We start from the raw sequence: 250,854 nt of genomic DNA, 5'->3' as shown, positions 1-250,854 counted from the left end.
AGGAAACGTCGGTGGGTTGTAGATCAATTGTTAAACCAATAATACAATAGCATCCATGAGCTCTTTGTCTTCCAACATGGAGTCCAATTTAGATGAATAATGTTGGAAGTTTTTAATTAAGTTATCTATACTTAATTATTAATTATTATATAAAACAATTATATATCTTATCTTTAATTTAACAAAACTAGCAGGGACCTGTGTGATGTACGGGATTTATTAAATGAAAGCTAAATAATAGAAATGATCATTTACTAAAATACCCCTTATAGTTTCATGGATTTACTAAAATTTACCCTATAATTAGCATTTTACTAAAACACCACTTATAATTTGTAATGAATTTAATCAATCTTTCATTAGATGATAGTGGAAAGTGATAGTGTTGACCCTAATGTTCATTTAAATAAATTTAATTAAAAAAATAAAAATAAAAATACCATTTTTGCCCTTAATAAGACATGGGCCACTCTATTGGTTATATTTGGTCAATTTTGCTTTCTATATAAAAAAGTGTTAAGGGTATTTTTTGGAATAAAAAAATGAGCCTAATGGCAAAAAAAATCCTTAATGAAAGGTTGATTAAGTAAATAAGTTGTAAAATATATGGGATGTTTTACTAAAATGAAAGCTATAATGTAGGTTTAAGTAAATGTGTAAAACTATAAGGTGTGTTCTAGTAAATGACCCCAAGGCTACGTTTGGAATCAGTGTAAAAATACACTGATGACGTTTTACACTGAACCAAAAAGTGAATGTTGTTTTTTGTTTTTTTTTTTGTTTTTAAATAGTAATGGGTGGAAGAGTGTAAAGTTTTACATTGATTATTGGTGTAAAACTTTAGAGGTGATGAGGTTTACATCTATCATCGACGTAAAACTACACTCCATCCAAACGCATGCAAAATTGAATCGGAGTGTAGTTTTACATTGATAATAATCACACTCTCTTTCCAAACGCATATAAAGCCAAACTGATGTAAAATTTACATCGGTTCTTGATTTACATCGCATCCAAATGTAGCCTAATAGAAAATAACAATAATTAATAATTATTCATATTTTATATATTACTTTTAATAAACATTTTATAATACAAAAATAACAATAATTAATTTCAAATAGGTTTAATCATCAAAGTGATGAATAAACCTAATTATTAGTATTTAATTCAACCAAGTTGGATCTGTTTCACTTTGGTCAGCTTTGGTTAAAAAATTTTAGGTCAGCTTTGGTTAAAAAATTTTCCAATTTGACCAAGTTGGATCAGTTTCACTTTGGCCATTTGTAAACCAACTAGAATCAAATGACCTAACCATGGATATATATTAATATTTATATTTTAAATATAATTATTAATATGAAAAATTGGGAATTTTCCTAGATTTCTTAGTCTAAAATATTTTATATCATAAATCTAATTTTTTTATAGTTGCACTATAATTTTTAAAATTAAATTTAGTTATTAAGTTTAAATCTTTTGAACTGACTGACCAAACAAAAAAATCGACCCAAACCGATACAACTTGGGTGAGCCGGTTTTCATAGAAGGTCAATTGATTTCAACCAACCAACTCTCCAACTTGACCAGGTCGATTTGATTGGCCAAATAGCCAACAATCGAACCAGACCAACTCATGAACACTCATAATTTTAACTAAATTAATAGTCTCATCTCTAATAAATAACAATAGTTTAATCTCAAATAATTATTGAAAATTTATAGTGAAAATACACAATTATTGAAAATATATTAATAATGAAAAATACAATAAGTATTAAAAAAATATTAACTTAGTCAATAAATAGTATAATCTCAAATAATAGTTTAATCTTTAATAAATATTAGTTAATAAGTCATGACAAAAATACAATAAATACAATAAGTACAATAAATTAAATTTAAAAATTTCAATAATAGTAATTTAATCTCCAATAATTATTGATTTTTTTGTTAAATAACAAAACAAAATAAATTTATACATAACCATTGAAAATATATTTATGACAAAAAATAAAAAATAATTACTGAAATACAACAAATATTAATTTTAGTATATATAATTATATAATGAATAAAGATTAAGAGTTTAAAATTATTATTAATAAATATTATTTGTTTGAAAGTTATTTTCCCGAATTATTACTTGATATAAGTGAAATTAATTATTTACAATATCATGTAAAATATTAAATTATTATTATTTTAAATATTTTGTTATAATTATTTTTCTACTTTTCAGATTTTTTTTTAAATTTATTACATAATTTATTTATTTTAACTATTTAAAATCTAGTTATGTTAAATATTTTTTTATTTAAAATATTTAGTATAGTTAAATAATATGCAAAGTATTTAAATTTTAAAATATTATCTATTTATTGAATTTAATTATCCATAAAACCATAATTTATACTATTATTACATAATTTTATTATTATTTTTGTAATATATTAAATTATTATTAATTTCAATATTATGCTATAATTATTTTTCTACTTTAAAGATTTTTTTTTTAATTTATTACATAACTTCATTATTTGAACTATTTAAAATATAGTTATGATACATATTTAGTTATTTAAATATTTAAATAATCTATAAAATATTAAATTTTTTATTTGAATTTTATTTATTTAAAGCTATTACATATTATTAAATATTTAAATTAATAATTCGAAAAAACATAATTTAAATTGTTAATACATAATTTTGTGATATATTTTGTAAAAATATAAAAATAGTTTTTTGTGTTTTTAATAAATATTTTAAAGTTATTATATAATTTTGTTAGAATATTTAAATAATTCTTAATTTTTTTAATCTAAACTTTCTTTAGATAGATATAAATAAAATGTAGGGGAGAGGATAAATAGGAATTAGAGATACTTGAGGAGAAAAACACTCTACTAAATTCGAGATAATTTTGGAGATAAATAGGAATTAGAGATAATTTTGGAAAAAGTGGGAAAAGTAATTGAGAAGATATTTTAGGAAAATGATTATTTAGCTTATTAGAAAAGTGCATCTTATTATTTAAAAAATTATATAGAATAAAAAAAATAAAAAATTCAAGATTTTTTTTTTCTTGACCGCTTTATTTTAATATATATATATATATATATATATATATATATATATATATATATTTTTTTTTCGAAGGGTAGGTGGCCACTGGCTACTTGCTAAATTCCACATTTGTCGCATTGATTCTCCTTATAAAAGCAGTTGAGCTGTGGCAGCTGGAAGAGTTTTCTGTATTTCATCACAGGAGCGGACGATCGAAGCCTACTCTCTCTCTGTCTCTTTCTAGGGGTGTTCTGAGGTAAAGTCCATGCTTCTCCGGGCCTTCTTCGATTAGAAGCTTTTTATAGGGTCTAACACTTTCAATCGTTGTTTGTGTTTTAGGGTTTAACACTTTAATACGATTCTTTGAAGAACATATGCTCTCTAGGTTTTATGTCTATTGTTCTGTTTTTTACCTTTTTTTTGGGCTTGATCTGGACGCCGATCATTTGCCTTATCCGACCTTTATCCTGTATTTTGATTTTTTTTTTCCAATTTTCTGTTTGGCTTCTCAGCATAATGGAATCGAGCTCATTTTCTGAACTTATAGATTTAGGGTCTGTCTCGTTCATTTGATACTTCCACTTGAAAGAAATTAAGAGTATCTGTTGATTTATTTGTGATATTTAAGGACCGTACGTATGAACTGCTTTGAACTCTATTCGACACTTTTGGTTCTTGCTTAGACTCAAATTTCGAAATATTCTGATGTAGATCTGCTGGATATTTAGTTGAAATAACTAGAGATATCGAATATAGATTGAATGGACCGGAGTATTCTAAGAAAGGAAGAAAAAAAAAGGATAGCCTCGTTGTTTTCTTTGTTTATTTTTGTAAGCTATTGACATGGTTAACTATTCTTATAATTTGATGTACTTTATAGTCTTGAATGTTTTAAATGATAAGGTGTTTTTTGATAACCCTTGGTTTTTCACTGCTTTCTTTATTGTGAATCTTTGGGGAAAAAAATGAAGAAATCACGATTATGCTAACAATCTGCACTAGAACTTTTGGGGATTGGAAAATGCAACTCCAACTATTGATTCTTTGACTTGAAATTTAAGAATCTTTACAGATTTTGCATCGTTTCCTTCTAGTTAACTATTGTAAGAGAATAACCCGTTATGATGCCAAGAAAAACTCCCCATCTCCTTTTTCCTTCTTTCCATCACTCCCTTCGTTTCCTCTATTCTTTTCTCTAGATTTTTCTTGTTATTGTATATCTAATTAGGTTTTATGTTTAGATCACATAGAACGATGGTGAAAGCTGTTGCCGTTCTTAACAGCAAGGAGGGTGTCAGTGGCACCATTTACTTTACCGAGGAAGAAGATGGTAATTGCATTTTAGTTCATTTGTTTATTTAAAAGTTGGAGGTATTAACACTGTTTTGTAAGATCAAACTCATTTTTGCAGTTTTATTTTTTGTTTTAGGATCAACTAAAATAACAGGAAGTGTCTCAGGTCTTAAACCCGGGTTTCATGGCTTCCATGTCCATGCCCTTGGTGACACCACAAATGGTTGTATGTCAACAGGTATTATGCCTTTTGAGTAATACTATTACCTTTTTGGACCACCAAAAAACAGGAAAACCATGAACTTTCCTTTTTTTTTTTTTTAACTTTAAAGCTGGATTGTTTGCTGATTTCCTTTTAATACTGCTTGGTTGTTCAATTTTCAGGACCACATTTTAATCCTCAAAGCAAAGAGCATGGTGCTCCTGAGGATGAAAACCGTCATGCTGGTGACCTTGGGAATGTCACTGTTGGTGAGGATGGTAAGTGTTCTTTGGTTTTCTCTCTTTCTTGCATGGCCATAACCGTCATCATCATATTGCAATTCTTGTTATTTTAGCTTTTGTTTGGATGTTCTTTGGGTTGGGATTTCAGAGACGGGGATTCTTAGTTTTGCCAAAGCATAAAATCCCATCCATATGGTTACATAGAATTATCACATGTTCAGAGAGGTGGGTATAACACAACCAACACAGCTATACAAGCAAAATCTATTTATTTTAGTACAGTACTGCAGTTAGAGTGCTGTATAGACTTCATTTGTATCTAAAAGCTTGGGTTTCTTATCATTCAGGTACTGTTAACATCACCATTGTTGACAATCAGGTAATTTGCCTTATCTTCTATTTTTCCCTCAACTTTCATTTGTAAATGCCCATTACACTTGTTATGGTCCATTTCGTCAAATGTTGATTTATGTTTGCAGATTCCTCTTACTGGACCCAATTCAATTATTGGAAGGGCTGTCGTAGTACATGCTGATCCTGATGATCTTGGGAAGGGTAATTACTTAAACTTCCTTTTTTGTTGGTAATTTTTGTTTTCCTGGACAAAGTGAGGGTATCTGCAATTATCAAATAGCTTGAGTTAATTGCAGAACAATTTTAGAAACCGGGGGTTGGTGTTTGTTAGTATTGGAAACCCCAGGTACCCTAAAAAAGAAACAAAACAATAACACAGCAACAAATAGAAGGGATTGAGGATTTGTCAGCTATGGAGCTAGAAATGATACTTTTTTGTTCTTCTAAAATGGTCAAATGGATGCAATTTCTAGAATTCCAAGTGTCTTCGTAATATGATGAGTTGGCAGCATGGCTGAAAAGTAAATTGTGGATTTGATGCTAGAGCCTATAACTCTTCTTATGCCTGATCAAATGAAGGTTACCTGTCACCACTGGCTGTATTGAATGATTACAAATGGCTTTTACTGTTTACCAAAAGGTTTCTATGTATTTTACACAAAGGAGAAACCCCCAATATTCCACACTTCTGAATGAAGGGGAACAATACTAACAGCTAATGACTGACGTACAAAACAAGATCACCATAGATTTACACATTAATTCCTGGGCTTGGTGCTCGCAGTTCAGTTCTGTGGGCCAGCCTATCACCAATTGACAATTGCATTCCTCCACCAATCTGTTCTGTTCCAGAGAATAGGCTAGTTTTAGGCTTTTGAACTGAGTAATAAACTCAGCCCAATGTATCTTCACCTGTTATACCTCGGTTGCTTTGCAATGTATTTCCAGTAGTCTCTAAAAATACCAACACCTACTTGAGAGGGATCTGGGTTAACAAGGCAGCAGCTGTCAACAGTCACTTTTATTCTTCCCTCCACTGCAAAAGCTTAGACCCTCTCAACATGGCATCTATATTTACCCTCACGCACAAATTTTTTTCCCTTAGTAGCACTCAATATTGCCACCACGATCAAATTTCAAATCAATAACAGTATATACATCTTGCTTGGTTTCAAATTTTGACTGGTGTTCCTAAAATTTGGTATCAGATTAGATAATTGGGCTGTAACTTGAGTTGGTTTAGCCAACTTGTACCCTTAGTTGATTACTTGTAAGGTAGCAAGGCTTGGATGGTATGGCCTTTCTTTTTCTAGGTGGGCTAGATTCTTATTTTCTTATGGTAATTAGAAAGGTTGATCTTACCACTAAGAGGAGATTGTTTAGGCCTAAATGGTTTACAAATTATAATAGTTGGGTTTATTTATAGTAATGAATATTGTGAGCAATTCCACTAGCTTAGTCAACAGTGGAATTTGAGGATACTTAAGCATGACCTTACTGTATCAATTGATTATGTAGTTAATGTTGATTATGTGCAAGTGTTCATTGGTTTATACTTTCAAAGTAAAACCCATTGGTTTATTTAGATTTTGAACTTATCTAAAGATGTATTTGTGCAGGAGGACATGAACTTAGCAAAAGCACTGGGAATGCTGGAGGCAGGGTAGCTTGTGGTATGAAATTGTTCTCCCCTATATTCCTTACTATTGTTTGTTTCTCTTAGATCATGCAATAGACCAAATATGGAATTGATCTGGTCAAATCCCGATTAATATCTCAACAACAAAAATGGGTTTTGATTTGAAGGTGTACCTAGGTGCTCAAGTGGGGCGCATATTAAGGTGTGTGCCTAGGCATGCATCTGGTGCGCGTTTTTAATTGTTTGTCCCCTTTGTTCATTTTTGAACCTAACGGTTGGGACAAGGGCTTTGAACCCCTAACCAAGCCCCTCTAGGCAAGCCCAAACAAATCTATATCTATGTTAGGGTCTTAAGTTCTTAATCATTACACAAAAATAAATGATTTTATAATGTTAACTATCTTTTAAAAAAATAATTTACTAGGATGAATGAATGAACAACGTTAGTAAATAGGGGGTTCTCAAACCTTTGGTGAGCAAGCAAAGCGAGCAAACTATTTGAAGTAATGCAATTGAGGAGAAAAAGGAATTGTGGGTTTTACATGCTTGAAAATGTTTTACATGTTTTATTTTAATTTTAAAATTTCATTTGAATATGTTTTACATGTTATATTTATATATTAATTTTATATAATAGGTTTTTTAAAATAATCATTTTGAAATTAAAGTTTATTTATATTATGATAAGTATTTTTTTTAATTTTTGAATTGTTTTGCCTTTTTCTTTTGTAATTTTTTACCTTGCTTCGAGAACACATGCACCTCGAGCACAAATGTTGGATATCAATGTTTTTTTTGTATTTTTTAATTTTGTATGATTAGTATTTTGTATTTTTGCACCATGCACTTTTAACACACTCCTTTGATCTCAGTTGGATATCGGTGAAGCTTTTTCTAAAATTAGCAAGTGTGCACATGTTTTGCACGTGGCAATTCTAGATGATGATAATGATAGTAATCATATATCCAAAATTTTCTATAAACTTTATGTATTTTTTATTTTTTGTTTTTTATTATTAACTAAATGTGGATTGCAAAATCCAAGTCTGATTACATAAATACCTTGTCCAAATATGTGATAGTTGGATCAAGTTGTGAAGCTTCAAGTATCATTGATACACCTACCTACTTGTCTACTCTTCTTTTTGTAGTGTTTTATCCTTTTGGTGTATTTCTTCTTTTGTTCGTTAATAAAAAAAGTGTAGAGGAAATTGAATGAGCTGAAAAGTAATAGTTCAATTACAATTTAAATTCTATAATTAAATAGGGACTAAATTCAAAAATGAGTATTTTAGTTAAAAGAAAGTTTTACAATCTTATTTATATTTTTAATAATAGCGTAAATATAGAATTATAGATGTGTTTAGTTTTTTCTATAATTTTTTATTTTCTTTTGTGTAAAAATAATTTTGATACATCACACTTTTTGTTTAATATGATAAATATATGATATTATATATGCGCCCAAGTGCTTTTTTGCAAAATTTATGTATTTTTTTCCTTTTTATATTTTTATATTTTATTAAATTTTTATTATTTATCTATTTAAGACATTAAAGGTTAACACATTTAATCTAAAAGTTGAATTATTTATTATTAATTTTTATATTTCATTTTTGGTTAGTTCTAAATTATGTTTTTTATTTTCATTATCAATAAAATTCAATTTTGTTTATTACACTTTTTTAATTTGATCAATAAAAATATCATAAATGTGTCTAATGTTTTATATATTTTTATAATTTTTTTATTTTAAAAATGTTATTACCTAACTATGATTTCATAGGTTGATCAATATGATTTGGATGGTTGAATTGCTTAGTCGCCACTTGGATAAAGAATAATTTTGTTTTTGAGTCAGTTTTAAAATATATAGGTTTATATTGTAAAAAACCTTGACATAGATCTAATTAGTGTTGTTTATTAGTGAAAAGTAACTTAAAATATAGAATTTAGTAAGAGAAAATTGGATTTAATACCCTAAGTATAAGACTTAATGAAAGGGGATTAAATGGGGTGAAAAGTAATAATTGAAATTACATTTTTAACCTTTTGTAGCCTTTAAAGCTGTCATTTAAAGATATAATAAATTGACTTTTATATCTTTTCTCAAACAAAGAAATAGAGGATAGTTTTATAACAGTATGGATATGACTTTTTTGCAATCCACAACCATTAGATATGGGTGTCACAAGTACGCCTATAAACGGATCGAATTTGAATCGAATCAGGCTAGATTCGAATTCAATTCGCTGGATATCGAATGTTTCAATTCGAATTTGAATTCTATTATTAAATCGAATATTCGAATTGATTTGAATTCGACCGGCATCAGGCCTATAATCTTAAATGATTGATTTTGGAAAAAAAAGCAAGTAATTAGCTTGAGAAAAGAGTCGGGGGATTGACGACGGTAGTCATGGGTTTCTGGCGGTGGGCCAAGTGTGAGTGTGTGATGGCGAGTCATGGGTTCCTAACAATGCAAATGCGATGGTAGTGAACAGTGCTGGCCGGTGATGCTGGACTGTTGCAGAAGAATGACCCATGATGTTGGACAGTTGAGGGCCTTGAGGTGTTGAGTTCGAGTTTGAGTTTGAGTTTGAACGGTGAAGGAGATGGTAGTGGCTGGTGACTGGTGCTCAACTGCTATCACTGATGCTGCCATCGGTGCTGATAGCTTGCAAAGATTTGAAATAAAAAAAAAGGAGAGAGGAAGAGAGAAGTGCAAATAGAAAAGACGGAGGGAGAGGGAGGAAGAGAAGAGGAGGAATAAGAATGAAATTAAAACTTAAAAGAGGGAGAGGAAAGGACAAGAGAGAGAGAGAGAGGGAGGGAGGAGAGAGGAGAGGAAGGGTCATCGAGAATAGAGAGAGCTTCACTTACCGAGAGGAATGAATTCGAGTAGTAGCTAGGGCTTTGAAAAAGAATGAAGTAGAGCCGCGAGCAAGAGATAGAAAGAAGCCCTATCCCTAGAGCTATAGCAAGAGCTCAGTAACTAATAGCCAAGGGCGGTGGATGTAGAATTCGATTCAATTACGTCGGAAATCGGATAATTGGAAACCGTTTACATCCTTAGTCACAAGTAGACCTGTTCATGGGCCGGGTAACCTGCGGGCCCGGCCCGGCCTGCACCCGGCTGGGCTTGGTCATATAATTAGGCCCGTGGGCCTGACCTCGGGCCTAACAAAGTAAGTCCGATTGTGTTTTGGGCTGGGCTTGAGATTTGTTAAAAAAGCCCGGCCCAACCTGACTCAGTATTATATATTTTATAAAATATATAATATGTATTTTATATATTATATAAAATATATAAATAATATATTATTTATTAAAATATATATTTAAAATTTAATATATATATATATATTTATTTATTTATTCTTTTCTTTATAATTTCAATCTCTCTCTATTCAGCCACTTCAAAATTAATAATAATAATAGTATAGGCTAAATTTTGGGTCCGGCCCAAGCTCAGACTTCGAGCTTTTTATGAGGGCCGGGCTCAGGCCCAAGTTGTAGGCCCAATGGTCAGGCCGGGCTCGGGCTCGGGCCTTAGAAAAATTTGTTAATACACAATAAAAGCCCGGCCCAGCCCAGCCCATGAACAGGTATAGTCACAAGGATCGACTTTCCCTTGCTACATTGCATGCTGGAAAAGAAAAGTATGCCCTATTTATTGTTGTGTGGGGGCTGTCAAAAGTACTTCATTCTCATCCAATATATCTTCGATTGGTCTTTACATTTGTGTGTAGTTATATAGAGATTATAATTAATAAATGTATTAATATGCATTTAGAATCTTTTTTTTTCCTCTTGGAAGATGATCAGTCTTAGGTAATATTGAAACTTCAAAATTCTGATGGGATCCAACCGGCATTAAAACCCCATACACTTATAAACAATGATATAATTTGTCGTTGACGGGGGAGGTTTCTGTCAATTATGCAAATTATAGCCATGTGTGTAATGTGTGCCAATAATATCTGTCCTGAGTGTCCAGAAAATAAACATACAATAATAAACTTTAGTCATTTATTGAGGTTTAGTTGTTGATTTGCATTTGATTTATTTAAGCTTTTTTCTTGTGTAGGTATTATTGGCCTGCAGGGTTAATCAGCCACCTCTTATTGCTGTTCCATGAAAAATTCTCTCATGGTTTCTACGAAAAAACACAGGTGTTCCTTTGGAATAAAAGGATAGGCATGTTGCTAAAACCATGATAATATATTATCACTTGTGTTTCTGTGCAATGTGTAGTTCGTACTCTTTTTTGTTAGAGCGCAGATACTAGTAGTCACTTCATCCACTTGTTATTTTTATTCAGTACATGAAACTACCAAGTCTTGCACTCTTGTTTGCCTTTAAAGTCACAATATTAGTTTTAGTTTGAGAAGAGTGCAAAAATCAAATATGGAGTGCAAAACCTCATGCATTTCTAAACTTTTGTATTTGCATGGTACATATTTGTATTGCATTCTTTACAAACTAATAATCCTTGTAAAAAAAATTGAAACACATTCTTTAACGATGTTTTTGTTCTAAGAAATGGTTTTGCATACCAAGGATCAAAATTGTCATGTATCGGTCGATATGTATTATATCGGAGTCTTCTCGATACGCTTCTATAGGGGGGTGTTTTGGGTTTGCAAGTGGTTGAGAGGGTGGACTGGCCTTAAATCGACCCCTCTGAATCAGTTTGGAAAAAAATAAAAAACAGTACCTATACAGGCCGTATGCCCTATTGGCGTATTGCCCTGTATCGATATTTTGAATATTTACATTTGCTTAGAAAAAAAGCAAAACATTCACATCTTTTTTAAACTATGGTAATTTTTTTGTTATCAGCAAGGTTCAAAATATTGATATACTTCGAAATGTTGGTAGGGCTGTATGAGGCTTGAGGCTTCCGATACGATATTTATATTTATGCTTATATAAATATATATAAATAGAAGTATATATTTTTATACATAATAAAAGTATATTTATATATAATACATAGAAAATATGTAACGTATTAAAAATATATATAAAATATACATAAAAATATATATAGTGATCGGTTCAGTTAATCATTGGTTTTTTTGTAGTTTAATCAAAAATCAAACCGGTTTTTCGGTTTTTCAAAAATCCCAAATTGAAATCGAATCGATCAATTTAGTTAACTGCATTTGGCAATTCTTAGGGTAAGTAAATCAAATCATCTCTTTATGGCAACTACCCTATTGTTTCTTAGATGGTGCTGTTTTTTTAGGGATGAATATAGAAGATTGTACACCAACCGGTAACCACCCACACCCATTAATAATTAATTTAGATATTTAAAATAATAAAAAAAGAATCTTCAGGTTTCTCCTGTAGTGTCGTATGTGTTTACCTGGTTGGTTTAACCCTAACACAGAAATTGGGCTTCATGAAAAATGAATGAGATGAAGGAGAAGGGAGAGACTAAAGAGTAGAGAAAGGGGGTGAGAGGAGAGAGAATTGGCAGGGAAATGGACAAGTTAGAGAGAGAGAGAGAGAGAGAGAGAGAGAGATGGGGTTCAGATTCTAGGGGTGCTGAGGAGGATTATGGAGAGGGCAGAGGGGTCTGGTAAGTGGATGTAAAGTTGGGATGGTAGATCACTCATTTACAATTTGCGGATGGCACAATTTTGTTTTGTGGAGGGGATGAAATTAGGTGGGTTATAAACTTAAAACGAATGATTAATGTATTTAAACATGTGAACAACCTCAATGTCAACTTTGATAAGAGTTGTGTGATTGGTATTAATATGAGGGCTGAAGAGGTGGAAGAAAGGGCCCAAATATTGGGATGCAAGATTGCACAGTGACCACTGGAATATTTGGGACTTCTTCCCTAAGGGGATAATCCTACCAAAAGGGACTTTTAGAATATGATGATTGAGAAATTCACAAAAAAAGCTAGTTTCATGGAATAAAAACTATTTTTGGGTGGTAAGATAATGTTGATTAAAGCAACCTTGGCGAACCTCCCCATATACTTTCTGTCTGTGTTTAAGATTCCTGAGGGAGTGTGTAGGGTGTTGGAGAAACTCATGAGAGATTTCCTATGGGAACTTGGGGAGGAGAAAAGAGACCATAGAGTTAGGTGGGATCAGGTAAACGAAGCTAAAAAGGATGGTGGTCTTGGCTTGGGTAACTTGTAGAAGAAAAATGAAGCTTTATTGGGGAAATGGTTATGGATACTGACAAAGGAAAAGGATAATATGTGGGCTAAAATAGTCCTAAGTATTCTGGGCAAGAGGTAGACAGCTGAGACACGGGTGTATCATCTAGGGCTACAAGAGCTTCCCCCCGGGAGTATATTCATGCTCTTTTTCCATCAATCCTTTTATCAGGTATGACCTTTGCTCTGACAATTCTGTAAGATTTTGGAAACATATCTAGGTGGGCAACACACCTTTGGAAGAGCAGTTTCCTTCTTTGTTCTCTCTCTCAAGATTTAAAAATGAGCTTGTTGTTACTTTCCTAACATTTTCTAATTCTGGCCCTGTTTGGAACCTGGGCTTCTGGAGGCCTCTTAGAGACTTTGAATTGGATTCCATATTTAATTTGATTAAGATTCTAGATGAGGTAGTTATTGACCCCTCTAGATTGGACAGTGGGATTTGGGCTCCTACTCCTTCGGGTATTTTTTCATGCTCTTTTTTCTTCAAGGAATTAACCCATTCCCATTCGGCCCTTCATTTTTCTTTCCCGGTTTTGAGAGTTTGGGGTAGACCGATTCCTCCCAGAATAGGTGTTTTATGTTGGGAAGCTATCCGAGGAAAGTGTAACACTTGTAACTTACTTCAAAAGAAAAAAGCCAAGATGGTGTTTATCCCCGCACCGGTGTATCTTATGTAAGAGGAATGGTGATAGTTGTTATCACTTATTTGTTTTCTGTCCTTTTGTTTTAGAAATCTAGTGTTGGTTTTTCTCTCCTTTTGATTGCAAGTGGCCCACTCCCCTAAGTGTACGAAGCTTGTTTAACTCTACTCCAGTGAGGGGTTTAAAAAAGAGAGGTAAGATCTTGTAGAGATGTGTAAGAGCAGCTGTATAGTGGACAGTGTGGGAGGAAAGAAATCAACGAACTTTCCAGGAAAAAGAAAAGAACAAAGAAGCCATCATTGATTTAATCTACATTAGGGTGGTTCATTGGGTCAAGTCTATGAAGCTTTTTGAAGGCTTCTCAGCAGGAGATATCATTTGAAATTGGAAAGAAGATGCCTGGTCTGCTCGGTTGATTAATGCCTCTGTTCCAGCTTGGTCTCCTCCAACTATGGGGTTCACTAAATTGAATTTTGATGGCAGCAGCGGAAGGAACCCAAGCCCTTTAGGTATAGGAGGAGTGTTCAAGGATGAAGAAGGCCGAATTATGGCCATGTTTTTAGGGCCTATAGGTTGGGGGGATTCTCTGAGAGTTGAAATTTCATCAGTATTAGAAGGAATAAAAAGACCCAAACAACTGAATATTAGGAAGCTGCTACTGGAGGGTGATTCCAAATTGGCTATTAACTGGCTGCAGAAGGAAGATGCTAGTTTATGGAAATTCTCAAATGAAAAAAAAAAAGAAAATTTACCAGCTCACTCAAGACATGCAAATTCAGTTTTAGTGGTCAAGAGGAATGCTAATTCTTTTGCAGATTATTTAGCTAAACAAGGGGTGGGAAGAACTAGTTTCTTTTGGGCTGTATTGTAATGTGATGTTTTATTTTTAGGGTGGGGTGAGAGATTTTACCCCCCACCCGCCCTTTCTTGTTGTATATTTTCCATCTCCTTTTATTAATAAAAGTTTTTGTTACTAATCAAAAAAAAGTTAGAGAGAGAGAGAGTGTGTGTGTGTTAAAAAAAGTAGGGGTGGCAAATGGTTGGGTTGGGTTGGGTAAGAGTTGAATACCAATCCACCCATATCGACCCATCAATTCATCATCAATCCTTGTTAAAGGGTCATAACCCGCCTAACCCTAACCCACCCTGACCCACCCATATTGATCCATTTGACTCGTCCGTATTGATCCATTTGACTTGTCCATATTGACCCTTAACCACCCTCACCTGTACTAACCCACCTACCCTCACCTATAAATACAAAAATGGATTGAAATGGCTTGTATACCTAAAATAATAACTTTTGAGAGAATAATCTCTCAAGATTGCCATGTGACAACAACGAGTCATGTTAACTCGTTTACCCGAAAATGCAAAAATTGTAGATAAATGCAGAAAATAGTAAAAAATGCAAAAAATTACTAAAAAATTATAGAAAATTCAGAAAAATACAAAAAAAAAAACAAAAAGTTACAAAAAAATTCAGAATATTTAGAACTTTTGTAGAAAAAACCAGAAAAGATGCAAAAAATACAGAAAATGCATGAAAAACACCATAAAAATGCAAAAATTATGCAGAAAAGCACAAAAAAATTGTAGAAGTGCTTTTATGCTTTCATAAAAGTACTTTTATAAAAGTGCTTTTATGCTTTCATGAAAGTGTTTTTGTAAAAGTACTTTCATAAAGTGTTTTAATGTAAAAGTGCTTTTGTAAAAGTAATTTCATAAAAGTGCTTTCGTGTAAAGATGCTTTCATAAAAGTTTTTTTCATAAAATTACTTTATAAAATTGTTTTTGTGTAAAATTGCATGTGAACATGAAAGTTAATAAAATCTATTTTATTTCACTTTTAATCTCAAAATGAAATGTGGCATGGTGGTTTAGAATTGTAATGAGATGCAGACATGTTAAGAGGTATGAATTCGTGTCACTTCAACTGTTTTTTTTTTTTTTTTTTTTTGCGAGTATAGATGGAGTTGACTTTGACTCAACCCATCTTGACCCGTGCAATCCAACCCACCTTGACCCTTTTCCACTGATCCTAATGGGTTACTCGACCCATATTGACCCGCCAATAGATTGAGTGGGTATGGGTGGTTTCCAAGGTGGGTGGGTCAAATGGGTTGGGTTCAAGATTGGCAACCCTAAAAAAAGTCAAGCAAGAATAAATTTGTTCATTGCTTTCATTTGAGCGGTTGAGGCCATTTCGTAATATAGCTTCATGGCCAACCAAGGCTTGGTCTGGCCATGAGTTTCAAAGTATCAATATGGACTATCCACATGTACTTGGGGAACAATAGGATATGCTTGAATAATTTGGATGGATTTGGATGTGAAAAGAAATAAATATAAACTATTCAGGGCCCATGTGATGCATGGCCTTTATTTTCAAGTAAAATTGAAGATGTAACTCTATGACATTTCTAATTAAATGGTGTTCATCTAAATTCAATTCAAGTATAATTTTTTGGGGCTATGTCTAGTTTATCTAATCACAATTTAAGTGGTGCTTTAGTGAGAGTGGCCAATTTCCTATTTCTTATATAAATTTGTGTTTTCCTTGTATCTTAATGCTAATTTTTATTAAAATTTTGAAAAGAATATTTATTAATTTATTATTATTTTTAGGTAAAATTATAAAAAAAATCCTCTTATAACAATTTTATATGTCACCTTTGTGTTTTGATCCTAACAAAGGCCTCCCTATGGTTTTGAAAAAAAAAAGGTGCAAATACCTCATTTCCCTTGGCTTTTCAATAATAAAGATATTGAAGTTACCAAAATACCCTCACCAGTCATCGTTATTATGCATTATCGTATATAATATTAAGTTTTAAGTTTACCCTCCACTAATTTATTTTGTTAGACAACTTTCAAAGAACAATTCTCCTTACTTCTCTTGGACAAAGCAAGGTCAAAAGGTTGAAGTGTAGTAAAATTAATGCATTATGCCAACATTTTTTATTTGGAATGCTGATGTAAGGAAGGTATTTGCACATTTTTTCAAAATAATATGTGAGGTTTTTGTTAAGCTCAAAACACTGGGGAGTTTCATAGGATTGTTAGAAAGCCCAAGGAGGTTTTTATAATTTTCCTTTTTTTTAAATGGAATTTAAACTGATTTTAAAATAATTAAACTATATTTAAAATTAAAATTTTTATTAATTTTGTAAATCAGTAAAAATGAATTTATTTAAGTATATTAAATTTAAATTGCTTATGAAATTTAATTAACTATATAAATTTTTATTTTTCAATGGAACTTAAGTTGGTTTTAAATTAATAAAATTTAATTATAAAACTAATAATTGTTTGATAATTTTGTATTAGTTTTATATTAATGTTAAACCAATATTAGTTTTTTTGTTTATCTTATTCCTTTTACTAATGAACTTTTTTATTATATTAATAAAAATATTTTTATCAATAACAATAATTAGTAATTATTTTTAATTTATCTTATTCCTTTTATTAATTAAATTCTTTTTATTATATTAACAAAAATATTTTTATCAATAACAGTAATTAATATAAATGGATTATAATTTTAAATTGAAGTAGATTATTTAGCACAATAATATATCATCGAATATCTAAATTTCAATATAATTAATCTTTACTAATAATTACAGTATATAGATAAAGTTAATGTATTTTATACAATTTAATGGAATAATGGAGATGAGGGAGAATGAGTGGATGAGTTGTTAGGGGTGAGCAAGAAAAATCGAAAAACCGAATCAAACCAAAAAGATTGATCGAAATCGAATAAAAAATCTGGTTAACCAAACGGATCAACATACATATATTTCTATATTTTTTATATTTTCTATATAAAGCATGCTATATTGGTGGAATGGTCGAAACTCAATATTATTATCCATATCCATATACTAGCATAGGTCCATTATCGATTGATACAAACCGATGCTTTGAGGTTTGAGCATATTGGCTGATTGCTTGAATTTTGTTCCCTATTTGTTTTGGTTTTCTTAAATTCAAATTCAAACACCTCTCTCTCTCCTTATTCATTTAAGAATTTTTCCTAATTAATTTCTATATTTACCTGTTATTCATGGATACGCCTTTATAAGATATCTTTCCTAATTAATTTTCCTATTTAACCTCATTGACTTTATTCATTGACATGCCTAATAAAAAGGTTATTGGAGCCTGCATCAATGGGTTGCAAGCAACGTTCAAAGTATCAACATTCAATACTTATTTTAGTTTCAAGCATGTAGAACGTATAATATTGCTACGTTTTGTCTTAGTGATTTTTATTAAACATTTAAAATATAATTGATTATTAAAATTATATATATAGATATTGATAAGAATAATAGTAGTCTGTAGTCTCCCAAGAATTAAGAGATATGCATACATATCTTAGTCTTGTACACCTTTTTCTAACATTTTTTCAAGTGTACCCCAATAATTTACTTTATATAAATGTATTTCCTTTTATATTTATATACTTTATTTATAATCATCTAAGACTTCACTTTATATATCGTTACAGATGTCTTTTGGGTTCATTTGAGCTTCCCATGCTATAACTTTTCCTTATGTATCCAAAAACGTATATGATACATAATCTCAAGTTTGCCTTTCAAGCACTGGAATTCCAACCCTTTGAATTGATTAAACGAACCGTACTCCCCACTGGTCTGTTGAGGTTTGCTCCTTACAGTGTACACCTCACACCAATCTCACAGCACATCTCACTATGTATCGAGAATATCTTCCTATGAATAACAACACACAAGTAACATGTACAGTTGGGACATATTATGAGGTTGCTGTGAGGAGAAGATCCGGACTCCCTGATTACCCATTTATCAATAATAGCTGAACAAGGGCTGTGACTGAGTCTGTGAGTTTGCAGTTCGTACCTCCCATTGACAAATCTACTAATAGATAAAATCGGTAAGTCGAAAAGCACTTCTACAATATGGCTAATCTTGATCCGAAATATTTGGGTTTGAACTTCCACGTTTTAGGTTAAATTACTGAAATACCCAACTTTGACCGTTTGAATGGTACACTGGCTTCTAAATTTGCCGTTCCCTATTATATTGATCATAAAATTCATAAAGTTAATGTTTTTTTTTAAGAATATTGCTTTTTTATGAATTTTATGTATTTTCTACATTTTCTATTTTTATTGAAATATATATATATATTTTTTTTCTTCAATATATATATTGAAAATTTTATCACTATTCAAACAGGATATAGATGACTCTTTTTTGGTTGGTGTAGAACCACGTGTTCTCAATCTTTACATATAAAAATGTTAAGATGATGACATCAGCAATTTCGATTAACATTCTAACATCGAAATAATGGAGAGGTGTTGTAGATCAGAAAGTTGCTATTAGCATGGAATACGGTACTGAACCACACCTGTCAAAGTACAGGGGAGGATTCAGCAATTTTACCAAAAATAAACGAATTAAGATGTTTGATACAAATACCGCTCCTTGCTGAATAGAAAAACCAGATATGTAGAAAAAGAAAAATGAAACTTATTGTTTTAGTAAAACGCCAAATAGGAAATTTGTTTTGTTAAATTACCAAATAGAAAAATTGGTAATGTTTATACAACAATGCTTCCAAGGAGCAGGAGACCTTCGCTAGAAGTTTATGCTCCCAACTGTGGATAGATTGGCCTGAATTAAATTTCAAAGGGTCATCTAATGAGGGTTTCAGCTTCTTTGTAATATCCACTTTCAAGGAGCTGGCTGCAGGAACATTTGTGCACATTCATGCCTCTAACTTCTTCCAGATGGGGAAGAAAATGCTACAACCAGCATGAAGAATAGCTCATTATGTCGCCAAAGCACACAATATCTCTGGCACCGATTAGGGGTTTTGATTCTGCTGCACGAAAACGGAATCAAAACAGAATTCCTGAGCATATCAAGCAAATTGAATCTTCTTATTCATGCCCAAAGAAGCCCATCAAAGCCAATTTCCAAATTTGAGACAGGGCTATCGCCAAGGTCGTGACTTGTTGCTTCACTGTCTTCTGATGGATCCACATATGGCTCCAAGAGGTCAGAAGACCTCTCAGAGGGAATCCCGTAATCCTTGAGAATGCAAGATGAAGCTGCAGCAGCTGCCTCCCGTTCCAAAACGACGAGGAAGTTGTCCTCGAACTCAAAAATCAAATATTTATCATTGCATGCTACACAGGAGCAAAGACAACTCAGAACATTGGAACAATTCAAGGAGAAAAGGAAAAGTGGTTGGAAATAAGGGCAACGAGTACATACAGTCAATAAGATGTGCAAGGTGCCGTATGTTTTTTATTGGTGTCCCATTGAACTTCAGTACCTGTTATTGTTTTTCTTTCGTCACCTCAAGTAACACTTCGTTCTATAAATGGGGGAAAAAGGTTTAAAAAATGGTTAAGACTTGCCTGCTGATTACCCATGTCCTCATATCCGATATTTACTTCATTTGCTAAGACCTGTGGTAGATTAATAGATCAAAAACATTTGGTCATTCCCACAAGTCAGATGAGTGAATACCAATATTGCCCAATTTTCTTGACAGAAAAGGCATGAAGATAACCTGTGATAATATCACAATTTCTTCTCCTTTGAACTTTGCCAAAGAGTAACGTGCCTTTGCCAGTAGTTTCAGCTGAACATACAAGACATTATTGCATTTGAGACAATACATAGAAATGATGATGAAATACACAAGCAAGAGAAGGCGGAAACAACCCTTCACAAAGAATTATTGATACTTGTAGAACTTACCCCTATAGTGTCTTCACACTCCTCACTGTTAAAAACAAAACAAAATAAAATGTCATTTCTTTCTTGAAAATCATCTGGGAAATGCTATAAATGTAGAATACATTAAGAATATAAACAGTTATAAAGGGTAATTATCACTAAGTTGCAGAAATCCAGCAAAACATACTCTATCAGTGGTTCAGAGAGCGGAGTGAACACCAGTCCAGCAATTATCAGATATGAAGGCTGTCCTCCTTCAATGTGATATGGAACCTTCAAAGGGCATTAAGAGACCCATAACATTGAAATGTGCATATTTGACTAAATTATGATTTATTAAACAGAGGAGGCATAAATCATGCATTTTGCTTAACCAGAAATTACTAAGGGCATACCAAATGCACTCGTGGTTTTAGGACTGTTTTAACTTTCATGAAAGTCCCTTGTCGAATGATACCAAGCTCTGCCACATCACCTGAAAACCTGATTATTCAAACATCATTTGATTCAAAGGTCTCTATCATTGAGAGTACATAAAAGGGAAATGGAAATGCTCCATACAAATTTTTACAGAATCATGCTAAAACCCAATCCCATGATCCCATCTATTTAGGACAAATTGCTAGAAGCAAAAAATAAAAAAAAAGTCTAGGACAGATCCTGGTTATCCACTTTGTAGACCCTTGTAGATATGCTCAAAATACACCTAAGCACAACTTAGCTGATGCAGCCCAATCTAGAGTATCCTTGCCAGGCCCATCCTTTGTGGGCCTGACCTAGGGATGTCAATATGTTGGGTTTGCATGGGTTCACCGCAACCTTAACCTGACCCTACAACATTTCAATCCAAACCCAACCTGACCCAACTAAATAACAAGCATTTTCTAACCCTGAAGCATTGCCTTTCAATTGTATTTTTGTAACATATTTTTTAAATCCAATAGTCATTAATTTAACTTGAAATTTGGTTTGTGTTTCAAGATGTCACTTCCTCCACAGTAAAAGAAGAAAAATCCAAAAGAAACATAACAACGTTAATAGGGATCAGTTGTTTTGGGCTTCTTTGTAATTTGTTGCTTTTAGTTTGGGAGGGTGCACCTCACACCTCTCATTGAGTCTTGTACTGCTTTTCATTTCTCTAATAAAATTCTCTTACTGTTGATCAAAAAAAATTTTAAGGTTAGGGTTAGAAGGCATGCAAAATTATAAGAATATGTAGGGGCATCATGACCCATCAGGTAAGAGGTAGCCAGACCCAAGCTCGACTTGGATTGAAGGATTGGAACCATAACCTGACCATAAACCCAAATAAGCCCAAACCTAATCCAACTCTATAGGGTCGGGTCAAGTCGGATTTACCATTTAACCCAACCCTTGACATCCCTAGCCTGACCTGTGTGATTGGGCTGGGTAACCCGATGGGTCGGCCAGACCATGCCTGATCTAAGTCGGGCTTGGACAAGATATCAGGCCCAGGGACTCAAGCTCGGGCTTAAAACATCGAGCCCGACCTTTTTTCAGGCCAGGCTCGACCTTTCTCAAAGAAGCCCAGCTCGAGCCTAACTTGATAATGTATTTATATAATAAAATATATATAATATATTTTTTCTTTATTATCTTTTTTCAAGTAATAGTGAGATCTTTCATTATTTTTTAGGTTTTTAGGTCTTTTAATATAAATAAAACAGTTTTTTATTGAATAAAAAGAATAAAAATATCTTTTTCCAATTTTCTGGCCGGGCTCGGGCTCGGGCTCGGGCTCAAGACCTAGGCCCACTGGTTAGGCTGGGCTCGGGCTTGGGCCTAGGTATATTCTGTTAATATAGAGACAAAGCCCGGCTTGAACCTGGCCCAGCCCGGCCTGGCCCATGAACAGGTCTATGTGTGAAGATAGCCCAATCAAGGGCGGTTCAACCAGGCCCAAGTCCCTATGCAAGGGACAACAGTGGCCCCATACTCAAAATGATACTGAATTAGTGCAATGGTTAGCCTAGTTAGAGCAGAACCTTAGAAGAATCCAAAGGATATATATCAGCTAGTACAATAGCTGATCTTGATATCCTAGCCCACTTGAATGAAGTCCTCATTCAAGTTGAAGGCCATGAAGTTAGCTACCTTTGTATGTTGACTAAGCTTTACTTCACAGAATAAGACTTATAATGACCCAAATGGATTAATTCCTTGCATAAGTGATCTTATGGGTGGATACTTATTAATAAATAAATAAAGTGATCTTATGGGTAAAACCAAGTGAATATTTTCTTCAAGCCCCTATATCTATCTGCTGAAACACTTTGTTTCATTGCTGTACCACATGAGATCTATCACCAAGAAAACCAAATTTGGTCCATCAACTTGAACATTAGATTTTCTCTTTATGAAATAATCAAATATAGGCATAATGGGACTGCTTGAAGGACCCCCCCCCCAAGCATGAATTAGGTTGGACATATCAAGCAGAAGACATGGAAGGATCTAGAGTTGGGCTATAGTAATATGCATTTCTGTGTTTTTTTTTTTTTTGCTAATTATATGCATCTCTATTGCAGCACTGAAAAATGCACATGACCACTAAAATAAATAAATAAATGTGGAAATCTTGAGAAACGTGCAGAGAAATTATTAGCATAGAGATTGTAGACCATTACTTTTGGCTTATAAGGTAGCGGAATGCGATTCGCTCAGTTGATCGAAATGGCACAGTTCCTTCACACCCTACAGGAACACCATCAAAGCTTACAATCACGTCCCCCTGGAAAAACATACTCTGCAGAGATTACTTTCAGAGTATTGTAATAATTCTTAGAATACTATTAACATTTAATTTCCTTTTAACAGACTAATAAATGATGGGGCTCAACAACAATATAGCAAAGGGCAGACTCTATTATCAACAGAGCCCAACTCAACCCGCACCTAAGCTGATCCTCCCAAGTCCAAATGAATGGAACAGAGGCATAGAGATAATGGAAAACCTTCAAATAAGAAAAGGAAAAGAAAGAAATAGAGAGGACACAATTGTTTTTTGCTTGTATGTATGCATGAGCCCACCAATTTCTGCTACATGGGGGGATCATGTGGCAGATCCAAACCTTCCATCAGATAGGGACCAGATGATTGGCCATGTCTGCAGTTCCACATTTCATCAGCCCTATACCCAACCTTGTATTGGAGTTTAGCCTAATGAACAATAGGCTATTCTTGGACTAAACGTGGGAGACTGATGCAGGATCTTTGTGATTCAGCACTATTCTTGCAACCAACATAGATCTAGATGTGTAGCACAAACAAAGAACTAACAGAGAAAAAAGAGAAGAGATGGAAATAAGATGAAAACCCTAGGCAATCACACCAAATTCTGTATAGAAACTTGTTCATTAACCAAAAACTGTTCTTCAAATGAGCCTTACAAGCTTAATAAGAAGAAACTTGCCCTTCTTGCAACCAACATAGATCTAGATGTGTAGCACAAACAAAGAACTAACAGAGAAAAAAGAGAAGAGATGGAAATAAGATGAAAACCCTAGGCAATCACACCAAATTCTGTATAGAAACTTGTTCATTAACCAAAAACTGTTCTTCAAATGAGCCTTACAAGCTTAATAAGAAGAAACATGCCCTTCTTGCAACCAACATAGATCTAGATGTGTAGCACAAATAAAGAACTAACAGAGAAAAAAGAGAAGAGATGGAAATAAGATGAAAACCCTAGGCAGTCACACCAAATTCTGTATAGAAACTTGTTCATTAACCAAAAACCGTTCTTCAAATGAGCCTTACAAGCTTAATAAGAAGAAACTTGCCCCCCCCCCCCCCCCCCCCAAGTTAGCTTGCACAAGGCACTTTAAAAAAGAAGATAGATTAGACTAAACCTGCCCCAAACAATTACAAACATAAAACTAAATAAAGGGAAATTACTAGACTAAGACTTGTCCCCAAACATAACCCTTAAACATGCAAAATTACAAAAATACCCTTACTGTCCAAATGTAAGAAAGTCAAATAAGTCCTGTCCAGCAGCAAACTCAACCACACAAAGAGCATGTTAAGGTGGATTGAAGACTCTAGGGTCATCCCAAGTTGATCCACTGCTAACATAGCTCCCATGTGAGCCCCACATTATCATAATGATGCCAAATAAGCATAGGAGCAGCTTTGCTTCTCTTTTGATATGCCCTAAGTTGATCCCCATCAGAGACTCCTTTTGATTTCCAAGCTAAGTTGCCATTTGGAAGATTCTAGTTCACTTAGTCATCTGGGGAAACTTCATAATACGGCCTAACCCTTCCCATACATGCATAAATACGTGCACACATACTTCCATATTATCTTCACAAACCATTCTTGTAGGGCTCGTGATTGTCAAGATGTAGTTTGATATTTAAGTGCTTGCATACCTTCTTCAAAACATTATTTGCATCAGAAGTTGGTTCAACTCTCCGCACCAGTACACCCTGTAACAGACATGTCAAGGGGGCAATAAATATGAAAGAATTGGAATTATGATATGCAAACAAATGATCAGTGATAGGCTGGATGTGGGACAATTACAAGGGTTCCTGCCTTCCTGGTTACCACACCATCAGAAATTAGCAATATAAGCTTTATATCCAGAATGAAAAGCTCATTCAGATGGATCTAGAGGCCAATTAACTCCATCACTAACAGTCTTAGCAGGGATTAAGATGAGGGTTAATTTGTATCTCTGTAGGGATAAGTTTTTTTTTTTTTTTTCATTCCAGAGCAGCTTTTTTTCTATGTTTTCTATCTCCTCCCAATATACCGCCTTCCAATAATTGATCCAAAACAATACAACACTCAGCTTAACAAAGCCTTGTCCCAGTAATGTGAGGTCTTAACAACAACAACAACAACAACGATAACAAGTTTGAGTTACCTAAAGAAATATACCTCATTATATTGCACTTTTAAGCATGAACGAAGTGCTGGATTCTCCAATTTTTGTAGCAAGACTCCAAGGCAAGGAAATCCTGAAAGTTCATGTCTAAAGGATTACATGGTGGATAGACCATGGATATGTAAAACAAGGCTGCTCTTAGTGTGATTAATAACGCTGAGTTAAAAGACCTGTAAATAATTAAAGAAGCATGTCTATAACAGGATTGCAAGTTTATTATATTATGTATAATGAGCATATCCTCATAAGAGTTCTATATTCTAATGCGCATGTCCACAGGCATTCACATTTACTAGCCACATGGCAGATGCATTGGACATACAATCTGTTATAAAGAATGGACAGAGAGAAAGAGAGAGAGAGAGAGAGAGAGGTTGGACATAGGTGGAGAGCAGTGGAGAGAGAGGGAGAGAAACTGAGAAAGAGAGTTAGATTAAACATGGAACTTTTAAGCAAACCAAACATTTTTAATTCTACTCATGTTACTGGGCCAATCATGATAAACCACGCCAGCTTCTTACACATGGGTCTCACATGTCAGGCTGATGTGGCCCAGTATCATCCAGAAACCATAGAGGATTTGGAATCAACCTTTTAATGGGTGGATAGAAAGGGGGACACAAAAGGAAAAAATACTTTGGTAGAACTTTAAGTGGAAATGTAGAAATTTAGGAGACAACCAAAAAGGGGGTTGAACTCTTCCTTTTATATAAGGCAAGAGCTGGTGTATAATGTGGAGACTCTATAACTTGATCTATCTTATTAGTATAGTCCTTGTTGTACATTACTTATACCTCTTGTTCTTCTTTTCTCTTTCAGCCCTATATGGGCATTCTTGTAATTGTACATATCTTTTAATTTATAAGAGACTCTTTGAGGTGGGGGTCATTCATCCTTGACACCGCCAAGATTATTCTTGTTCTTCTCTCTATTCAGACAAGAGTGTTGACATTGTATCAGAGCAGGTTGCTCTCTGATCTATTTTCTCTCTCGTGAAACTCACTAGAAGCAGTAATCCTGTCATATTAGGGCTGTTTTGATCAACCCTTTTCTGTTCAGTCTTCTTTGTGCAACCAGCAGGAGAGATTTCGTTAGATCTCTCTTGTGAGACATTGGTTCGAGGCCAAACTTCAGATCTGGTGTCGCCTAGACCTGATCTACTCTTCCTACAAACAACATCTGATTTGGTGAAGTTTTCGAAGGAGTTCTGATCTTCTTGGGGTGGCAACACTGCACAGTTTCCTTTTTTGAACTGCAACAGCTTTAGACTTCAGATCTGGTGTCACCTAGGCCTGATCTATTCTACCTACAAACAACATCTGATTTGGTGAAGTTTTCGAAAGAGTTATGATCTTCTTCTTGGGGCTGTAACACTGTACAATTTCCTTTTTTGGACTGTAACTCTTTTTTTTTTTGGACTTCTGGCCTTCTACATCAGCCTGCGATTTGAGTTTTTCTCTCCAGATTGAAGGATCCTCTCAAGCTCTTCTTAATCCTACACTCAGTTTCTGGTTTGGAGATTTCTAGGGACTGTTTCGATCAGCACAAGATATCTCCTTATTCTTGAAAAAGACGCCTGATGTGTTGGTAAATCACAGTTTCCTCTCAATCGGCTGACTCGATCAACCTATAACCCTAGATCTAGTGTCGTCCTAGGGTTTTCTTGCTTCCCATTTATTTGATTCAGACTTCAGATTCATTTTTGAATGGTTTTAGACTTGACAGTCTTAAAACTTGCCTTTTTTGGACTGTCACCCTGAGTTCTTGATTGCTGAATTTGGTTGTATCTGATATCCTTGTGCCTGGACTGTTGTTTTCTTGCTGAAATGGCCTCCAATAGAGAAGATATTATTCCTATAAAGCTGGAAGGATCAACCTATGGAATTGACATTGCTACTGTAGCACATGGAAGTAAGAAATCTACTATTGGTGGTGATTCTTTTGTTAAAGGTGATTCTCTGGAATCTATGGTTGAGGAAAACATTCAACAACTGGTAACTTCTGCTATTTCTTCTGCTCTTTCTGCTATTGGCTTACCTAGTGAGTTTTCCGGTTATTGTGCTTCTTCTTCTCATACTTGGATCATTGACTCTGGAGCTACCAACCACATGACAGGAGCCTACCCTAACCAACCAAGTAATCTTACTAAAACCCATCACAAACATACTGTTACTGCCAATGGTGAAAAGTTAAACATCATTGGTAGTAGTGATCTGTCTCTTAAGCTTTCACCCACTGCATCTTTCCCTCTTACCAAGAGCCTTCTTGTTCCTAATCTCACTACAAACTTGATTTTTGTTTGCTAATTAATTGATGAAGGTAACATTCTCATCTTCTCTCAGGCTGGATGTTTGATTCAAGACTAGAACACTGGGAAGGTGAAAGGGAAGGGGCGCAGGGTGGGTCGTCTATTTGCATTGGAGTTCGAGAAGCCTCAAACAGCAGCATCATCAGTTTATTTCAGTTCCTCCGCTTCTAGTTCCTTTTTGAGTCATAGAAATAATGTTTGGGACTTATGGTATAAACATCTGGGTCATTTACATTCTGAAAAATTAAAACTTTTGTTTGATTCAGGCCTTATTAAGAATAAAGTTCCTTCCTTGCACACCTTTGATACATCTTATGTTTCTTGTTGCTTAAGAGTCATACCTTACCATTTCCTCACATATCTGAGCATGCTACCTCTCCCTTCGAGCTTATACATAGTGATGTCTGGACTGCTTCTGTCTCTTCTCGGCTTGGATACAAATATTTTGTGCCGTTCATTGATGATTGTACCAGGTACACATGGATATACTTTCTTCGCCACAAGTTTGAGGTGTTCCCAACATTTAAGTTGTTTCATGCTATGGTGCGGGTTCGGTTTCAATCACAAGTGCGTATTCTCCGTTCGGATTCAGGGGGAGAATACACTGGCGGAGATTTTTTATCCTATTTGAAAGACCATGGAATAAAGTGCAACAAAGTTATCCATATACTCCTTAGCAAAATGGTGTGGCCGAGCGCAAGAATGGACATATCCTTAGTGTTGTGAGGACATTATTGCAGGAGTCCCATACTCCACCTTCCTTTTGGGTAGAGGCAGCCAATACAACTGTATTTTTGATCAACTATATTCCTTCCTCAGTTCTTGATAATATGTCTCCCTTTCAGAAGTTATTTGGTCGTTCTCCAGATTTATCTATGCTTCATGTTTTTGGATGTGTGTGCTTTGTTCATCTTCCCTCTCGTGAATGTTCTAAATTGTCTACACAATCCGTCATGTGTGCCTTTGTGGGTTACAGTCCTGACCACAAAGGATTTCTTTGTTATGATCCCTCTATTCGTCACATTCGTACATCACGTAATGTTGTTTTCCTTGAGCACATTTCATTTTTTTCTGGAATTGCTAGACTGTCTGCACCATCAGTTTCTATTTTGCCAAACATTGATTCACAGGATGCTCCACCTTCTACTGAGAAGGACTTTCTCATCTTCTCTCGCAAGCGGTTATGTGCTCCAGCCCCTGCGCCTGCGATTCTCCTTCCTCCCAGTTCAGATCATCATCCTACCACTCCTCCTGTAAGTGATACCTCTACTTCAGACACTCTTCATACTTTTATTCCTCTTCGTCGTTCTACTTGTATATCTAGACCTCCTGACCACTATGGTTTTCCTTTAAACCATAGCTCTTTGTCTGTTGTCCTATCCTCCACAGATGTCCCTCGCTCCTACCAGGAAGCTAATAGTATCCCTCATTGGAAGGAAGCCATGGATGTAGAGATTCATGTTTTACATGAGTATGACACTTGGGATCTTGTGCCTGCTCCTCCAGATGCATCCATTGTTGGGAGTCGTTGGGTTTACAACATTAAGCTGAAGTCTGATGGATCTCTTGATCGATACAAGGCACATTGAGTTGCCCAGGGATATAGTCAATAGTATGGTATTGACTATGAAGAAACCTTTGCTCCTGTTGCAAAGATCACCACAGTCCATGTTCTTTTAGCAGTGTCTGCTGCTCAATCTTGGACCATATGCCAGCTCGATGTGAAGAATGCCTTTCTTCATGGTCAGTTGAAGGAGACGGTCTACATGACGCCTCCTCCTGGATACTGTAGTGATCCTTCTTTAGTATGTCGCCTCAAAAAATCTCTATATGGTCTAAAACAAGCTCCCCGAGCATGGTTTGAACGCTTTCGCGATGTTGTAGTTGTTGTTGGGTATAGCCAGAGTTCTTTTGATCACTCTTTATTTGTTAGGCAACAACCTCAGCGTATTACCATTTTCCTACTATATGTTGTTGACTGGGAATGATGCTGAAGGCATTTGTGAATTGAAACTATTACTTCATAATTCCTTTCACATGAAGGACTTGGAACCTCTCACATATTTCTTGGGACTGGAAGTACATCGTAGTGATCGAGGGTATTTTGTTTGTCAGCAGAAGTATGCCTCTGACCTTGTTAAACTTGCTGGTATTAATGATGAAAAGCATGCTGATACACCTATGGAGCTAAATCTTAAGCCATCTAAATCTGAAGGTCCATTACTTCCTGATGCTGCCTTATATCGCCAGCTTGTGGGGTCCCTCATTTATCTCACTATGACTTGACTTGATATTTCTCATGTTGTTCAGGTTGTTAGTCAATTTGTTTCTGCTCCTCGTCAGCCTCATATGATTGTCGTTCATCGCATCATTCAATATGTTAGAAGCACAACTTCCTAGGGACTGTTCTCCTCCTCCTCTCCTATTCAGTTGAGAGCATATGTTGATGCAGATTGGGCTGGTTGTCCAAACACTCGTAGGTCCACTTCTGGGTGGTGTGTTTTTATGGGTGATTCACTCGTCTCTTGGAAGTGTAAAAAACAACAAATAGTCTCCAAGTCTTCCACTGAAGCAGAGTGTAGGGCCATGTCTTCGGTTTGCAATAAGATTGTTTGGTTACAGTCTCTCTTTATGGATCTCGGCATTCAACTTCCTACACCTATTCCTCTCTATGCAGACAATATGAATGCTATCAAGATTGCATCTAACCCTGTCTTCCATGAGAGGACCAAGCACATTGAGGTGGACTGCCACTTTATCCAAGACCTCTTCACTACTAGGTCTATATCGCTTCCTCATGTAGCCTTAGACATGCAAATTGCTAATATCTTCACCAAAGCTAAGACTAGAGTTTGACATCTCTTTCTTATAGACAAACCGATGCTTATGTCTAGGCATTAGTTTGAGGGGGGTGCGGAGACTATAACTTGATGTATCTTATTAGTATAGTCCATGTTGTACATTACTTATACTTCTTATTCTTCTTTTCTCTTTTAGCCCTATATGAGCATTCCTGTAATTGTACATATCTTTTAATATATAAGAGACTCTTTGAGGTGGGGGTCATTCATTCTTGACACCTCTAAGATTATTCTTGTTCTTCTCTCTATTTAGACAAGAGTGTTGACATATAATACAGCAACAAATAAATAGAAATGGCAAAATAGTGGGAAGCATGTTCCTATTGATTCTATGTTATGTTTATTAGGGTAGGGTCAGGTTTGGGTAAGAATAAGCTGACCCATGATAGGTTCCATCTGGAGTCATGTTAAGGCCAATCTGAGCTTACCCCCAACCCATCATTTTTTTTTATAGTATATTAAAAGAAGGTACAAGGTTTCAATAGGGTGGTGAGATGCCATAAGAGATTTACAATAAAAACATTTGAGAACTAATACAATAACTTAAGGTTTCCTGATGCAGTTCTAAAATGGTCCAAAAGGATGACCCAAAAGTTTTTCGCTGGACATCTTTAAATTCTAGATGTAGAATAATGCTATCCAATATCGTGTTTCCCAATGACACATACAATCATTGATGATTCTTCCAATACCATCGAAGATTCTTCTATTTCTCCCCTTCTAGTAGAGGTTTAAAATGTCGATGTTGATGGAAATGTCACTTACCAAAATATAGGACATATGTCAGAAATGTTGAGGGGAAATATTGTAAAAATTAGAGACATTGTGGAAATATGCAATGATATTTGAATCCGATCGAGAACCCCCTATTGCTAATGTTGTTCATTCATTCTTTCTAATAAAATATCTTCTTAAAAGGCAATTAAAGCTATAAAATCATTATTTTTAATGTGAGAAGTAAGAATTTGAAACCCTAACATAGACTTGTTTGGGCTTGCCTCAAGGGGCGTGGCCGGGGGTCTAGGGGCAGAACCCCAACCCAACTGTTAAACTCAAAAAAAGGCAAAAAGCGCAAAATTTTAAAAAGGCGCACGCCTGGGCTGAGGCACAAGGCGCACCAAGCACAGCCTAGGCACACCCCAAAATGCGCCTTTTGAAACGGGTGCGCCTAGGACCTGGGCGAGGCGCATACCCCAAAATGCACCTTGCCTGTGCGCCTAGGCGCGCCTTTTAAATAACTAAGAGCCCCAATCAGAAGTATGAGGAACTTCTCTAATTTTATTTCTAGACACAACTTGTGTGACCTCCCCCTTAATAATGGACTCTTCGCCTGGTCAAATATGCAAGAAAATGCCATAAGTTATGCAGACTGACAGATTTTTGCTTTCTCAGGACTGGCTGGAGAGATCCCCCAACCTTTGCCAAGAACTTTGCCCAAGATGTATTTCAGATCACTGGCCTATCTTGCTTAACACTGATAGAATTATCAAAAGAAAGACCCCTTTCAGACTGGAAAAATTCTGGTTACCTCACAAAGATTTCAGCAAAATGGTTGCATCATGGTGGGAAGATTGCAAAGTAGAGGGCTGGGCTGGTTTCAGGTTGTTACAGAAATTAAAAGTTCTAAAGAGAAACCTTAAAGCTTGGGGGAGAGAGGAATTTAAAGCTGTTGAAGAAGAGAAGAAAAGAATTCTCATGGAGTTGGAGGAGTTGGATGGTAGAGAACAAAACGGTACCCTTGATGCTTTAAACAGAAGTACAAGAGCATATTTGAGAAAGGAATGGGAATAGCTGGTCAGAAGAGAAGAAATTTCCTAGAGACAAAGATAAAGAGTGAGATGGCTGAAAGAAGGAGATAATAATTCCAGATTCTTCCAAACTTATGCCTCAGGAAGGAGTAGGAAGAACTTCAACTCTAAGTTGAAATTGAACCAAAGGGAAGTGGAGAATCCAGAGGAAATTAAGGAAGCCTTCTTTTCTTCTTCAAAAACCTGTACACCAAGGATAGTAATAACCGATTTACATTGAACAGATGGGAAGGCACAACTCTATCAACTGAAAAGAGGGTTTGGTTGGAAAGAAACTTTGAAGAGGAAGAAGTTAAAATGGTAGTCTTCAGTATGGATGGGGATAGGGCTTTGGGGCTGGATGGTTTCCCCATTTTTTTCTTCCAGCAATGTTGGGAAATAGTAAAGTCAGATCTCATGGATTTTTTCAGGGACTTCCACTCTTCTGCCATTGTTAACAAAGGACTAAATTCAACCTTTCTTTGCCTCATCCCAAAGAAAGGGGGAGCCTTGGAAGTTAAAGACTTTAGACCAATAAGTTTGTTGGCTAAGGTTTTGGCCAGAAGACTAAAAGAAGTCCTAGAAGATCTAATTTCCCCAAACCAATTTGCTTTTGTAAAAGGGAGACAAATTGTGGACCGCATTCTAATTGCAAATGAGTATGTGGAAGACAGAAAATCTTCTGGGAACCCAGGGGTCCTTGTCAAACTAGATCTGGAAAAGGAGTATGATAAATTGGATTGTGATTGTATTTTAAATTTCTTAAAGATGTGAAGCTTTGGTAGAAAATGTATCAGGTGGATTAAAGGCTGTATTGGTTCTTCATGGTTTTCAGTGTTGATAAATGGTGAAGCGAAAGGTTACTTCAAGGCTGCTAGTAGGGGTCTCAGACAAGGTTGCCCGCTTTCCCCCTTTCTATTCATTTTGGTAATTGGCATCTTTAACTATCTCTTTGATAAGGCTATTCTTCATAATTTGGTGAAAGGATTTGAAGTGGGAAGGGACAAGATTCACATGTCACATTTACAATTTGCTGACGACATAATTTTGTTCTTGGATGCTTCCATAACCAACATCAAAAACACTAAAAGGATAATTGAATGTTTCAAGCTTATCGTTGACTTGAGGGTTAACTTTTGCAAAAGTAGTATAGTAGCTCTTAACTCAGGGGGAGAGGAACTTCTAGAAAGCTTCAAATCTATGTTGGGGTGTAAAAAGGAGAATCTTCCTATTTCCTAATTCCTATCTAGGCATGCCTCTTGGAGGGAATCCAAAACCTCTCAACTTCTGGAGGCCAGTGGTGGAGAAATGTGAGAAGAAACTAGCATCTTCGAAGAAGTGTTATCTTTCAAAAGGGGGAAGGCTTATTCTCTTGAAAGCCTCCTTAGCAAATTTGCCAATCTATTTCCTTTCAGTCTTCCAGATTCCAACCAAAGTCAGAAATCAGATTGAGAAGCTTCAAAGGAACTTTCTTTGGGAAGGAGGTGGGGAAAAGAGAAGCCACTTAGTCAGTTGGAAACAAGTATGCAATCCTAAAGAGGAAGGTGGTTTGGGAATTGGACACTTGAAAGAGAAAAATTCTTCTCTCTTAGGTAAATGGCTGTGGAGGTTCCCTAAAGAACCCAATGCTCTTTGGACAGCTGTCATCTCAAGCAAATATGGATCAAATGTAAATGGATGGGATAGCAATCTCCATTTGAACAGGGTAAAGTCCACAAATCCCTAGAAAAGTATCATCTCCACCCATACTTCTTTCTTTCCTTTTATAAGATATAAAGTGGGAAATGGTTCTAAAATAAAATTCTGGAAAGACCTTTGGTGGGGGAGAAACTACCCTTGCAGCCTCATTCCCTAGACTTTTTAACCTCACCCTTGACCAAGAAGCCACTATTTCTTCCTGCCTTCCAGACCAAACTGTTAAAGAACACCCTAAACCATCAACTACTCAGAAGACCTCTAAGGGACCCGGAGATTTTTGAATTAATAGACTTAATTCAGACCCTTAAAGAAGCCTACATCTCCCCCTCCTATTCTGACACCCAAATCTGGACCCTTCACCCTACTGGCGAATTCTCTTCTAAGTCTATGTTCAAGGTTTTGATTGCTGATGAACAGCATTCCTCTTTTCCATTTAAGAAGATCTGGTGTATCCACATCCCTTCAAGAGTCTGTTTCTTTGTCTAGAAAGCTTGTCTCCAGAAAGTAAATACTAGTGATCTCTTACAGAAAATGTATTTGGGAATATTGTCCATCTCTCCTCATGTTTGCATTTTATGCTTCAGCGAAGGTGAATCAGCAGATCACATGTTTCTTCACTGCAAGTTCACCCAAAAGATTTGGTTCCATTTCTTGAAAATGGCAAGTTACAGCTGGATTATATCAGAACACGTTATGGACTTTCTGCATCAATGGCAAGGAACGGGTTTAAGTAAAAGGGTAAAGTTTATTGGCAATCAGTGCTAGATGCGGTCTTGTGGGGAGTTTGGGATGAAAGAAACAAACCTCTCTTTGACAACAAATTCAGGCCCCTGGAGGAGTTAATTTCAGGCATTACTTGCCTTTTCAACCTTCGGACGGTTAATTCAGATCTGTTCAAAGGACTCTCAGTCAATGATCCCAATAGAGATGCTTACCCCTTTCTGTTTTTCCCTCACCTCCATCAAACAACCTTAAGACGTCCCGATCCCATCAGTGAAGTGCTTTAGGTAACCCTGGCTTAGCTGGTATTGGAAGCATAGTAAGGGATGAAAGGGGCAACATTTGTTGGATTTTCAGCGGTCCAATTGGTTTGTCTGATTCCACAAAGGCTGAAGTGATGGCTGCTCTCACAGGAATCAGAAAAATAAAAAGAATTGGGAATCCAGAATTTAATCATTGCAGGTGATTCAGCAAATACTATAAAATGGTTAAGAGACAAAGAGGGGGGACCTTGGAGACTGAGTCACTATTTGGCAGAGGCTAGGGACTCTTTGAACTGTTTAAATGTAAAATTAGTTTGGATTCCTAGGGAACACAATCATACAGCAGATGGCTTAGCAAAATGCGGCGTGTATTTGGATCATTTGTATAGTGACAAGCTTCCTCCTTTGTAATTTGTTGGGGTTCTTCCCCTGCTTTCAAGGATTTAAACCATTGGTCAAAAACCAATAGATCATTGGTATTATTAGTTTAGAAGCTAATTATGCATTGGAGCCACTATCGAGATTTGCAAGAAAACATGCAAATCTTTCTCTCTTTCTCTCCCTCAATTCCTCCACCTCTCTGAGGCATGCCTTTTAAAACATTGCTCCCTCTCCATCTCTCTCCCTCCCTCTCTCTCTTTTGTTTCATGATTGTATATTAGAATGGTAAAGCAAGATAAAGCATGGACCAAGATAATTCAAATATCAATCACATCTATCATGGTGAATGTATTTCGTCAAAAGAAACTATAAGAACGATACTTATTGGTTTCAAATATGTTGGACTTTAAGAATGGAATACCAATACAGGGAGTGAGTGAGAGACTGAAACTTCAAGAAGAGACAACAGAAAGATTAAATGCAAAAACCCAGACATAAAAATCATGAGGTAAAATCCAGAATAACATATATGGTTGGGTTGTGCATGGATACCCAGCATGCTGCACAAAAAATGTGTATAAATTAGTTCAAGAAAACAACTCACCAGTATATTTTCCATTCCTATCATAGTCATCTAAGAAATGAGACACAACAGTAGTGGGTATCACATATCCAATATTCTCAGCTTCATCAGATCTGAAAACCTAAAAGGAATGCCTGGTCAGAAATATAATATATAAATATAAAAGAAAAAGAAAAATTCACAGACTTCCAAGAAATATATCGAGGATCATTTACTTTAACCTAATAAGGATCAAGTAATATTCAAGATGTTTATCATTGGATAATGGGGTGCCCTGATTATACGATTTCAGATTCAGTGAATATATGGAACCAGGAAAACATTGTCGTAATTGGTTTAGTTAATCATTTAACCTTCCCCTTTCTCTATGCAAGAACATTGAGTGTATAACAGAAAGCTACCTGAAATGCAACCCCTATGCACTCCCCTTGGTCATTGAATGCAGGGCCACCACTATTTCCTATAATATAACAAGTATAAGACATTGATGTCTGAAGAAACCAATCACAGGAAGAAAAGATCATAATCCTGAAATAGTCACATGTAGCCACCCACAAACCAGGATTTATTGCTGCATCAATTTGAATTCCTAGCAAGTCAGATGTTCCATGAGCATATGATGTTACCTGATAGAACAAAATGGAACAAGCTAAATCTTTGTATGCTTTTTGGCAAAAACAATTTCACAATGTAGAAACACTTCACGAAAAGATAAATTTCTTGATCAATCAAGATAGAGAGAGAGAGGTTGTGTTTGTTGTAGTTCCAATGTTCTTTATAGAATACCAAAGAATTTTTTTGTAGCTCCAATGCTCTTTATGAAATACCATAATTGCCATTAACATAGCATATTGGATTAAAATTTTGGAGGTGTTCCAACCTTTTTCTATCAATTAAATTATCAGAAGTTGACAAGTGGCAACATCTTCCTCAGCAAGAATCTCCCACAACCATCCTTGGAAGCCTCTATCTCATAACACAATCAAGCTGAACTTGAATGGACACAGTCTGGGAAACCCCAGATTTTCAGGAATAGGGGGGTTTAGAAACTATGAGGGAGTCATTCTTACTACATATTCAGGGCTTATATGTTATGAGACATATAAGGGGGGTTTAGGACTTATATGGCAACTCAATCTGAGCTGAGCTTGAAGTAGTACTACAAGGACATCAACTGGATAAATCTCTTATATACAGCAATCTTTTGGTAGGAGACTCGTAAATATTATGGGATGGCTAAGGAAGAATGGTTTGGCCCACGGAAATATGGATGCATTATGAAGTAGGAAAGTTGGATGCTGTACTGAGAAAATAATTTAAATGTACTCTGAGATCTGCATATGGGGTGACAGATGTGTTATCAAAACAAGAGGTTAACAGTAATCAGCTGCATTTGGGACATGTTAAAAGGTCATAATTACCAATATAGTACTCTGAGATTTGTATTCCATTCCTTTTCACATATTAATAAAAGGTCATGGTTACCAATAAAAAAAAAAAAAAAAACTTGGCATGGAGCATCTTTAATTGAAAATAAATACCTCCATCCAAGTGCAGAGCATGTTTCTTTTAGATGTGAAACAGATTTTATTTGCAAATATAAACCAACTTGGAGAAGCATGCAGTTGTGAAGCTGAAATTTAAGACATTTGAATATATTGGTTTTGTGTCAGGCAAATGGTGCATGAAATCCATTATATTGTTTCACTTCAATTCAACAAAAATAAAAAAAGGGCAGCCCAATGCATGAGGCTCCCACCAATGTGGGGTCTACGGAGGGGCAGGTGTATGCAACCATAATATGATGGTCACCCAGTGATGCAGGATCTTTGTGATTCAGCACTATTCTTGCAGCCAACTTAGGTTTAGATGTGTAGCACAAACAAAGTACTACCAGAAAAAGAAGAGAAGAGATGGAAATAAGACGAAAACCCTAGGCAATCACACCTAAGGGTGAGGACAATCACACCCCCAACTTGGCAATCACACCAAATTCTATAGAGAAGCCTTCATTGTTCATTAGCCAAAACTGTCTTCATATGAGCCACACAAGCTTACTAAAAAGAAGCTTTCAAAGGAAGAAACTTTCCCTCCAAGTTAACTTGCCCAACAAGTCATTTACAAAAAGGAGCTAGACTTGGGGGTGCAAATGGATTAGATCAAGATCCGATCCAAGATTCCAATCCCTCCCCCCTCGATCCGATACATATGCCATATATATATATATATATATATATATATATATATATATATATATATAAACATATATAAATAATACATGTATATATGTTATTTATTTATTTATAAATATATTATTTATATTGTATTTTTGTAAATTTGTTATATTATTTATTTTTAATAAAAACATGTATATATATGAAAATAATTAAAAAATACTTGTATTTTTTGCATTTCTTTATTTAAATTGGTATATTTTATTTCTTTAATAAATTATTAATTTTTAAAGAAGACAAAACAGATCGGATCAGATCCGAATATCCGACTTCCCGATCGGATTCAAATTCAGATCCATGTCTATCAAATCCGACCGGATCTTTGGGTCGGATCATATTTGCAATTAACAGTGTCGGATCGGATTCAAATATACCTTGGTTCGAATCCGATCCAATCCGTTTGCATCCCTAGCTAGACTAGACTAACCTGCCCCAAACAATTACAAACATAAATCCAAACAAAGTGAAATTACTAGACTAAGACCAAGATTCAAAATATGTCAGTAGGGGTGTATCAGCTTGTATCGAAGCTCATTTCTCCTATTTTTTTAGTCTTTTATAAACCTGGTTCAGAGGGGTCGGTTTAAGGCCTGTCTACCCCCTGAACCAGGTTAAACCCCAAAACACCCCCTATAGGGGCATATCGGGAAGCCCCCAATAGGATACGTATTGGCCGATACATCCAGATACGTATTGAAATTTCGAACCTTGACTAAGACCTGTTCCCAAACATAAGCACCCCACCCCCCCCCCTAAACATGCAAAATTACAAAAATACCCTAGCTGTCTAGAAATATAAGAAAGTCAAATAAGTCCTGTTCAGCATAAAATCCAACCACACAGAGCATCTTAGGGTGGATTGAAGACTCTAGGGTCTTCCCAAGTTGATTCATTGCTAATCCAGCTCCCATGTGGGCCCCACATCATCATAATGATGCCAAATAAGCATGGGAGCAGCTTTGGTTCTCTTTTGATACACCTTAAGTTGATCCCCATCACCCAGGTCACAATGGGTGACCATCATATTATGGTTATGCCACCATCATGTTTTCTTCTTGCATGCACTTTTTACTTGATCCCCATCACCCAACTCCCATGTTTTCTTCTTGCTGATGTTCTTCTTGCATGCACTTTTTACCATAATATGCCACCATCATATTATGGTTCTCTTTTGCACTTAAAATCTGATCAATGATTTGGCTATCCTTTACAAATGCCCCTTTTCATCTCCTTAATCTCCCCCCTGTTTTATTTTATCCCTACTTCTTAAATTCTAAGGTATTTGCCCATAACGTAATTTTGCATTTAATCCTTCATTGGTTTCATCAATTAAAACATCATTAGCAAACAACATATTTGTCAAGGCGGGTACCTAGGCGACAAGGCACCGTTGGAGGCTCACCTTGCCCAGTCGCCAAGTAGTTTTGTGCACTATGTTATAAAATACTTTTATATTTTTAATTTTTTGGCATTATAATTATAAAATAGGCATTATTAAACTAGAATACTCATTTTATGTGTTTATGTACTAATTTCTTTTTATTATTTTCCTATTTGTTAGGGATTAATCAACACAAACATTGCTAACTACTGTATTGAACCCATGGTTCAAAGTATCAATACACCTGTGTATCGGTAGAGGTGTATTAGTACTTACAACAATACTCCCCCTATTTTTTTATTTCTTTGGTTTTCAATTTCATTTTTCAATATATATATATATATTGAGATGATTTTGAATCTCACCCCATTCTAAACCCTTTCTTCCTCATCTTTTTCTTCTTTCTCTCCTTTCTTCTTCTTTTTCTGCAATCTTTCTTTTCTTTCTTGTAACTTGGGAAACCAAGGATACAGCGATGGAATGATGTAATGTATAGAAGGGTCAAACAAAGGGTTAGGTTGTGGGCAGAACATAAAACAATGTAGGGGTGTGCTAGGTACTGCCTTCACCAATTGTGTTGTATTTACTTACTATTCTTTCTCACATATTAATAAAATTAATGACAAGTTACCAATAAAAAGACATTATAGAAAATGATAGTAGTTGTAACCAATCAAACCTCTATGCGTGACACCACCCCCTTTGTCACTGATATGGTGTCTCCTCCAAGTGGGTATCCTACAACAGTTACTGAATCCTGCTCGCAATCACAAGAAACACATGCAACATCTTAGATGTATTCATAATATCACTTAAGTATTTACATTATGGAATAGTAACCAAAGGTAGAAAATATATTAAAAAATTAGGTATTACATTTGGTTATGGATTTATAACAGCACCATGTCCTGAAATAGGGATGCAAGTGGATCGGAATCATCGGATCGGATTCAAATCAGGGTATATCCAAATCCAATCCAATAATGTAAATCCTACATCTGATACAAAGATCCGATGGATCTTACAAAGATTGATTTGAATTCGAATTTGCTAAGAATGTCAGATATCTGAATCTGATTTTATTATTAACAGGAAAAAAACAAAGCAGTCTATACAAAGAAAAAAAACACAAGCATGTTTTTCAACATTTTTGTCATATATAGTTTAAACAAAATGGGGATATACATGTCTTTTTACAAAAAAACATAAATAATATAAAAATTAAAATTAAAAAAATACAATATAAATATATTTATAAATAATGTGTACCAGATTCTTTGGATCAGTAGGGGTGATCCAAATTTGATCCAATTATTAAACGGATCCTATTTCTCAATCCAATCCAATCCAAAAATCCAACAGAGGGATATCTGGATCAAGAAATAGGATCAAATTCGAATTAGAATTGGATCATGATCCTGTCTGTATGCACCCCTATCCTGATATTCATATCAGATTTTTTTTTTTTTGAAAAAAGTAAGTATTGAATTAATATCAACTTTATAAACACCCATGTACAAAGAGCTTCTGTACAATCATCCACAGGGCACCAAGAAGAATTTTAGTATTATGAGTAATTGCTTAAAAGATTTTACAAACGAAAATTCTTATTTAGTTTAGGTCAGTGAAAACTGTACAAAAGTTTATCATTTATAGTAGAAATCACTGATTGCAGTTTTAGATAAATTCCTTGTGAAGAGAAAGAAAAAGAAAATGAAGAGTTTCAGCAGTAGAGAAGAAAAGGAGTAGGATGTCAACCAGAATTGAATTAGTTCTGGCTGCCAACCTCTCTTTATATTATATACTCAACATAAAAGAATAAGAGATTACAAGAATGCCCTTAGTAGGGCGGCTACTTAAGTAGCTGAACAGTTACAACTTAAAAACATAAACTAATGGGCTTAAAGCCCAACAACTTCCTAACTTAACAACTTAAAAATATGAAATAAATAATTGGGCCCAATAACTAGAAATCGGCCCAACTCAACACTCCCCTTCAAGTTGGGAGTAAATGTCAAACATTCCCAACTTGTGTAGATCATGCTCCAGCTTGTTTCTTGCAACACCTTTTGTGAGAACATCAGCAAGCTGCAGATCAGAAGAAATGTATGGGAAACAAACTTCCCCAGAAGTCACCCTTTCTCTGATGAAGTGTCTATCCACTTCAATGTGCATTGTCCGGTCATGCTGAGCTGGGTTATGGGCAATGTTAATTGTTGTCTGATTATCACAATACAACATCTTAGGTTCTCCTGCCTTTACACCAATCTCTCCTAACAAGGAATGGATCCAAAAAAGTTCTGAAACTCCATGTGTCATGGCCCTGTATTCTACTTTTGTGCTTGATCTTGCCACCATGTTTGTTTCTTGCTTTTCCACGAGACTAGGTTACCCCCAACAAGGGTGCAGATTCCTGAAGTAAGTCTCCTGTCATCAAGGCACCATGCCCAATCAGCATATGTATAAGCCTCTAGCTTCAACTGTCCATAATCAGCAAATAGTATGCCTCTGCCTGGGTGTCCCTTCAGATAAGCAAGAATCATGTCAACAACCTCCCTATGCTGGACTCGTGGGGCATGCATGTATTGGCTCACCACACTCACTGCATAGGAGATGTCTGGCCTTGTCATACACAAATACAGCAGACGCCCCACAAGTCTGATATCTCCCAATGTCCTTTACCAGCTCACCTTCTGATGCATTAATTTTGTGATTCTGATCAATAGCAGTACTGACTGCCTTTGTTCCAAGCATCCCTGTTTCTTGTAGAAGATCCAGAACATACTTCCTCTGAGAAATAAATATTCCATGTTTTGATCTTGCAACTTCAATGCCCAAGAAGTACCTAATCTCTCCAAGATCCTTAATTTCAAATTCCTTGTGTAGATTCTTCTTCAAACTGTCAATCTCACTTAGGTCATTCCCCGTGACAACAATATCATCCACATAAACAATTAGGACTGACACCAAGGATGCCCTCCGCTTCACAAACAGGGTATGGTCAGATTGAGTCTGAGTGTGGCCAAAAGCAACCAAGGCCTTCCTGAACCTGTCAAACCATGCTATGGGTGACTGCCTTAAACCATAAAGTGACTTCTTAAATCTGCATACCTTTCCCTATTTAGCATCACTATAAAAATCAGTAGGAAGATCCATATACACTTCCTCTTGCAAATCTCCATTTAGGAAAGTATTCTTTACATCAAGTTGAAACAGGGGTCAAGAGTATGTGGTAGCAAGAGAAAGAAGTATCCAAACAGAAGTCATCTTTGCAACAAGTGCAAAGGTCTCTAAGTAATCAATGCCATAGGTCTATGTGTACCCTTTCGCAACAAGTGTGGCCTTATACCTTTCTATACTTCCATCTGCCTTATATTTGAGTGTGTGAACCCATATGCATCCAACAATCTCCTTGCCCTCACGTAGATCCACAATCTCCCATGTTTGATTCTTAATTAAGGCTCCCATCTCTTCCTGCATAGCTGTCTTCCACTTAGGTTTGGAGAGAGCCTCACTGACACCCTTGGGTATAGATACAAAGTCAAGAGAGGAAACGAAAGCACGGTAGGAAGGAGAAAGTCCACTGTAGGATAAATACTGTGAAATACAATGAGCAGTACACTTTCTCTTCCCTTTTCTGAGAGCAATAAGAAGGTCCTGGTTATCTGTAATGGGATTAGTAGAATCAATGGGAACTGAAATAGTAGAGGGATCAAGAGGAATACCTGAATCCGTGTCAGTTGAATCTGGAGTATCCAAGGAACCGATAGGAAGTGATGTGAGTTTTGCTGCAATTGAATTAACCTCCCAGTGGAGTCTCTGTCATGAGTAACGCTGAGAAGCAGGACGCAAGGGAGGTGCTGAGGTAGGTGACATAGGAGTATCAGATGCAGTAGTGGACACAGGAACTGAAACCGGAAGAGGGATGACTACTCACTCACTTCCCCAAAACACTCCTCCTAAGAAGGATTCTTCAAGGATAGACTACTCACTCACTTCCCCAAAACACTCCTCCTAAGAAGGATTCTTCGAGAAGAAGGATGTGGACTCAAAAAAGGTGACATCCATAGTAACATACCGACTCCTAGAGATTGGATCATAGCAGCAGTACCCTTTCTAATTTTCTGCATATCCAAAGAAGGCACACTTCTTTGCCTTTGGGTCAAGCTTCGAACGATGAGGACCAAGAATATGTGCAAAGCAAACACATCCAAACACTCTGAGAGGAACATGGAACATCTCCCCCTCAGGAAAAAGGAGACTGAATGGGGTGCTAAATCCAAGTATACGGGAGGGCACCCTGTTAATCAAAAAGACTGTTGTGAGAACTGCATCACCCCGAAAACAAACTGGAACTGCAGATGTGACCATCATGCTCCTTGCAATCTCAACAATGTGCCTGTTCTTCCTCTCTGCAACACTATTCTGTTGTGGACTGTAGGAACAACTGCTCTGATGGACAACACCATATTGTAACAGATACGAAGCAAGATGTTTTTCAAAATATTCTCTAGCATTGCCTGATCTGAACACCTTTATTCGTATCCCAAACTGTGTTAGCACCATCTGATGAAATTGCCTTACCAAGGATGGTACCTCATCTCGGGATCTCATTAAGTAAATCCAAGAATGTCGAGAAAAATCATCCACAAATAAGAGAAAATATCGATAACCACCCATAGAAGGAACATGATAAGGTCCCCACACATCAAAATGAATAACATCAAAAGGAGATGAACATCTTTTATTACTAGCTTTAAAGGAATGTCTACAATGTTTTCCAAGTTGACAACCTTCACACTCCAGACTTGACAAATTAACAGACTCAAAAAGCTTTGGAAACAAGAAACTCAAAGAAGAAAAAGACAAATAACCTAAACGATTATGCCAAAGCATAATCTGACTCACAGACCCTGACTCACTATCCCTGCTGACAAGATGACCCTGATGAGGAAGCACATCCAGGAGGTAGATTCCATTCACTTCACGACCACTCCCAGTCATCCTCTTTGAATCCAAATCCTGCAAAATACAATGACCAGGAGAAAAAATTACTGAACAGTTCAAGTTCTTAGTCAAACTACTAATAGGTTAGTACTCAATCTGGGAACATGAAGAACAAAAGGAAGGGAAATGGAATCACTAATCTTAACAGACCCCTTCCCAGCAATGGGAACATGAGATCCATCAGTTGTGGAGACTATCTCTGCCAAAACATAGCTAGTAAGAGGAAAAGATAGTGAAACTATGGTCATGTACACTGAGGCTCCAGAATCTATAATCCAAGGAGGTCTCTTATTACCTGTAGTGCTAACATAATTTGTAGTGGCATGTGAACTACCTATGTGAGCATAGTAGAATGTGCTCCACCAAAACCACCTGTACTTGGTTGTCCACCTGTTACTGAATTAGAACTGATTGTATCCCACTGATTCAGAAACTGCCCATATCTCTCAAGTTCGGCCCTCACTGCAGCAGTTGCAACAGACTCTAGAGGAGCTGTAGTGGGAGGGGCTGGTATGTCACCAGTGACTTCCATGTGAGCATTTCCCTTCTTTTTTTGAGTCTATTCGGCACCAGATGAGGATGAAGCTTCCAGCAAGTATCTCTTGTGTGTTTAGGCTTCTTATAGTAGTCACAAATCAAATCCTTTTTATCTTCCTTCTTGATTTCACTGCTACCCCAGTCTCCACTTTGTTTAGGTCTCACAGTGCTAACCATGGTTGATTGATCAAAACCAGAATTTTTCATCATCACATTTCTCCTACTCTCTTCCCCTGACACAAAGGCATATGCTGGGAGAGAGTAACATTGTCCCTGGAAAGAATATGATGTCTTGCAATATCATACTCGGGATTAAGGCTAGCAAGAAATTCAAAAACCCTATACTTCTCTAGGAGCTTCTGGTAGGCAGCTACATCCTTAGTGGTTTCCCAAACAACTGTCTCTAGATGGTCAATCTCCTGCCACAGGGTTTTTAGGGCTGAAAAATAAACAACAATAGGTCTATCTCCCTACCTTGTAGCAATAATCTGATTTCTCAACTAATAAGTCCTAGCAACATTCTCCCTCTGTGAATAGGTTTCAGCAACCCCATCCCATATTTCCTTAGTTGTATTTGCCCACAAAAAATTTTTACTTATATGGGGCAGCATCGAATTACACAGCCAAGTAATCACCATATATTTTTCCTATACCCACCGGGAGCTCTTAGTTTCGGGTTTTACTTTTTCACTAGTGATATACCCTAACTTCCCACGAGCGCCAATGGTCATCTTTGCAGACTGTGATCATTAAAAGTAATTTGAACCATCCAACTTAATTGTAGTAATGGTTCCAGCCCCAAAAAGGTCTCTGGTACCTCCTTCTACTGGTCTCATTTCACTCCCAAGCTTGTTTTCAACTCCATTACCCTCCATAATTATCAAAAAGGGGGTAGAAGGTTACTATAATATGCAAGAATATCAAATAAATCACTTTTGATACCAACAACACCCTTTTGGTGCCCTAGATGGTCCTCCCACAAAAGATTCCTTTTTTGCGATACGAGAGAAAGGCTGTCGTTCTCTCCAGAAACCTCCAAAACAGGCAGGACTTGAACCGCCCCCCTCAAAAAACTCAATGAACCCTAAAAAATTAGGACACCACTTCCTAGGTCAAAATTGAAGAGTCCAACAGAAACAAGACTCTCCCCCTTTCTCCAGTTTTTTCTGATTTTGATGGGAAACCCTAAACCAGTTACAGGGCAAAATAGATCCACCAAAAAAATCCAAAAACTGGGCTTACCTGAGATCTTCGATCAGCCTCTTAAATCACCATGCAGTCGGCCGATCTAGGGATGCATGATAGAACAGTTCAAGAAACCTTTGGGCTGCTCTGGTACCAAGTAGAAATCACTGTTGCAGTTTTAAATAAATTCCTTGTGAAGGGAAAGAAGAAGATGATGAAGAGTTTCAGTAGTAGAGAAGAAAAGAGTAGAAGAAAAGGAGTAGGATGTCAACCAGAATTGAATTAGTTTTGGCCGCCAACCCCTCTTTGTATTATATACTCAACTCAAAAGAATAAGAGACTACAAGAATGCCCTTAGTAGGGCGGCTACTTAAGTAGCTGAACAGTTACAACTTAAAAACATAAACTAATGGGCCTAAAGCCCAACAACTTCCTAACTTAACAACTTAAAAATAAGAAATAAATAACTGGGCCCAATAACTAGAAATCGGCCCTAAAGAAGAGACAGAAAGATATGAAGAATGGGATATCTCATTATGCTTCTGTACATCGAAATTTATAGCTCTCTCTAGGAAACAAACTAGGTAACAAATCTCCCTAATTAAAGGATACAAACTAGGTAACAAATCTCCCTAATTAAAGGATACAAACTAGGTAACATATCTCCCTAATTAAAGGGAAGATAAAGCTGATTCCTAAAAAATTTGTACAGCTCACAAATCTCTCAGCTACTTAAAATAGCACAAAATCAAATATAATACATAATTACAGAAATCTTCCAACACTCCCCCTCAAGCTGGCATGAATATATCACTCATGGCAAGCTTGCTAACTAAGTTCTCATACTGTGCCCTAGGAAGCCCTTTGGTGAGAATGTCTGCTACTTGGCTCGTGGTGGGTATGTAGGACATGCATATCACACCACTATCTATCTTCTCCTTGATGAAATGTTTATCCACTTCTACATGCTTTTGTTCTATCATGTAGAACTGGATTATGAGCTATGGAAATAGCTGCCTTGTTATCACAATAGACTTTAATAGGTGTTGCTGTAGGAACCTTCAATTCTTCTAGGAGCCTTTTGATCCATAACACTTCACAAAAGCCATGTGCAACAGAGCGGAATTCTTCCTCTGCACTACTCCTTGCTACAACACTCTGTTTTTTGCTTCTCCAGGTGACCAAATTCCCTCCTACCAAAGTGTAGTAACCTGAAGTAGATATTTTACCATTTATATCACCTGCCCAATCTGCACCTGTGTAGGCTTCGACTTGGAGATGACCCCTATTTTTGAACAAGAGTCCTTTCCCCGGAGTTCCTTTCAGATATCTCAAAATCCTGAACACAGCTTCAAAGTGAGTAGGTCCAGGTGAATGCATAAACTGACTTACTACACTTACTGCAAAGGCTATGTCAAGTCTTGTGTGCGACAAATAGATTAGTCTTCCAACTAATCTTTGATAACGTTCTCGATCAACCACCTCATTTACTGTTACTGCTTTTAACTTCATATTTGAGTCCATTGGAGTTTCTGCGGCTTTACAACCTGTCATCCCTGTCTCCTTAAGCAAATCAAGAATGTATTTGCGTTGGTTGATAAAGATTCCCTCCTTGGACCTTGCAAGCTCCATTCCGAGAAAATATTTAAGTTTTCCCAGGTCTTTAATGTCAAATTCAGCCTCAAGCTTATTCTTCAACTTGTTGATTTCAAATAAATCATCCCCAGTCATGATAATATCGTCTACATACACTATCAAAATAGCTATTTTACCTTCGGTGGAGTGCTTGAAAAATAAAGTATGATCAGCTTGACTTTGTGAGAAGCCGTGCCACCTTATTGCATTCCCAAATCGTTCAAACCAAGCTCTTGGTGATTGCTTTAGCCATATAGGGATTTTTTTAACCTGCAAACTTTGCCTCTTCCAAGACTTTCTTCAAAACCTGGTGGTAGGTCCATATATACTTCTTCCTTTAGGTCTCCATTCAAGAATGCATTCTTGACATCGAACTGACGAAGTGGCCAGTTAAAATTAACTGCAAGGGAAAGAAGTATTTTGATAGAGTTAATTTTAGCAACAGGAGCAAAAGTCTCTTGGTAGTCTATACCATGAGTTTGGGTAAATCCTTTTGCTACGAGTCTTGCTTTGTATCTCTCCACACTTCCATCAGCCTTGCACTTTACTGTAAACACCCATTTGCATCCAACTGTCTTCTTGTCATGGGGTAGATCAGTAATACTCCATGTATTACTCTTTCTAAGAGCATTCATCTCTTCCATCACAGCTAACCTCCATTTCGGATCATCTAATGCTTCCTGAACAGTTCTTGGCACATACAGATTAGAAATCCTAAACACAAATGCTTTATGAGTATGTGATAATTTCTCATATGACAAGTATTTTGCAATAGGATGTTTTGTGCAAGTTCGGGTACCTTTTCTTAATGCAATTGGAATGTCAAGATCTGAAGAAGACAGATTAGGCAAATCATTAGATAAAGACGGAATAGGGGTAGAAGAAGGATTACTCTGAGTTGTAGGATCTTCACTCGGAAAATTGGATTGGACTTCTGCTGTAGGAACAACTGGAACAGTAGTACTTTTGTGAAACTTCTTCCTGGTATAAAACTGAAGCTCAGGATGAGGATTGTGATCCATTTGAAGTACTTCTCCCCCTGTCTCTGATAATATAGTATCTGGCAAAATTGGATTAAGAGTACCATCACTAGGTTCCATTCTTTCAACAATTGTTTCCGAACCTTGCTTATTAGAATTAATCAAAGGTATAAATTCTTCTAGAATAGGTAAAGTTTCCCAAAAATTATCTTCCTTATGTTCTCCCCCTGAAGAGAATTTTTTTGAAAGAAAGGTTGGTCCTCAACAAAGTGTACATCCATACTCTCAAAAAATTTCTTTGTAACTAGATTAAAGCATTTGTACCTTTTTTATTAGATGCATAACCAAGAAGCACACATTTTTCAGCTTTTGGATCCAGTTTTGGTCGAAAAACATTTAGTATATACACATAACAGACAACCAAACACTTTTAAAGGAAGATCCGTAGTTATTCGAGATGTGGGAAAACAATTTTTTAGATTCTGTAAAGGAGTTTCATATTTTAAAACTCGAGACGGCATTCTATTTATCAGATAACATGCAGTTAGGAGAGCATTTCCCCAGAGATATTTAGGTACATTCATAGAAAACATGATGGCTCTAGCTACCTCAAGAAGGTGCCTATTTTTTCTTTCAGCAATTCCATTCTGTTGTGGTGTGTCACGACAAGTTGATTGATGGATAATACCTTTTTCGGTTAGAAATGCTCCTAAGTATTTGTTAAAGTATTCAGTCCCATTATCTGATCTTAGAATACCAATTTTGGTTTGAAATTGATTTTCAATCATTAGGAAAAATTCTTTAAATCTTTGTTCAACCTCTAATTTCCTTTCCAACAAGTAAACCCAACATACCCTTGTATGGTCATCAATAAAAGTCACAAACCATTTTTTTCCATAAAGTGTGTTAACCTTAGATGGGCCCCAAACATCACAATGTGACAAATAAATTGGTTTTGAAGCAGAATAAGGTTTTATTGGAAATAAAGCACGATGATCTTTAGCCAAATGACAAGACTCACAATGAAGTTTTGACCAATCAACTCCTTTAAACACTTTAGGAAATAAATATTTGAGATATGGAAAACTAGGATGTCCTAATCTTCTATGCCATAATATAACTTGATCACAGACAGGGATTGAACTCGTACTACTTAAACCATGAACTTTTTTATTACCAGTAGAGTTCATTTATCTCTCTAGCAGTTCCAATCGTCTTCTCCGAGTTCTAGTCCTGAAAAACACAAGTGGAAGGAAGAAAAAGAATGGAGCAGTTAGTATCTTTCGACAATCTGCTGACAGAAAGAAGATTGCAGGCAAGTTTTGGAACATGTAAAACAGATTTCAGAGTAATTTTTTCTGAAATTTTAATGTTTCCTTTGCCTGCAATAGATGAAAGACTACCATCAACTATTCTCACTTTTTCAAAACCAGAACAAGGATAATAGGAACTAAATAGGTTAGAGCAACTTGTCATATGATCGGAGGCCCCTGAATCTATGATCCAAGGGCCAGATTTTCCTAGCATTGAGAATGCCAAAGAATTGCTACCTGTTTGTGCCATAGACCCGACAGGAGTATTAGGTGACGAATACGATTTTAGAAGTTTAAGTAGATGATCTATTTGCTCTTTGCTGAATGGGGATGATTCAGCCTCGTTTGTTGTAGGTATATTCTGTCCACCAGGTTTGTTCACACTCCATTTGGGTGGTCTCCCGTGCAGTTTGTACCAATTCTCTCGGGTATGGCGAGGTTTCCCACAGTAGTCACAGCGTAGGTTATTCTTGTCTCCAACCCGCTGATTTTGGGCTGACTTTCGACTGACTTGGGCCTTGGAAATAATCAGGGCTAACTCTTCCACAGGTCCGGTTGTACCTACAGCCTTCTTTCCAAGCATCACTTGTCTCCGGCTTTCTTCTCTACGTATTTCTGCAAATACTTCACCAATTGGGGGCAGAGGGTTTCTTCCAATAATTCGGCCACGAACCTCATCGAATTCAACGTTTAAACCTGCAAGAAACTTGAAGACTTGGCCAACATTCACCATCTTCTTGTGATAATTGCAGTCATCGGGTGACTTCCACTCGTAATTGTTGAATAAGTCCAGGTCCTGCCAAATTCTCTTAAGAGAATTAAAATACTTAGTCACAGAGTTCTCACCTTGGCGAATATCTCCGAGTTGTAGAGATAATTCGTACACTTGGGATTGATTCTCCAAATCAGAGTACATCTGTGAGACATTGTCCCATAATTCCTTGGCTGTAGAATAGCAAAGATAATTTGCACCTATCTCTTCAATCATGGAGTTAACCAACCAAGTCATCACCATGGAATTTTCAGCATCCCAAACAGCATAGGCTGGATCCTTCACATCAGGCTTCTTCATGTCTCCTGTGATATAGCCAATTTTCCCTCTCCCTCTGAGATACATGTGAACAGATTGTGACCACCGGAGAAAGTTGACACCATTTAGTCGGATTGTAGTGATCTGAATAGAGTGATTTTCAGGCAGATTCCGGACAATCTGGGGCTCAGGCTGAGAAGGCTGAGAACTGGACGTGACTTCAGACAATTTTAGGGACAGAAATGCAGAAACAAACCCTAGGTCTTTTCTGCTCTGATACCATAAAGAAGAGACAGAAAGATATGAAGAATGGGATATCTCATTATGCTTCTGTACATCGAAATTTATAGCTCTCTCTAGGAAACAAACTAGGTAACAAATCTCCCTAATTAAATGATACAAACTAGGTAACAAATCTCCCTAATTAAAGGATACAAACTAGGTAACATATCTCCCTAATTAAAGGGAAGATAAAGCTGATTCCTAAAAAATTTGTACAGCTCACAAATCTCTCAACTACTTAAAATAGCACAAAATCAAATATAATACATAATTACAGAAATCTTCCAACAGGCCCAACTCAACATTTATCAAAAAAAAAAAAAACTGTACAAAAGTTTATCATCCACAGGGCATCAACAATAACTGTTATTTAGTTTTGGTCTAACATTCCAAGGCACCAAGCCACCAACCACAATAATATACGCTACTTTTAATTTCTGAACAGTTCCAAAATTTGTTCATGAACTGTTTACAAATGAAAACATTTTACAGCAGCACTTTAAAGCCCTGTATTGAGACTTGTAAGGTGCAATAAGTATGCATGGTGTTAATAGTTCCTTAATAACTGATTATGCCACAGTCACATTAGTGACTAAAAAAAACAATAAAATAAGAACATTAGAACCAGAATTTCTTGGAAATTCACAGTACACAGCAATTTAATGGCTTTCATGTATAGAATAATTTTTCAAAATTGTGCAAGTTTCTTATTGTATTGGTTTTTTACAAGTTCTTATGAACTGAGACATACATTGATATCAACTATATCTTCCAAAGAATTTTGATTCTCCAATTTCTACCTATTCCTTCATGGAATGGTTGTATTGATCTGTAGCCTGCGTAGATGACACATGAAATGAAACTGTTGCTTTTTTATAATCATATTATTGCATTTTAGTTTTCCATAAACTTCAGCCCAAAAATGAATTAATTTTCAAGAAATTTTGAAATTATAATGATTAAAAAAGAAAATCTTAAGTGACTTCATTCTAACATTTTATAAATAACAATGAATTCATTTTAGATGGTGAGCTGTGAAATGTAAAGGGAAACCACAATGAGATCAATTCATCTTACTTTGTGTTCAAACCTGTCAGTGCAGTTCGAACTAGAGAAGATGAACAGATTTGGTGGTGTGCCACATAATTCAACCACACCAAGAAAATGATATTTATATTAAAGAAAAATAAAAGGACAATTCTTTCCCTAAAATACAAGAATGTGCACATTGAGCAAGTAAAATTACAACTTTAACCCTCACTCTCCCTGTCCCAACAATGGTAAGCAATATCACAGAGGTTCGGCAAAGTTTCCACGAAATCTCCCCATTTTGCTCAGTGGCAATACAAAATTTTCCAAGAATCTTTTTTTCCTAATATTTTCAATATTTTGTCGATATGTTGGCAATGTTTCAGATTTGATTGATGAGTCATACATTTAAGCTGTGTTTTAAGACTCAAACCGGACACAAAACCAGAATGCTTACTAGATCACAGGTCAAACAGTGACCGTTAGTTACATAAAAACCATATATAATAGATTTTGTAAATTAAAATAGACATGAAAGTGGCGGCTAGACGGTAAAAGTGTTGGTTTTTTATATAAATGACCAGGGTTCAAATCTTTCAACTTGTATTTTTTCAAGGTATACACGCATTTAATTATGTATTAAAAGAGGCAACAATAAGCACAGAAAACAAGTTGGATTGATGGTTTAATGCTAACAAATGTAATTAAGAGAACTTAGATTCAAACATTCCTACCACTATTTTAAAATTTTAACACTTTAGTGACCCAGGTGGGTCGTGAAAACCAGCTAGGTTGTTGAAACCTAGTCAGTTTTCAATGGTCCTACTAGGTCTTGACCAGTTCTACCAGTTTTTCAGAAAAACGAAAACCGGGAGTTTGACAGACCACTTAGGCTCGGCTAGGGCAGGTAAGATTGATAACTGAAAGCTTGAAATTCAAGGTAAGCAAAGAAGAGGTCGAGGGCAAAGGGCATAGAAAAAGCAAGGACAACAAACGAAGAGACCAACCAAATGCAATAAAGTATGGTGCTCAACCAGAACCCATTCTGGTTCCTGGGTTGACTGGTCCGACTATCCCATCTGGTCCAAGTCTTAAAACACTACATTTAAGGTTTAAAATTTTAGAATATTATTAGAAACTTCTAATACTTCATTGAATTCATCATAATTGACATACTATTTTGATATGACTCACTAAGTCACTATAATTCAAAAGAAAAAGAAAAAGAAAGAGACATGCAACTATAAAAAAGAAAAATGTTAAAATGGAAAGAAAATGACACATAATGTAGAGAGGACAGATAAAAGACTGACAAGGGGGAGATAGGAAGATATCTAGTTAAGTCTCTTATCTTCTTTTGTTTGATCTATACAGTGCTTTTCTTTTGTTTTGAGCCTTCAAATGCAAATGTACAGTGCTTTTCTTTTGTTTGTACTTTTTCTAATGATTCCTTTAAGGTTTATTAACTAATTCCATGTTTTTAGAAAGTTTCACTGATTTTTTAGATTTCCCAAATATCTTAGCAGAATTAATGAAACACCTCTGAAATATCTCCATCTATGCATGGTGAAACATTATGTCAAAATTGTAAACCATGGTTCAAGCAGGCTTTTAATTATAAAAGTGAAATAATATATGCAAATGACTGTGTTTGCATTTCCAGAAGTTGGTGTTTCAAATGCTGTGAGGACATATCAAAATAGCTGTGTCATATTACCTGGTGTCTAGTGTAAGTGTGCAACTATTACTTCTTTCAAAAGGATAAGATCAAAACCTGAAGAAGTGGTAAGCGCCCAAAACGAAGTGGTTCAGATCCTCTCCAGAATTCCTCACTCTCAACAGTAAGCAAAGCAATGTCACATTCAATACCTCTAGCTAAAACCTGTAAATCATATCACAGAAGAAATAATTAAGGAAATCCACAATATTCAATAAGAATTAAAAATATCATGGTTGAACCACGTTAGCAATCGCTCAAGTGCATTAACACCTGCAAGTTCATATCTGCAAGCTGTTTTGCCACAAATATAGGGAAATTCTTGTGGTTCAACAAACAATTGTATAAATCAATCAGCCATGACAATCTCCTTCCCCCCAACAAAACATATTGCTCAATATGCAAGAATGATAGAATAAGGAGATTATCAAGGATCGAACATGAAATTAAATCCAATTATTAGATGGAAATATGGCAAGCAAACAAACAGGAAATAGCTTCTTTCTCAATTACAAAACACTATTGAACAAAAGATGGGGAAAGAATTTTTTCATAAGATTGATACAAGGATAAGTACCAATCAAGAAAAGAAGGGGAAAGAAGCAAGTTCTACTAAAATATGGCAAATATACAGCCAATAAATGCATTTATTAAGTCCTATAAATAGATCCGATTTTAATGATAAGTTCTACAGAACCTCTTCAGAAAGTCCATCACTGGAGAACTGCCATAATTATGAAGTTTTCCCTCACTGGAACAAGAGGGATAAAGACACGTCCTCACGCAAGAGAGAAGGCCAATTGAACATGGCAGAAGCTTCTAATTATTTGGTCCAAGATTGATGCCACCAGAGGAGGTTCTAACTATATTTGAGGGATACTCTATGGCACTAAGGCCCTTAAGCTATCCCTGAACCTGAATCACCATCTGTAAATCTCCCTCTACCTTGACTTTGTAACACTAATGCCCAACAAAGTACATCAATTGCAAGACTTCAGGAGGAGCAACTCAGCTTGAACAGAATCACAGTAGACAATGTCATTGGTATAAACCCAAAAAATCCCATGGCTCTTGAATACGCCTCTAACCCCTGAAGGCCCTAGAATACCCAACAAGCAATAGAGGGTATACAAAAACATAAGAACAGTGTATCTGGACGCAGAAGAGAAAGATAGGTAGAACATCTTCTCTCTATATCCTCCATGCCGAAATTCTGAACTCTTCCCTCGTGCAAACCCAATGGCCCAACCCCACCCCACCCCCGAAAAAAAAATCACCATATTCCACTAAGGTTCCAGATGTCTGTTCCACTCCATTGAAGATTTTGGAATTTGTATCTTCCCAGACTGACCATAGAATAGCAGCTCTAGACATCTCACTTAATTTTCCTCCTAGATGTTTGAGGTGAAAATACTATATCTTACCACTTGGCTCCTGCATTATTAACACATGACTAGAGCATTCAGTCAACTCCATGTTATATTCCTACAATCGGCTCACAACCCCTTCCTTTTTTAGCAAAACATAAGTTTTCTTTTTCCTCTTTTTATTAGGTCATTTCTTAGATCTTAACCCAAAGTTTAAAATGTCGATGTCGATGGAAATGTCGCTTACCAAAATATAGGACATATGTTGGAAATGTCGGAAATGTCGAGGGGAAATATTGTAAAAATTAGAGACATTGTGGAAATATTATGAAATATGTGGAAATATGCAAAGATATTTTGTAAAATGATAAAAGAAGCATTAATACATATTTCTAGACTATTATCTTATTCCCAACCATTATATAAAGCTAAGAAACAAAGATCAATAAAAAATTAGTAAATGGCGACTTACTGATTTATTATGCATTTTGATGTTTTTACAAGGTTATCTGATATTTTCTTTTTCTATTTTTAATTCTGATTTATTATAAATGCTAATATAATTATTTCACACTAGTAAATAGAAATACATTTACTCTGATTTTTTTAAATATTAAAGTTATAATACATTATGTTTTATTATAAATTTAATAAACTGATTCTCCTTTTTGTAGTATTAAGATTATGATAAATTCTGATCTCTTATAAAACTTAATGAATTTATTATGATTTTTAATACTAAATTTATAATAAATTATGATTTAGTATAAAATTTATTAAATTTATTCTGATTTATATATCAAATGAAGAATATGATTTATTATAAAATTTAATAAACATTTTCTGATTTTAATAAATATTTTTAAAAAATACTAACTAGTTAATATTTTATGTTTTATATTATAAAGTAATTAATTATTCTTTTGTTTTTATATTTTGTTAATTCTTTTTTATAGATATTTTATTTGAAATATTAAATAGAAATTATTAATGGAATAATCTTTATTAATATACTGTATTATATTAATATAATATACTAATATATTATATTTTTAATGTACATTAATCGACATCCTGTCAACATTAGTCGACATCTTGTCGGCTTAATAGGAAAAACTGTAATTTTTTTGGTTATTTGGACCGATTTGGTCGACATTTCCAAATATAGGAAATGTCAACCGACATAATGTAATTTTTATATTACTATCCATTTTCATGTTGGTGAGCCTCGACATCGACATATGTCGGGCGACATTTGGCGACATTTGAAACCATGTCTTAACCTAAGTAGCATGATAATCATCATGATCACAAATACGAACCAACATATCCTGTTTAAGTAGGTATGGCAGCAAGAATCGTGCCTATTATGCTCTGCCGGAGACCATATTGTTTGTTAAAGAATGAGCTAAATATATCTTCAGCTTATAACAACCTAGTCCTTGTCAGTGCAATGATTGCTTTTTATTCTACATGGCAATGTCATTGGAGTTTACTCTTATCTCTCACCAATTGATGCTACCCCTAAATTCTCTCTAATGCACTTATTTCAACTATTATCTCTCCCAGTTTTTACCACTCATTTATTTCATTTTCATCTCTGCTGCACACCTTTTATGGATATGTTGTTTCTTGATCCATAAAATGAGTGTGGTGGAGAAGGGGATGTTGGCATGGACATGTGGTAGAACTAAGATGGATAAAATTTAATATTCAAGTAAATATTGTCAACATTTTGCAGAGGATCATTCATCTCCATTCTCTGCCTGCTTTACTAACATTTTCAGTGATAGTGCTTTTAGAAGTTTGAAAAGTTATGACTAATTAATCTGATTCCTTAAGTTCATGTTTTAATATATCAAATATGAAAGTTGTGGCATATCATCTTCCAGAAACATACAGATAGAATGAGAAATATCCTGTAGAGTTTGCCTTAGTACAAGGCACATCCTGCCTATACCATTCTTAGCCAATTAAGGGGTGCTCTATAGTGTGGATATTCCATCGATCAGTTGATTTTGGAACACAACACACCCATTGAATGTTCTTTTGAGGGTGTGGCATGTTTTAAAATTATCTATAGATGGTTCTAACCACAAATTTTCTGTCCACGGTAAAATACCATGGTTCTGTTCACACAACCGTGGATTGAATTTATTATATACCATCTTAACAATAAAGATGGTGTTTGCAGATAACACAACCACACCACATTACAGAACACCTCATGGGGTGCACCGTGGTTCAAACCATGTCATTCCAACCATACCACAGCGGGGCATAGGAGATTCAATCACACTACTGTACCAAACGTTTCCCTAATCAGCTATGGCTCTTTGGCTGATACTGACCTAGTGGAACAAGATGTTCCCTCTGGTTACCAGAGATCTAGCCTCATTTTAAAATGTCTAAATAGAATTTTTTTTTATTTTTTGGGATGGTGGAGGTATTTTGGTCATCTTGTTACTTTTCTTCCATTCTAGTTGGCGTCATAGTTAGGCTATGTATGAATTTTCAATTATGGTATAAATATTATCAGAAGTAGTTTTCTTTGGTTTGAAGTTTACCAGTGGTATTTTAAAAGTGCAAGATGCAAGAAAAGCACAAAGAAGTTCAAGCACCCTAGTCACAAGGCGACCCATGCATCTTTTTGAAGCAAGCTCAATTTAGAAAAAAAAAAAACAGTAATACATCTGTTATAGTTTATGCTGTCAGTCCTAGAGTGTTGTCAGCTTGTTTACTGCTTTTTTTATTATTGTTTTATTAGGGTGTGCCGCCAGGGGCAAGCTTGTAAATCCTCATATTTTATTTTTCATCTCATTAATATAAATATAAGGCTGGGCACCTCCAGCCTACGGTTTTGGCACCCAAACAGCCGCTCTCTCTTCCTCTTCCTCTTCCTCTTCCTCTTCTCTCTTCTTCTTCCTTTCTTCTCTTCTTCCTTGAAGAAAACATGCTATCAGAGAATACTTCTGGGCAATAGGAGGACTCTTCTCTGGGTTATTCCTTGGTCGTAACACCAAGGAAACCCTAGTTGGTGACAGCCAATGCTGTGAAGGCTGTGTTATGGTTATGTTCACCTTCATACAGGTGCTGTGTAGGGGGTTGTGTACTCCCTTGTGACAGTGGTGTTCCATTCTAGGAGGCAGATTTGTGTGTGCTTTGTGCCCTACGTGTGTTGGATAGTAGAAATAGGGTGGAGATTTATTTCTGTGTACATCAGTGGCTCTTCTTGAACTGTAAAACCTCCCTAATATGGTAACTGATGATTCAGCTTCATCTGGGGTTACATCAACCCGTGGTACAGTTGGTATGAATGCTGAGAATATTATTTTCCCAATGCCAATCACCCCTTTGAATGGTTTGAACTACCTAGAGTGGGCTAAAGGTGTAAAACTATATGTTACAGTTAGGGGAAAACTTGGATACATAAATGGGAGAGTAAAAGAACCTAAAGACGGGACAGCTGAACATGATAGGTGGGATCAGGAGAACAGTATGGTGAATTGGTGATGTCTTGGCTACTTGCAGCCATGAAACCAGGTGTAAAGAAGAATTTTATATGAGCAGAGACTGCAAATGAGATATGGGAACAAGCTAAAGCTACCTGCTCTGAGCAAAGACACTATGCCAAGATTTATCAGTTACAGGCTGAATCCTCAACCTATAAACAGGGTGACCGCAGTTTGTCAGCATATTATTCAGCCCTTACTTCTGTTTGGAAGGAGTTGGATCACTATCAAACTATAGAATGGAAGAATAATGATGATGCCAAAGCTTATAAGAAGTTGGTATCTCAACAGCGGGTCTTTGCTTTCCTGTTGGGATTGAATCCTATGTATGAACCTTGTGTTCTTTCCTGAGAGAGAGAGAGATGAGAGAGAAAAAAGAAGAGAGAGAGGTTCGATTAAGAACCAAAGACAAGGGCTGGAGGCTACCAGCTTGTTATTTATATTCTTGTAAAATAATAAGATCAGAAATTACAAGAATGCCCCTGGCGGCAATTCCTTATAATAAACAAATAACAAAAAAGAAAAAAAAAAAGAAAACTAGCTGACAGAACCTAGGCTGACAGCATACTAACAGCAAACCAATAAATAAGTTTCACAACACTCCCCCTCAAGTTGGGTTGTATATGTCTATCATGCCCAACTTGTCACACAACTCATAGTGCCACGAGTATGGAAGTCCTTTTGTGAGGACATCAGCAAGTTGTTCATTGGAGTTGACATAAGGGATGCAAATTTCCCTTTTTTTCAATTTTTCCCTTATGAAGTGTTTGTCCACTTCAATGTGCTTGGTCCTCTCATGTAGGACAGGATTGTTGGCGATGTTAATGGCTGCCTTATTGTCACAATAAAGAGACATAGGATTATGAGCAGCAACTCCAAGCTCCCCTAGAAGATTTTTTAGCCAAAGAACTTCAGCCACCCCATGTGCCATAGCTTTATACTCCGCTTCAGCACATGACCTTGCTACCACACTTTGTTTCTTGCTTTTCCAGGTAACTAGGTTTCCTCCCACAAATGTGCAATACCCACTTGTGGACTTTCTATCATCCACAGCACCTGCCCAATCAGCATCTGTAAAGACTTCCACCTTTAGATGATTATGCTTACTGAATAGTAGACATGTTCCTAAATACTTTTTTAAGTATCTAAGAACTCTCTATGCTGCCTCCAAATGAGGTTTCTTAAGAGAGTGCATGAATTGGCTCAGGACCCCAACTAATAGGCAATGTTTGGACAAGTCATGGACAAATAAATTAACTTCCCTACTAACCTTTGGAACTGTTTTACATCTTTCAGAGGTTCACCATCACAGTTACCCAATTTATGATCAACATTCATAGGAGTATCTGTTGGTCTTGCACCTAACTTGCTTGTGTCTTATAATAGATCAAGAGTGTACTTCCTTTGAGAAATGAAGATACCCCTTTTTGAGCGGGCAACTTCAATTCCAAGAAAATACTTTAGAGGACCTAGATCTTTCACTTCAAATTTAGATGCAAGGAATTGTTTCAACTGTTGTATTTCTGAACTCCAATTTCCTGTGATGATGATATCATCCACATACACTATCAAAGCAGCAACATGTTCCTGACATCTATTTACAAAGAGTGTGTAACCGAACTGACATTGCTTGAACCCTACTTGTTGAACTGCCATATGAAACTTACTGAACCAAGCCCTGGGAGATTGTTTCAAACCATAGAGAGACTTTCTTAGCTTACACACCTTATTCTCACTTCCCTTGGCATAGAATCTCAGGGGTTGAACCATGTACACCTCCTCCTCTAGGTCACCATTTAAAAAGGCATTCCTAATGTCTAGTTGATGCAATTCCCAAGATTAGCAGCTAATGATAGAAGAACTCAAATTGAGTTCAACTTAGCTACTGGAGCAAATGTCTCATCATAGTCAACTCCGTACACTTGAGTGTACCCCTTAGCTACTAATCTTGCTTTATACCTTTCAATTGTCCCGTCTGCCTTGTATTTAACTGCAAACACCCACTTACATCCCACTGAGTCTTTCCCCCTTGGAAGATCTACTATTATCAGTGCGGTGATGGAAGAGAAAAGAAGAGAAGAGAGAAGAGAGAGAAAAGATAAAGAGCAGAAGAGAGGAGAAAAGATTGAGAGTCAAAAAGCTTGCTAGTGGCGCCAGCTATTTTGTTATATATACTAGGGTGACAACAACTAAAATAATAAAAGGGTAAAAGTACAATAGTACCCCTGTGGTACTATACTTGGGAAAATAAAAGCTTTCAACACTCCCCCTTAGGTTGGGACATAGATGTCAATCATGCCCAACTTGTCACATAAATCATGATGTTGTGAGTGGTGTAGCCCTTTTGTAAAGATGTCTACAAGTTGATCCTCAGAGCTCATGTAAGGAGTACACACTTCCCCTGTGACAACTTTCTCTTTGTAAAGTGTTTGTTGACTTCGATGTGCTTAGCTCTATCATGCAGCACTGGATTAGTAGCAATGTTTATGGCTGCTTTGTTATCACAGGATAGGGTCATAGGTTTGTTCACTGAAAACCCAATTCACTCAACAGATTCTTTAGCCACATAATTTCAGCCACTCCATGAGCCATTGCTCGATATTCAGCATCAGCACTAGATCTAGCTACTACATTTTGCTTTTTGCTTCTCCAGGTAACTAGATTTCCTCCTATGAAGGTACAATAGCCACTAGTTGACTTTCTGTCATTTAGGGATCCTGTCCAATCTGCATCAGTGTACACTTCAACTTTCAAATGTTCGTGCTTTTGAAACAACAAACCAGCACCTGGGAACTTCTTAAGATATCTAAGAACCCTTTCTGCTGCTTCAAGGTGAGTGATCTTGGGAGCATGCATGAATTGGATAAGAACACCAACTGCATAAGCAATGTCGCGCCGGGTCATAGAAAGATATAACAATCTTCCTATAAGTCTCTGAAACTGTTTCACATCCTAGATAGGTTCACCTTGGCAATCACCTAATTTGTGGTTTGGATCAATTGGGGAATCAACTGGCTTCACTCCCAATTTTCTAGTATCCTGGAGTAGATCTAGGACATCCTTTGGGAAATGAAGATACCCTTTTGTGAGCGAGCAACTTCAATTCCAAGGAATTATCTTGGAGGACCTAGATCCTTTACTTCAAACTATGTAGCAAGAAAAAATCCAATCGCTAGTGATAATAATATCATCAGCATATACTATTAGAGCAGCAATTTTTCCTTCCCCTCTTTTCACAAACAATGTGTGATCAGATTGACATTGCTTGTATCATTTCTACTAAACCGATGCATGGAACCTGCTGAACCAGGCTCTCGGTGATTGATTCAGCCCGTACAATGACTTCTTCAACCTGCACACTTTCTGTTCATTGCCTCGAGCCCGAAAACCAGGGGGTTGTACCATGTAAACTTCCTCTTCAAGGTCACTATTCAGGAATGCATTCTTGATATCAAGCTGATGTAGATCCCAGTCAAGATTAGCTGCAAGGGAGAACAGGACTCTAATGGAGTTCATCTTGGCAACGGGTGCAAAAGTCTCTGCATAATCAACTCCATACACTTGTGTAAACCCCTTTGCCACTAAATGAGTGTTCACAGTCAAACATAGGGCTAATGGTTGCAAATGAGAGGGAGCAGCAGATTGCATTAGCTGCAGCAGGAGGTATTAATGTAGGAAAGAAAAATGATCCCAAGAAAACTGGTGACAAGGACAAGTTGTTGTGTACTCACTGTCGGTGCTCAAGACACACTCGTGACACACGCTCGGAGCTCATTGGGAAACCAAAGTGGGCTATAAAAAAGGAAGAGCAAGGTAAAATGCAAGGTCAGAAGAAGTATAGTGCAGCAAATATGGCAGCTCAAGATTCTTAGTCTACCGGTAACTGGATGCTACACAGAAACATTCCACGAGTTCTGACCCTAAGGAGGATATCATGAACTCCTTCCGTAATGATCTGGAATTGTATGGTAGGGCCTTACATCAGATGGACAACTCAATTACTGGTACCCCTTCTACTTCATTTGCATTTACATCAGGTAGTGCGGCCTCTGCCTTCCATGTTTCCATTAATACTAATTCCCCCTGGATTATTGATTCAAGGGCCTCAAAATCCACATGACCGGTAAGCCAAACCTTTTCCAATCTTGTAGTTTGTTGTCTGGGAGAGATAAGGTGAGGCTTGCAGATGGATCATTCTCATCCATTGCAGGTCAGGGATCAATATCTCTTTCCCATGACCTCAACCTTAATAATGTGTTCCATGTACCTAAACTTCCTATCAATTTTCTTTCCATTAGTAGTATCACAAATTTCTTAAACTATAGTGTAACATTTTTCCCTGGTTCATGTATTTTTCAGGATCTAACTTCTGCGAGGACGATTGATAGAGGAAGCTTAGTAGATGGTCTCTGTACTCTCGACAACAAGGCTGGTTTCTCGGTGTCATCTTCAGTTGGGTCATCTTCAGAGTCATGTAGTCAATTGGGTCAGCCCAATAAGAGTCAAGTTCTTTTGTGGCATAATCGTCTAGGTCATGTGTCCTTTGGAATACTATAGTGTTTGTTTCCATTTTTATTTAAGTCATGTTCGGTGTCAGATTTTCAGTGTCAAACGTGTCAATTGAGCAAACAATGTAGAACAACTTTTCATTCAAGCAATGAAAGAGCAAATTTCCCTTTCCATATTGTGCATTCTGATGTCTGGGGGGCTACTACTATAACTTCGGAGGGTTGATATAGATACTTTATCACACTGATCAACGACTTTTCTCGTTATACATGGATATTTTCTATGCATACCAGAGACAAAGTCCCAAAGATTACAAGGGATTTCCAAAGGATGGTGTTCACACAATTTCATGTTGAGATTCAGATTTTTTCAATCGGATAATGCAAAAGAATATTTTCATGGTGAACTTAATGAATTTTTTGCTTCCCATGGAACCCTTCACAGGAGTTCATGTGCAATAACACCACAAAAAAATGGTGTTGCTGAAAGAAAGAATTTAACATTCTTGAAGTAGCACAAGGCATAATGTTGCATATGAATGTGCCGAAACATTTCTGGGTAGATGTTGTTCTTGCTACTGCATATGTCATCAATCGCATGCCCTCTAGAGTATTGAACTACAAGTCCCCCCATCCAGTTGTTGTTTCCTCGGTCCCCTCTGTTTTTTGTCCCTATGAGAGTGTTTGGTTGTCATGCCTTTGTCCATGATTTGTCTCCTTTTCGTGGGAAGTTGGACCCTTGGTCTATTCCATGTATCTTTCTTGGGTACCCCTCCTCTCAAAAAGGGCACTAGTGTTTTGATCCTGTTGGTCATAAGTACTTTGTCTGTCTCTATGGATGTTTCCTTCTTCGAGTCTGAACCATTCTACCATGCTTCTCCTCAGGAGGAAAAGCAGGTTCGCCAAGTCTCTCTCCCCTCTATTCCGGATCCAGCTCTATTTCGTGGCTTTCTGCATACATGTCGTAGAGACCAACAGTGTTCTAAAGATGTAGAGCTACCAGATACTATGCAATTGATGCCATCAGACTCCCGGGAGGTTAGTCCCGATGTGCTAGGCACTCTTATCCCTGTTGATTCCCCTGTTCCCATTTCGGTTGTGGATAATCTTGACATCCTGATTGCTCATAGAAAGGGAGTCAGATCGTGTACTACCAAACACCCCATTACCCACTATGTATCTTATGACCATATTTCCCCCTCTCATCGTGCATTCTTATCTGCTATTGATAGTATTCCCATACCCAAAAATGTGGCAGAGGCTCCAACTTATCCTAAATGGACAAATGCTATGAAGGAGGAGATTAATGCCCTCCAATGCCCTCCATAAGAATCACACTTGGGAGTTAGTGGATCTTCCAAAGGGAAAGACCCTGTGGGATGTAAGTGGGTGTTTACAGTAAAACACAAGGTTAATGGAACAATAGAAAGATACAAAGCAAGGCTGGTAACAAAAGGGTACACCCAAGTTTATGGTATTGATTATGATGAGACATTTGCCCCTGTAGAAAAGATGAATTCAAATCGATTTTTGTTATCATTGGCTGCAAACCTTGACTAGGAACTGCATCAACTTGATGTAAAAAATGCTTTCTTAAATGATGATCTAGAGGACGAGGAGGTTTATAATGTTCAGCCACCAGGCTTCTATGCAAAAGGAAGTGAGAATAAGGTGTGCAAGTTGAGAAAATTTCTCTACGGCCTAAAACAATCTCCTAGAGCATGGTTCAACAGATTCCATACGGCAGTTCAGCAGGTAAGATTCAAACAATGTCAATCTTATCACACTCTCATTGTTAAAAGATGTCACGAACAAGTTGCAATGTTGATAGTGTATGTGGATGATATCATCATTATAGGGAACTAGAGCTCTAAAATACAAAGGTTGAAGGAGTTCTTGGCCTCCCAATTTGAGGTGAAAGATCTAGGTCCCCTAAAGTACTTCCTTGGGATTGAGGTTGCCCGCTCAAAAGGGGGTATCTTCATCTCTCAAAGGAAGTACATCCTAGATCTGATACAAGACACAGGCAAGCTAGGTGCAAAACCAGCTGACACCCCTATGGATGTTGGTCATAAATTGGATGGTTGTGATGGTGAACCTCTAAAGGATGTGAAACAGTTTCAAAGACTAGTGAGAAGATTGCTTTACTTGTCCATGACACGCCCGGACATAGCTTATCCGGTTGGTGTTCTAAGTCGGTTTGTGCATTCTCCTAATTCTCCTAAGACACCACACATGGAGGCTGCAGAATGAATCTTAGATACCTAAACAAGTATCCAGGAGCTGGCTTTCTATTTCATAAGCACAACCATCTGAAAGTGGAAGTCTATACAAATGCTGATTGGACAGGTGTTGTGGATGACAGGAAATCTACAAGTGGGTACTGCACTTCCGTGGGAGGAAATCTAGTGACATGGAGGAGTAAAAAACAAAATGTGGTTGCAAGATCTAATGTTGAAGCTGAGTATAGGGCTATGGCACATGAAGTGACTGAAGCACTTTGGTCGAAGAATTTACTAGGAGAGCTTGGGTTCCCAGTTAATAGCCCCATGTCTCTCTACAATGATAATAAGGTAGCTATAAACATTGCTACTAATCTGTCCTACACGATAAGACAAAACACATTGAAGTGGACAAGCACTTCATAAGAGAAAAAGTAGAAAAGGGTGAAATTTGCACTCCTTATGTTAACTCCAAGGAGAAGTTGGCTGATGTTCTCACAAAGGGACTTCCATACTTGCAACATAATGAGCTATGTGACAAGTTGGGCATGATAGATATATTCAGCCCAACTTGAGGGGAGTGTTGTTAGAATGATTTGCCAATTGTTTCTGCTGTTATAGTTTATGCTGTCAGTCTTAGAGTGTTGTCAGCTTGTTTACTGCTTTTTTTATTATTGTTTTATTAGGGTGTGCCACTAGGGGCAAGCTTGCAATTCCTTATCTTTTATTTTTCATCTCATTAATATAAATAGAAGGTTGGGGGCCACAAGCCTAATTTTTTGGCTCCCAAACAGCCGCTCTCTCTTCCTCTTCTCTTCCTCTTCTCTTCCTCTTCTCTTCCTTCTTCTCTCTTCTTCTTCCTTTCTTCTCTTCTTCCTTGAAGAAAACAAAATGCTTTAAAAAGTCTATTGACTCAAATTAAAATACATAAGCACAACATTTAAAATATATTCAAAGTGAAAATGTCGAAGTGAAAGCAAATGTATGTGGATTGTATTTGTACCAAAGTGCTTCAAGCACTCAAAAATCCAAACATGTGAAACTTCCAATGTGTTTATGTCTCCTGATTGTTTACTTCAAGTAGCTAGTGTGATGTTCCTAATCCTAGGGGATTGGCCCTCCACCTCCATAAAGGCCTCTTGAGGCAAGCCCAAACAAGTTCATGTGGGGATTTTGGGCACCATCCCCAACCTAAACTTTTGGCCAATACATTGCAAAACTCACTAAAGTGTAAGAAAATGAAAGAAGAGAGGAAAATAAGAAGAAGAATGAGGGGAAAAAGAAGAGAAGACGTTCGAATAAGTGGGATAAGTTATTGTTAACACCACAAAAAGAACAATTTATATTTAGATCAAAAATTACAAGAATGCCTTTAACTAGGCACTTGAACTCCTGCCCAACTGCACATTCTCAACACTCCCCCTCAAGATAAACATGGATATCTACCATGCCCAGCTTGGTTTCTATGGAGCTTGAGCTTGTGAACTCCCTTGGTGAGACAATCAGCAAGTTGATATTCTGACTTCATAAAGGTAAGAATATTTCTCCACTGGCTATTCTTCCTCTAATGAAGTGTCTATCCACCTCAATGTGCTTTGTGCGATCATGTTGGAAAGGATTATTGGCAATGTTTATGGCTGCTTAGTTATCACAATACAATCTCATTGGAACATCAGCTTGCACCCCAATCTCTATCAACAAGGTCTTCAGCCATAGTAACTTTGATACACCATGAATAATAACTTTGTATTCAGCTTCTATATTAGATCGATCCACAACAGATTGTTTTTTACTCTTCCAATATACAACTTTACCTCCACCAATGCGCAATAACCAGAGGCTGATCTCCTAGCATCTACAGAACCTGCCCAATCTGTATCAATATAAGTTTCAACCTTGAGATGTCAATGGTTGGAGACTAGCATTTCTTTGCCCGGACATCCTTTCAAGTAGGCAAGAATCATATTCATAGCCTGCATATGTGAAGTTGTGTTGTGGGTTTATGCATATACTAACTCACCACTTTTAATGCATAGGAAGTAGGATATATCAGGCCTAGTCAAACACAAGTAGATAAGTCGACCAACAAGTCTCTAATAAACACCTTTATCTAGCAAAATGCCCCCATCATCAATATTCAACTTATAAGAACATGCCTCCTACTTTCCTCACCTATGTGTTTCGGCATCTTTTGTACGCTGCCAAATCATTGTCCCCATTAAGTCAATCTCTTGCCAAATAGATTTCAGCATAGAGTAGTACATTGCCAATGGTTTCTCCCCCTATTGAAGATTGATTACATCATTCTTCAATTCATACACCCTGGCCATATTCAGTTTCTAGGAGTATGGCTCCGCAACACTATCCTAAATCTCCTTTGCAAAGTTCATCTATAGGTAATGATGATTGATGTGGGGTTGCATGGAATTCACCAACCAACCTATGACGGTAGTAGTTCCCCTGCATCCACTTCTCATAGGAGGGATCATCCTCCTTAGGTTGCTTCTTACTACCTGAAATATAACCCCACTTTCCACTACTACAGAATCTATTCTCACTGACTGTGGCCAAGACAAGTAAGTTAGTTTCATAAAGTTTCACAATTGTCACAACCAAAAGAGGATCTACAAGTGCTCCCGGACCCAGTTCAGATTCAGAGTTTGCTTAATCTCTGTTCTGAAGTCTTCCATTAAGTCAAAACTTCAAGTGAAGGTTTTCAAATAGTAGACAGGGATAACTAGGTTAACAAGATCCCAAAACTGACCTGAACAGCTCCAAAATCTAGGGTTGTGCACAATCCTGCAACCCAAAAGAAACCTGAAAACTTCAGCCGCTTCTCAAGGGTACAACAGAATTCTGTCCAGCTTGGATCAATCTCAATGGTAGTCAAAAAAACTTCCCTTTAAGCCCTAAGTACCTGATTGAAAACACTTCCAGGACCCTTGACTTATTTCTCTCCAGTTGACTAGAGTTTCAGGTAAAACTCCAAGTAGCAGTCTTGGGCACCAATATGAAAGTATATTTCTCCAGCAACCCTCTACCAACTAAGCCACATGTGTATCACCAACTCAGTTCCCCATACACACTGTGTATGGGATTAAAGAAAGAAAGAAGAAAAGGTTGGACTGCTCTGATACCAAGGAGAAAAATAACCAACAATGTGTGTTGAGTTTATTCAAGAAAATACAGCAAGAAGAAAAGAAAAGATCACAGCAAGAAGAAGAGAAGAAGGTGGGAGAAAGAGGAATAAGAAGAAGAGAGGATCATACAGTTCTCTCTAGCCCCTAATTAGCTTAATTAAAACCGATTAGAGACAAATAATGAGTAACTTGCATGAATACCCTTGACAGAGTGGTTGCCTATAAACTTTAAGAAAAAAGGTTAACAGGCCCATAAACACACAAAAAAAACGTATTAAAATAAGACTGAAATAAACTAAGGCCCATCTGGCCCAATATTTCTAAATATTAAAGGCTAATCTAATATGCAATCATGGTTGGAAGCAAGGTTCAAAGTATCAACACGTATTGGCCCGTATCGGCTGGAACGTATCGTTCTGGGACCTCCTTGATACGCCCCTACAGTGGGTGTATTGGGGTTCTGACCGGTTCAGAGGGTGGAGGAGCCTTAAACCGACCCCCCTGAACTTGTTTTGAAAAAAAATAAACAAATAAATAACAGTATCGATATCGCCCAATACGCCCCTATCGGCATATTGGGTGTATCGATATTTTGAACCTTGGTTGGAAGTTGGTACCCCACCAAGCTTGGCAACTTTGATAGGAATCATAGGTAAAAGCACAATTATCATTCTTACTATTAAAAAGGATACCTTAGCCGCATATTTGGTGTCATCTCCCCTTCTCTTCACTTTTACCTGAAATCGTGGAAAAGATTATATAGTTCATCAAGACCAAATGACAAAATAATCAGCTTACAAAGGAAAATTGCCATGCAGTAACTTCATCAAGACCAAAATCACTTGTCAAAAGAAATCAAGTAAAGAAAAAAGTAAAGAAAAAACCAACAAATGACCTTTAAATGATCAAAAGATAGACTAGTTCCTCAAATCAATAAAGGGGGCATCAGGTTTTTAACATGGGCACACAGCCTGTTGGTTATTTACCTACCATAACATTTTGACAAACAGAAGGCATCAGGTGGAGATTTATCTACCTTCAGACTTAAAATCTTAAATAACAATCTATCTAATTGATTATTTATGGCGGTGAGCAGAAAAAGAAGGCACCACCAATAGACTGCGAACACATAGATACCACCATCACCACAACTCCCTCTACCTCTTTTTTTCAACCTCTATCTCTACCTCACCTGGTTCAACACAATTTGGACCCACCATCACTAATCAAAAAAAAGGGAACCCACCAAGTTGTATTCTTTGCTGCACCCTTCACTAGCCCTATTCATTGACGTCTCATCTGACTATGATTTTTCCATCTCTCTTTCTCCTTTCTGAATGTAGTCCTAACACAATCCTCTCCACAAGAAAAAAATAACCCAAGAGCTTTTCCCATTTGCACCTCATGATCTGCAATTTGCTCCAAGGGGAGTTTCTTACCTGCCTCATGAACTTCAACCATCAAAAGATCAATCTCTCAAAATTTCCATTCATTGGCCACAAGATTATCCCCTTAAAACTTCATCATCCACCTCCAACTCCTCCTCTCCAAGAAAATTAGGTGTGTTCTCTATTTAGGACAAGTGGCAATAAAGAATCGTCCTTCAAAGTAAGAAACTCATCAACAGATATCTTGCTTAATCCAAATAAGAATTATCAATGCTCCTTAGTCCTCACCTCCTGACTCCTCAGGAGTAGGCAAAGCAGCAAGTGAAAGGTTACCTTCTGTGGCCAATGACCCCTGGATTTTTCTCAATTAAAAACCCCATGTCTGCTTATGTGCCTTCCACAAAACTGAGCAGTCAGGCATGAGTCTCCAAATAGAAGAAATAAGAACACAGCCTCTTACCGCTGACTTGTACTTTTTTAGAAAATGTAGAGGCATACCTGTGTATCATGTTCAACACAATGAGCATTTGTCAGAAGCTTTCCATCCCCTATCATAAAAGCACTGCAAAAACAAGAGTATCTTAGCAAAGATCTACAGGAATGAAGAAAAGAAGAACCTAGAGCACAACAAGAAAGAAAGAGCATTCTTCAGGGACAACTAAAAGCAACAAAACACAAGACATACCTTCCTGTACTTGTATATTGTCTTTGTTTTTGCCAAGGAAGGGAATAATCAGGTGCCGTATGGGTGCAATAAACCTATACAAAAATTAAAGAGACAAAAGATAAAAATAAGTAAAAGAATGGAGCAGGAAACCAAAGAGCCAAATATGGAATTTTCTGAAATTTTCATGTATTTTTAGACAGTAGGGGTATTTGGGTCATTTACATTGACTATGGTTCCAGCCTAGTAGTTTGACTTGTCTATTGGTTGTATTTAAAATTTCTGCCATTGGTTAAGTAGCTTGGGGGTTATTTAGTTTCTTGTGATAGTGCCAAATATGAAATTTTTTTCCTAGTTCTAGTAGAACTGGCCGCCCCAATAGTGTCTGTCCATTATGTTTATGTGTGAAGTGCAAAAATGTGGAAATGATAACTGAATGAAGCTTATTATAGATCTTACAGCTTATTCTATTTGTGGTAAGTGATTCCCATGCTCTAGAGTGATTCTAGGTACCCTGTTCATCTGTTGAATGATTTCAGGTTTTCTATATCTTCTTTCTCTCTCTATTTTTTTCTTAATCATTCAAGAAGTCAGTAAAGTCATTGACAGCCATCTGATCAAATGGGAAGAGTGGGAAGGGTGACGATCAGATAGGCCTGTCAATGAAGCAATTATAATGTTCTAGAGTATCAAAGTTTTTGTGACCAGTGGGATCAAAATAGGGCGGGAGGCATCTATCAAGCACACTTCGTTAATGTGTACATAAGAGGATCCAATGTATAGAAGAGAGCACACATAGAGGTCATCTCCTTCATCCTGAAGAAGTGGCATTATAATTATTTTTTGGTGGAATTTCCCTTTACCTTTAATACAATACATCATTTTTATCTTGCCGCAAAAAAAAAAAAAAAGAATCTCATCAAAAGACATTTATTCAACACTCTCAAGGAATGGAATTGATCCATGTGAGTTTTATTTGTATTTTCGTCAAAAACATGAAAATTTCTCATCCTGGCCAATTTCACCTTTTTGTGTCAAACCATCCTTTATCCTTCCCATATTTGAAACCTCCTATACATTCTTGCATCTTTTCATCCATCCAAATATCATCCCAAAGTTCCATCTAGAACCCCAGGTTCTATGGATTTCAAGTTTTCCCAACATCCTAGAATTTTTGTCCTTTTTACAACATGTACAATTGTACTCCAACCATACAAAACTGGGTCACCATTTACATTTATTTGACTAACCCACAAACAAAATTTCAATGAAAATTTCCAACCCTGGAATTATTTTCACCAATTTGAAATTTTCAAAAATTTGGAACAAATTCTCAATTCAATTCATGCAATTAAGCTTTTTCCTTTATGAGCATTCGTGTGATTAAGCCTTTAGACCTTTTCTTATCAGCAACACAAAATAAAATTCATTAACATTAGAGAAGAGCAGTACAACAAGAAGTTGTGAAAAAAACAGACCAAGGGAACTAGTCCAACCCAAATTATTACAATTGAACCCAAAACATAGATTGCCTCTGAACCCCTTGCTTAGCTAAACTGTCTGCTAGACTGTTTGCAGATCTCCTAACCCAGTTAATTTGGATAGTTGTAAAGTTTAGAGATGTTGAAGAGAGAAAAAAAGAAGAAGAAGAAGAAGAAGAAAGAAGTGTTGAGAATGCTCGGTGTGGCACTGATCACACCAAGAGACTTTTCATTTCTTCTTCATAAGAAAAATCACAAAGGTGCCCTTGAATAGGCGCCCAAATACAAAAAAAAACACTGTTGAAGATTAATCAGTTTTATGATGTTTTTTATGAGTAAATGTTTTATGTTAGTTGTTAGATAGGAGGTGGGGACCACAGTAGTTATGTGAGTCCAAATTTTATTATGTTTTTGTGTCTTATATATGCTGTTTTATGTCTTGCCGCCACCCTATAAGGGCATAGTTGTCTTTGTACTACTCTATTATTTTTAATATAAATAATAAGTGAAGGGGCGGCCAGATTATTGCTCTCCTTTCTTTTCAACTTCTCTTCTTCTCTTCTTCTCCTTCTCTCTTCCTTCTTTCTTCAAGAAACTCCTTTTATTTCATATTTTTTAATTCAGCAAGCGTTCTACTAACACAAAAGGACAGAAATGCCCTCACACTCTTAACACTCCCCCTCAAGCTGAGCATAGATATTTATCATGCCCAGCTTGTTCAAATTGTTGTCGAGCTTTGATTTGGGAACACCTTTAGTAAGACAATCAGCCAACTGGTCTTTAGACCTCACATAAGGTAGAAAAGTCTCTCCACTGGCAACTCTCTCTAATGAAATGTCGATCAACCTCAATATTCTTTGTACGATCATGTTGAACAGGGTTGTGGGCTATGTTTATGGCAGCTTGATTGTCACAATATAATATCATTGGAGTATCAATTTGCACTCCCATTTTTGTCAACAAGTTCTTCAACCACAACAATTCTGAGAATCCATGTGCCATAGATTTGTACTCTACCTCTGCACTAGATCGAGCCACAACTGATTACTTCTTACTTCTCGAAGATACAACATTACTGTTAGATTACTTCTTACTTCTCCAAGATACAACATTACTGTTAGGTTGAAGGTTTTTTATGAATTGATGGTTCGGCTGATAAGAGTTCTTATTAGCCTATATTTGAGTTTAAGTTATTATGTATTGGGCCTGTGTTAATGGGCCTAAGTTTGTTTAGTGTTTTAAGTTGTCTGGGTGTCCCATCACTAATCAGGGGCATTCCAGTCTTTTCTGTAACATTGTACTATACAATAATATAAATAATAGTACTGTTGACTGGGTTATTCAGTTCGACAGTCTCAGTATTTCTTGGTCTTCTTCTCTCTTATGCTACTTCAACTACAGCACTTCAGCTTTCATGGTATTAGAGCATTGAGCACCTTCCTGGTTACAGCCAACGCCATCTCCTCTCTCCTGCTGTCTTTCTTCTTCTTTTTTTCATTTTGGTTGCTGTTGTGAAACCCTAGGGTTGCAGGAGAACAACACAAAGTTCGAACCTAGGGTTTCCCTTGGTTGTAGGGCACAAGGGAAGGAAGACCCAGAAGCTGATGTCCTACTAGACTGTTTCTAGTAGTTAGCAGCTATTCGACTGCTAAGAGAGGTCTGCATAGGACAGACCTAGTTGAGGACTGATTTCAGCAATCCTAGTATTGGCTGTAAAGAGAGTGCCCCTCCTTACGGTTGTAGTACTTGAAGTTCAAGTGGAGTCTGCATAGCACAATAGTGGAGAGCCCTTAGTTCCAGGTCGGTTACCAGCCCAGAACTCCTCACTTGCTGCTGCAACTGAACTGCCATCAGAACTGTGACAGTCTCGGCAAGTCTGAGACTGTGTTGAGAGCTATCAGAACCTGCTGTGAACACTTCGGCTAATCAGAACCTGCTCCAGAACTGATTCAGAACCTGCTGTGGTCACTTCGGCTAATCAGAACCTGCTCCAGAACTGGTTCAGAACCTTCAGAACTGCTTCGGCTAGTCTTAATCAGTGTCATCTACACAGAGGCTGCAGTCAAGATGTCTTCAATATCCGAAGAGATTTCTTCTAGGGATAACAGACCTGAGGCAAGGTCTTCCAATCTGGAAAACCCTAATCTGCACAGCTTGCAGATTACAAGTGTGCTGCTGGATGAATACAACTTCAGGGAGTGGCCAGTTTTCGCAATGCTGCTGAATACTTTGAAAAATCCTTGAACTTATTCATGGAAGATGCTGGCATATTACATCAGTCATCCTGTGCTAATACCCCCCAGCAGAATAGGGTTGCTGAGCGCAAGAATATACATCTATTAGAGACAGCTCGAGCCTTACTATTCCAGCACAAAGTCCCCAAGCAATACTGGTCTCAAGCTGTACTTACTGCATCATATCTGATAAATCGGATGCCATCTAAGGTGTTGGGTATGAAAACCCCTTTCTCTATTATGTCCCACTCTTCCAAACTTTCCCCTTCCTCCTCGGGTCTTTGGCTGTATATGTTTCATACATGTGAAGGATCCAAAAAAGACCAAACTGGATCCTGTATATGTTTCATACATGTGAAGGATCCAAAGAAGACCAAACTGGATCCTAAGGCTACAAAGGGAATATTCTTGGAGTACTCTCCTACACAAAAGGGTTACAAGTGTTATGACCCTGCCTCCAAAAGAAAATGTCACCAGAGATGTGGTCTTCTTTGAGTCTCAACCCTATTTTCAGTCTTCTCAGAATCCTCTTCAGGGAGAGACTAGTGGGATGGAAGAGGATTCTCATTCTCCCTCCTTTTTTGTTCCCCTATCTGCCCCATGTCTTCCATCCTCTTCTTCTACTCCTTGTTGTGGCATCCCGGGTCAACCCAGTGAGGCTCTCACTGTGCCGGTTACCTCTCCTGATGCTGCAAATGTTCCTAAAGGCTCTAGTAGGCAACAGAAAGAGATACTCACATACAACAGAAGAAAAAGGGGCCCCCAACCTCATGACAGCAACCAGTTGGACTCGGATCAATCTGTCTCTACAATCCAAGGTAATTCCAACTCACATACTTCTGATTTGGATCTTCCTATTGCTCTCCGTAAGCCTATCCGCTCTTGCACCACCCGGCACCCCATTGCTGATTTTGTTTCTTACTCACATTTATCTCCTGCCTATCACTCCTTTGTGTCTGCTCTTTCCTCTGTGTGTGTTCCTTCTAGGTACTCAGAGGTTGTGTCTGATCCAAGGTGGAAAGAAGCTATGAATGAAGAGATGAAAGCCCTAATGAAAGCAAGAACTTGAGAATTAGTGGATCTGCCAGAGGGGAAGAGCACTGTTGGGTGCAAGTGGGTATTTACTGTAAAGCACAGGGAGGACGGGTCCATTGAAAGGTACAAGGCCAGACATGTGGCAAAGGGGTTTACTCAAAAAGAATGGATTGACTACAAAGAAACCTTTGCTCCAGTAGCAAAGCTCAACACAATTCGGGTTCTATTGTCACTAGCAGCAAATTTTTCATGGGAACTTCATTAGTTGGATGTGAATAATGCCTTCCTAAATGGTGACCTTCATGAAGAGATATTTATGGAACCTCCACCAGGCTATGACTTTGGTAGAAAGGTGTGCAAACTGAGGAAAGCATTATATGGGTTTAAGCAATCTCCCCGTGCATGGTTTGAGAGGCTTTGTGGGGCCATGAAGAAAGTGGGGTACACTCAGAGTGGTGCAAACCATACCTTGTTCATAAGGAGACAGGATAACAAACTTACTACACTCATTGTTTATGAGGATGATATGGTAATTACCGGGAATGACTTGGAAGAGATAAAAAGACTAAAGGAGTTTCTAGCTTCGGAATTTGAGATCAAAGACTTGGGCCATTTGAGATATTTTCTTGGGATTGAAGTTGCTAGGTCAAGAGAGGGAATCTACATATGTTAGCAGAAGTATGTTCTTGACCTCCTAGAGGAAACAGGCATGATGGGGTGTAGGCCAGTAGATACTCCAATAGAACAGAATCATGACCTTTAGGAATCAGTAGGGGAGGACTATTGTGATAGAGAGATATACCAAAAATTGGTAGGGAAGCTAATATACTTATCCCTCACTCAGCCAGATATTGCTTATGTTGTGCATGTTGTCAGTCAGTTCATGCACTCTCCAAAGATCCCCCATATGAAAGCAGTTGAAAGGATTCTCAGGTACGTGAAGACTTGCCCAGGAAAGGGAATTCTATTCAGGAAAAACAATAGAATTGAAATTGAAGCTTATATTGGAGACAGAAAATCAACTTCAGGATATTGTACATTTGTGGGAGGGAACCTGGTCACATGGCACAGTAAGAAGCAGAATGTAGTTGCTAGATCAAGTGCGGAAGCAGAATATCGAGCTATGGCTCACGAGGTTGCTGAACTCGTATGGCTCAGGACCCTTCTTAATGAGCTTGGTATTAAAGCCGAGGGTCCTCTCAGACTGTATTGTGACAACAAGGCTGCCATCAACATTGCAAATAACCTTGTGCAACATGACAGGACAAAACATATTGAAATTGATCGACATTTTGTTAGAGAGAGAATAGTCTCGGGAGAACTCTGCATTCCTTACACTCCATCTGAGATGCAAATTGTAGATGTACTGACTAAAGGGTTGTCTGCAACAAAGTTCATGGACCTCCTTGGCAAGCTAAACATGATTAACATCCATGCTTAGCTTGAGGGGGAGTGTTAGGTTGAAGGTTTTTTATGTATTGATGGTTCGGCTGATAAGAGTTCTTATTAGCCTGTATTTGAGTTTAAGTTATTATATACTAGGCCTGTGTTAATGGGCCTAAGTTTGTTTAGTGTTTTAAGTTGCTTGGGTGTCCCATCACTAATCAGGGGTATTCCAGTCTTTTCTATAACATTGTACTATACAGTAATATAAATAATAGTATTGTCGACTGGGTTATTCAGTTCGACAGTCTCAGCATCTCTTGGTCTTCTTCTCTCTTCTGCTACTTCGACTATAGCACTTTAGCTTTCAATTACCACCCACCAAAGTACAATAGCCAGAAATAGACAGCCTATCATCAATAGAACTTGCCCAGTCAGCATAAGAATAGGCCTCTACCTTCAGATGCCCATGATTAGTATACAATATCCCCTTTCCCGGACATCCCTTCAAATAGGCAAATATTCTATTCACTGCTTGCATATAGATGATCTAGGCTTGTGCATGTATTGGTTGACAACACTCACGGCATATGATATATCTAGTCTAGTCAAACACAAGTAGAGAAGGCAACCAACAAGTCTCTGATACACACCTTTGTCAGCAAGAACATCTCCATCATCAACTCTCAGCTTATGACTGGGACCAATTGGAGTTTCAATCGGTTTACAATCCAATTTTCCTTCCTCCTGAAGCAAATCAAGGACATATTTCCTCTGAGAAATATAAATGCCCCTCCTTGACCTTGCTACCTCAATCCCTAGGAAATACCGGAGATTTCCGATATCCTTAATTTCGAATTCAGTTGACTAGAAGTTCAGGACTGTTATCAGTCTTGAACCCTAATGAATCTCAGGATCGAAGATAAGAAGAAAGAAAGAGGAGAGAAGAGAAAGAGGGAGGAGAAGCAGTAGAACACAAGGGTTGAAAGGAGGAGCAGAAGCTTAATTTTCTGCCGCCGCCACTTTAATTAATATTTATAGGTTATGCTTATTACATGGAAAGGGCAGATCTGCCCTTAGTCTTTACATAACAAATAGAGTAAAACAAAGACTGAAATAAATAACAACTGAAACAACTAAATGACCAATAGCTAACCCTAGGCAGACTAGAACATCTTCTACCCTACGAACACAGTGGGACCGTAGTTGTGGGGCCCACATCAGTGTTCTCTACACTTCCCCTCAAGTTGGGAATAAACGTTTATCATTCCCAAGTTGGATAGATTTGCCTCTAGCTTCTTCCGTGATACAGCTTTAGTGAGGATATCTGCTAGTTGCATATTGGAGGTGATGTATGGGAGACATCATTCTTGTGATGAGACCCTCTCTCGTACAAAGTGTCGATCAACTTCAATATGTTTAGTCTTGTCATGCTGCACTGGGTTGTGTGCTATATTAATAGCCGCTTGATTATCACAATACAGCATCAGAGGCTTCTCATACTCAACACCCAACTCCTCAAGTAGTGATCTCGGCCAAAGAATTTCAGCCACTCCATTAGCCATTGACCTGTACTCAGCTTCAGCACTGGATCGAGAGACAACACTTTGTTTCTTACTCCGCCAAGAAACCAGGTTACCTCCCACAAGAGCACAATATCCAGAGGTAGACCTTCTGTCATCAACACTCCCAGCCAAATCGGTATCCGTATAGACTTCCACCTTCATGTGGTCATTGTTCTTGAACAGTATACCTCTACCCGGGCATCTCTTCAAGTATGCTAGTATTCTTTCTGCTGCTAGAAGGTGCGTGGTTCTAGGAGAATGCATGTACTGACTGATAACACTAACGGCATAACTGATGTTTGTTCGGGTAAGGCATAGATATAGGAGCTTTCCCACTAACCGCTGGAACATAACTTTGTCCTCAAACAGCTCCCCACTCTCTGCATTAATCATGTGGTTCTGTTCAATGGGTGTATCTGCAGGTTTGACACCTAGCTTTCCAGTTTCAGCCAAGAGATCTAACACATATTTCCTCTGAGAGACAAAGATCCCCTGTTTAGATCTAGCAACCTCAATACCCAAAAAATACCATAGTATACCCAAATCTTTCACCTCAAACTCTTGATGAAGGAGCTGTTTGAGGGACTCAATCTCATGGTTGTCGTTTCCTGTGACCACAATATCATCAACATAAACTGCAAATAGTGTCAGTGACGACTCCAGCCTCTTGATGAATAGTGTATGATCTGACTGGGCCTGTACAAAACCGAACTTCCCAAGGGCTAGTCTGAATCTGTCGAACCAAGCTCTAGGTGACTGCTTCAAACCATACAATGCCTTATTGAGCCGACAAACTTTCTTACCTACCTCTGTATCATAGAATCCAGGAGGCAACTACATGTAGATCTCTTCCTGCAAGTCCCCATTCAGGAAAGCATTCTTAACATCCATTTGGTACAAAGGCCAAGTGTAGCTTGCTGCAAGAGATAATAGAACCTGAATGGTGGTCATCTTGGCTACCGGGGCAAATGTCTCCAAGTAATCTATACCATAAGTTTGAGTGAACCCCTTTGCAACTAGTCGAGCTTTGTACCTCTCAATGGAACCATCCGCATTATGCTTCACAGTAAATACCCACCTGCATCCAACTGGTTTCTTTCCTTTGGGAAAGTCAACTAGCTCCCAGCTATTATTTTTCAACAGGGCATCCATTTCAACTTGCACTGCACCTCTCCACTCCGGGACTGATAGGGCTTCTTGCACTGTTCTCGGAATAGGGACATCAGCAACAGAGGTGAGATAGGACCTGTAGGAGGGAGATAGGCGACCATAGGACAAAAACTGGGAGATGCAGTGGGCTGTAGATGTGGTGCAATGCCGTTTTCCTTTACGGAGGGCAATGGGAAGGTCAAGGTCATCTGCAGAGGGTGAGGTAGCAACAATGGAAGGAGTCTCTGTGGGCCCTGGGACTGTAATATCTGGACTTGGAGCCGCAGAAGAGATTGTAGCTGGTTGGGACTGCTGATGACCAGGATCAATCTACCTGCATCGCCTGTGATAGACTCTCAACTCCCGATCCCTTTGACCACCCTCGCTACTACAGCCCTCATCACTACAGCCCTCATCATCAAATGGAATAAGTAAAGGAACAGCCCCAAAGGTATTAACCCTGTCCTCACTACACTCCTCCTCCCCCTGAAGAAAAAGACCCAAATCTCCACACTCACTACTCTCCCTCTGAGGAGAGACCCGAGAATAGCAGGGTGTCTCCTCAAAGAAAGTGACATCCATGGATACGAACTTCTTCCCTGAGATGGGATCATAACAACAATAACCCTTTTGAGTTTGTGCATAACCATGAAAGATGCATTTGGAGGCCTTGGGTTGAAACTTGGAGTGATTGAGACCAAGAAGCTGAACAAAACAGGTACAACCAAATGTCTTGAGGGGAATAGTGAACAACTCCTCATTGGGGTATAAAAGAGAAAAATGAGGTTTCATATCAAGAACCCGAGAAGGAATCCGATTAATAAGATATGCCGTCGTAAAGATAGCATCACCCCAGAAGCGAATAGGGACGTTGGAGGTAAACATAATACTTCTAGCCACCTCCAAGATGTGTCTATTCTTCCTCTCTGCAACCCCATTCTGCTGAGGTGTATGAGGACACGTGCTCTGGTGGATAACCCCATGATTAAGGAGGTACGATGCCATGGCTTACCAAAGTATTCCTTTGCATTATCAGATCTAAGCACTTTTATCCTGACATCAAATTGTGTTAGGATCATTTGGTGGAAGTTTTGGGTCAGGACAGGCACCTCATCTCGTGATTGCATAAGATAAACCCATGAAAACCGGGTGTGGTCATCAACAGATAGCAAAAAATACCTGTACCCGCCCATAGAAGGATTGTGATATGGCCCCCAAACATCAGTATGCACAATATCAAAAGAACTATTACTCCTTTTATTACTCACTGAATAAGAGTTTCTACAATGTTTAGCCAACTCACAACTTTCACACTTCAACTGAGATGACTCAACAGACTCAAACAAAGTAGGAAACAGACTCTTCAAGGACCGAAAAGATAAATGACCCAATCGGTTATGCCACAACATAATCGGACTCACAACTTGAGAAACAAGTAACTTCTTATCCACTGACTCTTCCCGACGAGAACCTCCCCGAGCAGATAGATCCCATTCGTCTCACAGCCAGTCCCAATCACCTTCTTCGTCTCCATGTCCTGAAAAATACATCGGTCAGGAAAGAAAGTTACTGAGCAGTTCAATGTTTGGTAATGCTACTGACGGGAAGGAGGTTAGTATCCAGTTTAGGAACATGCAAGACAGAGGACAAGGATATAGTACCTGACAGTTTGATGTCACCCTTGCCAGAAATAGGGACTAGAGAACCATCAGCTATAGATACTTTATCCCTACCAGAAGATAAGTGATAAGTAGTAAACAAAGAGGGCAAGCTGGTCATATGGTCAGATGCACCTGAATCTATTACCCAACACGGTTCAGTAGTACTTGGAGCAGAGGCATGGTAGGCTGAGGCTCGAGTACCTGAGTGTGCAAAGGTCGATGTAGCCGGAGCTGATGATGACTGCGGTAACTGGGCTGAACTGCCAACTTCCTTCTCCAATTGTATTAGAGCTGCCCGAACTGCAACTAAGGTCTCTAATGGTGTGCCTCTTGTGCTAGATGAGGATACTGAATCAGTAGTCGTAGCCACATGAGCATTACTCCTTTTATTTCTCAACTTTGTCGGAACCAAATGTGGATGCAGCTTCCAACATGTTTCTTTTGTGTGTTTAGGTTTCTTGCAATGCTCACACACCATGTCCCTTTTATCTTCCTTCTTTCTGTACCTCTCTGAGTCACCCTCTGTTTTGGGTTTGACAGCTACCAAGGCAGGTGTAAGCGGCTGAGGTTGCATCATGACTTTCCTCCTGGTCTCTTCACTGTGCACTAAGGAGTATGCCTGAGAGAGGGTCACACTATCTCTGGTCAAGATCTGCTGCCTCACAATATCATATTTTGAATTCAGTCCTGCCAGAAACTCAAACACTCTGTTTGTCTCAATGTGCTTTCTATGTATCTGAGCATCTTTGGGACTCTCATGCCACAGGGATTGTAAGTTGGAGAAATAAACCGACACCGGTTTCTCTCCTTGTTTAAGGGCATTCACCTCACATTTCAACTCATATGCCCTGTGAGGTGAATGACTTCAGTTCAGCAATCCCAAAGATATCGTCCCCTGTGGTAACAATATCATCGACATATACTATTAACATAGTTATTCTTCCATTTGCTCTCCTAATAAACAGGGTATGGTCAACTTGTGATTGTGAGAATCCAATTTTTAAGACAGCTTTCCTGAATCTATCAAACCAAGCTTGAGGGGACTACTTAAAGCCATAAAGGGATTTCTTCAAACGACAAACCTTTCCTTCACTCCCAGGGATGTTCACTCCTGGAGGAAGTTCCATGAAAACTTCTTCCTAAAGGTCTCATTAAGGAAGGCGTTCTTAACATCCATTTGATACAAGGGCCAAGAATAGTGGGCAGCAAGACTAGGTGTACCCTGTTGCCACAAGTCGAGCTTTGTACCTTTCAATTGAGCCATCATCTTTATGCTTCACTGTGTAAACCCACTTGCATCCAACAGGAACTTTGCCTTTTCGAAGAGAAAAGTTTTTTTTTTTTTTAGTGCCTCCATTTCCTGGTTCATAGCATCCTTCAATGAGGGAACTGCACTGCCTCAGTAACATTGGGAGGGATAAAAACACAATCAATAGAAGAGACATAGGCACAATAAGAGGGTGACAAAGTATCAATAAGAGACATAGTTTGAGATAGGATACTTAGCACATGTCCATCTTGCTTTACAAATTGCAATAGGAAGGTTGATATCAGAATCTACAAGAGGAGGCTCAATAATAGATTCAACACAGGCATCGAAAATAGGAAGAGGTTCAAAATCCAAATGACCTGAGTCCAGGAGGTCAAATTGTAATTGGCATTCAATCTCTAGAGTCGTCCTCTTTCTTCATCTAATGAACCATTGATGCCAAGACCGAGGAATAGGAGGAGACAAAGGAGGAGGCACGGGAGGAGGACTACTACGACCACAGGGAGGAGGAGAAGAAGGATTGACAGCACCAATTGCAGGAATTGGCATACAAAAGGGAGTCCGATCTTCACTAACATCCTCCCCCTGAAGAGAAGGACGAGAGACAGAAAAGGGAGTAGACTCAAAGAACGTGACATCTTTGGACACATACCCTTTTCCAAAACAAGGGTCATAACAATGATACCCCTTTTGGACTGAAAAATATCCCAAGAAGACACACTTGATAGACTTTGGATCAAATTTCAGCCTAAAAGGACTCATGTCATGGACGAAGCAAACACACTCAAAAACCTTGGGAGGAAGATGGAATGTATCCTCATCAGGAAAAAGAAGTTGATGAGGAGACTAGAGATGCAGGCTTCGCGAGGAAAGTCTATTAATAAGATATATAGTTGTTTGAGCAGCATCCCCCCAAAACCGAGTTTGACATGCATCTGGAATAACAAGCCTCTGGCAACTTCAATCACATGTCTGTTTTTCCTCTATGATACCCCATTTTGTTGGGAAGTATGAGGGAAAAAACTCTAGTGAATCACTCCTTTTTCTTCAAGGAAGGTTTGTAAGTGCTTCTCAAAGTACTCCTTGGTGTTGTCAGATCTAATAATCTTAATCTTCTTCTCAAACTGTGTCTCCACCATACTAAAGAAGCCTTTCACAATTGAAGGAACTTCATCCCGGCTCTTCATCAAATACAACCAAGTATACTGCAAGTCATCATCAACAAGGAGAATGAAATATTTGTAGCCACCCATACATGGAATGGAATAAGGTCCCCAAACATCAATATGTATTAAATGAAAAGCAACATTACTTCTTTTGTTACTTGCAAAAACTTCAAGGAAAGACACATGCCCAAGACGATGATGCCACAATTTCAATTGACTTAGTTTCTCATCATGACAAGACACTGATTGACACATCAACCCAAACATTGGAGACTGATCAAGAAGATAAACTCCATTGGCTTCATGTCCACTAGCAATCGTCTTCCCCACACTCAGGTCCTGAAAGACACAATGAGATGGAGAGAAGGCTGCAGAGCAATTAGGAGACTTTGTAAGAGAACTAACAGATAAGAGATTTCTATGCAATTGTGGAACATGGAGTACAGAGTTCGAAGAAAGGCTATTGGTAAGTTTAACTTCACCCAAACCCAATATTGGGGTTTGGGATCCATCAGCAATGGTAATCATACCTTTCCCTGAAAAAAGTCTATAAGTGGTAAAGTAGGAAGGCATACCAGTCATATGATTACTGGTTCCTATGTCAATTATCCAAGAGCTAGAGGGTGGGACATGACATGCAAGTGCAGTACCTGCTTTTGCAAAGGCACTAGAAGAAGCATTTCAACCAGTAGATGTAGGCAACCCACTCTTTTCAAGATGGAGTAAGATGCCTCTCAATTTTTCTATCACATCAGAGGTGCCATGAGTAGATACCGGAGTAGAGGATTTCCCTCAAGCATGTTAGTCTGAGAATCGTGATTTGCAATAGCAACATGAGCATTTACTTTCTTTCTAGTTTTAAACTTCTCAGGTTTCAGGTGGGGATATAGTTTCCAGCATCTATCCTTGGTATGCTTCAGCTTCTTACAATATTCACAAAATACCTCTTCATGTTTACCAAAACTCTGCTTAGGCTTTGTGGACACAAGTGCAATGTGCTCACCTACAAACACTTGCATCAAAGCATTCCTCCTACTCTCTTCATTCTATACAAGAGAATATGATGTGGAGAGTGACAAAATATCAGCACTAAGGATGTGTTGCCCAGTGAAGTCATAATCAGCATTCAGCCCGGCAAGAAAATCGAAAACTCGAGGTTTTTCAATGTACTTCCTATATTGTTCAGCATCAACAGGATCTTTCCACTCCAAAGCCTCAAGATGATCAATTTCTTCCCAAATTGATTGTAAGGAGGAGAAATACATGGCCACTGATTTCTCCCCCTATCGCATATTACAGGCTTCTCTTCGCAATTGATAGATTCTAGCAGTGTTTTTCGCTTGAGAATAAGTTGTAATTAGTTTGTCCCAAATATCTTTAGCTGTTGGAAGGAACATATAGTTACAGGCGATGTGTGGCTGCATAGAGCATACAAGCCATGACATAACCACCAGATTATCCTGCTCCCATTTGAAATAGAGTGGAACTTCAGGCTTCAGCTTAGCTTCCTTACCGGTAATAAATCCGAGTTTACCTCTTCCACCGATTGTAAGCTTGGCTGGTCGAGACCATTCAACAAAATTTGTCCCCATCAAGTTTTACAATAGTAATCTGTCCTCTGGCATTGTCATTGTTTCCCGGGAGAACATAGGTAAGTACACGGGTGTCTTTGCATTAATCCATTGATCACAGCCCCTCCAAAAAAAAAATCTCACCAGCTCCACAGCCTTCCAACAACAGCTGAACTCCCAAACACCTTTTCCACAAGGTTAGACACGAGTTACAGCAAAAAAAACCCAGGGGTTTACCACGACTCAAAACAAGAGGTTTTAGCAGTAACCAATCCACCATACGAGAATGCAAGCCCTAAATTCCAGATCTGGATTTTTCGCCAATTTTCATCCAAAAAATCCAAAACAACTTCAAACCACCGTGAAACCTATACCAAAATTACCCTAAAATCAGGGCGAATCAGCAACCATGGATCAAGATATCTTTTGACAGCCATTTGAAGTGTCTGAAATCATTCCTTAGGTGCCAAGTCACTTCTCCCCCGTTTTTTTAACGCAATGCACAACTGTTCTCAAGTCACTTTCAATAATCAGTCTTTTGATACCCAATTCTTTGGTTTTTTTCAACCTCATAAACTGCTGCCAATAATTCTGATCTAATCATATCACCTTGCTCAACTGACCCTGAATACAAAGCAAGTATGTTTCCTCCCTCATCCAGTCATCCCTAATTACCCTTCCAATACCTAAGGGCTAAGGGGCCCAGATTGCCCACATAACTACCATCAAAATTCAACTTCTTCCAACCACAATTTGGGGGTGACCACTCCACAGAAAGTTTTTGTCTTCTGGAAGAAGAATCAGCCATTGCACCCCTGAAAAAGTCTTCAACCTTAAGTCTGAGAAGAGATTCAAGGTTTTAGCCCAATGTTCCACTCTTAAAGTTACAACCTCTAGCAAAGCTTCCTTACTCCTTTCTTTGTCTTCCAAAATTCTTAAGTTCCTTTCTTCCCAAATTATCCAGACCACTGTTGCCCTAGTACATCTTCACATTATCCTACCCTTCCTTTTAGTGCAACTAAAAGCATAAGAGTTAAAGTGCTAAACAACCCTTCCAATCTGTCAGGAGGGGACCACCTACAACCAAAAAGTGAAGAAAACCAATCCCAAATAAAGCCAAGGGACAAGAGATTAAGAGATGAAGAGCAATCTCACTATTCAACTTACATAAGAAGCACCAGCTGGGGGATAATCACCACTTTGGTCTTTTCCTTTGAAGCAAATCATAAGTATTAAAACAACCATGAAATACTTCCCAACAAAAAGCATGGACTTTTGGAGGAATAGGGAAAAACCAAACTTCCTTTACAAGAAATGAAGGAGAGGGGAGGTAGCTATAGGGGATCTAAAAAGACTTACAAGAGAACAACCTTTAGACCTTTTCTAACCTAAGCAATCCATGTCTTTAGTCCAATCACCTATTAAACCCTTTTAGACTCATCCCTTGGCCATTCAATTTTCTATGTCATGGTATCAGAGCAAGTGATCCTACATCATAGGATCAAACAATGCTTTAAGAAAGAGGAAAAACTGGACTTATCATTTGATTAGGACCATCCTCGATGTAGGAAATTGCCTAGGAGGCCCAAAGTTGCATAATACACACCACCATGTTTGTGCCCCATGTGACAGTACCCAAAGTAGAGTTGAGATGGGTGTTTTTGCCTTTCTGATTTGGAGTAGCTGAGTATATTTGGGATTTAGGTGGTGGTGCAAGAGGTTGCTTCTCGTTAATAGAGAGGTCTGTATTTGGAGTAGTATGGCTCATGGCTAGTTTGTGGAATGTGGTAATAAATTCTCCTTTTTAATGAGTAATAAATTCTATTTTTATTTATTACAAAAATAATAATTATGTGAAGGAATATGGCTTTGCAGCTTTGAACTACTTATTAAAACGAAAGGAATAGAACAGGTAAAATTCATAGCCATCAGCAAGCAGCAATCTTTATAATATATATTCCAGGCCATACCTTGACGACAGCATTAAGAAAAGCTGCATCTTGAAGATCTCCTGTGTCTTTAACCTGAAAACACGGCATTGTTTCCCACCTTCAATGCTTCTCCACATATAGATAAAGGAAGAGACATGTGCACAATAGACCCAAACTACAAATTAGTTCCCCCCCCCCTCCAGATTGATTGCAGGAATGACAAATCACAAATAATTGTCATCTAAATGAATGGCTTCACAGTAATCAGCTATCACACAATCAACAATAGTTATTCATTTTGGTGGTTCAGTAAGACAGCCTTGATTCAATAATAACATGAAATATTAAATATATCCACATGGACAAATAAAAAACATGACCAAGTTTGTCATAATTGCTCTTCAGTTAGGAAGAGAAAAGTAACTGGTATGGTGAAGTTGGGGTTCAACCAATTATCAACTTTTGGATGGTAATACAGCCATGGGACTCCTAGTTAATGGGGTAGTTAATGGTTTTTTCCCAACTAGTAGGGGTTTGAGACAAGGTGATCCCATGTCACCTTTCCTATTCACTCTAGTTGTCGACGCTTTTAGTAGACTCCTCTCAGAAGCGGATAGAGCTGGGTCTTTAAGAGGGTGGAGAATAGGTAGAGTTTCAGTTACCCATCTTCAATTTGTAGATGACATAATAATCTTTTGTGAAAGTTGTGATCTGATGGAGGTAAGGAGTCTGAAGGATTTAATAATTCACTTTGAGAGGGCCTCAAATTTGAAGATAAATTTTGAGAAGAGCTGTGTTGTGAGAATAAATTTGAACAGAGAGGAGATGGAGTCTATAGCAGCCTCTTTAAAATGCACTTGATCTCAATGACCTTTATCCTACCTAGGACTTCCCTTAGGTGCAAATCCAAAGGAAAGTAGGTTTTGAAACCTGGTGGTGGAAAATTTCGAGAAAAGATTGGCAACTTGGAAGAAAAATTATATTTCCTTGGGGGGTAGAGTTACTTTGATTAAGGCAGCTTTTGCCAACTTGACATTATTATACTTCCTGTCAGTCTTTAGTTCCTAAAAGGGAGGCAAAGAGGTTGGAAAAACTGATGAGGGTCTTCTTATGGGAAGCTAGGGAAGAAAAAAAAAGATCACTTGATTAGGTAGGTGTTGGAAAACGTGGGGTTACTGGTTCAGATCTGAAAATAGAATTGTATATATTCCTAGGATTGTGGAAGGATTGATTTAGAAAGTTTTTTCTTTCTATTTGTGTACTTTCTATTTTCTCTTCTTTCTATTTTTTCTTCTTTCTATTTTTCTTTCTTTCTATTTATTGCAGTAGCTTACTGTATAAATATGCCCATTGGCAATAGAATGAAACATATCAGTATTCTACCATTCCAAAACATGGTATCAGAGCTCTAGGTTTGTCAACCTTGAGATTTTTTCGGCCTTCATTGCTAGTTTTTTGTGTTTTTCTCTTCTGGCCTTCAGTGTTGATCTGTAACCAGGAGTGTTCGTTTATTCTCCTTTCCTGCTGGCCTTATTTTTCATTCATTAACAATGTCCGACATGACTGCAACAAGTGCTCCCATCCAAACCGATGAAGGAGCAACAAATTCTCATCCTCACACTGGTGATTTGCAGAATATTCAGGCAACATATAGACTGAATGGCCAGAATTACTTGAAGTGGTCACAACTAGTGCGTACCTATTTGAAGGGAAAAGGAAAAATTAGTCACCTCCTTGGATCAGGACCAGGTTTCGGAGAAGAAGATTGGACTTGCTAAGGAAAGAGAAGGACTCTACTACTTTGAAACAACCAGCAAATCATCTCACATTGTTATGCATGTCACACATGAGTCATTCTTATCTACCTCCAATAAAGATTTAATTTGGCGTCATCATTTCCGTTTTGGTCATCCTTCATTTCCTATTTTAAAAACAATGCTTCCTTCCTTGTTTAAAGGAATTGATGTTGAAACCTTTCATTGTGATGTTTGTGAACTTGCTAAGCACAAAAGGGTTTCTTTCCCAATCAGCAATAAAAGATCTTCAACTCCTTTTTATTTGATTCATTCGGATATATGGGGCCCTTCTCAAATTCCCAACATTAATGGTTCTAGATGGTTCATCACCTTTATTGATGATTGCACTAGGGTCACATGGATTTTTCTTCTTAAGTCTAAATCCGATGTGGGTACGACTCTTCCCAACTTTCATAACATGGTCCAAACTCAGTTTGGTGTGAGAATTAAAAGGTTTCGATCTAATAATGCTACAGATTATTTTAATCAGAATTTGCCCCCATTTTTTCAGAAAGAAGGCATTGTGCATGAATCCTCCTGTGTTAACACTCCCCAACAGAATGGGGTAGCTGAGAGAAAAAAAATGGCCATCTTTTGCAAACCACCTGAGCCTTTCTCTTTCAAAATCAGGTGCCAAAACAATATTGGGGGGAAGTTGTCCTTACTGCTGCCTACACCATAAATAGACTACCATCTAAAGTTCTTGACAACCAAAGCCCAATACAAGTCCTTTCTCAATTTTACCCTGATATTCGAGCCTCAAATAATCTCACACCAAGAATTTTTTGCTGCACTGCCTTTGTTCATGTCCATAATAAGGGAAAATTAGACCCACGAGCAATCAGGTGTGTCTTCTTGGGATATTCCCCAAATCAAAAAGGTTATAAATGTTATCATCCAGCCACCAAAAAATTCTACACCTCCATCGATGTCACATTTGAGGAAGGAAAATCTTTTTTCACTCAACCTTATCTTCAAGGGGAGCCCTCATTAATGGAAGACAAGGCCTCGGATCTACTCTCCCTAGATGTATTACCCTCCTCACAGACATTCAATCGTCAAGAATCACATCCCTCTGAGTCACATTCCTCTGAGCCCCACATTCCCGAGTCTCAACAAGAGTCAAACAACCCGACCATTGAACCAAATTCGGACACTGTTAACCCCACGAATGATGTGCATGATGATGTGAGATATATGCAGGTTTACTCGAGGAGGAAAAATCCAGATCCTCAACTTGTGCAAGTCCAAGATTCAACTCCTAATCCTAGAACTGAGGGATGCTTAGAACCTGAACCTACACCTTCACAGTCTGAGTATGAGTATGACCTACCTATTGCACTGAGAAAAGGAACCAGAGAATGTACCAAACGTCCATTGTACCCTTTAGCCAAATATGTATCATTCCAAAGATTCTCTAAATCCCATAAAAGTTTTCTAGCCAGCCTTAACACCACTCCAATTCCTAATACTCTAGCCGAGGCACTTTCTAATAAGGAGTGGAGAAAAGCCATGAGAGTGGAAATGGAGGCATTAGAAAAAAACAACACATGGAAAGTTGTGGATCTACCAAGAAACAAGAAGACGGTAGGTTGTAAATGGGTGTTCACAATTAAGTACAAATCTGATGGGTCATTAGAAAGGTACAAAGCACGCCTGGTAGCCAAGGGATATACACAGACTTATGGGGTAGATTATCATAAGACTTTTGCCCCATTAGCTAAAATGAATACAGTAAGGGTGTTACTGTCGTTGGCTGCTAATTGGGATTTGCAACAGTTTGATGTAAAAAATGTGTTTCTCCATGGTGATCTAGAAGAGGAGATATACATGGACATTCCACCGGGTTTTGGAGAAAGCATTAAAGGGAACAAAGTTTGTCGGTTAAAGAAAGCACTATACGGTCTCAAACAATCTCCGAGAGCATGGTTTGGAAGGTTTACGAAGGTAATGCTGAGTACAGGTTACAAGCAAAGCCAAGGTGACCACACATTGTTTATCAAACACACAGCCTAAGGGGGAGTTACCGCACTATTAGTCTATGTGGATGATATAATCGTTACTGGGAATGATAAAAAGGAGAAGGAAGGAAGGTTTACGAAGGTAATGCTGAGTACAGGTTACAAGCAAAGCCAAGGTGACCACACATTGTTTATCAAACACACAGCCTAAGGGGGAGTTACCGCACTATTAGTCTATGTGGATGATATAATCGTTACTGGGAATGATAAAAAGGAGAAGGAAGCATTGAAAAACTGCCTTGCCAGAGAATTTGAGATAAAAGACTTGGGGAGACTAAAGTATTTTCTCGGAATTGAAGTTGCACATTCTAAACAAGGCATCTTTATCTCTCAACAAAAGTATGTTGTTGATCTTTCGAGAGAAACAGAAAATATGGCATGTAAACCAGCTTCCACGCCTATAGATCCCAATCATAAACTTGGAGAAGCCAACAAGGACGCAAGTGTAGACAAGGAGATGTTCTAAAGACTAGATGGAAAACTCATTTATCTTGCACATACACAACCGTATATTGCATATGTTGTAAGTGTAATAAGTCAGTTTATGCATAATCCTAAAGAAGTTCATCTGCAGGCTGCTCATCGAATTCTGCACTATTTGAAAGCCAATCCAGGAAAAGGAATTTTATTCAGAAGATAGACGGTCCACTTCTGGTTACTGTACCTTATTAGGAGGAAACTTAGTCACTTGGAATAAGAAGCAAAATGTAATGGCTCGGTCAAGTGCAGAGGCAGAATTCAGGGCTATGGCACAAGGAGTGTGTGAATTACTCTGGTTGAAGATAATTTTAGAAGACCTGAAGATTCCACGAGAAGAGCCTATGAAACTAAATTGTGACAACAAGTCAGCCATCAATATTGCTCACAATCTTGTTCAACATGACAGGACGAAGCACATCGAAATTTATTGACACTTAATAAAAGAGAAACTAGACAGCAAGTTGATTTGCACTCTCTATGTGTCTACAAAAGGACAACTGTCCGATGTACTTACTAAAGGGCTCAATAGTACAGACTTTCGGAGAATTATAGCCAAGCTGGGAATGGAGGATCTCTATTCACCAGCTTGAGGGGGAGTGTTGGAAAACATGGGGTTACTGGTTCAGATCTGAAAATAGAATTGTATATATTCCTAGGATTGTGGAAGGATTAATTTAGAAAGTTTTTTCTTTCTATTTCTTTCTTTCTATTTTTGTACTTTCTATTTTCTCTTCTTTCTATTTTTTCTTCTTTCTATTTTTCTTTCTTTCTATTTATTGCAGTAGCTTACTGTATAAATATGCCCATTGGCAATAGAATGAAACATATCAGTATTCTACCATTCCAAAACAGTAGGAGGTGGTGAGTCGAAGCAAAAAATAAATAAAAATGAGGCCTAGGCTTAGGGAATGTAGTGAGTGAGAATAAAGCTCTTTTAGGTAAGTGGCTTTGGAGGTGGCCCCTAGAGAGGGAGAGGTTGTGACATGAAGTAGTGAAGAGTATCCATGGCTGTTTTGGATCAGGCTAGGATGAAGACATATCCTGAAGGGCTTTGCTCACAACACCCTGGAAGGCTATTTCTGGTATTCTTCCTAAATTCCTCAGGTTGTAAGGTATGATGTTTGTCCTACAAACTCTGTTCTTTTTTGGGAAGATATTTGGGTGAGCACTCAACCCCTAAAAGACCATTTCCCTTCTCTCTATTTCATCTCCCTCTTTAAAAAGAAGCCCATTTCATGATTCCTCCCCCCCCCCCAGTTCTCCCTTTGGATTTAAACTAGGATTTTGGGTTTCGAAGAGGATTAAGGGATGAAGAATTTTCTTGTGTTTTAGAGCTCTTGTTGCTTCTAGACTCGGTGTGTTTGGACCCCCCCCCCTTGTGCATCTTTCTTTAAATCCCGGTTGGCTCCTTCACTTGTGCATCTTTCTTTAGATCCCTTTGCTCCAACCCCTCCTCTCAGGTCTTCCCCATTAAAGAGGTCTGAACAAGGCCAATACCCCCTAAAATAGCAGTGTTTTGTTGGGAAGCCTATTATGGTAAGATCAATATTGTGGAAAATTTGCAAAAGAAGAAACCTTATATGTGTTTGTCCCCAAATTGGTGCTTTATGTGTAAAGTGAAGGGTGAGGACTGTAACCATTTGTTGATATTGTGCTCTTTTGCTGCCAATATTTGGAACTAGGTTGTTTCGTTATTTGGGTGCAAGTGGAACTTGCTTTCCGAAGTAAATTTGTTGTTCACTCCGTTTGCCTTTGGGAGAATGACAAAAAGAGGGAAGCTAATGTGGAAATGTATCAGAGCTGCTACCTTGTGGACGTTATGGGAGGAGAGAAATGCTAGAATATTTTTAAGGAAAGAAGTCTTGTTGAAATCAAGGAGTACATAATGACAAGGACAACCTCGTGGCTGAAATCTTCACACTTGTTGGCGGTTTACTCCTTTGATGACTTAAGGAGAAATTGGGAAGCAGTGGCTTCTACAGTATCCACAAAGAACAAACCATGAGTTGAATGGAAACCCCCACCGGATGGAGTGGTAAATTTGAATTTTGATGGTAGATGCCAAGGTAACCCAGGGCCATCCGGAATAGGATGGATTCTGAGAGACAAAGACAGCAACATGTTGTCTTTATTTTCAGGACCAGCGGGTGTTGGTGATTTTGTAAGGGCCGAGATACTAACATCAGTGCAAGGTATACAGCTGGCCAGTCAACTTGGAGTGAACAATTTGATAGTAGAAGGGGATTCTGAGGTAGTAGTGGGATGGCTGACAAGTCCAGAAACAGCTTGTTGGGGCTACAGAGATCTGTTAAAGAAAGTTAAATGGCTGACAAGAAATATGACAGTCAGGGTTCAGTGGGTCGGCAGATCAGCAAATGCAATGGCTGATTCTCTAGCCAAGCAAAGGGTATCAAGGAGAGATCTATTTTGGGATACCTTGTAATTGTGTTTCATGCTTGTGTATGTTTAGTGCTTATGGTTCAGTCCTTGGGGGAGGTAACACCTCGTGCCTCCTCCTAGGCTGACTGTACTTTCTTTATTTGAATTGATAAAACTACTCTCACTTATCAAAAAAAGAAATACAGCCATGGGACTCATAACAATTCTAATATAGTAAACATAGTTCTAATAAAATAAGAATCGTTATTTACACATGCAGTGAATAAATAACTTCAATTTGGAATTATTTGAACCTTTCAAAAACAATGAAAAGTTCAAGTCTAATCATATACATGGAAGGTAAGAGATGATATACCTCTAGCTATATCATGAGCAATAGAGTAAAACAACCAATCATCAATTGTGTTTACAAATGTGATTTTAGAGAATTCTATAACGACTATAATGCAAACATTCTTGTTATGTTGGAGGGGGTAGAAAGAGAGAAAGTAAGATGCCTATCAAAACCAACTTGTTCTCCTACTTCATGTGTTATTTATATATTAAATAATGCGGTGAATGGCAACAAAGTTCATTTATGTTCCATAAACTCATCACAAAAATTGCTTGTTGAACAATAAAGAAACATTAAGACACTAGGAAAGATAGCATAACAATAGCTTGTTGAGGGGATGCCAGTTATCATGCCTGTTGTTCTTTAAGATCATATGCAGACCCCTTCTTGTCTTTTCTCTGTGTGCCAATTGATTTAAAAACTGTTGGTTGAGATCGACTCTTATTTCCTCCACTGTCATTTGGAGGCAAATATGACATTTCATTCTTTGATCTAGCAGGAAATCTCTTTCTAGAAATGACTTCCATCTGAACTTGCATATGCAAGTTTTAAAAAGAACAAATTAGACAATTAAAATATTGTTCTGGTAAAAATGCAATATTGCAGAAAAAAACAATAATAATAATTTGACAATAGAAAAAAAAAAAAAGATTAAAACTAGTGAATTTTCACAAATGAGATGCATTTACTATGCAATTAACCAATGACATCCCATTATTCATAATTAAACCATTTCAATAAATCACTATAACATTGTTCCAACATTGAGAAGCCACTTTCGTTATTGACATAAAATAAATAAATAAATTTGATTTAATTTACAACTTCTATTGTCATGCGAATGATGAATGTCAGCTCCGTTCTAAATGATAACTTTTCTGTTCAAGCACGGTGGAAAAAGATACTCCGTTTTGATGTGGTCTACAAGCACCCCGATAGATGAAGGAAAAAATAGTTCGGGAATAACTGAGTAATAACGTCATCTCAGCTGAACCCAGAAAGAAAAAGCATATTGACCAATAAACAAAAAAAAAAAAAATCATTTGTTGGTTAATCACAGAATCAGAATAGTACAACATTGGCTTATATGTATTGATTCTGTGCGAATATTTATAAACTAAATCAACACATAATCCTTAAATGCTCGAAGAGAATAATTAAGAATAATACAAATAAAAAAAAAAACAGATTCACATTTCGCGAAATTATCAGATAAAAGACCTCCATTGGTATATAAGCGAAGCATGAGTAATGAGTAGTGAAAAATGAGGTTTATAGTTCACCTTTTCTCTGGCTTTCCCTGTAGGAAAGCAGTCTTTCTTCAAGGCTCTTCGTTTCAAATGCACGTCTTTATTCATATCTAAAGAAATGGTTCTCCGCAAAGTGGCAAAGCGGCAGTTAAAAATAGATGACGGGGTAGGACAGGTTTCCGTGATTCTGAACATGGAGAACGAGCAACTAGCTGTTCCCATCGCCATTGAAGAGATGAGAACAGTTAATTAAAACGAACAAATAAAAGGCGATGAGTTTAGAGCCGAGAGAGTGAGCGCGAATATAGTAAGGAAGTGTAGGCAGTCAATAATCAATATCACCTTATCCTCTCGAATTTAGATTTTTTGATTTAAGCGTTGGGACGCCTCAATGCCTTGATATCTTACTAGGAATGATCCCCTATTAAGTACGGGGCAAGAGCTATGTATCTTTGGTTTTTTTTTTATAATAAATATCATTTTATTTGAAATTCACTGTATTTAATAATTATATTAATTTTAAATAATTAATTAAACCAGATTTAATGTATATACATTATAAAAGTTCTTATAACGAATTTTTATTTGAATTAATAAATTGAGTTGCAAATAATATGGCCCTCACATCCCTTTTGGAGTTTATATTTTTTTACATGTAGTCATGTGTCTCAAGTTATTTTTGGAGCGAATCCATTTTTTTATGGATAGTTGTGTGCATAAAGCTATACTTTTTTTTTCTAACATTAGAACTAACTATTCATTATTTTATGATAATATGTAAAGACATGTGTGAGGAATAAAACTTCTATTTAATCCAATAAGGGGTGAATTAGGGTATAAAAAAAGGACATATTCGAGATTAGTACCTGTTGAGAATGGTTATATATGGGTGTTTTGGTCTTTTCTCCTTTCTTATATTCTCTCATTATTTGGGCATCCAAATAAGGGCCTTCTTGTAATTATAATTTTTTCAAATTATAAAGTAAACTTTTGAGGGTGTGACAATGAACAACACACCTCTCCACACACTATTCTCTTCTTTCTCTCCTTGTTCCTCCCCTTCTTCGCCATCTTATTCGTCTTCTTCTTTTCTTCTTTCTTTTTCTCTCTTGAAACTCAAGTTTCTGCAACCTGGTATCAGAGCGAGTAGAAGCATCTGAAATTGGTTCTCTGTTGGTCTGTGGTCTCCGACCCAAAGGCGAACTACTAGCATCAAATAGCCACCGGATAACGCCAGCAGTCCGTACAGGTGTCAACAGCAGTCTATGAAACCAATACAATTTGATTCGCCCTGATTTTAGAAAAATTTTGGTATGACTCTTGTCATTATATGACACTTTTATTATTTTTGGTGGATTTTCAAGGAGAAAATCACAAAAATTCCATATTTAATGTAGAGCCAAGTACAACAAGTTTAATGATTTTTTTTCTTTTGTAAAACCTAGACCACTCAGGTCTTTTCTCAATTTGGGATTGATGAGAAGTGGTCTCGTAATTTTATGAGCACTGTGTGATTTTTGGGAGATTTTTTTTCTCCCTCTATTTTGCTGCAAACCTAGTTTTTTGGGTCTTCCTTTGGTTCTTAACCACATGGTAACCTAGTTTTTGGGTCTAGAACATCAGTTAAAATATTGGGGGTCCTTTTTGGTTGGTGAAAATGTGTCTTGTTATAATATGGAATCATCTAAGGACTTTCATATGGTTCTCGGCGTGCTCCCGAAAACTACAAATATTTTCAATGGTATGATAACCACTGTTAAATTGGATGGAACTAATTTTTTAGAGTGGTCCCAACCTGCTAAATTTACCATTACTGGGAGGGGTCAACTGGGATTCATGACAGGAAGGGAAGGGAAGTGAAGTCGAGTCCTAAATACCCAAAATTTGCAAGGTGGGAACAGAACAACTCCCTTGTTATGTTATGGTTGATTTGCTCAATCAACCTCATATTGCCTGAAATTATATGTTTCTATCTGCTAAGGATATCCAGGATATGGTAGTTGCTACTTATTCCCAAGTTAACAATACTACTAGAGTGTATCAGCTTTAGAGGGAAGCTTGCAGTATGCCTCAAGGGGAGAGATATGTTGCCATATATTTCTCTTCTCTATAGTATATCTGGGAAGAAATTGATCACTTGAAAGCTCTAGTTTGGAAGGACCCTGAAGATGGTGAGTAGTATCGGAAGTACATAGAGAAGAATAAAATCTTTGATTTTTGGCTAGCTTAAACCCAAAGTTTGATTTCACCAAACAACACATTCTTAATGCAGGCATTGTCTCTCTTGTTGCTGCTTACTCTCTTGTACAAGGGGAAGAAAGTCGAAGAACCACCATGATGTAATCCTCTGTGAGTGATCATTATGCCTTTATGTCATCTCAACCCAATCAAAAGACTAGCAAACATACCATTGTAGAGAACGTCGATGATGTTATTTGTGAGTACTGCAAAAAGCTAATACACACCAAACAAAGGTATTGGAAGCTCAACCCTCATATAAAACCAGAGAAATACAAAACTGGAAAGAAGGGCAATGCTCACTTGGTTACAGTTGGTAATGATATTCAGCCTTCAGATGTGCTTAACTCCTTTGATGTGATGGACAAACTCAGGAATATATTGTTGAAGTTAGAGAATGGTGGTACATCCTTCTCATCTGGTTTTGGACTTAGTAATCTATCTAGTTCATATGCCAAGATAGGTACTGCACTTTCTTGTCCCACCTCTTTTAGCCATGGATTGTAAACTCTGGGGCCAGTGTCCATATGACTGGTATGCCTTCACATTTTACCTCATATAAGTTAACCCTGGGGAAAAGGCAAGACTATTGTTGCTGATGGATCTAAGACCCCAATCTCGGGTCAGGGTGAAGTCAAAATCACTAATAACACTTCTCTTGACTCTATTCTACATGTGCCCCAACTACAAAAAAAAAAAATTATTGTCTATTAATTCTCTAACAAAATCCCACAATTGCTCAGTGACATTTTTTCCCACCCATTGTGTTTTTTATGACCTGAGCATGGGGAAGACAATTGAAAGTGGGCATGAAATAGATAGAGTCTACCTCCTAATGGGACCTTCAAAGTATGGATTGTCAAGCCAAACTAAGTATTGTTTAATGAGAATATGAGTCTTGAAATTATGACATTGTCACCTTGGTCATATGTTTGTTAATTCAGTCATGTTTTTGTTTTCAAACTTGTTTGATTCTGTATCCAAATTGGATTTTGAATGTGGAGTTTGGCATTTATCCAAACAATATAGAAAACATGTGTTTTTGCAAACATTAAAAGAAGTAATGTTGCTTTCCACTTGATCCATACTGATATTTATAGCCCATATGTTGTCTCCTGTATGGGGGGTATAAATATTTCATTCTCTTTGTTGATAACTGCAATCGATTTACATGGCTTTACTTAATGAAAAGTAGAGATAAAGTTCTTATGATTGTTGAAAATTTCATGAATATGGTCGAGACACATTTTGTGAAATGAGTTAAGATAATAAGATCTGACAATGCCAAAGAATATTTTAAATATCACTTGCATAGATTTCTCGAATACAGGGTCACCATTCACCAAAGTTCATGTACTCATACTCCACAACAAAATGGGGTGGCTGAAAAAAAAAATGGACATGTGGTAGAAGTTACTCGAGGCTTATTGTTCCAACTCGTTTATGGGGTGATGTTTTTGAGACAACTATGTATCTCATTAATAGACTCCCATCAAAGGTCCTTAACCTTCATTCTCCTCATCAACTACTCTTCCCTAATGAACATCTTCTTAATCTACCCTCTAAGGTCTTTGGTTATATTGTTTTGTTCATGATATAAGTCCTTCCTAGTGCAAGTTTGATGCTAAATTAAAGTGTATATTGATTACTATCTAGTCCATAAAGGCTATAAATGCTTTGATGCTCTCTCTAATAAGTGATATGTCTCTAAGGATGTTAACTTTTTGGAATCCTCTTCATTTTTCTAGTCATCATGTCCTTCTCTTCAAGGGAGAATGCAAGTGAAGATTGGACTACTTTATGCCTTCATGTTCCTACTTCTATTCCTCATTCTCTTCCTACATCTATTCCATTCCCTCCTCTTCCTTCTCTTGTAAATCGACTTCGGTCCTGGCAGTAGTCTTTCATCAGGCACAATAAGAGGGTGGCTCTTGAAACAGAATGCCCATCACAATCTGATTTTCCATACTCATGTAATCTTGAACCTCCTGACAATCCTATTCGAAAAGGGAAGAGGACATGTAACAAGTATCCTATCATTAACTATGTGTCTTATGATGCTCTTCCACCTTCCTATTTTGTCTATATTTCTGACATATATTTTGTTTCCATCATTCATAGTGTTATAGAGGCAATGTAAAGCTCCCACTAGAATGGAACTATGAACTAAGAAATGGAAGTCCTAATAAAGAACCAGACTTGGGATATTGTTCATTGCCCTAAATATAAGATTCATGGTGGGTGTAAGTGGGTTTATACTATTAAGCACAAGGCAGATGGCTCAATTAAAAGATACAAAGCTCGATTTGTAACCAAATGATACACTCAAATGTATGGCATTGATTATCTGGAAACATTTGCTCTACTTGCTAAAATGAACTCTATTCATGTGATCATGTATCTTGTCGCCCATTAGTTGTGGAATTTATATCAAATGGATGTAAAAAACACCATCCTTAATGGGGACTTACAAGATGAAGTGTATACGGATTTACCACTTAGGGTAAATTTTCCTAAAAGTGATGGAAAAGTGTGCCGCTCGAGGAAGTTTTTGTATGGACTAAAACAGTCTCAAAGAGTATGGTTTGATAGGTTCAGGCATACCATTTTAAAGATTGGTTTTTCTCAATCTCAGGCTGACCACACCTTATTTATCAGAAGAGTTGATGGTAGAGTAACAATTTTGATAGTATATGTTGATGACATTGTTGTGACAGGTGATGATTTCACAAGTATCTCTCAATTATAGTCATTCATTACTTTTGAATTTGAGATTAAGGACATTGGTGATCTCTGATACTTTATTGGCACTGAAGTTGCAATATCTAAGAATGGGATTTTCCTGTCACATAGGAAATATGAACTTGATTTAATTCATGATGTTGGGAAATTAGGATTTTCCTGACAGGGGGTATATCAAAGATTTGTAGGATACATTCTGTATCTTTGTTTGACTAGACCTAACATTTCCTATGCTATTGGAATGGTTAGCCAATATATGCATGAACCTAGGGCATCTCATATGTAAGCAATTAACAGAACTTTAGCCTACCTGAAAGGTTGCCCTAACAAAGGGATGTTGTATTCCAATCATGACCATCTAAAGATTGAGGCTTATACAAATGCTGATTGGGCAGGGTCCATCGATGATAGAAGAATTACATCCGATTATTGTGCCCCAGTTGGAGGCAATGTGGTTTCCTAGAGAAGTAAGAAACAATCTATGGATGCTCGTTTTAGTGCTGAGGCAGAATACAGGGCAATGGCTCATGGAGTGTCTGAACTACTTTGGTTGAATACCTTATTGACTGAGATTGGCATCCAAGCAAATGTTAAAATGAGACTATATTATGATAATCAAGTAGCCATAAACATTGTTCATAATCACGTCCAACATGATCGTACAAAGCATATTGAGGTGGATAGAAACTTTATTAGAGAAAGAATTGTTAGTAGAGATATTTGCCTTCCTTTTGTAAGGTCAAAAGACCAATTAGCCAATTGCCTCACTAAAGGTATTCACCATTCAAAGTTTGCTATGAACCTTGCCAAGTTAGGCATGGTTGACATATATGTTCAACTTGAAGGGAAGTGTTGAAAATGGTTAGACAAGGGTGGTTTTGGTATTTTTCTCATTTCTTATATTATCTCAGTATTTGGACACTCAAATAGAGGCTTTATTGTAATTATTATTTTTCAAATTATAAAATAAACTTTTGAGGGTGTGAACAGTGGACAACACACACCTCTCGACAAATTGCTCTTGATGATGTGCGATCTGTCATCTCCCTGCTAGCTGATGAGTCGGATGTCAAGTTGGGTAAGGTTAAGCTAGGAGTTAGCTCACATGACAAGCTAACTTAATCGATAAATTGTGTAGTTCTCTGAGGAGACTTGCAAGGAAATGGTATTAGAGTGCCTAGGTTACTTTTACTAGGGGTGGGCACTCCGATGCTTAAGTCAGCAAGTTGGGAATTTTAGAAGAAATTAAAATGCTTACAAGATCAAAGTATGTGAAAACTGAATCACACGTACCTTCTCTCAGGAGAGTGATGCCTTTATATAGGTGTAAGGGGCTAAAGGCCCCTTGTAATGGGTCCGAGATTCCTAGAGAACCACTCCCGCTATGTTCGAAGAGAATATCTTAGTCAGTTACGTGATCTGCGTAGAGGGCTAATGTTCGTTCAATTAACTCTGATGCGAACGATATGGGTAGGCGGGCTTAACGGTCGAGAGTTGTTACCCCCAGAGAATTCGGTCTTGATAACGAGCTTAAAGAGTAAGTCAGCGAGCACGTCTCGTAGGTCGCTACCGGTACCCAAGTCATCTCGACTAGTCCTCGGAGGAGGTTGCTCCTTACACTGAGGTCCATTTGGTCGGCCAGGCTAAGGTACTATAGGTCGGCCCTGTACGAGGTGTTGCTAGCCGCTCTACCAAGGTGATCTGCCTACTTAGTGTTGAGGTGTCATCTAGCTGTTCAAGAATTCCACGTGTCATGATGTCATTCGGAAGACCAAATTACCCCTCATCAACTATCTTCTTCATCTCCTTCTTCTTCCTCTTCTTTTTCTTCTCTTCTCTTATTTCTTTCTCTCTTGAAACCCTAGTTTTTGCAACTATACCCTATATATTGGGTCTAATGCCACTTTGGTCCCAAACTTTAAAACATGACAATTAGGAGTGTACAATCAGTCGATTTGGTTAAACCAAAAACTTAACCAACTATCCGGTTTGACCATCTATCCCAATCAAACCGAATTGGACTACAATTTGGAACCGAACCGATCCTAACCAAATTTAATTTGGTTTGGTTCGGTTTTAATAATTAATGAACAATTAGCTATTAATCTTTAGTATAGGTTTTAATGAAGAATTAATACAACTAAAGTCATTTAATGAACAGTTGAATGACAAATTATAAAAGCAATTACACTCATTTTTGACAACCAATTGATAATAGGCTATTTTATTAACTATTATTAATTAAAAGCTGGAACAGGCCCAGTCGCTCAATGCACAACGGGGAATTGTGAATTGACCATTGCCCATTGGAAGAGATAATAATTATTAATTAATGAGTATAAAGTATTGAATTGAATATTATATATTTAATATAATTAATTAAATACAACTACTAATTCAGTTTTCATTTTGATTTGGTTGAAAATCTCAGTCAAAATCAAACTAAAAACCATTTTTTTAGAAAATAAAAACTGAACCGAATCGACACCCAAATTAACCGAACCGAATTAGCTTATTTGATTTTGGTTCGGTTGGATTTTCGGTTTATCAACCGATTTTGAACACCCATATCGACAATTCATTATCTAAACTTTCAATTATGTGTATCTTGTGACATCATGTGCGACTTCAAAATTTTATAATATCAAATCTGCCCTTGAAAGTAAAACACTATTCATCATCTTCTTCCTCAAGAAAATGAAACATATGTGTAATCCCATTTAATATCCTGCCCAATTTCTTTCTCAAATGCATCTCGAGTCCTTTGAGACACAGATGTGTTCTTTATAGCCATTCAATTGATCATATTTTAACTACGTTGATCCAAGCGACTACGTTTCATGACCACGGTATTGGGCCTAAAATTGCCAATTCCATAAAGCCAGTTGGTTCAATGCATCTCTCTATTGAATGTTGGTAAGATTTTTATTTGTGGTTATTTAAGTGTTTTGGGATATGGGTTTGGAAGGGGAGAGAGAAAGCACTACCAAAACAATGCTTTGTTACTATTGTTGCCAACGACAACATTATGGTTATTCCTGAGCAGCATATGCTTGCTCTCCAACAGCTCTCCCTTGTTTTTACTTGTCTCCATCACACGATCTATTTATCTTCACTTTCCCCTTCCCTCACCATTGTCCTTCTCCCTTCATCTTTCCAACAGATTGGTCATCAACTCCGATCCCCTTTTTCGCCCTTTATCCCTAAACCAAAGGTGTAATCTCCTCGCACTCAAATCCTTCCCAATGTTCTGTTTTGCTCTCATTGTTTTCCTCCTCTCTTTCTCTCCCCTAGCTCCATTATTTCAATGAAACAAAATTTATTTCCTTATTTCTTTCACCCCAAACCCATCACCTCTATTTCATCTTAATCCGTTTGCCCCCAAATCGTGAACTTCTGTTACATTTGTGCGTCGATCAACCAGAGCAACATGCCATAACCAAAATCAGATTCTCTATTCATCATTGGTTGGGTGCCAAACATTTAAATTTCAAACACAAATAAGAGATAAGATGTTTCCCAGATCATTGATCGAGTACAACCATTGTTTATCCATTTAGTTGTTGCAACAGACCTCCCTGGTCCCAATCAATACCACACACTAAGTTATAAACTCCCTTGTTCATAAAAAAAAAGAGGGGATGTTTGATCCTTCAATATTTTTCTACTAATGCTTTTAGTTTTCAATTTGTATCATTCCCCTGTTAAATGCTACTCGGTGATGATTAGATTGCCTAACTTGGTTTATCACTCTTTGCTTTTGCACCTTTTTATTTTTATTTGACATAATACTCTAGTGAGTTTGATATGAATTAGATGGTTGATAAAGAATTAGATCACTCAAAAGGGACATTTGAGTTTTTTCAAATGCCACTTAACAGATGGTTAATAGCAAGTACCGGATTGGGACATTTTGAAAGTTTGGGTACTAAATTGTCACGTTTTAAAGTTCAAAGGCCAATGTGGCACTAGACCCAAAGTGCAGGGTACTAATCGAGAATCCTCCCCCCCCCCCAAAAAAAAGAATAACAAACTCCTAATGGTTTCTTTTTATATCAAGAATGTTAGTGTGTATGAATGAGTGTTGAGTTGCAAAATGTTTGTCATGTGCTATGAAACTAAAAGTAAATGCAATAGTAAGCATGGCAAATAACACAGAAGATTTATAGAGATTCAAATTTCCTTTCCTATGCCCTCTCCTTGGGCATACTGCTTGAGAATTTCATAATCCACCTTCAATTGGATTTACAAATGCCATCCACCAATACCCATTATAACATCGATTGGACTAATAGTTGCCAGCAAAACTATTACATATCCACATATAACTTACAAGTGCCATCTCAGCCTTTCTTGTGTTGAATCCCTAAACACTTGAACATAGCTCATCTATAATCCCTCTACCCACTTGATAGTAACCATTCTCTTGCAAATACAAGGCAAACAAACAATAAAAACATAGAAGCTCTTGCCTTTACAAGGCCAATATAACAATACAAATCAAACTATTCAATATGCAATAAAGGTTTGATGTAAAACCATGGCGTAAGAAAACTTGGGGCTCAATGCATTCACGATTTCTTTCTCTCAAGGCTCTCACACTAAAAATTTTATCTTACTCCCTATTTCCAACTCTTAGTTTATGGTTGGTTTGAAGGAAAATGTAGGGAAATGAAGGAAAAGGTAAGGAAACCTTTACAAGCCTTGTATTGGTTTCCCTGCCTTTCCCTTCCTTTCCCTACCATTTCCTTCAAACCAAACATAGCCTTAGGGAGCTCTCTAAAATTATCTTTAGTTCCCTCGTTGTCATCTCTTTTTCATCATTCCCAATTGTTTTCCTTCTTTGTTAACCACAAAGTTGTTATATCAATGATTCAAATATCAAGTATTGTTATCGCTTGTTCCATTGAATCACCGATTTTCCTTGATTTGAGAAGTTCATAGACGATTTATAAATGATTTTATGACATTCCAAAGAGGAAAGAGCCATTTGAGCTCTTAAATAACAAAAGAGGAAAGGCTTATTGTGCCATGAAGTAAACTAGTTACATTAACTATTACTTCTTAATCGTTTGAAGCAATAGTCCTCTAATAGGCTAAGCAAGTAGTCAACTTCAGGGTTATGAAGTAAACTTCTAGGCAAAGTCAACATTTTTATAACTTGCCAATCAATTGGTTGTCTTAACTAGTTAATTCCTTAGTCACTATTCACTAAGCCAATTATATATAGTTGTCTCATTGCCTCGAACAATTGACTCTAAGTTCATAAAACTCATATTCCTTAACAAGTTGATTCATAGCCTCTTGGATTTAACTTCTTAGTCCACAAGAATGCGTAAAACAAAGCTTTTTTTATCAAGTTCATGAGCACAACAAAGTTTGGAAAATTCCTAAGAGTCTAGCAAATTAACCATTGGCTTGTAGATTGTTTGTTTAACCAATGTTGGTATGAGATAAATCTATTTTGTGTTTTTTGAAAGTGATTAGAGGAAACATGAATTTATTGGCAATTTGAATATAATCAAATAAGTAGCCCCAACAAGTTTATTATCATCATCTTTGAATACTATTTATTGAAAAATAGAATGCCATGTGTCTAAATGTTAAGCTTTCTAGTTTAAGAGTTTTCCTTTAATATATACTAGCAGGTGGGGCCCTTGCATTGGGGTTTGGTGATGGGAGCTAGTTGCATGTGGCAAATGCATATGAAATTAGAGCATATCAAAAGTGCATTGGCTAGTGGCAAATGTCAACATAAGCAATGGGAAATGATATAAGAAGCAAAGAGATATATGGTTTGGGCTCGCTCGTTTTTGGGAAATCCAAGGGGGAAAGTTGGTCAACATGAAAGTGATTCTTATTGACCAACTTTACATTGTTATTTCTTTTTAAGTAGGTTATGGGCTCTATGGTAAAGTTGGTTTTCCTATGTACCACTTTACCGAATAAGTGATATCCATTTCCCAGGTGGGTAAGCAATTTTTCACTTTGGGGGAAATTTTCAAAACATAATGGGACACATTTGTCCATTCTAACATTGTTTTATGGGTAAAAATGTAATTATAGAACTTACACGGGTATCAAGATAACATGGGTAAGTGTTTCCCAATAAATGTTTACTTGGGTAAATGCGCTTATACCTAAGTAAGTTCACTTACCGAGGTAAGTTTTCCCATAAAACATTAGGAATGATTTATGATTTATAATGGTTAATTTCACCATTTTAATATTTATTACTATTGGTCCATGTAGCTTCGAATATATAATTTAGCTAGTGGCCCAAGGGCAAAGTGCTTGGATGTAGAAATTTGGAGAGGGATCTTGTCACAAAACAAAGTTTTGCGGGTTAGTGCTTACCACCCTGAAGTATAAGGTGGTTATTTGTAATTTTATCATGTTTTTAGGGTAAAAGACTTAAGCATGCCTCGAGTTTTAAGAAATTTACTTATAGATACCTTGAAGTTTTAAAATGGATTCAAAATACTATATTACTCTTTTACCCTTTTTATTATTCCAATTCTTCCAAAGAGAACCAAAGAAAAACAAACAAAAAACTCCTTCAAACAAAGAACGTACTGATAGAGAATCACAATTTTGCTATGGGCTGAAAAAAGTGGTTTATTTGTTTTAAAGTAAAAACAAAACGTCTATCTTGGAATGGTTAATTATTGTTTAAGATACATCGAGGTTTTAAAATAAAACGGTGAATTATTGTTCAAACAAAGTGGAATATCCGCCCCATTCAGGGGCATTTTATGTGAATGGATCATCATTTTTTTTTTCCATTAATAAATTGGCATAAACACCTTTTAATGGGACATAGTGACCATTGATGGCTTAAGTTTTGGTTGTAGTTTCACCAATGAGCTTTTCATGAAAGAAAATTTAGTAGGGTTTAAAACAAAGAAAACTTATTGGTAAAGATTAAAAAGCAAATAACTCACCAATAGAGAATACAAACCAGTGGAGAATCAATGAAAGAAATTCCAATTGTTTTGGCCTAGTTATATTGAACAACAACTCAACAGTTGAGAATCAAAGTGTTTGATCTAATCCAACTATTCCTTATCATTTTGTTTCCCTATTCTCCCCCAATTTTTGCATATCTTCGATCCTTGGAAGAATAAGAATAATGTCACCGGTTGAGAATCTCATCAAAGAGCATATGAGTGTAAAATAGTATTTTAATTTTGTTTGTAAGTTCACAATGTGACGATGGTATATTTAAGACTAGTGGGGTAAGGGCACAAGGCATGCTTAAGTTTATTTTAAAAACTTGGGGTATGTTTGAGTCTATTCATGAAAACTTGATGAATGCCTCTATCTATATCCCTTTTAAATAATAAATATTAAATAACATGGTAAAAGACTTAAACATACCCTCATATTTCACAAGTTGACTTACTGATACATTGAGATTTTAAAATGGACTTAAATACACCTTGTGACTCTTTTATATGTCATCTTATTTCCATTTTTAAAAACTCTATACTACTTTAAAAAGCATGAATATCCATAAAAATATGTATGAAAATTTCTCAAGACAAAATTTATCCCTCTATATTTAAATTTATTGATAAAACAAGAGGGCAATTAGGGTAATCAGTTATTGATATTAAATGAGTTGAAAAAGGTAATATTAAGGTATTCAATGTATTGAATTCTCTCTCATTAAATCCAACATTTAAGTTATTAACTCGCATTTACCTTCACTGAATCATATATTTAAGGCTTTTTGTTTCTTCTCGTCATTAAATTCTATTAATTAAATCCATACATAATAAATTAATAATTTCAATAGCATATAAACTTATATTTTAAAATATACCTAAAAATATAGTGTTTTGTGGTGGTAAGAAATTAAACCATTTTGATTCAAATGGGCCAATCCATGTTTCCACGATTAAATAATAAATTTTAAAAAATAGATTAAATGCAAAAAAAATATAGAAAATTTTGGGTACACTTTTATCATAATATATTCAACATATTAAACAATAATAAGTATGACAAATAAGAAATGTTTTAATTAAAGATAGAAATGGAATATCAAATTTAAAATCAATTGGAATTAAAACTATTTCTCATATTATCTCTCACTAAATCTAATATTTAAGGTATATTCTCTCATTAGATCATATATTTAAGATCTCATCATTAAATTTTACTAATTAAATCCAGAATATTAATTTTAATAGCATAAAAATAAATATTTTGAAAAGTAATTTGAAAACAAATGATGGAAAGTAGTCAATGCATTGACAAATGACAGACCAATGCATATTTACATTGATAATAAGATGTAAAAGTACATCAATAAAAAATAAGTAAATTTGCATTCAAGTGGGCTTTTGATAAAAAGCATATGCTTTATTGTAATTCATGTTTGCATCAATTACAACTAGAAGTCTGTTTGGTAAGAAAGTAAATTTGTCAGTGCAAAACTAACCCAATTTTACAATTTATATGAACTGTTTTACACTTTACATATTTGCATTCACACTTATTTGCATTGTTTCCAAACGCAACCTAAAGAATTTTTAAATCATATTTTGCCCTCTATGAGTGAAACGCCCACAATCCATCCCTACATGTTTTGGGTAGTTGTCAATGCATATGGAAGGGAATGGCATTTGGATTATCAATGAGAGGCTACAGAGTTTTGAGAGGGGTCGAAAACTCGAGCAAATGAACTTTTATCATCAGTTTTTTTGAAAACCGTGATGTTCTTTCTATCTACAAATGGGTAAGTGAGAACTTGCCCACTGATAGGATTTTATTGGTTGATTCTTTTGTAAGTGCACCCATATATTAGGCTATACCATTGATTTGGTAGAACAAGTCTTAGATGCCCTTCTAGTTTCACTGCCATCCTCTTTGGATAGCATCATAAAGCCATCTTATAGTCACCCAAACCAAAACTATTTGTTTTGGGCACTAGGGTTGGATTTACAAACATGAAGGTTGTGTTTGGTTGAAGTACAATTTTATTTGCACTAGTGCAAATGCATGTGAGTGCAAATGAAAAAAAATGCAAATTCTCATTTAATTTTGTTTTGGGTTTTACTTTATTCTACTTCATGCCTTAATTTACTTCATTTGTACTCCAATCAAACAAAATAAGGTAAAACTTAAAGCAAAAATAGGTATTTGCATTACCATGATTTTGCATCAGTGCAGATTTACTCGCATTGCAACCAAACACAACCCAAACAATTAAAGAACATGCTCAAATCTGCAACAGGGCATGTGAAAACTCATTTGATTAAAAGAGCAAGCCACTTCCAAATGGAGGGCCCTAGTTATGACACTCAAATGATCTATATGGTTTGGAATTCACTGGATCGCTGTAGTAGCTAAAACAGCCTAGCCATGCTTTGAAACTGGCATAGTGAAATGAAATATAGTTTACGAGTGACAACATTTTCATTGGAAGCATATTCTTTTCACTTTGATTTGCCAATCACTAGTTGTATTTTACTCTATTTTGTAATGTTTCAAGTATCCTTAGTTATATTCAATCTCTTAGGGAGAGTTGGTAGTTTTTCCTCTTTTGGTTTAGCAAGTAAAATCAAATGCATGAATTTGTCTCTTTATTTGTTTACTAGTAATTATGCACATGCGTTCGCATGAGATATTTTTCTTCATATTAATTACTTGAATTTTACAGATATAAACTGAAATTTAACAAAAGTAATAATATGATTAAAAATAAATTTAAATGCATGTAGTAATGTGTGTGTGCATTGCATGTGGAAATTTTAAATTGTAATAACAATTATTATCATCATCATCATTATTATTATTATTACTATTATTATTATTATTATTATTATTATTACTATTAAATTTTGTATTCCATTTGTCATGTGGCCAAAATTTCTCTTATCTTTTTTATTTTATTTTATTGTGTGATTCTTTGTATTTTTTATTATTAAAAAATTGTATTATTTGACTCTGACATCATTTAATTTATAGGTAGAGTTTTGAAATTGGCTTTCTATTTTCATCATTAATAAAAATACTTCTTACATTTCATATTTATTTATTTATTTTATTATTTAATTATGACATTATTTATTAATCCATTTGACCCCAAATGGTCAAATTGCTCACCCACCACCGGGAGGGAAGAAAATGGTTTTGTTTTCAAATTACTTTTCAAAATATTTATTTTTATACTATTAAAATTAATAATCAGGATTTAATTACAAGAATTTAATGATAGGAATAACACTAAATTTTGGTCAACACTAAATTTTGTATTACATTTCCATCATTGATAAAATTATTTATTATGTTTAATACTTATTTTTTTTAATATAATTAATATATAATATTAGAAATGTACCCGATATTTTTATCTTTTATAAATGTATAACAAAAAAAGTGCCCCAAATTTTTTTTCTAATTTGTTCATTATTTTTGTGATTCTTTGTACTTTTTATTTATGACCATTTCATTTATGGGTTGATTTTAGATTTGAGATTCCATTTTCATCATTAATAAAATTACTTATTAAATATAATAATTATTTTTGTTTAGTATAATGAATATATAAGATTATAAATATACCCAATTCTTTTTGTATATTTTGATATTTTATTTATTTATTATTTATTATTTAATTATGGCATTATTAGTTAACCCATTGATTCAAATGGTTAAATTGTTTATCCACCACCATCTTTTAACAACAAAAGGTAGAACAAAACAACAATAAGAAAGAAGAATTGGAAGAATAGAAAAAGCTCTGTTACACATTACATCCCAACCCAAGGTAACCCCATTCAAGACCATCTCTTCCAACCCCCACTCTTCCCAAAGAATCTTCTAAGACATTGGCACGGCTTGTAACTCATTTGAATGAAATGTTCAAATCGATACTTAGGAAAAAGCCATTCTCACCTGGGAAAAAAATCTGCTCTAAACATAACTAAATTGACTTGTGAACTTGTCAAGTAGTGGTTCTAGTAAACCTTAATAAACTAATGGCCTTAATGCCAATGGGTTCTAGAACGTCCCTTATTTTTAGAGAAAAATAAAATTAAAATTAGGTTGAACAACAATGCAGATACTTTACATTCAACAGAAGCCACTCATCAATGCACTCCAAATGAAAATTGTGAGCATAAGGGAGTCCATGAACCAGCTAAAAAGCCTCTGGGCAACATCTAATAAAAAACAAATTTCATGGTATTATAAATGTTTCTTTCAACAATACAAATGACACATTTTCATAGTTTGTTAGGACTTAGGACATGGACCACCACAGTTCCTCTTGGATGCAACCCAAAAGGCCAAACGTCCCCAAGGTAGAAAGCACAAAGTATGTTGGCTTTCCATATGAGTTAGGTTATGATGAATGGTCGAGTACATAGAAAACTTGGCTAAATAACTCCTAATGCCATGATTTTTCTTGCTTCTACAATCTACAAGAAGGACATGCATCTATTACATGGATCATGTAAAAAAAAATAAAATAAAGAAAAATGGTGCACCATGGGCATAGTGCACAACAAGGAGGAATCTGTCCTTATCAGAATACAAAATCTGCTTATAAAACCCATAAATCTAAACCTAGAATTCATTCAATATATTGTTAAACCAGAACCCTAATTAAAATCAATAGAATAATAAAAACAAGGAAAATAGAGACCACAGTCAAGGAAAAACAGAAAAGAAATACTTTAATCAAAACCTATGACATTTCCAATTAAAAACTAACTGATCATCAGAGAACAAGAATAACAGAGATTAGAAATGACCTCTTGGACTGGGAAAAACACAACGTTGTTGAGAATTCCGGCATCCATTCCAGTTCAATCTTCATGTTACTACAGAAAATTCAATAAAAATCTATTGTTAATCCAGAACAGTAACTGATTAAAATTAATTAAATCACAAAAAGAAAGAACAAGAAACACAAAATACAAGATCTGCTTATAAAACCCATAAATCTAAACCTAGAATTCATTCAATATATTGTTAAACCAGAACCCTAATAAAATCAATAGAATAATAAAAACAAGGAAAATAGAGACCACAGTCAAGGAAAATCAGAAAATACTGTAATTAAAACCTGTGACTTCCAATTAAAAACTAACTGATTATCAGAGAACAAGAATAACAGAGACTAGAAATGACCTCTTGGACTGGGAAAAATACAAAGTTGCTGAGAATTCCGGCATCCATTCCAGTTCAATCTTCATGCTACTACAAAAAGTTATATTATCACCGAAATCCAAGAAACTAAACACTTGGAAGGAGTACAAATGCAAATATGTAGAATGCAAAACCTTATATTTTATATGTATTTACATAGTACATATTTGCATTTCTATTGCTTTCAAACTGAGCCTTAGTTTCTGTGGCTTCTAATCTAGCACAAAATATATTCATCCAAATCCCACTATTTGTCAGGGGTAATATTGGAAAATCAAAACAAAAACCCGCTATTTGATAAGGGTAAAATAAAAAAAAATCAGGATCTTCGACCATTCAACTTGTTCCATTCTCATTTTTATATATGGGTCAATAGAAATAGAAATACCTTTATGAACACTGATTTTATAACTAAAAAATAAAAGATAAATCGTAAAATAAGGAACGCCAAATGCATTTACCCGGTAACGGGCCTAAATAGTACATTGATGACATACACTGACCCGTTGACACGGAGGGAAATCGGTTTAACCCCTGAACCGGGTTTTAAAACATTTTGGTATTTGGGAGTGGGAAGGTTAAATGCGTAATTTTAATAGCGAGAAAGCTAAAGACATTTGATATTTCTTTCTCGTCTATCATAGTCCTCCGATCAGTTGCGTCAACTTTACCTCTATCATGGTTGCCGACGTTTTTATCCGGATCTACGGTTAGGAGTCTTTAGTTCATACATTTGTGGTAGCTCGGCTTACACGGTTGCTTTAACATTTCTCAATATTCCCACATCTCCTCCGTCATTCCTGAGTAGACAGAGGAGAGCGGGGGACTTCACCCGCGACCTAACGAGGTAAGCACTCTCTCTCTCTCTCTCCATCACGCACCCACACGCACCATGCTAAATTTGATATTTATTACGAGCTTCGCGAATCGCTCAACCGGTTTGTTCTCACAAGTCACAACCAGAAAAGATAATTGTTCAGAGAAGAGGCAGACAAGATAAAGCAATTGCATTTCTATCTAGTTATTTTTGATTTATTGTCATTTTTCATCATGTTTGTTCCGAGAAGGAACTATTTTAATTCGCCTTGAAAAGAAATTCCAGGGTTTGTTGGGTTTGATTTTTAGGTTTCGAGTTTCACTTCCCATACAATTTTTTAGGCTTCGAGTTTCATTTTTCTTACACCGACTGAGACCTTTTTTAATTTTGGTTATACTAGCGTGTTACGATTTCGGTTCTCCAACATGTTACAAGTTGAGTATCATTATATATCATGGAAATCTTAAACACGAGGACTTAGAAAACCTCAAATATATCATATCGAGATGCTCCAAAACCCTAAATCGTGTCATTTCGTTTGAGCTGAAATGATACCTGCCTAGTGGCTAGTGCAGAAAAATTCGAAGTTGATATCCTTCCATTTCCCGATCCTCATTTGATCTGGACTTGATATTTGTTATGAATTTGCATTCGTTGCTGTCTTGTGTAGTTCTAATGAGATGGCGTCCTCGCATCATGTTGAAATGGAGGCAGCGAAGTTTCTTCACAAACTTATTCAGGAATCAAAAGATGAGCCTGCGAAGTTGGCAACTAAACTTTATGTGGTACGTGCTACTGGGTCTTATATACTATAATGTTTCTAGGTTCTTTCAGTGGACTGCCTTTTTTTTTTTTTTTTTGATAAGTCAGTGGAGTGTAGCTATATCATTTTTTGATTACTGTGTGTATCAGATATGCCAACACATGAAACTGAGCGGGAAAGAGCAGTCTTTGCCATATCAAGTAATATCCAGGCAAGGAATGTCTAACTCAATTCACAATTATCATGACTATTTAAGCCCTCCCTATTAAATTGATGACTGTTACACAGCATTTGTTCCATCAACTTCCAACTCCATTTAATTTCACATTTTTTTTTGGGTTGCTTTGCATCTTTTTGGGCTAATTAGATTGAGTTCTGTGGTTCCAGAGTCCAGACTAGATAACATTTAGAGGGCATCTATTGATTGAATACTTTTTCCCCCCTCTCTCTGGTTATATGTTTTTAAATCTTAACTTATCATTACCTTCCCTTGGTTAAGAAATTGAGAATCTAATTGGGGAAGAGTAGCACTTGATTGGTTCTCATTTACACTATATTTTTGGTGTTTTTGTGCAGTCATGGACTGTTGTTCCTACTATTTTCACAGTCTTTTAAATTTCATGATCAGTTATCCTTCAGAGGAAAAAAACAAAGCAAACTGGGAATTCAATGCTATATATATATCTTCTATTTATTTAATTTCGTCCATCTGGAGTTAGTAACTGAACCATTTAATTTTCTCTGTTATATGCTGCTATAGCTGAAACAGTTGATACTAAACAGCATGAGACCCATCCACTTGCTTTTACCTAATGAAGATTAGTGTCCAACTGACCTCATACCGATCGTGGTGTAAAAGTACAAGACAATAAAGGTATTCCTTGGGTAGGGTAGCAGTTACTACCATATCCCTAGAATGTTTACAGGCAAGCCCAAAACACTTGATTTCTTTTAACCCCTTGCTTGGCTAGAGCATTGCCCCATCCATTAGCAGATCATTGTTCCCATTGTATTTTTGCACTCACGCTCCCCACCACCACCATCAATTTAATCTGTTTTAGTTCATTTCTGCAGATCAACACTGTATTCTCACCATTTCCCAGCCATCCAGTTACAACCTTGGAGTCACCCTCTATCATTAGATTAGTGAGATTTAGTTCCTTGGCCTACTGTAATCCTTGAAGCACATCATAAAGCTCAGCTCTTGTGGAGTCTCCAAAGCCAATGGGTCCTGAAAACATGGCTATAATATGCCCTTGTTTCTGAAAATACCTCCTACACATTATCTCTCTGTCTTTAGGATACCGTCTAGGGAAGCGAAGAAGTTGGAAAAATTTTTGAGAGATTTTTTGTGGGAACCGGGAGAAGGTAAAAAAGTCCATTTAATTAAGTGGGGGGTTGTGGGTAGAAGCAAAGAGGAGGGAGGATTAGGGCTCGGGAATGTGCTTAAAAAGAACTCAACTTTGTTAGGGAAGTGGTTGTGGAGATGGCCTTTGGAGCGGGATAGACTCTAGCACGAAGTAGTGAAGAGTATTCATGGATGTTCAGAGAGTGGTTGGGATGCTGGTGCATCAAGGAGGGCTAACCTAGCCACACCTTGGAAAGCAATTCACGAAGTTCTTCCGCAGTTCCTTAGCTGTGTCAGGTATGATGCTTGTTCAGGTAATTCTATTCGGTTTTGGGAGGACATTTGGGTTGGAGATCTCCCTTTGAAAGACCTTTTTCCTTCATTGTACTCTTTATCCTTGCATAAAAATGAGGTGATCTCAAAATTCCTTCTGTTGAATTTATCCTTACCAACATTGTCTTGGGATTTTGGTTTTTGTAGAGAATTAAGGGATGAGGAAATTGAGTGTTTGTCTACTCTTCTATGTCTCATTGATAAGGTTTTGTTGGATCCCTCGAAACCTAATAAAAGGATTTGGGCCATTCACCCCAAAGGGTCTTTTTCTTGTGGTTCCTTTTTCAAGTTCTTCTGCCAATCTCCTTCTCATCAGAGTTTCCCTTTCAAAGAAGTCTGGCATAGGCCGGTCCCCCCCAAGGTTATGGCTTTGTGTTGCAGATCTCATGGTGAGGATTGTAATCATCTATTTTTATCTTGTAGTGTCACTGCAGAGCTCTGGGCTTGGCTTCTATCTTTGTTTGGGTCTAGTTGGGATGTGCTAGCAGAAGTAAGCACAATCTTTAACCCTTATTTCTTTTCTTGGCCCCATAAAAGAGGAAGAAAAATGTGGAGATGCTCACGAGCAGCATTGTTATGGACAGTATGGGAAGAAAGGAATGCCAAAATCTTCCAAGAAAAAGGAAGAAGCAGTCAAACCTTGAAGGACTGCATTTTGTCCAGGTCTTTGCATTGGTTAAAGACTCTAGAATTATTTAACCATTTTACTTTTGCTGATTGTTAGAATGATTGGAAGTTGGTAGCAAGTTGTTCCTTCTACAAGGGAAGGGCAGTGACTAGCTAGGTCCCCCCTCCTCTTGGTTCTTTGAAGCTGAATTTTGATGGGAGTAGCCAGGGTAAACTGGGTCCCTTTGGGATGGGAGGTGTACTGAGGAATGAGGCTGGAGAGGTTGTCTTAATCTACTCTGGCCCTTTAGGAGTTGGGAACTCTATCCAGGCAGAACTGCTAGCTGCAATACAACGAATACTTCTTGCAAAAGAAGTGGGCATGGGGCAGCTTCTGATTGAAGGAGACTCTAAGACAGTGGTGGACTGGTTAAATAATCCGAAGGATGCCACTTGGGGCTACAAAAATGAGTTAAAGAAATTCAAATGGCTGACAAGAAATATGTCTGTAACAGTACAATGGGTTGGGAGATCAGCTAATGCTTTTGCTGATGTCTTGGCAAAACAAGGGATAAATAGGGAAACATTGTTCTGGGCACAATTGTAGCTATTGTTTTAATTTCAACATTCATGTTTTCTCTGTTGTAGTTTGTGTATTTGCTGTTTGGAGAGGCTGCTCCTTGCGCCTCTAAGGGGATCTTCTTGTATCTATTCATTATTTTAATGGAATTGATGTTATTTATCAAAAAAAAAACCTCCTACACTCAAGGGACCTGGATTTCCTACACTACCTCCATCAAAGTTTAGCTTAATGAAACCCTCCTCCAATAATGTCCATTGTTTATGGACTTATGGTTTTTTTTGAAGATGCGGCCATGTATCCCCAATTTCTCTACAAGTCATCAGGTGAAAAAAATGAGATAGCTTCATCGATTTAAACTAAATGCACCACTCTAGCCATTATACAATTAGAATCTACTACATGGTTTCTTTCTTCCTCAAATATCGTCGCAAAGGTTCAGTTGCTTTGTTTATGGTGTACTGGAAAGTTAGGACTATTTTATTAGGGTAAGGTCCTGCAGTGGATTTTATCTCATTAGGTGGTTAAGCACAGTTTATGAGAGCATTATATGATCCTTTACCATGATATTCCTTGTGGTCCATCTTTATATTTAGAATGACCAATTAAAATATGAGCTTAAGTTGCTTAATGATAAGTTTGAAGTTCTATGCACCCTTTAATTACTTATGGTCATCATGTTTTGATTTTTCTTGATGCCAGGGCCATGGAAACTGTTATCAATCAACATGGTATTGATATTGAGGCATTGAAATCATCACGCCTTCCTTTGGCTGGTGGAACTCAAATAGGGGACCCTGGAAATGCAAAGGTGATGGAAAAGGAAACAACTGATAATACACCATCTATAGGTGCCAGTGATGTATCTTTTAGAAGTGGAACTTCCAGTGCATGGCATCCTGGATCAAGTAGTAAAACCAAGGAAGTTGTTTATGGAGGATCTAGCCAGGGGGTTGGGGCTTTAAAAGACTCTAAAACAAGTTTAGTTGACAATGAGATTCCCAAGCATGAGGCAACTATTCTAAACAGGCCACCTGTTGGTCCAAGCAGGATGGAAAGTGTTGGACATGATCTTCATCAGGGGCCTCTATCTCAGAGAAGTGCCAAGTTATTTGATCATGAAAGTCCATCCAGTATGGATACTAGATCAGGAAACTCACAGGAAAGGCGTGATACGGCAATGCTTGATAAACAAGGACTTCAGAAAGATACTAAAAAAGGCAGTTCTAAGAGGAAGAGAGCAGATTCAACATCATCTGTTGAAGCACATACAGATTACGCCCAGCAGCTAGATACTTCCAGTGCTGGATTCACTCCAAGGAAGGGGAAGCCTATGAACAAAGGTGATTTAGATCCTTCCCAGAACAGTAGTCATGGGGAACATCTCTCACCTTTATCTGGTGGCATGGGATCGGTGTTTAGAGCAAAGCAAGAAAATCAGAATTTACATGATATTCTCAGTTCTAGGGGTCTCTGGAATCAGAGTAAAGGGGGGTTACAATCTGAAAATTCTCAAGGCTCTAGAATTTCTCCTAATGTTGTTCCAAGTTCAACGGGAGAAATTTCTATGTCCCACTTATCAACTCCATCTCTTGCAGGAAGCAAAGAAGCTGTTAATAGTAGAAATGAGCAGAAGCATAACATTTATGACTCCAAGCTGTCTGAAAACCAGACCTTTGACTATTCTGCCCAGTCTTCTGAACATGGGGGTCCTGGAAGACCCCCAGGACCAATAAGTAGTAGTATTTTGCAGGGTGTGACTGCAATATCAGGTGGTTGTGGCAAGGTTCATGGAGGCATGCCTGGTGCTTTTAGTTCATATGCAATGGCAAAACAGGGTTTATCTCCTCCAATACAATTCAACAATTCGTCATTTGATGGTCATGATTTGGCCTCAAAGTTGCACAAGGAAAGAAGCATAGATACTGCATCCGTTTCACAGTTGGCACAAAGAAGCAACGATAGAATGTCTATTGAAACTTCCATGAAAGGTCCTGCAATGGATATCTCCTCTAAATATTTTGTTGATTCTGAACATAGAAAGCATGGGTTTATGAAAGATGAAATGCCAAGCACTTCTGAGAAAGGTGTGGAAGCACAATTGTTTTCAGGTACTCGAGGGGAGGAAACATCAACATCTTTATCAGCTGGAAAGGTTGTAGAGCAGGATGGAGGCATTTCACATACAACATCCAATATATCTAAGATGGTTCAGGTATTGTTTTTTTTTTTTGCAATATTGTTATCTATTTTTAATCTCTATGTGACAACATAGTGATGTGTGCAAAATTAGTAGGCTTCAGCACGAGTGATAATATTGTTCAGAAAAAAATAGGCAAATTTAATAATAATCTCAAATCTTTGTATGCTCTATTTTATAAAATAATTCAGTTTCTAAGGAGTTTGCTATTGCTTTGTGCAAGGTATTGTTAGAGGTTTCTCCTATTTTTTCATGCTTATTGCTCTTTGTTATTGGTCAATTGGTGGATTTTATGTTGCATTGCTATTGCTCTTTGTTTATTTCTTTGCTCATTTGATTGTTTTCTTTCATAGGGGCCATTACTTGGTGTAATGGTAAAATCTTGGTCAGGCAAGTATGAGAACATAGGTTTGAGTTTGAGGGTGGCCACTATTTGTGAAAAAAATGGCAAAGGTTAGGAGTTAGGCTGTGCCCATTCTACCACTCCCAAGATCTTAGATAGCTTAATTAGATGCACTAGATGCAAAGGTAAGGCATATTTCAAGGTATGTGCCTTGCCTAGGTCTAGGCGCAACTTCTTTGAAAAGGTGTGTGCCTTGGCCCAATTGTGTGCCTTTCAAGCATAGTGGCTGGGCTAGGGGCTCTGCCCTTAGACACCCAACCAAGCCCTTTGAGGCAAGGGTGAGTTCTTTGTTGTCCACTGTCATCTAAGATGTTGTGCTAGTGATCAATTGTTTTCGCATTACTTGCATAATGTCCTTTAGGTGGTGCATAGATAACGACTAGTGGATTGAAAAGTTACTTTGTGAAATTCAGTGATTAGGCAGCAGCTTTATTGAAGAGCATTGGGATGGAAAATATGGAGTTCTCTCTAGCAACAAAATAGAGAAGAAATTTCCCACTAGAAATTAAATCTTTATTTTAGAAGAAACATCAGGGCATGGCCGGTTGGTACTCATGATTAGAGAGGGAGAGGAACTATGTTTCTAACTAGTGAAGGTGTTGGAGCTAGTGCTTTAAAAGTGCAAGGCGCAAAAGAGTGCAAGGGACAATTTGCGCTTGAGGCACAAGGCGGGGCACGTGCCTTTTTAAGAAAGGCGCAAAACTACAAAAAAAGCTAAAAATAAAAAAGAAGTCAGTAAATTCAAAAAAAGATTAAACATAATGTTAATAAAAGATATAAACATAAATTTTAAAATAAATGTTTTAAAAAACAATTATCTAAAATTAAAATACATAAAAATAACATGTAAAGCGTTTTCAAATGAAAATTTAAAAATAGAAGCAAATATATACAACATTTTCAAGCATGTAAAACCCACAATCTCATTTTTTCCTTAATTGCATTGCTTCAAGTAGCTAATGTGATGTAAAACATATTGCATTCTTGATTCTATGAGTCGCCTTTGTAGCACGCCCCTCGAGGCAAGCCCATACAAGTCTATGTTAGGGTTTGAAATTCTTATTTCTCACATGAAAAATCATGATTTCATAACTTTAATTGCCTTTTAAGAAGATATTTTATTGGAATGAATGAATGAATAGACTTGTTTGGGCTTGCCATGAGGGGTGTGGTTGGGGGTCCGAGGGCGGAGCCCCCGGCCCGGCTGTTAGACTCAAAAAAAGGCAAAAAGTGCAAAATTTTGAAAAGGCGCACGCCTGGGATGAGGCACAAGGCGCATCTAGACGTGCGCCTAGGACCTAGGCGAGGCGCGTACCCCAAAATGCGCCTTGCCTGTATGCCTATACGTGCCTTTTAAATCACTGGTTGGAGCATTGTTAAAAGTGATGCATTGGGGATGTTTACGGAATTTTGGAATGAAAAGTTGGTGGGAAGGTGCTTGTAAGGTTCAAGATTTATGACCAAGAAGCTTAATATCCAACTTATATAGAACAATTGCAGAAATCCTTTCAAGAAGATTAAGATCATTGTTACATGACATGGTGGGGCCTACTCAAATGGCTTTTGTTGAGGGGACACAAATCTTAGATGCGGTGATAATAGCAATTGGGTTTGTAAATGCAAGAATTAGAAGTGGAAAAGGGTTTTGGGGAATGGGGTCTCTTGGAGGAGGTGCTGGAAATGATGGGTTTTGGGGAGAGATGGAGGAGTTGTATGTTTGCTTGCATTTCCACAGTATCCTTTCCTATTTGGTTTAATGGTATTTCAACAGAGCTTATTTTTTTTAGCTACAATGGGGCTGAGACAAGGAGATCCACTATCTCCATTATTGTTTGACATTGTAGCAGAAGTGTTAAGCATACTGGTGCTTATGGGGGTGTATATGGATATGATTGAAGGTTTTAAAGTTGGTAGGGAAAGACCCCCGTTTTTTTGATAGGAAATTGTAACTTTCGTTAAACTTAAAAGAAATTTAATACAACTATCACCTTCCAAAAGAAGGTAATCCCCCAATCCACAAGTCTTACAAATGGCAACTTTTTTTTTTTTTTTTTTTGTTTGCTTTATTTGGGAATGGCTTTCTTCTCTTTTTGATTGTAGGTGGAACCCTCCTGGCTCCTGCTTGTTTGGATGGACTGTTCAGCCCTTCTGTTTTGAGAAACACAAAAATAAAAGAGGTAGGATTTTGTGGAGATGTACAAAGGCAGTGGTAATTTGGACAGTGTGGGAAGAAAGAAATACAATAATCTTTTAGGAGGAGAGGAGGTTGGAGAAGGTAATTGAATGTATTATTCTTAAAATTGCACATTGGTCATTGTGTTAAAACCCTGAAACTTTTTTTTTTCAGACTTTAAAGCAGAGGGGTTTTTTCTTTTGTTTTGTTTTCTGGGAATTGGGGGGCAATTGCTGCCTTTTTCTCTAGGAAACAAAAACCTCTAGAGGTTTGGTCATCCCCAGTGTCTGGTTGGAAGAAGTTGAACTTTTTTTTTGAAACTGTAAGGTAATCTCATTAATAATCTTAAAACCATACAACTATGTAAATCCATGTACAAAGAGAATCTGTACAAGAGGAAAGAACCAGTATACCTGATACAACCAGCCCCAAACCAAAAAGACTATAAGCTCCTCGCAAAGAGGAAATCTTGATCAGAAAAAGAACATGAGTGCCTGTTTTTGAACAATGGGTGATTTGCCAACCAGGAATGCACCATTCCCAAAATCCTTCTATGCACCTTGTATGTGCCATTTTAGAAATAAGGAGTATGTAGCCTTCTTCCCACGAAGGGGTGCTTGGCAGTATTCTTCTAGTCCATTTTTTTACGTAAATTAGTAAGACCCTTTTGATTGTTACCTTTAAAAAATGATATATCGTATGTGAACTTCTATGGATATTTACAGTCATTTTGGTTGGCCTTGATATACTTGCTTCTATGATAACCTTGTTCTGTTCTGAAGTTATTTATTTTTTTACCTGTATTTGTTCTGCACTTTTCCCTTATTTCTAGCTTATGATGATCAGTGTAAATAATTAATTTTTAAAATAGGGTGCCGAGTCAAACAGTAATGTGGAAATGAGCTCAGTTCGAAGTGGAGCTCCTAGGAATATGGGAAAAATTCTGGTACATGAATCTCCTGCTAGCTCTTCCATGCCCTTTAAGGAACAACATTTGAAACAACTCAGAGCTCAGTGCCTTGTTTTTCTGGCATTCAGGTATGTCATATCCCCAATTAGCTATCCCTAGCTTGTTAAAATCACCATTTATCCAATGCAGGCTCTATCCTTGATTACTTTTTTCAACTTATCTTGCACATGCAGAAATGGTTTGGTGCCTAAGAAAGTTCATCTTGATTATGCTCTTGGTGGCATCACCCCTAAAGAAGGTTAGAAGTAAAGACTGTTTTCCTTAAATTTTGCTTGTAGTTGCAATTTCTCCCTCTAAAACAATTGTTTGTATCTATACCCAATAAAACATTGTTTTCTTGTAGAAAGATAAATATATCTAGCTCAACCAGTAAATTTACCACATGGCTCTCAATGATACAGAATATAATCAATTCACAACTGTCTGCTTTCCAGGTATTTCCCCAGTACATATCTTCTCTACTTGCTCCTTCCTTTGTCAAATGCCAATCAATCTTCCAATGGAATTTGTAGATCTTGGGTTCCATTCAAGTGGAATACTTGAACTGAATATGCAAGACCCTGCCTCTCTTATCATATTAGATGTGTCCAATGACCTAAATCATTGCCTGCTATCCACTTGATAATGACCTGTGAATTTCCTACAATCAGTCCTTCGTAGCCTAATGACTTGGCTAACTGCAGCCCTTGAAGTAGGAATAGCATTTCTGCACGTATCCGAGTTTCCATTTCCATAGGACTTGTATGGATCACTAGAATCTAACCCTTCACTGGTTTGCTGAAACTGTAGGAGTAGAAAATTCCACTTTCAGGGTTCCATTATTTTATTGGAAAATCTATTGGCCTTCTGACTTCTGTGGTGAAAACTCAAGGGTTGGCTTCTGTAATTGTACTTCAATTCTTTGGTTATAGATACAACATACAAGTATGCAAGTTGTAGGGAAGAAACCGTAGTTACAGGAATAGAAGGAAGAAGATTATCTTTGATTGTTTTTGTTATCAGTTAACTCATTTATTTAATTTACTTGGGATGTAATAGGTGTTAGTGTAGATGGGGCCCGCAGAGAATTGATTGATGCTAGGGGAAAAGAGCTATCTTCAAAAGAGCCAACTGGCAATAATGAAGTTGGGGCTGCGTCTGGAAGATCAAATGATATCAGGGAAACTGAAAGGGTTGCTCCAGGTTCCTCTTCTACAGGAAGTTTAATAGAAACTGACTCCTTGTCCAAAGACATGGAGAACCAAATGATGGTGAAGGGTAAAAAGGGTCCACCATCTGACTGGGCTGCATTTTCAGAAGAAAGGAAACGGCTTTTAGCTGCAAGAAGAAAAACTGAAGCTGAAATGCAAACCCAGGAGGTGGCAGAATCACAAGGGGCAGTATCTATGATATTGGAATCTGATTCTGCGAGGAATGGTGGAAGGTTTTCAGCTGAGAATAATCATGAAAAAGGTGATCCCGATAATAGCCTTCGGTTATTTGGAAGAGCAAACCAGATTAGCTCTTCTGTCCTGGGGGTAAATAGACAGCAGAAGCCTGAGATTACCAGTTGGACTGGAATTGGAAGCCATAATGAGGCTCCTAGGGCAACACTAACATCCTCAGCTGTTCTGCATGAACAATTGTCAGAAAGGGTTGATATTTCTCTAAACCAGTCTCAGATTCCAGTTAATGGCGATAGAGTGAACAAATTTTTGAAGGCAGACTCTCCTGTTATGCAAACAAATCAGCATGCAGATAAATATGCTTCAGCTTTTCCATTAAAAGAGCAGATTAAACCTTTTTCAGGGAAGGATATTGAGCCTCAAACCACAATGCCTTTGAAGGATGTCAGTCAGTTAAGTTCACATGTATTGCAGGGAGAGAGTGCTACTTCTAAAATGGAGCCTGTTGTTTTTAATAGCTTTATGGATTCTTCAGTCAGTGGTGGAAATAGTTGTACAAGTGATCAGAGGGTTTCTGAGGGCCAAATGCAACGAACTTTAGAATTATGCAAGATGGTTACCCCCAATGAGACACTAAAATATGGGAATTCAGTTACAATGTTGGACAAGAGTACAGAACTGGAAAACGATGAGAACTTAAGTTCAGCTGACATGCCACCTTCTCCAAAGTACACCACTTCGGAGAAATGGATTATGGATCAGCAAAAAAGAAAACTTCTTGAAGAGCAAACTTGGGCACTAAAACAGAGGAAGATGGAGGAAAAAATATCTGCATGTGTTGATAAACTAAAGGTATGCACTGAAATATCAATATTGTGCTTAATGATATGTTATTTTAAATTTCATGGTTTCTCTCCTGTTGGTTTTCTGTTTCTGTTTCTGTTGTAGTTGCCTCCTCTTGAGGTCTTGGCTTTGATTGTTAATGATAAAAACAGCTATTTATATTGCTTCTTTTTTATATTTGAAGTTTTCTTTTTCTTTTTTTCTTTTTTGTGAAAAAGTATTGTATTATATTATATTGAGTATTGAAAAAAAAAGTTTTGTATACATAGGGCTGGCTATACAAAAAGTTTTGCATACAGAGTTGAGAAAAAAAGTACCAACATTGAAAAAAAGATTGTGGTTGGATTCCTTGAAATTCCTTTTGAATACTTAGACATTGACATAGTTTTCCTTTGAGGTTCGTTTTTACCATTGCCATTTCATTCATCTTCATTTCAAAAAATTGAGGTTTTTTTCCTTTCATATCGTAAAGGTATAGCCTCAGGAAATATATTCCAAAGAACTTTGCCTTACCATATTTCAAGTTTACTTATATGGTGATATATGCTATAATAGAAGATGAAGGGTTGTTGGAATATCCTTTCGGCATTTTTTACCGTGTGCCTTTTGTACCATCTAAATGAATTCTTAACATTCTTGAACTCAGTTCTCCGGCCTGTCAAATCAAAGTAAGGTTTGCTTTCCTGATAGTCAGAAATTATTGTCAGGTTGCTAATGATACATGGTGCTAGACCCATGCAAACAGTAACCAATTTAGGTGGTTGTTGTTGGAATTGTGATGATTTTATTTTATCAAGCTGGAATTAGACAAGTAGGCCCTCATCTTGCTAACTTTGACACCTAGCTTAGGTATTTTTATTCCCAACAAAAGGGGTTGAAAAAGTGTAGAAGAGCTCTAAAATTTAAGAAAAGGGGAGAGGGAATTGTTATGTAAAAATGATTCTAAATAGAACTTAAAGGTTGGTCCAATGAATAAGGGCTGGTTAATGGTTTTGGAAAGGGCTGGTTGTCTGAAACGAGGATGGCTATTTTACCATTAAGAGAGGATTAGAGAATTTCAGTAATAAAAAGCACAAAGGGAAAGGAAACAGAGATTGCTAGAGAGCTGAATTTTGAGAATATTAATTGAAGGTGACTCTAAACTGGTAATTGGGTGGCTGAAGGAACTGGAGATAGTAGCTTGGTCCTATAGGGGGGCTATGAGAAGATTCAAGTGGCTAACTTCAAATATAACAGTTAGAGTCCAAAGGGAAGGCATATTGACAAATGGGTTGGCGGACTTTCTACCTAAGCAAGTGGTGCATAAGGATCAACTTTTTTGGGCTCAATTGTAAATCTGCTTTTGTTTTGAGGCTGCATCTCACGCCTTGATGTGGGAAATCTTCATTTGTGTAACTCTCTTGTTTGATCATTAATAAGCTGCTTATTATTATTTATCAAAAAACACAAGGGAAAGAAAGGAAAACAATGGGACGGTTAGAAGAGAAATGAATTAGTTAAGGAGATAATTCAACGATGTAAAAAATAAAGAAAAATAAGAAAATGGAACCTGAAATACTAGAGCAGGTTCCATAGACTAGGATTTGACAAATGAATAAAATATCTGCAACAAATCAAGGATAGGTCATAATGGAGTTAGCACTATTAGTTTTCTCTAGGAGTCAGCAGTCAGCACCTTCATAAGCTTGGAGTCAGCAGCAAACCATAAAAATTCTAAGAACAATTTAACTTTCATTAATTCTCAAGAGATTTTTTTTTTATCAGCAAAGAAATCTATTTATTCAATTAAATATTTGAAGATAAGTTACAGGTATATGGATCCCATAAACACTAGGTTAACAACAATGCCCAAAATAAGGATGGTCTATTAGCTCCCTGCTTCGCTAACACATCTGCCAACCCATTTGCTTCCCTTTTAACCCATCTAAAAGTAGAGTAACTAGTGTTAAATTTCTTTCCAAGTTGGTCAATCTGTCTGAAAATGAATCTGAGTTTCCAAGGTGTTGACTCAATTTGCTTTGCCTATGTTATGATCAGGAGGGGGTCTCCTTCAATTTCCAATTCTCTTGCCCCTAATTGTTCAGCAAACTTCAGTCCTTGCAACAGTGCTTTTGATTCAGCCTTAATTGAGTCACCAAAACCGATTGGTCCTGAGAACAAGGCCATCACTACTCCTTGATGGTTTCGAAAAACTCCCCCTATTCCTAATCTTCCTGGATTTCCAAACGAACTACCATCAAAATGTAGCTTTAGTTTATTTAAACCTGGTGGTTTCCACTCCATTCTTATATTTTCTCTAGGTGGTTTTGAGTGTGCCATTTCTCTCCAATTTCTTAAGGAAGTCATCAGTAGGAATACTCTTGAACAGTTCCAAGGTTTTAACCCAATGTATTGGTATGATTTTAATGGCTTCAACCACCCCCTCTAAGCATTTACTTTTCTCATTGAAGATCCTTTGATTTCTTTCCTCCCAAATATATCAAACCAAGGCTGCACGTACTACCTTCCACATACATCTTCCCCTTTTCTTCAGTTGCCTCAGGAAATTTGGGTTGAAAAGGCTCACTACGTTTTGTGGGGGAGCCCATCTGCAATCAAAGAGAGAACAGAAATAGTTCCAAATACAGAAACAAATGAGCAGGAGAGAAGTAAGTGAGAAAGGGTTTCACCACAAGCCTTGCAAAGAACACACACGAGGAGAAAGACACAAATTTGGCCTTCTTTTCTGTAGCATGTCATAGGTGTTTACCTTCCCTAGGAACATTTCCTAGCAAAGAGCTTGCACTTCAGGAGGAATTGGTTTGCACCATAGTTCTCTTGCAGGGAAATTTGGCCCCACAAAGTCTGGCTGGGCAAGCACATTAAAGAAAGAAGCACAGGAAAACAAGCCATCAGAAGTTGGATGTCAAATTCTATTATCAAGGCCATTTTCATCCAGGTAAACCATTTCTAATTTTGACAAAAGGACAAGGAGAGAATCACTCATTGTCTCTCAAGCCCCTTCTGAACGCTAAGTCCCAATTGATACCAGTTTCTGAGGGCGTAGCAACCCTAGCTATAGTTTCAGTCTTTAAGTTTGACAGAGAGTAAAAGTTGCAAAGTGGTTGGTTCCCAAGCCAAAGGTCTTCCCAGAATAAGATCTTATTTTCACACCCAATGTCAAGATGAATGAAGTTGGTAAATAAAGACAATATTTCAGAGATTGCTTTCCAAGGGGTATTTGAAACTGCATTAGCTGCTATTTCTGCTTCCCAGCCATTATCTACTGCACCATGAATGCTTTCAATGACCCTGTGCCACTGTTTGTCCTCCTCACGGGGAAACCTCCACAGCCATTTTCCTAGTAGAGCTGTATTTCTGTTCACTAAGTTCCCAATCCCTAACCGGCCTTGCTCCTTAGGCTTACAAACCTGTTCCCTTTTTACTAAATGGTCTTTTTCTACCCTCTTGGCTTTCATAAAAAATCCCTCATTATCTTCTCTAGCTGTCTAGCTAATTTTGCTGGGACTCTAAAGATGGACAGAAAGTAAGTGGACAAGTTTGCTAAGATGGACTTAAACAACGTAATCCTTGCCCCCCATTGAGATGTAGTTTCTCTTCTCAAGAGAATGTTTACAATGATATTATTGATGTACATCAGATCTCTTTGAGATCTGTAGAATAATTAAGTTCCTAATAAATGCAATAAAACAAGGAATTCACAAGTGGTATTTGGCTGGATAGAGAAGACAAATGATGGGTTATGGACATACATTAATGAATGGAGGCAATTCAAGTGGTTAACTCAAGGAATGGATGTGCGTGCCCAGCGGGTTAAAAGATGTGCCAATTCATTTGCAGATGCTTTGGCTAAATAGGGGGTGGAAGAAGTCATTTGTTTTGGGCTACACTGTAATTTTCCTTTTGGGGGTGAGGTAAGAGGGTTTACCTCCCCCTACCTTTGTATTTAAACTTATTTCTTAATTAATGAAAGTTTTCTGTTACTGATAAAAAAGTAACAATTAAAAGAAATTCAGATGCAAATAAATTTCAAAGTTTTTCTCATTCTCTGTCAAATATTGATTGATTTGCTATCTAGTCAAATCTCTGATCGATATGGTTGAAGGTCTTCTCAGGCATTGTTTTAGCTGGCCAAATCTGCCAGAATGGGTCCAAGTTCATGGGCTATTCTGGGTGTCCTTAGGGTGACCCAGCAAGTATAAGTTTTGAAGCCCATGACAATAAGTTTGGTTTACATGGATGATGGATCTGTAAAATTCTGATTACTGTCCCATTGATATTGCCACTGGAGAACCATATAGATGTTGAGGAAGGATTGTGTTCGTATCCCTTAACCTTGATTGCATTATATATTTATATAGCTTTCCATGAATACAATGTCTTAAAGTCAGCTTTACAACATCTGATTGAGATGATGCACTGTCTCTGGTAGTTGATCATGCGACAAACAAAGAATAGTCTTAATATCTCCATGAAATGGAAAACTGGTTTTGATCTCAGTAGAAATGGAAAAAAGACCATGAAGAGGGAGGGAGGAGATACTTTATATCATTTTGTTCCCAAGAATCTTGACATAACCTTAAGACTGACTAAAAAAGTTTTAGTTTCAAGCTGTCATTGAGGAGAGGATTAGAAGTTGAAAGGAATTCCTGAAAGATTTCACTATTTTACTCGCTTAGTTGGCATTATTAAGGTTAAAGGTTGTCATGTCACCTTTCTATTTCAATATGTTAAACCGTGAAAGTATTGCTTAAGGAAAAGCTTTGAATGAAGCCCACAAAACATAACTTCAAACACCATATGAAAAAAATAAAATGGGAAAAAAGATTTATGAGGCTGCTTTTGGTTCCTCAGAAAAAGTGAGAAGGGGAGAGTTGCGGGAAGAAAACCTCCTAAAGGTTTTCCTAGAACTTTTTATTTTTCACTTAATTTCCTAAGAACTGAAAACAGCTTAAAGAGCCTTCTACTTAAGTGCACAAAAGAGGAAACAATTCTTTGGCCTTGGTACAGAAGCAATCTGTTTGCCCTCTTTTGCTTTTGAGAAGAGTTCCTTGAAGCGACTTTTGATGCACTCTTTGATTTTGTCTCTGGTATTCTGTTGTCTAGGACATGATTTTGGGTTGGGGGTTGAAGTTTGTGCATAATGGTAAACACCTAGGAGTTTCTGTTCTGAGCAATTCAGCTATCAAAGAAGTCCCAACACCTGGTGATTCAAAGTGACACTCGCTGCCTGATTTCTTACACCTCCTATTGATGAAGCGCCTTGGTTTACTAAGACGGATTCTTCCCTGATTGAAGTTGTCCATGACAATAATACCTGCTTTCTTGTTGGAGCATAACCAGGCACTGTAGGCTATTCTTTCAGTATAGAATTCGTAAGGATCCTATTGAAATCTTCTTAGTTTAAAATCCAATGCATGACTTTACCTTCATTAGATCTATCGGAATGTTTACATCTTGTCCTTTGTCATTGCAAACTCCAAAGAATGTTTACATCTTTCACACCATAGGCTCCAAAGAATGGCTGCTCCAGTGCAATGTCATGTGGTCCTTCCACTCTTAGTAAAGAGAGGAATCACCTAGGAATAAAAACAAAGCTAGTACATTCAATAGTAGACTCTAAACATAGCTGAAAAGAGGGAAAAGTGGTTCCATATCTTTGAAGTAAAGAAGTAAGAGGGAAAAGTGGTTCCATATCTTTGAAGTAAAGAAGTAAGAGGGAAAAGTGGTTCCATATCTTTGAAGTAAAGAAGTAAGAGAGGTTTTTATTTCCACTCTCACCTTCTTCAAGGCAAAAGACAAACACATGAAGGAATGGACACTGGGTTTTCCATTTTCATTGAAGCATTTCCCCATTGTTGATGTGGGATTTTTTTTTTGATGAATGACAATTAAATAAAGAAGGTTTTAGAAGAGAATAAACCCTATAACTTGAACAAATACCAATATACAAGATGGTACACAGCATGAGCTGCCCAACAAAATTGCAAAGGAAATGAGCAAGTGCACTCAACCTCTAAGCCGGACCCTGGTCTTGTTCCCCATTCAATGATGGCTCTGTCCAACTTGCAATTCAATCTTTGAGGTCATTTTATGGTCTAGGTATTGAAGTTATGGTTCAAAGTATCGATACACTTGATATGCAAAAATTGCATATCGGATGTTTCAAACAGCCAGAGTACTTGGAAAAATAATCAAAGGTTGAAGAATTGAGTCAATACATCTCCAGTGGGAGGTGTTAACCTCTAATACTGGCCAGATGTCCTAACTCTCTCTATTTAGCATATTAGTAACCTAAAATTACGATATGTAATGCCCAATATGGGGCATATTGTATCGATATTTTAAAGTTTAAACATTTTGAAGTGAAAGAGCTGTTCAACCTAAAGGTCAATGCCTTGGCTTCTTTTGTGTAGTGCCATAGGGTTTGTAACCACTCTAAAGTCCCCTGTAAGCAGTGCTATCCCACCCAAAGAGAAGGAATCCCAACAAACAGTGCCTTAGGATCCATAATCACTCTAGACTCTCTTACAAGTAGTGCATTCTACCTGAAAAACTTATTTCCTTTTTCAACAGATGGTAGTAATTAGAAGTTGGAGAGTAGTGGTGGATTCATCATTAAAATAGAACATAGTGTGCAGAAGTTGGATATCACCAGGGAAAGGATTCATGAAACTAAACTTTGATGGACGCTGTGGGAGGAACCCAGGACCTTCAGGTGTGGAAAGTGTTTTCAGAAATGATGAACTTCATATTTGTGGCTATGTTATCAGGCTGATTGGTTTATGAGACTCATTAAGAGCTAAAATTATGACAATGGTAGAAGGGGTTCAATAAGCAAGACATATGAATGTGGATAAGTTGATTATTGAAGGTGATTCCATATTGGTAGTTGGGTGGTTGCAAGATGGAGAAGCTTTATAGGTCTATAGAAATAAAATTATTAAGTTCTTTCCTTTTTCTTTTCTTTTTTTGAATTTTCTTTCTCTTAAAAAAAGAACAAATGTTTTGGGCACAGTTGTAACTAGTGTAAATGTAAAAAGGAGATACAATAAAATTATTTCTCAATAGGGAGGATGTATATATGTATACTTAATGATTCTATAATTTTAATAAAATTGATGGCTATTGATAAAAAAAGACTACCAAGGCTTGTGGCAACATAGGCACATCATGAGGGAAATCACACAATTATTAGGAGAGCTGGAAGCCAGTTTCACTTGTGTTCAAAGACCAGCTGTGTAGCTGATTCTTTGGCCAAACAAGAGGTTAACAGGGGGAACTATTCTCAGGGGTTGCTTTGTATTAATGTGAGAAAAAAAGATTGACAATGGATAGGGTTGCTGTGCTAGCCGACATGTGGCAATTTTTGAGAAATTCCTGATAAATTTAACATTATTGATTCCATAATGTAAATTTAACATTACTAATTCCCTGTAGTTAGTACGGGGTCATTCACTAGTGTACAATAACACTTGTGTCTATTTGTACATATAAATAAATACGCAAACTTTATCTGTTCACACCCGTATATTTTTTTACATTTATATGTAAAATAGTTTTAAGCCCTAAGTTAATACTTGTATACATTAAATACTTGTATTTAGTTTTATGGATCCAAGAACAATTGACTTTCAAACTCTGCTCCATACGGGATGGCTGACCTTCTAACCCTTGTAATAGTCAATAGATCCAAAAAGCTTCTAAAATCTGCAAGTAGTTGCAATAAATTGCATTTTACATCATACTATGCTTTACTTTGTATATTGCATATCTGAATTGATTGATTCCATCTGCCAAAAAAAAGAAGCTTTTTCTAATGGAATTTCTTTATTAGTTCTGCTTCTGTTTCTTTATTTCACCGGTATGCTGAATTATCTGTTCTTGCATGTTTGAAAGTTGAAACTCAGAGGTTTCTCTGTCAATTGCTATTGGAAGTGCATTAGAGAATACTAATAGTTTAGCTAGTATAGGGTTGATTAGTGCTCTGATTATATTTCATTTGGACTAAAACTTGTTTTACAGGAAACTGTGAGTTCATCTGAAGATATTTCTGCCAAGACAAAAAGTGTCATTGAACTGAAAAAGCTTCAACTGCTCGAGCTTCAACGCCGTTTGCGGAGGTATTTGTAGTATTATCATGGCATTGTTTTCTTTCCTATTTGTTTTTTTTTTTCCTTTTTCTATGGAAAAGATCATTGTGGCACTGTAAGTCTACGTTTTTAGTTTTATCTTCTTGGTGAACTTCATCATGTTGTTCTTCCTCCCTCTTCTATTCTCCCTGTTTGCACTTTTATACTGTTAAATGAAATGATTGTCTGTATTATTGCTGTTTATCTGTTCTGCCTGTTCCACTCATGACTGTATTTTCTCTGTTTGAACAGTGATTTTCTGCATGATTTCTTCAAACCTATTGCATCTGACATGGAGCGGTTGAAATCAATTAAGAAACATAGGCATGGACGGCGGTTGAAACAGCTCGAAAAGTTTGAACAGAAAATGAAGGAGGAGCGGCAGAAGAGAATTCGTGAGAGGCAGAAGGAATTCTTCAGTGAAATAGAAGTTCACAAGTGTGTGTCTGCATGCTTGATCATTTCAATGATTTACTTTTCTTTATGTCCTTTCAATGAACCATATCCATTTTGGTTCTGTCTGAGTTAAGGCTGTGTTTGGTTTGGAGGAAAAGGTAGGGAAAACCATACAAGCTTTGCACGGATTTTCCCTACTTTTCCCTTCCTTTCCCTACCTTTTCCTTCAAACTAGACACATCCTAAGGGTGAAATGGGGTAATTAACCAATCTGCCTCTCAAATTCCTGGGTTCTGGCATTTGACTCCAAAAATAGGGTGATGCAGAACCTAGCAATTTTTCCAATTTAAAGATGCTGTTTCTGCTATTTTTGATGGCTTTGGATTTATTAGATGAGGTTTCTTATTTAAATTCCTAAGGTTTTAGTGGAAGGCAGAATTAGTTCTCTTTCAGCCTCTGAATTTCAGGCTAATTAAACACAGCTTACGCTTCTTTAGAAATTATGATATATCTGTGCTGATTGCTATTCTTTCATTATTGCATTCTCTTCTTTCCTATGTTATGTTTATCTTGCTGTTGTACCAAACAATGTTTTTTTAATTAATTTAGTTTAAATCCAATGTCAATAAAAACCTTTTTTTGTATTTGTCATTTACTTGCTTTATCACTATCTTTTAGGGAGCGAATGGAAGACTGGTTTAAAATTAAGAGGGAACGTTGGAAGGGTTTCAATAAATATGTAAAGGAGTTCCATAAGAGGAAGGAAAGGATACATCGTGAGAAGATTGACAGAATCCAGCGTGAGAAGATTAACCTCTTAAAGAACAATGATGTGGAAGGTTATCTACGAATGGTTCAGGTATCCTCACATTTGGAGATTCTTAGTGTTTTCTTGCAGTATTGCTGCTGTTGTTCCTTCAGATAATGTTATTTTATCGTCATATAGGATGCAAAATCAGATCGTGTCAAGCAATTGCTCAAGGAGACAGAAAAATATCTTCAGAAGCTGGGTGCTAAACTACAGGACGCAAAGGCCATTGCAAGGCGTTTTGAGATGGAAATGGAAGAGAACCGAGCTGCAAATGTTGTTGAAAAAAATGAGATTCCTGCTGATAATGAAGATGAGAGTGACCAGGCTCAGGTAAGTTTGCTCTTTGTGCACTTCCTGAAGTTATTTTCTCTTCTATCTAATATTTGTAAATCTTTTTTGCAGCATTATCTGGAAAGCAATGAAAAGTACTATATGATGGCTCACAGGTAATGTTATTATATTTTACTTGAATGCTACCTGTAGTTTACCAGTCACGAGCGGAAAGTTAACTGGGTGTCTTCCCACAGGCAAACGAAGTTTTTTATTTTAATTATGTAAAAAAGAATTTGGGTAAATTTACTTGGTTTAAGTAAAATATAGTTAATTCTTCCTTGATAATTGTGTGTAAATCTTTCTTTCAGGAATGTAATACATTAAACATTGTTTTGTTGCAGTGTAAAAGAAAGCATAGCAGAACAACCAACTTGTCTTCAGGGTGGAAAACTGAGGGAGTGAGTTGAATTTTTATTTGGTCATCTGTTCTATTGTCATTCTTTCAGGCGTTTCATGTTTATTGTCTTCAATTGGATGGTTAAACTCATGTTGGATTGTATTTTGGATAAACCAATCTTCCATGAGCTTTGGTGGAAGATTAATGCACTTCATTTTATGTAGGTACCAAATGAATGGCCTTCGGTGGTTGGTTTCGTTATACAATAATAACTTGAATGGGATTCTTGCTGATGAGATGGGTCTTGGTAAAACTGTTCAGGTATGGTATGGGTGCTATGTGTCTAAGCTCTAAAATAATCTAACAAAGGCTCCTTTTGATATTTTATGGATCCTGGGAGTTTTTGGACTTGATATAGCAGGAATCTAATAAGTTGAGTCTTTGCAGGTTATTGCTCTAATTTGTTACTTAATGGAAACCAAAAATGACAGAGGACCCTTTCTGGTGGTAGTACCATCATCTGTTTTACCTGGATGGGAGTCAGAGCTTAGCTTCTGGGCACCTGGTATAAATAAAATAGCTTATGCTGGTCCTCCAGAGGAGCGTCGCAGATTATTCAAGTAATGGAATATCTATATGAATATTTTTGTTTTTCTTTCCTTCTTTTTACTTTTGATTGTGTAGATAATCATTTGGACTTCCCTTTGTCCTGCAGAGAAATGATTGTCCATCAGAAATTTAATGTCCTTCTGACAACATATGAGTACTTGATGAACAAACATGATCGGCCAAAGTTAAGCAAAATACAATGGCATTACATTATAATTGATGAAGGTCACCGCATAAAGAATGCTTCCTGCAAACTGAATGCAGACTTAAGGCATTATCAGAGCTATCATAAATTGCTGTTGACTGGAACACCTCTTCAGGTTAGGGATGATCCTTGCTCTCCTGTTTATTCTTCTCACTCTTGCTCTTTGAATTACTTTGCCATCTGATGTTCATATTAATCTAATTTTCTTTTGACTCTGAAGCTTTATAGCTTTGAATCCTGTGTGATGGATTATCTTTTCTTCCTTTTTTTTGGTATAGAACAATCTTGATGAGCTGTGGGCACTACTTAACTTCCTCTTACCAAACATTTTCAACTCATCAGAAGATTTTTCTCAATGGTTCAATAAACCATTTGAGAGTAGTGGTGATAATTCACCTGATGAAGTAAGTCTTGGTTTTATCTGCTTTTGGGATGTAAAAGTAAACTACATCCTCTTTTTCAAAATAGATCACTTTGTGAGACTCATAAATCATTGTTCGTGGTAATTATTGAGCAGGCTTTACTATCCGAGGAGGAGAATCTATTGATTATAAATCGTCTCCACCAAGTTCTTCGGCCCTTTGTGCTCCGTAGGCTGAAACACAAGGTTAGGACACAAATTGCCTTTTTCTTTTTCAATTATATTTGTTAAGAACTAGAGATCATGCATGCTGGCTGGCTATTTGTTAGTTAATCACAGTATCTTCTTCTCTAACTTTCCTTGATTCTACTTTTGTGGTTCTGTTGAGAATTTAAGTTGCATTTGAACTGGAAACCTCCTGTAAAGAGGAGCAAGCAAAGGAGAAAAATTACCATGTAAAGAGGAGAAAGCAATGGAGGAAAAATTGCCTTTCAAAAATAAAAAAAAGAAACTTAAGCTGAGGATTGATGTGCAGTGCCACCATTTTTTTAATTAGCAATAGGAATATATATATATATATATATATTTTGATAAGTTAGTAATAGGAGTACTATTAAGAATCAATAATTCGGCAAGAACAATACACAGTAAAAGCTTCCCACAAAGAGGTGCGAGATGCAGCCTCAAAACAAAAAAAAAAAAAAAGAAAAAACAAAATTGCTGTTGAGCCCATAATAACTGATTCTTATGTACCCTTTGCTTTGCTAAACAATCTGCCACCCCAATTTCTGATCTCCTTTCCCATCGAAAACTAACTGCCATATTTTTGTGGTTAGCCACTTGATTCTTCACAAAGCCCCTGATGTGGACAGAAAGACAAATTACATGCAGGACCTCAAGTATACATCAATAAGCACGAGAAATACCAAGCTGAAAACAACAAAATAAATTGGATTTTTAGGGATTTCAGACCTGAGCCTGAAGTAAAACCCCTCCTGGAACAGTTCCGCTACAGTAACGATTGGCAGCAAGCTGGCCTCCCGTACGGTACGCAGCGAAGGAGGGATTGGAAGGTGCCAAAATGGGTTCCTCAAAATCCAAGCTCCCAATACTTGAAAACCTTAGCTGGGGCTGAGCTACAGCTCAAACAAGAGAGTAAGAACGAAAAAAAGCCCCTACATAAACAGCCCCCTTCTCTTTTATAAGACTCACTGGCTTGCTGGACAAGCTAGTTAAAATATTTACACATAAGCCCCTAGAATGTTTCCCTCTCACCAACAACTCCTCAGGAGCAAAACTAACTTCAAATGAACACCTAAAAGATAACTTTTGTTACAAAAAGACCCAAGAGACCAAAATCCAACAAAAATGCACCCAACTGCCCCTGACAGAAAATCTGACTTATAAAATGACGAATGTACCCCTGGTTCTAAACTGTTGACAAAGCTACCCAAAAACAACAATTTGGGATCCTACTACAAGAAAAACATGCAAAACAGAATACATTCACACTTTTTGTTTTCTTTTTTTTTTCTTTCTTTTCTTTTTTTCCTTTCTTTTCCTTTTTTTTCTTGCCTCATCATTCCCGCCAGGATAAAAGGAGCTCGACCCTGTGCGAGCAGCAATTTTAGCAGCCTTGCACATGTTTCCATCTAGCTTCATAAACTCCTCTTCACTAATCCACGAGTTCTCAATTGAAGGTTTCCCTTTCCACTTGACCAAAAACCTAAAATAGGCCCCATTTCGAGTGTTGGTGACTCGGACATCTTCTACATCCTCTACTTGTTCAAACTCATTAGAACTACTGGTCCTTTGTGCTTGTCCTCGCCCATCCTTTGTTGTTGGTTCTAGGTCCCCATGGTAATCAAAGAGGTCCACTACATTAAAAATGGGTGAAATGGACAAATCAATTGGTAGCTCAATTTCATATGCATTGTCATGAAGCCGTCTCAACACTTGACATGGTCCGATCTTTTTCTACTTCAACTTATGGTAGGTTCCAACAGGAAACCTCTCAGGCCACAAATAAACCATGACTAGATCGCCCTTATGAAACTTTTTCATCCGGTAATGCTTATCCTTAGCTTTGTTATACCTTTAGTTGCTTTCTTTTAGCTTATGTCGCACATTCTTTTGAATCTCTCGAATGGATTCAGCTAAAGCTTCGGCATCATCACTCATTCGCCGCAACCCTGTTATAGGAGCTAGATCAACAACACTTTTAAGTAACCGACCGTACACAACCTCAAAAGGAGTCTTCCCTGTAGATCTATTAAATTAATCATTAAAGGCAAATTCAGCTTGTGATAGGATAAGATCCCATTGCTTTAAGTAATCTCCAACTAGGCTCCACAACAAGTTGCCTAAGCTTCGGTTAACCACTTCAGTTTGTCCATCTGTTTGTGGGTGAAATTTACTACTGTATTGTAGGGTAGTACCCATACACTTCCATGAAGTTCTCCAAAAGTGGCCAATGAATCTTGTGTCACGATCTGATGTGATAGATCTCGGCAGTCCATGCAACTGAACAACTTCTTTGAAAAACAAGTTATCTACATGAGAAGCATCAGAAGCCTTTTGGCAACCAATAAAGTGGGTTATTTTAGAGAAACGATCAACCACACCAAAAATAGAGTCATTACCCCTAGTTGTTCTTGGCAACCCCAACACAAAATCCATAGTAATATCAGTCCATGGTGCTTCTGGTATGGGTAAGGGAAGATACAAAGCTGCAATTTGATGTTGACCCTTAGATGTTTGGCACTTGACATCTATCAACATAATAGAACACATACTTTTGTAGCCTTGGCCAAAAGTACCTTTTGGAGACCATTTCAAGTGTCTTTTTGCGACCAAAATGTCCCTTACAATGCAAATCAGCATTGAGTAATGCCCTCAAGGATCTTGATGGAATACATAACCTATTTCCCATGAATAAGTAACCATCATTCCACACAAACTTGGCTCGAATATCCTTGTCACTTGCCAAATAGCTTCTACAAATAGGGCCAAAATAAGGGTCATCTTGGTATTGATCTTTGATGGAATCCCCCTCGATTGTTAAGTGTTGTACCCTCAACTGGTTTGCAAATTGCACCCCTTGTACAACAGCCAAAAGTTTTGCCCTGATGGAGTCCCCAATTCCCAAGGGACCTGAGTAGAGCAACAAAATCTCTCCCTTCTCATTTCTCAAAGCACCCCCCATTTCGGATAATCCTGGATTACCCATGCTACTTCCATCAAAGTTCAACTTTAGTGAGCCTTTGGATGGAGGAGACCAGCTTGTAATTGATTTGTCTTTTAGAGATGAACACCTCGCTACTGCTGACCAATTTCTCCAGAGGTCATTAAAGGAGAATTGATGAATGATTTCCAAGGTCTTCAGCCAATGTATTGCCCTATTTAACACACAGTCTTTCAAATTCTGGCTGCTCCTTTCCTTTTCTTGAAAAATTCTAAGATTTCTTTCTTCCCAAAGAGTCCAAATCAAAGCAGCACGAGCACATCTCCACATAATTCTCCCTATTTTTGTAGGCCAATAAAAGGTAGAATGGTTGAAGAGCATGTGAACTTCTGCTGGTAGACTCCAACAACCCCAAACAACGAAAGTAGCCAAGCCCAAAGGCCTGCAGAAAAGGGACAAGATATTAATAAATGGTAACAATCCTCACCATTAGCTCTACAGAGGATACACCAATTAGGAGAAATACAGAGGAAAAGTCTTCTCTTTTGTAGGTTATCTAAAGTGTTAACTTTCCCATGGAATACTTCCCAACAAAATGCCATAATTTTTGGGGGAACTGGCCTACACCAAATTTCTTTTGACGGAAAGGGATGGTGAGTAGAAAGTTGAGAGATGGACTTGAAGAAAGAAGCACAAGTGAAGGTTCCATTGGGTCTAGGAGTCCAAACCCTCTTATCTGGCTTGGAGGGATCCAAACAAACCTGATTAAGACAACCAAGCAAAGCAGAAAGAGAATCAATTTCAACATCCCTAAGACCTCTACGAAACCCAAAATCCCAAGTAGGATCTAAGGGTGTTCCCAAAGGTGAGACAAATTTTGAGACCACCTCTTTTTTGTACAAAGAAATAGAAAAAAGCAAAGGGAACAAATCCTTTAACGGTGTGTCTCTTACCCAAATATCCTCCCAAAAAAGGATAGAGTTGCCAGAACAAACTTCATACCTAATAAAATTGAGGAATTGAGGAAGGGTGTTGTGAATAGCCTTCGAAGGTGCTGTTAGGTTAGCTTGCCTCCCCCTCCCCTCTTAATACAACAATCATCATTTTTCTTTTCTCCATCCTTTCCAGCCAATGTTCGAGGAAGAATTTTACCCTGCTCACACTTATTTTGGCTACAACATCTCTCTAAGAATCCTTCATTTTTTTTAGTTCCTCCATCATTGTACAGATCAACTCCCAAATACTTCCTTCCATTATCCTCTATCCTCCTTCCACTATCATCCTCTCTCTTGCATTAGAACCTCCTGGATGGGAAGCTGGAATATCTGTTACAAGCATAGCAGACAAGTCAGTACCTAAAAAAGAATTGGCACCCATACCTGGTAGGACGGGGGTAGGACTAGAATCACTGGAATTGAATTGCTGACAGGCGATAAATGGTTTTAAGGCCTTTCCCCTTTTTGGACAAAGTTGTGAAGTAGATATAGTGAAAGAATCACTTCCTGACGGCCTACCCACTTGAAAACCTTTCTCTGTGTTTCCGACACTGGAATACCCACATCCATCCTCACGGCTGATTCTTGTCCCTCTCCACCAACATCCTATAATTCATTAGACTCAGGGTCAGCTTCCTCGACGAAGGGAAGAGGAGTTTTCACAGCTTTAGGACCATTTTCTTCACCATTTCTAGTCTTCCTGCCACCTGTCTCTTCAATCTCTTCCTTAAAAACAATAGCTCTGTATGCAAACCTTCTATTTCAAGTAAATCATTGTTGCTTTTCGGAGACAGACTTCCCAAACTTAAAGTTTCGTCTCTATTAGAATCGTCACTGCTGTTTTGTTCACTCAACCAATCTTCAAACCCTGTTCTATTCAAATCACTAGGCTTCAGGTATCTCGGGTTGCGCCTATCTGGTGAGAGACGGTTTGCCAGGTTGGATGGGACCCGGTGTAGAGAGCCTCGAGACTGAGAGTCTTGAGATTTTGCGCCTGAACTGTTCGATCGAAAGGAGGGATTCGGGGTAGAAGAAGATAGAAGCTTAATTTCGTCTATCAGCTCATCCCTCCTCCCAGTCACGTGCTTACTTAAAGGGTCCCTTGGCCCATCTGTCTTGTAATGGGCCTTGGGCTCAAAACTTGTAATATAAGAACCCAACTTTAAAGCCTTTACGTGAGTTGCCTTCATGGCCCACCAGAAAAGGGATCCACTTGACTGGGCCCATTTTCTAAGTCTTTTCGTCCCACGTGACGTAACAAATCACGCCCCCTGTTTTAATGGTCGAACCAGTAACCCTCCTTGTCTGAGGTTGCTGGTTCAACCCTCTCCCTTTAGACATTGGTAAATTTTTGTCTATTTCCCCTGACACCACCTTCGCAAAAGATTTGCCATTTTTCATATCCTTTTCTTGCTTTCTACAGGTTTGACCTTCCATCTGCCCCAAAGCTTTTTGGCTTCCCAGAATTTGTTGGCCCTTTTTAGTGAAACATTCCTTTCCATTTGAATTAACCAATCTCACAAGTCCACGCAATGCTTATTCTTCTTCCTCCCCTCCCACCATACGAGCCTCCTTCCACAGCCCTACTTCAATGGAGGATGCTAGCCACACAGAGACAAAACTCCCCTCTATTCGTACCTCTACCTTTCGTGGAATGTCTTCTAGCTTCACACCACTTAGCAGGATTGCTACTGAATAAAGATCGCCCCAGAAAGCTCCTTTCAAGATTCCTCCACACAATACTGCTATAGACTCTGCTACTTCTTGTTTCCATAGATGAAATGGCAAGCCTATTACACGCACCACCACACTATCTTCAACAAATAAATCCTTGGAGTTGGATGTTGGATTCCATTTAAAGACTGTGAATGATCCGAAATCAGCCTGAACATTGATAGCTGATATTTCCAATTCATTCTCTATTGGATCTAGGAGGGCTTTACAGTTATCAAAGGGGGTTACTATGAAGATACTCTTCAGCTCCAACCTGGTTGCCAGTAAGTCAGCTACCCTCCAATCATTAACCTTTTCCTTGGCTTGTATCACAAATTTACTATCCCACTCGTTTCTCTCTAGACCTCCCACCATTCTGCATTGGCCTTTTGTTTTTGCCATGGCCACTGGCCATTGTTCTACCCTGCTGTTGCTGAAATATGCCTTCTCCTCCCTTATGGAGGCTTTTTTATCATTTGCTACTCTTTGAGCTAAAAACTCTTTGAACAACCAGTCAACTTCCCCCCATCCTTGGTTCTGTTTTCCTGCTGGTAGACACGCCAGTTGCCTTCATCCCTTACCAAAAAATTCAGCCAAAGCTATGAAGAAGCCTTTTCTATTCCTCTTACATTCAACAACATATCTTCTCCCTTCTAATGTACTAAAATCCTGCCAGTTTATCTGCTTACCTTTTGAACAGGCTCCAGCTATGAACTCTCTTAGCCACTCGATCACTTCTAATCCTTCCAGCAATATTGTACCCTTTTTGGCTTCCCTTACCTTCAGGCTTACCTCCCCTTGATTCTCATCTCTTCGAACAGGATTTTTTTTTGCTTCTATCTTCACGGATCTCCTCCACTGACCTGTCTGCATGAAAAGTCTTCTTCCCATCAACCCAACTTCTTCAATGGAGGATGCTAGCCACACAGAGACAAAACTCCCCTCTATTCGTACCTCTACCTTTCGTGGAATGTCTTCTAGCTTCACACCACTTAGCAGGATTGCTACTGAATAAAGATCGCCCCAGAAAGCTCCTTTCAAGATTCCTCCACACAATACTGCTATAGACTCTGCTACTTCTTGTTTCCATAGATGAAATGGCAAGCCTATTACACGCACCACCACACTATCTTCAACAATAAATCCTTGGAGTTGGATGTTGGATTCCATTTAAAGACTGTGAATGATCCGAAATCAGCCTGAACATTGATAGCTGATATTTCCAATTCATTCTCTATTGGATCTAGGAGGGCTTTACAGTTATCAAAGAGGGTTACTATGAAGATACTCTTCAGCTCCAACCTGGTTGCCAGTAAGTCAGCTACCCTCCTCCAATCATTAACCTTTTCCTTGGCTTGTATCACAAATTTACTATCCCACTCGTTTCTCTCTAGACCTCCCACCATTCTGCATTGGCCTTTTGTTTTTGCCATGGCCACTGGCCATTGTTCTACCCTGCTGTTGCTGAAATATGCCTTCTCCTCCCTTTTGGAGGCTTTTTTATCATTTGCTACTCTTTGAGCTAAAAACTCTTTGAACAACCAGTCAACTTCCCCCCATCCTTGGTTCTGTTTTCCTGCTGGTAGACACGCCAGTTGCCTTCATCCCTTACCAAAAAATTCAGCCAAAGCTATGAAGAAGCCTTTTCTATTCCTCTTACATTCAACAACATATCTTCTCCCTTCTAATGTACTAAAATCCTGCCAGTTTATCTGCTCACCTTTTGAACAGGCTCCAGCTATGAACTCTCTTAGCCACTCGATCACTTCTAATCCTTCCAGCAATATTGTACCCTTTTTGGCTTCCCTTACCTTCAGGCTTACCTCCCCTTGATTCTCATCTCTTCGAACAGGATTTTTTTTTTGCTTCTATCTTCACGGATCTCCTCCACTGACCTGTCTGCATGAAAAGTCTTCTTCCCATCAACCCAACTTCTTCAGAGAAACGTTCACCTTCCCATCAACCCAACCATTTCCTTCCCATCTTCTGACTATAGATTCAATCATGTATTCATACTTGATAAGTTGAGAGGGTGGGACGATGGTATCAATTGATTTCATTGAGCATGCCAATGTGGTTCTGTGTGCAGGACCTGTATCATGTCCATATTAATTGGTTCCATAGGTGCTGCAGATAACAGAATGTTATGAACTTTTACTTGCTTGGTAAAGCCTTTTCATATCAATGACATTGTATTTCTGTCTTCCAATTTTTTTTTAATAAACAAATAGTAGTTTTATTAAAGAGAGGACCAAAGTGTACAAACACCCTAGGAGGAGGTGTGAGCTGCTACCTCCCCTTAGGGATGAGTACAAAACCAAACTCTTATCAGAATGCAATTTTTAAGGTAGCCCAATTTATAAGGTATTTCTGTCTTTCATTCTTTGTATGTCTACCCTACTTACCTCATTGAAAAGGGAAACTGTATCCTAATTGATAGAATAACCCTTTTTCATTTCATTCTGTTAAGCAAAAACTCTGCTTATTCTCTAATCTGATTTGTCATTTTCTTTCTAGGTTTTGTATACTTCCCAGGTTTCATTCTTTTAGGAAAATTTGTGTAATAGTTCTAATCTATCTGAGGGCTTTATTATTTATTTTTATTTATAGATTATTTTTATCCTGCATTGTGTTTTTACAAAATTTTGCAGATTAGGAGTTTTTCTTCAATGTTAATGTGTATCCTTAATGCTGTGTTGGTAGGTTGAGAATGAACTGCCTGAGAAGATTGAAAGACTTGTAAGATGTGAAGCTTCTGCTTATCAAAAGCTATTGATGAAGAGAGTAGAAGATAATCTTGGTTCAATTGGAAATTCAAAGGTTATTCCACTATTTCTTTCTTTTTTATTCTATTTTTCATTCATGGAGCACTATTCAAGTTTGTAACTGTTTTCATTTGTTACTCCTTTACTAAACCTATTAACAATTTTATTTAGGGCCGATCGGTGCACAACTCTGTGATGGAATTACGTAATATATGCAATCATCCGTATCTCAGCCAACTTCATGCAGACGAGGCGTGCTATTTTCTTGTTCTTCACTGAATTTTATTTTCCTGTTGTGTTAGCTTTGATATTTCTGACTCTTGCCTCTTTTCATATGCATCTTACAGTCGGATCATCTTTTGTAGGTTGATAGTTTTATACCTAAGCATTATCTTCCACCAATTGTTAGACTTTGTGGAAAGCTTGAAATGTTGGATCGATTGCTACCCAAGCTAAAAGCAACAGATCACCGGGTATGCAAAAAATGTTCACATATAGTATTAGGTTGTTGCAATATTTGAAGCAATAGTTTTGTCATTTCCTTTATTTGAATCCTCTCTTTTCCATTGTTGTGGCATTTATTTTTTTTGAAGGTAAAATAAAAACCAAGCAGTTTATTAAAAGAAAAAAAAAAGGAATACAAAAGGTGTTATGGAATCACCCAATAACGGAACTGCAAAAAACGATCACTCAAAACCACCAGAAGCCAGCACCAAACAGAAGCCAACACCAAGCAACTCACTAACTCCACCCCCACCGAGGGCATGGAAGGTGATACAAAAAGAAAGACAAAAGTACAAAGCCACCTCCAAAAAATGCTCCACCACCCAACTCAGAATCCACTTTGCCAATACACAACTTACCCTGCTGCAAACCTTTTGATATCCCTTCTTGTTTGGTGCAATACAAAATGGATCCCATTTCTATCTGTCAAAATCCTTCAAGCCTTGAACAATTCTTTGATTTTTTATTGTCTTTTAAATTGCTTAGCTGCATTTGGGACCTCTTCCACTTCTGTTCTGCCTTTAACAACACTCTTATCCTTATCCAGCTTCTCACTATGTAGGTTTTTTAATGGAAGCAACATCCTCGAGTGTTTTATACTTTATCTCCACCCTACTGGTCAACCCTTGCAAACGTATCTGATTTCTGAGAAAGTTGGGCACCTCCATTCACATTTTTTTTTTCTTGGAAACTATGTCACCAAAATTCTCTTTTTTTTTGAGGAAAGTTTAACCAAATTTTATTAAAAGAAGAAAAGAGTACATGAGATGTACTACACAGGGAAAACCCCCTGAAAAAGCTTACAAGGGGGGTAGCCTATTGCTATACAGAATTTCTAATCCTGCTCCAATTTTAGCTAATCCATCTGCAATGTGATTTAGCTCCCTCAGGATCCAAAACAAGTTTGCATTTAAATATTCCAAGGAATCTCTTGCCTCTGTCAAACAATGACTCAACCTCCAAGGACCTCCCTCCTTGTCCTTCAGCCTTTTAATGGTATTTGCTGAATCTCCTACAATAGATAAATTCTGAATACCCTAGCTTTTTACTATTCTGATTCCAGTGAGAGCAGCCATCACTTCATCCTTAGTTGAGTCAGCATAGCCGATTGGGCCACTAAAGATCCAGCAGATACTACCCAATTCATCCCTCAAGATACCTCCAATTCCAGCCAAACCAGGATTGCCTGCAGCACTTCCATCGAAGTTTAAAGTCATCCCTCCATTAAAAAGTATAGGCTGTCTCTGGATGGTTTAAGGGAAGTTTGGAAGGAAGAGAATTGCTTGAATATTTCTGTTATGGTCATTGGTTGAGAGGTCTTGAAGTTAGGGCTGTTCATAAGAATGCCCAACCCGACCAAACCGACCAACCCGGACCGACCCAACCCGACCTGAACCGAACTAGTAGACTAGTTCGGTAGTTCCTAGTTTGAGTAGTTTCCTACTTAACTATAACTAGTCTTCTACTAGAACTAGAAGGCCCATTAGGCAATTACAATTAGAATAGGCAATCTATCCTAGTTTCTAACTTTCTATAATCTTTTACACCAAATAGGCAACCCATTAGACAATTACAATTAGAATTCAATTAGGTGTCCTTTTGTACAGGAGCAAAACCGAAACCGACCCAACCTGACTCAAACTGACCAGGTCGGTTTGGCCTATCAGTGGGTCGGTTTCGGTTTCCACGTCAGGTAACCCGACCAGGTCGGTTTGGCCTATCAGTGGGTCGGTTTCGATTTCCACGTCAGGTAACCCGACCAGGTCGGGTCGGTTGGGAAAACCCCAATAAACCGACCCAACCTGACCCGTGAACACCCCTGCTTGAAGTGATGGATACTACCTTTTTCCAACTCTCTTTCTTGCAAACTCCTTTCCTCCCAAAAAGAATAAACCCATCTTCAACTTCGGTTTCCATCACTTCAATGGATTGTAGGGACAGCGGGGTTAAAAATGTTGATTTTAAGATTGACCTGGGAGTTTGGGCTTGAAGGTGTAGGGACATTTTGGGCTACTCCTAGCCCTTGTTAACAGAGTATTTTAGAGCAAAAAAAGGAAGGCTCAGGAATTTGAAATGATTTTGGTCCAAGAAGAAAATAGTTGGAGATTCAAGGAGGTAGCAAACTATTAATTGTATCTTGACAAACTAGTATTGATATTTGTGTTGCTTTATTCTGAATGCCAAATTGCCATCTGTTCAGTTCCTTGAGATTATTCAACTCAGTGCCAACATAGTCAAAATATTGGTTCTCATTTGTTTTGAAATGCTATTTCAAACACTTCTTATTTTTTCCCCATTTTGTCAAGTTTTTTTCCTGATTCTTGTACTATTACATAGTTTATTGGTCTCCTTTTGTTTGGGTGAGCCATTCAGTGTTATCTTGGACCGATTATTCTGCAGGTTCTCTTTTTCTCTACAATGACAAGACTGCTTGATGTAATGGAAGAATATCTCCACTGGAAGCGTTACAAGTATCTTCGGTTAGATGGACATACTTCAGGAAATGAACGTGGAGCTCTTATTGAAGAGTTCAACCGACCTGATTCTCCTGCTTTTATATTTTTGCTCAGGTAATTTTTTTTTTTTCGCTTTTGGTCCTGGGTGTTTGATAGAGATAAAAATCTTTATTTGTTTTTGTCCTGTTTCAATTCTATCGTAATGTATAAAGTGTGTGCTATATTTTTATATTTCTAGATACTAACCTTTCTATCTGTGGTGTTAGTATTCGAGCTGGGGGTGTTGGAGTGAATCTCCAAGCTGCTGATACTGTTATCATTTTCGACACTGATTGGAATCCACAGGCAATATGCAAAAGACATTTCTCCTTTGAATTATTAGTTAGTTGGTGTCCATTTTAGCTTCATTTTAAGCTTGATGGCTTCTTGATGGTTCTCTCCAGGTTGACCTGCAAGCTCAGGCAAGGGCTCATAGGATTGGTCAGAAGAGGGATGTACTTGTTCTGCGGCTAGAGACGGTAACTGTTGGTTTATTTTTCAAGTATACTGATTTTATTGGTTTAGGAGATAGGATACATGATGCCATGGCAAGAGACTGGTCTTTTTTGCTTCAGATGTTTCTGCCTGTATTCCTTTCATCATTTTTGAGTGTTGTCTTTGTTTTATATTTCAGAGTTTGCTTTCTTTGATTGACAGGTTCATTACAATGCATCATTTGTGGCACAATTTTACAAATGATATGGTCACCTAGTCTAATATCATATTTCATAGGGATCTCTCGTATGGTCATTTAGACTAATGTCCTATTCATAGGGAGCTCTACCCTGATCCTGTTATTTTATATTTTCCCCTACGTCATCAAGTGGATATCCATCAGTCAACCAAGATTGAGGAGATTAATTGCTTTTTCCGGTTAATTTTCCCCATTGTTACTTTTTCATAATCCTCCTCAAAGTTGTTATCATACTTACTAAGTGAAGTTATACTTCGGCTATTTTTTTTTTATCACTAGGAAGAAATATTTTATTAAAATAATGAAAAGAAGAGTATCTTTGGAGTAGCCTTGGCTACTCACCCCAAATCCTTAGTTTATACTATAAGTTTACAACAAAATCCAAACTATGAGAGAATAGCCCCTGTTAACCTCTTGCTTGGCTAGATCAGCCAAGCTATTTGCTGATCTTGGTACCCATTGAATTGTCACTTGCATGTCTCTTTGAGAATCATCTGAATCTTTTAATACCATTGCTGAAAATCCATGGTGCACTTTCAGTCTGCAGTAACCAGCTTATAACAACCTTGGAATGTCCTTCAATTACAAGTTTCCTCACCCTCATCTCCATTGCTTTCCACACCCCAAATTTTGCAGCCATTATTTCTGCCCTTATTGAGTTCTCTTCTCCTATTGGCTCCAAAAACATATCTCGTGTTAACACTTTTTTCATCTCTTATCACCACTCCAACTCCTGAGGGAGCTGGGAAGCCAAAGAAGCATTTTCAGGAGGGTTCCAAATTTTAATTCCTTTGGCTCTTTTTGCCTGATACATCTGAAAGCCCTTGGACAGGATACACCTTGTTTTCAGTTTATCCATGCTGTCAAATTCTCCAAGACACCCACCTTTCTGTTTGTTAGTTCTCCTAAACCCTCCCAAGTTGAAGTTTTTCTCTTTTAAAAGAAAAAATGTTGTCTTACACAACATGTCATATTTTCACGATTATATCTATAGTAGTAGGTTTTGTATCCCTGTTGGGCTGGATCAAGGTACACCAGTAACTACCCGGTTACTATTGGGTCTCACAAATTGGACTCATTATGAACCTGTTTGAACTAGGAAAACCTTCTTTATTGTGAAGTTTCTCAATGGATTAAGTTTACTATTTTATAATTGATATTTCAGATTATTTTTTCTTAAAGCTATTGCAAGGGGCTGGCTACTTCAATAAATGTATGAAGAGGCCTCTCCGTGTAATGGGCAGGTTATGACTATGGCTAACCCCTTGGTCGTTGGGTGGTATTTTTTTGAAGCAAAAAAAAAATTGAAATATGGGTTAAATACATGGAGCACAAGGGTATCTGATAGAGAGAACTGAGATGATATTGAAGATAATAAGGATATATTGGATATGATTTCTGTGTTGTTCTTTTTGTCTATTTTAGAAACTAGATGTAAAACATCATTGCCAAACATGATTTTTGTGTAATGTTAATTATTATATTATATTTTCTGTTTTAAGGTTCGGACTGTAGAAGAGCAAGTTAGAGCTGCAGCTGAGCACAAACTGGGAGTTGCTAATCAGAGCATTACCGCTGGGTTTTTTGACAACAATACTAGGTATTATTGCTGTCCTTGCTAGCCCATAAAACATGCCTCATGAATTTGTGAAGAAGGCCAAAAATTTCTCTCTAGTTTTTGATGAAGATTTCTTTTTTTGATCTCCAGTGCAGAGGATCGAAGGGAATATTTGGAGTCCCTCCTAAGGGAGTGCAAGAAAGAAGAGGTTGCCCCAGTTTTAGATGATGATGCTCTCAATGACATTTTAGCACGCAGGTAAATCTGATATTTGATTTCTATCTATAATCCATCTTTTTATTTATTTATTTTTTATCAGAAAAAGGATTTTGTTAATAAGGAAGAAGTGATAATGAAGATACTTAGTTGGAATGTGAGGGGTATAGGAAGTGCAAGGAAAGAGCAACGATTAAAGAGGTGATAAAGAGGTTTGACCCAGACATTGTACTAATACAGGAGTCCAAGAGAATGGAGTTTGACAATAGATGGGCAAAGAGTGTATGGAAAGCCAGGGGGATTAGTTGGGTGTCTGCTCCCTCATGGGGAGCTTCAGGGGGATAGTGACAACGTGGAAGATGATGATTATGTGTGGGTGCTAACACAATGTTTATGGACCAAATGATTACAGAGAGAGACGAGAATTGTGGGAGCAACTGGCTGATATCAGAGGGCTATGGGATGAGCATTGGTGTGTGGGTGGGGACTTCAATGTGATTAGATTCATAGAGGAAATCAATAATACTGATCAAAGGGTGACAACTAGTATGAGGAAGTTTAACTGGTTTGTGGATGCCTTTGAACTCAAAGAGATACCCTTAGTCCACAAGACATTCACTTGGTCCATTCAAGGAGGGGTTGCAGCTTGCGCCTCTCGTTGGGATGATGTATGAACTCACTCTAATTTGCTTATGAATTAATAAACTTATTATTATTCATCAAAAAAAGACATTCACTTGGTCCAATCTCCAATTGAGTCCCATATGCTCTAAGCTGGATCGGTTTTTGTTCTCTTTGGATTGGGAAGACCATTGGGGGAACTTAGCCTCTAGAGCTCTTCCTAGATTGACCTCTGACCATTGGCCCATAGGGATCTGCAAGGAGGATAGGAGGAGTGGAGGACCTACCCCTTTTAGGTTTGAAAATATGTGGTTACTCCATCTTGGGTTTATTAAGAGAGTAAGGGAGTGGTGGAATGAGAAGGTATGAGGTTCTATAAGAAACTACAATTTTTGGAAGCTAAGCTTTAGGAGTGGAATCAATTGGAGTTTTGAAGGTTAGAAGAAAGAAAGAGAACCTTGATGGACCAACTTGAGCTCCTTAACTTGAAAGAAGAAAGAGGAGAATTTGGAGAGGCAAACAAGGAACAAGGAAGATGTTTGAGAATACAGCTAGAGGATTGTCTACATAAGGAGGAAATAAGCTGGAGGCAAAAATCTTGATGTAAATGGATGCAAGAGGGAGATAAAAATACTAGGTTTTTTCATTCTATGGCAAATGGGAGGAGTAGGAGAAAGTTTATTTCTAGACTAGAAGTGGATGGAGTAGCTCTAACACAATAGGGCACTTTAAGTCCATCTTAAGGCCTTTAAGTAGGGGGTGTGGTTAGAAGGATTGTATTGGCTAGATGTAGGGGTAGACAATAGTTAGAGATTGGAAAGAAGGTTTGAATTGGAAGATATTAAGGAGGCTGTGTTTTCTATGGACAAAACAAAAGCTTCAGGCCTAGATGGTTTTACAATGGCTTTTTACCAAGACTGCTGGGATATTTTGGAAGAGAACCTCCTACTAGTGTTGAGGAATTTCATAGGAGAGGAGTTGTTAACCCGGGAATGAATTCCACATTCTTAGCTTTGGTTCCAATAAAGAAAGATGCATTCCATCCAAAGGATTTCATGCCAATCAGTTTGGTAAATAACTTATATAAGATTTTAGCAAAGGTTTTGCCTTTGAGATTGAAGGAAGTACTGCTAGTAATCATTACACCAAATCAGGGAGCTTTTGTGAGTGGAAGACAAATTACTGATCAAATCCTAATTGCCAATGAAAATGTGGAGAACTTCATGAATGATAGAAAGAAGGGAATGGTATGTAAGTTGGATCTGGAAAAGGCTTATGACTTGGTGGACTAGTCTTTCTTGCTGAAAGTTATGACCAAATTTGGGTTTGGGGCTAGATGGTGCTAATGGATTATGGGGTGTGTTCGGAATTGTCATTATTTTGTGCTAGTGAATGGGACAATGGTTGATTTCTTTCCAACTATTAGGGGCATAAGACAGGGGGACTCCCTATCTCCCTTTTTGTTCACTCTGGTTGCTGATGTTCTAGGGAGATTGATTCACAGAGCGAATTCTAGAGGCCTCTCAAGTGGATGGAGACTTGGAAGGGAGGAAACCCCCCTTACCCACTTATAGTTTGCAGATGACACGATTTTGTTTTGTGAAGGAGGAAATTTGAGGTACATCAGGAACATGAAATTGGTGATATAACTCTTTGAACAAATTGAATGGATGAGAGATCCATCATATGGATGGCCGAACCTTGCAGGAAGGTTGGGTGAAATTTCAAAAATTTCTTTTCTTCCATCCGGGAATCGCATTCCCTAATTTAGAAAACTGCATTTTCAAGGTTCGTTCTTGAATCCAAAATCGGATCGGATCAATAGGAGGTGAGGGATATACTTGATACGAAGTAGCAGTAACTCCCAAAGCAGGTGTTCACGCCCGAAGAAAAGACCAAAACCCGCTTCTACTGAAGATGATACAGTGTGTAGTGAAACAGGATCAACTGGATGGTTCTTCAGCAAGAACATGAATTCTTCAGCAAGAATCGAGCAAGGGTTGGTGAGCACGACTTCAGATTGTTTCTTCTAACAAGAAACAATATCAAGAACCTTTCTTGATCAGAACCACCAGTGGAGATCGAATTGGGTAGGGGCGGCAATAATTGGAAAGAATTCTATAGTTTGTTGTTGTGTGTTTAATCTGAAGAATTCGCCCCCTATTTATAGCCTTCTTTGGATCAGCCTCTTTATCTAATTAGGAGAGAGTTTCCTAATCCAAATCTTATATTTGGATCTGGACTCTTAAATGGATAAGACTTATCTTATCCTTCAGCTAATCCTAATCAGTTCAGAACTGAATTCACCCCCTTTTAATTAACTAACTTAAGCCAGTTCGAATTGGGCCTTAGGCCCATTAAGCTTATATGCTCACTTACTCTTTAACCTGTTGCCCAATGGGCTCTCTTTGTATGGTGTGGGACCCTAACATTGATCTACACATAAGCCACATGGGTTCAGCTCAACCTTTGTTACAAGGCCTGGCTGAATTCACTGTAGGAGACAGTGAACCCCTGAGTCCATCACCATGGGCTCTTAATGGGCCCAAAATTTACACTAAATGGTTTTTGGATCCAACCACCTTATGAAAACCCAAGAATTGTTGGTAGATGCAAGATTAACCTATCAGGTATTACCCTCAATGGTCTTACACTTAACCTCTCAGTCCATAATGATCAAACATTGTCCGACAAGAGATGACCTCTCCCTCGGCTACAAGGTACAGTGCTGCATTCTCTACTCACATGGATTCCGGGAATTAAAACATTTTCCAAACATTTTGAAACCATAATATATATATATATATATATATATATATATATATATATATATATATATATATATATATTGCAAAAACAAATTTCAACATTTGAAATCAACTGCCGACAGTTTAGTTTCCATAAGAGAGAGTGCATTCCCCGATCATTCACTTTGTCCGACAAAGGGGCTGATCCTGTCATTATGATCACCCACTAAGGTGAATTCTCGGACTGTCCCAACATCCCCAGGTTTTGATCCCCTCTAAGGATCTCATTGATTGGCATATTAAAGACAATCCAATCGGGCACCTAGTGCAGTACCATAATCAAGTCTAGGGGTCAGGTGTAACATTCCAATTTTGCCCATCTATCTCCAAGGTCCAGGGCAATATTGGAATTCAGTCCGGCTCAGGGTTTCAAGAAAAACCCACATTGCATGTACCTCAGGTTTCACCTTGGCAGCCGAGACAAGCCACCCCAACCAAGTTGGTGACACATCAGTGTCAGCCTTGGCAGGATAATTCTCCCCAGATCTATCCAACGACTATGAAGATTCTAAACTAACACGGGTCTCATAAGTGTCCAGTTTAAGGGTATTACACAAAAACATACCACAATGACATAAATCAATTATGTACTTTATTCATTTACAATAAATATCAAAAGATACATCAATCTGATTGGAGCTAAGGGCATAACTGTCTAACACAAATATCCAACCTAAAGGTGAATTTTGAGAAAAATTGTGTAGTAGGTGTGAATTAGGAGGAGGGAGAGATTATGGAGAATGCAGAATTGATGGATTGTGAAGTCTCAGGGTGGCCATTGAATTATTTAGGGTTGCCATTCGGTGATAACCCAAAGAAAGAGATTTTCTGGAATTTGATGGTAGAAAGATTTGAAAAGAGACTTGTCTCCTGGAAAAAGAAATACCTTTCCCTTGGAGGGAGGATTACATTGATTAGGGCTACCCTAGCCAGCTAACCCATTTATTTCCTATCAATGTTCAAAATCCCAACCAAGGTATCTAACAGATTGAAGAAGATGATGAGAGATTTTCTTTGGGAGCTAGGAGAGGAGAAGAGGGACCATAAGGTGAGCTGGGAGGTGGTGACCAGGAGCAAAAACCTAGGTGGTTTGGGGCTTGGGAACATTAGAAAAAGGAATTTGGCACTTTTGGAGAAATGGTCGTGGAGGTTTCCACTAGGGAAGGATAAGCTTTGGGCTAAAGTAGTGGTAAGCATACATGGGCTGGAGCAAAATGGATGGGATGCTGGAATCCGAGCTAGGACTACAAGCGTGTCACCTTGGAAAGCCATTCATGATATGCTACCAGTCTTCGCCCCTCTTGTCAGGTATGATTTGAATTCAGGTGACTCCATAAAATTTTGGGAGCAATCTTGTTTGGGGAATGCCCCTCTAAAGGACCGCTTCCTTCCTTGTATGCCCTATTTGACTTGAAAAATGAGCCAGTTTCTATTTCATTACCCCTTCCTCTTCCAATTCTGGGTTTGGGTGGAATTTGGGCTTGAGGAGGGCTGTGAGAGACTTAGACCTTGACAATATTTGGAGTCTCCTTGGACTTCTTGATAATGTTTTCGTAGACCTTGCTAAGTTGGACTCTAGAATCTGGACCCCCACCCCCACCCTCACTGGACCATTCTCCTGTGCCTCTTTGTTCAAAGTCTTAAGCCAGTTCTCTAGTCCTGTAGCCCTCCTCTTCCCTATTAATGAGGTTTGGTGCAGACCAATTCCTCCTAGGGTTTGTAGTTTTTGCTGGGAGGTGTTTCTGGAAAGAATGAATATTGGTGATTTGCTCCAAAAGAAGAGACCCAAGACATGTTTATCCCCTCACAGGTGTGCTCTTTGTAAAGTGGATGGGGAGACTGGTTTTCACCTATTGGTGTCATGCCAGTTTGCAAAGTCTTTTTTTTTTTTCGATAGGAAACGGTAACTTTCATTAGATAAAACTAGAGGAACAACTGTCACCTAAGTAAAAGGTGACCCCTGTATAACAAATAACTTACAACACTACACAAAACAAAACCTCTCGATTCACCCCTTGTTTTGCTAGGTTGTCAGCTAAAGCATTTGCTGACCTCCTAGACCAATACACTTGTGCATCCAGTTCCCTTGTGAGGCTCAATAATTCCCTTACGTGTTGTCTAAGGGGCCACGTTCCCAAACTATTTGATTCCAGTCAACCTACTACTAATTTGGAATCCTCCTCCACTTCTAACTGTTGAAAACCCAATTGCTTGGCCCATCTGAGCCCCTGGAGGAGAGCCAATACTTCAGCTCCAAGCGAGTCCCCCAAACCTATTGGACCAGAATACAAAGCTAGGATTTTTTCTTCTGCATCTCTAAACACACCCCATATTCCGGAAGGTCTTGGGTTCCCAATAGAGCTGCCATCAAAATTCAGTTTGACATTACTCTGCATAGGAGGGGACCAAACTGCTTGTATGGTAGGTGATGAAGTAGAGACATCCTTGAACAGTTTACAAAGTCTAATTGGGAGTGGGCTTTCTCCCTCTTTGGGTGTAGTTGGAATCTTCCATCAAACTTGCAAAGTCTTTTTTCCCTTCTTTCTTCAGGTGGCATATGAAAAGGGGAAGGACCATGTGGAGATGCCTGAGGGCTGTGGTATGCTGGTCTTTATGGGAAGAAAGAAACTCTCCAGGCTATTCTTTGAAGTAGAGAGAGGTGCTGAAGAACTGAGAGAACTGATCCTTGTAAGGGTTGTACAATGGCTGAAGTCTTCAGAGCTGTTCACAGATTACACAGTGGATGATATGTTGAAGAAGTGGGGTGAGATTGCTAATTGCACCCAGACTAAAACAGTAATGAGTGTGTCTTGGAACCCCCCTCCCCCATGTGAAGGGTGGATTCTACATCCCATGTGAAAATGACATGGATGCTTCTGCATACTTCACTTTGCAGAACTTATATTTGTTTTCCATTATTTTTACTTATATTTTTGTATATTCAGTCTATTGAATTTGTTGTACTCTTTTCTTCATTGGCAGTGAGTCCGAACTGGATGTTTTTGAATCAGTTGACAGACAAAGGCGGGAAGAAGAGATGGTATGTACTTGTTTGTCCACATAATTTTTTCTTCCTTTCTTCAGATGCAATGGTAGGCCAGGACTTTTATTGTATTCCTGTAGAGTTATGTTATAGTGAATGAATTCTGCAGGCAGCATGGAAGAAATTGGTGCAGGAACAGGATAAAGATTGTTCTGAATCTTTACCCCCCATGCCTCCACGTCTGGTCACAGATGATGACTTACAGGCATTCTATAAAGCTATGCAGATATTTGATGCATCTAATGTACCAGCAAAGCGGAAAAGTGAATATCTTGGTGGGCTTGATACCCAACAGTATGGCAGGGGCAAACGGGCCAGAGAGGTTTGTAGATTATGCTATATTCTTATATGTAATGCAAGTCTTTATGTGATAACCTGTTTCATTAATATGTTTACCTTTTCTAAGATAGTTTCTTTCCATTGTATAGGTACGCTCCTATGAGGACCAGTGGACAGAAGAAGAATTTGAAAAGATGTGTCAGGTGGATTCTCCTGAATCCCCCAAACCCAAGGAAGAAATAATTGAAGGGAATGTGGCAACAGAAACCAGTGGATCTAAAGCAGTCGTGGGGACAACAGAACCACTGACTTCTGTACCACCACCACCACCATCCACAGAGCAGCCACAGGTACCAGGTAAAGAGCAACCACCAGCATCCAGACGAGGACGGGGTAGGCCAAAAAGAGCAACAGCAGATATTTCAGTATCTCCAGGGATTGTTTCCACTCCTGAGAGTACAAGCAAACTGAATATGGGACAGAAAACAGTGGTTCCAAGTTCCACTGCCACCCTTACCCCTGATGGTTCGGTTCCATGCTCTACTACCACTGCTATCCCAGATGGTTCAATTTCAAGTTCCACTGTTACCCCTGCTTCTGGTGGTTCAATTCTTAGTTCCACTCCAGCTCCCGTCTGTGATAGTTTTCCTGGTTCTGTTGCTGTCAGGAGTCTGAGTGGAACCACACAGCCAGGATTAAGCTTAAGCACTGCCCCTGGTTCTTTAATCACTACTCCTATTCCATCTGCTCCCATGCCAATTAAGGGACAAAACAGGAAGACTCAAAGTGGATCAGAAGCACCTCGTCGTAGGGCAAAGAAACAAACTTCTGGATCATCATCAGTTGGCCCTGATATTAGTCACATTTCAAGAATGCCAAAGGAAGCAAGTCTAGCAACAGATAGCTCTCTAACTTCTTTCACACAAGACAAGCAAAAGGCAGCAAGCAGATCACCTGCAAATACAAATCCACCTGCTGTTGTTGGCCCTGAAACCAACCCAATTTCAAGAATTCCAAAGGATATAAGCATGGTATCTGAAAGTTATCCAAATTCTACTTTTGCGATACCAAATGTTGTAAGTAGACCACCTGGAACGTCGAATACGGCTACTATTGTTAGTTTTGAGGTTAACCCAATCTCGGGATTACAGAAGTTAGTTGAATTGGTTCCAGTTCGAACTACAATTCCGACCTTTGTTCAAGATAAATATACAAGTGTGGTCCCTGGCCTGGACAAAAAGGAAACTGAAAGTAAAGTTGAGAAAAAACCCAATTCTATTGGGGCCACCACTACTACAGCAAGAAAAGATAGCGTGGAACCCAGAAAGAATGATGGCCTGAAGGGCAGCATGTTGTATGCAGGACAAGAGCACAAGGTTGACCAAACATCTGCACCTGTTGTGTCCACATTGGCACAAGATTTGAGGGAAAGGAGGTCCCTTCGTATGGGGTCCATAGATAATCAAGAATCAACTGAAAAACCAGAATCTGCTTCTGCCCTGAGTGTGCAGAAAACTGTACCTGTTTCTGATGCCTCAAAAGTAGCAACTTCAGGTAATATAAGAGTTGATGGAGATAAAGCCCTGGGTCATCCTACCGTCAAGCCAGTTGGATTTGTTACATGCCAAGGCAACATTCACACTGCCAATGCATCAAGTTTGAGCACCCAGGACACAAGGAGAGAAATTCCTTCGATCCCTACTCCATTGCGTCAAACTAAATCTTCTGCAGAGAAAGATAAGTGCAAATCATCTGTTCCTGCTAAGAGGGGTTCTAGAAAGAAAGACTTAAGTGCTCCCAATAATAAACCAGCTGCTGTTGTGATGAATAATGCTTCAAACATCATTGAGACAACACCGACAGCACATTCAACCTTGGTTGGCCCGTTGGTGGCTGAAAGCAATAGGAGCACTAAGAAAGCCAGCACTGTTAGAGATAAACAGGATATTACTGCAAAGAAAATGTGCAGTGTAGCCACTGATGTGGCTTGTCAAACCAATTCTCTTGTTGTAGTATCTGATCAAAAGCCAAGTGCAACTGATAAATTGAAATTTTCTTCCCAAACCAGCCAGCAAGTGGGTCCTTCAGTATTGCAGGAGAATATTCCCATGTCCATAGAGAGGAACTCTGCTGCCATAAAAGCCAGTGGACCAGGAAATGTCACCCCTGAGAAAGATAAGATCAGCCCTCCTGATGTCCCAACTGACAAGAGCGCAACCTCAACTGAGAATTCAAATATTTCTGCTCAAGACAAGCAGCTGACTCAGTCAGCAGTAGGGAGGAACTCTTCAGCCAGAGAAGCCAGTGGACCAGGAAATGTCACCCCTGAGAAAGATAAGAAGATTAGTCCTCTTGAGGTCCCAACTGACAAGAGTGCAACCTCAACCGAGAAATCAAATATTTCTTCTCAAGACAAGCAGCTGACTCAGTCAGCGGTAGAGAGGAACTCTTCAGCTGGTGAAGTCAGTGGACCAGGAAATGTCACCCCTGAGCAAGATAAGAAGATTAGTCCTCCTGCAGTCGTAACTGACCAGAAGCTAAAATCTACTGAGAAATCAAATATTTCTGCTCAAGACAAGCAGATATCTCGGTCAGCAGAAGATGTGAATGCTGCAAATCCCATATGCAAAAGTGTTGCATGCATAGAGTTGAGTGATGTCAAATCTTCATCTGCGTCAGAGGATGGAAGCTTGCCATCCCAAGTTGAGTTCTCTCAAAAGCCAGCAGCATTTGTCTTGCAATCTGGGGAGACCCAATCAAGTGGCATAAATGATGCTGCTTCTGTAAGGGAGGTTGGAATTTGCTCCTCTGAAACTACAATTGTCTTGGGTGGCAAAGATGGGGCTTTGACATTGTCTCCAGTTTCAAATCTGCCAAATGAAAAACTTGAAAACCCATCTGCCGAAATAAATGCTGCAAAAGCAGTACAAGATAAAACAAATGTCCTTGTGACTCTTGAATCAAAATGTAAAGATGCTTCTGCACTGTTGGGTGATATGACAGTTAATAACATACCAAAAGAATCTCCACATCTCAAATCGTCTAATGTTGTCCCTGAAGCAATAGTGGAAGGCAAAGTGAGTGGGTCTGAAGATCTATCAATTTCTGGGCCTGTTAAAAAATTGACAGATTCAGAAAAACCTATTGAAAGTAAGCCTCTGGTGGAGGAAAGAGGAGAGATCAATTCTGATCTTGTTACTGAAGGGGTCTTAAATGTTTCTTGTACAGGTGCTTCTAGTGTGAAGATGGGTAAAAATTTGGAGTCAAATGGTTCTGATGGTTCTCCACTGACAGAGAACAACGCAAACAATGCAAAATGTGATATTGAAAATCCTCTTCAATCTGCTGAAACTACAGCAGCAGGTCTCCAGTTGGCTGAATCTTCATGTCCAGCTGGTCTAATTGCAGTGGAAACACCACTTTCTGAAGTGTTAGTGGGATCCACTGAAACTTGTAACAGAAATGATGCTGAAAATGCCTCTGTGGTGATACAGCCAATCATGCAAGTGGTTTTGGAGGACCAAAATAAGACCGGTAACAAGAATAGTGAGGTGGAGGAGACTGTAATATCAGATGTTGGCATTGTTTCTGGATCCAATCTCTCTGAGTCAGTTCTTGTTTCATTTCATAAGAATAGGTCTGCTCCTGGGGTTACTGAATGTGCATCCAAGGAACCAGAAAAAAACCTTTCTGTTGATGAAGTGGTAGTAACTAGGTTAGTGGCTGACATTTGTACAGTTCCAAAGAACTCTGAGAAAACTGAAGTCTGCACAGTACTTGGCCAGAATAAAGTACCAGATCCACCCATGACTGCCTCAACTGCATCTACTGGTGTCCAACTTCCTCAATCATGTGAGCAAATTCCAATTTCTTCTATTGCCCATGGTGTACCAGAGGATTCTGTAGCTTCCATGATCTCAGAGAAAGCAGATGACAATAAGAAACATGAAGTTGCTGCTGCACTTATTGAGGGAAAGAATCCAGATGAACATGATCTTGCCTCCGTTTTGACTGTCCAGGTTCCTCCGCAAATGGAACAGGTCCCAGATCCATGTAATATGGCAAGCTTTGATTCTGGTATTTATTTTCTTTAGCTACCTTTTTTCCATTGCTTTATCTTTTATCTGTCTTTCCATTATCTTTATTAAATTTATTTAATTCAATTTTTTTGAAAACGATAAGTTAAATTTATTGCTGAAAAGAAATAATGGTACAGCAGGCCACCTGATTGAGCTCAAAACTAAAGAGCCCATAGACACTGGTGGCACACATATCCAGACAGAACCAAATCACCTAAATACATAATCTGGTCAAGAGAATTTTGGGAGACAGCAAATGAAACCCAAAACCCTGACCTTATTCTGCCAACAGTCAAGTTGATGAGCTCCTCTACAGACCTTGCCTTGGATGTAAATATTCTGCTATTTCTTTCTGTCCATTTGTTCAGATAGTCCACAGAATACAAGCCTGGTCCTGTATCAGGCGATCAGCACACCTCTTGGGTTCAGACTGTCCCTAGTTACACTTTCCCAGGGCTGTAGACCAAAATCACCAAACAAAAAACCAATTGTTAGGAGGTACTAAAGGATTCCTGACTAGTTTGCTGGGAAAAGGAGAACTAGTCTGAGATCCCAAAATTCTGTGGGAACAACTAACGGAAAAACCTGTGTTTTCCCCTTTCCATCTCCAATCATCCATCTGGTTCATTCCTATCTGTTGGCCATCCAGGTTTGTGTCAGCCTTAAGAGTTAAGACACTCTCCATCTCCCAATCATGCAAGTTCCTACGAAACCTTGAAGACCAAGTCACTCTATCTGCCTGAACTGAATAAGACTCCAACACTATGGCATCCTTATTTTCCACAAGCAAGTAAAGATGAGGGAATATCTCTTCAAGGGACCTGTCCCCACACCACTTATCCTTCAGAGTCGGTCTGTCCCCTCTTGAGCCAGCCCAAAGAAGGTAAATGGTCTCCAGTAATCCAATTTCTCCTGTCCATAACCAATCTTATTAGCAATCACATTTCTCCACTGGCCTTCTATCTCTGTACCTAACCTCCACATCCATTTACTTAAAAGAGCCAAACATAGTTGTCAAGGCAACTAGGCGAGGCTAGGCGACCATGGGGCGCCTAGGTGCCTAAGCGGGCGCCTAGGCGATGGAATCTATAATTATATTAATTTATGGATTTCTATACTTTCTAAAGGACCTAAACTATTTTATAAGATATATTTGCTAACTAGCTACATATTACACTAAGCATGATCAATAAAATCTTTCATATAAGTATAATTTTCATGTGAAAACATAAAAAATAAACTAGTAAAGTGAGAAAAAAGTCTACTAACATGGCAAGTTCCAAGTTGGCAACACTAAAAATGTAAACTAGTAGATAGTACCATACTTTTTGGATGATTGTGTTGATCTTGAGTATTCTTTTTTCTGCAACTTTGCCTTCAATAAGAAAACAAATTAAAAGAATTAATCAATCAATAAGAAGAAGCACTACAACAAAAATACAAATATTCATAAGAATTCAATACATACCTTGGTTGATGCTTGGTACTCTAAGAAATAATAAGATTAAACTATGAAACTTGAAAGTCATGAAACCATTAAAAAATAAAAAGCATAATAGCATATAATCAATAAGTATAAAACTAAACTATAAATCATCATTCATCTCCAGTTCCCCACAAGTCCACACCACAAAAAATAAATATGAAGACTGAAGTTTAAAACTTCCAATGTATCATAAACAATACAATCCATAAAGAAAATTCTCTATTCCTAACTAATTGGAGTGTCTAATAAGTAAGAACCACCAACACCTCCATTGAATGCACCAACATCATTAGCACCATGATCAACATCTTCATCCTCATCATCATCCCTGTCATCATCAACATCAATATCTTCTTCTTCATCTTCATTATCTTCCATATCATTGTCCCATATCTGCTCTTCTTCTTCTTGAACAACTCTTTTGCCTTTATCTTGTCTTCCAGACTCACCTCTCCCACGACCACCTCTACTTCTACCTCTGCCTCTACTTGGACCTCCACTTGCATTTCCACGCCTATGTCCATTTCTCCTTGGTTGACCCTTGAAGGATTTTAGATGCCCCTAATGCTTCATCAACTTGAGTCCATGTAAGATCACACCCTTCATGGACCAAGTCATTTGAGGGGTCTTTCCTAGTCAACCACTCGCTAGTTTCATCTACATCATCAAAGCAAATAGGGTCAAATTGCTTTGGATTTGCACGCCTTGTTGTAAATCTTTCTCGGAGGCATTGGTTGTATTGAACAAATACAAGATCATTGAGCCTCTTTTGATCATGCCTATTCCTCTTTTTTGTATGAATCTACGTTCACAACAAAATAAGAAAAATTATAAAAATAAGCATCTTAAGTTCTTAACTTTCATAAATAATTTTATCACAAAACCAAAAATTAGGTCCATTACTTAGAACTTACATGCTCAAAAGTGCTCCAGTTGCGCTCACAAGCAGAAGAAGTGCATGCAAGACTTAATATGCGTAATGCAATACGCCTAAGGTTTGGGGTGCAATGTCCATAGCTATGCCACCAATCAACTACAAAATAGAAAAAATGAATTAAAGCAATATAAATTTAAATTAACGGGAATAAAATGTAATTATAAGTTTCAAGAAAAGAGAGCTTATATTACTTGGTTGCTTCGTTTCATGTTGCCTAATTGCCAATTCTTTAGAGAAAGCACCACGAGCGTGCTTCTACTCTTCCAACTGATGAGAGGTCTTGTCTTGAATTTCAATATCACTGACCATTCTCTCAATGCAATCTAGAAAGTTCATTTCAAACTTTCCAACCGATGTTCATCTTGTGCTTTAGCCTTATAATAAAGGGCTGGATTAAGAAAGAAACCAGCAAGGTGCAACGGATGTTGCATCATATTAGTCCAACGCCTATCAAAAATGTCTAAAATTGGCTTATACTCCCTTTCTTTCCCACTAAATGTTTCTTTTATTTTTTCTCTTGCTCGCTCCATTGCATAGTAAAAATAACCCATTGCGGGTTTCTCATCACCATCAATCAATTGTAAAACCTTCACAATCGATTGAGCAGCCAAAAGAGCAACTTTTGCATTTTTCCAAAACCCAACAGAAAGCACAGTGCTTGATGCTCTTAGTCCATCTGATTTGTTAACCCATTTACTATTGTTCCACACATCACCAACAAATAAAGCACGCAAGGGCTCCTTGAAAGTATACAAACTTTGTAAAGTTAGAAAAGAGGTAGCAAACCTTGTGACTGCACATCGTACAAGATCTCTTCCATTTGTTTTTTCCCTCATGTGTGCAAGAAGAGGATGCCTATAAATAAAAGCAGTCACTTGTCTTGCCTTGGCAATACAACCTTTTGTAGACCTCAATTCTCCAATGTCTTCCAACATAAGGTCTAGACAATGAGCAACACAAGGAGTCCAAAATAAATTCTTCCTCTTCAATCTTAAAAGGTCACCGGCTGCAACATAAGTAGAGTGGTTATCAGTAACCACTTGCACCACATGCTCCTCCCCTATCTCCTCAACAACTTTATCAATCAGCTCAAACAGAAAACTTGCATTATGGACTTCATTTGATGTATCAACTGATTTTAGAAAAAATGTTCCTTCGGGAGAATTCACAAAAAAATTAATCAAAGATCTTTGCCTTTTATCAGTCCATCCATTAGACATGATGGTACAACCATAAGTCTTCCAAGAAGCCTCATACTCCTTGTACATCAGCTTTGTTTTCTCAAACTCCCCTTTCAAGAGTGGCTCTCGTAACTCGTGGTAACTTGGAGGCTTGTATCTGGACCCGAATTGTGCAATTGCTTCAACCATAACTTCAGAACTTTTCAACTTCACTGTATTGAAAGCAATCTTAGCTTGATAAAACCACTTTACTACATATTCATGTACTTTTCTTCTTTCTTCCTTCTTCAAACGACTTTCAATGCTTGTTTGAACCAATTGTCTCTTATGCTTTGCTTCAACAACTTCTTTTGGACTTGGTCTGACAAAACTATCCATAGGTCCTCTGACATTTTCCTTCCTTCTTGGTGGAAGGGAGGAATTTGAAATTGGAGTGCTCTTACCACTTGAAATGGAGACACCTATGGATTGATCACTTTGATTGTTAGAACCCCTTTCAGATACAATCTGCTACCATGCCCCACGATTATCTTCAACTGTAAAATCATCCAATAGTTTCTTCCTCTTATTCTTCTGCATATATTCTTGCATTTCCTTGGCAATACTTTCTGTAGTTTTGGGACATTTAGTCACATCCCCATACCCCCAATCAAATGTTGTTTTATCCTTTTTATTCCCCCTTTAACAACTTTACCACATAAATGAGCATGAAATTGCATTTTTATCTTCTAAATCATGCCAAAATGCATATTTCTATGCAAGGTCCTTTGATTGAGCCTTACGCCTAACACTGCCACTTTCCTCTTCAGATGTCATCCTGTATTTCTATTGAAAGAAAACCTAATCAGCAAATAAAATAAACAAAAATGTTATTATGTTAAACTAGAAAATAGTTAACAATTAACAAAGCACAGCAAGAGTTGAAGTTTCAGCCATAATACCAAAACTACTAATCACCCAAAATAAAAAGAAATAAAAACAAAAGTTACAAAACTGATAAAATATCAGCCATATAATCAACCATATAATCAGCCAAAATAAAAAAATAAAATAGAAAACTGATAAAAAATCAGCCATAAATAATGCCATATACATATAATCAGCCAAAATAAAAAAAGTAAAAACAAAAGTTACAAAACTGATAAAAAATCAGCCATATAATCAACTATATAATCAGCCAAAAAAAATTGAAAACTGATAAAATTCAGTCATAACTAATGCCAGTATGCCATATACATATAATCAGCCAAAATAAAAAAAAATAAAACAAAAGTTACAAAACTGATAAAAAATCAGCCATATAGCCATATAATCAGCCAATAAAAAAATAAAATACAAAACTGATAAAAACCAGCCATATTATATAATCAGTTAATCACTTAATCAGCCATTGAGCCAAAAATAAATAAAAAATAAAAAGCAAAACTGATAAAAAATTCACTAAATCAGCCATATAATCAACCAATCGACCATTATAATCAGCCATTTAAGATTTTCAAAATAAAGCATTTCACACTCATACATAACTCAGATAATCAGATTTTCAATTCAGCAAAGCCAATCAGCATAGTAGCATACAATCAAATTCAAAATAAAACATTTCAAAAAAAAAAAAAGAATGGATTATTAGATTCAAGAACTCAAAGGGGCGGACGACTGTTGGACCGAGTCAGAATGGAAGAAGAAGAAGAAGAAGAAGAAGAAGAAGAAGAAGAAAAGTGGAGAGAGTACTGAGGGAGAGGACAGAGGAGTATAGGGGCAGAGCCCCTGTTTTTGACTTTTTTTGAAAAAAAAAGGAAAAGAGAGTTTGGCAGAAGAAGAAGAAGAAGAAGAAGAAGAAGAAGAAGAAGAGGTCTGCTGTGTGGCTGTGGAGTGTGGACTGGTTTTTTCGAAAAAAAAAAGGAAAAGAAGAAGAAGAAAATTGAAGAGTGAAGTAAGAAACTTGCTGCTGCCGGAGCTGAGGTGAGGTGGGCTGGGGCTCGAGCTGGTGTTCGGTTCTCCTCCCTCTCCAATCGAAAAATCCTTTTGAGACAAAGAAAAAAAATATTATTAACTTGTCTTAATACTTAAGAGACAATAGTTAAGTGATAGACTGATAGTGTTATACCAGGTGTATTTTAAAACAATACAACCACCAATAAAATTGCAAAACAATAAATTAAATTATAAAATAATTTTATTGTAAGTAAATAGGTGCCTGCTTAAGTCTCTGGGCGGGCGCCTAGTATGTAAAACTTGGGGCGTCTGGGCGAGGCGACCATGAAAAACCGCCTAGTCGCCTAGGTGTTGCCTAGGCGCCCGCCTAGGCGTCGCCTTGACAACTATGGAGCCAAATTAAATTATTTGAATTTCCTTGTACCCAAACCCCCTTCACTTTTAGGTAAACAGATTTGGTCCCAGTTTAAAACATGCATCTTCTTTTCTTGCCAACCATGCTACAAAAAATCCCTTTGAGGTTTTTTTAATGCTTCTAGTCACATTTGCAGGAATTGGGAGCAGAGATAAATAATATATTGGCAGATAAGAGTACTCTGCCTCCCTTGGTCAAATATTTAGCCTTCCAAAGAGCCAATTTGTTCTCCATTCTCTCCAAAATTGGTGTATGTAGCTGTACACTTAGCACCTAAAGGTAGACCCAGATATATTATTCGGAGTGTAACATTTCTGCTGACACATCCACCTCCTCCACTCACCCAACTGGAATAAGTGGAGTCTTCCCTAAATTAACTCTCAACCTTGTAACAACTTCAAACCGGATCAACATTCCCCTTAAAATTTTTAGCTGCTCCCCATTGGCACCCAAAAAAGAAATGCATCATATGCAAAACGAAGAACCTGGACCCTTTCATCATGCAAGCCCATTGTGAAACCTTCCAACAGGCCTTCAGCTGCCACCTTAACAAATTGAGTTAGAGTTTCCATATTACACAATAGGATAGGTGACAGGGGATCATCCTGTCTGATACTTTTTGAGCTTTTAATGAAACCTGCTGCTTGACCATTCACCGATACTGAGAAAGTTGTTTTTTGAGTTATGGCAAAATCTTGTATTCATTTATAAACTGGACCCATGTACAACATGTACAGTGAGTCACTATACAAAAATAGCTAGGTTCCTATGACAAAAGGTCTGAACAATTTCAGGAGAACAAATATCAGAATAAAAAAAAGATTGATGGGGGATATTCTTGAACAGATCCTGCCAGAAAAGAGTGAACTGTCCCCAAAACACTTCTAGTGACTCCCTCGACCAAACAGCTCTAGCCCTCAAATGCTCTCTGATTTCTTTCACTCCAAATGCACCATGAAACTGCAACGAGGATGGAGCTTCGCAACCTTAAAGATTTTGGTTGACATCAATTGAGGTTTAGAATTTTCAAGAAATGATTATAGACCCCCTTGACAGACTAGAATGGAGAAACTAATGATCTACAGTCTCAAATCTCAATATCCTTGCTACATAAAACACAGTTGTAAGACTACAAACTTACACCTCTTCTTTGCAGGTTATCTCTGGTTAGACATTTTCCAGAACAGCAGTCTAAATTAGTAGTTTATTTTTGTTTTTATTATTTCATTTAGTTAAGAATTATTTCAGGTTGGTGATCTAGGCACATCCCATTTTTGACAAACAAGGCAAGGTCCTAATTAGTAGTTAAAAAGTATTCATGAGTACTATTAAAAATAAGGTTTGCCTTTTGTCTTTTAATGCAGGTTGTACCCAAATCAATGTTTTTGTTATATTCTCTTTAACTAATAATGAATTATATGATCTTTAGAACTCAATCAGTTAAAATTATTTGTTTTGTTTTTGTGTCAAGGGAACCCACCAGAAAGCAGTGACTTGAAGAAACATGACAGTGTTACCACACTAGGTAAGGTTGAAGCAGATGATATACCAAACACTTCATTGGCCAGTGAACTTTGTCAGGGCAGAATTCCAGATGATAATCCTTCTGCGTCTTCAACAGTTCAGGTTTCTTTGGCTGATGAGCAGGTCCCCTGCTCTTTCACTCCTGGTGAAAACACTGGTTCTGGTATATAACATGTATCTCTATTCCCACTTATTTTCCAATTCCCCTCCTCCCCCACCCCAAGAAAAAGGAAGTATTATTCATGCTCATTTAGTTATTATAGGCAAGTGCTGCATTTGTATTTTAGACAGGAAAGCACATTGTTTACCAGAAGAGAATTCTCAAATCAGCACCTTTATTTGATTCAGTTATAATTAAAACTGGTTTTGATGAATTTTTTAATAACTGGGTAAATAACAATTGTAGATTTATTTGCGTATTCATTTTATCCGTTTTGAATACAGGGGAAACGGATAATTTGAAGAAACATGACAGTACTACTGGACTTGGTCAAATTAAAACAGATGATCTGCCAAATGTTGCCCAATCTCTGACTGTTAAGATACCTCAGCCAGATGAGCTTGTCCCTGATCCCAGTATTAATGGTTCAAGTGCTATTGCTGGTATTTAACAAATTTCTCTACCACTTTTTCTTTGTTTTTTTTTTTTTATAAATATTTTCAAATATCTCCCTTGTAATGTTTGGTTCGATTTATTTTTGATTGAATTATTAATTTGGAGGTACAGCTTATTTGTTGAGAAACCAGTCAAATCCCTAATAAATGGTGAAAATTTGCACTCTTGGATAGAAAAAAAATCATCTTTATATACTAATATTGTTTATTATAAATAGGCATTTTTTTCCTTTCAATGGGGATGTGCTCAAGTCAGTTCCGCCCCCCCCCCCCCCTCCTACTAGCCCTCTCCCCCCTATAGACCACATCCTGCCCGTGAATTTGGCATCAATTCATGGTCAGGATGCATTCCCCCTGTACTTTGGGGCTATAATTTTCTGATATGGGCTGATTGGTCATTCTCCCTATTTTTTATTGTGTGGTTTTGTTTTTGAATCCAGGTGAAATTGATGCTTTGAAGAAACATGACAATTCCACTGGAATGAGTCAAGGAAAAATCTCAGACGAAAATAATCTTCCTCCAGCTTTTACTGTTGAGGTTATTGAGGCAGATAAGCAGGTCCCCAGTCTTAACGTTAATGGTGCAAATGCTGATGCTGGTATTTTATATGCTACTCTACCCACTGTTTTTCATTGTTTTTTTTTCTATTTTTATTTTTTCCAAACGTACCTCCACTTTCTCAATATACTAGGAGGGATTTTCCTATAGTCATAGATTTGCATGGTTTTGTGCCCCATTCATAAAAAGGAGATATGCTTAAGTCAAAATCCCTATTTATTCTATTTAATTAAATCCGAATTTAGTATATTTTTGATAGTTAACTTTTTTTGTATCTATTTGTTATTGTTTGTTTTGTTTTGGTATCCAGGGAATCGAGAGGATACTGATAATTTGAAGAAACATGACACTGCAACAGGGATGAGCCAGGTTGAAGCAAATAGTTTACCGAGCACAGACTTGGCTACTGGTTTCAGTCAGGGAAAATCTCCAGATCTTGTTCCATCTTTAACGACCCAGATTATGCATCCTGATGAGCAGGTTCCTCTTTCAAGTACTTATGTGGTAAGTGTTGATGTTGGTGCTTCCATGAATCCAGGGGATACCGTGGACTTAAAGAAACATGACAGCTCTACCACACTTGGTCAAAATGAAACAATTGATCTGCCAAATACTGCCTTCACTCTATCCACATCTGGTCAGATTTCTCAATTAGAAGAGCAGGTTCCCTGTCCTTTGAGCACCCATGTTGCAACTTCAGATGCTGTAGTTTCCATGAATTCAGAAAATCTAGAAATTGGAGATCACTCAGAAGAACCCATCAATAATAGCATTCCTAGTAATGTACTTCTCATTGATTCAGAGAGTACAGACAAAAGAGATCATTTTGAGAAGCCTAATGTAACTTGCGTACCTGGTCAGAGTGAATCACCAGATCTACCTGATACTGCAAATGCTACTTCCTTATCTGCCCAGGATCCTCAACCAGTTCAGAAGATTCTCAGAGTTGGGATCCGTATTGCTGATGCTGAAGGTTCAGTGACTTCAGAGCAAGCACATGGTTCTACTGGAGTAGGTAGCTCTATAGGCCAATGTGGGTACACAGTTCCATATTGTGCAGATGATGTTGCCTTGCATGCGGTTTCAGCTGATAACAAGTTGGATGACAATGCTCTGCATTCTACTAAAGTCAATAATGAAGTTATTCAAGATCTTGCAAACTCCACTGTTGCTGGTCAAGGTGAAGATATTCTTGATGTGGCATTACCTGACCATAATACTAATGCAAATACCAATAACTTTCATGGGCATACTTCGGGACTTACTGATAGAACCGAAGTCTGTTCTGAAAAAGCTGATGGCACTGGAGATCATCCTGGCATTGTGCCAACTAGATTTGCTTCTGCACAGTGTAATGATATTGGTGACCGGAATTTGGAAACCCCATGTGCTACACGTGAAGATGAGACTCATGTTTCAGTGGATGTGAATCCTGATGCCATAGTTGGAAGTGCCAAGGACACTAGCAAAGTATATTCCTTGGAAACACAAGCATCTGCTGATCAAGATCCTCCAGATCTTAGCAAGCATCATGAAGCTGTGGATGTGCAGAACATCTCTGTAGCTGAGGATGGCCAAATTGGTCATTCACAGACCAGTGGTTTAGAGGAAGAAAAAGAATCAACTGTCAGTAAAACAGATGAGTGTGACCCAATGAATGTAGACAACTTAGCTGTAGTTCAGGAAAATGAAACACCGGCCGTTTCTAAAGCTGAGAATGAAGATCTGCTGGATGCTTCTCTCAATAGTGTAGTGAATGAAAAAGAAGCTCCGGTGTTACATCTGGAGTCCTCATCTTCTTTGCCAGGACTGGAAGATGACAAGATGGCTAATATGTCTGAAAAGATTGATATGATGGATGCTTCCCAAATTACTGGAATTGAAGAAAAAGAAGCACAAGCTGTTTCTAAAGATGACAAAGAAGATAAGATGGATGCTTCTCTCACTAGAGTGGATGAAAAAGAAGCTCCAGCATCAGACATGGAGTCCAAATTTCCAGGAGTGGAAGATGAGAAGATGGATGGCATGTGTGAGAAGGCTGATCCAATTCCAATGGATACTTGCTCGATTATTGGAATTAAGGAACAAGAAGCACCAGATGTTTCTAAAGATGACAATAGTGACCAGATAAGTAGAATGAATGGAAATGAAGCAGCGGTGGTTTCTAAAGATGATGAGGGAGATAAGTTGGATGCTTCTTTGGATAGTAGAATGGATGTAAAAGCACTAGATGTTTCTAAAGATGATAAGAATGATCAGATGGATGCTTTTCTGGATGGTGCAATGGATGAAAAAGGACGGGCTTCAAACACGGATCCATCCTTATCTCCTTTACGATCTATTGAAGACGAGAAGATTGATGGCACGCCTGAGAATGTTAAAATCGATAGTTCAGGAGTCTTGGCAGGGTCTGAATAGAACCAGGCAGAGAATATCTGAAGCATGCTGTGTAAATGACATAGTCGACCCATTTTAGTTTTTTCTTCAGATGGGTCAGGTGAAGCTCGGTGTCAATATTTCTAGTTGAACCTCCTATTTTCTGCAAGCAGGAAAGTGAATTCATCCTTCCAGTTTCATATACGATACTTAAAACTTGTATATAATTTACATAATTTTTGGTTATCAATCAGAATCTCTCTATATAACGTGAGTATGTAGTGTAACATGGGTGCGTTGTGTCGTGTGTATGGTGACATTTTTACATTCCATGGGGCTACACAACCGGGGGTGGGGGTAGCCAGGGATAGGGGTGTCAATGGACCAGTTTTGGGTTGGATTCCATTTCCATCCAAATGAAAATCAATTTGGACGGATTGGGTGGACCTATAAGACACATTATATTGGACAAGTCTAAACTTAATGATCCAAAGTATTAATCGGATTGGATTGGACCTGGTTCATCCAAAATAGATTTATATTATATTGGGTTGAATTGAACGAATATCTGGTCCATTGATGGAATATAAGAGTAAAGGTGTCAATGGGTGTCAATGGACCAGTTGAATACAAAAACAAAGACCAGGTTTGATGGGAAACAATCTAAATTAAAATCAGTTTGAAGGTCAGACCATGAGACGTTGAATTGGACTGGTCCAAAATGATCCAAAGCAGCCATCAGATTGGATTGGACTTGGTCAATTTACACTGGACTCATATTGGATCAGATTGGACTGGACCAAATCTGGTCCAATTGATACCCCTAGTCAGGGATGATCATTTATGACCTGGCCTGGCTCGGCCTTCTACGGCCTGCAAATTTCCAGCTTAGCAGGCCCGGCCAGACCCTATATATATATATATATAATGTATTGTAACATTTATATACTTATAATCTCTTACATATATGGTATATAGTATAATATTTTACAATATATGGCCTAAGTATGGCATGTTTATGTGGCATATCTATGTATACATGGTATGGTGGCATATGCATGTGGTATTTATGATATTTTACCAAATATACGTGGCATGTATATATGCTATTATATATTAATATAACACAACTGGGTCAGGACTACCTTATGGACATTAATTCACTGAACTGATTATAACGGTTTTGATTCCATGATTTTGTCCCAATTAATAATTAGGTTGGTTCCAGGATTTTATATTTAATTAAATATATAATATTTTCTAAATCTTATTATAATTTTTTTGTCATATCTTATGTTTGAATTGTGAAATGGCAAATTTGAGATAGTAAATAAGATTATATTAATAAAAATGTTTAATTTATTAACATGTAAATAATTTAGTATTTTTCTATCATTTCCATAAAGGTCATATTATCAAAATTTAAATTTAAGTTATTATTTAAATAAACAAATATAGTTTTCACTGTAGTCCGGTCTGGACCCGATAGACTCGATTATTAATTGGGGTAATTTTGTATATGTGATTTTGCCTTTTAATAATCGGTTTGGAACTGGTTCTACCTAGACCCAATCTAGACTTGATCTGTTACCTTGTAAAAACCCAGCCTGGCCTGACCCACGATCATCCCTTGGGGTAGCCAATCCTCCAAACCCTTAACCCCTAATCCTAGTGCAGATGGGATTCGATACCGAGTCTCCACTACAACCAGCAAGGTAGTCCCCTGTTTTTGCACATAAAATGCAATGAACAAATAGATTTTCCTTAAAGGGGAGTTGCCTAGCTGTGGCTGATATAGCAGCGTTTTCAGGAGAAACAGCTACGGAACTAAACACCTAGGTTGTGTTTAGTACAATTGCTGTTTTTACCTGAAACATTTTGGGTAGGGCTGTCAACGGGTTAGGTTTAGGTAGAATCAGAACCGATCTGACAAGAAATACTAAGGACCCGGAACCGAACTAGTATCAGGTTTGTAATTTTAGACTTAGAACCGAATTGATCAGTTCTCAAGATAATTGGGTCTGACCAGATGGACTTGATTATAATAAACCTACTAAAAATATTATATATAATATTAATTCATTTAATATATATAATTATATTATATACATATATATATATATATATATATATATTTTTTTTAATATATTATATATAAATTAAATATGTATTATACATTTCATATATATATAGGTCGGGTTGGATCTGAATTGGTTTGGGACTGGGTGGAACCGGTTCCGAACTGATAAGAATTGGGGCAATATATAAGAAACTGAAATTGACCCCACCGGTTCCAGTTCCTAGAACCAGAGCCGACCTAATCGTTTTGGGTCCATTGAGTCTAACCCAACCCATTAGCCCTAATTTTGTGTTGATCAATATAGATTGGAATGCAATTGTTATTTGAGGCTATTTATAGTTAAAATAGGCATACCTTAAAAATACATATATGAGAGTTAACCCGAAACATTTCAGGTAGAGACACCAAACACAACCTTATCTCAACTGGCTTCCTCCTTCCTCTCTTTCTTCCTTTTTACCGTCACTGTTCTCTTGAGAGGCTTTGTTCGTCCAATTTAGCAACCAACTAGACCGAAATCAAAACCGACAGCACCAAAGCCTTCTCTATGAACTGGTTGGTATGGGCATTTTTGCTCAAAACAACAGAGATTTTTTTTCCCTGCTTTAGAAATGCCATAGAAAGGGTTTCATCAGTTCGAGATTTCGGATCGATGGAATATCTGATGTTATTGAATATAGAAAGTATAGCATATTAGGAAAACCACCTACCATTCACAAATTGCTTCTGTTAGGCGAATGGTATTAGACAAATTATCATTACATTCACCTTAACAGGTAAATTCTCTAGTAGTGATCTTGTGGAGGTCGCTTGTTTTATAAAATCGAGATTTCTGGTTTCGACGTTCTTGCCAAACAGCTCTTGTTCACATCTAAAAAAAAAAAACAGAACTGTCGAAATCTTTTTTTTGGGAATTGGATGTTCTTTTGATCATTTACTAAATAGATTAGTTCTCTGAGGATATGAGAATGAGCCCCCATCTTAGGGGGTTATGAAGCTACTCTCTCTTCTCTCTTTCTACATCTCCTTTACAATACTACATTTCCTGCATACACTCAAGCAGTGATCTGTTCTTGTTATCTCACTAAATACTGTTATTATCTTTTTCATGAGAAATTGGTAGAATTTAAAGGGTAAATATTTCATTTTCTTCTCTTTTAAATTAGAGATCAAAGAACTACATTTTTTTTTTACTGCAAGGGTGTAACCAATCCTCAATTCAGGTGCAAGCGGAGTTCGATCCCAAGTCTCTGCTATGTAATTCCATTACAAATGGATCAGGCCCAATCTAATCCAATTAATATTTTGGACCAGTCTAATTCAATGTTTGGATTATCCAATCTGTTCAATTTTGTTTTAATTTAGATTGGTTTCAACCCAAATCTGGTTCATTGACACCTATGTTCTTATCTTATACCAATGGACCAGATATTGATTTAATCCAACTCAATCCAATATAAATTTATTATAGGTGAACCATATCCAATCCAATATGATAAATATTTTGGACTGGATAGGTCCAATTCAATATGTCTTATTGGTCCGTTCAATCCATTCAAATTGATTTTGGACTGGATTGGTCCAGTCCAAAACCGGCCCATTGACACCCTTACCTTATCCCCTCTATTAACTTTCCTGCTGAAAATAGATTTTATTGATGCACGGATGCACCCTTGCTTCAGGTTGTATTTCTTTTAAATATTGGCTAGATGCTGAATCATATTTGCCCATGCCTCTATTTTTTCAAAATGCTCAATTTAGGCCCATGCCAATTCTTGGGAATTTTGACATCTTATTCTTGTAATAAATTCCATGCAATATCCACACAGATTTTGTTTAGCAGGTTGATAAGGTTTCCTGTTAGTCGTAGTGGAGACTTGTGATCCAATCCTGCCTGCATCTAGATTGGGGGGGGGGGGGGTTATGGGTTTGGGGATGGGTTACCCATTGTGTAACCCTTTAAAAGAAATAATAAAAAAAAAATAACTGAAGTATTTCTTGGGTATAGTTTACAACATCCACTCAAATTTGTTTTTGTGGATATTTTCTATTTGAATATTTCTCATATGATGTTTGAATATATTTTCTGGTGGGACTTTCGTTCCAAATCACTATAGCTCAAATGAATATTTTCTGATGAAATGGATCAACCTAACAGTTGCCTAAGTGTCTCTCCAGTCAAAGTAGATGATATTATCAAACAATTTATATAGATTTTTGTTCTCTAACACCCCCCCTAACTCACATAAAAGTCCATTAGGTTTGAAGCGTGGACAATCACAGGCCCACTTACACCCTGTACTGAAATTTAATTAATTATAATGTAGGTGACAAAGATCGAACATTAGACCACTTGGTTGAATAGGCTCTAATACCATTTCAAAGAATAACTCAGCTTAAAAGTTTAAGTGGTGAAATCCTTGAATAGGTTTTTATTCTCTAACAGTTTTATCATTACTTCAATTATAAGAGTTAATTAGTTTTACTACAAAACTATCTTATCAATTGGGTACTTTCCTCTTGGATTTCTCTTGCCTATGTCCCCCTATTTATTAAATAAAGTATTTGCTTGCTTCTGTTTTTTTTTTTTCTTTTTTCCTTTTGATTTTTCTGGAGTTGTCAAGCATCTCTTTTTCTGAGACATGTTCAGCAACTTGGAAACTGGTTGCCTGCTAATGCACACACAAACAGCAGCTAAAACCTCCAATACTCCCCTCATTCAATATATCATTGTCCCTTCCCTGTCCCTTAAGAATGCTGCTTCTATTTTTAGTATTTGTTTCTTTACTTCTTGAAATATTGAGGGAAATTTCTAAAATTGCTAAGTTTGGTGAAATGATCTGTTTACAATACTTGTCTGTTTTCATTTTGCAAAAAAAAAAAAAGAAAGTAAAAGAAAGAAACATAATTGAGTATAAGTTTTTTCCAAAATAAAGTGAAAATATTTTCAGTTTGATTTTCAGATCATCCAATCGGATTCTCTATCAGAATATTTTTTTTTTGGTGAATTGAATATTTTATACTTTATGAAACAATATCACCAGAGAAAAATAAGATTTTAAACCACTTCAGTACCATGTTTTTAGATGCTCTGTTTGTTTGCAATGCAAATCTGAATCATATATAAAATTTACACCTGATTCATTGTGTTTTGCACTTGTAAGATACAAGGTTAATACTTTTTGTCTCATTAGCAGTGCAAATTTTGCATCACAAAAATTGATGCAAAATTTGCACCACCTTCCACCTACTTCTATTTTCTCCCATATAAAGTGGGGATCTCATCATCTTGCTTCCCACCACACTCTTAAACAAATAACCCTCCTCTTATAAGCTTAGATTTATTGTCATGCTGTGTGTAAAAGGCTATACATAACGAATCCGGATCTTCTCCTCAGCGCACTTCACACCTACCTCACAGCCCCATCCCACCATGTATCCCACTTTGTCATTTTTTACCAACTGGAGCATGAAGCTACCAAAAAAAATCATGTCATAATCAAATACTAGTCAAACATCCATGATAATCCAGTGAGTTTGCTTTCTCATTTTTAACCAAAAAAAAAAAATAGTTTAGGTTTGCTTTCTTATTCAGGAGCAAAGCAACAAGCATGAGAGGTTTACATGAAAAGTTCATAGGCTGAACGTGACATTTATGGATGTACTCTCCTCACTAACCTTCCTCATTTATTTCTAAAGAAGTTTGAATATGCATATGCTTACCCAAAAACGAAAAATGAGTAATAAAAAGAAGAGGTGTCAAGAGTCAAGACAAAAAAAAAAAAAGATGACAATATAGTAGAAACAATAACATGAATCAGGTTGTGATAATAGGACAATGAGATGGGAACCTCTACACAAAGGAGGGAACACATAGGTACATATGGAGTATATATTGTAATCTGTTGGGATCTAATTAGACTAGAATCATGAGTTTTCCTTTTCATTCTCAAATGCACAATGTCCTCATGCGATTCTTTTTTTCAACCCCAGCTTTACACCCATGTTTGATTCATGGGTCTTTTCATGTTTCATCTTTGAAACACAAACTGCATTTCATTGTTCTTTGGGTGTGGTTTGAGATTTTGAAACCACAAATGGTCCCATTTTTTCAAAACACAAAGACTTTGTATTCTAAAGGAATCGTCACTAATGCAAGCAAGATGTTATTGGTGATCCATTGATCTCATGATTTAAGCCAATTTTTATTCATATGGATTTTTCAAATGTGAAAATTTGTATAAAACACATTATTTTGAGTTGTATGGTTCAAATTAGGGTTTTAAAAACTAACCCAGAATTGGAATTGCTTTGGCTATTGGTTTTTGGGTCAGCGGTTCGATAGTCCAATTCGAAGGGACAGCCTGTTCTAATTTAAAAAAATAAAAATAGACAAACCATTGTCCGGGTCAAATGGGTTGGTGGTTTGATCACCCATGTCAGTGAATCGTTGACCAAGTCCATGGTTTTGGCCAAAAAACAGGTTAATTGTGAAATAGAACCGATTGCCTGGACTGTTCTCGGGCCAAATGATCCAACCATCCAGGTCAACGACAATTTGAAAACATGGTTCAAACACAACTAGCAAAACAATACCTTTAATGGGTTCTATCTTTCAAGTAAAAAAAAAAAATCAAAATTTCACTTTGAGAATAGTGGGACCCAGTTTTCAAACATATTAAAGCTTTTTCAAACTACCAAGAACAGCACCTAGAAGAACATTAATGTGGTACGACTCTTAGGCTGTGTTCGGTTTGACAGAAAGTAAGAGAGAATCGGAAAGTTGAGAGTAAGTCCTTAAGAAATTTCATGAAACCCCTTGAAAACTTTCTATCGAATTTCTGTTTCCATCTTATTTTCAGTCAAACCAAACATGACCTTAATTCAATCACATAATTACTTACTTCATACTAAATAATTGTTTAAAGGTATCCTAATTGGATTAGGTGCCCGGGCGTCTATGGACAGGCCCTACTTAATAAGTTCTGTCACTTGGATGGATGACATATTCAATCCAAACCATCTATCAAATAGGGATCCATTGGATTGGTCACTTGTGTCTTATGTATTATACGAATATTGGTCACTTGTGTCATATTCAATCCAACTGTTTGATTGAGTGGAATTGAAATCTCATTCCCATTCTTATATCTATTGGAATGGCCATTCCCTTGTATCCAACTGATTCCAATTCCCATCTAATTTGATTCCCAAAATCTCTCAAACCCATAACCTCCAACCCCGATCCAACAGAGACTGGGGTTGGCCCTTAATTCTAGGGTTATTTTTTTGAAGGTTTCAATCATGTTTCATTCATTTAAGAGATTTGGTGATGCCCTATAAAGCCCTTTCATTAAGATAAACACATCAACCATTGAGATTTCGTGATTGGCGATGATATCCACTAGTTATTATGGTCATTCAGTGACCCTCCAACAATATATCAAACCCATATAACTGTAGGCTTGTCGTGAACTTGTGATAAGGTTAATGAATATAATGTGCACCCTAATCTGTTTCCACCCCGTAATCCCCTTCTAATTAAGGGTGTCAATGGACTGGTTGGATTGGACCCCATTCAGTCCAAAATCAATTTGAATGGATTGGACGAACCAACAAGACATATTGGATTAGATCAATCCAGTTCAAATTAAATAATTATTAGATTGGATTGGACCTGGTCTATCCATAACAAATTTATATTGGATTAGGTTGGATTAAACCAATATCTGGTCTATAGATATAAGATAAGAATATATGTGTCAATGGACTGAGTTTGTTAAAACCAATCTAAACCAAAATGAATTTGAACAGATTGAACGATCCAGACATTGAATTGGATCGGTCCAAATTAATCCAAAACATTCATTGAAATGGATTGGACCTGGTCTATTTATGATGGACTAACATGGGATTGGGTCAGATTGGACCAAATCCAATCCAATTGATACCCCACGAGATTTCCCCCCACAGCACATCTCTGCCATGTATTGAGAGCATCTCCCGACGATGATATCATCATTTCCGAGATTATCATCGGGAGATGTTCCCAATACACGACGGGGGTGTGCTGTGGGACGTTGTGGGGGCAATCTTTTGAGGGGCTGATTTGGTCTCGTATCCATCTCTCTCTCTCTCTCTCTCTATAGGGGTGTATCGGGCCATATTGGTACATTTTTCTTAATTTTTTTTCAAAACTGATTCATGGGGGCCGATTTAAGGCTCCTACACCCCCTAAACCGGTCATAACCCAGATACACCCCCAATATATGTTGATACTTTGAACCTTGGTGATACTTAACATGTTAGTGGAACTTTCAAGTTTTTGGGGTTAGGTCCAAGGACCCCCCACTGTCAAGTGGCAAAATTTTGTTTTTGTTTTTGTTAGACGGAGACCATGATAACCATGTCCTTTTATATACAATAATGCTAAAACTGAGTTAACCTCAACCTTTGGATCATCTCCTACACTTGGTCTTATACCAAGGCATTTACTAACCAATGAAAATTCATCAAAATTCAGTGGGGGAAGGGGTGTTCTGGTTGGTCAAAGTTCTTCCATTATCATATCCTTCTACTATATATGTTTGAGATTGCCCAATCAAACCCCATTGAATTTTGATGATTTTTTCTTTTTTATATTAAGCCTTAGTATAAGGCATAAATGTTGGAGATCTGGATTGGCTTTTATGTGGAGTTGAATTTTCACTTTTTTTTAACAGTTTGGATCTCCTACCCACAAGAATCCTAGCCAGACCTACCCACGCCTCATTACAGTTGTACATTGAAAACATCTCCCATATTTACATGTTACCATTTGCGGGGAGATGTTCCCAATATACAGCTGTAGTGTCATGTGGATAGGATATCTGAATTGCTTTTTCAATTGGTTACAATTCCTAAAAAGTGGACATAAATACAAATATTAATTGGCCAGGTTAAATGGTAAATCATCACTAACCCAACCCTATCAGTTTTTTTTAATTTGGTAAAAACCCTATCAGGTTAGGGTTTGATTGATCGGCCACAATTGAGCTTTTAGGTTTTGAGTCGGGTCTGGTGGGTTTAGGTATTGTTGAACCCGATTCTTTGACATTGTAGCATTGAAAATATTTGTGAATAGGGCTGGTTTCGAGCCGAGCCGAGCCGAATAATACGAAGCTCGAGACTATTCTACAAGGCTCGAGTTCGAGCTCAGTTTGAGCCAAAACCTTGAGCTTGAGCTCGGCTCGAGTAAAAAATTCATAAGTTTGAGCTCGACTCATCTTGACCTTGATTTTGAGAAAAAAATATTTTACAAAAATAAAAAAATTATATATAAAAATAATTTTTACTTGATATTTAAAAAATTAAGATTTATAATAATAATTAATAATTATAGTATTTTATTATATATATTATTTTCTATAATTTTATTATATATATATATTCGAGTAGGCTCACGAGCCTCACGGGCTGAGCTCTAGTAGGCTTGAGATTGGCTCGAAGTTCGGTTGAAATTGAGCCGAGTAAAGCTTTTCATGAGCTGAGCTCGAGCAGCTCGTGAAGAGTTTGGCTTGTTGCCACCCCTATTTGTGAATACAAGTTTTGTTGAGAATAGGTGTATCAGGTATTGTATTTAGGATGGTTGAGTGGGATCGGGTTTGATATCCTCATTCGGGGCAACTTGGATTTGAATTTGACATAGCTGGCTATAAGAGATATAGAGGAGTGTACGGACTCTTTCCTAATATAGTAGGTTTTGCTAATGGGAAAAAATATAGTCCCCTCATATAGAAAAATATCATTCCTTGAATGCAAGCATCTTAAATAACATGCTATAGGATGAAAGTATCGGTATTAGGTATTGTATCGGACAACTTGGACACGGATACACTTGGAAAATGCATGGATACGAACAAAAATATGGAAACACTTGAATACACTAGGGAAATGCACAAAAATTCTATAAATATGTTAATAATATTAAGTTTACAACTAATATGGCAAGATGCATAGATATTATGCAATTTTATTGATAATGTATCAATCAAGAATCTAAGACATATTATATAGATCCTTAGAAATTAATACATGCACAAAGCCATTAATATTTTATTTTATAGTAAAGTCCAAGGCACAAAACATATGCAACTATTCTGTTTGAATTACTATATCAATATTTCTATTTTACTATTTTTATTTTTTAGCATGAATAAAAAAAATCAATTCTCAATTGTTTGGTAAACAATATTATCATTTTTTAAAAAATAAATATGTTATTATAAAATGTAAAGTAAAGTATTAATTAATAATTAATAAAAAATATATAATCTTAACTTAAAATATATCAAATCTATTAAAATTTTGAAGATATATATCATACAAAAATTCATAAATTTTAATTACTAAAATAATTATTCCATTATTAATATTTTTGTTTTATAAAATTTCTAAAATACAAAACTATTTTATTTTTATATAAATGTAGATTAGTGGAGTTGACCAATGCAATTTATGTTATTTTCTCAAATATTTTGTAAATAATATTTTTATTTTTTGTAAATAGTAAATAAATTATTATTTAATGCAAATTAAAATATTAATTAATAATTTATAAAAAATTGAATATACATATAATGCACAAATTTATATATTTTAAGTATTAAAATAATGATTCTATTAATAATAATTTTATTTGTATAAAATTCTTGAAATTAAAAATAATTTTTTGGTATATATGTAGATTTGATAAATTATTTATTCCATTGTTCATAAAATACTAATTTTAAAAATTATTCTTTTTAATTTATAGTTGGAGTTATTGAATATTAGTGTATATTGTTTATTTGGGTTGTATGTAGACTACTAAACTTTAATGTTGATAAAGGTTAATGTATTTCTTTTATTATCAAAAAGTAGTAAGTGGCTTGTTGTCAGACGAAGGCATTGACACGGATATGTGATACGCTATTATACTATACAATACGCCCCGTATTGGGTGTATCATGTCGATATTTTAATTATTGATTTTGTCCTTTCAGAAATGTCCTCGTAGACTTTTGCAGTCGATCTGGATCTCCTCCTCATACCAATCTCACAACACGTCTCAACCGTATATTGGAAACACCTTTCGTACTTGTGTATAATAATTCATCGAAGGTGATCTCCAGTACACGGTGAGATGTGTTTCTGAGGTCGGTATGAGGTTTGTTTTTGAAGAATAAATCCCAATTCTTTGCGGTCATGTATGGAACCGTACTTGTATATTTTTATTCATGTGGATATATTCTAAATGCACAGCTGCAAAAAATAAAAAAAATGGTTTTATGAGGACCAAATCCAATTTCTACATAATCAACATTGTATTAAATGCTTGAGTTTTTTTTTTTCTCAAGTTGACACTCAAATTGATTATTTGTCTATTATTTAAAAGTTTCAAGACATTTGCATCTAAGGCTCAAAATATCAATACATCCAATATGCATGAACTTGTGCATTCGGTGTTTTGACAGGGAGCCTATAATTTTTTTTCTTTCTTTTTTTTCCAAAAGTTGTCAGAGCCATTGCTCTTGGACCTGCCTATCCCCTAAAAACACAAAAAAAAAATGAAAAACAGTTTTATTTCTCTATCGGCAATCTCTTAATTTGATATGATATATAAGGCATATTGTATCAAAAATTTGAACCTTGTTTGAGTCCTAAATTTAAGGAAGGAGCCAAGATAAACTCCCTATATATGTGCTTTATAATTAGTGGACTGATTTCACATCTTTGCCCCACAGGGGGCCGCCCCATAATGCCCCACTGCACATCCTTGTCATGTATTGGAAATATCTCTCGATGATAGTATTAGTCCCGATGATATCATCATCGAGAAATATTTCCAATACACGACAGGAATGTGATGTGGGGCGTTGTGGGGTGGAGATGTGATCTGGGGTGGACTTTGTAATGGAACAAGCAAAATTGGTGATAAAAGATTGTGTAACGGTATTGAGTATATTTCAGTAAAATAAGAAGCAATGATCATGTGAGGGACTTTCCCTCATTCCATCAAATTAAATAGACTTCCATATATAACTGTGAGAATTCCGTTATTAGATCTTAAGTCTCAACATAAATGAGGCAACTGTGAACAAACACCCTTATAACATAAATGAGGCAATTGGATTCAACTACATACATCAATAGTGGCATCTAATTAAGAAATCTTTACATCTTAATTATTTTTAACTTATATATGTATAATAAATATATAAATATAGAATATTATTTATTAATTATAAATTTTGTATAATTATTCATAAGTATATTACATAATAATAATAATAATAATAATAACAATAATAATAATAATAATAGTAATAATAATAATAATAGTAATAATAATAATAATAATATTAATTATTATTATAATAATATTTTTTGTCAAATATAGATTTTAATTAGATTAGATGGCATGGAGTTAAACCCACATACAATCATATGTGAAAACTGAAATCTGGTCGGTTTCGGGTTGTAAAAAATCATAAATCGATGGTTCGCAAAAACCGAAACCAACCCGAACTAAACCGATTTAGTAGTTAGTTCCTAGTTGCAATCAAAACTTACACCACACAGGCACATGGGGGGGGGGCTCCTGCTTCACAAAGTTATTGGCCTGTTTTCTCTTAATTTATGTTCTTTCCTTGCTGGATGATGTTGCTAGCCACTTCTCTGACGCCCAATCTACCAATTTATTACCATGGTTGAACTTAGAGCCGAAACCGACCCAAATCGACCCAACCCGACTCAAACCGACTAGGTCGATTTTGCTTAACATAGGGCCGGTTTTGGTTTCAATTTTAGGTAACCTGACCAGGTCGAGTCGGTTGAAAAAATCTCAGTAAACTGACCCAACCCGACCCGTGAACAGCCCTAGCTGAAATGCATATTAAACAACCAAAAATACATGGAAACCTTATTAATATGGTATAGTTGTGATAAAAAATATGCATAACACAAAAATATCATGATATAGACATTTAGAAGACAATGAGAAGTAAGACAAAATTGCTAAATAAGAGAAATAAATTATATTGTGATAAAAAAAATGTGTAAGACCTGACTCTAGTTGATTCTTAGGGGCTAGACTTTTTATTCCCCTCCCAAAATGTTTCTTTTTTTCCTGATATTAACCATTTTAGGACTCTCAATTGAAAGGGTGGGTAGGAGGTCCGTTGTACCATAGAATTGGATAACTTCTCACTAAACCCTTAGAAGGAGGGCAATAGGTCTTTAAGTTCTCTCTTTGATTTTTTTTTTTTTTTTTTTTGAATGCAGTTCTCTCTCTTTGATTATTCCTTGTGTTTCTTGCCTAAAATAATAATAAAAAAAGATTAATCCATTAATATTGCATTTCATGTTAGTAGTGTTTCTTTGTGCTAAGAAAAAATAATAATAATATCACATCACCCCTATCCCCTACAAGGAGGGAATGAAAGAGATCCTTAGGCTCAGTTTGGAAAGAGTACAAACATGGGTATGTATAGTATAAATATAAAATAATACAAAATATATGGTTTTGCATTCTACAAATTTGTATTTGTATTCTTTCCAAACTGATCCTTAGGTTATTTCTCTTTTATTACACCTTGTTTTCTTCTGTAAAGAAAAATAAAATATATTGTATATTGTTGTAGGGATATCAATGGTTTCTGGTTATTTGGATCTTTAGTAATCAAATTTGGATCCAACCCAATCTTTTTTGATTAAGATATGAATTTGATAATATTAATATTTATATAAAATTGGCATATATTTATTAGTAAAATTGGATTAAATATCATATTTTCATTAAAAGGCTCATCATAAATTCAAGTCTCATGAAATAATTTTTTAATTCATTATTTATAATAAATAATGTCTAAGTTTTTCCTGTTCAGTTTTATTAAATAATATAATATTTAACTAATTTTATTTATTAACGATAATATCCAAATTGTTAGAGAATAAAAATTTATTGAAAGAACTCACCTAACAGCTTAAACTTTTAGATTGAATGTTTTCTTGAGACAGATTTCATCCGAGCCTGATCAAATTTTAAAGGACAAAGTTCAACCCGAAGTCAAATAGTAAAAGGGTTGAATTCAAATCTTGGCAGGTAGGATTCGAATCTAACCTATTTATAAACCTAGGTTGTTTTTAGTAATGACATTAAGGTTTCTTTATGCTAATGAATATTAATAATAATATTGTAATTAAATTTTGGCTTCAAAACAAATTTACTAAGAAGGAAGTTAGAGTGCTATGTCATATCATATCTAATAGAGGAAATATACTACACATGGCAACGAAGAAGACGGGAGTTCGTCCAAACCAACTCTTTCGCCCGTATTAATTTTAGCTAGGGATGAAATTAAAGCCTACAGACCAGAATTTCTAGGTAAATGAGTAAGGACAACTTATAAAATAAACTCAAGCTTTAATTCTAGGTAAGTTGCCATACTTGTTTTGTTAGCATGGTTTTTAAAACCGTTTCGGAGATCGAACCGGTTAGGGATCTGGTTATCAGGTTGAACTGTCCGACCATTCGAACTGAATGGTTCGTCCGTTCTGACAAAAAAATTAAAATAAAAAATAGTTAAAATCATTCGAACGTTAATCGATCGGGTCAGCGGTTTGCTGGCCAAAATCATAGTTTTTTGAGAAATCCCAATTTTGAGAGAAAACGAAACCAATCACCTAACCAATTACCGGTTTTTCGGTCCGACCATCCAGTCCGGTCCAGTTTTGAAAACCATATTTTTTAGTATTAGTCTAAGAATCAATTTCCATCTTCTCTCTCTAAAATGCCATTTTAACAATATCTTAAACGGCATGTAATAACAGTGTTTGCTAATCGTTATTATTATTCGTAAGTTGCCGTTATAACAATCGTTATTAATCGTCAGTCTTTAATATAGAGGTAAAAGGAATATATATATATATATATATATATATATATATATATATATATATATATATATATATATATATATATATATTTAATTTTTTCTATAGAAATTAATTAATATTATTTAAATACAATTTGGCATTAGAATTTGTAAAAGTCCACATCAAAAGAAAACCTATAACATGGCTTACATATTTCTTAATGGAACATAAAAACAAATATATATAAAATTTATTTCCTTGAAAATGGATCTTAAGTACATGTGAATATATTTGACTAATATCATAATTGGGTAAAATATAAAAGTTATCAAAGCTAAATATATTTTTCTCTTTTTAAATCCTCTTTATTTTGATAATATTGTTAAATGGAATTATAGTAATTTGGCCCCCCTATGAGCATTATACCTGATAATTATAAAAAAGAAAGGTAGATTTTTTAAATTCTCATGAGCAAAGGACAACATACACATACACAACATGCAAATATAAATTTTTTCTTTCAAAAAAAAAAAAAAACATGCAAATATAAATTTAGGATGTTGTGAACTCACTAACCTTGAGTGTATAAATAGTCTTATTAATACTCAATCATATATACATGAATATTACCTTAATTATGCATAGATTTCTAACCTATTTACCTTTAATATACACATGATTTTTTGAGTATATGATAGATGATTACTTAATCTAGTCATATTACTTAATTATTAAGTATTATTATTTGGTTATATGTATATATGAATACTTAATCATATATACATGAATTTTTTAGTAATTCTTTTGAATCTAGATTTGGTTCAATTGGTTCTGATGGCATTGAACAGTGTATTGCAAATATTGATCCTTGTATAAATGACTCAGTGAATCAGTCCATCATTGCTGAAGTTACAGATGAAGAAATTCTCCTCCACCCTCATTTCTATGAAAGATCTTAAGGCTCCTGGGTCGGATGGGTTAAATGTTCTTTTCTTTAAAAAATTTTGGCCTATCATTGGAAGGTCAGTTTGTAATACAGTTGAAGCTTTCTTTCACTCAGGAAGAATGAATAGGATCCTTAACAATACTTGCATTGCTCTCATCCCCAAAATTCAGAATCCTGAATATGCAAATAATTACAGGCTAATAAGTCTATGTAATGTTATCTGAAAAATCTTGGTTAATAGGATCAAGCATTTCTTAAGTGACATCATTTCTCCATTTCAGAGTGATTTTGTCTCAAACAAACAAATCACTAATAATATTCTTATAGCCCATGAAATGTTTCACACCATGAAAAAAAAAAAACAAAAATGGTTTTATGGCTTGCAAAATTGATATGGAAAACGCTTATGATAGACTAGAATGGAACTTCATAGAAAAGGTTTTGATTAAATTTGGGTTCCATGAAAAGTGGATTGGGTGGGCTATGGAGTGTATTACGTGGTTAACTTACCAAATTCTTTTAAATGGAACTCCCACTAGAAGTTTTATTCCTTTTAGAGGTATTAGACAGGGTAACCCCCTGTCCCCATATATTGTTGTAATTTGTGCTGAGGCTCTCACTAAGAATTTGGTTAAGGAGGCGGAATTGCCAAAATCCCCGATTGGTTTTAAAGCCTCAAGAAATGGGCCCAAAATTCCTATACTGCAATTTGTAGATGATTGTTTCATCTTTGCAAAAACATCGATTCTTGCATGTCTAAAAATTAGGGGTTTTCTAGAAAAGTTCACAAATCTCTAAAATTTTCAAAATCTAATATTTTCTTCTCAAAAAATATCCATCATATAATAAAAAAAACAAGTTTTATCAAGAGTCATTAAAATTCTGGCAGAGAGGAATAATGACCCTTACTTGGGAACTCCAGTTTCAAGGAGAAAATTTATGGAAAAATAAAGGGGTGGAAGAAGAACTCTCTCTCCATTGCTGGAAGAATCAAGCTAATAAATTCATCAGCTAGCATGATGCCTCAATTTATAATAGTGAGAGGAAACCCCTCCACTTAGTTAATTGGACTCGTGTATGTACCACCAAAAAATGGGGTGGTTTGGGTCTCAAAAACATTGAATGGGTAATGATGCTTGTTTAGCTAAACTTGTATAGAAAATAGTCAAAGAAAATGACAACTTATGGGTTCAAGTTGTCACAAGCAAGTACCTTAATAAAGAGAATTTTTGGGAAGCTAAAAGAGAAAGGGAAAATTCTTGGGCTTGGAAAGGAATCATCTCAGCTAGAAATCTTCTAAGGTAAGGCATTAAATGGGAAGCAGGCAATGGAGAAAAAAAAAATTTTGGAATGATGTTTGGATTGATGATAACCCAATAAGAAGTTGTGTGAATAGGAACGCCATATCTAATGAAAACTTGAAAGTTAGTGAGGTGATAGATATAGAAAGAATAGTGTGGAACGAACAAGTAATAAGGAACATGGTTCCATACCAAGTGTGGGAAAAGATAAGGACAATTTTCATTCCTTTGGCTCCTAAAGAAGATAGATTAATGTGGAGACCAAATACGGATGGGGAGTTCTCAATTAAAACTGCCTACTCAAAGGTAAGTACTTTAGATAGTGTTTCTCCTAGGGGACCTAGTGAGATTGCAAAAGTATGGAACCTAACCCCCCCCACCCCCCAAATACAAGACTTTTATGTACCTCCAATAGAGGAATGAAGATTGATGGGTATTGTAGTATTTGTGGTGAAAGTGAGGGGGCTATGAACTACATTTTTGTCAATTGCAACCATGCAAAACAGATGTGGTTGATTACCCAAAGTACATTCAAGTTCACAAGTGAATTAATTTTCTGATTTCAGGAGGTGTGGAAAAATTTGAATGATAATGATCCAAATATCTGTCAAAATTCAGATATTAAGGAAAATTTTGTAATTTTACTTTGACATATTTGGAAAAATAGAAATGAGAAAATTTTCAAAAATAAAATCTTACCTCTGACTATCATTCTTGATAGAGCTCTCAGCTCTTTTTAGGAGATTAAATCAACTCCTAAGGAAAAGAAGAAAAAGGGTTGGATGCCGTTAATGCTATTAAAATAAATTTTGATGCCTCGTGCGTAAATGATCGCTGCTGGTTGTGTTGCAAGGGATCATCACTTGGAAAATATTCTTGACCTAAAAGTCTACAAAATCGGATTTACCTCTGTTAACTTAGTTGAAGCTTGGGCTGCTTGGGAGGCCCATAATATAGCAAGCAATTTCAGAAATAGGTACATCGTTATTGAAGTTGATTCAAAGCTCGCCATCAATTACCTCAACGACAAAACCAAACTGCTGTGAAAATTAAAGCATATCATTAAAGACTGCATGACCATGAGATATAGTTTGGAAGGAAAATTTTCAGTATAAGCATGCTTTTAGAGAAGCAAATATGGCTAAAAATTGATTAGCTAACAAAGCTCATAAAGTTTCTATTTTGAATGAACTGATTTCGAGACATTTAACATTAATTTATTGCTTAGATTGTTGGGAACGTACTACCCCAGAGCCCTCTGTTATTGTCCCGTTTTAATTATTTTTACTCCACTCACATGTTTTCAAGCTAATTTTACATGGCAATTAGACCTGTTCATGGGTCAGATCGGGCTGGGCTTTCACTTTGTATTAACAGATTTTTCTAAGGCCCGAGTCCAGCCCGACCATCGGGCCTACAATTTGGGCCCAAGCCCAACCCTCATAAAAAGCCCGAAATTTATCCCATGTTATTACTACTGTTGAAGTGGCTGAATAGAGAGAGAGTGTGAGAGACAAATTATAAAGAAAAAAATAAAAAATATATATATTAAATTATAAATAAATATATATATATATACATATTTCAATAAATATTATATTATTTATATATTTTTGTATAATCTATAAAATACATATGTATTTTATAAAATATATAATGCTAAATTAGGCCAAGCATTTTTGACAAATCCCAAGCCCGGCCTGTAACATAATCGGGCTTACTGTATTAGGCCTGAAGTCAGGCCCACGGGCCTAATTATATGACTAAGCCCGACCGGAGTGCGGGCCGGGCCATCGGGCTACCCCGCCCTTGAACATATCTAATGGCAATGACAATTAATTATAATCAAATCCAAAATTACTTATCTCTCTCCTAATCTTCTTCTCTTTTGTCAATAGAAATAATAATTCTTACATTAATTAAGTTACTATATATGAGAAAAATCAGAGAAATAATAATTACTTTACATTAATTAAGTCGTTAAGTAGAAGGGAAAAAGAGTAGTTTCATCCACCCAAAAAGTGCTGAAACCAAAGAAAAGAGCAAAGCTGATTCTCCCTTTGATGTTACCAATTATTGGCAATGATAAAATAAGACATAAATTAATCTGATAATTATTGCATTGTCCTATATTCATATATTTTATTATTATTTTCACGCAATGGAGTTTCGTGCCCCACAATTTTCAAATAATAAAAAGTGTTCGTAACGGATCTATGCCGGTGGCTTCGGAAGGAGGATGTGACAAGGGTGGTAGCAAAACTCGCGTGGAGTTACAATGGATGGCGCGAAAGAATCGTAACGGCTGTCTCTATCAACCCTTTTCAACCCTTCCCCACGACACGTGGCTCTACCGGGATTAACCTCTTTTGGGGACCCACACTGCTGGCCAAACAGACGACAGTTGAGGAAAGTAACGGCGCTGTGACTTGTGACTGACGTGACGACTGTTGCCGTTTGTCCATGTGACGGCGGGGTTCGCGGCGCTCGCACCAACGAAGGAGCCGCCTTTTGCATTCAATGCCCCGGCCGGTTCGATGACGTGTCTCTTTTCTTTCATTTTTTACAACCCGTCAAACAATTCTCACGTAAGAGGGAAGACTCCCCGTAGGAATAACTACACGTGTGCTGTACATTATTCCAATCCAATGGTTATGAGAATGAATTTGTGACTTCATGGGTTATCGTGATACCGGTGGAAACGCAGGATCACAGCCATTTGTGGGTTTCTGTATATGTTGCAGACTGAATCAAATAAAGGTGTAAGAGGCGACGGAAATGTGGGCAAAACCGCCGGCCGACGGTGAGATGACAAGCTAACCACGGTTGAGGGCGAGTGTACGTAAAGCTGAATCGTGCTTTTAGTTAGATGAATGTACGGTGGCAAAGATGAGGGAAAGCAATTTTATCCTACGGTCCTACCCCGCGGGGAACCCGCTTCTACAGGGCGGGTTTTTTTCCTCAGACTATGTGTTTGGTTGCAGTTGAAATTTATTTATACTAGTACAAATGGCAGTGCAAATGTAAAAAAATGTAAATTATTATTTAATTTTGTTTTGGCTTTTACTTTATTCTACTTTATGTCTTAATTTACTTCATTTGTACTGCAGTCAAACAAAATGAGATAAAATTTAAAATAAAAATGGGTCAGAATTTACAATTAAATCATTTACACTTCCATGATTTTGCATTAATCCAAATTTATTTGTATTTCAATCAAATACAACCTCAAAGACAGATTTTGGGGTTAGGATGGGATTTGGGGAATTCCCCTTCGGTTAATACAAGCCCGTATTCATACCATTTGAACAGCCTCTTGCAACCTTGCATTGAGAATATCCCCCATGAGTATGGAGATATTCTCAATGCAAGGCTCTAAAAAACTATTTGAACAAGAGTTGCACTAATCGAAGCCGAACTTGGGTTTTTGGATTCTACGATCTGGTATGGATAGGATATGGTATTGAGTTAACCGACTTATATATTGTTAAAAATCGTATAAACTTTATGTATTAGATATTAAATTTAACATTATTTTGAATTGTATGCAAGTAATAACTTATTAGTTTATATTTTTACATATATTAATCAAATAATTAGAAATTTTGCTATTTATTTATATTATTTTAATTACTTATTATTTATATATAACAAGAAATAATAAATTAGATGTGAGTTATACAACTAACCCACAATATCTTTGAATGTGTAGAGGGTTTTGCATTTTTCATATGCCCGGACGGTTTAGATTCTCAAAATCCAACTCGGTGCCGATTTTGGGGTGGATACAGATTGGGAGGTAGGTAGGGTCTCAAAAACCACCCTATACCCACCTCGTAGCAAGCCGTAGCAAGCAATTGCAGGATTACATGAGAGCAAAACGTTAAGCGTTTAGACGTTAGAGAGAGAGAGAGAGAGAGAGAGAGAGAGTTCTCTGAGCAGTATAAAAGGAGGGTGGGGGATGTGTTTAGTACCACATTGAAGATTCTATAGGCACCTGATTCAGGATTCTGGGTCTCTCTTTATCTGCGGTTTTTGTTAAGGTTGTCTGTTTGAGAGTTTGAGGCTTTGAAAATCGGCTTTTCTTTGCTGTTTCATTTGCTTCGTGTTCATACACTCTTCATATTCCTTCCTTTGGACTGTAGAGAGAGGGAGAGAGGGAGAGAAATGGGTTCTGCTTTTGTTGGAGCTGAGTTGAAGTTACCAGGTCAGTACCCCAACCTTGAAGCTGAGGGTACCAGCTACAATGGCGGGCAAGTATTGCGGCCTACTAGGCAAGGTGACGCTTCGCTATCTTTCTTCAGTTGTTTTTTGTAGCTTGTAAAGTGGTGTTCTGTGCTGGGGAACAAAGCAAATTGCTATTTGTTTATTGCTTTCTTCGTTTTTCGATGGGAAAAGCTTTCTTCGTGATCATTAAAGACTAGGACTTTTGCGTGTCTTCTTTTTCCTTCCTTCCTCTGTTTCTTTTTCCCATTTTCAAGGCTCCAAATATTTCTTCATTGCTGAATGAACAGAGCCTGCATCACTGCATTTCGATGCTTTATTTTTCTTTTGCTTCGTTGGGATTCCGCTTCTCAATCATTTTCAACTAGAGTTCATCTCTTTGTATTACAGATGCTGCTGTTTTTCTGTCTTCTTTGAAGTCTAAAGCTTCCATTTTGCATTACATTTCCTCGACCTAAGATTTCAATTTCCAGCTGTATGATTTTCTGGTTTCTGGCGGAATATTCGATGATCTGAACGTCAAATTCAGATTCCCATATAGTCATCTGAGTTATATTCTCAGTTGGGTCGTCCACTATGTTTCATTTGAGCCTCATGTAATGGATTGCTCTGACTTTGTAGTAATCACCATTTTCTAGCTTTTATGTTTTTGACGAGTGTAACATTGTTCTTATTTGATCCACTGAAAAATGGTTCCCAGTTTTTTTCTCAATATTGTTTCTTGTCTGATCCCAGAAGAGAAGGATCCATTGTACTGGGACCTGTGGCATGCATGCGCGGGCCCCCTCGCCGCTGTTCCTCGAGTCGGTGAGAAGGTCTTCTACCTCCCACAAGGACACATCGAACAGGTTCTGTTTTCTCCTGTATCTCTTTCACTGTTTCATTCATGTGATCTGAGTATTCAGTGCTGTACAATAATCATTTGTTTTCTCTTCAGTTTGTATTGACTATCTAAATTCTTTGTAGGTTGAGGCATTCTCAAAGCTTGATAATGATCTGAAAATGCCCATCTACCATATACCTTCCAACATTCAGTGCGCAGTTGTAAATGTTGAGTTAAAGGTCCGTCTCACTGTCTATCTGTCTGTGTATCTTTCTCTCTCTGCTCCCCACCTTCAGTTCGGGTGGGAGGTGATCGTTATTTCGTTTTCTAATAGCGTTCTTGGCTGGTTTTTTCTTGGTTTGCAGGCGGAAAAGGAAACAGATGAGGTGTTCGCTCAAATAACACTGCTTCCAGAAACGAAGGTTGCCTACTGACTTGATGAAATTGGAGAATAGTTTATATTCCCATTTGTTTGATTGCAGTTGATCTACTTTTCTGGGTCTTAGATACGGCTAACGTTTGGATTTTTGCATCAGAATGACAATAACCTGCGGCATGGACTGCTTGAATCTCTCCCTCGGAGTACTCAGAGGCCTAAAGTGCTTTCCTTCTCCAAAGTTCTCACTGCATCTGATACAAGCACGCATGGCGGATTCTCTGTTCTCAAGAGGCACGCTGATGAATGCCTTCCACCTCTGGTGGGTATCATCCGTAGCTTTCGAACTCAAATAAACCATCAATTTTGCAACATTTAATCATGCATAGAGAGGAATCCCTGTGAGATCAGGGTGGATGAAATAAGCTCACAGAGATATTAATCATGGCTTGCTTTTGTTGTTGTAGGACATGTCTCAGCAAACCCCATCACAGGAACTGGTAGCTAAAGATCTCCATGGTGTACAATGGCGTTTCCGTCATATATATCGTGGTGGGTTTATCTAGCAATTTTCATAATTTGAGCACCTCAGAATCAGTTCAACCCTGAAAATAAGTTTCCTGATAGCGGGAACAGATTTTCATTCCCAGGGGAGGGGGAGGGAATGGCCATTCCCTCAAATGGGGGGATGCCATTTCATTCCAGTCTGAACCAAACAGGTGAGGGGAATAGACCATTTCCATTCTGAGGGATTCCGATTCGAATTCTGACTGTGAACCAAACGGACCCTTTATCTTCGACTTCTTCACTGATTCTTTATTAGTTAATGTGTCAAGTAGCTCTTCTCTTTTCACAGATTACCTTGAATGTCTCTGTTTGTGCTTTCTCTTTTGTAAATATAGGCCAACCTAAGCGACATCTTCTCACTAGTGGTTGGAGTACGTTTGTTAGCAGTAAAAGGCTAACAACGGGTGACGCTTTCATTTTCCTTAGGTTCTCTCTCTCTCTCTCTCTCTCTCTCTCTCTCTCTCTCTCTCTCTCTCTCTCTCTCTTCTCTCTCTCTCTCTCTATCTATCTATCTATCTCTATCTCTATCTATCTATCTATCTATCTATTATCTCTCATAATCAGCTTATCCATCAGTTAGATTTAGAAGAAACTGGCTTATTTTCTCAGGGGCGAGAATGAAGAACTTCGTGTTGGGACTCGTCGTTCTACGAAGCCACAAAGCAATGCTTCAGCATCTGTGATATCTGGTCACAGCATGCAAATTGGAGTTGTTGCCACTACATCCCATGCGCTTTCCACTGGGACCATCTTCAGCGTGTACTACCGGCCTAGGTACGCTGAGGGGATGGAATTTCGCAATTTTAGCAGTTTGTTTCGACAAAAGTTTTATTCATTTATTCAAATTTTCTTCCACAGGACATGCCCATCTGAATTCATACTTCCTTATGATCAATACATAGCATCAATCAGTAGGGATTATTCAGTTGGAATGAGATTCAGAATGAAGTTTCAGTCTGAAGAATTTCCAGACCAAAGGTGAAGAAACCACTTCCTTGTGGATCTAGTGAATGATTCTTTTGCCTCCAGTTTGGGTTATGCTAGCTTATTGAATTTTGTCTTTGTGGTAATATAGTCTTGCAGGTACTGTAGTTGGTGTAGAAGATCTTGATCCGATTGGCTGGCCTGATTCCAAATGGAGGTGTCTCAAGGTTGCTGTTTTTTTTTTTTTTATTCTTCTGTTATGACTTTTTCATGTGCTCAGAGTTGTTTTTTTTTTTTTTTTTCATCTTTTAAGTAATTATCTGATTATACTTCTATGTAGGTTCGTTGGGATGAGACCTCTGCAACAGCAATGCTTCCTGATAGGGTTTCCCCATGGAAGATTGAACCAATTGGAGTTACCAGCATGAGCTGTCCTTCACTTCTATCCCGAGCAAAGAGAGCATGTTCTAGTCATTCAGCAACTCATGAACCATCATCATCCACCTTGGTAACAGATGGTCAGTAGTGTTTCATTAGCCTTTGTAGTTTTCAGACTCAAATGAGGTAGCAAGTCATAGTTTTACTTTTAGGCCATGCTTGGTAGTACTTTCATACGAGAAGTACTTTGTTTGGGGTGTTTTTTACTTTTAAAAGCACCAACTGGACTGGTTTCCTTCTCTAGGCTCATCACAGGGTTCAATCATGCCTGGACTACCAACTCAGAGACAGCCAGGGGTCTTGCAAGGTCAAGAAATGGGAGACACAAGTGCTCACAGCTCAGGGAATGTGCAGAGGCCATTTTTGGCACTTCGAGTTCCTCCCCTGAGCTCTGATAAAGTTCTGACACAGATGGAGTTGGAGAACAACCTGCCCCTTCCAATGCACGCTCCACCTTATCTGTATTCTGGAAATGCTATACCTAATGGAATTCGGCAAGGTTCAGGGCTCAGTACTTACCGTCCTCCGCCATTTTCTTCATATGGGTCTGGTGGAAAAGTTGGATTAAGAAGGAACTGCTCTGGTTCAGATTTTGCCTCCTATGGTTCGGGACTGCAGGAACAGATGGGTCCTGAGACAAGAGAAAGAACTGAGAGACCAATAATCCAACCAAAACCCAGCGGAAGTTCCACGCTCTTTGGTGTTGATTTAGTTAAAAGGCCTACAGGGTGTCCATCACAACCTGTTGTGGCTGGTGGAGAGGTCTGCCATCATTCCCCTGTTCCTACATTGGCATCTCAGTCGGGCACTACAGAGTCGGTGCAGCTTTCAGAGCCATCCAGTAGAATGAATCCATCCAATTCCTGTGCATCCGGCAGCCTTCCGGAGAAACCCTGCAAAAACTGTTGCTCAATTGCTACCCGGAGTTTCACCAAGGTGGTTAACTAACTTTGTAATTGTAATGCTTCAATCTGTTTCTGAGGCAATATGCCATGTCTGCTACTCTCAACATACACTGATTGTCTTGATTGCAGGTCCACAAGTATGGAAGTGTTCTTGGGCGATCAGTGGACTTAACAAGATTCAATGGGTATGATCAACTTGTTGGTGAGCTTGACCAGATGTTTGAATTTGAAGGGAAGCTGAAGGATAGAAGCAATAGCTGGGTCATTGCATACAAAGACATTGATGGTGACATAATGTCTATTGGGGATTCTCCATGGCTGTTAAGTATTGCAACCTTTTAAACATGTTCTGGCCAAGTTTTTTCTTTCTCTTATTGTTCATTGGTAGTTGTCTCATCTGTTCAAAACTGGCTCTATTTATTTATTTTTTCCGGCAAAGCAGAGAGTTCCGGTCGATGGTGCAAAAGCTGTTAATCTACCCAGAGAAAGAAGCTGACAAGCTATTGGCAAGATCCCCCACTTCTCCAGATGATAAAATCACTTGAAGCTCTTTTAGTTTCAGATAGATTCCCTGCATCTTCTGGTGTCCTGGAGGCATGTAAAGAATACGTGATAATATGGAGAGGGAAAGGTTCTAGGAGGGACCTCCATTGAAATGTATCTATTCAATTGAATAATGAAATGGGTGTATTGTGTATACATGCCTGCAGATGTATGTATGTTATTTATTTGTGTTATATCTATTTATCTGTCTATGATTCTTCTTTGGAAATGGTGGCCTTTGCACTCTTGTTACCTATGCAATGCATGGATTGAATAGAAATTTGATAAGAGGTTTTGTAAAAAGATTTTATGTGCATAATACTTTGTCGGTTTGTCTATTAAAGGAAGGCTTTCAGGCTACAGCCCCCACCATTCAGACACGTGGCTTTTTCAAATTTAGACACATGGCATTTTCTGAAAAGTTGCTGTTAAGGCCCACAACCCACTATCACCATTTAGACAAGTGGCGGCCATATTTTCTAGAAAGTTAGACACGTGGCAATTTTTGAGATATTCCTGCTAAAACCCACAATCCACTACTAGGCTACAACTCCCCACCATTTAGACACATGGCCTTCTCATTTTTCTGGATAGCTAGATACGTGGCATTTTATGAGAAATTGATGCTAAAGCCCACAACCCACTACCACCATTTTCAATTCATTCCTAAAAAAATGCAGAAAATGCAAAAGCGGTTATCTACAACTATTTCTGCCTACATTTATCAATCTCATTTAATCATTTAACCCTTTGTGTATCATAACAAAAGAAAATTATCCATATTCTAATAATTATTGAAGTTATTTTTTTAAATTTTAATAATTATTTAAAATATTAATAAATATAAATTCAACAATATTGATTCTATAGTGTAAATTTAACATTACTGATTCCCTGTACTTAATACGGGGTCATTCACTAGTATAAGAATAATCCTAAGTTTGGCCCTACATGGGCTTGGGCCGGGCTTCCATTTAGACAATTTCAAGCTATAACTGATCACAGTTTCAAATTTGAACAATTTGCCCAAGCCCAACCCCAAACCTATACACATGCTATCCTTTTGGTTTAGGGTTTGAATTGGCAAATCGGGCTTCCACCTCGGTCTATGGCTGAAACCAAGTTCTGTGTTCAGGGATGGGCTTGGTTTGGGCCTTAACTCTACCAACCCATCCTATTTATACCCCTACTTTAATAGAGAGAGTAGAGGGACTTTGAGAAATTTAATATGAGAGAAAGAAGTGGTGAAGGGGTGAGGTTGTTAACATTTACCATGATAGAGAGAGAGTGAAGGATTTTTATTAAAGATAATTAGGTAATTTTTATGTCTTTAATTACAGAATAAATAAACCACATGTGTTAAAAAGGAGAGGAGAAAGAGAAGCATGCAATAATTGGCTTGGCAAACCAAACATAGGTAAGGGCCCCTACTTTGGGGTAGTGACACTCAAGCCGTCCTTGGTTTGAAAGAAAAGGTTGGGATTGTATAGGTTTCCCCACCATTTCTTTCAAATCAAACATAGCTAAGGGCCCTTACTTTCACTTGTGACAAAAGCTATTTTGTACAGTTGTACTTTCAGATTCTAACACTCAAGTCCAACTATTTTGCCTTTTCCTTCCCTAATCTCTACAACCCTAGCTATTAACCTTTCTATCTTCTTTCTTACACTTGAATGAATAACACTCAAGTCCAACTATTTTGCCTTTTCCTTATCTCTACAACCCTAGTTAATTACCTTTCCTATCTTCTTTCTCACACTTGAATGAACAGGGAGTTGAAGCAACACAGTAAATAAATTGAGTTTAAATCGCCCCCCCACCCCACCCCACCACACTACTGTGATTCACAGCATATCCCCATCGTGTATTGGAAACATCTCCCGATGATGACATCATCATTTATGATACTATCATCAGGAGATGTTCCCAATACAAGGTGGGGATGTGCTGTGAGACGTTGTGGGGGGTTTGCTTGTGCTCATCAATCCTTAGTTCAAATTACCATGTACCTAGTGGACAAGTTAGGCGATAATTCCTCAAGTTATTATTAAAATAAATAAATAAATACATAAAAGTTATAGAAAACAAATTAGAAAACTCATAAATAAACTAAGAATATATGAAGAATAAAGTATAAAAAGGAAATGTTGAAACTAAAACATGCGGGATGTAGACAAACCGCAAATGGGCATTTTGATAAATTCATCCTCACCATAATGCCCGCTAATGAATTTGAATTCGAGTATTGGAGTTTGAAAGAAGAGAATAGCTCTATGCAAGGGTGTTAATGGACCGGTTTTGGGTTGAATCCCTTCCATCCATACATATTAGTCCAATAAGATATATTGAATTAGACCATTCCAGACTTAATAGTCCAAAATATTTATTGGATTGGATTGGACCTGGTCCATCCATACATAACGAAATTATATTGGATTGAGTTGGATTGAATCAATATCCAATCCATTTATATAAGATAAGAATACAGGTGTTAATAGACCAAGTATGAGTTGGAACCAATCTAAATTAAAAACCAAGTTGAATAGAGAAATGAGAGGAGATGATCCACCAATCCAACCTACTTGGTTTGCATTTGTACTGAACTAACGTTTCAATCAAGCGAAGGGATAAAAAATTGGGTGGAGCGGTGGAAGCTAGAAAAAAGATCAATGACTTGGTAGTCACATATTGTTGCATAGATTATTTTTGGTATTCAGTGTTGTGCATCGTTAATAACTTCCCCCTGATCCCTTATTCTATAGAGTGCTGATTGCAGGATTTGATTCTGCATCAAAATTGGAACAAACCAGCTAATACACCAACGAGGCAGCCTTCAGTTGGTGTAACATTATGTAGATGTGGTTTATTTGATGGGCTAAAAAGCTTAAAAACAAGAAAATCTTTGAGCAAGCAAGAGTTTTGCTGGTTATTAATCCACATCAGAGTTGAGACATATGATATATTAGCACTCTTATTGAAGTTTTAATCGTCTCCTCCCAAAAGGCTTCTCACATCAACCTCACATCACATCCCATCCATGCATTGGGAACATCTACCCGTGGATGCATGATAACATACAAGTATGGAAGATATTCCTAATTCATAGTTACACTGAGTGCGAGGAAGGAGCGCTTATTGACAATGTGAGAGGAGATGAAGGTACTAATGAAGAGGAGAGCTGGAGTAGTTATTGGGGATCAACATGGGTGCCATCTAGGGGTGCTCACATTTTGGTTAACCGAACTGTGGGGTATTTTTTTGAACCAAACCGATAATACCGGTTTTTAGAAAATTGGTAACCGGAACCGAACCAAAATCGGTTGGTTAACCAGTTGACCGATTTAGTTAACCGTCAGTTCGGTTCATCGGTTTTTTGGTATTTTAGTTTTTACAATATATATTAGAAAAATATATATAAATATATAATAAAAAATTATAAATATATATAAAATATTATATTTTAAATAATAAATAATAAATCATATATTATAAATATATATATAATGCATATTTATTAATTTATAATATATAAAAATGTAAAATATATAATATATATAATATAAATATATATAAAATATATAGAAATATATGTATACCAGTCAATTCAATTAACCGATTTTTTGATTCGGTTTTAATCGGTTCAACTTTTCGGTTTTTTTGCTCACCCTTAGTGCCATCCTTCTTCCTCCATGTGCTCCTTTGAAGCAGAAACCCACACTTTTTCTCCATGACATAACATTTGCATTAGAGTTATCTCTTTCAGGCTTTGGTCATTGAATGTGATGTTGCAAACATCGCACGTGTGATGTACAGCTGGAAATTGGGATTTGCTCTTCAGAATGCATCTCACACCGACCTCACAGCCCACCATGTATTAAGAACATTTTCCCAGAATAATAATAATAATAATACAAACTACAAGAAATGTTCCCAACGTACGGTTGGAACGCATTGTGAGGAGATCACATCTCCGCCCCACAACGCCCTACAGCATAATACAAACTACAGGGATGTGCTGTGGGGCGGAGATGTGAACTCCATTGGTTGTGAGATTGGTGTGAAAAGCGCTATGTGACAAACAAGTTCGGACTTCACTACTAAACTGTTATTGCAGACTACTCCGTTCGATTTTCTTAGCCAGAAAAAGAACAGCACATCGGATGGCTAAGAATTGCAGCATCTTGCACTAGAACGTGTATATACCTGGTTGGTGTGTCCTAGTTGCATTATAGCTCCTGATGCATCTGAATCTAATTGATTGAATGAAACTGTGCATTTGTACTGTAAATGATGTGAGCATTGAGGTGAGAGTTCATCTTCCTCTTCATTCTATAAAATATAAGAGTGCGTTTTATGTGTATGTCTACAAATAAATAAGTAATAATCAGATATGATATTATGGTATTTACATTTAATATTTAGGTTCTGTTCGTTTTTTTAAAAGCCATTTATTTGGGCAACTGAATCTACTATCCGTATAAATTCACTTATTCATGCTGTTTGATTCTCAAATTTTTATTAGAATGAGCAAATTTGTCGTTCCATTTTGCCAACTTTCGCTCAATAAGTGAGAAAATTATTTATCTACATCATAAAGTGATATTCTAGAAAAAATTTTACAATAAAACCCAAAATTTATTGAAAAGTAAACACATGAAATTTGGTTGATGAAAACCACTTTTTCACTAGCCAATTTTTGCCCAAACAAAGTCTCATTGCTTACATAGAAATCGAAGGCAAATATTCCCGTTTGGAAAATCTTTTTGAGAAGATTTTCTTGTAGTTCTGACAGTCAAAAAACATATTGAGCTTTTGACATAAGATCTGGGCAGCCCAAAGACCGTTTGACAAACATGCATCTTTTCGTGCGAGATTAAAACGCGAAAGACGTGAGAAGATTCATTTGAAGCTTTCCGAAATCAGCCCAAAATGGACTTCTCGCGTCTTTTTAGCAGCTAAATCTTCCGCATAGCAAACGGAAATAGACCGATTTTTTGTCTTCCCGACTTGTAAACAGCTGAAAGACCACGTGGAAAAACGCACCAAACAGACCCTTATAAAGCATGGTGGAAGAGCACGTGCATGTGTATAAGAATTTTCATACTCTGATTTAACTTTTATAATTAACACATAAAACTAGGCAATTGTCCCTTGATATATATATCTATAGATATAGATATAGATAGGGCTATCAATGGATTGGGTATATCCAATGAACCCAAACCGCCCAAACCAATTATTTATTTTGTCCTGATTAATAATTAGGTTGGTTCTACTTCTTACTTGTCCTCAATCGAATCAGACCTATATCCTAGCTATTTTATTAAATATAAAATATTTTTTTTATAATTTTTGTTATGATTTATGCAAGGTTCAAAGTATCGGAAAGGCAAATTTAAGAGACTAAATGGGATACGCCTTTGATACGTATGGATATGGACAAAAAAATTTAAGATACACATAGAAACACATGAAAATGTTATAAATACTCCAATAAATCATAAATAAACATCAACATCACTAAATATAAAACATAAATGAGCTATTTATGCATAAAAATAACACGTTTTAGTGGATTTTATGAAAAAAAAACATATTATAATCAATATACGGAAACAAAAATATACTATCTAATAAAGTACTTAATTCAATTCCAATCTTCCAAGTTCCATTCTAATTTTCTAAAATTGAATGGATTTATGGACATAATAGATCAAGTAATTATTTTGCATGTTTCATTCTAATTTTCTAAAAAACTAAATAATTATTTATTTTATTCAAAAGATTATTTTGCATGTTTTATTCTAAAAATTAAATTAAAATTAAGAAAAAGTAAATATGTAACAAAAATTGAATTCATTTATGGATATAATAGATCAAATGATTATTTTGCATGTTTCATTCTAAAAACTAAATAATTATTTATTTTTATTCAAATAAATATTTTGCATATTTTATTCTAAAAAAATAAACTAGAATTAAAAAAGTAAATATGTAAAAAAAAAATTGAATGGGTTTATGGACATAATAGATCATCCATATATTTAATGCAAATATTTATTATTAGAATTTAGACCATAGCAAAAAATTAGAGAAATAAATAAATATTTATAATCTAAAAATAAAAATTAAAAAGAAAACAAATTAAAATTTTCACATGATATTTGAATATATTGATGTATGGAATTATGGACCATATTAGATTTGTCTTAGCTCTACAACATACTCAACCTATAGGGTTAGATCACATAATATATATTACTATAAAAATAAAAAAAAAATAAATTATTTAGAAGAAATTCCAATCGATCTATGGACATGGTAGATCATCCATAGGTTTACAATATAATCAATTTCTAAAGTTAGATCACAAGAAAAACCTAAAATTTCCATTTTTTTTTTCAGATTTCTTACTATGTTGGAATTTCTTCAAATATTCACAAATATCTACGTATAGCAGCAAAATAAGTGAGATTTTTTGCACAAGAATAGCAGATCAACATACATAAAGATGTTTTTAAGCATCCAAACTAAAAAAGCCCAAAAGCATTGGTTAAAAATGTAAAAAGAAAAGAAATTGAAAAAACACACTTGTTTTCACTCATTTTTTTCACAACCTTGAAAAACTTGTTGAATCTTGCAAATTTATAGATGCTTTGGTGGAATTTTGCAAGATTTGAATCTCGAGGAAGGTTAAGAAGCTTTTTAGAGGGTTTGGGGAAGAAAAATGGCTTCTGAAATGGGTTTAGAAGCCCTCTTTCGAAACCACTTCTACTTGCGATTTTCACAACAATAAAGTCGTCATGTGTCAGTTGATATTCTACTCGATACGCTATGGTAGTATATCAACTGATAGACGACCAAAACTCATCGATACAGTACTAATACGATGTCGATACACTTTCAACACAACGAAATGGAACAGTACCATTGATTTGGGACTATTCCTCGTGTCGAAAACCCCAAGATACGATATGTATCAGCTGATATAAACTGATATGTGACGGAATTTTGAACCTTGATTTTATGTTTGAAATGATAAATTTGATAAATAATAAGTAAGATAATATTAGTTAAAAATGTTTAATTTATTAACATATAAATAATTTAATACTTTTCCATCATTTTATATTATTTAAATAAACAAATATAATTTTCAGTATAATTAGGTTTATCAAGACTAGACCCGATTATTAATCAGGATGGTTGTGGGTATATGATTTGCTCCAATTAACAATTGGTTCAGGTGGGATTCTAACTAGACCCGACCCGACCCGTTCTGACCAGTTGACAATCCTTCAGATGCAGAAGATAATGTCCGATGTCGATAACAGGTAGATATACAGAAGATAATGTCCAATGTCGATAATAGGTAGATATATAGGAGATCATTTATATAAATACGAGAGATGTTCTTAATGCACGCTGAGATGAGTATGTGAAGCGCCAATCTGATCTGGATATATAGAATATAGACTGTGCTTCTTCATACCGGATCCATTGTAAATATGCTATACATCGGTGCTCCACATCGCCTTACAGTACATCCCAATCGTGTATTGGAAACACCGGGATGTGCTCCCAATATACACTGAAATGTGCATTTGAGGCGCGGAGATATTCTCAATAAACGCGGACATGTGCATGTGGGGCGCTGATGTGATCTCGTGCATACCGACCCATTGAATCATCTCCTTGAAAAGGTTCCGAGAGCTGCAGGAATTTGACCGTTGCCATCCTAATCCACTCCAAGCCAGCACTCGTTTCCCTCTTTTCCCGCCATCAGGCAATAAACAATCATCCAGTCTTGTTCAAGAGAGAGAGCATGGGGCCTCTGTCTCTTTCTGTTTCATCCTCTGTCGCAACTGTAATGACCACAAATCGTTCTTCTCTCCCCTGTTCGTTGAAGTTCACTGCAGCTAGAATTAGGGCACTCGCCTTTGATGCGGACGTCTTCCATCGTAGGGTACTCCGCCCTCGGAAAGATCCCCGTTGTTCCCGCTCCGACCAGAGACCAGCCTCTGGTTCAAACCCCCAACGCATTGACAACGAGGAACAGGATGACGACCAACAATCCATAATTCAAGACCTTAGGGTTCCGGAGGATTGGTTGCTCCCTTCCAAGGCCCTGCAGGTACCTTAAAACCATTATCCCGATTTGGTTCTTTTTTTTCCCCTTCCCACAATCAACCAGAAGTTTCAGATTAAAATCTACTTGGTTTCTCCTTGCTTGTGAATCGTGATGCATGGAACAAACACAAGACGTTATGCTTTTTGAGATGCAGAACTTCAGCCAACTGAACTAATATCCTCCTGAAGGATGAATACGACTTTTTTTTTTATGTAAAATTTTTACTGGGCCGAAAACTGCTCCCTTCCCTATATGTTTGGTACTTGGCATCAGAGGAGGGGGAAAAACCGCTGATGGTTGCACATAACAGGATATTTAACTCCACGGAGAATTTCCTTTATTTTCCTTTCTCTGGGTTTCTAGTTCTTTTCGAGGATGATCTACGGCCTCGTTTAAGACAATCCATACGGCGCTTACTTTTTCTCACTCGTATGTTCATACGGATCGGCCTCTTTATGTTGTGTTTGGCCCTATGTGAAGGACATTATGTTGCCCGGTTTCATATCTTGACACATAAGGTTACCTGTAGGCAAGTTTCTTTTGCAATGACCTCTTTGCGTTTGATTCAACATAAAATAGACGGATTTTTTTTTTCTTTTTTCGGGATGAAATACTTGAGCTACACTTCCTCTCCTGAAAGTTTTGTTTTCCTTGCTAGTTAAATTACATAAAAAGAAATTAGGTGGGGAACAAGTGCAGAAAGACATGTCTTAACCAAACGGGCTTCACGTTGCTAAGGTCTTAATACAAAAGTTCAATGCATCTTTTGACTGTGAGAACTACCAAAAGATCTTCCCAAAAAGACTTGCCAAACGACCCCAAAATTTCTCCATAGAAAGGATGGACATAATAGATGAAATATTTCAGGCTGAAACATTCTAGATCCATTTTACAGAGAAGCAAATGCAGCCCTAGGATTTTATTTTTTAACTTATCAATTAATATTACTGCCACCTCAGACGTCCCTCATTATTCTTCCACCTCCATCTGGATCTCTTTTTAGAAGTCTTCAATTACAGAGAGGACGTGAAGAATGTTTCCACTACATTTAGTTGACATCTCGTTGCTAGATAATAAGCATCCATTCAAAGATTCCAAGTTAATTGGCACCATTCAATCCATTTTATTGTTTTCCTGGGCCAACTGATTTGTTTATAGTTTAAGGGAAAAAACCCTTATAATTATGTGATATTCACTGCAATACACCTAACCATTCTAGTGTATCTACAGGAATCAGAGTGGCTTAGAGTAACTCTACACAAGTGGTTGGATGACGAGTACTGTCCTGAGGCAACTAATGTGGAAATTAGCAAAGTTGCTGCTCAGTCTTATTATGAGTCTCTAGTAGGAAAACAATCAGACTTGGGGGAGATTTTACTGAAGATGGCAAGAGACTTGCAATCCATCTCTTATCAAGAGAGCTTTCATGGAGCATTCTCATCAGCAAATGCAGCGGTAAGTCTAATTGCCCAACGGATAGAGCAGAAATAGATGTTTCAAATGGTTAAGATGGAATATATCTTCCAATCTGCAGAGGTGTTTAGTGCCTGTTCATATGCCTTTGATATTCAAGCTTAACTGTGACGTGTTTTACAAGTATGCTACTGTCTTTCATGTATGCAACTACTCAAAATTTCCTTCAGTTTCCACTCACTTAACTCCACCATGACTCCAACTATTTGGGGTTGGCTGCACAGGTCCTGTTTCTGTCCAGCCATTTTTCATATGGACTTGGGGGGTTTAAGCTGGTTTGCCCGATTTGAAGAATTTCAACTACACCGGGATCAGGTTCAGGCTTTGGGCCTTTGCCAAATTTAGCAGTTTCTCTCCCCCCAACCCAACCTAAGTTGTACCCGAACTATCAAGAGCCATATTTTCTGCCAAAAACTTAAATCAGCTCTCATCCCAGTTTTGAATAATTCTAAAATCCAATCAGACTTTAGAATACTATTCTAACAACTATCACACTTGGATCTTATAAACCCATTCTTGAAAATGCCAGCCTGATTCAAGTTGAGCCAACACAAAAAGTACCCATTTCTAGGTGGACTATTAAAAAAGACACCCTTTTGTACTTCAGAAAAAGAAAATCACTACCTATGCATAGGGTGCAACTTGGGCAGGTTGGGTCAGGTTGGGGGTCAACCCTGGCCCAAGCTTAAGACTCAAACCTCAGGCTCAAGCTTGGGTTTACCAACCTAACCCCAACTCAAGCTTAACCAAACAAAACTTGGGTCAGGTTGGTTGGGTTTGGACGTATTATTGAATATTTTTTACACATCCATCGTTTACCAGCTTTATAGCCCAATTTAAGAGTAGAATGGATTGAAAATATGCACAAATGTCATTTGATAAATGCATATATAAATATTGTAGACATATATACATGCATATATAATTAGAAAAAGATATTTTTATACAAATAAAATTATAATATTTGTCTATTTTCACATGTTTATGCATGGATGTGAGTTTAGGCTAACCGTATGCATATTGTAAATAGCTAAATATAGTTTAGGGTGTACACGATAGCATAAATATAATATTCATACATATATACATGTTATAAATACACAATATACACTTGTATTTCATACAATGTCGGGCAGGATCGGGTTGGATGGGCTTGGGTCAAGCTTGGGCTAGCCCAACCTGAGTTCAGGTTAGGCCTGATTTTTCTGGCCCAGGTCCAGCCTGGACCCCAAAAACTCAAGCCCAATCATGCAAAAGCTTGGGTTGGTTGGGTTCTTTCAGGCCCAGGTTGGGCCTACCCCAAGTTGCAGCCCTATCTGTGCATGTAACATATGGTCATATAAGCTAATAGGAGCAGAGCATTATCCATCCTGATCAGATTAGCCCACTTTTTTGTTTTATTGTTTTGAAGTTGGACAACCAAGTCAAGCTAGAGTGTACAATTTGTTGCAACCCTACCCATGCATGTAACATATGGTCATATAAGCTAATAGGAGCAGAGCATTATCCATCTTGACCAGATTGGTCCACTTCTTTGTTAGGATAAAAAATAAACTAAGTGGAGATCACTTCTCTAATAAAAGAACAAATTTTTTGAGGAGCCGATTAAGCTGCTTATGGGTTAACAAGGGGAAGGGCTTTTTTAGAAAAAGGTTTATGTAGATTGAGAAGAATGGGTGTTGAAGAAGAGAAGTAGAGCTGTTAAGGGAAATGAAGGAGAGAAGATAGATTGGGTGTGTGAGATTACAAGATAAGATGGTGCAGTGCAAGAGAAGACCAAGCATAAGGTTTCAGAGAACAACAATGACAGAAGTTGCAAACCTTTCCACAAAAATCACGAGTTTGAGCTCAAAACAGGGGAGCCCAACTGAGATAAATCTAGTGCAATTGATAAGGTGGTGCAGGAGCAGGAGTCAAATATCTCTAGCCCTGTATTGAGTTTGTGCCATGATCAATCCTCTCTAAGTCATGGGGGTGTTGTTGAGTGGTCTGTAGATGGTAGCACAAGCGGGGAAGAAGTCAGGTTTGGGGCAGCTCTGAGGTGGAGCCAAGTGATGTCTCTGGTTATGGCGAAAAAGTGGTGCCCGGTTTTGAGGTAAGATCTGTTTCTGCAACTACGGAAACTGGACTGGAGGATTCCTCTTAGGAAGCCATGGGTAAAGTTAATTCTGAGTTGTCTTCTGAAGTGGTTGTTGGAAGGATTTGCATTGACCTTGTTGGAGGAGGGCTGAGTCTGAGAATGATATAGTTAATTATGTTACTCATTATAAGAAGTCAAGAAGCATGAGTAATTTGCATCTTGTCCATGTAACAATGGTTTTCTTGTGTCTCAAAGATCTGGTTGGGGTCGATCCTAGTAACAAGTTTAAGAGATTCTATAAAAGAAAAGGAGTAAAAGTTGTGGATAGGACTCAATTGGCATCTGGTAAGGAGAGTTTGGATGATTGGAAGTCTTTAAGGGGTAAGCTTAAAAAAGAGATGGGTGTAAAGGTCCAAGGATCAAAGCGGTGGAGCTAGGGTGATTAGGGCCAGTTTGGTTGATGAGGAAGGTTTAGAAGGCACAAGGGAGAAAGTAGAAGTAGATCTTGCAATTTTTGACAAAGTGATTTTGGTAGAGAAGAGAGTGGATTTGGAAAGAAAAAATGTTGATAAGGAGTTGGTAATTTTTTGGGTTTGTCCTTTTTAGGTGGTGAGTCTGCTAGAAGAGCTTTCTTGGAGTGGGAAAATAAAAAAGAAAGGATAGAGGAGTGATTTTTAATGTTGGGTTATGGGGAGGTGGGAGAGCCTGTTTATCCAATTGTAAAGAGGATCCAAGACTCCGAGGAATGCTGCTCTTGGTTTTGCTGGTTTTAGGCAGGATGGGTGTTTTGAGTTTAGGTGATTTTTCCCTGGTTTGTTGCTGTAAGGCTTTGGGTAAAAAAAGGAAAAACTCTTATTACTTTCCTATTGTATTCTCTTTTTTCTTTTAATGAAATTTCTGTTTTATATAAAAAAAAAAGTGTGTGATTTGAACGGGCACATGGCGTCATTATATGCAGGACTGCAAAATGGTATCATTGTGTCTGATGATAAAAAAAAATGGTATCATTTGTCTAAATTCAAATTCAAATCCAATCTGGTAAAAAGTGATATAAATTTGATTTGGTTATGGGTGGATCAAATATTCATTCATCCCATTTGGATCTGATAAAATCCTGTGTAGTGTAAAGTTGGTTTAAATTTGTATATTTACTAAAGAGCAATAGATTCTATGACTCATACAAGTTATTTTCAATTCATTTTATTCATTACTAGTTGAGTGGCACTTGCAAGAGGGGGGAGAGAGAGGACCCATTGTCAATTTGTAATTTTTTTTTTTTGATGAATATTGTCAATTTGTAATTAGCAACCCACTATATCTAAGAATATGACCCACACTAAATTTCCAAGTTGTGCCAGCCTCAAAGGCTTTTGCAAGGTTAAGAGGAGGTTTATTTGGAGTTGGAGTTAACAAGAGGATTATGAAAACAAAAACAGCTTTGAAGAGAAGAGGTTGCTGTTCCAACTGACAAAGGTCTGAAGTGATTTTGCTTTTAGTTCAGTAGGTGGAAGGGGGGTGGGGGGCTGGGCTCAGGAAGGAGTTTAGGAATGGGCAATGTTGGGCTTTAATTGGGTAGTTCAGTAGGTGGAAGGGGAGTTTTGGACTGTCTGCTTATTGGGTGTTCGGGTAATATGATAGAGGGGGGGCTCAGGAAGGAGGGGGGGGGGGCGCTCAGGAAGGAGTTTAGGAATGGTCAATGTTGAGCTTTAATTGGGTAGTTCAGTAGGTGGAAGGGGAGTTTTGGGCTGTCTGCTTATTGGGTGTTCGGGTAATATGAAAGAGGGGGGGCTCAGGAAGGAGTTTAGGAATGGGCAATGTTGGGCTTTAATTGGGTAGTTCAAGAGCTTTGTTTAGGTCGGTGTGTGATTGAAGTTTTGGAAATTTTGAGGTTGCAGGGTGTTATGTTATTTTTGGGGGGTGATGCCTTATCACCCACTGTAGTCTCCTTTCTTGTCTCTTTCTAATAATTTATTTATTTATTTATCTTCAAAAAAAGCATGCTGATCTTTCTGTTGGGTAGTTTATTTGAGTCAGCTAGTGTGCATTCTTGTTTAGATTGTTAGAATCGTCCTAATAGTGTTAAGTTGGAGGCATATCCAAGACTGGCTTAGTATAACTATGAAATGGAAAGTGAGCTGGAGTAATTCAGTACCTTCTCCGCCTGGGAATAGATTGAACTGGCCAATGGCCTGGCGAACAAACATCTCAACTCCACTCAACGTGGGTTCCAGCAGCTTATGCTTCTTTCAACAGTCGGATTTTTCTAGGTGTGTAAACAGCATCGGAGACAAGCTCATAAACTCCCATGGTTTCCTGCTCAAGTAAACAAGCATTTAGTTTTGGTTTACCAATTATACACTATATTGTACTCTGGATATAAAAGAAAGAAGAAGAACCACGGCCATGGGAATTCGATCTGTGTTTGGATGCATTCCCAATGAAGTGGCATTTGCAAGGATTGCTCCTCTTTCTGGGCGGAATTTAGCAATATCTTCATAAGGAAGAGATTCCCCAATGACTGAGCAGGCTAGAGATTTCACTCTTCCTTATCAAATAAAATCACAATGGTAGAAATGACTAATAGATGAAAATTAGAAGATAGGAAGCATGCTTAACTAGCCAGAGAGGTCATTCTAGTATTTTTTCCATATTTTCTGTCAAAAATGATAACCCTTGCTCCCGTACTTTTGGCACCGAAGGCCAATGCTCTTCCAGCACCTCTAGCACCAACGATCACAAACATTTTACCAGCAATTGAAGAACTTGGTGATGCTTCCATAGTGTCTTTCCTTGCTGTCAGTTTTTGCCGTTAGTTTCAAATTTTAGTTATTAATAAACAAGTTCTACATTGTTTTTCCAGGGGAGAGGAAATCTTGAGCTGAAGGAATTTTTTTATCAGAGCTACAGGAAAATTTTCATCATGATATTCCTTATCTTTGGAACTGGAAAAAAAATGGGAAAGAAAAACCCGGAGTAATAAAGAGGTCTAATTTGGGCAAAACTCCAATTATGACATATCCCCTAATCATTAGTCAAACAGTAGGGCTTTAGGTTCCAAGTGGCTAGTTGGTAAGGTCTCCCACTGGTTGAAGTGGAGACTTGGGATCAAATCTCACCTTCACTAGAATTGGGGGGGGGGGGGTTATGGCCTTCCCCCCATTGTGTAGCCCAATGAAAAAGAAAAGTAAGGCTTTGCTTGTTTGCAGTGCAAAGTTGAACTGGTTACAAGACTGTATAGATTAACAGAGGCAAAAGTCACTATTAGTGGTTGCTATGTAAGGAGGGGAGAGCAGCTGATCTGGAGTCCGAAATTCAGGAGGCCTTTATTGAACAGAGAGGTTGAAGAATGCATTTCTCTCTTGGAGAAACTGGAGGGCATAAAACCTAGAATTCAGCTCAGAGACAAGCTTTGGTGGAAAGAGTGCAAGAATGGCAAGTTCACAGTAACGTCATGTTATCTGGCTCTCAGCAGATCTATCTCAGATGTGAATCACATTAAGGGCATTTGGGGAAACCCAGTTCCTCCAAGAGTGGAAGCTCTGGCTTGGCTGATAGCAATGGACAGCATTTTGACAGCCGATCACTTGAAATCCAGAGGCTTTAACATGGCTTCCAGATGCTGCCTTTGTAAGGAATAGGAGGAGAACATGATTCACCTATTCATCTCATGCGACTTCTCAAGATTCTTGTGGAATGTGTTTACTTCCATGTTTAAGGTCTCTGGATTTCACCCAACCACAACAGCTGAGATTTTTTCAACATGGCCTAGGCTGTTTAGGTGCAAGAAGGCAATGTTACTATGGAGTTGTATCCCATTTGCAATATGCTGGAACATATGGAAGGAAAGGAACAGGAGGACTTTTGAAGACAAGGCTTGTAGCATGGAGAAGATGGTTGCAACTGTGAGCAGATCTGTGGTAGAATGGGTGTTGATTCTTCCTGAATTCAGTCATAAAAAAAGGGGGCTTTGGCAGTGGGTTAGGAGAGATTTTATCTACATCAAAAACAAACAAAGGAATAAGTTAATCAGAACTTTTTAAAACTAATAAGATTTTATTATAAAAAACTTAAGTTATTCACATAAATAAATATCTACAGAAGGGGGAAATTTTACTTTCCGAACCAAACAACCAATTTTATTTACAAACTAGAGCTTCAACATTTTCTGGAAGAAGGGAATTGTGATATTGCTCTAAAATTCTACCTCCACCACTAAATGCAACTTCTGAAGCAACTATAGAAACTGGAATTGTAAGAACATCACAAGCCATCCTTGATAACTCAGGAAAGCGAGACTCATTCAATATCTAAAATCCTAAGATATCAATATGGCATTTTCAATCAATGCGTGTTTCCTCTAAATACAAGTCTAATTGGGATTTTTTTCATAAATAGCATAGACTTGACTTTAAAAATGATCAGATTCCTACATTAATAAGAATGCAATAAGACATTAACTAAATAACTAATATATGAAAACTTTATATTTTTATTTTCTTAAAAGTAAACATTTCAAATTATAATTACCTCAATTGGATCAAACTCCTCATCAAGCATTGTATTACTAGTGGCCTTAGTTTCAATAATTGATTTAACATTAGGCATGACATTACTACACTTCATGTAATCGACAAATAAGTTCCTCAATGTTTCTTTAACAAGAATTGTGTGATCAACATATTCCACATTATACAACTTCTTATATACAAGCTTCACAAATTTCAATTTGAAATGAGGATCTAGAACGACAACAATTGCCGAAATAATGTTATATTCTTTCCAATATTTGTCAAATTTAATTAACATAGACTTGGACATCTCCTTCAAAAATTCATCTTTGCCTTTCAATGCTTCCTCCAACACAATTCAACTTTCCAAACCCCGTGAAAATATAAATTTGAAATTGGATATTGAGTTCTTGAGAAAATGTTGGTCATGTTATAGAAAACTTTCAAAAACTTAATTTTTTTTTAATCTTCACCCATTCTTATTCAGTTGGAGCATTAACATAATTGATATCATATGATTTCAAATGAGAAAAAACTTTTTGGTAAAACATAGCTCTTTTAAGCATCAAATATGTGGAGTTCCACCTTGCAGAAACATCCAAATTTAGTTTCTTTTTACTCTCAATCATCAATTGATTGGCACATTCAACTAATCTTAGTTTCGTGCCTTAGAACCTTTAACAAGCTTTACAATTGTTCTAATTTTAAGCATCACATCATCTAATTCTTTCAAGCCTTTTTGTACTATAAAATTCAAAATATGTGTACAACAATGCACATGGAAAACTTTTCCATCTAATAAAAGTGCATTTTTCAAGTTAAGACGCCTTCTATACAAATTAACAAATGTATCATTGGCTAAGGCATTCTCTAAACTAATTGAAAATAACTTATTTTTAATTTGTCATCCATTCAGTACATTTGACACCTTCTCCAAAATTGCAACACCAGTGTGAGATGGTGGTACATGAGAAAAACTTAGAATTCATTTTTGTAACCTCCACTCATTATCAACAAAATGAATAGTGATGCATATATATGATTCCGTGGTAATTGAAGTCGACATATCTAATGTAAGACAAATTCTACCAGGAAGCGATTGTAATAAATCCCACAATTTTTTCTTCTCCTTATCGTATATCTTTAATACATCAGCTTTTGCAATGTAATGTGAAATATGTTTCACTTCCAGGTTCAAAATAGAATGTATACATCTAATAACTTCATGCTCTGCAAATGAAAATGCATATCCATGTCTAATTATAGCTATTGCCATATTTTTTCTATATGCATCTTGATCACATTTATTAACTCAACTTCTAGAATATTCATCACATTCTCTACAAACTCTTATATGACGCAACATATTTGATGTACCGACACTCACATTTACACTATACATTTTGTCACAATCTTTGCATTTTGCCCTTTCAATTTCATTTTCATCATAAAACAAATCAAAGTGTTTTAAACAATGGAAGTTTTTCTTCTTTTATTCCTTGAAGTAGACCCTAATGATTTTTTGGCATCATTATAGCTTTCCATTGACATTAGTCTGTAACAAACAAACAAAATGAATTGAATGCCAATAGGAGCATCATTTCAAGGTCATCAACACATCATTAGTGAATTTGACGGGATGAATTTGCTAACATGAGCATCATTACATTCCCTGGTCATCGAGGGATGGAAAAGCTTAAATTGACATCGATAGAGGAGGGTGAATGATCCAATAATGGATCCCAAAATCTGGAAGAATCCAGAAGAGTTTATACAAAAAAGGTTCATGGATGGGTCTTTTGATTTCAAGGGTCAACATTTTGAATTTATACCGTTTGGAGAAGGTTGAAGAATATGTCCTGTTGGCTTTGGGGTTATGTAAAGTGAAGTAGAAGTCCAAGTTTCGATCAATTAGGTAATCTATATTTATCTCATAGCCCAATTAATGTAAGTTGCAGGTCCAAGAGAAATGGAGAGAAAATGCAAGCAACTATTCAATAAGGGCTACTTAATTCTCAACTCTCCATGCGATCAGCGATATAATGCAACAAGTCAAAAATTTTTCCCATGCATGTTGTAGAGTAGTAGACAAGGTTAAAGATGCAGAGAGAGAGAGAGAGAGAGAGAGAGAGAGAGAGAGAGAGAGAGTACCTGAGATGGCAGCCCGAATCGCCATATTGATCTGTGTTGATCTTTGCTAAACCCTAGAGATCATTCTTTCCTCTTCTTTCTCCACTTCTCTGTATTGAGTATTGGTTGATCTCTACTCATTGATGGGTTCGGTGGTTAACCATTATCCAACCGTCCAATCCGTTAAAGACCATGCTTATTGGGCTAACCGACCCACAATCACCCGAAACTAAATAAATGGGTTCAACCCATTAATACTTGGGTGGGTTGGGTGGGTTCAGAGGGTTGGGGCCACCCCTAGCCTACACCATTAAAATTTGAAAAAAGTGTTTTAACGATTTGAATATTATATTTGAAAATAATAATTTATTAATTTATAATCTATTTAAATCCCATTATAAGTAAAGTAATGTAAAATCCAATTAGTTTTAAGAGTATTTTTTATTTATTATCCTATTAAAATTGTAAATGGTATTAAAAATAATAAAAATTAATGAAAATTAATATAATTTTTTCTAACACTAAATAAACCAAAAATAATCCTTGGGTTAGACTTGTTCTGGGTTAGCCCAATTTAAAATGTTATAAGGCTCCTTTTGCCTCCATTTTGTTTGACCATCACATAGGCCCTTATCAGCAATAATAAAATGAAGGGTAAGATGCGATAGTTTAGCACCATGTACTTTGGGGTAGAGACATTGAGGGCCTAAACTTTCAAAAATATACAATTAAGTTGAGCTTCATCAAAGATAAATTTAAGATAAGAATAAAATTAAGAAAATGCCCTTGTTTAGAACCTCTTCATCTTCCTAATGGGAACAATGGCAGCAAAAAATTTTGATGGGTAATGCATTTGTACAGGTACAAAAACCAACATATTAACATTAATTTTTCATCATTGCATCCGAATGTAATAGAAGAGGAATAATAAAAAAGGACATTTTATTAATGGAAGAGGAATAATAAAAAAGGAGGACATTTTATTAATAGAAGAGGAATAATAAAAGTTCAAAGTATTAAGGGTCTGCTTGGTTCGCAGTTAGAATCGGAATTGGAATCAGAATTGAAATGGCCTATTCTCATACTCAGTTTGGTTCGTATAGAAATGAGAATAGGAATTGGAATCAATAGGAATAAGATTTTATTCCCAAAGGAGGGGCAGGGAATGGTCATTCCGTCTAATGGGATTTCGATTCTGCCCAACCAAACAGCTAGAATCGGAATAGCCCATTTTGATCCCGGTTGCATACCACTATTCCTGTAAACCAAACGGGGCCTAAAATGTCACACTTAAATGTCGAGACCCTTAAGTGTCACTATCCCAAAAGGGTAGGATTCCTATCTATAATTTACCCTAAAATAAACATCAATCACATTAATGGTGGGTTGTGGGGATATATATAGTTAACACACAAGTGGAGACCACTACTATTCTACAGCATATCTAGTCTATTGCTATTAGACGATATTAGAATAGTAATATAGGTTCATACCCAATACTAGGTGAAAGACTTAGCTGATAGAACAACACTCCACACAAGTTGTAAATGGAAAAGTGACAAATTGAGTGGTTGTAGGATATGTTGTTAGGCAATGTATGCCCTTAGCTCCAATCAGATTGATGTACAGATACATTTATTGTAAATGAATAAAAGTATATTATTGTTTCATATTGATATTGTTATGTTTTTGTGAAATTACCCCTTAAACTGGATACTTATGAGACTCATGTTAGTTTAGAATGTTCTCAACCATTTGATAAATTTGGGGAGTTTATCCTACAAAGGCTAACAATGATGTGCTACCAAAAAAGTTGGGGCAACTTGTCTCAGTTGCTAGGGTTAGACCCAAAACACATATAGTGTGTGTTTGGTTGAAACATTGAATTTATACAATTTTTTAGTTATACCTTGGACCTTAGAGATTGATGGGCAAAACTGAAATGTTACACATAACCCCTAGACTTGATTATGGTATTACACTAGGTGTTGGATTTGATTGTTTTTGATATGCCAATCAGTGAGATCCATTGAGGGTCAAAACCTGGGTATGTTAGGGCAATCTGAGGATTCACTTAAGTGGGTGATCATAGTGATAGGATCGGTCTCTTTGTTAGACAAAGGGAATTGATGGAGCGCGATCTGGCTGGTCTTAGCTGTCCGCTGCCTTGCTTCTGAATTCGGGGTAGCAGGGGACCTGAAACGAAAGAGATGGGAAAGCTCCGGGGGGAACCCGGTGTAGAGGCTCCGAAGCTCAAGTTAGAATCCTTCAAAAGCAAGGTAATACCAGATAGCGCAAAGTTTGCATACCTCCATTATCGGGGGGCAGGGGGCTCTTATAGTCACTTCGTGTACTCGTCCTGAGGCCCTTGTCAGATCGGGTATGATTACCCTTGCGCTTGTCAACTCGGCCGTCGTCCCTTCTGTTGAGACAGAACCGTCACTGCCTAACCGTCTAACTGGAGATGGCGGCGTCAATGGCGGTGGCAGGTGGCCGTTCAGAGTGTTGTTGCCAAACGTCAAATCCCAAGTCAGTCAGGCGTGGCGTCCTCGGGCACGGACTTCCTTGGTGTCAGGCATGGTACGACTTGTTTGGCTTTGGCGCCTAGAAGATGATGCGAAGTGCTGAGCGAGGCGGTCTTGGGCTCGGAGGTATCCCGGACTGTTACAAGGTGGGTCAGTTCGGCGAAGTGTCCCGAGCTGTTACAAGGTGGGTCAGTTCGACGAAGTGTCCCGAGCTGTTACAAGGTGGGTCAGTTCGGCGAAGTGTCCCGAGCTGTTACAAGGTGGGTCAGTTCGGCGATGTCTATCCCGAGCTGTTACAAAGTGGGTCAGTTCGGCGAAGTCTATCCCGAGCTGTTACAAGGTGGGTCAGTTTGGCGATGTCTATCCCGAGCTGTTACAAGGTCAGTTCGGCGAAGTCTATCCCGAGCTGTTACAAGGTGGGTCAGTTCGGCGGTGTGTCCCCTTGTCCCCGCCTAGGCTTGGCCCCTTCTGCTGAGTTGTCGTTTCTGCCACGTGTCACATAATGAAGAGGTCGGGCCAAATCTTCCTTCATCAATTGCCCCCCACTCCTTGCGCCGAGGGTCTTGCCATGGTGCGGGGAGTTTTCGCGAGGTAGCTGATGGATTTGTCCCGTCCTTCAAACCTTTACTGTACGAGACGCTTTTGCTAGGGTTCTTTCGGTTTCCGAGGAGGCTGGGAACGTGCTTACTCAAGAACGCTGGTGGTTGTGACTGCGCGTTTTAAATTTCAAACCAACTCGCGCCGCTGGGACGTGACAGCGGGTCATTTCAAAAAGGCACGCCACTGCTGTACGTGCGCCGTCGACTATCAGGGAGATGTGCGGCGCGTCAGCTTCGAAAAGACGCGTGTCAAAGCGACGTCGGTTTCAAAAAAGACGTGCTGATGTTTCGCTTTTTTCGGAAAGACGTGCGCCAATCACGTCTCGACTTTAAGGGTTGTGCGGTCGGTAAGAACGTGGGCCGTCGGATCGTCTTCAGTCTCCACGGTCGATTCTTGGTTACTGTAGCTATAAATAGTGGGGGACCCCGGTTGGTTTGTCACTTCTGCGGTTTGTCTACTAAGTTCGCGTCCAACCTTTCAGCTCGCGTCCAAATCTTTTCCATCTCGCGTCAAGGCTGGTTATACAGTCTTCACGGTTCTTTGGCTTGTTCTTCAAACTTTCCGGTGAGTACTTTCTTGAATCTATCTTTCCCCCAATGTCTAGCTTTGATAGCTCAGACGATTCTTCGAGTAGGGCCGACGTAGGTTCCACCAACCGAGCCGTGTCCCCAGACTGCCTCAGTGATCCTGAGGTGGAGCTTGAAAACTATGAACCAGTGAGCCGAGTTGCTTCGGGCAGTTTGGTGTCTACCTCCCGCCGAGGTCGGATGCTAGACAGGTTTGGTCCTTCGACCATGCCGCCTGAGGGGCTTCAATCCATACTTTTGTCCTACAATCTTCCTGGGGGGTACACATATTTCATTCCTTCGGGTAGCTTTCCTTGGGAACATGGTCCCGACGAGATCGTGATTTTTCGAGAGCAGCTCGCTGCAGGGTTGCGATTTCCTTTCCATCCCCTTCTCGTCAAAATCATAAACCACTTCGGTGTCACCATTGGCCAGCTTCATCCGAACTCTATTCGGAACCTGGTGGGGACAATATCCCTTTTTTGCGAGCAGAACTTCCCCTTGGACTTAGAGATATTCTCCTCTATCTTGATGCTCAAGAGACAGGTGGGTCCTCTTCCTGGGGGGAGACGGGCGTATTACCTTACTCCTCGCCAGGGTTTTAAGCTTCTGCACGATCTTCCTAACAAGGTCCCGGCGTGGAAGCGGGACTACTTCGACGTGATTTTTGCCGTGAACTGATTTTTGTCGAGCTGATAATGTGCTGAAGTTCCTCGGCTTGCCTTGTGGCACATGGCCTAATTTCGTCCACTTCGCTAGGTGGTTTATAGGTAGTATCGCCTCAAGTTCACGATGTTCCACGTTCGGGGTACTCGTTTGCCTTCCAAGGTTTCGAGTTCGTATGCGCCCCCGAGCGCTGTTTTTACTTTATAGGGTCCTTCCCAATTAGGTCCAAGCTTGCCGACGCCGGGTTCAGGCACCATAATCTTCTGGAGGACCAGGTCGCCGACTCGGAAGCTTCGTCGCTTTACTCTGCTGTTATAGTAGCAAGCTACCTGCTGCTGGTATGCCGCTGTTCGGATGTGCGTGAGGTCCCTTACCTCGTCCAGTAGGTCGAGGTTGGTGCGTAACTCGTCTCCGTTCGTCCGATCGTCGTATGTTTCTAATCGCAACGTTGGTATTTCGATTTCCGCCGGGATCACCGCTTCAGTGCTGTAGGTGAGGTTGAAGGGGGTTTCTCCCGTGGCTGCTTTTTCGGTCGTTCGGTGAGCCCATAAGACACTTGGTAGCTCTTCGGCCCACAATCCCTTAGCTCGATCCAGACGTGCTTTCAGCCCGCGCAGGATGGCTCTGTTCATTACTTCCGTCTGACCGTTTGCCTGTGGGTGTGCGACTGACGTGAAATTTTGCCGAATCCCCATGTCCTGGCACTACTCCTGGAACTTGATATCCTCGAACTGTTTGCCGTTGTTGGAAATTAGAACCCGAGGTAATCCGAACCGACATACTATGTTCTTCCAAAAGAAGTTCTGTATGTTTCGGGCCGTAACAGTTGCCAGAGGTTCGGCTTCTATCCACTTCGTAAAATAATCTACCGCAACAACTAAGAATTTTCTTCCGCCTGTTGCTGGTGGGAATGGCCCAAGGAGGTCGATGCCCCATTGTGCAAAGGGCCACGAGCTGGCGAGGTATTTGAGGTCGGAGGCAGGTTGATGGTGGATGTTAGCGTGCTTCTGACACTTGTCGCATTTTCTGACGAGCTCGACAGCTTCTGCCTTCATCGTTGGCCAGTAGTATCCTTGTCGAAGTGCCTTTTGGGTGAGTGCTCTGCCCCCCAAGTGTCCGTCGCACAGGCCTTCATGAGTGTCGCGGAGTACAAACTCGGCTTCGGTAGGTCGCAGGCACCGCAAATAGGGGAGCGTGTACGACCGTCGGTATAACCGTTCGTCTATTATGACATATTTGGCCGCCTGGCGCTGCACCCTCTTGGCGGCATTGCGTTCTACAGGGAGGGTTCTGTCTATCAGGAAGCTCGCGAGTGGATCGATCCAGCTCGGCTCTGCTTCTAAGATGGGAGCGACCTCCTCTGTCCCCCCGAGAATACTAGGCCGAGGTAAGTCCTCTATGTACACAGTTCTCATATTGTTGTGACTCGTGCTGGCTAACCGGGACAGGGCGTCGGCCTTAGTGTTTTCGGACCTTGGGATTTTCCTGATGATGTGTGACCGGAAGTTGAGCAGGGCTTCTTTTACTTTGGCCAAATATGCGATCATGGAGAGATCGCGTGCCTCGTATTCGCCGGTAACTTGGTTTACCACGAGCTGAGAATCACTGTAGATGACCAAGTGCTTTGCCTTAACCTTTCGCGCTAGGTCTAGCCCGGCGATCAGTGCTTCGTACTCTGCCTCGTTGTTGGATGCCGCGAACTCAAAGCGTAGTGCGTACTCTACTTTTGTGCCGCTCGGGCCGCACAAGACTATTCCAGCTCCGCTGCCCTACCGGTTTGAGGAACCATCCACGTGAAGGATCCAGGGCTCCTCATCCCAATTCGCTCTTCGCCTGATCAGGAGAGAGGCCACACTGGGTGCTACTTCACGGGGTTCAAACTCTATGGGCTTAGGAGCTCCAGGTTCGCCACAAATGGGGACCTCAGGCTCGACCTGTGGAGCTTCGTGGCTGAAAGTGCACTCGGCGAAAAAATCTGCCAAAGCTTGGGCCTTGATAGCGGTTCTCGGTTTGTACTGGAGGTCGTACTCGCTGTGTTCGATGGCCCATTTCGTCAGTCGCCCGGAGACTTCGGGTTTGAGTAAAACTTGTCTAAGAGGTTTGTCAGTTAGGACGATGACAGTGTGAGCCTGGAAGTACGGGCGGAGTTTCCGAGCTGCTATTACTGGGGCGTATGCTAGTTTTTCTATCTCCGGGTACCTTGCCTCTGCTCCCTGCAAAATTTTACTAACATAATATATGGGTCATTGTACCCGGTCTGTTTCCTTTATTAGTACCGAACTGACCGCCTCGTCGCTCGCCGAGAGGTACAGTTGTAAGACCTCGCCCACCTCGGGCCGGGCTAAGGTTGGTATACTAGCGAGGTAACCTTTTAGTTCGTCGAACGCGAACTGGCAGTCCTGGGTCCATTCGATCCCTTTGCCTTTGACTGCCTTGAAGAAGGGTAGGCAGCAGTCTGTTGACTTAGGTAAGAAGCGGCTTAGAGCAGCTATGCGGCCGTTTAGCCTCTGAACCTCTTTTACTTTCCGATGTGGTTTCATATCTAGAATGGCTTTTATTTTGTCCGGGTTGACCTCAATACCGCGCCGATTGACAATGTAGCCTAGGAACTTGCCCGAGGTGACGCCGAAGACACACTTGTTGGGATTCAACTTCATGCTAAAGTGACGTAGGATTTGGAAAACAGAATCTAAGTCTTGTATCAACTCTTGTGAAAACTGAGTTTTGACGACCATGTCGTCTACATAGCACTCTATCTTCGTACTAATCAGGGGCCGAAATAGCTTATTTACAAGTCTTTGGAAAGTTGCCCCGGCGTTTTTTAGTCCAAAGGGCATGACTTTTTAGCAATACAGGCTGAACTCGGTTATGAACCTGGTTTTTTCCGAATCGGATGGGTCCATCCTAACTTGGTTGTAGCCCGAGTAGGCGTCCAGGAAGCTTAGCAACTCGTTTCCCGAGGTCGCGTCCACTAGGCGGTCAATTCTGGGGAGGGGGAAACAATCTTTCGGGCAGGCTCGGTTCATGTCGGTATAGTCGACGCACATGCGCCACTTGCCGCTTGCCTTTATTACCAACACCGGGTTGGCCACCCAGCTCGGGTAGTGGACTTCCCTTATGAAGTTTGCTGCGAGGAGCTTCTCAACCTCCTCATCGACCACTCTCCAGCATTCTGGGGCTAAGTTGCGTTTCTTCTATCTAACGGGTCTGACTACAGGGTCAGTATTAAGTTTGTGAGTTATCAGTCCGGGGCTAATGCCGGGCATGTCGGCCGCGGACCAGGCAAAAATATCTAAATTTTGAAGTAAAAAACTCACCAGTTTGGCTCGTAGGGGGTCTTCGATGGAAGCTCCGATGCTTAGTGTGCGAGTTGGGTCCGTAGCTGAAGTCGGGATTGCGATTGTTTCCTCCGTGGGCGAAGTTCGCTCCTCACCTTGCTCCGCCGGCCGCTCCAGCTCGAGGTCGTCGGCCGCCTTGGTTTTTCCCTTTAGGGCGGCAACGTAGCACTTGCGGGACTCGAGCTGGTCGCCCCGCGCTACCCCTATACCGAAGTCCGTAGGGAACTTCATGGCCACATAGTAGGTGGAAACCGCCGCCCGTAGGACATGCGTGATCGGCCGCCCTATTATGGCATTGTATGGGGAGGGGGTCGCGACTACCAGGAAATCATGGTTGAGCCTGACCGCACAAGGCCATGTGCCGACTTCCACAGGGACAGTTATTTTCCCGAGGGGCCTATCCTCCTCTCCGCTGAAACCTACCAGGGGAGTGTTCGCGGGCTTCAGCTCACTCCTCTTTAACTGCAGCTGGTCAAATGCCGATTTGAAGAGGATGTCCGCTGAGCTGCCCGAACTGAAAAAGATTGGCTCTTCGGTCTTTGGTCTCTTTGGGGGGTTCCTTTCTTCGAGGGCCGCTTCGCGAACTGAAGTCCGGGCTGCTGCTGAGGTACACCCCGCTACCACCGATCCTTCCACTATTACATGGATGGTTCCCCGAACTGGCCTCTCTTCCGGAGGCTGCTTCTGCAACGGTTCGGAAGGTTTGTTGCTAGACTCGGGTGCATCCCTTTCGCGCTCCCCTTGCCGACCTGCTTTATTATTGTTGTGTTGTACAAAGTTTCTCAAGTATCCGCGGCGGATGAGTCCCTCTATCTCGTCCCGGAGGTTATTACACTATTCGGTGCTATGACCATGGTCTCTATGGAAACAACAATACAAATTCTTGTTTCTATCGTTCGGATTTCCCTTCAGGCGAGGTGGCCACTTAACGTACGGAGCATCTCTGATCGTCATTAAGATCTCTGTCTGCCTCGTGTTCAACGGCGTGTAGTCCGTCCGAACTGCTAGGGGGCCCGGAAGGACTGGTTCGACTTCGGCTCCCGGGTCGGGTTTTTTCTACTCACCGGGTTGGAGAGCTCGCCTTCTCTCTTTCTTTTCTCGTTCCCGCCTTCGGTTCGTTGGTTGATCTCTTCCTCTGTCCTCATGAACTTATCCGCGAGTTTGAGGAATTCGGCCACGGTCGCGGGCTGGTTGGCCACCATGTGCCATTTGAACTCTTTGTGCGTCACCCCTCTTTTGGCCGCCGCGAGCTGCACTGTGGGGTCCAACCGCGGTATTTGCAAGCATGCCTCGTTGAACCGGTTAATGTAGCCCCGAATAGATTCTCCTTCTCTTTGGACCACTCCGAAGATGCCTTCCTCTGTTCTGGGGCACCGTCGGCTGGTGACGAAGTGTGTGGTGAAGACTTGCACGAACTGAGCCCAGCACTTTATCGACCCGGGGGCCAGGTTCCTGTACCAAGTGCGGGCTACCCCCTTGAGGGTGGTGGTAAAGGCCACGCACATGCACGATTCGCTAGCCCTGGCGAGGTGCATTTGCGACTGAAAGGCGTCAACGTGGTCGTTGGGGTCGAAGGACCCGTCGTACTTGTCCAGAGGTGGGAGTTTGAAGTCTCTGGGTAAGGGGACCGCCAGGAGTTCCGGGACGTTTGTGGTAGGAGGGTTTACAGGTGCCACTACTTGTGGCGTGTTCAAGATGGGGATCCCATCCGCCGAAAGGGGGATGGTGAACTGTCCAACGCACACTACGGGGACCTGAAGTTGCTCCCCGGTGGCGTTTGTCTCCGTGCTGCGTCCGGTGTTGCTGGAGGAGGCCATGAGTGTTGGGTTTTTTGAAGAAGAAAGGGGGTATCGAAGTTTGGAGGGAGGCTTTTTGAAGCATTTTCCCACAGACGGCGCCAATTGATGGAGCGCGATCCGGCAGGTCTTAGCTGTCCGCTGCCTTGCTTCTGAATTCGGGGTAGCAGGGGACCTGAAACGAAAGAGATGGGAAAGCTCCGGGGGGAACCCGATGTAGAGGCTCTGAAGCTCAAGTTAGAATCCTTCAAAAGCAAGGTAATACCAGATAGCACAAAGTTTGCATACCTCCGTTGTCGGGGGGCAGGGGGCTCTTATAGTCACTTCGTGTACTCGTCCTGAGGCCCTTGTCAGATCGGGTATGATTACCCTTGCGCTTGTCAACTCGGCCGTCGTCCCTTCTGTTGAGACAGAACCGTCACTGCCTAACCGTCTAACTGGAGATGGCGGCGTCAGTGGCGGTGGCAGGTGGTCGTTTAGAGTGTTGTTGCCAAACGTCAGATCCCAAGTCAGTCAGGCGTGGCGTCCTCGGGCACGGACTTCCCTGGTGTCAGGCATGGTACGACTTGTTTGGCTTTGGCGCCTAGAAGATGATGCGAAGTGCTGAGCGAGGCGGTCTTGGGCTCGGAGGTATCCCGGACTGTTACAAGGTGGGTCAGTTCGGCGAAGTGTCCCGAGCTGTTACAAGGTGGGTCAGTTCTGCGAAGTGTCCCGAGCTGTTACAAGGTGGGTCAGTTCGGCGAAGTGTCCCGATCTGTTACAAGGTGGGTCAGTTCGGCGATGTCTATCCCGAGCTGTTACAAAGTGGGTTAGTTCGGCGAAGTCTATCCCTAGCTGTTACAAGGTGGGTCAGTTCGGCGATGTCTATCCCGAGCTATTACAAGGTCAGTTCGGCGAAGTCTATCCTGAGCTGTTACAAGGTGGGTCAGTTCGGCGGTGTGTCCCCTTGTCCCCGCCTAGGCTTGGCCCCTTCTGCCGAGCTGTCGTTTCTGCCACGTGTCACATAATGAAGAGGTCGGGCCAAATCTTCCTTCATCAGGAATGATTCAACTATGTTTAAGATTTGATTTTGCAAAATATGTTTATATGATATATTATCTTTTATGAAAAATGTTTGCAAAAGATTTTAATTCCCGGGATTCATCCGAGCAGAGAGTGTGACGTTGCACCTTGCAGCCAGGGGAGATGTCCTTCCCTCATCCGAGCAGAGAGTGTGACGTTGCACCTTGCAGCCAGGGGAGATGTCCTTCCCTGTCGGGCAGTGTTTGATTATTATGAGCTGATATGTTAAGTGTAAGAAACCATTACAGGGTTGATTACCTTATGAGTTTTATCTTATTTAAGTCCATTATCCTTGGATCTTCATAGGATGATTGAATTCAATGATCATTTAAGTGTAAATGTTGAGCCCATTTTGAGTCCATAGTGATGATTTTAGGGGTTTACTACGTTTAGTAGTGAATTCCGCCAAGATTTTTCATAGAGGTTGGGTCAAACCCATGTGGACTTATGTGAGGTCATTGTAAGGTCCTACACCATATAAATCAAGCCTAAATTGGCCATGCAACACCTTTGGTCGTGAGCCTTATAGCTGATGGGCCTAAGGCCCATAATTAATATGACTAATTAAGCTGTCACATGATAGCTTAAGTTGTCAAGTGACATGGGGCAAATCTGGATTTGGAAATGGGTATGGAGAACCCATCCTCTTAAGATGATAATGTTTATCTCTTAATAGAGTGTAGATTCAAACTAGATTTGGATAATCTCTTAATTTGATTAGGAGAAGTAGTCTATAAAGAGATAAAAGAAGAAGAGGGCGAACTAGACTAGAACACCTCTCTCTCTCTCTCTATTTTGTTCTCTTCTTCTTTTTGTCTCTCAAGAAACCCTAGTTCGACCATACCTATTTTAGGATTGATAGAGATCAGTTTTCTTCTAATTTTTGCAAGAAAAATCTAGAAGAATTTCGTGCTCACCTTCCCTTGTTCGATCCAAGCAGTTGGATTGTAGTTTTGCTAAAAACTGTATTGTTGAAACCGGCTTCAGGGATACACTGCACCATCTTCAATGGAGGTTGGCTTTAAGACTAATTTGGGTGTGAACTTCCACCTTGGGATCTGCATTTAGGGTATCTATATCAGGTATACATCTCTCTCTTTGGTTGGCTTTAAATCTAATCTGGTTTAGTGCAAGACTGATCCTAAAAAATATAGTTTTTCAAAACATAGGAAATTCAATTTCTAGAAGGATTAGGATTTTTTTTTAATTTTGCCCATCCATCTAGCATGGTTCGGCCATCCATATGATGGATCATAACCCTTTCTTCATATGTATACTTTATGATTGGCTTGGGGTGTTATTATCAGTCCCATAACCCATAATAAAAGAATTCAACTTTGGTAGTGTTCGTTAGAATAGCCCCATAACCCATAATAAAGGAATTCGGCTTCGATAGTGTCCGTTAGAATAGCCTTTACAACCTTGCATTGGGAATATTTCCGTATTTATATTCCTAATACAAGATTGTAAGAAACTATTTGAACGGTGTGAACACAACCTTGCATTGAGCAAAGCCAAACTGATTATAAAGTTACTGTTTCGTTCAGCTAATCTTTTCTAAACATTGATGTGTTTAGTTTTGAACAATATTCTAAAAATTAACTTAAAAACTAAACTGTTTTTTTCCTTTGGATTGTCGTTCAGCAGTTCAACCATCTGAATTGGATGGATCAGACCATGCCATATTATATAAGGAAAAATACTTAAACATCCCCCTATGGTTTTTCATAAATACTGAACCCTCCCCCTATTTGTCGATTATGTCGGAAGGGTGAAAAATATATCTGTCCATTGATTCAGAGATGTATCATTCACAAGCAAGGTTTGTAAAGAAAAATAGGGTTTAAGATTATATTCAAATTCAAATATATACTTGGTGATTTAATGCAAAAAGGACTAATCAAGTTATTGGTTTCTTTTGGATAAATCAAGTGAGACTTTTCTTGTTATTCTAAATGTAATGTCCCAAGTTTGTTATTTTTCTTATTTCTTCTACTAATGGATCTTTTTTTCTTTTTAATTTGTTGTTGTTGTATATAATATTATATTATACTATAGGCTAAAATACAAAAGCCTCCCCTATAGTTTCACTTTAGCAAAAACCTCCATTCTATTTTCGAAAAAATTAACAAATACCTCCCTTCCATCAACGACCAAGACAGAGATGGATTAAGATTTCTAAACCCGATAAGGTTTGGGGTGGGGGCAAGGTGGGGCATTTGAGTTTGGGGTCAGGGATGGGGCATGCAAAACCTGGCCCCGCCCCACCCCGTCATTCCTATGTCTAACTCCAAGGCTACACCTCCGGGCATAGTTGCATGTTCTTCCGTGGTTGGTCGATGATTGCTAGTTTTTCAAAATATGCCTATTGGTAGCCAATTTGTTGATTTTTGCCAAAATTTTCAAAAGATGACTCTACAATAATTTGGCAACGGAATTGCTGACAGGCCACATTGGAAGAGCCGAAGAGGTAAACCCTCTTCCGAAAATTATTTTAGGGCTTTTTATGGTTCAGTCCACCTCATATATCTTTATTGGTTTGTACAAATTGTTGTGCTTTTTAGGTGATTTGTTTTTATTTGGTTTGGAAGTTAATAGCTTAGGAATGGCAACGGGGTGGTTCAATGTGGGAGTCATATTCCCCGTCCCCTACTGTAATCCCCATCGGGGATAAAAAAGACCCTCCATCTCCGATCCTTAACGGAGACGAATTCCCTGTCAGGGACTTGGGGTTGGAGTAGGACAAGGAATTCACTCCCCATCCTTGTCCCCATACCTGCTGGGTATTGGTATCACTATTAGTTCCTATCACCGCCCCATCCCTGCCAAGGCAATCTCCACCCCCAACCCCATCATGTCAAAGAAGTTAGATGCTTAATAGGAATGGGGAAAATTGTCATTGGAAAGTACTCACAAGTGGTCCATTGATTTCTCTTCATTTTTCTTTCTGTGATGAAACCAGTTATGCTTCAATGTCAAAGCTCTTGTTTTTGTCACTTTTCTTCATCAGTGCTAGTTCGGATTTCTTCTAGTGTTTGACAATATTTGACAAATGCTTTCGTGTTGAAGCTCTTGGCATTTGGCAGTATTTAGCAAACCACCCCCCTCCCCGCCCTTCAAAACCATTGTTTTAAAAGGCGTAAGCCTTGAGGTGAGGTGCATACTTGGTGATTTAATGCAATATATATATATATAATTTAAAACATATAAAAAATACTTTAATAGTTGTAGGTCAAATAAAAACGTAAAAAAGAAAAACCAATAAGGCAAATCAAATTCTATTTTGCAAAAAGGACTAATCATGTTCTTAGTTTATATATATATATAATTAAAAACATATAAAAAATACTTTAATAGTTATAGGTCAAATAAAAACGTAAAAAAGAAAATCCAATAAGGCAAATCAAATTCTATTAATTTTTTCTTAGTGTTTCAAGAGATTTCAATGCAAAAAGGATTAATCATGTTCTTAGTTTCTTTTGGATAAATCAAGTGAGACTTTTCTTGTTATTCTAAATGTAATGTCCCAAGTTTGTTATTTTTCTTATTTCTTCTACTAATGGATATTTTTTTTCTTTTTCATAATAATAATAATAATATTTATTATTATTATTATTATTATTATTATTATTATTATTATTATTAAATCAACTAAGTTGTTTCTAACTTGAATTAATTTTTCCTTAAACTTTGAGACTTACATCTCTCCTTTTGGGCCATTACGCCTCAACTACGCCTTTAGCCTTTTAAAACTTTGTTCAAAATCATAAAAAGTGTTTGGTTAACACCATTATAAGTAAAATGACAAATCAAATTATCCTCCTCCTCATCATCTATATATTATCCCAACTATATAGGATTAGGTACACTAATCTTCGTCAATCATGTTTCTTTAACTACCCCAGCTCCTTTTCTATATCCATGTCCTTTTTTCTATTTTATATTACAAGAAAGTTTTATTGACAAATTAATAATGATTCATGAACCAGGGAGGAAAAAAATAAAGGTATCCATTTACTCTACAAAGTCTACATTCATCATAGATGAAATTATTCAATTAATCCCTTTTTTTTTTTTATTTCTTCTGAGTCTGGATCTCCTGCCCACAACAACTCTGCCTACATCTACCCACATAACATTGCAGCCATATATGAGGAACATCTCATCCTCTTATTTAGCATTATGCATGGGAGATGTTTTCAATTCATAGAGATACTGAACTTGTGGGTAAATATGGACAGAGTTCTTATGGGCAGAATCGTTTCTTTTATAAGCATTATAACTGCATCCCTCTCCCATTTGCAGTTGCAGAGCCCAAAGAAGCTTCTGCAAATATTCATATATTTACAGACAAACCCCCTTGGGTATCATCTGACCTGTAGTATAATACCTCAGATAAAGAGACAGGAGAAGAAATATCGTGATATGCAGTTAGAGTCCGATATCGACCAGGCTTTGTTTATTGAATATCACTTCAAAATTCAAATCTAATCTAGAGTCCGGCTTTGCTCCTCACATATGGCGTCACATACCGACCTCACAGCACTTGTAGCGTTTTCCATACTTGCATATTGTCATTCATGGGGAGATATTCCCATGTATGGCTGCAACATGATGTGAGGTTGATGTGAGATGCATTGTGTGAGGAGCAAAACTGAATTTGTTAGTTAATTCTTGAGCTTTTTAGAGTTCAATCTATCTCAGAATTGTTAATTTTATTTGTTTTCCAAATGTATTTATGCCCATCCCCTATAAATGTATTTATATTACAAGAAAGTTTCATTGACAAATTAATAGATTTAGTCTATTCTATTTTATCCATGTTCTTTACAAATGTATTTGTTTTCCAATATTAGGTTCAGTTTGGAAAAAATTACAAATATTAATGTGTAAATTATAAATACATACAAAATACCAACTCCATTGGTGTGTTAGCTGGTTTGTTCCAGCATTGACATGGAATCAAATCCCACAATTGGCATTTTAGGGAAAAAAAAAGTTAGGATGGTGATACCAATAAAGTACTTCAAGTAGGTTTTGAAACCTTAAGGATACTTTAAGAATGGCTAGATAATTCAATGATACGTTAAGCAATGAACCTTTTTTTTTGGTTGAATATGTCACCATGAGTTTAGATTTGGTCTCAAGCACATGGCCGCAACAACCATTTCAACTGTATATGTAGGGTGTCAACAGTATTTGAAAATCCGATTTCAAATTCGAGATTCGACATAATTGAATCAAATTCAGATAATTCGAATATCTAATCAATCGAATTCGAATATCCTATTCATATCGAATAATTAATCGGATTCGAATTCGGATATGACCTGATTCAATTTGATAAATATCCGTATTCGACCGATTATTTAATTTTTATATAGAATATATAAAATATATAAATATTTTATATAATTTATATATGAAATAAGTAAATTATATAAATAATTTATATACTTTATATATTTTATACATAAAATACTAATTTTATATATTTGTTAATTAACTAAAATAATTAATTGGTCGAATTTGAATTGAAATGAATATTCAAATATTTAATCGAATTCGAATATTAATTTTCAATATCAATCCATTAGATATCGGATTTTCCAATCAGATTTGAATTCGAATATTGCCTGGTTCAATCTGTTTACACCCCTACGTACATGGGGGGCATCTCACCATGATTGCCTTTGGGTATGTATGTTGAGATTAGGGTGGATTTGAATTAGCAGAAAAATGTTTAGTTTGGGTTTAGGTTGAGCTTGATTTGAACTAAAGACATGAGTTTGAATTCGACTTGACTCAAAAGCTTATATGTTCGAACTTGACTGGGCTCAGCTCGAGTTCAATAATGAGCCAAGCTCCAACTTTCATAGAAAATGTATATATATATCCCGTGAGCCTCATGAATAAAACTTCATTAGGCTCAAGCTTGGCTTAAAGTTTGGTTTAAATTGAGTTGAATCAAGATTTTCATTAATCAAGCTTGATTAGTTCATGAAAAGCTTGACTTGTGTTCACCCTTAAATGTAGTGTTTAGTTCAATTGGGTTTTTTGAGGAAACAACCTCATATCAAAGTCACATTAAATTTTGAGAAAAGCATCAAAAGAACACATCAAATATGTTGTTTGGTTAGATATTTTCACAAAAAGAAAAAAGCGTTATGCCATTTTCTCAAAAAATAGCCCATCTTAAAAACATCATTTTTTATATTTTTTTTTATTTTCTTAAATCATTTTTGGGTATAAACGACTGACATGGCTCCTACGTGACATCATTTTCTCAAAAAATGGCAATTGAACCTAATAACACCATGCATAAACATTTTCTCTAATTTGCAAAAAACAAAGTAATAAAATAAAATAAATGCAATGGAACCAAACACCTTCTAAATCCGGGTTAGAAATAAATTCAAGACACCATGTGAATGGAGTCAGGATGGCATTTTTTGGTAAAAGAGAGAACTTTATTTGCACCAAGGTAGTGCTTAGGGTTGGATTCGAGACGAGTCGGCCCGATTAATACGAGGCTCGAGCTTGTCTTGCCAAGGTAGTACAAGGCTCGAGTTCGATTCGAGCTAGAACCTTGAGCTTGAACTCGACTTGAGTCAGAAGTTCATAAGTTTGAGCTCAACTTGAGAAAAAATGTTTTATAAAAATAAATAAATATATATATATATATATATATATATATATATATATACAAAATATTTTTTATTTGATATTTAAAAATTAGGAATTATAATAATTAGTTGTTATTATATATAAAAATAAAAATATTATATATAATATTTTTATTACATTTATTATTATTATTATTATTATTATTATTATTATTATTATTATTATTATTATTATTATTATATGTATGTATGTAGCTATTTGAGCTCGGCTCGTGGCCACCCCTAGTAATGCTTGAGGACTTTGGTGAAATCCACATTAATTGCTACTGTACAACAGAAGATTCGAGATGGCTATGGTTGAATCAAGTTGGTTATAAGTGGGGTCCTCCTTCTTCATATTCTTTTACCCAATCTTACCATTTTTGAAAATTTTTATCATTAGGTTTTATTTTAAAATTTTGAAAAATAATAAAAGACAAATTCGATATTTTATTATTTCAGTAATTCAGTCAATCTTTAATGATCATGTCAATTGTCATACAAAACTTATGAATAGTTTAAATAATTTTTTAAAGTGTGGGATATTTTTTAGTCTATTTCTTAAAACTTAAGGGTAGCTTAAATATTTTACCCTATTTGATCCTTCTAAAACCTACACTTTACCTCTCGTAGTAACAATAATCCACAGACTTTCATTTGTGAGAAAAACTCACCCACACTTTCAGATCCCAGCACTTTGCCTCTGCCTTATGCCTTAATGGGCTTGATGCAATTTTATGTGCTTTTATTGTATTTTATTAATTTCCTTTTTATTGCATTTTAGTGTTTTCTATATTTTCTTACTTTTTTGTTATATATATATATATATAATGGCATGAGCAAAGTGCTAGAGTCAAAATGTTCAAAATGGGTCTTTGTCACAAATGAAAGTTAAGGGAGGCAAGTGTCTCTACCCCCAAAGTATGGGATTACAAGTGGTAGTTTATAATTTATTCTTTAATAAAGCTCAGTTTGAAAGGAATACAAATACAAATATGTAGAGTGCAAAACCTTGTATTTTATATTGTTTTGTGTGTATTTACATTGTACATATTTGCATTTTTATTCTTTCTAAACTGAGCCTAAATATATAACAATACACTAGTCACTAGGGGTGGTGATCATGGGTTGGGCTGAGTTAAACTTAGCACCTATGATAAGAGTTATAGTCTAGGCCCAGGCCCAGATCTATACAATCCAACTCTATGCTGACTTGGACTTTGGGAAACCCTTTCACTTTTCAGATAGTTACTTATTCGGGTAAATGCAGTTACCTGGGCAAGCTTTTCCTAGGAAACACTTACTTGGATAAGTGCATTTACCCATGTTCTTTAATTTCTCATGTAAATAAGGTAATGACCATTTTAGCCATTAAAATCCATTATTAAAATGGGCATTTTTGGTTCATTCAAGTGTTCCCAACTTTCCCCTATGTGAGAAAGTTATTTACACACTTAGGAGATGGGTATCATTTTCCTAGGTAAGTGATACCTAGGAAAATAAGCTTTCCCTGGTCTCTACATAAATTTGAAAAAAGAACATGGGGTTCTTAGTCAATGGGAACCAAAATCCTATTGACCAATTTTCCCCCCTCTCAAAATCCAAAAAGAGAATGCCCCCTTAGAATTATAGTTAACTCTAGAGAACAAGATATCCCTCTTACATATAGTGGTTCACGTGTCAATTAATGAATATATAATCCAACCCAAATTGAATTAAGGTTGGGCCTAGGTTAATAACCCATTTGGGAGGGCTTTCGCATAGCAGCTTCAGGCATTAGATGAGCTGAAAATCCCGAAATGCCATGAAGTCTATTTGGTAAACATCCGAAAAGGCAAATAGGATTACATGAGCTACAAGTTTGGCTTTTTGGTTAAGCTATCTCATGTAGATTCTTTGAAAGCAGTTCACATAAGGATGACAAGAGGGTTTTGTAAATTCTAGACCAACTCATCTCCTTAAACCTCCCAACTGGTACCTGTGCCAAAATCCATAGCAGGTTGGATTTTTAGAATTCAAACTTTCCCTGCACATAAAAATGCAAAAAGCCTCCTTGATCCTACCCTCACTACATTAACAGTATAGTAGGCTGGGTTGAATCCGCATCTAATTTCTTATTATATATAAGCAATAAATAAATAAGGTAACATGAACGAACATTAAAATTTCAAATTATTTGATTAAGATATATACAAAATATTAATAAATTTAACACCTAAATACCTAATACAAAAATTTCATATACTTTCCAAATTCCAACAAAATGCAGGTGGGGAGGGTCAAATTTAGCCTAATACCATACATTACCCTTACCAAACCCAAAGTTCATCTTTCAAGAAAAAAAAAAAAAAACATTTGGGCGGATATCCACCGTGGTAGAAATTGCCATCTCTAAATTCACACAATACATCTTAATCACTACAGTTAGGGGTGGCCACGAGTTCAGCTTCTCACAAATTATTCAAATTGGGCTTGTAAAAAGCTCATATTAACTCGATTTAAACTGAACTTGACCCTAATATATAGACTCATTTGCTAATGGAGAATTGTTTGGCTGGACTTCTGCATTTGGGGTGCGTATTTGAGCAGTGGTTGGGAGTTACCGAATTTTTATCAAACCCAATTTCTAATAGGGCTCAGCTAGAAACCCCATAAGCCGCGTCCGAAAGCCCTCTAAAACGGTTACTCAAACCCCGCCTTGACCTTGGATTGGGTCAGGCCCTAATCCGAGGTTCGAGTGTTACTGTGTTAGGGTAGGGGCGTGGCCTCAACCCGATCCAACCCGCCCGAATTGCACCCCTGGTGATGATTAATCAACGTGGTCCTGTTCGAATGCACCGTCATCATGATGACATTTTAAATCTGATCGAACGATAAGAACACCGCCAACATAAAATGGACGGTTAGATTTCTTTCGGGAGCTTTGGCCCCTCCTCTCTAATCGTCTCTCCTTTTGCTCCTCTGCATCTGGTTTGGGGAATATTTCTAGGTCTCTTTTCTGCACATTCTAATGGTCTCCTGTCAAGATCCCTTCCCTTGGAGGTTATTCATCGCCTTGCTTACAGGTACGAGCTTTTCTGTTTGACCTATCAATCTCTATTGTTTTTGAGTCTATTTTCCCTTCTGGATTTGCGAATAGTCGGCCATGACTCATTAATTTGATCTTCACTATCTGAGTTCTTTCCTTTTATTTTAGTTATTTTCGTGCTTAAAGATCTTAGCTTTGAGACTTCTGAAAGTAACACAGCAAATAAGAATGGATCTGCAATAACAGAAACGCCTCTTTGTTCACCAAATTAGTAGATGCTGAAATTGATGCAGTATCATGAGAAATTAGCAGTTTAGGTACTGAAATGAATATCCATTTAATTTTGCGGATGTATTCACTGATTTTGGAGTTCTTTTCTAAACTTAGTTGGTAAATGGAGGATTTCATAACAATCACATAACTGAAAAAACAGGGTTGCACAAGTTTCGCTTTGCTTTCCAGGCATGAGTTCCCACATATTTGCTATTTCATAACTATAACTAGACAAAATTGATAGCATTGACCTAGAGTAGCACGTTTTAAAGAGTAGATGCATTTTTTTTTCTTCCGAAATGCAATTACCTTCATTTGGGGTCTGTACTTTATTGCGTTATGACTAGAAGTCTAGAACCACATTTACAGAGCGGTGAGAATCTTGCCCTATCCTAGTGGTTGAATTATCCAAATTCAAATTATTACTCGGTACTCCTCAAGCTAGATTTCAAGCTTGCCCAATTTTGTTTCATTAAACTCTGCTGGAGTAGAAACAATCTGAATCATCTCCAACTAACCATCCTGTAGGAAGTAAATTTATTTTTAGTGATATTCTAAAATTGGGGAACATCATTTTCTTGCAATAATTTTATTGACATGTTCTACTTTTCTAGCAAGATAACTGCTTCTTGCTTTCTTTTTTTTTTCATGTATAAAGAATAGTATGGTATATTCCGTGCAAAGAAAAGTAACTTCACTATGGATGCTGCTAATATTAGATCATGCTACTTACCTTACACTAATTGAGGCTTAAAACACTATGGAAAACTATAGAAGGAAGCACCGACAAAAAAATTGTGTTATTAAACTATATGATCACACGCATTGACCAGGTCAGTAGCTATAGCCTACCTGGCTCAGGCCACTTATCTATTTTGTCTCACTCTTTGAACTTTGTCATCCTTACCATGGAGAAATGAACTATTTTTAATACATTCTTCAAATGTGAAATACCTTGAAGTAATGCCAACTTTCTTGCCCATCCATGTCAATGTTTAATTTTTTAATTACCTTAGCTCTGTTGGATGAAGATGATATTCCCCTTCATGTGGATCTTCTTCTCATTTTCTATTTGTTTAAACACGCTTTTGTATGCTTTGCTTCTTTTCTTGGGGGTGGGGGGTGGGGATTCCTTTATGTTACCCTACCATGTTTGTTTTCTTCATTATTCTCTCAGATCTTAGCATGTTATCTCTTAACTTCTAGTTTTCTTGTAAGGGTTTCCCATTATTAATTTCCTCCTTTTTGGGTGCAAAATAATGAAGATGACTTTTCTGCACTTAAGTATAATCTACAGAAACCCATGTTTCTTATTGTCCAATTCATGTTTTGGAGATTGAGTTTCTTAACCCAGTATCCTAGTTTGTTAGACCAAGATTGGAAGCTTTATTGACAACAAATTTCTTAAAGTCTTCTGATTTGACACCGTGATTGGCACACTCATGTTTCTTTAGTCTCAATTCCTATAACTGTCTTGTTTACTGGCTGGGTTTTCCCTTATATAATGAAAGCTCTTAGGATCCATCCACAGTTAAGTGAATCACACCCCCCCTTCCTTTTTTTGTAAGATTATTGCCTAGACTTTTGGCATGATAAGTTCCTGTACAACTCAAATTCATCTCCAGCACCATTATATCCATCTGAGTTTTCAGAAATTTCTTAAATTAATGAAGTCTTGTACTTCAGCATGAAAAAAAGATTCCATGTTAATTTATACTGGAGAATCTCCATCATTTGCAATGAACATTTTCACATTTACTCTTATTTGTGTGAAATGGATTAATAGTTGTAAGTTCGTTTTTTCTTCATTCACAAGGGTTAATCTTCATGATATACATATAGACACACATTTACATACATACAATTTTTATACAGATGGACACTGCTATGAGGCGTTGGGTTTTGCATAGGTAAATGATTAAATGATTTCTTTCTGGTTTTTTATGAATAAGTGTATAAATGATTCACCTGCTTTAGAATATTTGGCCATTTAGGGGGTGATCTGTTCCATGGTGCCCTCAAGCGCTGCATGGTTGACTCTGTGCCACCATTGTGTGGATGAATATATGCTGTATTATTTTGGGTAAAAAACACTAATATTTTACATATTTGAACTATCTGTGGATGGTCTTGAAATGCATGACACTCTTAAACATTCAATTGGTGTGGCAAGTTCTAGAACCAAGTGATCCACAAAATTTCTGCACTACTGAACACCACCTTAAAGGTACTGAGGAGACAGGAAATGGTATGATCCAAACTTGCTGAAAAAATGGTCTACTGAACAATTAATCATTCCTACTATGCAATTAAGGCATTGATATGTCTGTCAGTGTCAGAAATTGAAATTTGAAAGAATGTCAATTGCAGGAAACCCTTGAAAACCTTAGTGCTTCATCATTGTGTTTTTTAAATCTGTATCCAGTTGTGTCCTTGCTGTATCTGGGTAACATAGGCAACTGGCAATACTAGAAGATGCTTAATGGATTTTTTTGATAGTAAAGGTAAAATTCATGAAAAAACAATGTAAGTAGAAAATATTGGCGATAAGAAATCCCCTGAAGGAAGAATGAACAGCAAACACCCCTTGATAGTAGACATCCAATACAATCATTCCTGATCACAAATCAGGAAAACCACAACCAAGTGACAAGAGAAAACAAGACATCCATATCCCTCCCCTGTAAATGGTCTCCCTTGACACCTTCCAACATAACACCAATTTTGCAATACAATGCCAACCTATTAATTAAAGTCCTTTCAAATGCCCCACAGAAAACCAAGAACAGACACCTTCCTAGCTTACAACTTGCAAGTGCGGGTGATCATGGGCTGGGCCTTGGGGCAATTGGGCCTGCATCATTTGAATATATTATATTTAATATATACATCAAATACCTTGTATTGTATGACATATAATATATGTGTAATTTAATATTTCTATATAATTTATCATATATTATAAAATAAAACATTTCTACCTAAAAAAATAAAACATGTATATATGTATATGCAAAGTACATATATGTAATATATAAATAATATTATGGGCCAGGGCAGGCTGAGCTAGAAATGATCACCCCTACCCAGTACCCACAAGTGGCTACTTTCAATTTTCAATCTTCCAATCTTATCTAAGCAGCTATAATCACTCTGATTTTCACATTTTAATTATATAGTTTTTTAAAATGGTTGGCATGTGAGTTTGCACTGGAGAATATAATGTCTGACAACAGCAAGAAAACCTGCCACTAAGATCCACTCTAGGTTGTATGTAAACATTCATTACTGCCTAGTGCTGAATGCCATGATTAAGGCTGTCAACGGGTTGGAACCAGCTGGAACCGGAACCAACCCAACCTGAAATGTTGAGGACCTGCACCCGATAGGGTCTGTATTTTTGGACCCGGAACCGAACCAATCGGTTCTCAGGGAACTGGGTCCGACTCGACAGACCCAATTATAATAAATAAAATAAACATTCACACACACATCGGGTTGGGACTAGGTGGAGCCAGTTCTGAACCGATAGTAATCGGGACCCTATATCAAGACCCGGAACTGGCCCAATCAGTTTGGGTCCATTGGTTCAGACCCAACCCATTGACAGCCCTAGCCATGATATATAATTGATTGAGTGATGTCATCTATTAACATTTTTATCATAATTGCTTATACAAAACTGTTATTGTTGTTATTTGTCTTAATCAGAGTGGAAAGTACCAGTGACAGCCTTGTTTCAAATTTATTGACTCTCTACTTCCTCAAAATGTTAACAAGCATGTACTTGCTACAGTTTTCATCTGAATTTAAACCACATTAGAATGTTAAGATCTTTGTAATTTTTCTCATGTTGTATCTTTGGGGTACTGATACGTCTTTTTAAGGTATTTAAGTATTTTTAAAAACACTATTTTTTAATAATTAAATAACATAAAAATAACCCTCCTGTGAAAGTTTGAAAAAAAAACTAAAAAAAAGATGCACAAGGCTCAAAGTGTTGATACACTCCTTCAGGCTTACCGGGGTGTATCAATACTTTGAACCATGGCCTTTTTTGTTATTTTTTGAAGGGCTACACACGGGGGTAGCCCATCCCCCAACCCTTAACCCTCCCAACCCAGGTGCAGGCAGAATTCGATCCCAAGTCTCCACTACGACCAGCAGGAGACCTTACCAAGCTGGTTGGCACCTTGCTTGAACCATGGCCTTTAATGATGCTTTTTTATTATAATTGCTGATTAAGAAATTGTTATTGGTCATTAATTGTCATAAACTCATAATCAAACTGGAAAGTATCAGTGACAACCTCATTTCATTTTTGTTGAATGCTCTACTTGCTCAAAATGTTATCAAGCATGCACTAGCCACAGTTTTCATCTGGGGGAATTGCTAGGATGTTTTCCTTTTTTGTTTGTTTTGGAGGGGGTGGCAGGGACCAGTTGGCTTCTGAGATGTCTGACTTATTCTGAGGATTTTCTATAGTATTGATCATGCTGACGTCCATATATCAGTTGGCTTATTTGATCTAATAAAGTTCTTTACTTTTTGATGAAAACTTGCATATTTTGATTTGAACTTTGAAGTATTTGGCCTTGGGTAGATAGTGCAATTTTGATGCAATACATTCAAATGTTTGGGTTTCTTTCTGTTATTTTTCTTTTCTAAGTCAGATCAATTCTTAGCATGCTTAGATGTTTTAGCTTTTAACAAACAATTTATTACTTGGACTTCCTAGACCTGTACTTCCATTCTATTTTATTGTCCTTTAGTTTACTTTCCAAAATAAAATTGATAAGAGTAGAAAATAAATATCAAAAAGGGGCTTCTAGGGAAATTCTTTATTGGGCTGTGTTGTAATTTCCAGTTGATATGTAATTGTATAAGGGTGTGGCTGCACCTCACACCTCCTCAGGATGTTTGTATCAGTTTCCATCTTTTGATAATATAAAATATTATTCAATTATCAAAATAAATTAATAAATAAATAAATAACATACCAATGAGTGAACTTATATATTAAGAATTAGTACAATTACTTAAACAGATAAACAACTAATATAATCATGAAGTATTTAGATGCTATTAAAGTGATTCTACATTTACTATTGCCCTAACTCTTAGTGAAAGTATGTGGCTCGGCCCTGAGCAATATGCCAAATTTCAATAGTCTCAAGGAACTTTACTTTTCATGTGATTATATGCTGAATTTAGGTATATAGTCCTGCAAAATATACATATATATGTCTGCCTGGTTTTTATATACTTTCAATCTGTTTCTATGTGCGCAAGTTGTGTGTATAGGCCCAAGGAATTTTTCATGTGTTTATATGCTGAATTTAGGCATATAGTCTTGCAAAATATGCATATACATCTGCCTGGCTGCCATATACTATCAATATGTTTCTGTGTGTGCAAATGTGTGTATAACATTGCACACCTTTCTTTTTAGCTTATCTTACTTTAGGAATAACGTGGATTCATTTTCTTCAGCTACATATCAATCCCAGGAAATCTGCCTTTAGTGACATAAAGCATGAATCTTGTTATGTTCCCTTTATCACATGGAAAAAGCCGGGGTAGCCACGGCCTACAAACTTGGTGATCCAAGCACTTCTGACATATTAGTTCGCTTGAGAAATAGAGAAGGGAGACCAGAATGGTTCTGTGCCCACTCCTCTATTCTTATGAAAAAGAGCAAGTTTTTTGCAGATAGCCTCTCAAGAGTCAATTCTACTAAATGTGTTGAGGTTCAATGTTCAGAATTTGGATATGATCAGTATGTTAAGCTTTTGAAGTTGCTTTATCTCTCCAACGATTTGCTTCTGGACTCGTGGGACTCTGTCAAAACTGCTCTTGGTATTCTTCAGGTAGCAGTTGCTTTACACTGTGAAGAAATCACTCAGAGCTGCATCCAGTACTTGGAGGCTGTCCCTTGGGAGGATAAGGAAGAGGAGGAGATATTGAAAGTAGTTTCTAGACTAGGTCCAATAGCCATGCCTATATTAGCCAGGATCCAACCTGTTGATCTAAATGCTACTAAGAATGTTTTCCTCTCCGCAATTCGCTTTGCCACGTCTAACGGTGGACCATGCCCTCAGTTTGCAGATGACTTAAAAGTTTCTGCTAGGGAACAAGTAGAATACATGTTAATGGAAGATGAAGACACACCATTTATCACAGCTGATGATGAAGTAAAATCTGAGATAAGGACATGCCTTTGCAAGATATTCTCCTCGTTTGAGAAGGAGCTGGGTTCCTTGCTGGAGGCTGACTTGTCATCTGAGACAGCAGAAGTTAAAGCCTTGCCAGGTTTGTCAGACCTTGATTGGATGTGTAACATACTTCCTAAAATGGATCTGATGAAGGATTTTGTTTCCAGCTGGGTTGAGATCTCTTGTAATATCTTGGCAGTAATTCAAGACAAGAAATTCGATTCCACTCTGTGGGGTGTGAAAGTGAAGCTGATAGAGGTGGTTGGAAAGGTGTTGGATGCTGTTGGCTTTGGGAATGTGATTCTTCCAACACCGGCCAGGGTCCATCTGCTAAAGATATGGCTCCCATATATAAGGAGGATGAAGCCTTTGCTAGATTTGCAGGGCAGCGAGGAGATGGGTTTTCCATATAAGATGGATGAAGACTTGTGCCAGAACATCGAGGCAGCAATTGTCTCCCTGGTGCTGGCATTGCCTTCAAATGACCAAGCTGATATTCTAGTAGACTGGATGCAGACCGAGCAGGTAAGGTATCCTGACCTGAGTGAGGCTTTTGAAGTATGGTGTTACAGAACTAAGGCTGCAAAGAGAAGATTGGTGGTTGGCCTTAATGGAATTGACAATGGCACTGTCAGTCTTTGATAATTCATCCAATTTTATTGCAACATTGTTAATCAGATTGTATGAGTAATGTTCATTATGTTGTTGTATTATTACATAAATTGAGCTCCATCTCTTCCATGCATTTTCTCATCCCCTGCTTTTGAGGGATCTCTGATGGTGAAAAGTCTTATAATGTTTCATAAATATTTCTGGCTCATCTACCGTTGATCTAGACTGTATTATATTATTAGATTGTTCCAATATTTATGTGGACACTAGTCCCAAAGTGCAATTGGTTAGATGATTCAAAGTCATTTGGTGATTGCTTTTATTTATGGTTGGCGGGTAGAAACTAGAAAGTTCGATATTCTAGTATACTAATAAAAGTGGGAATTCATCGGTGCTTCATAGAACCGTGGAGTATGGATTGTTTTGTTCCTGCTGTACCCATAAAAAGCACCTATAACTCTCACTTGATACTGAAGGAATTTTCTACTCTGAAACTTGCCAAACAAATCTGGACTCACCAAGTGGTCGAAACCTCTCCGGCAGGAGACATGACAGATGACAGTGTCTAACTGAAGCCATGGTAGTTTCTCTGGGCGTTTGGTTATATACAACCACCTTAAATTTATCATCCAAGTATTGGGTCAGACTCAGTTGCTTGCTTACAGATAATAGATATTCGCCTGCGGCCTGCCCTATTACTAGTGGTAATCTTTCCTCGACGTGCAAGTGAAATTCGGAATTCATGGATTTCCCTGACCCTGGTTATGGTTTTTGATAAGTGGATTTTCCTGATTATGGTTAGCGCTTCTTTAGGGGTGTATTGGGTTTGATAGGAAAATGAAAGAGAAACATAAGGTTGAGGAAAATTTATTTATAAAATTTGTGAAATTTCTGTTTTTCTCTTATGTTTTGTGTCAAACCAACCATATAGCATAAGAATTTTCTCTCGGCTTTCTGCTTTTCTCTTACTTTCTATCAAACCAAAAAGAGGTTTAATCCCCTTTCGGAGTGCTTATCCACGCACTGTTTATAAAGTGCAAATAGAATTCAAGGAAGGCTATAAAGGATGCATTGATTGAATATGGTAATTATATCATATTTATAGACTAACACAAAGACTAAATCCATTCGAAGTCAAACTATTAGATTCTATCTACGACTCTATCTCAATCAATCTCAAACTCTATCATAACACAACAAATTCTCTGTCTTAGAACTCCTAATGTAACTCTATTCAACACCACCCTTGTCATAACAGCCCATACACCAATTATTATCTTAATTCTCTAACACAGTTACACTCTTTTGATCAGGAGATCCCTGCTTTTGAATCGGTGGATGAAGCATTAAATAAGTCTGACCTCTTCCATCCTAAAAGGGAGAATATTCCCCCGCCAACAAGTCAGTGAAGAGGTTCTGGAAGCACATGTAAAACAGATATGGAATATCAATTATACTATTGCATGCAGTAAAATATATTGATAGCGGCAACATAGTGGTTCTACCAGTCTAGCTGGATTCTCTTAGATTCCACTGACAATAGAAAAAGTTTGGGCATAGAGAGTTTTGCTCCAAATCCATATGGTCCCTCCCGACATGGTCGAGGTTGAGTCTTACCCAATCAAGAGAAAATTCGCATAGGCCATCTCACTCGGAGGTTGTATACACGTAAAAAGATAGTATTTGACCTCCGACAACCACTCTACACCAGACGTTTCATCCTCTACTCTACTTAGGTAAACTCGTCTGGCTTCGTTACTATTACGAACAATTGTCGAGAATTTCTGTGATTTGTGGATTAGTAGGACACATCTGGCCAAATTGAAAAAGGAAAAATGCTTAGACAGCCGCACCTATGGGCCCCCCATTTACATGGACAAATGGACAATAGGGTACAAACAAAGTTCTGGAATGATTGGATAGAGAGCCCAAGCCACCCCCTGAATGGGTTCACTTATTCCCACAGACAGTTCTCACTCATTTCCCAATCATCTCCTCCGACCATGGACCTATTAAAATAAACATCAACCCAGTTGAAAATTCTTTTAAATCTTGGTTCCATTTTATGCCCTTCTGGTGTGATAATCCTGACTGTCACACGATTGTCACTGAAGCTTGGTCGAACTAGGTACAAGGTCGTCCCTGGTACAAAGTCACCTCAAAACTCAAAGAATGCAAAAGATCCTTAAAAAAAAATGGAACAGAGAATGTTTTGGTCATATCCAAGAGCACCTCCAAAATTTGTCTTCTATAATTTCAGAAATCTAGATGATCTGCAACTCAATAACCAGTAGAAGTGGTGTCAACTTCTTCTCGTAACCAGGAAGTGAGCCGTTTCTTGCCTCGGTGAGTTATCGTGTCAGGCACCGCTTAGCTGGAAATATGAACACAAGGATTGAGTTTCAAATTAGACGATGCCTTTCTTTCATTCATGAAGGGATATATAGAGAGGTTAGAGCCATTACAACCCAATGATAGCAAATCCCAACGACCATGATTGAAAAGAAAAGTAAATAACAGAAATAAGTAATAGAAAAATGGCAGAAGAAAGAAATAACTGAAAGGTGGCAAAGGGCAATCTAGCATCTCACATCCCTAGTCAAGCATGTGGAAGGTGGATTAGTTAGGCCCACACTGGAATGTGGACCGGGCTTCACTTTGGACTGGTTCGCATAGAGGTATCTATATCAGTCCCTCCCCATTAAGGTTGGCCTTGTCCTCAAGACTAGTTCTAGGATAGTGTTCCACCAAGTATGCCTAGCTCTCCCACGTAGCGTCAGAAGGTGGTGTGCCTTCCCACTGAATCAGTAGTTTTGTGTGGGCCTTGTTTCCCTGTTTCACCATTCGGTGGTCCAAGATAGCGATTGGATTTGGTTTCAACGTACCATTTGAAGTGAGAGGAGGCAAGGTGGGCTGACTAGTGCAATGGGTGCCAACTTTTTCTTCAACCATGAAACGTGGAAAACTGGGTGCACTCGACAATCCTTAGGCAAGTCCAATCTGTATGCCATAGGGCCCACTCGTTGTAGCACCTTGAAAGGCCCAAAATAACAGGCTGAGAGCTTTTGAGATTTCTAGCTGCGATTGAGTTTTGTCGATATGGCTGTAGCCTCAGGAACACCAAATCTCCCACTTGGAAAACTCGTCTGATTTGTGCTTGTCTGCCATTTTTTTCATCTGGGCCTGGGCTGTGGCCAGATCTTCCACCTGAAAGGGGTAGTCTTTGCTGTTGATTGATAGGTGGTATTATGCCACCACTCGGCCAGGGGTAGGCACCTAGTCCACTGATGTGGGTGTGTACTAGTGAAGCACCTCAAATATGTTTTCACTATGTGGTTCAACACCTCCATTCGACCATCGGATTGGGGATGATAGGCGGTGCTCATGTAAATATTTGTACCTTGAAGGCGAAATAACTCCTTCCAGAAATGGTTTGTGAATGTGGGATCTCGATCACTGACTATTGATGTTGGCATTCCATGCAACTTGAATACGCCTTCTATGAAAATCCTGGCCACATCTTGGGCTGAATATGGGTAACAAGTGCCAGTATTTCGAAAAGTGATCAACCACCACTAATATAATTGACTTGTGATTTGAAGTAAGGAGCCCCTTTATAAAGTCCATGGATATCTCAATCCAGACCCTTTCAGGTGTAGGGAGTGGTTGCAGCAGTCCTGGAGATGCCACATTCTCTGTTTTATGGCGCTAACAAATGTCAATTACCGGACCCAAGCTCATACCTCCTTCCTGTACCCCTTCTAGTAACATACCCACCTCAGTCGTTGCAACGTGTTAAAGTACCCTGGATGCCCGCCCAATGGGGATGAATGGGCCTCTGCGATTAATTTGGCCCGGAACTGAGATGTAGGGCTGATCATTATTCTGCCATGGCACCAAACAAGGCCATGCTTAACTTCATATTTGGGCTCTGGCCCCTTGCCATTAAGAATATCTTGTTGTAACTGTTGCATAGCGGGGTCTTGGGCCACTTCCCTTTTCAGTTCTTGTCAACCCCCTTTTTGTATTGGATCACAATCGTACCCAAATAATATTCTCACCAATTTCTGTTGTGCAGGGGTATGGATTTTCTGTTCCAACAAGTAACCCAAGCTCCTATGATCAATTTTGATAATGAATTGCCTTCCCAAAAGATATGCTCTTCATTTTTGTACTATTAATATGACCACCAGATATTCTTTTTCGCAGGTGTAGTAGTTACTGTATTTGCCTTGTAAAGCCCTGTTGAAATAGGCTATTGGGCAACTATCTTAGGACAGGATTGCTCCCACACCAATACTACAAGCATCACAGTCTAAAATGAATGGTCTAGTGAAGTCAGGAAGGGCCAACAATGGTGCAGTTGTCATGGCTTCCTTAAGGGCGATAAAAGCTTGGTCAACTATCACATTCCAATCCCAATTCCCCTTCTTGAGCAGTTGAGTAAAAGGCTTGGCAATGATCCCATACCCCCTTATGAATTTCCAGTAGTATCGAATCAGTCCTAGGAACCCCCATAACTCCTTAATGGTCATGGGTTTGGGCCAGGATAGGATGCACCTAACCTTGTCATGGGTCATGCTTACACCTTGGGCTGAGATGGTATGCCCCAAATATTCAACTCGTTCCACCCCAAAACTGCATTTGTTCATTTTAGCAAATAGTTTATGCTCTCTCAAGGTCTCTAAAGTTGTTTGTAAATGTTTTAGGTAATCAGCCCAAGTTTTACTATAGACAAGGATGTCGTCAAAAAAGACAAGAATAAAGTCTCATAAGTAGCGCTTGAACACATCATTCATGAGCGCCTGAAAGGTTAAGGGTGCGTTACTTAAGCCAGAAGGCATCACCAAGAACTCATAGTGCCCCTCATGAGTTCTAAATGTAGTTTTGAACTCATCTCCCATCCGGATATGTATTTGATAGTACCCGGTTCTAAAGTCTTGTTTCGAGAACACTCTCGCCCCATGTAATTCATCAAAAAGTTCATCCACAACAGGAATAGGGAAGCGATCAGGTATGGTAACCTTGTTAAGGGCATGGTAATCTACACACATTCACCACATACCATCTTTCTTACGTACCAATAATACCAGAGCCAAAAAGGGGTTTGTACTAGGTCTGATAATTCCATCTTGAAGCATGACTTGCACCATTTTTTCTATTTCCCTTTGTAAGTACATGTAGTTCATTATCACCCAATCACATTTCATACATCAAAATAAGGCCACAAGTGCAAAGCAAACAACACATAGAATCTCTCAGACTTGCGATGAGCATAAGACACCTCTTGGGACCCATGGTGAACAATGGGTGTCGACTCGCGATAACATCTCCAAATCAGATATTTTCCTTTAATACATTGCCACTAGGATACCCATAAGGGGACGTAGCCTGCACGTATCACGTGAGAATCCTTAAGAGAAAGTAAATTTTGTCTTTGGAGGATCTCGTTAGACATGTAGCGAAACCCCAATGGTGCTCCCTTAATAAATGACATAAAGATCCCATTTCTTAATAGAAAATGTCTCCTTTTAGTTCCTTCTCCTTATAGCCTTGGGTCCTCTTTATATAAAGGGGAATAACTCTCCCCCACAAAAAACGAGATCATATAACCTTGACCTAGAGCTTCTTAGAAGGGGACTCTCCATTCTCTCCCCTCTTCCCTTCTTCTCCTCTCTTCCCCACGTTCTCTCTCTTTCCCGTTGCCTTCTTCGGACATTTGAAGACTTTACCAACCTCCATAGCCTTACCATCACTCCCTTAGGTTCACTGAAAATATCCACATACCCTTGTAGAAGATTAGCAATCTCAGGAGCTAATGGGTTGGCACCACTGTATTCTATTGGGCCCATCAACTGCAAAATAAAGGCCTGTTGGGACCGGTTTAGAGTTTTGGATGCCAACTCAGCTCCACAAACCTGTGGCTCCTCAGTCTATAAACCCTTCAGGGTGTGTGTACTAGTCGAGTCTTTGAACTGTAGTTGTAAACAAGAGAAATCCCAAAGAACCAGGCCTAATGTCTCCAACCATTGGGTACCCAACACAGTATCATACCCAATCAAGGGCAATAGAAAACGATCAACCATAATGGTCACACCTTGTGACTTTAGGGGCACTCGCTAATACTTTCCTGCTCCTTGTAACTTCTCACCATTAGCCATAGTCACATGGAACGGAACGGTTTTTTTTTTTTTCTACTACAATCAAATTAGCCTTGTGGGCCACCTTAGGGTCCAAAAAATTATTAGTATACCCACTATCAATTAATACCAACAAAGGTTGTTAAAGGATGGTACTTGTATTCTCATGGTATTAGAAGATCCAACACCCACAAGAGTTGGTGCGTGTCAAATTCTACTCCTGATGCCTGAATCTCGTCACCATCATCTGGATCCCCCACGATCCAAAACAATGTCTGAGACTTGCATTTATGCAATGAGTGGTAAGGCTCATTGCAATTATAGCAGAGACCTTTCGCCCTCCTCTCCCGAAGAACTTCCACTGGTGTAAGCTTCTTAACCTCCCGTATCTTAGAATTAGTTGTTGCAGCAGTAGTCAAAACAGGTCTGGGGTTCAATTTTGGCTTCAGTGCTTTAGACTTCCAAACCTTACGCCCAGGATAGAACTCCTCTTCCTCGAGCAATGGTAGTCGTATTGCTCTTGCCAAGG

General features: G+C 37.6%; 5 protein-coding genes and 1 pseudogene across 13 annotated transcripts; 5 read left to right on the top strand and 1 right to left on the bottom strand.

Moving 5' to 3' along the window:
- Positions 1-3,241: 3,241 nt before the first annotated feature.
- Positions 3,242-11,149, top strand: LOC148867341 (superoxide dismutase [Cu-Zn] 4A). Of its 2 annotated transcripts, none has more exons than XM_088976727.1 (8): positions 3,242-3,325; positions 4,320-4,399; positions 4,499-4,600; positions 4,747-4,842; positions 5,154-5,185; positions 5,286-5,361; positions 6,780-6,833; positions 10,890-11,149. In XM_088976727.1, the coding sequence occupies exons 2-8, from the start codon at positions 4,324-4,326 to the stop codon at positions 10,910-10,912; spliced, it is 459 nt and encodes a 152-aa protein (XP_088832853.1). In that variant the 5' UTR covers positions 3,242-3,325; positions 4,320-4,323; the 3' UTR covers positions 10,913-11,149. The 2 variants fall into 2 exon arrangements, with proteins under 2 accessions (XP_088832853.1, XP_088832852.1); XM_088976726.1 differs by having other exon boundaries at positions 4,311-4,399.
- A 7,864-nt stretch (positions 11,150-19,013) lies between these two features.
- Positions 19,014-96,192, bottom strand: DEG2 (DEGP protease 2). The gene is made up of 21 exons (XM_088976725.1): positions 95,796-96,192; positions 94,866-95,039; positions 87,521-87,574; positions 71,057-71,130; positions 70,870-70,933; positions 69,676-69,720; positions 54,292-54,399; positions 40,199-40,276; positions 36,464-36,530; positions 36,306-36,364; positions 35,926-36,025; positions 25,297-25,376; positions 24,783-24,839; positions 23,034-23,137; positions 20,781-20,868; positions 20,573-20,658; positions 20,407-20,431; positions 20,216-20,287; positions 20,061-20,111; positions 19,915-19,975; positions 19,014-19,826 (listed from the first exon to the last, which is right to left on the bottom strand). Exons 1-21 carry the CDS (start codon positions 95,988-95,990, stop codon positions 19,582-19,584), a joined length of 1,887 nt encoding a protein of 628 aa, XP_088832851.1. The 5' UTR covers positions 95,991-96,192; the 3' UTR covers positions 19,014-19,581.
- Positions 96,193-113,567: 17,375 nt separating this feature from the next.
- SYD (P-loop containing nucleoside triphosphate hydrolases superfamily protein) lies at positions 113,568-172,767 on the top strand. Of its 5 annotated transcripts, none has more exons than XM_088978091.1 (33): positions 113,568-113,754; positions 114,395-114,509; positions 114,637-114,698; positions 118,057-119,569; positions 123,002-123,168; positions 123,274-123,338; positions 124,139-125,337; positions 133,354-133,451; positions 133,713-133,898; positions 134,535-134,715; positions 134,803-134,997; positions 135,070-135,113; positions 135,342-135,398; positions 135,562-135,658; positions 135,785-135,957; positions 136,053-136,266; positions 136,430-136,555; positions 136,669-136,758; positions 145,108-145,224; positions 145,341-145,421; positions 145,535-145,642; positions 148,074-148,243; positions 148,396-148,474; positions 148,573-148,647; positions 150,365-150,462; positions 150,571-150,678; positions 157,047-157,104; positions 157,217-157,429; positions 157,536-161,439; positions 168,891-169,106; positions 169,388-169,546; positions 169,999-170,157; positions 170,476-172,767. In XM_088978091.1, exons 2-33 carry the CDS (start codon positions 114,405-114,407, stop codon positions 172,533-172,535), a joined length of 12,177 nt encoding a protein of 4,058 aa, XP_088834217.1. In that variant the 5' UTR covers positions 113,568-113,754; positions 114,395-114,404; the 3' UTR covers positions 172,536-172,767. The 5 variants fall into 5 exon arrangements, with proteins under 5 accessions (XP_088834217.1, XP_088834215.1, XP_088834216.1 ...); XM_088978089.1 differs by having other exon boundaries at positions 170,428-172,767; XM_088978090.1 differs by having other exon boundaries at positions 157,536-161,463.
- Positions 172,768-193,712: 20,945 nt separating this feature from the next.
- LOC148867338 (auxin response factor 23-like) lies at positions 193,713-198,735 on the top strand. Of its 2 annotated transcripts, XM_088979622.1 has the most exons (14): positions 193,713-193,996; positions 194,677-194,789; positions 194,908-195,003; positions 195,130-195,186; positions 195,301-195,462; positions 195,608-195,692; positions 196,043-196,133; positions 196,317-196,481; positions 196,566-196,685; positions 196,783-196,858; positions 196,972-197,149; positions 197,314-198,005; positions 198,104-198,294; positions 198,417-198,735. In XM_088979622.1, exons 1-14 carry the CDS (start codon positions 193,885-193,887, stop codon positions 198,517-198,519), a joined length of 2,241 nt encoding a protein of 746 aa, XP_088835748.1. In that variant the 5' UTR covers positions 193,713-193,884; the 3' UTR covers positions 198,520-198,735. The 2 variants fall into 2 exon arrangements, with proteins under 2 accessions (XP_088835748.1, XP_088835749.1); XM_088979623.1 differs by lacking the exon at positions 193,713-193,996 and having other exon boundaries at positions 194,631-194,789.
- A 7,415-nt stretch (positions 198,736-206,150) lies between these two features.
- On the top strand, positions 206,151-215,839 carry LOC148867337 (plant/protein). The gene is made up of 3 exons (XM_088974800.1): positions 206,151-206,651; positions 207,879-208,103; positions 213,062-215,839. Exons 1-3 carry the CDS (start codon positions 206,343-206,345, stop codon positions 213,176-213,178), a joined length of 651 nt encoding a protein of 216 aa, XP_088830926.1. The 5' UTR covers positions 206,151-206,342; the 3' UTR covers positions 213,179-215,839.
- A 20,996-nt stretch (positions 215,840-236,835) lies between these two features.
- On the top strand, positions 236,836-244,380 carry LOC148867336 (BTB/POZ domain-containing protein At3g05675 pseudogene; annotated as a pseudogene). Of its 2 annotated transcripts, XR_016109171.1 has the most exons (3): positions 236,963-237,122; positions 239,234-239,268; positions 242,852-244,380. The product of XR_016109171.1 is annotated as a BTB/POZ domain-containing protein At3g05675 pseudogene, transcript variant X2 (transcript). The 2 variants fall into 2 exon arrangements; XR_016109170.1 differs by lacking the exon at positions 239,234-239,268 and having other exon boundaries at positions 236,836-237,122.
- The last annotated feature ends 6,474 nt before the right edge of the window (positions 244,381-250,854 follow it).

The sequence above is a fragment of the Nelumbo lutea genome, chromosome 3 (assembly GCF_056320005.1).
Source record: "Nelumbo lutea isolate HS-2025 chromosome 3, American lotus-T2T, whole genome shotgun sequence".
NCBI classification, from domain to species: domain Eukaryota; kingdom Viridiplantae; phylum Streptophyta; class Magnoliopsida; order Proteales; family Nelumbonaceae; genus Nelumbo; species Nelumbo lutea.
This window is presented reverse-complemented; position numbering and strand designations above follow the sequence as displayed.

Excerpts from the sequence above, each read along its gene's own strand:
- LOC148867341 (XM_088976727.1), top strand. The coding sequence starts at position 4,324 with ATGGTGAAAGCTGTTGCCGTTCTTAACAGCAAGGAGGGTGTCAGTGGC. Across the intron at positions 5,186-5,285 it reads TCACCATTGTTGACAATCAG|ATTCCTCTTACTGGACCCAA; the intron begins GTAATTTGCCTT and ends TTATGTTTGCAG. Across the intron at positions 5,362-6,779 it reads TCCTGATGATCTTGGGAAGG|GAGGACATGAACTTAGCAAA; the intron begins GTAATTACTTAA and ends GTATTTGTGCAG.
- DEG2 (XM_088976725.1), bottom strand. The coding sequence starts at position 95,990 with ATGGCGATGGGAACAGCTAGTTGCTCGTTCTCCATGTTCAGAATCACG. Across the intron at positions 70,934-71,056 it reads CAATATACAAGTACAGGAAG|TGCTTTTATGATAGGGGATG; the intron begins GTATGTCTTGTG and ends TTGTTTTTGCAG. Across the intron at positions 20,659-20,780 it reads TAAAACCACGAGTGCATTTG|GTTCCATATCACATTGAAGG; the intron begins GTATGCCCTTAG and ends TGCCCTTTGAAG.
- SYD (XM_088978093.1), top strand. The coding sequence starts at position 114,405 with ATGGCGTCCTCGCATCATGTTGAAATGGAGGCAGCGAAGTTTCTTCAC. Across the intron at positions 135,399-135,561 it reads CAGGGTGGAAAACTGAGGGA|GTACCAAATGAATGGCCTTC; the intron begins GTGAGTTGAATT and ends CATTTTATGTAG. Across the intron at positions 150,463-150,570 it reads TTTTTTGACAACAATACTAG|TGCAGAGGATCGAAGGGAAT; the intron begins GTATTATTGCTG and ends TTTGATCTCCAG.
- LOC148867338 (XM_088979622.1), top strand. The coding sequence starts at position 193,885 with ATGGGTTCTGCTTTTGTTGGAGCTGAGTTGAAGTTACCAGGTCAGTAC. Across the intron at positions 195,463-195,607 it reads ATGAATGCCTTCCACCTCTG|GACATGTCTCAGCAAACCCC; the intron begins GTGGGTATCATC and ends TTGTTGTTGTAG. Across the intron at positions 196,482-196,565 it reads AGCGTGTACTACCGGCCTAG|GACATGCCCATCTGAATTCA; the intron begins GTACGCTGAGGG and ends TTTCTTCCACAG.
- LOC148867337 (XM_088974800.1), top strand. The coding sequence starts at position 206,343 with ATGGGGCCTCTGTCTCTTTCTGTTTCATCCTCTGTCGCAACTGTAATG. Across the intron at positions 206,652-207,878 it reads TCCCTTCCAAGGCCCTGCAG|GAATCAGAGTGGCTTAGAGT; the intron begins GTACCTTAAAAC and ends GTGTATCTACAG. Across the intron at positions 208,104-213,061 it reads TCTCATCAGCAAATGCAGCG|GGGAGAGGAAATCTTGAGCT; the intron begins GTAAGTCTAATT and ends TTGTTTTTCCAG.